Source organism: Phaethon aethereus, assembly GCF_964289735.1.
Source record: "Phaethon aethereus genome assembly, chromosome: Z".
Classification (NCBI taxonomy): Eukaryota; Metazoa; Chordata; class Aves; order Phaethontiformes; family Phaethontidae; genus Phaethon; species Phaethon aethereus.
In genome coordinates this window covers 69133982-69422339 of record NC_138577.1, presented here as the reverse complement: position 1 = coordinate 69422339, position 288358 = coordinate 69133982, and the positions used below count along the sequence as shown (strand labels likewise).

Here is a 288358-nt window from a genome sequence, read left to right as displayed (position 1 = left end):
CCTATAAACAAGCTAAGCAAATGCTGCAACAGAGTCTACAGTAAAATAAACAAGGAGAAAACCCTTTTTATGCTATAGCAATAAAAAAAAAACAGGCATTCTCCTCCTTTTCTTTTTATTATACCTCACAACAAATACAAGATATGCACATATTTTATCAGGCAGTGTTAAATAGACAAGACATCCATCTGTGGATCAAATGCTTATATATGTTCTAATTTATTCTGAGGTTTTATTTATAAAGGTCCACCACTGGAAAAGCAGTGACACTTGCTCTTTTTGAATTTCTGGTTTCCTTGGGTAAGGAAATTTGCCACATGAAAAATAGTAGGCATCTTTAGGGAGCTGTTATTCATCCCTTTCCAGCATTTTTCAACAGAAAGAGAGGAGAGATTTGTATTCAACATAAAATTTTAAAGCCAGAATCTGGGTGTGTTTAACACGTCTGTTATCTGCTCTGAACAGCCTTTAAAACAAGGACCAGGCTATATCCAGCAGAGATTAAGGGGGAGAGAGTTTGGTGTTGATTAAAAGCAAAGAAGCTAAGCTGCTTGGACATCTCCATTGCTGTCTCCTAAAAAAGTGCTTATCAGAGGCCACTTCATGCTTCGGCTGTAACTACACATTTTGAAGCTCTTGGAAGTCACCATCTCCTGGATGTCAGATCCTGGAACATAATGAATTTATTCTGAATGCAAAGAGAGAATGGGGGTCCAGAAAGAGAAAAAATCTATTTGTAGCAGAGAATGATTTTTCACTTCTACCCTTGTCCTCTAGATGGATGGATGAATGGATGGATAGATAGAAAGATAGATAGATATTCCTTTTATATGTATATGTAAATGTATATATACCAGAAGAATTTAAGACATCACATAGGTCTAAGATATAACTTAGCAGCCCCCTGCTAAACTAAAAGGTTTCCTCTGGCACTTTGTGCTCCTCAAGTCCATTTGTGTAGCAGAACGCATGTCAGTCAAACACTGCTTCTTCAGAATAATGGTAACTTCAAAGCAGTGAAAGCGTGCTGTGCAAGGCACCAGGAAGCTGTTTTAGAAATATTTCACATAAAAGCCTTTTCAGGAGCCAAAATTTTCCTAATGATATATTTAGAACTTGATCCAACCTAAGTTTGGAAAGGTTTTACATACAAACTTGTTAGAAGTTCAGACTGTGTGCATTGAATTTATATTTGAAAACCAGTAACTGCAAAATTGTAAATCAGTAGTATGATCACCCAATTAGCAACTACCCTTCGAGTATTAGTTTCTGTATTCCAGATGCTTTTTTTTTGTGCCACTTCAAGTGCAGCATGCCCAGCTTTTAAAGTATACCTGTTTAACATGGTCTCCAACTTCTGGCTTGAAAGTATTAGAGGATCATATTTCAGCAAACTGTTGACAAAATAATAATAAATCTAATACGATATTATTGTTATATTATTGATATGTTATTGTTATTGTTATTGTTAGCGGTATCATTGCTATTATTATTATTGTTGTTATTGTTGTTGTTGTTGTTGTTATTATTATTATTATTGTTGTTGTTGTTGTTATTGTTATTATTATTATTATTATTATTATTATTATTATTATTATTATTATTACCAAGCTGTTAAAAAACGAGGTTTGCAGGGAAGAACGCAGACATTGTTTGCATACAATCATTTGGGCTTTAAGTGGAAAATGAACGGTACCCTGCGTGTAGAACACGAGTGACATAAGAACTACAGTGGCAGAAAGCACGGGAGCAGGGAGGTGCTCGCTGGCTTGTGGCCCCGCTGGGCAGCAGAGGGAGACAGAGCGTGTAACATGTCAGGACGGCTCGGAACGTGGCAAGCAGCGCTCAGGGTAAAGGCAGCACAAGACTATGCGAGTTTCCAAACCAGTGTTAGGTATAATAAGACTTCACTGCTTTGCACTGTTTTCCTTAGGGTGGGCGTGCATATGGACGAGGGAGAGAAGAGTAACTTGCTATCAGGTGAAGACGAAGTATTCCTGCATGAAGGCAGACTCACTAGTAATCATTTTGTTTTATTCTAACTTAAATGCGGTACTTACGCAAGCATGAATTGTTTGACCAAATCAACACAGAAGCACATGCGTATGTGCTTTGTTGGGGTGCAGCTTTGTTGAGAGAGAACTAAAAGGATGTTTGAGACCTCATCTTCCAACAGAGGAAACCTGTTGTTATTAAAAAAGGCATGTCTACACTGATACTTAATTGTTTCAAAATTTTTTAATAACAATGTAAAGTTTGGTGGACAGAACACTGAGGGGGAAAGTGCATTCTCTTTTATAACCACAGTGCTTGTAACATGTCTGAATCACAGAATCATTAAGGTTGGAAAAGACCTTTAAGATCATCAAGCCCAACCATAAGAGGCAGCAGAGATCATCTCTGCCTGGGCGCCAGGGCCTGACACCTGCAGAGCAGTGAGATCAGCCTGTGGATGACGAACTCAAGCCTTCCCTGTTTCATCAGCCAAAATAATGATTTAGAAGTCTACAGTGGCTGTAGCAACGACTGCTGGAAAAAAAATCTGGCAGCCAAAAATCATGGTACTGCTCCAGGCAATAGACCTGCAGATCTTAGAGGCATCATAAGTACCTGGATGAGGTGGTTCCTCACAGCTACCACAGCTAATCAATGTCCTCTGCTCTCAGGAAGTTGGATTTGCTAACTGCCTATCTGGCTAAACACCTTTGTTCTTCTTTTTATCTTGCCTTATTGATAGGAAAGAAAAAATTGGCAACTTAATCATTTGCAAGTACTTGGGCTGTCAGATGCTGTTTTTCGCTGAAAGCCCATTCAGAGTCATTTTCCTGACGTGTCTCAGAGCAGAACCATTCTGTTAGGGTCAAGATAATATGGACTCTCAAGTACTCTGTATTCCAAAACACATGCAGAAAATCTGTCATTCTTTCTGTTTACATCCCATGAATGCAGGAGGAATGGATCGCTTACATAGCACTCATTTTTAATTACCAGGTACACTACAACTTTCACCTATTCGAACACAGTGACATGAAGAACTATTTAAAGTATAAGAGAGATAAAAGAAAGACACAGCAGCTTCCACAGCATGGAAATGCAAAAATATCTGTTAATCAGGTAGCTCATTTTTGTTCTGTTCACAACAGTGCCTCCATGTACGGCTCTGGCCTCGGTTCATTTTGGCTATTGCAACTGTTTTAAATTTAGTTTGGAAAAAGTGTCCCATATGTCAGTTTTATGAACCATTTCTTTTGTAGCACTGAATTAATGCCATTTCTGGATTGGTTAGGCCAACAGGTTTACCTGGTTGTTAACTGCTTGGGTTTGGCTTTATTGAAAGTTTTTCACATTTAAGAATAAGCTTAAACAGATAAGCAGACACATACTGTTCTCTTATTCTATTTCCTCTCAGATTTGCCAAGTTTCTGCTAGTTTTCACAAGAATTCTACATAAAGGGTAAAAAAAAAAGAAGCCATATATTTTTTTACAGGTAGTACATGCATTCAGCTGAATATTACTTGAACTGAAAATTTTTGTGCTAGTGTAGCATGATTTGCTTCAGGAAATGTCTCTGTTAATGCAAACAGAAACTTAAACAGGAGCAAAAGTTTTTCAAGAAGGAAAAAGCCTAACATGATATTTATTTTGAGCATCTATTTTAAGATCACTTTAGAAAATATACACAACTATTGTCTTTATTTCATCATTTCTTTCCTCTTTTATTTAGTCATTTACACTGTATCCATCATGATAAAATTTAGCCATCTGTACTATGTCATATGAGCCAAATATTCCTTCTAATGGAGTTCCTTGGGAATTTTGTCATTAATTTTCAGCTATACTGGGAATTTTCCCAGTGTTTACAATTAAGTAATGTATTTCATCTCCAGAGATCCTCAGAGTTTCTCACATGCTGTGGACCTGCCCCCAGTCATTCTTAGTTCTTCAAAGAATTTGTCTCCAGTAATGGGATTTAGGTTTTAGTTCAGCACATGCAGTGTTGGGTGTGTATATATAATATTTTTATATCAAAAGCAAACATGGTTTTGCATGAACGCTTGAGTCTGCACATGCACAAAGACAGGTTGTGTGTTTTAAAGAGCCATTGTTTCATTTACTGGCAGACAGGCTGCAACGGAGATATTAACTATTTTGGCCTGGGAGTCAGGAAGGCAGCTGAGATCCAAAGAAGCAATTTGATGCTTTCTCATCATTTGCAAAAAAATTTTCTCAGCTGCTTGGTATAGGCTGCTAAGGACCGTAAGTGATCTTATGCCTGTGTCTGTCTCACAGAGCTTCCTACTGCGGTTGCTGGAAAGCCCATTTACTCCCTCTGCAGTTTCAGCAACTTTGCTAAGGAAAGACCATGAAAGTGGAACACATGAGCCCTTCCTGTGAAGGCCAGCTTCCGAAAATTAGTTTTAGTCCTTTTATTTGTTTTTTTTTTTAATTTAAAAAATAAGTTACGATTTGATACTAATAGGAAACTGCTAATAACCCTTCTTCAATTTCCATGGTTCTTGTCAGAATCTAAACCGCATTGGCCACTAATTGCTCTTCAAATTCTTCTTTACCTTTGCCTGTGTTCTTTCTCCTTTCCTCTCCTTCTGGAGAGAAGGAAGGGTTAAGTCCATGTCCTCACAGAGGAGTAATAGTCCTTCCCAAAAGACAAGTCACAAGCAAACTATTCAATTGTAAACGTCTCACTGAAGTATTGGTACACAAATGAGACATGACTTCATCCTTTAACCCACATGTTTCACTGGTCTAGGGAACCCTGGTGGGTTTGGCCCATTTTAGTCATAGTTGTCATGGGAGATCCTTAATGACTTAGTAAGGTAGCTTAAAAAATCTCCATACAGAATCCAGCATATGGTATATTTATTGGCAAATGTTAATCCCCCTAGGAACAAGTTCTGTAGTAACAAATGATGAATTATGTGGCTTCATAAGCACTCGTGTCATCAAATGTACCATTGACCTTTTTACATTTTCAGGGGGATTTTCTGCTGTGTGCAGTTTCCCTGGTTTGGAAGTGAAGCAGTTTAACAACACGTCCTGAAGGAAACAGGTAATCAATAATTTCAGTTTTGGTTACTGTAAAAGGTAAATGAAACCCATATATTTGTTGGGCAAGTAAGCAATCCAGGTTTGGTGAAGCTTAAGCAAGGGCCAACAAAGAACCTGAATACTCATAGTACAGGGACACAAAGTAAAATTCCTTGACAGGAGGAAAGAAGTAAGAGTAGGTCAAATAGGTCTTACACTGCCAGAGGAAAAAAAACGCTCATTTAGAGCATGCTTTTTTTGGGCAAGAAGCAAAACTTGGAAAATACATCACTGCAGTGAATAAGTCTGTTATAAATTTTAACAGAAGATGCTTATAAGGTAGCCTGCAGTTAGAAACCAAGAGGATGGATCCCCATTTACGTTAATCTGAGAGATGATCTGAATCTGTTGCCTGGATCCTATGATTATTATTCTGGTCTTGGGCTTGTTAGGATGGAAACTCTAGGAACAGTATTGAGAACTGGAGAATAGTTGCTTGAGATTACCAGATTGAGAAATGGAGCAGGGAAGATCAGGATACGGTCATGTCTGGCTGTCCTCATAGCTTGAGACTAATATGCTAACAAGAACAGCCTCTGAACCACCAATTCAGCAAAATAAAACTGCTGCTGGAACCAGAGCACGATTTCCAGCAGAAAGGTTTTCCAAAACTAACATTTTAAGATCTGATAGAAAGGATCAGCTATTACTACGTATATATAACACACACATCTATGTGTATACAATATAGGCAGAGCTGGGGCAAAGAGTGCTTTCTTTTTCTCATTGACCATAGTCCATGTTAAATTCAAACCTATACCCTGTGTCAAGCCAGCTGATCAATTTGAGCTCTTCTGTCCTTGCCTTAATCACTACCATTGTCTGCTGTACCCAGAACTATTTCTGAAAGCTGGGTGCTTGAGCTGGTATCAGGTCAGGCAGCCCACATGGGAGAAATTGAACCTATGTTTCACAAGGTGCATCTGCTGCCAAGTGAAATCAAGGAATCCATAGCTATGGTGGTTAATGTAGTTATTTTTGGTCCTGGTCCTTCTCTGTGCTCTGCGCTCTGCGCAACAGCTGAGATGAACTAACATAAGATGGTGTTGCAATGCATGTACATGCTGCCCCAGCTGTGGGCAGACAGATAGTTGTTGGAAACACCTTTTTTTCTTGTGGCTGAATCTGTAGAAGTCATGTAAGTAAACATGTAGGTAAGTTATCTTGACTGTAATTCACTTGTGTGATAGATGTCAGCACAACTCTGAGGAACAGCTAATACTAATTTACCACGCATTGCACTGGCACACTGCATGCCTCTAAAATCAGTGCTAGCAATTGTTCAGTGATTAGTCAGAGAGAGAAAGGGTGTGCTGTTGGCTGGACCATCACCAGTGTTTCTTTGTTTTAATGTATTTCCTAAGGGGCTTTCCTCCACAGCTTGGCTGGGTTGGACCATACTTCATTGTAGAAGCTGAGCGGGGTTGCAGATGAAGTTGAGCTAGCAGTGCCACCTTCATTACTTTTGTGAAGACTGACCATAACCGCAGAGTGGGTGCAGGAAGCTGGGCACTTCTGCAGCTCCTCTCCCCATTATACGCCTCAGGCTGCCCATCCACATCCACAGGGACTGTGTGGTTAACCAGAGACCAGTCAATCACCTCCCTTATCCCTGCTGCTCACCCTCAGGACCCAAGGTAAGTAAATGCCTTGTCAGCATCACAGGAACAATTCTCAAGGTCCCACTCACCCCCAAAATGTAAGTAAACCACACTAGACCAGCACAGGCACACTGGAAAACAGAGTAATTTAAGCAGACTGAATTGCTTGGGGCCTGGGCTGCCAAGAGAATTTTTGGGCCCTGAGAACATTTATACGCCCTGGGCCTGGGCTGCCTTCTCCATCTCATCATGACTAATGGTCCTAATTGATTGGAGCTGCCAAGCCCGGCTGCCAAGCAGAATATTTTTACAATCCTGGTTCTATTTATGCACTGACAAATACAAAACTCAGTGTCAGAAAAGAAAGTGCGAAGTAGAACTGCAGGAAAAGAAACAAACTGGTAGAGAGGACCATGAAATGAACGACAAGGCACTGAGGGGTGGTACCACATGTGAATACCTGTGCCTGGTGCAAGTGAGTGCTGAAAGCACTTCTAGAGGCAAGTCTATACAGGTCTCTGAAACAGCATGTGGCACATATTTTGAGAAGTTGTTTTCTTTTGAAATATCCACTGGCCGCTGCTGGAGATGCACTTGCTTTTCTGCTTTCAGACTTTTTCAGGGGCAAATGCAACCCAAATTTATCACCTTTATCAGAGCACTTAAAACATAGGCCCAAACCTGTTACAAAATTACAACCATGAAGGATCTCAGTAGGCACAGCTTGTTTTTATTGTCTATGACAGAAAACGTATTCTTTGGAAAAGACGGTTCCCCTCTAAAGCAGCACGCAGCTTTTTTAACCAGACAGAGGAAAAGGTGGTGTCCTGATTTGATTTCTTCTGCTGGCCAGAATAATCAGTGCATGTCCACTCGTTACAGAATCCGCTTGGAGGAGGATGGTATTCTTAAGGCTGGTTTTTACACTAGCACATGATCACCCAAGCATTTACTACAGCTGATCCGATCTAAAATATCTTTTCTCTTTCATTGTTACCTAAAAAAGACATGGGAATAGTAACAACTTCTCTCACAACAGCTCCCCAGCCCTGCTACTGCTTATGCACTGACTGCAAGCATTCAGAAGCCTGTTTGGTTTACCTTTATTCAGATGAGACTGTCCCCCCAGTTACTGTAGTTATATGAATGCATCAGGCTCAAATAGAACACTTGGAAAAGGCCAGAAAACATCTCAAGCAGACACTAGGAGGCAGGAAAGTGAGTGTAATCTGTAAGATGATGATTTTTGCTTTATCTGAGTATGGATTATCTCTAATAATTATAAATATTGTCTCTAATTATAGCATGCAAAAGCATGCTATTTGGTATCGTGGACTTAGTTTGCTGTCGGTCTCTAAGCCCAATCCTTCTTACAGCAGGGGCTGTCTGCAGCTGCCTGTCAGCTGGTAAAATCAAAGAGTAAAAGTGAGAAGCAGATGCATTTCCAATACTCAGTAAGAGTTTAGCTGAGTTTTTATATCGTTTTCTTTGGGTTTCTTGGCTCCAGCAACAAGCAACAAGGTGCCCAGGCATAGACTGGAAGCAGACAAGCCTGTCAAAGGGCAACAGCAAAGCAAGGAGGTTCAGTAAGAAGCTGTGTTACTCAGTAAGTAAATATAGCTGTAGTCAGAACAGGGGAGGCATACTGGCCCTGAAGTGCCTTACTGTAGTAAGAGCAGCGCCCTTTCTCATGCATGAAGGAGATGACCTGACCTTTTACATGATCCAACAGGAGTGTTTTATAAGCAGAACTGCCACATAGTCATTTGTCACTGTAGGGCTGGGAGGATGACTGCTGAGTTTTGCCCTTCTGTCTGCCTCCAGATATGAAAGTTGATTGTGCATTGATTGTATGGTATATTGGCTTACTGCTAGCATCACAAAAAAGGGCTGTAAATCTGCCCGCTTTTTCACAGCACTGGCTAGGGTAAGAGACTGCCTGCGTGGGACGAGTGCCCTACCGTGTTTTCCCATTCAGGCACTGGTAGTAGCAGCGAGGGAGAGAAAATCGACCAGTCATCTGATGAGACACAACATGAGATCGTGGCATGGCCAGGTAGCAACGGGCACAGCTGGGGAAGTGACCTGATCGCCTCTTTCCTCCCACACGGACTTGCTGGGAAGAAGGGACATCAAACCTGCCTTTCGGCACCCCTCCAGCAAGGAGAGACGCTCGGCTTTAACATTCACCCCAAAACAACACTGCCGCCTCCAAGAGCGCCGGGTGTTTTCTCCGGAAACTCCTTTCCCCGAGGAAGGCAGCAGAGGGGGCCCTCGCCCCGCGGCGAGGCCGCAGCCGCCGCCTGCCGCTGCCCCTCCGCCGCGGACCGCCCCACGCAGGCGGTTGGCAGGGATGTCTCCGTCCGGCGGGGAGAGCCCCGAGCCCTCGGAGGCGCAGGAGGGGTCAGGGGCCGGAGGAAAGCCAGCCGCCCCCCTACCCAGACCGCAGCGGCGGCGGGGGATGCCCTGCTCCGGTCCCCGGCGCTGCCCCGTGTCCTTCCCACTCTCAGGCCTGTCGCCTGCGGGGGGAGGACACGAAGCAATCAGGTTCGCCACATGCTGCCGCCTGAGCTAAAAGGATGCGCTGAAACGTTCCTGTGGCGTGGGCGAGAGCGCCCGCCGGGCTGCCGTCTGTGCGGCGCTTCGCTGCGCTAAAACTGGAGTTAGCGGCCCCGGAGGAGCGCTCCGGGGGACAGCCGTGCCCTTTCCCCGCTCCCCGCACCAACCCTTCTCCCCTGCAGCAGGCAAACGGGGAGGAAACGCGCGTCCCTATCACGCCCCGGTGGCTAGGGCAGGCACATCGGACGTGTTTGCTCCCTTGGCTAAGGCAGAGTCTGGTCTTGCACGTTTTTGGAATGGGCAGGTGTCAAGAGAGGTGAAGAGAAACCCAGTGAGATTGAATTGCTTCCTCTGTATTCAGGAAAATCGGCCACAAAAGGTGTCACGCTCTCAATCCTGTCTGATTATCTGGGAAAACGATTTAGAACAGCATGTGTTTGCATCTGTCATGAGTCAAAAACATGAAATTAGAACTTTCCAGAATATTTGCTCTTTGCATATCAAGTCTATTGGATGAAACTGATAAAAAGTAGAGAATGAGTTTTCACTAACAAGGCAGCATTCTTTTAATCACATATAGAATTAACAGATAGGTAGTGAAGAATTGATTTAGCACTTGTCAGCAGAATTCATCTTATCTCTGGGCCTGATTCAACAGCACAGCATTAAAGCCAACGGGATACAGGAGTATTCAAGAGGGAACCTCCTTGTAAGACCCTGTCATAAAGCACAATCATGAACACAGCTGTCACTGCAGAAGAGTTTGTTTTAGTAATTATTATTTCCTGAGTTTTCATGTTCTCTACAGATATAAAAGAGTGCAAATTTGTCATATATAATTCACACTTATTCCATTTGTGTTTATTAAATGAGAACTACATACCTTAGCATAAAACGCAAGCAATCCCTGATGCAACAGCTTGAACTGTAGATCAGAGACAAGACAGAAACAGAAAGGAAGACTGAATGGCAACAAAAACTGTTTTTATTTACTTGCGATATTTATCCTTTCCCTGGCATTCTATCTTTTACAGCTGTCTCACTTCTTGGGGTGTTCTGTCTTCAGGTGCAGTGTAATACATTATGTTTGATTCCTCAAATTGGTCAAAGTTTTCATGATGACCTGGAAAAAGATTTGTGTGGAAATTGTAAAGTACTTCCTTATTACTTTTTTTTAAGTGTCTGGACAACAGACAGACTGTGAGGGGAAAGAAGGGATAAAAGCACCAGGCTACATAATCCTATTTTAATATCCATTTAGAGGGTCTGTGCATAAAGGAGATAATAATTTTCTTTTTCACAGTTTTTAAGTAGTCATCTGATTATTGCTGCATTGCTGCCTGATTAGCATGCATTTCTGAACATTTTTTTCTCTACAGGAAAATTCGCAAAAAATGTCAAATTTACTGCACAGTTGATCTTCATGAAGTGTAAATTTTTAAGTATAAAGGAAATATCTGTACATTATTTAAAGAAATATTTTGTGATTAATTTTGTCATCTTCCTCTTTTGGGGATCAGAAAAGTTTTGTTTCTTTGCCAAACACATGGAGAAGAGAGAAAGATGTTGATCATGCAATAATGGTTCAGATGGAGTCCTTGAACTGTCAGCACTGTCCTTCTGTCAGGACAACCTTCTTTGGATAAACAGTGAGAAACCAGCAGGAAGACACTAGCTTTTAATGACTGCTAGGGTGGAAAAGTGAGGGAAAGGTGTGTGAAAGAGAAAACAAATCAACACTTTGACATGGAAGCTACCCATCTTCTCCAGAGTTGTGCAGCAAGTCCATCCCTGGGGAGGCATCACAAGGTAGCATCAAGTTGAACGTGCTTAGGATCAGCTGCAGCATCAGTCTGCTGCACCTCATAGCACAGCATGGCTATACCCTGTGCATAGCCCTCATATGCCCCCACATCAAGGAATATCAACTCCACAGAGATCAAGAGCTGAAACTGTGTTTGTGGCCCCTTGCAGCTCTGGAGCCTTTGCAGGTCCCTGGGTTTTGCATGTTTGGGCAGTTGTGGCAGAATGGGAGCCATGAGGAGGAGGAGCAGCTCATGGGGAGGGAAAGGAGTGCTATTGGGAGGACTGTATAGCAGGCTGAGAACCTGCGGGCAATGAGAAGGGCTGGAGAGAGAGAGGACAGGTGGAAGTAAGGAAAAGCCAGAAATCTATATCATTTGCTTGCACCCATGTGCCTCTGTAACCTTTTGGCCACTTCATGTCACAGAATCACAGAATCATTAAGGCTGGAAAAGACCTTTAAGATCATCAAGTCCAAACATCAACCCAACACCACCATGCCCATTAAACCATGTCACCCTATCTGTCAGCCTAGAGCCTTGGAACTGTTTGGTGTGCCCGCATGTCAGTGGGTAGCCAAAAAGCATAAGGACGTTGGGGTTCAGGCTGGCAATTATCACCCAGCGATGCTGTAACACTGAACACTTTTCGAGTGACCTCAGTGCTCAAACTTTCACTGAAACCAGTCAACACTTCTAATGCTTGTCTGAGTTGGGTAAGGAAGCACTGCTGCTCTGAGGTTCCTGAGGGCAGAGCAGTGGCAGAATAGGTATGTGACTCTCATAGCCTTGAAACATCACATCAGCAATGTCCCTCCTCCCAGCTCGGGGCTCAGCACTGTACCGGGGTGTCCCTTCAGTCACTTTCCCATGGGACTGCACACTTCAGATGCTACAGCTCTGTTACAGTGCATATCTACATGGAAAGACCTAAATCCTCTTTGATGCTTACCATGTCATCAATATATAATTGTGGATTAGAGTTTTTTTCTTTTCAATAGAACCTGTTTTTACAATAGGTCCCATGGAAAAAAAATGTTGGAATCATAAATGAGCGTAAATAATTTGCAGTCACGACCTGTGGTCTGGTCTTTCACAGTGCCCAGGAAAAACATCCTTTCCTGGCTTCCATTATACTGCTCAGATGCTGCCACTAACCTGGTACTACTTCTTGTCCATCTTGACTAAAAAGGTAGCATTTGATTTGGAAACAGTACATTTTTTATTTTAAATGGAATAGAAAAAAATTGATTTTAAGCCCTAATTGCATACATGTCAAATAACATGTCATATTTAAAGGCTGTCGTGGGAGCCAACCAGTGTAATTGTATATGGATAGTGTTATCTAATTTACCCTGGTTTGTATGATTTACTGGTATGTTTTGCTGTGGGTTGCATTATTTAGTTGTTTGATAATCTCTTTTCTTTTTGTTGTGATTTATGGGATGGAATTTCTGCTTGTTTTATACCAGCATGTTATTTTGTAAGCCAAAATTTCTTTATGAAACAGCCATATACAAAAAAGATAGTGGAGAACAACCCATAGAGTGTATCTATCTAATGTTTCCTTTAAACCGATTATTTATGGGGAAATATATTGGAGGAACCAATTTGCAAAGCAATGGTTGGTTATATGTAAGGAACAAATGCTGCAATCAGCACTCTGTGGGTTTGCTTGCATATGTTTTGTGGATCTGTACAGTTGTCTAAATGATTAATGAGGACAAAATGGAATTTCTTTTTTTTTCCTTTTGAGCTTTTGTACTTTTCCCTTCTCTCTCCTGATGGTGGAGTCATATCCTCTGTCTTTGCTGCATCACATTTCCCCTTCACCTTTCTAGCCTTATCTGGGACCAAGCACAGAAACAGTACAGGGCCTGGCGATGGTCTTTCCCTGCTGCGCAGGCTACCGCTGCAGGCTGGGGAGGTTCACAGGCTTTTGTCTGATTTGGCAGCTTTGTGCTCCTGAGTCACAGCTGATGAAAGAAAAGGGGATGGAATACCTCGTAAGCATTCAAGGCTGTGTGTTCAAGGGGCTATGTAGGCACACCAAAGGCAAGGTGTAGAAAAATAGGTTAATTATGGTCCTAATATCTGCTAGTGAGATGAGAATGCAGGTGCTTCATTTGATCTCTTTCTACATGGGTATCAAATTTTGCATTTTGTAACACATAATTTTACAAGCTCTTTCACTGATCATTTACTGATTTTTTATTTATAAAAAAACAAAAAAGCAAGAATTTACAGAAATTAAATAAAATACACTTCAGACCTGTGAAGCATGTGGTTTACTATGAACTCTCCACAAAATATGGCAATGCACTGACAGCGATGCTGATACTATTTTACAAACTAGAGAGAATAATCTTGTAAGAGTGCCCAATGCTTAAAAGAAAACTTCATATCAAACATTTTCCATTTTATTAGAACCAATTCTGCTAAGACAGGCACCCATTCAGATAATCAACTTGAGTCCAAAGCAGTTGAGTGATGATGTATAGTACATGCAGGCAGCCTTCTTAGATCACTAGAGAGGGCATAAACACAGTGTTAAACTGGTCCTGTTCAGTTTTGTACCTGTATGGTTTCATGGTCCTGTTTCTAGCAACAGCAAAAATCAAACTGGCTTCTGTAGGGACTGAAATTCACCCATGATATTAATTTATCAGCTAAAGCATTAAGTATCTGATCATGACCTCAGTTATTTACTATACATATGATTCAGATGTCAGCATGATATAGCCATGACTTTAGATGGTTATAAGGAAAAGAAAGAAAACAAAATAAAACTAGCTCTATTGACAAGGAGAGAATACATGTCTCTGAAATAACTTAGGAAGCTGGAGCTTCCGTGTTGATTTCAAAGAGCTTTGGAGGGAATGTCAGATACTTAGTACAATATGGCATGAGGTGTGCTTATACCTTTAATACATCTGACATATTTGTCAAGGAGGAAAAGTGAATCTATTTTTAGAAACAAACTTTGCCAGAGAAAAGGGAGCATGAGAAAGTGCAGTTCCCACCCAAGCTGCGAATTGGTATTTCCGGGTTAAGCGACCAGAAGGCTTGATGGCCCGACTTGGAATTACAGGTTTACGTGCTTTCTTTCTCTGTCTTTATCTCTGCATTCACTAGCTCAATGGATGGTATTTAACCAAAAGATGGCAATTTACTCCCTTGAAACAAGAAAACTTCACAGGTCCAGGTGACTTTAAAATTCACAATGCAAACAAAAGCAAGACAGGAAAGAAACTAACGTAATTCTTCAGCATCAAAGCTGCTGCTAAGGGAATTTCAAGAGTATCCCTATTTTCACAAAATATCTAGACCATCAAAGAGCATTTTCTAAGGAAATGAGAAGACAAGCAGGGTGCTGGTTTAGATGGGGGTAATAAACAACTATGGTATTTTGTTATCTTTCTGACAAAATGTAAAAATTCAAAAAATCAACTGCGGAGGCGGTGTTCAGAGATCATATAAACCAAAGGCTTTCCTTTAATCCTTTACTAATCCCTTACTTATCTCTCCTACTGTACATGTATTGTTAACAAAGATACAAAGGGAGCAGAGGCACACAGGCACTCTAAAGGAGTTAAAGTCCCATATTTCAAGTACAAAATGCAGAATACCCTCCATTGAAAAGGTCTTTGTACTGACCACAGCATATTTAATTTTTAAGATATATAAAATATTTTCACAGTAGCTAGTAGCTCACATATGCATATTTCTGGATTATTGAAACATTTCTTATTTTTTATATTATGATGAATATAAGAGATTTTTAAAGATACTGTAATGATCACCTTTGAATTACACCAAAGTACTAAATTCTCATTATAATTTAGGAATAAATAACAGGGATGTAATTAAACTTCTGTAATTTTTATGTATATTTTATGAGAGAAATTGAGTTAAAATATTTATCTTCTGCCAGAGAGAAAAATACTTATAGTAGAAGAAGAACAGAAGTTGGTCCCTAAGTGATATTCCAGTCCTTTTCTGAAATTTAGTTCAAGATGAAGGTTGGTGGAAGTAATATGAATTATTGACAGTGAATGCACTGCTTATATCTGAAGAAAAGACCATTCATGGTGATAATGAATTTGGCATTTTAGTGTTCCAGAGACCTGCAAGATTTTGTTAAAGGATACAATGCAACTGGAATTTTCAATCTGCCTTATTACAGACAATTGGAAAGAGACACAGCTACAAAAATGAAGCACAACTTTGTTTAGCTTAATCTTATTTTTGGGTTTTTTTATAAGTTACTGCTATAATTTTGATTTAAAAAAATGCAGTGAAAGGGAAAACCTTTGCAGATATGACTTGTATAATCATGTGTTGTTGATTCCACATCCTTTATTGCATATTTTAATGGCTAGATGTGAAGGATTGTCAAGTCATCAAGTATGGAGGTGTCTGTGACTGTATTACTTAATGCTAGATATTTTTATGAAAAATCTACACCACTGTTAATTGCGTGTAAGTTGGTGCTGCTGGAGGAGGTATGAAACAAAGTTACAAACAAAATAAACTAAAAAAAAACCCCAACTCTTTAGAGACTGGATAAATAGTAAGAAGCATGTTTAATACAGCTAATTTATAGATGAATGTGGTGCCAAGCCAGAATACATTAACAAGGTAAGGCTGCAGGGTCTCTAGGTAAGATAATATATTGCTTTCATTAAAAAGCAATCTGCATGGACCATATCCACTAACACTGGAAACTCTGCAGCTGTCACCTTTATCAGGGGAACAAGAGCAAGCCACTACATTTTAATCACTGGAGTTTGTCAGGAACGAAAAACAGCCAGCTTCCCACAAATCAACAGACATGTATCCTGATAAGGAGAGTGAATTGGAAAAGGACAGCTACACCCCGCACTACACCACCTATTCTGGAGTGATCAAAGCGCTGTAATTGTAGCAGATAAATCTACTGAATTAGGCTCTGGGATGAAACACCCGTCTTTTCACAAAACAAACGCATGCTTACTTGAGTCATCCATGACATACTTCACTTTTTAGTTTGAGTATTCCCAGTAGTTCACAAAGGCAGCAGGAGAGAAAAATAGGAAGCTTGTATCCAAAATCCATTGGCATTTTTTCCAAAATCTCTTTCCTGATCATTACACAGTAATTAATATCTGCACTGCAGTCACTGAGCTATTCTTTTGAGTAGCTCTGCCAGTAAAAGTAAACATAATTATTAGTTAATGCTCCTAGTCTTTGAATTTGTCATATCTGATATACATGAGAACAAGTACTGTTTTTCTACGGTAGATAATTATTCTTCAAAGAGATGGCACTGAAGAATTGAGAGAGGCAATGCTTGGGATGATAAGTAGAACTTGAAGATTCTTGCAGGGTGCATATTATGAGAGTCAAATGTTTACCTCTAGCGCAATCATAGTTATAAAATAGCTATATGATAGGCAATCATAGCAGATATGACCCCTACAATGGATAATGTAAAGGGAATTTCCTGTAATGAAAGAAGTATTAACTATAAAACTGTCATGGAAAATTGTTTTGTCCAAGGGAAATATGGAAATATTTGCTTGCTTGTGGAGGGATGGCTGTAACTTTTATTTTAAGGCAGGGAGGGACTGATAGGCAAGATTTCCTTTTTTTGCATGAACTAGCACAGTAAAAGAAAATTAGGTTTTGGGGAGAGATGTTTTCATTTGCAAGAGCTTTGGGGTATTGATTAAAATCAGTATAATGTAACAGAGAGGTCTTTAGAAAAAAATTCTTATACGTGTATACAAAGCTTGGAGGGAGTGAGATACGCCAGTGTCATAGGACTTACAGTTCTGAAGTCCCCACTGAAGTACTAAACTGGCTGGGATTAGCCCATTTCTGTGAGCTGGTACGATCCTTGCTGGCAATCCAGGTGAGAGCACTTAGCTAAACAGCTTATGAAATTTGCACCAGCAGTTCACGTTCTCCATCAGAAGTGAGAGGGCAATAAAATAACTATTACCTCACAAGGTAATGGTATTAATCTTGAGAAATACAGTGCACCAAGGATCATTACTATGATCTGTTACTTGCTGCTCATTAGAGGTCAAATTTAGATGGCACATGTCTTTGTATTCATAGTATTTCAAAACTTTCTAGCATTCAGAAAATATTCCAAATAAATCTACTAAATACATGCTGTTGGAACCATTCAAGGTAGTTAAGAGATCCATCCTCTCATTGCTTATTTACAGACGGCTCACAATCCTCAAACACCAAGGCCACAGGTGTCAGGCGCTAATTTGAGTTCACAACTAGACAAGTTACTGTTCGGCTGTCCCGAGAGCTAAGCCTCAGCGAAATCGCCCGGTGGTGTAGGCGGAGGCACGCGGGGGCAGGCACCGGCAGTACCGGTCACCGCCGAGGCTCAGGGAAGTGCCTGGGCAGTTGTGCGGGACACAAGCCTCCGTCAGAAGCCTCAGACATGGGGACTCTCATTTCCACCGGCATCTCTTACAAGCATACGAGATCTGTAGCTGAGTGGCTGCTTCTCCCCGTGCCCCTTTACCAGCCTCACGCGGTTACGCCAGTGCAATAAACCAGAGTTGACAGGACTGTCCACTCTATCTTCTTGCTGCTTGTCGGCCTGGCCGGCTATCCATGAGAACAGCGCGAGGCGACTGCGGCACGCAGCTACGCAAACCAGCCCCTGTCACTTTCCCCGCTGTGTTTTAGTTCTTGCTAAAAGCTGCGATGCCCGGGCATCGCCCCCCCGCGCTCGTGCACAGGGAGGGATGCGTGCACGAACACTGTTCCCGCGTCCTCGGCCACACTGTAGAACGAATCCGCAAATACCGGAATTTTCCTGGTTTCACTCAGAGATTTTTCTTATTCGTTCATTTATCTTTAACATCGCAGTGCTTCTATATGTCTTAACTGCTACAGAGGTGGGGATATCAGGGCATTTTTCTGACGGGTGTAGGAAGCTCGCCAGACAGCAAAGAAGAGCTGCCTACCTCTGTTTTCAGGCTCTGTTTGATTCTTCAGTTGATCTCGAAGTATAAGCGAATGATGTTGCTAAACTCTTCTGCAAAAAAGCAGGAAATTGTATTTGCATTTTCTAAATTCTCCAAATATCTGTCTATGAGTGAGTCTCAGGCTCGATTTTGTCATATGCTTGAAACTTGCTGGTTAGCGGAAGACCAGAAAACCAAATACGCAATTAGTTTATTCTTATGTTCAACGCCTCATAATCAATTATTTTTATCTCCTCTGCATTTCAACAGTCCTTTTAAGGGTAAAATAATATCCAGAACGGCATGACAATCAAAGATTTCTTTTTGGCCATCTTTTTCTTCTGAAATAAAAATTCATGTAATTCATCATCTTGAGAGCTACTGAAATAAAATCACCAATACTCTGTCAAGACTATGAAGAAAGTCACATTATCTTTCTGTTTTCTTGTACTTTACAAGAGAAGATGTGAGTATTTCACGTTGATTGCTTGATTAGCTGCACTGGGACTCTTTAAAAATACTAAAAAAATCAACAGTCTGGTACAAATCAAACACAGGCTTCTATCAATCATGAGCCTGGGGTATTATCTGAGGGTTTTACCCAGAAAGATGTCATTAAAAGTTGCAGAAATTAATTGGTGCCATTGGCTGTAATGGCCTTTCCTGACACAGTTTCTCAAATGTAAAGAAAAATTATGGATAAGGGAAATTCCTCATGGGATTTTTATAGATGTCTGCTTTGTTCTGTTATTCTTTATTGCAAATGTTATTACTGTGATCTATTGCCCCATCATGCTTTGTCTATACTGCTTATGCTATTTCACAGCCCGCAACAACTGAGGGCTTCTGTCACCGACCAAAATAGCATTTATTTTTAGATTCTGTGTTTTATATATTCCTTCAGCAATCTCTAGGTGTTAATTTTGTGTGTTTAAAATTTCATACTCGAAAAGATCTTGTTTGGATTGATTAAATGTTGCCAGTGATCTTCCTAGAATAATTGTGAATCTTCTCTCAGTCTGTGCATCTTCTTCTACAGTTAGTTTAATTGCTGTACAAAGCTGCAGGAGCTATTAGTTTATTTCAGTTGTTCTCTTTTGCATATCCATGAAACAGGTCTAGTAGAAGACAGTTTTCACTCCCTTTTTAAATTTATTACTTAGAAGACTATTTTCTTAATTACAAGTTAGATTATACTGAGAGCTAACCTTCCAGAAAGGTAAGTCTTTTAGGAGCAGAAAACTGAGAAATGCAGCTTATGCCTTACAGCAGTGCAAATATAGTAGTAAATGAATTCCCAAAAATTAGATTTGAGATTCTCAAAAGCTTTCATATTTAATACCAGCAGGTCTTCTTAGTACCATCACCGAAGTCAGATTATGCAATTATATTGCATTGCATTTTCCATTCTGGGGCTTGGAAGATCCACTTAAAGGCATTTGGGACCGTAAGTCTTGCTTTAAAAAAACTTCTGTGAATTAAACTTTAAAGCATACTTTTCTTCATTAAACCTCCTCAGAATACACTGTGTATCATTTATTGGACCTTTAGGTTAACCGGTTCAGTGTTTTCTGTAAAATGCAGTAGATTGAGTGTGTTATGTTCTGGCAATATAACCAAAACCCAGCAAACATGGACAAAGAGAAAAACTTATTGCTATATTATAATTTGAGCAATGTAGGTGTGTTTTCTTTCTTTCCCCAAGGCTTTGGGCTCATCATAGGCATGTGAAGTAGCGTAAAAAGATCAGCATCTTTAACCGTTTGCCCAGCGTCCAGTCTGTAAAACAGTGATGGTTAGCCTGCCATTTTTCAGTTTTAATCTGCTTCTGCTGTGCACATTAGTAATCTGTCTTCTGCCCATGCTTTTTAACTCTGTCTGGTGATGCAATGCCACTACTCTATCTAGTTCTGGTAACTTCAGTGTACAACTTTCACACGCTTTATCTCTTTGCGACTGTTGGTTTGGTTTTGTTTGGATAGTTTCAGAGCTGTGCTTCAGCTGATTCTTCATTGATTATCCTCTCCTAAAGTTGTAAATCCTTGCAGAGCCCCAGCAAGAGTTCACTGGAAACAGGAACAACGGGCTGCGTGGGCTCAAGGGATCAGTAACAGAAACACAGATTTTCTTTCTTACGGGTTTTTTGTGGCACACCTTCTCTCGCCACTGATAGTCTTATTCTAGGGTAGGTCTTTGGTGGCCTATTTTACATGGCATTATAGTCACATCCTGGTTGGAATAGTCAAACATTTGTATAGCAAAAGTATGACCATTGTTATTTTGACTTTTGCTGTCACTCTCAGGAAAAAAAGGTCATCTTAGTAACTCTAGAGGTTGAATATAGCCTTTCTCACAGAGACAGTTCCTGCAGGTCAGTGTTGTTAGACTGGACATGTTGACAAGTCCCATCCTGTGGATCTCAGACCAATGGGAAAGGGCTTTCTCCACCCTTTCTTGGTGATTTCCAAGACCACTACTCTGCCATATTTCTTTCTCCACCTTTATTAATTCATCCTCATCTCTCCATTATGGGTCAGACATCCATATCATTTAAGGGCCCTCACTGGGGGTATTAGGGAACTGCTGAGAACAGCTGTATGTTTGGTGTCACACTGGGTCTTCAGGCAACCCCATCAAAGTGGCACAAATCTAAGTGTGAGCTCCCAGGACATTGTTCCTATCTGGAATTGTTTCTTTCAGGACCACAAGCACCACTGTCCATATAACTAGGGACTTGTGGGACAACACAGTTTGCCATTCAAGCAGCCAGGGTACATGTATTTCTCCAGGAACTTAATGCAATGCTTAAGGCTGGGATCTTGCCTCTCCTTGTCTGATCACCTCCCAGCTCCATATGGTTTTCAGGTGCTTATTATGAGTATGGTGCTGAAGCTATTCAGTGAAGGTGTGACACAGCACATCAAGTGATATGGCATTTACAGCAAAAGCTGTAAATAAGCAGACACATTTTTTTAAAATCAGCTAAATCAACTATTCATCATAAAACTTAGATTATTCATTATTTTGTAAAGCTGTGATCTCACAAAGCATCTCACAAAAAGGCTACATTTGCCAGATTGTTTTCAACACCCAGTTCAACCCTCTGTAATTCACACCTAGAAAGCTAAAGTGACATGTCTGAGGTCTCATAACCACTGTGTAGCCTTGTTTGTACTGAAAATGGAGACTGGGCTGCATGTCAGGTGCCTTTCTTATATTTGTTTAATTTCATGGGAAGAAGAACCCTTGGGCAGTATTCTGTTTCTTCTTTCTCATTCAGATAAACTTGTAAAAAGGTACTCAGAAGCAATGCATCAGAAAGTTCTTAGGTGCCCATGTGAACCACCTGTACCTGGCACATTCCCTTGGCTGCCTGCTCCCAAGATGCGAACCTAAGGAGATGCAAGGACCATCTCGAGAGAGGATGTGCAGTTGTCTGGTACAGTCATTTCTACCCTGTGCAGAGACATAAGGAGGCAGGCTGCCCTCCCTCACCTTTCCCCCAGGGGCTGGTCAAAGGATATATCAGATGGATGCAAGACCACCACCTTGCTGGAGCTCAACCACTTGCTCCACTTCCCACCATATTGCAGTAGCAGCAACCAACAGGTCTGAGAGTCATATTTCCTGATATTACTCCATGTATCACTCTTCTGACAGTCACCCTTACAAAGAGCTATAAAACTCAACCTGTCAACATGGTCTGGGAGTGGAGCTAGGTTTTTTTAGAGGATATTGTTCTGATTTATCGAACCTGCTTGACAAAGTTAGCAGAAGGAAACCTTTATTTTTATCAGGTCATCCATGTAGTCAGGCTACGAGCCTCTGTGTAAAGACTCTGTGAGACACATGAAAAAAAGGCCTATTGTGCTTCCGCTAGTGTTGAGGCAGTGTGAAGAGGGCCTGCTTCTGATTTCTCACTGGTGTAGTTCTGCTGTTCCCAGAGGTGCAGGGACAATACCTAACAGCACAGTAGGGTCCTTTTAAAGCCCTGGAACAACGGGATGCAGACCAGACCAACTCTTTTTCAAAAAGGAACGTGGGCTTGATCCTCAGTTTGTGTAAACTGGCACAGCTGAAACTAGCTTTAGCAGGGTACTGTGGCGATTTAAAGCATTTGAGAGGCTGGCTCCCCAGGCAGAGCAATGAGAAATGTAGGCCAGCCAAAAAGAGACATAGACCATTAAAAATATGTTGATAATAGAGATTTTTTTATATATATACTGCAGGCGTGTCTTTAATCTTTAAAGTTTTAATCTTTTGCTGCCTACAAGAAAGAACATGATGTATTTTTGATGTATTTTCAAAGGTCAGGCCCAAAGTCATGCTCCTTTAGAGGTCTTATGGCTGTTTGTGCTTTTTTGATGTTTGTTCCATCATGCAGACCTGATAAGTAGATGAATGACCATGATAAATGTGCATAATGAGAAAGTGATAAGAATTGCAGCATCTGACATGAGTTATGTCTCTGTTGTCCAGAAATGGAGATGCTCTACTTTTATCTTTACTCTCTAATTTCTTAATTAGAAAGAAAGCATATTTTCCACCCAGTGCATATGTATTTGGCAAGCATGCTGTCTAATAACAAGATATCTCAGCCAATGACCTTATTATAGACACTGCTGTAATTTTTTGTTTAAAAATGTCTCTCCTCCCTGTAGAGCATGAGCCACAGGACCATGCTTTATGCAGTGATATGTAACAAAATTTACTAGACATAAAATCTGATGGGATCTTGACAATTTGCAAAAAAAGAAGGATTAGGGCCCAATCCAGCAAGCTTTTGAAAATGCATGCTCATTTTCTCACATATATGGTCTGAATCAAGTCACTGGGATTAGTTATATGAGTAATGACACACACATGTATTTTGAAAACCTAGCTATCAAGATCAGATTCTAATCTGAAATGCCCAGAAAGTCTGGATCCTGAAAGCCTTATAAGGGCAAAATTCTCTTTAATGAGATTTCTCCCATTGATAGGACTCTTGCTTTAGAAAGACAACAGAAGTGTAGCCATTGAAATAGTCCTCTAAAAATGAGCCACTGCATGCTGTTGGAGAATTAGAGCGGTGGATTTTTTTAAACAGTGCAGTCTGCGTTCAGGGACCTTAACTTTCCAGAAATCAAATGAATGGCCTGAATTAATTTATACCAGGGATTCCTTCAATCTAGTGGTTGTTCATTAGGTCTCTACTCTGTAAAGATTCACACACTTGCATGGTTTTGCATGCCGAACACTTCCGCTGAAAAAGAATACACATTTGTGGAAGCAGAGCCTAATGGATTGAACCTACTTCTCTCAAAGTGAGTGGCAAAACTGTTCACTTGAGTGAGAAGAAGATAAGATTAACAGCAATAAAGCTATACCACGTTAAGAAATTCTGCATGCTGTGAGCAGCAAAACTGTATTGGCTTCAAAACCAGAGAAAGATAAATCAAAATAAATCTCTTTTGATTACATACTGCACAGCTGTTGTAATACAGTGTTTTATTCTACCATTTAATTAACTTGCATTACTTTTCTGTAACAATACCAAATTATTTGTGCTTAACGGCTGTCATGAATGGTTGAAAGCAACTACCCCAGGTAACTGCAAAAGCATATTATGCATATGTTTTTGCTGTACTTGCGTTAAAAGGCAAAGTTTATAAAACATCAGCAATATTATGTGTAGCAAAGAGGAAAGAAACATTTTGTGGAGGGTGTTTATTTAGATTTTCTTGGTTTCTTTCAAGCTAAGATTTGTTTACTAGAGGCATTACAATTTAGTGAGACAAATTAGGCTAAACTTTTTATCTCTGGTGGTTTGCACATGCACTGATTGAACTAGTATTTCTTCTAAAGATTGCCTAGGAAGATAAATGAACAAGAGGAGCAATTAGAGTAAGGAAAAACTAAAGATTGGCTGACATGATTTAAGTTTACCTCTAAGGTAGTTTGTCATTTTGTCTCTATAATCTCTATCAGAATTGACTAAAACGGTAAACATAAATCATTATACTAATTTATTTCACCACACTGTGGTCTGGGAGAAAAAGATTTCATTTTTTTCAACAGACTTTGGGGGATTCAAGCATTTGCAGAACTTTTTTAATATAGAAAATAAAAAAACAAGGCAGCCTAAAGAATCATTGATTAGTATTTCAGCTTCTTTAAAATCTGATCTTTTTGGTGTTAAGCCAAGAAATTTTCCTGTTACTGTTGCTAAAATAACTATTAAGAAATCAGAATAATGGATAATTCAGGGCATGGATTTGATTTTTTTAAGTGACTGTATAAAGCTTAATGCATGACAAAATGTAATGCAAGGCCATCAGTTGGTACTTCACTCTAGACCGGTTAATAAGCAGCCTTCTCTCCTGAGATGCATCAGAATAAAGTCTGTAGGACCATGGAATACCTTTGTGGGAGGGAAACCAGTAGATATCTGAGGACATCCTGCAGTATAAATCTCCATGGGCTGTCACAAGGCATGTTATAGACTCTCCAAAAATAGACCTCTGTATATCTTCATTAGGAACTCTACTAACACTGACTGCCTGCAATTTTATTCAGACGCCACGGTAAAGCAAGGATTATATTATGTTGCTCTTGTCAAGTGAAATATTCCTTATCAGTGACTTTAAGGGACGCATTTTCCAATGCCATTTAGACATCTACATCCTGCTGACTTGCCTATTTGTGAATGGTGCCATTTGGTTCCAGTGGAGCTCCTTGAATATGCCAATGGCAGCAGGTTCACTACCTAAATTGTTTCCCCAAAGGAACACCATCAGAGATTTTGTCTCCTTTGTGCCCACAATCCGTCAGAGCCCTTATGGTGCAGGCTGCATGTTGCCTAATTTCACCACCAGCCAACCCTACGAAAACCAAAAGAAATTAAAGTTAGTTCTGAGAGCTAGATCCAACAAAAGGGAGGAGAAGGAATGTGTCTCCAGGTCTGGGAGGGCAGCCTGCAGTTAAATCTGCTTAAGTATATTGTGAATATTATGACTGTATTTCTAAGCCTGAGATAGGGGTGGGATTTTCGTACAAAAACCTTACTTAAAAATACATAATTTGAGGAAGACTGGAACTTCAGGAGTCTGATTTCCTATGGATTTGTGTCTTCCATCTGATTTACTTCATAGTCCAAGAAGGAGAGTGTCTGGCACAACTATTTCTCCTGTCAGGCAATGTATAGGTCTCTGTGCACTGCCTTGGCACCTGTTTTCATGAAATCTTAAGGAGTTTAACTCTCCTTCAGACCACTCTCCCTGCACCTCCTGTAACCATGTAATGAAGGGTTTGAATGCTGTTATAAGGGAATTCAGTCTGGAGAAGTGGAGGCTGAGGGGAGACCTTATCACTCTCTACAACTACCTGAAAGGGAGTTGTGGCGACGTGGGTGTTGGTCTCTTCTCCCAACTAACTAGTGATAGGACGAGAGACAAGGGCCTCAAGTTGCACCAGAGTAGGTTTAGATTGGGTGTTAGGAGAAATTTCTTCACTGAGAGAGTGGTCAAGCATTGGAACAGGCTGCCCAGGGAGGTGGTGGAGTTGCCACCACTGGAAGTGTTCAAAAAACATGTAGACATGGCGCTTCGGGACATGGTTTAGTGGGCATGGTGGTGTTGGGTTGATGGTTGGACTTGATGATCTTAAAGGTCTTTTCCAAACTTAATGATTCTGTGATTCTATGATACACAGATAAACATTACACATACTTACAGAACATGATTGCATAAGCTGTGGGAGAATATGATAAACCATGATCCATCAGTAAGTATTCTTAAGCAGAAAGCTTTAGGGTTTTCAGATGCCTAGCTTACCTTGATAAATATTTCAGTTATCAGTCTTCTGTGTCTGTACTCTAGTTAGTTAATTTGCACTCCATTCAGCACACGGAAACTATGGCAGGAAAAATTTCGTTACTCCACTGCTGCTTAACATAATGCACACACCACAGGCATGCATGTTGCACTAAGAAATGTGTGCAGGACTTGGTGTTCCATTGATTTCACTGGCACATCTACTGTGGTGGCAGTCCATCCTCTGGCCCGTAGTGATCCGTTGTAGTCCCTGCAAACCACAGAAACAGCCTACGGGGTTGGACACAAGCACTGGAATAAACCCTGCTACTTGCATTTTCTTTTCCTTCCATTTTATGCTTTTTTCCCCCCTCTTTCACTGGCAACTCTGAGTAATTGAAATGCCACCCTTTTTTGAATTTGTATTTCTAGAACAGTGCTTTTACCAATTAAGTTGTGTGAGCAGCTTTGAACACAAACAAAAACCTGTGGCTCAGCAGTCAAATTCCCAGAGAATACAACAGAACCACAGGGGCTTTTACTTTTTGCATGCTGCAAAAGGTTAGGTGAGTTTCTTATCCCCCGCTCTCCCCCCTGTGATAGCTGGGACTGGCTATTAAGGCTGGAACACTAACTTCCATAATTAATGACAATGTGTGGGAACAAGAAACCACTGGTACCCAAACATGCCGAAGACTTCCAAACTTCTTTGAAATAGTTCTAAAGTCAAGATAAGTATTAGTGATGTAATGAACCAAGATTAGCTCCACTGCTGGCTTGGCCGAAAAGTAAAAGATGCCATTTCAAGGAGCAAATATTTCAGTGCTCTGTGTAGAGGTAGGCCAGTTAAAGCCAGAAAAATTCCTGCTTCATTCCTGTTCAGTTGCAAACTCACTGAACGGAGGGAGAAGAGGCAAATAGTGCCAAGTCTTCTGCCTGAGCAGGAAATACATTCTATGCTGAGAAAATGCTCATCCCAGCTTTGAACTCCAGAGGGCAATAGCCCACAGCATGACAGATACGTAGGCATTTATTGAAACCATGGCATTTCCAATAGCTTTCTTGATACAACCAGCAGGATGGGAGTCATGCCAATAGACACGTTACAATGGTGGGTGTAGACCGTACAGCGAGGGTTGCCAGAAGCATGGCTGGGCTAATTGGAAAAAAAAGTGCCCTCTTACCTCTGAAAACTGTCAAATGGGAGTTCAGTAGCATGCTGGAAGAAAAGCAGGGCAGGACATACATGAGGAGAAGATATGTTGTAGAAGCAGATCAGAAGCGTCATGTAATTTGGATAAGTACTCATGTGTGCTAACTCATAGCTTTAAGCTGAGTGTGACAGGTGCATAAAAACTTACGATTATTTATTTTGATTTTACTTTAAAAATCACACTTTTCACATGTTAGGAACACAGGAATTCTTGCAAAGCATCACCCTAGCTGCAAGCAGTCTTGCACGGCTTTGTTAATGCAACACACCATTTGACCCTGGTCGATTAGAAACAAAAGTATCTTGATACCACTAAATTCTTTAATATTATAGTTGTTTCTTGAAAAGTGCACTAGATTGGGCCTGTGTTTTTCAAGTAAACCACTCCCACTCTGGCTGTGTCACTGGTAATACCAGTAAGCCCTCTCAAGCTTCTCACAGAAGGTCACTGCTACGGTGGCTTTTGCTACTACCTGGAGTCTATGGGTCGTTTTAAGCCCTCACCAATATGTTTGCTGCCTACCTTGTCACTACTGGCACTGTGTGTCTTCTCTCATCATGCAGAGGAAGTTTCCTTACCCTGCTCCAGCTCCGAGCAGAGGTAGCCTCTTCTGGGCACCATTATATGTTTAATCACAGGCTCAGCAAAGCAAAATGGGTGAACAATGTTTTTCAGATGAAGACTTTGCACTATTTGCTGTTACATGCTGTTAGCATCACTTCTCTCCCTGAGCTCAGGGAAGAGCTACACCTGCTTGCCAAGGCTTTCGTGGGGACAAAAAGTTTGTCATGAAGCAGTAGGAAGTTAGTCAGCCACCCATCTAGGATTCAGAGAGGTGAGGGATGAAAAGGTACTTCAATGTGCATAGATAGTTCTGAATACCTTTTTTATTTTTTAATCCCCAATTGATACTGCAGCCAGATATTCCTGTTCCTGTAGCTATTTGTTTATGTTGCACAAGTAACTGGCTATTTGGCTTTTTTATTTTTAGGTTTTCTGGGGTTTGCCTTCCCACACGAGTTTTCAGAGCAGATACTGTACGGCTGCATTTTGTTGTAGTTTTACAGGGGCAGCGTGGGTATAAGCTCTATTACCCATCTTTAAGGTAAATAGCACCATCTAAACTGCTCACTGAATAATTGGAAGCTGTGTCTGGTTCAGGCTGAATACAAGTAAATTTGAGATAAATCTTTGGGGTTTGGGGTTTTTTTTTCTTTAGTTGGGTTTATTTTTGCATTCTTTTTAAAACACCTAAGTTTTAGGGTTTCTTCTCTTCAACCATTAGCTGGAGCAACAACACGGGTTCTTTAGAGTTCTACAAAGCTGTTTGATGATCACATACTTATAGAGGCAATACCTATGATGCCAGAACATTTCTACCTCTCCTGTTAATCCCAGGAATGGGCACCATAATCACAGATCTTGTTATCCCTGGGTGTGACTCATTTTTAAAACTGGAACCATCGCATGGGGCTTGACATTACCATGCTTGCCTGTAACTAAATCTAGAATCTGTTCTATCACTGCCTTTGTACTGAAAGCACTACATTTGCCTGTTTTATATACCTGAGGGTCGTGTTTCCTTCTGTAGAGATAACCTCTTGCAGCAGTTGCATTCCACTGTACCCAGGAAAGTCCTGAGTAGTGAAACTAAAGAGGATCTTGGTTTTTTTCTCCTTATTCCTTCTTTTTTCGAGAGTAAGTCTTTCAGAGCTCTTTTCCAATGGTGTCTTCTTTCTGAATGTGGAAATGCAGTGTCCTTGGCTTTTGCCAGACTGTTTCTTCTTGCCCTGTTTGTAAGCTTAGAGTCTATAACGCTTCCTATGTGCCATGCTAATATCAATAGTATAGTGAACCTCAACATGAAATTAAGGTTCTAAAGTTACATGAGAGAACGGTTTCATGTTAGGAGTAGGAGTGTTACAGATACCTTTGGATCAAAACAAAGGCAAGCAAGTTAAGAAGGTTACACAGAGAATATATTAAACCCCATCCTACACTGTGACCAGCACACAGTGTAGTGTGTGTGGTTTTTTATTTCATGTGCAAGAAATATCTTTTCCGTAGATTTTAAATCCTGTATTGGGTTGGACACATTAAAAAAAAAAATATTTTGCATTGAAGCAGTAGCTCACATGAGAATTTGTTTGCCTCACTGAGCACTTTGGCATCTATATTAAAAAAAAAAACCATAAAAGTAACACTTCGGTATTGCTCAAATATGCAATGAGAGCTGTCCCACATTACCATAATTTCCATTACTACTGATGTATATAGATCTTGATATACATGAAAACAACAGTTATGTCCCTAGCACAAGCTTTGTCTGTATTGAAATTACATCGTACCTTTTAATGGCAAAAAAGTACTACTTTTCTTTAACATGAGTTTATATCCACTAATTCTGTGTTGTCTTTTCCACCCTTGCTTTTCTACATTGTTCCATTCCATCTACTTGCTTCCCAGGACTCACACAAGTTGGATTAAGTATATTATATGGCAGAACAATTAGTTTTTAATCACAAATATTTTGCATGTTGTTTTTCTTGAAGCACAGTTTTGTTCCCTGTATATTTTAATAGTTATCTCTTAAATTTATATCCTACCTTTCTGACCTTTTGGGTCTGTGCCTGCATGATACTTTTAGAGTGCTGATGGTGAGCTACAGCCCTACCCTGTACCTTGTTCCTTGAAGACTGTATCCTCCGCTAGAGCATCTCCTATGCTGGCCACATTTTTCCTGCATCTCCAATGCTTAAAAAAGCCCCAGTAAGTTAGTTTCTGCTCTCTCCACTCAGGATCAAAGTAAAAGGATTGCAGAAAAAGTAACAAGGGGCTTTGTTTTAAGGTGTAATCAAACCCTCCCATACCAAAACCAGCACTGAGCTGTGTTTAATGCTTTTTATTTTTCTAGGAATGGTTTATTGAGGTACCATAGTACACAGGTCCACACCACTCAAGTATATTTTATTCAAACACATCTTTCAGAAGGGGAGAAAAGGTATGACAGATAAAACATGTGATTGCTAACAAGAGCTCATACAACTTTCAAAATGTGGCGTGGCAGGCATCTCTTCACACTCTGGGCAAATGGCACATGGTACCGGGAGACATTAGGTTTTTAAAAGTGAAGTTAAACTGATAAATTAGACCTCATTTATTGAACAGCAGTTACAGCCAATTGCCCAGGGAGTCATTTGACACCTTTGAAGACCCTGCTAACTTAATTGGTGATAGTTTGGGGGCTGAAGGAAACATTTAAGCTTGTAGCAGCAGGACACCGTGCAGCATGAAAATGGAGAAGACAGACATTCTCACTGACAAGGGGAGTCATATATAGATTTTTGTGTCCATTGTTTTCGCTTATTTGTGTGTGTGCTTTACTCAGTCAATCAAATATAATTGACACCACTGGGTTCTGTTGTTTTGTGGATGACAGGAGCTAATGCAAGGGAAAAAAGCTGGAAGTAAACTTCCCCCTGAAAGGCTGTGTAAAGGTTTTTCCACTGGGCTTGTGACATTTTTTGCTCAATTGTATTAATTGATGTAGTGACAAGGCAGTTGGAAAGATGATGGATACTGATCACTACATTTTTTTTTTTTTTTAAGTATCTGGGCATTAACATAAACTCTGCTTTTGTGTAAGCGGTAGGAATGCAGCCAGTAAAAACGTAAGATGAAGGTTTAAGCACACCTGCAGACCAAGTTTATGAGACTCAACAATCATGGCTGGAGATTACTACAGAATGAGCAAGGGATATTGCCTTGGGACAGACTTTTACTGAGGACACCCATGTCTCCACTTTGACTTTTCTGTTCCATTTCTTCCCCTTGTGTCAAAGTCCTCCAGATGTACTGTCTCCTTGCATCAGCTCAAAGGGCATATTTAATTAAAGCTAATCTGGCTCTTCCCTAGATTTAAAGTATCTCCAAATTGAGGTTGGAAACTTGGTTGCCTGAATGAGGTGATAGAGGAGGTCATTAGATTTTGGTTCCCACAGCTAGGTGACTGGCTTCCAGCTCTGCAGAGTACAAGTGTGGGTGATCCTTGGATTCAAGGTACAATGTAGTAACAACCACGTGCCTTTCTGTGAGAATGCTGACAAAATCACAGACACGTTCATTATTGTGCCTCACAACTTTCCACAGAGGACACTGTAGTCCCAGCAGAAAGGAGGTGCCCCCATGTGCATGTGACCAAGAGCATTACACACAGGAATGTGGTAACACAAGCGTAGCTTTGACTTTGAATACAGATGCTTGGTCTGGGCTAACACAGACATCAATCAGTCAGTTTCCTAAAGGATATAATCTCTGGAGTTGGCTCAGTATGTAAATTACATAATCATAATCTAAGTTTTTCTGAAAAGACACCAATGTCAGGTCCTTGCTTCTGTACTTCATTCAAAGGAGGTGGTTAAAAATGGAATTTGTAAGAGTCCAGACTTCTAAAGGAGAAATTCTGAGGCCTTGATGCAAAAATGTAAGTACACCTGTGAATCAACATTAGGGGGAGCATAGGTATCATCTATGAACACACGGGTTGAGTGAATATTGAACCTGTCATACTCTTCCATTTACTCATTGTCTGCAGTTGATTAATTGATGATAAATGCATTTCACATGTTAATCTCCTAATTAGAAACTTGACTTTAAATATCCCACCATCTTCTTCTGGATCCTATACCTATTACTGGCTTAAGACCTACAGGAAGAGGGGACATTGCCCAGAGAAAGTTGTCCCCAAAGATCTCATCCAGATACAATGTTTCATGAAGAAAACTCAGGCAAATTCAGGAAAACCAAGGCTTTTTTTTTCCATAAATAATTATTCCTATGGGTGGCTCTATCCCATAAATATTTGCTGCAGCAACTTGCAATATAACAATTGTGCCCACAGTTTAAGTGATCTCAATTAAATTCCTCCTCTACCACTGACATTGCGTATGATGGTAGCAATTTAGGGTGAGAGCCACAGAAGGACTTAATATCTTGCTGCTTCTGGAAATCCGCAGTACAAAGTAAAGCACTATCTTCTCCCCACAGTGCCAAAAGCCACATAAGAATAAGTTACCCACAAAAAGCCAAACTGGCTAGGAGGAATCCAAGTTAACAGAAAGGAAATATGTGGAAAGAAGAGACTTAGCTCTGCTCTTCTCTGTGAGACAGGGAAAATGGGGCACCTCTTTTAGCCAGAACTGTAGCCAGGTGCAACCTCCCATCTCTAGATTTCTAACACAGCTCTTCTCACACAACATGCTTTGGTGGTACATTGGCTCACAAGAAATGGTGCCCGGTCATGGATTCACTGCCCTCCTCTCTCTGATATGGAGCAATGTTTTGTACCTGAACTTGGGGAAGCATTGTGACCTCAAGTCTGTAGGACACCGGATGAAGGTTGTCCCATTGGCTCTTGCTGGAGTTGTTTCAGGAGAGGTGTATCCAGCCAGTATAGAGCCTGGATTTTGCTGGTGGTGGCTGTAGGGAGTCATTCTCTTCTCTGATCAATGAAGAATTTGGTGCCAGGACTTGTCTGGTTGTGCAGCAAGAGTGAGAAAGAGTTTTACTGGTGGACATATGAGAGTCTGGAAACTGTCTCTTTTTGTATTTGCAGACTGCAAAGTTATTTTACCTATATTTCCACAAAGCACTGGGAATAGTGCAACAAAAAGAATCCATTGTTCCCCTCTGATTTCGGGCTTTAGAGATTTTCCCCTTTGTATGCCTTGGTGTTCCTGATTGTAGAGCATACTGTGCAATACATGAAACAGTTGTGTCTCCTGCAAGGGCTTATATCTCTAGAAAAAAGGTGGAAGTATTTGCAAACTAAGTGGTAGATAATCAAAAGCAGATACTAAAATAAAGTAAACAATGTCAGAGCAGAATTATCTTAACAGTTCAGTCAAAGAGTAAGAAATTCTTTTGTGTTATTTCTTTGGTACCTATTGATACAGTTTGCCCATTTGAAGAATGCCAAGTAGCTACCAAACGGAGAGCCATAACTTTCACACTTCATTGAAGGATAGAGCTCCCTACCAACCAGTGCAGACTCCTGGTATAAAAATTGGTATATTTGCATACCTATGGAAAGGAAAACCTTTGTTTGTATTAGGATGACTAAGGTCAAGTAAGAAGGTTAAAGACACCACACTTCAGCAAGTAAGGAAGAGGGAAGAGGGAAGGAACAGCAAGTCATCTGAATGAGGGAAGGGGATACTCTTTTGGCGTAATCTTAGTGTAAGCAGATGAATTGCTGTTCTTGTAGATTCTTCAGCTTTGTCTTTTGTACATGTAAGTGTTTGCTTGTTTTTGGATTTTATAGGCAATTGCTGTACTTAGCCTGCTTTGATTAGCAGCTTAAGGAAACTGGAAGACAACACGATGTTCCTCACCCAAGGATGTGGTTAAGGCTATAAAATGGGGCCCAGGAACACCTGAAAAGTTTCAGCTGCTAAGCACATCCTCCACACTCTAGCCAAAGGATACAGACGCCCCTTTGAGTTGCACGGGCCACAGGAGAGTGGTCATCAGAAGTATCAAAGGAGGCAGAAATTTTCCAGTCACTGTTGATGACACTAAAGGCTCTCTGTATGCAATAAAATACTGGGATGTAGCTTGAGCTTGGAGGCTCACAGAAGGAGATGTGTCACATTTGTGAAGGTGAGATTTTATTGCTTATGTAGGAACTTGCAAAATTATGAGGAAGCCAAAGCTCAGTATCTTGAAGGAAGACATAAAAGTTAAAATATTCACCTGATTAAACAGAAACTGCCTGATGAGACTTTCATTTTTGACGGCAAGTTCATGTAAAGCATTTGGATTCCACTAATTTCAGTAAACTTTCATTCATAACCCTGTAATGTTTAAGAATATACAACATATCCTCCATGTTCAGATGCAGTATGACACAAAGAGATGATTTCCCTGGGACAACATACACAGCAAACTGCTGAATCAAATTTGGAACTTGGTTCTTCTGGAACCACCATACCGTTACTTCAAGTGGCTGATCCTACTAGGGAATTAGTATATATTATTGTCCTTGTAATTTGGCAGGTAGCTTCTAAAATGTGTAAACAGAACCAGCCATTTTCTGCTGCCAGGGAAAACACCACATGGCTGGAATTGTGGATTTCTTGCAAGGTGCCATGAAACTGGTAACACATGCTGTGAAGTCCCCTGCATGTCCAGCAATACAGGTCTGCCCAAGACAAGAACCAACACAGAAAGGGTGATTTGGACATGCGTAGGTGAAATGAGGTTTAGGATAATTTTTTTATTATTATTATCTTCCCTTTTAGATCCCTTTCATATACTTCTGAAAGTATTGGTGTCATCCTGGAGTTGACCTTACTAATTAATCCTTCAGAAGTTTGATCATATATGTATTGATTTATGTTTCTGTCATGTGTTGTGTCATTATACAAAGTAGGAGCGTGGCCTGGCATCACTGAAAAAAATCTGTCAGTGGATGTTTTGTTCCATTTCAGCGGGAGATTTTTGTTCTATGCAACCCTTGTATGAACGGAGAGGGAGATATTTTCAGACATTCCTGAAACTGAAATAACTCCACAGTGTTAGTACAAACAGTGTGAAATAAATGTACAGACACTTCCCCCTGCAGATGTTTTTAATTTTCGGGTTAATTCTTCCAGTGTAATTATGGCAGTGTGGGAAACATTGGCAACAAAGAGTGAGTCTGTAGTCAACATCTTTTCTGTGTCTCATTACAAAGTTGGAAATACTCCTCTGTACTAGGAAAATAAAATCCAGTACAGCCTGGGAACTGTGGCTCTAGGATCTACTATCTCTTCATAGTGGAATGAGGCCTACTTTCAAAGTCCAAGAACACAAAAAAGGTGAATAGTGGTATTTCTTGTTCAGGTGGTGAACATCCTAACTTAAACTTCGTTACAACAATTTTGTCAGTTATTCTTTCCTTGTCTGTTTTGTTGTTTAAGATAAACAACAATTGAAAATCCTTATGCTAAAAATTGGAACGAAGACTGGATTCATTCAAAGCAGAATGTTTCCCAAAGTATTCCATAAGCTGTCATTTGTGGGAGCTGTAATGCCTTTAGGAAATCTCATTAATGCATGGTACAGATCATCCTTCAATTCACCATCCATCTATTTAAAAAAATCCATGCATTGTTATTTATTATTCTTCTTGACGTATACAGATTGCTTCACAGAAGACATGGAAAAAAACGACATTTATTCAAGGGGCTTTCAGAATATGCTTCAGCTTATCACAATAATTGTGACAAATACAGAGGCAGCAATGGATGCATCCCAGTATAAAAAATACAAGTGTGATTCTTCACTGTAGTACTGAGGAATACAGTCTCATACTGCTGTCAGACCCTTCATGCTTAGACATATATGCTATAGCTTCTTATCAAACAACGTTTTTTAGTTCCAAACAATCATTTGCATACTCCTTGATAGTATCCTTTGGATGCATATAATATGTATGTCATACCAACATGCAGGTGGATGATGTTACATGTTAGATAACTACAAATCTATCTACAATTGTATTTCACTGTTGCTTTATCTGTGTGTAAATGCAAGCGTGTGTTTGGTGTTTGTGCAAAGCCAGATTTGTCCATTTATCATCTAATCAGATTTGCAGGAATGGAAAAGCTGTAGTTCTCTTTTAGACAAATTTGATGAGGTTGTACTATGTGTGGCATGTGCAGAGACTGGTTCTTCCATGTGCAGAGATGCACCTTCCTAATCTATGTGTACATGCCAAATTAACTCATGATACTTTGTGCTAGACCTTTTAGGTCTTCGATAGGTAAATTTTGTCTTAAGACACACAGGGATCCTGACTAACGCCCACTGGAATTGTGGATGTAAAACAGAGGATTTGTGTCAAGATAGAGAAGGCTGGAGAAGCTGTACCTCAGATCATTAATGCCTTGTGGCATATCTCCAGGCTTCTCCATGAAGACACCACTGCGTCACTTCTTCAGTTTCCCATCCACAGCACAGCTGAATGTGGTCCTAGACTCAAGTCTGTTGCAGTAAATTATATGGGAGATGGCTTTTTTAATATAACCACTATTGAGATGCCTGTGTAATTAGGCTTTTCTAACAGAGTTTATCAGTAAGCAGCGCCCTTTCCTACTTCATAATTAGCATCTAAATTATGCACATTAGCTCAAGATTGTAATAAGACTTCACAGGATCTAGGCCTGGAGGGTACATCAGGGGAGTAATAAATATTTTAAGGAGTAGCATGTATAAAACATTAGGTGGATGTGGAGATTATAATGGAAGTGCATTACTTTTGATAATGTCTTGGGTTAAATATTCCGATAGCAGCATACCTGCAGTATAAAATCCTGTATTTTGTAGAATTTAAAGACTGCAGCCCATCAGAGCACTTCAATTCTGCTTTTTCACTCATAGGCAAGGCAGGTGCTTGGGTGTACATGCAAATATGTTAAAGTTAATAGGCCTTATATGAATGCAAGCAGTTGCCAAAATCGACTAAAATCAGAACCTTCTTTAGTAAATAAATTCAAGAACAGCTTTTGCACAAATTTCTTAACACTTTTTTACTAAATTTATTCTAAAAACCAAAGTCATTTAGGTAGAAAAAAGAAATTTGGTAACATCATAAAAACAGAATGAGATCAGGAGACAACACCCATTCAGTGGGTTGTCTTACCCTTGTGTTTTTGCTGAAGCTATGCCAATGTCATATAGGTCTAAACTTTGTTTAATTGCCATGTTCATGTGTATGCTTGCATTTGCCAAGCAGGATGACGTTTTCAGCTGATTTAAACCAGCATATTGGATCAATGCTGTTAGTGTTTTACATCAGTGGAGAATGCTGCCTGTACTATGCAGCTGGCATGTTAAAAGAAAAAAGCTGGGGTTTTCTTGAACTCACTACCTTGCTTGCCACAGCAGAAAGCAGAAATGTAGGGCACATCTTCCTTACCACATTCCTAGGTGAATGAAAGTGTGCCATGCAAGAAAAACATGATGCAGCTGGATTCATGTAATAGAGTATTTGTAGGGTTCACTCCAGCTTTTGATACCTGCTTTTCACCAATGAAGTGTGATTGTGCTTGCACGTTGGAATGAAGCTGACAGCATTCTTGCAGGCCATCCAGGAGCTTGTGTTTTTACTTTTCACAGTAATACATGAAAAATGAGCAAAGAAAGCTGTTGGTGTGGTTATCCAAAGTTAATTTTCTTTTTCTGTTTATTGTCCTGCAGCTGTTTCTTTAACCCACTCTATTGATCTCAGGAGGGGAGGTTTAGTTCTGTGCCACAGTCACCTGCTCCTTGGGGAAAGCATAAATGGATAAATCCCCCAGAAAAAGAAGGAGAAGAAAGGAAGGAAAAAAAAAAAAACAACCCTGAAGATTGACTGGGGGCCCTAGTGGATTCCTTCTTACACCAGAGCATCATTTAAGTCTATGTTCTTCCATCTACCTTGTTTGCAGTAAATAGCTGCCCATTATGTCAGGTCAGGCAAGCGCTGTGGCATCACAGCTCAGCAGCCGTGATCAGCTTGCCAAGCATGCAGGGGACAGCCTCCAGGGAGCAGACGCATGTGTCAAGTTCTTGAGCTGTCAAGGCTCAAAGCGACAGTTTATCTGGAGGGTTTAAAACATCCTTGCAAAGTTTCCCTTTCTTCCCTTCCCCCCTCCTCTTGTTGACAATCTGCTTGAAAGAAGACAGATGCTGGAGCAGTTTTCTTTAGACTTGTTTAATTCCACAAGGTGCAATTCACCAAAAACAATTTTGCTCGTCCTTTAAGAGGCCAAGTTGAGGAGGCAGACATGTTGTTGGGGGAAGGACAAGGGGTCCTTTATGCTAACACAAATATCCCCAGATGAATTTGATGCTGTTATTGCATCCTCCTTACGTTCTTTGCCCACAATAAACAAACTACATTAAAGTTCCTAGAGCTACCAAAGAATTGTGTCTGGGGTGACATTTTTCAAGCCACTTTTCAACCACATTTAGTTAAATATTTTATAACCCTTTAACACAGCACTGAGTTAGCAATATGACATATATTTCTCCCTTGCATCATTTTAGTCTTAGAACACAATAGGGCTGTCTGTGAATTTGTTTCCACGAAAATAAGATTTATCTCATAAACTGAGCTGAATCACTTATAAAAGCATATCTTACAATGCCAGTTTCATATTACCGCCACCTTTGCAGCCTAATTCTGTTCATGGTACAAATCCAGAGCCATTTGTTCTAGACATTATGTCCAATAGAGTATGCTTTAAAAATATAACCTCTAAAAAATTATTCTGTACTCTTTTTGTAGTTTGTCATCCTCTGATCACAAGGAACCACATTTTCACTCAGGGCAAACCTTTTTCTGCTCCTGAGTGCCTTTTGCCACACATGAAAGATAATGTCTATATTTGTTTCCTAAGTTGCACCTGCATCAGGAAGAAAGGAAGCATACCGTTTCAAGAGATCACTTTTTTTATTGTGCTTCCTTTTTGTCTTCCACATACAAACACAAGCAGCCAGTAATAGAAAACTTTCCTTTGAGATGATCCTACCATTTCCCATCTCCATAGAACAAGAAAAATTATAAAAGTAGTGGAGAAAAGCTGAAACATGCCTCCCTCACCACCACTTTTGCCATGCTTGATCTCCTTGAGTAATTGCTTTTCTCCATCAGAAGTTACAGAGTTTAGAAGAGCTCCCAGCAGGCAGAGGGATAGTTTAAACAGGGGAGTAGACAGAAAGTTGCATCAGGTTTATTCTTATGCTTTCTTCATTCTTCAGACAGGTTAGGGAGTGCCCTTGAGCTATCTGCAGACACAAGTGTTCAAATGCTTTGGACTTCTACATGTATGTCCTCAAACTCAGGGCCAGCAAACTGGCTTGCTTGGCATTCTCACTTCTCTGTATGGTTTGTCGGTGCAGATCGTGACGCCTATGCACATAGCACTGAACAAAAGTGCACCCGCTCATCCTTCCTTTAACAGGTAACCAGTCAGGTTTGGAGTTAGCATCATGACCCTGTGGTAGCTCTGTTTGATTTGCATCTTCCAAAAGTCTGTCTGGAAAATTTCTTCTCACAGAAGCCATCTGACTAACCAGAGGGGTCCATTATAACATCCATCCACGCTTTGGTATCTATTTCATCAGAAAGGGAACGCTCACAATAAGCATATTTGCAAAAGACATCGGCTAATGTCTGAACCTCCTCTTAGAGGCTCCTTCCTAAATGTCTTCAGGTGGCTAGAGTCTTTTCAACTAATTCCTATGATTTTCTTCTGATTTACACCCAAATTCAGATAAAAGAATCTATACTGACCCTGATAGCACTAGCAATGTCATCAAGTCTATTTCTCTGGTCTACACAGTTTCCTATGCCACTCCCAATTTTCTTAAAAGTGTTATGTTAGATATTGCATCCAAACCTGAACTGACAGGTTAGTTACTGCCAGCAGGGCACTGTTAATTTCACTCAGATGGAGCACAAAATGCCTTACAGTAGCACTGAGCTTTACAGGTGTGGCCTGCACCATGCTGAATCTGTAGCACACACCACCAGGAATTGAAGAAAAGGAAGCTCTGTCACTGTGCTATGTGTAATTTTTCTTCTCCCATACTATCAGCAGGCTGTTAAGATAATTTTTGAAGCAAAAAGAAATGCTGCAGATTAGTTGTAAGAGGTTATTTATCACTTCATTGCTCTGCAAATCTTTTTGAGTCATCCCCTCTACTTTTGCTTGTCAGCTTACCAGCCACTGGATGAGCATCTTGGGCTCTCTCAGGCCTGTGAACTGAGCCTGGATGTCATGGCACAGAGATGCCACAATATAAGGTCTCTGAGCAAGATTCCACAACAACAACAACAAAAAAAAGCTGGAAAATAAGCTTTTCCAGCAGTAAAATTTTACTAGCAATGCAACTACATAAAGTAACTTTAGGGGGCCTCCAGCCTCTGCTTAGCACAACCCAGGCTCAGTGGCGTACCGAGACATAAAGTAAAGATTTGGAGTTACATCTGGGTACGTGATCTCTAGCTGGTGCTCTGGGCTGCTTGGGCAATCTCATTCCTCTGTGCAACTGCTTCACAAGGACAGCACAAGTGAGCCTTCCAGAGCTAAACCTACATTATTTTCAGCCCCAGCCACCCTCTCTCTTATCTGTCCTAGTGCATAGCGAAGTGTCGATGACTGGTATTCTTCCTGTTTGTTGTATTCAGCATCCTTAATCTTTTCTTCCACTAAGTGACTGCATGCTATGTGAGAAAGGCTGAAGTAAATGGAGCAAATGTAGCTCTCCATGTTAGAGTTTCTTTACATCCTTTGCATAAGCTGGTAAGTGGCATAAAAATGCTCATGAGGCAATTAAGCTTTTTTAAAGCAATGGAAGGTGTGAAGGATGTATCCTAAGCAAAGGGCTATGCTCTGAATAATGAAGAGAAAATAAAATATTTAACATGCTTTCTTTCTCTCTACTGAAAAATAGAATGAACATATGCACAATACGTGATCATAATGTATATGACTGGATGGACAACCTCATGGTTGGCATAATCAGACCTTTGAGTGTGTGATGCACTATACAAACATGAGGTTACTTCAACAAAGTTTTTTGTCTTCAATACAGAAACTGAGCAGACAGTTTGTAGAGATTATATTTTTTTCTTAAATGGCTTTCATACATGTCGGCATGGAGAGCAAAGCTTGTTCATACTACACTGGAAAGTAAGAGTTAGAGTATAGAAAGTGCCAAGTACTACAGCCACTGATGAACGTATATTTTAAAATTATTTTTTCTTATTACGATGAAATTGATAACCTTGATACACCTCCTCATGACTAACAATATTCCAAAATCACAATTTTTCTGTCTCTTCTACGTCTTCCAGTAAATTCAAAAAGTGATAAGGTTAACTATTTTATATGGCATTTAGATTTGTTTTTGACAGTGGCCTATGAACAGTGAGTGACCTTGCTTACAGCCACCCATGACCATGCCTTTCAAAAGAGCTCTTCTGTGTTGTTTTGTGACAGCTTTGAAAGGTATATCACCATTGTCAGAGAGCCTTCCTGAACTTTGAACAGTGTTTTTAAAAAGATGTACTTGACCTTAAATAGCAGAACTGTATGGATTTGGCTTTCCCCACCAAAATTCAAGATTTCAGAGATGGTAAGAGCATCCAGGTTAGCACTGTTAGGATTCTGTTAGTGTCCTGACGGTTATACAGTGCAGTGGAAACTTACTAAGCCATCCTTTAGGATACCAAGTCTCTATCCATTTCAGGAATGCTCAGAATCATAACAAGGGACCACTTCAATTCATAAAAAACATGCTGCAATCAGGAAAAGACAATTTATCACGAAGTCTTTAAGTGCTTTTTTCCTGTTAAAATGCATCAAACTGAAGAACTGAGCTGTATTATTGCTATTCAAGGAAAATTTGCCTAGTGATTAGAAAATGTCATTAAAAGGAAAATGATTGGCTGTAAAAGTCTTTCCCTGATAAAATGTGTTGACCTAAATGATATTCCTCAAAGGTAAGTCAGAGTGTTATGTGATGTTCTTTTATCGATTGTTGATTCTATGTGTACCTCTGGGAACAGAAAGCACAAAGAAATGTTTTGAAAGGAAAAAAAGTGACCTTTTCTATGGAGGCATTTTAATACTATGTGATGCTGAAATAAATAACTGAAAGTATAACAAAGGAGGAAAAAATCTTTGTGAAAAAGTAGGAATTTTTATATATTCAGGATGAAATCAGAGCTATAGTACAGCAACTGTTATCTACACAGAAAGCTATAACTTCAAACCAGCCCTTTATATTTATGCACTCAATATTGGAGATGTGAGGTAAAGGTTTTGCATAGAAAGCAGTAAAGCCCCATCTGAGATGATAAATAAAGTGTTGCATCATTGTCATAGTTGAGAACCAGAAGTTTCTACAGCAATTTTTTTTAAATCCTCTTATATATATAAAAAAAAAAAATTCTGGTTTTGTTTGTTTGTTTGTTTGTTTGATATTTCAGTCACAGATACTGGTATTGTTTATCAGCCAAGCCAACTCTCATATCCTTAAAAGAAGAGGCTTGGTGGTTGTTATAACAGTAGAAGGAAATTACACTACTTTTATGTAACTGAAATAACTTGAAGATCGTGATTGCTTTTGGTGCAATATCTGAATCATGTTACTGGAAAGCTTATTTCTGGCCATCTGTCAGGCTGACTTATATATGCTAAGTTATATACAAGCCTTACGGGGAGCACCATGTGACTTATTCTTCATCAGTTTCTTTATGGTCTAAAGAGAACTAAACAATCCATCCTAAGCCTAATGTATTCCAAATCCCGAGAGGAGGAAGGAGGGTAAGTGTGGATCTATAGAGGGTTATGACCTTTAAGAGAACTCCAATTACAGGTACTGTGGGTAATTTCTCTTGGATCTTTACACGCTTTGAGACTAAGTAGTTTCTATTCTTGTGTGCAAGACATGGCTATATAAACTAACATATATCATGAAAATATTCCTAAACATTTTAGCTGGAATATATTTTGGATGTGGTATTAATGAATCACAGGAACAGTTTAATACTGAAAATCAAACACAGCAGAATGGAAATAACAAGGCATTTATGTTAGAAGGAGTTTTTGTAACATAGTGCAAATATAAATAGATTTTGTTTAGACAGAATATTCCATCTGTGTTTTGTATCTCGTTATTGCTAAATTATAGTAGTTATAAAACTGAGTGAACTGAGATTAGTAGCCAGTACTAAGAAGAACTAAATATAAAGATGGAATAGAGGTTTAAATCTTCACCTTTCCTTAATTTTTTTTTTTTCCCCTTCAAGAGAAAACTGGTTAAATTGTTTCCAGGTACTTAAGTTTTTCTGCATTTTTAAAATTCTAACTGGGATTTGAAATAATATATAGAAAACATGGACAATATTGCCAATCGATTCCTGGGCAGGAAAGCAGAGCGGGCAAGCACAGGGTTCCTAGTATTTAGCTGGTGCTTTATAGCTTCCTTGCTGTGGTTATTAAAGGCATACAGAAGCACATAGAGTTTCTCCCCTCCAAATGTGGACAACGGAATTTGCTCACTTTTCTATTCTCATTTGTGTGAATTTACCCACTCTTTAGTTTACCTCTGCTACTCGTCAGCATTTGAATCCAGGGGAAATATGTCGTTCTGCCGTGACATGGAACAATGTCTTTTCCTTTAGGGCAAAGGCTTTCCAAACTTAGAAGCTACCGGTGATAATTTATGCTATTCTAGTTAATGACACGAAAGTTGATCTCCCTGTCACTGGGAGATGCTTAAATTTGAATCTGCAGAGGCTGGGACAATAGAAACATTGTACAGCAGTGCATTGTGGTTCAGGTCATGTATTGCAGGCAAGGAGAGGAGGGAAGGAGCAGAAGTGCTCAGGGCAGAAGCTGGGCTGGAGGTCTGCCTGCTCAGCAGATCAGCTTGGCCCACAAGAATAAGCCAGCACCCACCAGAACTCAAAAAGGGACATGCTTCAACAGAGGAGTGTTGTGGTTTAGCCCCAGCTGGCAACTAAGCCCCACGCAGCCACTCACTCACTCCCCCGCCGTGGGACAGGGGAGAAAATCAGAAGAGTAACAGTGAGGAAACTCATGGTTTGAGATAAAGACAGTTTAACAGGTAAAGCAAAAGCCACACACACAAGCAGAGCAAAACCAGGAATCCATTCCCCACTCCCCGTGGGCAGGCAGGGGTTCAGCCACCTCCAGGGAAGCAGGGCTGCATCACGCGTAAGGGTTTCTTGGGAAGACAGACGCCATAACGCCGAATGTCCCTCCACCCCTTCCTTCTTCTTCATCCCAGCTTTATATATCGAGCATGACATCATATGGTATGGAATATCCCTTTGGCCAGCCTGGGTCAGCTGTCCTGGCTGTGTCTCGTCCCAGCTCCCCGTGCACCCCCAGGTTGCTCGCTGACCGGCCAGCACAAGAAGCTGGACTGTCCTTGAGTACTTAGCAACAACCCAAAACATCAGCACATTATCAACGTTTTCTCATCCCAAATCCAAAACATAGTCTCACACTAGCTTCTGTGAAGAAAATTAACTCTAGTCCAGCTGAAACCAGGACAAGGAGGAAGGTGGGAAAGGAGATGTTCTCCTTGCCTGTTGGAGAAGGCAAAGGAGAGCACTGCAGAGCAAAGCTGTGTTGTGATGTTAGTCAGGAATTTTCCCATCATCTCCAGAGCTTTCTTGGGTTGAAGAGGTGGATCAGGCCAGCAATATCACACATAGTCGATTCTTCTTCTTCTGTAATAGCAGCTGTATGCCTGCTCTGTTGCTAGAGTGTCCCCTCCAGATGGCTATCCACCTTAGCCCACTTTCCACTTCGACACTCACCAGCACCCAGCTCCAGCACCCGTCCCCACGGGGCACTTGTCTGCTCCCTGCACAGCAGTAACACCAGCACGTCTCCCACCTCCTGTCACATCCCAGCGTCCAGAGCTGCCTGAGCAAGGGGTCACCTGGGACCCTGCCTGCTGGGGAGGCCGTAGCAGCCGCTCCCCAACCCCACAGCCTGCATGTCACCCTCCAGCCCTAGCATCTTGCCTTCAGCCCTCTCTGCTCTTGCTGGAGGAATTGTTTCCTGCAGAAGCAGTTTTGGTGGCTGTTGCCATGTTCAGCAGTGGTTGCTGCTTCATGTGCTGACACAAGTTTGCATCACTTGCACCTTTTGGTGTATTTCTTAAGTTTTGTATTCCTTTACCGTACTGTGAATGTTACCACACATGTATTCTCAACACTACAGAATATTTGCACTGTGAGAATTGTCACTGCCTACACAGTTTCTTGGTTTTTACTTTTTTTAGTATTTTATGATTTTTTTCTATATTTTAATGCACCTTTGCTATTGTTATTTTCCTTTCATGTTTGTACTTTATTTTCTTACTATCGTTGACTTCATTTACTTTTCCAGTTTGCTCATGCAATCTGCTTGCATTTGATTTCTGTTCTTATCTCTCTTTGCATTTGATATCATTATTTGCACAACTCATACCAATTAAACGATTCTGGTTCAGTGTACTGTTTGCACAAGCAGCCTGCCTTCCAGGTGAGATGCTCAGGCACAAAGGAGTAGGATAGCATGAACCTGTTGTCTACCATACACAGCCAGACACGCTGGAAGGGAGAGGGTGGAGGGGGAAGAAATGACAAAAGAATAAGACAAAAGTAAATAGGACATGGTTCTGGGGGGAACACTTACAGAAAGAAGAAATTATGAACTCAGAAAATATGAGACGCCAAATATTTTATGTTCCGACAAAGCAATGACTTGACTTTTCTTGCTCTTGTAAGTAGCAAAACAAAAGAAATGGATCCCGTCATTCCCCCTTGAGTGGGACAATCCCATCCTCCATTTGCTGTAAAATATAGGAAAGAAAAAATGTTATTTCATTGAGAGTCAGCTTTGAATGCCAGCCAAATAGGCTTCTGCCTTCCCTTTCAGACCACCAAATGCACCTTGCAGTGCCACACAGAAGTCACCAATGTGTCTTGATGCTTGTGGATAGCTTTGTAAAGCAAGGGGTACACAAAGGTGGTATTGCCACACGTACATGGCAACTTGGCAGCTCTGTTTTTGTCCAGGGCTCCCTTGGCTGTTACAAGCAGGTCTGACTGAGCTCAGCCCAGCTAGAGCTGTGGGACACACGGGTGTCATGCAGCCGCCCATGCTACTCACCATTGAAGACAGTCACATATAAGTGGAGGTCTATCGTGGCCTGAAAACATAACAGTACTGTACTGTTTTTGGCTGATGATGACCTATAAGGCCCAGAGGAGACCAAATAGAGATTAGCCTGTCCATACCTCTGGTGCAGCCTTTAAAGCTCATGCATGCGATGTTCCTTGTTTTGGTACACGCATCAAATCAAGACAGTGTGGATTGCGAACAAGCAATGTGTTCTCATAGACTGCTAGGGACACTGATGACCTTGCTGTTCCAAACAGCACAGGAAGAAAGTTGGAGCTGCCAGGAGCAGCTGACAAATTACTAGGACAGCTTTTTTCCTTGAAGGTAAGGGAAGACTGCATTCATTCACTGATGCAACACACAAAAGCCAAGATCAGAAGTGAGCCCTGTGAATAGTCTCCCTGCCTGGGAACATCAACATCCTTTCATGATCCTTCCCATTTTGTAGCCTGAACTACAGTCACCACACAGCCATGGTGTGGCAGGAGAAGATGTGGGGAGACATGTTACCTCCTGATGGGTGTGACTATTGCAATCCACTGGCAGCAACATTGTCAGCAGAACACAATCATATACTTGAGAAGAAAGCATATCTAATCAAATAATTTCCTGGAGAGCAAACAGACTACCAAGCATGCCAGAGTAAAAGGCAAAAAGCAAGAGGCTACGGCAACCAGCAAGACCATCTTCCACAGCTGCCGCCTTGGGGAATGAAGATGTCTTGAGCGGTATGTTCAACAACGGCACAAAAACCTACCCTGTGCACCTGCTAATGTGAAACAGATCACACCCAACCTGATCATATCTTAAACTGATCCACCAAATGATCCAGTGCAACCCTTCATGAAAGCTCAGCCTTCTCAACAGATGTGTGCTGATTGTCGTTCTGACTTGGCAGTTCTAACCAGTTGGGAAACACCATCTCAGATGAAGGCCTTTCTTACTAGTGACTGTACCCCAAGGAAGGAATTAGGCTTTGGAACTGAATTTTCCAAAGTTTACCTGAAGCCTTTCCCAAAGGCTACAAGATTGCCCCAAGGCCATTCAGGGTAGGCCCTTAGTACACTCAGACACCTTTGCTTCAGGTTAGCCAAAGCCAATTATGTTTCAGAAGGAGCCACTGATATTTCATGTTCTTTAAGGTAATATTAATAATGTGTTTAATGTAGATGCCAAAACCTAAAAATTTATAGGTAGGAAATACCTTTCTACAGACTAAGAAATGTGACTTCACATATAGTGAAGACTTGGCAGTTGTGATTGTGAGCACCCTATAGCATATGCATACTTACAAGATATTGTCACTGGAGCAATTGACTGATCCCTTTATGCAAACCAGTACAACAGGTTTGTGATCAGACTTAGCTGGATAACCACACGAACACAGTTGCTGGTGTTCCGAATTTGTACGTAAAGGGATTGGAGATCTGTTGTAATTCTGTTGGAATCCTCGTACATTTTTTCTAAGTTCATCTTTTACTTTGTATATGTTCACTGCATTCAGGAAAGGTCTCAACTATTTAAAGTAAAATAAAAAGCGTTAACATGGGTTAAAAGTTTATTTACCCAGACTTGACCTCCTCTAAGTAACACTGAGAGGAATAACCATTCCAAAGGGAATGGGCTAACATATGATGTTAATCAGATATATTGAGCCAGAGGATAATTTCTAGATGAGCAGACTCTTTTTAAAGAGCTGTTTTACAAAAATAGTGATCATTCCTTTACTTTCACATTGTGTCACCTGGATATTTGTAAAGCTCTTTCTTCACTTATCTATCAGGATTTCATACTTTTTAATACCTTATATTTTCCTATGGAACTGTTGAACATTTCTAATGATAGATGTTCCATTAGCCTCCCCTTCTGAGGAACAGAAACAATTGTTTCCTGTAGAAACAATTCGCAGAGTCACCTTACACCAAAATAAATGGATTCTCTGTAGTGAAGTCAGTGGAGTTACAGGAATGTTTAATATAGAGGAATTTGTATGCAGATGGCTGGAAACATAATCTTATTTCTGAGTTAATATTAATGAGACTGTTTTGGCATAAAAACACCAGAAGGAGGGGGAGAGCCGGCTGGAGGAAACGTCACTGTGTACCGTGTTTTTTCAATCACAGCAGAGAGCACAATCTCATACCAGGTACTATCCTTTAAACCTACAAAGCAGCCTTTAGCAGCCAACAGACTAGAGTCCATGCCTGGAAGAAGATAAACACAGTTTAGTGTTGCCATACAGATCTCCCTCTCTTTTTATTTTTTCCTGAGTTGTAACTAATGTTTCGATACATCTTGATAACATCTCTCCCTTGTAAGTTCCAGATTGCACAAGATCAGGATATTTTTCAGAGTCACATTTTTGCTTTACAGCAAAATGTTGATACAATCAAGACTGGCTAGATTACGGGCAATCACAATTTTTTAAAGTCGTGTTTCATATTAACACAATAAATCTATCACCTGAGCAGATAAAATTATACACCAGATAAGATCTTATAGTTTATTTGTTTACAAAACTGCCAGGATGATTTTTAGGACCTTATTTCACTGTGCCCATGTAGACACAATTGATATAAGCGCTGGATAAGATTACAGTTTTGTTTGGCTTCCAAGAAAATGTGTAGTATTCTTCCTTTGTTGGGGGAAGTTGTGGGAACTGACCATGGCTTAGGTTTTTCCCTGAACATCTCCAGGTGAGTGGCTGGAGACTCCTTTAGGCAACTGGGAGCAGCTATAAAACGATTTTAATGTCGTGCTCATTCTTTTTAAGGTGTAGGTACTCACCCGGCACTGTGGGGTAAAACGAGCCTGTGAGACAGCCAAAACTCCCACGTGAACGACACCCTGTTGTCTCAGGTGGCGGTTGTTTCCACAGCGGCTCACAGCGGGCGGAAGAGCGAGCGCTTCTCCTTGCAGTCCCTCTCGGGGAGAGGAGGCCAGTGCACAGTGCCTGGCACTGGGGATTTACACCGAACTCTTTGGAAATCACGGGCCATCACAGGCCCCACCACACCTGTCCCCTCAGCGGCGTGGCCTGCAGGCGGTCCTGTTAGCCTGGCGGGCAGGGCCTCCATGCTGTTGTCTCACAGGGCCGACTACTGGCCCCGGCCAAGGGAGCTCCGCACCACCCCAGGTGTGTCCCGGCCACGGCCTGTTCTCGTCTCTTGTAAAAGTAACTCATCACACGGAGGTGGGCAGCAGAAATGTCTCACTCGTGGGTTTGGGAGCATCGCAAGGGACAGCTGCACGGGCTGCACCGAAACGTCTGTAAGGTGCCCACAGAAGGAAACCCCACTGTAGCACCTTGTTGACCTGAGAAAAGCGGAGGCTGTAGTGGTGCATGCGCTGGATATGGATATCTGTCCAACAGGTATGTGGCGGAGTCTTGGGTATAGTTTCTTCTTTGGAAAAGAAAAGGCAGGGCAGAGTATTTTAAAAGCTTTAAAGATAAAAAGCCTTGGATTGCTTTACTATATGTTGAGTACTTACTCCGTATTACAACCCAGAACAAACATATCTACCATATAGTAGACACAGGCTTGTATCAGTGATAGCAGCAGTAATTTGCACAAAGAATAGTTATCTTCAGTAATTGATTATTGCAAGTAAATAGGTATTTATTTAGCATTTGCCTTCATTGTAGATCTGTGCGAAATACATCTTTGGGATTTTTAATTGGAAGTGTTACCAGATGATCCATTTTGCATTTGTTCAGTATAATAATGAAAAGAAAAGATTTTGTGATTGGATTTGTACTCTTCTGCCGTTAGTCTGTATGCGTTCCTATCGATTCAGGTAATGCATCCATCAGGGAAATAAAAATGTTGGGCCTTATTTAATTAAACCAAATTACTTTTGTGGCTTTTACATAGTTTTGCTTATTTTTTTCCCTTCTGGGAGTCCCATTAACATATCTTGAGCTTTGCATTTTATTTGTAACCAAAAAAATAAGAGCAGGAGATAACTTCCATGAATTGCAGTCATAGCTAACCTATGTTAGTCATAGCTAACACAAATAAAAGAACATTAAGTGAATATCCTTTAAAGTAAAATTTAACTTTAGAAAAGAATTAGAAAACTTGAGGATCTAAAATTACTTGGCTTGAATCTCTGTTGCCGTACTGCTTTTGATACAAACCTCTTTGTATGTTCAGAACTGCAGCTGACTGCAAAGGAAGTTCCAGATATAAAAAAGTCTTAACTGGAGATGAGGAAAAGGCAAATATCTGCAGGTAAATACCTACACGATATAACTGTCAGTAATAGTGTAATCTCAGTGACCACATCACATGCAATCTGCAGGGCTGGAGGAAGGGTTTCAGAATACGTACTCTGGAAGACCCAGGCTTGCCCCTTGTAAAGTAATTCAAATCCAAAATATTCAGACATTACTTTGTACATCTTTGATCTCTAGGTCTTGCAAAGCCGTTAATGATTGTGTGAAGTGCTTGCTTCAATATTCATGTCTCTGCGCACCTATGTGATTATAAAACAGGGCAACAAAAGCCGCAAACTTCCATATTCCTTGGTTATCCCTGTTCTGACACAGTCTCAGCATTTCTGTGTCTTACACTTGCCTGGAAATGCCACAAGCAGATTTAGAAGGAGATCTAAATGAACAGTAATGTTAAATGTTTTGAATGTTTTTATAACATTAATAATTAGATTCTCAGCTGACATAAACTTTCATGATTCTTATCTAAGCTAGAGTTTTCTTTCCCCTGCAAATCTTCCAAACTATGCAACAAAGACTAGCCTCCTTTTCCTGTGGAGTTTGTTTCACTAATCTATTCTGAAATACACTTTCCTGGGGGGAGGAAGGGCATCTCAAATAGACAAAGAATGCACATCTTCTTATAATAGCTGACAATTCTCTCATTCCTGCTTGATTTTATTTCCATAGCAATTTATGATGGATGCATCAGTTACTCAGGAGGACAGTAATTATATTAAAGCATTAATTTATTTTCACTAAGAATGTACCTATAAATAGCTAGATGAGTACAGAGTTAAAAGTTCACCATCCGTCGTTATGCACCAACTTCTTGAGCATCCTGAGAACATTGTAGGCTCTTTTTGCTTACAGTGGGCTTTCTTTTTCTTACTTGCAAAATTGATGTCACACAGAATTTCTGGACTAAATAAATAGTTTTCCATACTATTTGCTACATGACATTACACTGAAAAACAAGCTGGGTCTCTGGACTTAAGAACACAGATCCATTCACTCTTCTAAGCCTTTTTTTACCATATGCAGCATACATGCAGTTACAAACATATTGTTTACAGATATTCCTGTGTTTTACTAACTAAACTAAGTGAGGAAAGAAAAATAATAGAGGCTTTAAAAACTGAAGTATATTCTGAGAAAACGTTCCCTATTAACTCTACAACAAAAAGTATTTCACCACAGATGCTAAGAAAAAGTAGTAACTCTAGCTCCGTCTGTTTGGAAAGAAACTTATGCGCTTCCTGGAATGATTAATGTTCTCCGTGAGTGAGAGAGCTTTTTCTTTTTGCCCAGATACCTGTTAAGACTATCTTAACCCCTGGCACTTTTAAAGAGTATCAAGGGGCTGCAAGTGAGCAGGATGGGATGGGAAAGCCAGACAAGCCGCAGGAGAGTATGATGGACAGTGGAAAGTGTCTCAGCACACTGCTGTTGGGAGTGTGCCAGCACCACAGCTAACCCAAAGACATTGTAGTCCCGATTAGGCATAGTGCAGTAATGGAAAACCATCAGATTCATTCAGTATTCAAGGTGGGCAGCTGTATAACAATTTGTTTCACAACAAAAAGTTGACAGAACAAATCCAAAACAACTCTGTGTGCATGTTTACATGGGAAGCTATTGGCATCAGCAGTGCATTTGAAGGTGTGCTTCAAGTCCCTTATGCTTTTTGTAACATTTTCAAATTCATTGCTGTCTTCAAGATGACAGGAAATTCAGGTCTGCCTTCCTCCTGGGAGATCTTTATTCACAGACAAGTCAAAAACCCTTGACAAAAGGCAACCAAGGGAACTTGCTGACCTTTTAGCTGCCTGTCTAACATCAGTGCAAGTATTGCTTCCTGATAAAATGAGAAATTCAATTTAAGGGGAAACGTAGCAGGTATTTGAGTAGGCTCTCATTTTATTTTACTTTTGGGCTGTCTCTCAAACAGAAGATGAATACAAATAAACAGAACTACATCCTTCATTCCTGTGAAGTTACCAGAGCTAACAATGCTACACAAGGGTAACATCACTCTTGCATCATTGTCCACTCTCTGTCTGCTCTGTTGTTCACAAATGTTCGCATCTGTGTTGATGTTTATCTCCCCAAAATAAAACTGTATTTAAAAATCCTACCTTTATATTATCCCATTAATTTTTGTCCTTGATTTTAGGAAGAGAGGTCACCTTCACTGAAAACCCATCAGTACTACCTCAGTTCTTTGGAAATTAGCTGATTCCTCAACCATGGTTAACTTCCATGGTTTGGAGGAGAGGTGTAATAGCAGCATCCTCAAAGCTTGCTGAGTTATAAGAGCACTCTAGATTTGTGTCCCAACACATCCAACACCTTTTCTGTATGAAGCCCTTTTCATTTTCCTCACTTGCCCCAAATGAACTGGTTTCAAATATGATGAGTCTGAAAGCCTTGAGGTTTGACATGAAAATTATTGGGTAAATAATGCACCAGGGACTGGAACATCTCTCCTATGAGGAAAGGCTGAGAGAGCTGGGACTGTTCAGCTGGAGAAGAGAAGGCTTAGGGGGATCTCACCAATGTATATAAGTACCTGAAGGGAGGGGCAAAGGGGACGGAGCCAGGCTCTTTCCAGTGGTGCCCAGTGACAGGACCAGAGGCAGTGGGCACAGAGTGAAACACAGGAGGGTCCCTCTGAACATCAGAATACTTTTTCACTGTGAGAGTGACCAAGCACTGGCACAAGTTACCCAGGGAGGTCATGGAGTCTCCATCCTTGGAGATATTCAAAACCCATCTGGACATGGGCTTGGGCAACTGGATCTGGGTGGCGCTGCTTAAGCAGGGGAGTTGGACTGAAGACCTCCAGAGGTTTCTTCCAACCTCAAGTGATTATGCGATGCATGCAGGACGTTTGAAGCCAATAGGCAAAAAAGGTTCTTCAAAGGAGAAAAGATGCCGTTTTATGTATAGAAAGAAAATGAAAAGAAAGTGGATCTCCAATTCTGAGAAACAGAGAGAATTACATTTAAAATGCTTGCATTGATTTATTATAATTTGGAAGTATCTTCCTGTTGTCTTCTGCTAACCAATTTTTTTGTCTTTAGTGTACTAACAGTTAAAAACGTTTTATTCATAAAGTTACCTTTTCTGCTTTGGTGTATACATAAGAACGTATTATTCTGTTTGTATATAGAACACAAACTATAAGAAAGTTTCAAAAATAAGTTCTCTGATGCTTATAGAAAGTAACACACCAGTCTAAGAGTAAGTTGTGGTCTAGTATGAAAATTAACCCCAAAATGTAGAAGCGTTTAAGTACAAAGTTTAATCTTAGAAGTTTACACAGCAGGCTTCATTTGTACATTTTTATTGCATATCTTTGGCATCATTAGTTTACATTTTCTAAGCTGGTCTATACAGCTGGATTTGGAAGCTATTTAAGAGTTTGTTCCCATCCTAAGGCTACAACAGGAAAAATACACATTGTGAAGAGACAAACAGAAAAGGCAGAACAAGTCTGTCACTGGACTTGTAAAATGATTCACAATGTAGTATCTTTTGGGTTTTTTTGTTATTTGCAGTTAACATCCCTGTTGTAGATGGTGCTTTGGGGAACAACAGCACTCTAGCTTAGCTAGGTATTTTAGTATGGATGTATATTGGTGTTTCCTGTGGTTTCCATTTGCTGCAAGTAGCTAACATACGCTTGGTAACTAATTGCCTCCCTCCAAGCAACCTGTAAAACTTGTATTGGAACAAAACAGGATTCCTACTTCCTGCATTAGGTGTCCAGGAATAAACATATGCTGTGAGAGCTATCTGCTTTCTTAACAACCCTGGCTGGTTTTATGAACAAAACTCTATTTGAGCACATGGGAAACATCTTCAAGCGCTGGAGAACGATTAGCTGTTGTAGTAACTTGCTAAAATTCCCTGGCACTGTGCAGGCCTGCCAGCCAGCACCCTGCAAAACACCTGGAGCATTTCTGGGACTGTTCCCAACAGGCAGTTCACCTACAGCCAGCCTGTTTTGGACTTTGAGAGAGTTTATCTATATAGTTGTGGGCTGTTCTATGCAGTTTGGTCTTAGTTTACCCCATTTAATGTATTAGCATAGATTCAGCCTCTTATCTGGGCTCAGGCATGGCTGCTGTTTAACTGTGGAAAGGGCAGTTATAGCAGAACTTGCGCATCGTCACAGCAATTTTTACAGCAGTCTCGTTTTCACTCTGTTCTTCTACTGCTCCTTCTACATATAAGAATCTCACTGCGGTTGAACAAAACCAACAATCAAGCAATATTTTTGTTCAGATAATTAGTGATATTTGGATCTGTTGTAAAGGTGCATGTGGAAGGTGAGGTTACCAGCACTGAGTAGCCAAAGTCTAAGAAAGAGCTGAAGTCTCTAGTCTTCCTTGCTTGTGTTCCCTCTCAGTAAAGCTGCAGTTTCTGTAGATGTTGATGTATGAGTCCCAGAACCGCTCCCCATGACACCACCAGCAAAATCAAAGTTATTAGGAGCTATTTTTCCTTCATTCATATCCATGGTAACAAACATTACCATACATATACTGTATATGCAGGTCTGCAATGCTGATTTCTAGTCCTTCTGACTGAGCTGTGAAGGTACATTTTCATTAATATTGTAGCCATGTATTATTGACCTCCCTGTTTGGGCAGTAGGAAAGAAAAGGGTTTATTTGATTGAAGGGACTTCATGGGAGGCAGGAAAAGGACAAAGAATTTTGAAGAAGACGGAAATGAAAATGAAAATTGAAACTGGAAATGTAGAACTGCCTCATTTCTCCCAAGCTTTCAAAAGATCCAGGTAAATACTGCAGAGACATCACAGAAATAGCCTTTCAGATTGACACGATAGAGCTCTCTAGTATCCCTCCTAATTATTACATATAACTCCATAGGACCGACATTTTTCAGTATGTCATTATCATGAATCTTGGATTGCTGATGACTTTGACAACTAGAATTTGTTGATTGAAATGCTGTCTGCGTGCTCCATCAAAATACAAAAAGGTTTCTCACTGGAAACAGAAAACCCACTTCTCTATGTAATACTGTCTGTTCTGCATTGCTTCAGTGATAATGTATCCCCTTTTTTTTTTGTCTGTGACTGTTTCAGTATACTGAAGATACACTAAGGACGTACAACAATTAGATCTTACCAGCTGTTTCATATTCAGCCCACACATCCTGCTAGGAGTGGAAACTGCCCTTTCAGAATGGCCTTAGCTTCTGTGTGGACAAAGAAAAAGCAAACCAAATTGTCATAACTGATAAAAATGAGCCAGCTGCTTTTCCAGGGCAAGCTGCCTCTTCAGATTTACATTTGTTAAAACAGTCCACTTTGTGCACTGCAGGGCATTCTCCTCCACGTACACGTATGTTATGGTACTGCCCACTAGTATGCTTAAACTTTACTGCAGTTGTGTGTACAGAGAATAGGGACTTTACCGGTGGGATGGTAGTTCAGTTTGTCAGTTTTGAACTATCCCTACTGCCATGGATCACCACTCAGTCCTAGAAACCAGGCTCCTGAATCGTTCAGAAAAATCAGTTTCTTCAAATGTCAAGTTGGAAACAGAAATGCAGAATTAATGAAGTGTTTTGGTACCTCTCGGAGGTTTTTGCACTTCTGCTCTCTGTTCTGCATGAAATTTTGCTGCTGCAGGAAACCCTGATAGTTCAGGTTACATGACGCACAGACAAATACTTGAACTAAATTGTGGAGCTTATGACATCTGTCTACCTATTATTTTTCTAATGTGTATAACCTTCCTTGGAGAGCACCAGTCAAGGTCAGCAGCACAGAATCCCACACTAAGTTTTAGGAAAGTTAGATGATTACTTCCTTGATTCTCACTGGTGTTTTGCTTTGGTGAAAAACAATTATATTCCTTACATTTGAATTCAACTATTATGCGATATCATAGTGCTGCAGCACATTAGGGCTTCATAAGGACCAAAGTAGCGTTAGCTAAAAAAAGAGAAAAAGAAAAAAAAGTTCAGAGAAAATTACTATGGAAGACCACTTAAAAACACATATTTGTTCACTTTTACTTTTCCAAATTTCATTTGTGTATAGCAGGAATGAAAATAGGTTTTTTTATGCAGAGGTGCCTATCATCTTTCAATAAATTCATACATGTAGATTAACATTTTAAGTACTCAGTACCAAGGTTTTAGCGAAGCAGCATAAATTCGTGAATAACGTTGCCTTCAGTTGTCTGTCATCATGCTGTTTATGGTAGCTCCATAGGAAAATCTGAAGGAAACCTTTCCACAAGGGTGAGCTGAAGGACCCTCCTTGAAGCTGTAATGGTTCCTATCACTGCAGTGTTCCTGAGTTCTGAATCACTGGTGTGGGAGGCGTTCAGTGGCCATCAAATAGAGACTATTTTGTACTCTCTAGGGGTGCAACAGGTCATAGTAGTGTCTATGGTTCTGTGAAGAAGAATAATTGTTGCTCTACCCAAAAAAACCACAGACATTTCCGTGTGGAGTAAAGATATGTATAGCAAAGTTTCCTTGATGTTTTTCCATCATACAAGAAAAGAAGGTAGTCAGTCACACTGTAAATCTTATTCTTGCCAGGTCCCATTCTGCAAAAGTTTCAACTTTTAAGGTACGGTAACAGTGTCATTACACAATCTGAATTATTTCAGGCTAAGCTGTCTGCGGCATTCACCAGCTGGAAGTGTTCAGAGGTAGTATGTAAAATGTGGCCTCAGAAAGAAGATGTCACATAGTCTCTTGGTGATGTTAACCACCAAGGATGCAAGGCACGGATGTGTAAACTAGAATAAGGAGAGTATAAGAAGGACTGAGAAAGGAGGGCAGATGTAGTTATCACACAACATACTCCGCATTTACTGGGGTGTCTGAGATGCACTTAATCACAGTCCATGGTGGCAAAGCTGTCTTTCACCTACTTCTTGCAGCTTTGTTGCTGGACCTGGGAGATACTGGTGTGTTCTGCATTTTAAAACAAGGCTCCTTTTGGGCTACTCTGTCTTCTTTCTTGATGACAGTTGCCACAATGCCACTTTGGTCCCAGCTGACTTCCAAGCAACCAACAAATACAACCACTTCAAAGCCATTTTATCTTTTTTTTCCCACAGCTGCTTCACCTGCCCTGGAGGCACTGCAAAGCCACTGAGCAGCTGAGGCATGTAACACCAGGAAGAGATTTATGAAGCAACCTTGCAAGAAGATTTGTTCAGCGGGACCTATCTGCAGTGAATTGACAGGTCCATCAGAGGTGACATCTTTTTCTAGGAGGTCACCTGTCGTGGTTTAGCCCCAGCTGGCAACTAAGCACCACGCAGCCGCTCACTCACTCCCCCTCCCGCAGTGGGACGGGGGAGAGAATTAGGAAAAACCTCGTGGGTTGAGATAAACACGGTTTAATAGGACAGAAAGAAAGAAGGGAACAACAATGATAATACCAACAAAGGAATGTACAAGAACAAGTGATGCCCAATACAGCGATTGCTCACCACCCAGTGATCGACAGCCCGTCCCCGAGCAGCGATTTCTGCCCCCCGGCCAACTCCAGTTTATGTACTGGGCATGACGTCGGATGGTAGGGAATATCTCTTTGGCCAGTCTGGGTCAGCTGTCCCGGCTGTGTCCCCTCCCAGCTCCCCGTGCACCCCCAGCCTGCTCGCTGGCAGGCCAGCACAAGAAGCTGGACTGTCCTTGACGGCTCAGCAACAACCCAAAACATCAGCACATTATCAACAGTTCCTCATCCCAAATCCAAAACACAGTCTCACACTAGCTTCTGTGAAGAAAACCAGCTCTATCCTGGCTGAAACCAGGACATCACCTCTATAAGGTATGAAACATCTAAGCATGGCAGGATATTTATTAAATGAGAAGGAACTTATGGAAATGTACCTGTTTGTTATGACTTAGAAAGGAAATTTCTCCTGTGTCTTGCTACAGTCTGTGTGGTGAGTAATAGGTAAGGAGAGCTGCAGGGCTTGCCCCTTTAAAACGAAGCATAAAAAAAAAAAAATTAAGAAAATGCACATCCCATGCTCCCTGTCCCACACACTTCCCATGCCCTTGTAGCACTTGTGCCAAGGGGCAGGACCTGTCATGGCACTGCCATGGAGAATGTCTAGTTTTGGAGAGAAAAAAGGTAATTTTCAGCAGATCTAAAGCTCGCCGATGCAATGCATCTGACAGCTCTCTTGCTGTAAAGGCCGTGGTGGGTTTGTGGTAGACTGAAAGGAAAGTCAGTTCAGGAGACTTTTGGCTGCCAGCTGATCCCAGAGACCATTCTATTTTCAGTCTGGACCAAAGCTGAGGATGTTGTGGCTTGAGGCAAGGGAAGCAAAGCAGATCCCTCAGGCTTCTGTTCTTCCCCAACCCTCCCTTTCTCTGCTGTGTGCAGAAAGGATGAGAGAACACCCTGGAGACAATTTACAGTCCAGTCATCTATGCAACCTACAGGATTCAGACTGCATTTAGAGATAAACCAAGGGTAATCCAGTGGGTTTTTCACAGTTTATCCTCACAAAACTTGTCATTCCATCAGGATATTTATTGCTTCTGAGCCTGGTTCTGACAAGAGGTATCAATAAAGGAGACAGATTTATTATTTAAGTTTAAATTATATTTGATAGAATTTACTGGTTAATACTTTATTGTGTACTAACAGTTCATCTGGAAATAATGTTTTGTCCAATTTTTCCAGACACTTTGAAAATCTCTGTACCCGGCATGAAGAAAAAACACCGTCTGTGTGCACACATGAAATCCGCTTTCTGGCAGTTCCCCCAAGCTGAAGTGCAGGTTCTCAGGAGACCATGAAGGAAACCCAGACTGCTACACTCTATTGATCACAGATGAACGGGCTGCAGTTACAAATCCTAGAGATAGCTCACCGCTTTTTTTTCTGAAGACCTTTTCAAACCTTTCTCTAATCACTGGGCAGAAAGCAGTAAATTAAAGCAGCAAGTTCAGGCTTTGGAAATGCTTAGCAGGCAGGGTGCAGCAGGAGAAGGTATAAGAGTTTGAATTATGGTATGCTGCAACCTTCCATGTTTACATTTGAGTCATAAGTTATGGAAGTGAGCATAAATAAGAATTAAATATCTGCAAAGTCTTTTTTCTTCTGTCCTTTGATTACATCTCTGTTTTATTTATGACTCCCAACAGAGCGCCAAACTTCTATTATGTGACATTTCTTCTGTAAATTGTTAAAGAATCACAAAAATGAAATACTTCACAGCAGGTTTTTCCTCTATTGCTACCTGCCTGTGGTATTAGCTTGGTCCTTATCCCAACCCCCTCTTTAGTAGGTGATTTTTTTTCTAGTAGGGAAGCATCTTATTATAGTTTGTCTGCCCCTTTCTGTGATTTTCTCTAAAGAAGCTGATTTAGCTGTACAAGGTATTTGATGCTTCTGCCACTTTCTAGGTTGTTGTAATATTTTCACTGTGAGTACCAGAAATATATTAAAATAAAACAAATTTTTAAAAAAGGAAAATAAAATCCTTGCATGAACATACAGCAAGTTGTGTATTGAACAAAGTTAGAGGCTATATAGGTTTTCACGTTGCTGATCAAAGCAGTGTTTTCTTACCCCCATTGCACCTCTGGGCCATTTTTCTGGACCTCCCTGCTCTGACAAAAATGCACCTCTGAATTTCAGCCTCAGTTTATTTATTACCAGGTCATATTTATTTTTCCTTGTGTCAACATTCTCCTTAGATAGCTCTTCTCCCTCACAGGTATTCATACCTAGCTGTATTTATAGAATAGTCTTTTCTACCCTTGGATTTCATTTTGCTAGACTAAACAGTCCTAAAGATATAAGAAATGGTGCCACAGAGGGCATAAATCTAAGAGTATCATTTCTAAAACATTATAAGCTACTGCCTCCTCTGGCCTTTATCATTGTTTATTTCATTCTTCCCCAAGCAGAGCACCCCCTTAAGTATTGCAAACATGATTACTGGTCGAGCCCATTTCTATTATTTCTATAATACTTGGTTTCATCTCTTGCACTGGTAATGGTTGTTCTTGCAGCATGTTGTCTGAGCTTCTTGTACCAGAATAAAATTTTTCAATTATTTCTCTCTGCCCACACTCAAATTCTTCAATGAATTATATCCAGCCCTTTTGTTGATGCTTTTATCTGCAAAACTTCTGCTGTTATCCATATCAGTCTACATTTTTCTTACTATCTTTCTGTCTCTGCTCCCTTTTCGTCTGCTCTTTTGCTCTTCCATACCTGAGTTTTCTGAATTGACACTAGATTTGGAGGATACATAACTGCTTCTTCTTGAATTAAATTTCCTGCCAATCATGGCAGCATCCATTCCCAAAAGATGGGAATGGATGAATGAATGGGATGGGGAATGTCCTCAGGGCCTGTCTGATAAACAGGGCCACTTCTTGAGAAAGCATCTGTGCAGTTGACTTCCTCATTGTGTCGTCATTTCCTCTAGGACAAGATGCCATTTTTGAGCATCTTCCCTTTTCATCCCCGATATTTTCCCAGGGAATCTCGTACTGTCATTTGTCCTGGTAGGAAGCTAGCACTAGATCAGGACTATCTCCTTACCTTACACGTGCTCCTACATCCCATCCTTGTGCTGGCAATGAGTGACTCTTCCCTGGGGCTGCGCAGTTGCCAGCCTGACTCATTTTTCTGTTCAAGGAGTCCTTGAGCTGCAGGTCAGCCACTGCCTGCTGGTCCCAGCAGAGCATTTCTGCCTTCATCCATGCAACACTTGTTGCTGGTCAGAGACCAATGCTCCTTACTGCCACAGCATTAAACCCTGGGCCATTGGCCACCTTTGTTATTCTGCGTTTCCCAGGGATTACAAAGGGTTATTCCCTCTCCTCTGCCCTTTTTCCAAGAAGTAGGAGCTTAAAAGTGCAGGCACCGAGCAGCACCCACAGCAGGCAACGGGATGCTGCCTGTGATTCCCTCAGCATCCCAGTTCCCACACAGTGATGCTGGTTGCCTGTGGTCATGAGCTCGATACTTGTCAGAGGTTTCCTGCAAAGCTAAAATGTACATAGCAAAATTTATACAGGGAGATTATGTGTTTCATCCTTAAAGCAAGCCTCAGATTTGCAGCATAGCAGTTGGGCTGACTTGGTTTGTATTTTTTAAGAACAAAAAGTCTCTACTTAAGACACTATTCACTCTTCTGACAGCAAGGACTCTGTTGAGTGTCTGAGTAGAAGCGTCTGCCTTTTCATAATTCTATCTAGGTAGTCCAGTGAGTCAAGTACAGTGACTCAATGTCACTTTAGTAATTTTCATTTTTGTATAGCTTTTATAGTAATTTTAAGTTCATTAATTTTCATGTTTATTGTTTCACTATTCTTTTGAGAAGAGGCTTACCCAATGAGTAAAGAAAAACCATGCTTAGGCAATGTTCCCAAACCCCAAACAAAAAATAACTGTATTTAATCCTGAAAATAAAATAAAATAAAATAAAATAAAATAAAATAAAATAAAATAAAATAAAATAAAATAAAATAAAATAAAATAAAATAAAATAAAATAAAATAAAATAAAATAAATACAGACTGGACATTTATAAAGCCTCTGCTTTACCATTTACTACTTTCTGCCTGCTTCTGACATAATTTCTTTCTGACCTGTGTTATAACTGAGGTCTGATCCTGCAAACCATTAATACCCAGAATGAGGTTAACTTTTCCACAGGCTTATTTTGATGATCTGGCCAGGTTGCAATGATCAAAAGGCAAATTGCTGCTTGAGCCTTTAGTTTCATCTATTCATTTCTCTCTGTTTTGTGGCAAATCATATATACAGATACTATTATGTAAGAAATCATTAATAATAGATGCATATGTGGACCATACATTTTGTTAAGCACTGCTGTCTTCAGCATACAGCATTGACAGCAGATGACAGAAGATAACTTGCCCTCTGACACCTTATATCCTCATTCTCAGTCCATTATCCTAAATGCTGGAAGAGTCTGAACTGAGACCTCTTTGCCATCTGGCTGTCTTTCAATGTTTTCTCCTATGACACCTATCTCCATTCTATTTACGGACTGAAGGGCATATATGGAGCTGGCTCATCACCCCACAAACCTTTCTTGTATCTGTGGCAGCATGTGGAAATAGCAGCGTCTGACCATAGACTCTGTGTATGCATGACAGCAGCAGTCCTAGCAATACTTTCCATACATATTTGCAAAAAGTCACATCCAGAGAGATCCCTTCAATATACAGTTCCTATTGTTCCCAACTGCAGAAAACAACCTGCAGCAGAGAATAATTCACCCCATCAGAACAAATAATAAAGGCAAAAAAATCCCAGTATAGGCGCACAATTTGAGCTGTGGAACTATTTCTACTTTTTTTCTATTAGTAGTATGTTATCAGTAAACCCACAAATAAAAGTATATCACACTGTCATCAGCCTTTTCTTAATGTACTTTGAAAATATTCATCATCTAAATCTGTTTCTCTCTCAAGCCTAGCTCTGGAAGTGAATCAAAAAGATTAAACAGAATTCTCCCAGCTCGGGCTTTATCGTAGCAGACTGACAGCAACGTTCCCTCTTCCTCCTGTCTCTTGCTCTTAAATGTTTTCATAACTGAATTTATTACTATTACTTCTCATTAGCAAGGCCAATTTGGGGAAGCGCATTGCTCCTATTAAGATGCAGGCTGTTCACATATGTCTTTCTAGAACTGGTGCAACAGGTTTTCACAAGGATTGTGTCAGGGAAAAGAAAAGAAGAGAGTATCAACATTTCTCTTTTCCCATCCGAGAAATTTCCCCAAGATTTCTTCAGTGTGCAAGTTGCAAAAAATGGCTGTAATGCAGTTCTTGCGTCACGTGAACGTTGTCTTCTCACAATGGATATTCTGTGTCTGGGTATTCTGTGCTTCCATCTTAGAGCAGCCTAATCCCACATCATACAAATCTCAGCAGCCTTCCAAGTGTCAAAAGTCTAGAGGTACTCTCTAAACTCTACAGGTAGTCTCTACATTTGCCGCCTTGTTTGCATAAAATTGTTCAGCACCGACCCACATATTGTCTACACAAAATATTTCTTTGCCTGTACAGCGTACAGCATTGTGTTGGGGTCAAATAATTTTCACTTGCAAATTACTAGTATTATGCTGCTTTCATACATTTTCTGTCTTCCCCTCTGGAAAATAATTTTTAACCAATTTTACTCCATAGTGATTTTTACTGTTCTTAACATTCATGTTTTTTGGCATCGTGTCATGTAAACTACTCAATATTACTACATAGTACTGTCCTCTGACAGAATCATCATATTTTCTCTCATTTAAGAAGTAAGTCAATAATGAAAAGCTGCACTCTTCCCATAGCATAATGAGCTTTTTCTGTTTATTTTTTTAAAAAATGAAATGTATGTGATAACACTCAGAAACTAAACTCTGTTTCTTAAGTGGAAAAAAGTTATAGCTTGGAGCACTGATTTGCTATTTCAAGTTTTCTGCCATTATTAGACAAGTGGGTTATTAAATACAACAAGGAGAAAGAAATTCCATAATTTCAAAGAAATATTCTGAACAAGGTTTTAAGAACGTTAACTGAGGGCTATGCATGCTTTTGGGAAAACACAGGGATTTTCAAAGAAGTAAAAGAAGCAAATATTCCTGATTTCTGACGGCATGTCAGATGCTTTGAACATGTATCAGACTCAATTAGGTGACAAGGTAAATTATTATTTTACTCCTTCTTAACTTTTAACACTTAGGTAACGTTTTACATCAGAGGATTTTTGCTGCACTCACAACAGAGACTACATCGTGCTCAGGTGAAAATCCAGTCCTTGTAAACCAGGAAATTCAGACTTGTGATGGGGACCCACAAAACCTTACCTCTGGTCCCTGGTGTTGACACTGGCCAATTTTGGGCACACAGGCCCGCAGCAGCCAGTGAACAGCTGTGTTACAGAGAGGGGAGTGTAAGCTGGACCAGTTTGGCACAGCAGGGGTACACAGCTAGTGTAGCCTGGGCAGGAAGAGGGTACCATGATCCACCCAGGAGTCTGCGGGCAGTAGGGTAAGCGCGTCTGCCCTGTGTTAATGGCAAATAAATGAATTAGAGAGTAAGCCAGCAGCATCCAAAGCTACTGCCTTGCAAAATCCAACAGATATGCTGTTCTTGCTTGTAAAGAAGCAAGGAGCTCTGACACAGCCTGGAACCCCTCAAATTCCCCCTTACTGGGTTGGCATTTCCCAGCAAAGATTAGCACTTCCTTCAGCAAATGGGTAATGGACATGACGAACTAGCAGTGGCAAATATTAAACCACTGAGAACCTCTAGGAAAATCTCATTGCTGTGATTTAGTCCCCTGGGTGTGTCCAACGCCCGTAGCATCTCTTGACTTTGAAGATATTTTCTTTAGGAGCTGTGTTCCAGGAAGCTCTGGCTCAAATGGTTTCAGTTTGCCTTACTGACTACATAAGGAATCTCACCAGGGAGTCTAAGGGAGTATCAGAAGAATGAGCTTTTACACTGAAAACAGAAGTCAATTATAATTTAGCAAAATGGTGTACACTGTTAAGGACCTAATCCCTCATTATTCTGTACATATTTCAATGATTTTTGACCAGAACTCAGAAACAGTAAAATGCTACCTGACACGCTTGCACTGCACTTAGATAAACACTAATACATTGGAAACCAAGGGATTCATATTCTGTGTAAACACATTTGAGACCTGACACTCAACTTCTTCCCTTGCAGTCATACCTGGCAGCTGAAATGTCTTGCTCCCAGCCATGGGGAGTAAAAGCACACTTTTTCCACTGCTGCTCTGTGATGACCTCTGGCTGTTGTTTCGGCTGTCCTTCCCTCTCCTTTTTCCTCTCCTGGAAATCAGACTGGATATGCAGTCACCAAATCTTCTTTCTGCTTTCACGTAACGTAAGAGCTGCCCCTCTATCAATTTAAACCGCACTCATGTAGCCATCAACTTGAGCAGAGGGTTGTGGAGTAGAGTCTGAAAGGCACAGTCTCTTTCCAGGTTTTCCCCCTACTTGAGCAGTATCAATGTTTTTTCACTTTATGTCTCTGATGAGTGGTATGATCTGAATGTCTGAAGAGCAAACCACTCCATCCCTGGTGCTGCAACGAAGCTCTTATAAAGAGATACTGTAATATCAGCCCATGAAGACACTGAGAAGGCTGGCATCCTTAGTGCTTTTAACATCCCTGCTCTGACACGAGATCCCGTACTAGGCTGCAAGCATCTGACTGCTGGGAGAAAATGTGCAGACGTCCTAAGAGATTAGATATGCCCATCTGAGCTTCAAAGAAATGGAAACTAAATGTGATTGAAACATGTCAAAGTCTTCAGCTTCTGTCCCTTCTCAGGGGGCTCATCTCATACCGGGGCACTGGCATTTCAGCCGGCTCGAGCCATGGGGAGAGTGACATGAGGAGCAGCCCCCCACCCGCCTTCCTCTGCTGCCCGGCGCGGCGCTGCCGACCCAGAGCCCGGGCTTCCCCACACAGCGGTACCGTCTGGGGCGCGAGGCAGTGCTGGGCCCATGGGGAGATAAGGGCTGATGGATGGCATGGATGGCCTGGGGCAGGAGATAACAACCTGGGACCTACCCAGCAAGTATGCGGTGGGAGGAGATGCTCCCTGCTACTGCCACGGCGCTATCTCCCACGACTGTTTGGGAAGAAGGTGAGGGCGTAACCCTGTGTTTATTGTTATGAGAGCATTTCCACCTTCTTGAATGGAAAATCTTACCTGAGAAAAAGGTTGGAAAGTGAGCTCATGCCTTCAAAAACCAGGCTTTCCGACCCACATGTACTCTTCTGTCACCCTCCTCTGGTTCCTTGCCTTCCTGCTTGCTCGAGCACGAAGTCCCCGATGACCACAAGTGTGTTTGGTGGGTTATCCCCCTGCCTCGCTGCCACTTCACACGTATCTAATTTAATCTCTCTTGGTACTGTGATGCAGGAAAGTTTTCCATCCCTTGTTTTGACACCTTCATGAGAAGCCATTGGCTCTCAGTGTTCTGTAATACCTAGGTAATTCTTGCAACTGGCAAAATTTGGGATAACCCAGACAGAGAAAAGATGTTCTGTAATTCTTTTGAAAAAACAGTGTGAAAAGATATTTCCATAGTTGTGCTTTCACCTTTTTTAATTACAGAATGCTATCTGCTACATTTAAAAAGAAATCAAAAACCTTCCCAAACTTGGGAGTAATCCTTTGGATCTTACTAACAGGTTGTTAATATTGCTGCTGTCACAAAGATATCTGCAAAGATGAGTTTGGATTTTTTTAAAATGAATTTGAAAAAACAGATGTTTTTTAAAATGTGCGGGTGTGGAATGTGGGAAATAAGAGCAGACCAAATTTATTGTTCTTTGAAGAGACTTTTAACATTATCAACTAAAGCCAGTTGATGGTCTCTTTTCAGGAGTGAAGTCTCTTCAACAAACGAGTGTTTAATAATCCTCATGCTCTCATTTTTTTTAATCATTTCAGTCTGATATTAAATACGACTTGTTCAGATGTCTCTCTGATACAAGGTATGTGTGTCAGAGTTTGGACAGAGAATAATTGGATTCATATCTCTGTTATGCTTTCAAATTGCTAGGTCAGATTTGGGTCTCTGGCTGTAAATTCTTCAATTCTATTCTAAGTCAAAGGAATGTGACAGATTTAATACCTAGAATAAGTTATTAACTGCAATGATGCATAAAACAGTGGCACTTTCAGAAGTAGTCATCTATACTGCTTCTGTTTTCTAAAGAAAAAATTAAAATATAATCTTATTTCTTTGTTTCTTGCAGTTCCTGTGAATATTTTTCTTGATTAATCCATGAAGAACTTGAAACTGATATTCCCATCAATACAATACTCTGTTACTTTTTTATTGCAGCAATAATTTCTGTTTGGATTAGTTTTCCTCTCAAAATTATGAAAGTGAGAGGAATTTATACACATACACATGGCTTTAAACCATCATTAGCTATAAACAGAAAGTGCCTGTTCCTACCATGAAAGACTAATATAGAATGACAGGCTGTGTGGAAAGAAATCAAGAAAGATTGGGCGAGTAGGGAACTTTGCCAGCCTGTGCGTGTGCTCAGCCAAAAAATAGAGTGACCTGTTGACTTTGTAAGAGTGAAAATACTTGGGTTTGCTTCTCCTACAGCCTGGCTAGTTATGGTGTGCTCCATGGTTCCTATGTCAGCCTGTTTTACCCCTGCTATTGCAGGGATCCTGGTATGGACCTTTGAGGTGGAAGTTGTGGTTCCTACACACAATTTTGCCACAAGTCCCTTGGGCTTGTGACTTGAGGGCTATCTTTTTCTAACTCTCCTAACTGGCACTGTTGATGAGGACAGGTTGTTACACTTCCCTCTTTAGGTAATGGATGATCATTGTTGATGATTGCTGAGGGCTTAGGAGAAGGCAACCTACTCTGCTTGCCAAGAAATATATTTAGTTTTTAAGATATTGTCTTAGGGAATTTGTCCCTGTGTAACAGTCTAAAGGATCACTGGGCTACTCTGCATGTCTGTCTTTGGAGGAAGCTCTGTGGGAAAACTTTTTTTTACTACATAAGCTGATATAGATAGGAAATAAAGAATAGAGTAGCATTCCAACACAAAAACCAGATCTGGGAATTTTGATTCATGAAATGTAGCCATATCTCTCCACAGTTGGTATTTGCTTGATGTAAGCTAAAAAACCACAACCATATATCACATTTTGCATCCTGATATCCTCAGAAATTGGCTAGAGGACTATGCATATCAGTATTGACAGATATCTGTGTTCTCTTTGCAGCTATTTGCATGAATAGCTTCAGAAACAAGCCAATTTTAATTTTTTTTAACAAATCATGTATTTTTTCAACCAGGATGGTATTAACTTCCTTTGTTGTCAAAATGCTGGAACTGGTATCCTAAGTTACTGCAAGAGAAATGATGAAGGGTGTGGACTTGAACTTTATGTTCCTATGTCCCAGAAGTACAGCATAATTTCAGAATTATGTCACTCATTTTGACTGTAAAATTTATCCTAGGTCTGAAAAAAATATGTTTTTCTAAACAGTTTTCATTTCAGTATCTGCTTTCAGAAAAAGCTTTTACTGAAATGTTGCCGATTAGTCCTGACTAGAATACAGAATATAGTATAGAGAATAGAGCAACTCTAGCAGAAATTTACTTTAATGAGTGTTATATCCTTTATATTACAACTGTGGTGCTTACTAGGCCAGACCCAAGAGAATTTATAAAGCTGCCGTGAAAGCCTGCAAGAACCAGCCCTGTTTACCTGAGAAGGACACATTTGCTTACTACGTAGCATAATAATCATAAGACATGATGACAGTGTATTGTCCTTTTAGGAGTACTCTCATGACGGTATTCATCGTTCCCATTCAGAAGCCATGTTTAATAAGTATTAAATATTTTCCCTGAGGTAGTCAGTACTGGAAGGTCTAACAGCTCTTAGCTACTAGCCAGCTAAGCACTAGTAATGAGGGCAAATGATTAGGAGATACTACTTTATATTTTTATGATCATGGTAACAACTTTATAACCTTTTGATCTTTTGGGGTTTTTTTTGCAATATTATGCAAAGACATTTAATACATATGACATCGTTGTGGCTAAGTTCTTGGGCTAAAGTGATAAATTAAAGGAAATGTTGAAGCTGAGACTGCTGTGCTATCTTTAATTCACTGTGTTGTGTCTAGTTACAGCTGGGACCCTGAAGCAGTGGGGAACATTCTGCACCTATAAATCATGACCAGTCACGTGCACACTTATGTCCTCACTCTTACTTTTTATGAGAATCACTTTCTATCCTTTTAGATACTCTTGGCAGTTTTGACGGTTTATGAATAGTTCTTTTGATACCAAATGATAAATTCTGCTGTGGCAGTGCAATCGTCAGAGACATTTTGTCTTTCACACATGATGCCAGGTTGTTGCATAGGGCACCATTTCTTAGCGGTGTCAGTAGCGCCCTACCACCAACAGCCAGTACGAAAGTAGGAAGTACACAGGATAGCGGAAGCAACTGCAAAGGAGTTTATTAGAACTGCTTCAATATTTTGCATAACCAAAAACTGTAGCTGCTGTAGGGAGGCAATAAGTGGACTGGAGTCCACAAGGAATGACAGAAATCTGTCAGTGAGTTGATTTTGATGTAAAGGTCTACAAAATGCAGGAATGAGAATGATCTGCATGAAAGAAAAGGGAGTGCACAGTTCAGAAAATTGCTGCTTTGTACTATGTACACAACTACTGTGGTGAACCTGATGATCTGAAAGTTGTTGGGGTTTTTTTAAAGAGTAGGGGGAAATCCAGTAATTTGGGATGTATGACCAACTGAACTGAAGTTACTTCAGTAAGTACTGAAGTTGCAAATTTTGCTTTTTTAGAAAAAAGTAACAAAAACCAAGTCATATCTTGGAAAAAATGTTGAAATAGGCTTTCATTTCATACCTTTTCTTGATGTATTGAAGGTAGTTTTCATGATGTCATCCAGATAGTTTAAATAAACTGTTTGCATATAAGGTTAACAAGCTGCAGTGGTAGCAGCGTCTGTGTGGGATTATATTAGAATTAATTTGATCAATTACTTTTAGTTCTAGAGGTCTCCAGATGAGACAGAAGCCAGCATACGCAGTTTGGCAGATGAAGAATCAGTACAGTCAACACATGCCGTGAAGGTAATGAACATTCTTTCAAACTTCATTTTTCATCCTGAGCAGAGGAGACAACTAAGCCAAGACATTGCTGCTCAGAGCAGCCAAAATGATAACCATAAATAATCATAATAGAAAGCCCGTGGCTTAAGTGCAATTGAGAAGGATAAAATAAGTATTTTGCCATTAAAATGATGTTGTTAAATCTGGACTTTTCATTACAATTTGCCCTGGAGCACGTGGAGGTTCCTCTACCTTGAGAACCAGCTTATGAATTAAAAGGCTGCTGAGATTTTCTTTTGATAAACTGCTTGCAAGAAGAAGCTGGGATAAACAACATTTAGGCAAATCAGGGGAAATCTCCATGATAATGTATTTAATTTCCACAGCTGAACAGAAACTCAGGAGGATTGGTTCTGGTGGCCAGCTCTCATGGGAGGCACACCTGTGAAAGGATGCCGTGGGCTCAGTGCTGTCCAGCTCTCATACTCTCATATACACAAAACTCCCAATGATTCATTAGAAGTTTTTAACTGGGTTAGAACCAGTTGCCTGCAGTCCATATCCCGAATCTGTACCATGCTAATGAGTGAAATTTGTTATGTCTGAGCATAAATGGCTTGAAATTTGTTAGAGTCTGAGCATAACTAAAATGATACCTTGGTGGAACTTAAAAATTGTGACAAAAAAAGCAAAAATGTAATCTGCCATGCATTGCATTATGCATATACATATGCACTCTATTTTCTATCAACTGTATTTTCTTTCTTTTCCTGGGTCTCACTAACAACTTCTCTGCATGAGCAAGCTTGATATACTTTCGAGAAGTCATCCGTAGGCCTATGAATACCAAATTTTTTTTTTAAACAAATATAATAATGTTGATCTTCTAAAAGAGGGCCACTATATACTTAAATATGTAAGCATATTATGTATAAAATATTTATATATATAACTTATTATATATAACTGTATGATATATATGTTTAAATCTAAGTGTAGATTTAGAATGCTGCATTTTATTTATATGAGAACCTGCTATAAATAAATAGTAATTTAACTGTAGGTGCACAGTTTCATGTTAAGCTGAAATTGTCAGGTGGCTTGTATGTGTTAAAAATGCGGAAGTCCAGGATTCGTGTTTCATATTATGTAAGATTAAGAGAGAAGATACTACAGTTTAAAAAATCCATCTTCACTGTAATTCTGATGTATCTGTTGGAAAAGCAAAAGAGTTTGACTGTTTCAATGCAACTTTTAAAAATTACTATATTTAAAAGTAAGGTGAGGTAGAAATGAAGCACCTCAGCTCTGCTCAGAATTTTGTGATTCAGAATTGCTTATACCTTCAACTTCGTCCTTCCAAAAAATCTGTGATAGCGGTGTTTGCACTCTGGTAATTTTTTATTTAAAGGTATTTAGGTATCCTTACCTTTTATTGAAATATCAGAGATAATTAAATTCACTGCAAGCCATCCTGTTACAATTTTTAAATTCTGAGATTTACCATCTCACAATATTTTCGCTTTACCTGCCCAAAAGCAAATTTCAATCAACCAAGTTCTGACGGTCAGACGTCTTCCTTCTCTCACCTCTCAGCACGGTTCGCTCATCCGTCTGCAGCTGTGATTACCAAGGGATTCGCTTCATGTTTATAGCTCGGCATTTCTTCAGTCACGCAGCCACTTGTTACCTTTGAACAGAGATTCTGGGCAGAAGCCCTGCCGTTCACCTGGTACATTGATTCTTGTCACCTAAGTTTTAATCTGCACTGTAAGAGTAAAGATGGTTTTGTTAGAGATTGTGTTATCCTTGTCTTCTTCCTTCGCATCTCCCACTGGTTTTTCTATAGCTCAAATAAATGCTCTTTCAGCCTCTCCCATGTGCAGCTCCTGGGAGACACGGCACGCCGCGCATCGCGCAAGCCCACCCGGCCACGGGCGGCCGTCGGGTGTGCAGCACACCGGGCCGTGACGGTTGGCGGGTTGCAGGGGCCGCAGGGAACTTGGAGTGTGCAATCAACACCCACGGTTCATTAAATGCCTCTTGGTTGTCGTAGGTGGTGTTGCTTGTCAAGTGGTAGCAACCCATTGCAGCCGGTTTTGATAATGTTATTTCCTGTGTCAAAAATTTGGCCATCAATCACAGCTACGATGTTGACAGTAGGTGGTTTTAAATGTTTTCAGTGTTCAGGTACTGCATGATACCACTCATGAGCGACGGTTGCTTTCACCACAGCTTTTATTAGATGAGAAACTCTACCCTCACCCTGCGCCCGCAGCATTATTGGCTGTCAGGACATGCTCCTTTAGGCTGTCTTGTTTGCTGTGTTTTATCTGGAAATGTAAGAATGCACATCTGAAGAAATGTTTATTGACTTCAGTGAGGTTTAGAGTTTATACGTCTGGGAACACTCAAGAAAACTAATTCAAATTAACTAAAGGTGTGAATTTAAAGTTGTGATTACTTTAACTGCATTATGTGCACATTCTCATTGAAAATTAAAGTGGCCCTAATTCAATTTAACTACATTTACTTCCAAACTAAATTAATACATTCTAAATTAGTGTTGGCTACACAGAAAGTTAATGTGGTTTATCCAATCCATTTTAAAAGTTAATTCAGATTGATTTTTCTGCATGCTTTATACAAAACCATCAGCGCTCAAATCAGCTCTGAAATGGAATGTGAAATCCTATTTCATTTAGGTGTATAGTCTAAAATGTTACTTGCTAGTTCCTCTAAGGGTTATTCTGCATATCTGCAGCATATGCATTATACCTAGAGATATTTTTTAAGAAATGAAATATTACTTTTGTCATTTGAAGAGTTTCTGCATGGCAGTTCCTTTGCAATAGGGGATTCCTACAGGAATGCTACTCAACCTCTCTGGACCTCAGTTCAGTAATTATTAAGTGTTTTTAAAATATATGTTTTCATGTCAGGCTTTGAGAGCCGTTCTAAGTCTTCAGAAGGAAGAGAAATTAACAAATTATTGTTATATCATGAACCAGTGCAGAACAGTACTCAGGGTCATAAAGATTACGTAGGTAAAAGAAGGCATATCAGGCTGGCATAGAGAAGTTACTCTAAAGTTAATGCAGCACACATACAGACAGATCCAATCTCTCCATGAATTAAAAAATAATGGCTGTGGACTATAATGTGGGACACCAAAGACCCACATTAACTGTTGGGCCACTGTCAGAATGTCACACGCTTATTTTCTGGCTCTCATAACAGCAGCATGACAAGGAGCAAGAAAGATGATTGCAGATCATCATTGATAACAACCACCCCTATTATTACAGAGATTGTTAATGATATTTTCTTAGAACATGGTATCATCTAGTATGTTTTACCTAGTTATGAAATTCAGAACAGGAAAGAAGCCATTATTTTTTACAAAGCTGAAGCATGCTTTATTCTTCTGGAGAGAACTGTTAGTATACCATTAGTTCACCATTAGCTCAAACCACCCCATTTGTTGATTGATTGATAGATGGACAGAGGAACAATATTTGTTATAATAATATATGTTATTTATATATAATATATAATACAATTATATGTATAACCTGTAAAGATAAGTTAGAAGAAGACTTATGAAGTGCCTCAGTGAGTTAGTATAACAAATCTTCCTGGCAGTCAATAAAGATTTGTGCTCCTAACCATCTTGGTGATTTTGATGAGAAAGTAAAGATATGTCTGCCTAGGAAAGTGCAGTTGTACCACATCCTAGTATACCACATATAATTTAATTAAGGGTCCCTGGAGAGTTTCTTTTCTGATAGCACACACTAAGACTGTCCTGCTGCAATGACTGTTACTGTTATCAGTGCTTGCCCTATAAGGTTGGTGTGGATAAACTATCACATGTTACAGTCATACCTTCATTTTGTTCTGTAGGTGAACCTGAAGAGGACAAAATCCCTTTGAAAAATAGATTACTATCTAAATTAGGTAAAAATACTTGGGGGCTGTGATAGTTAGGGGTAGGAAAAAGTTTAGGTTTTTTGAAGTTTGAGTTATAAAATGTGGGATAGATTGTTCTTCTGGTGTTCAGCTCATGTGAATACTTGATTTCACTTGTAACTGGGATAATTTAAATACCTAGATGCAGTTTACAGGTATGAATTTATTCATGCTTAATACTTTCAAAATTTTAACATCTGGTCTTAAACTCTTATCTTTTTCTTTCAGATTACTTGGTATGTCGAAGACCTAAAGGTACTAAATCTTTCCAAATCAAATATATAAATATATATAAATGCCCAGCAAAGTGCCACATGTTTAGATCTCAAGCAATCTAAATCTTAGACGGCACAGGCCCGTCTAGGAGCCATACAAAACTTTAAACTCTCAGTATGTGCACAAGCTGCATTCAGAAACCAAAGCCAGTTCTTCTGGTTTCACCACTGCGTTTTCACACATATTTGTAGCTATTTATGGAAGGGATGTTCAATATTTAAGGAAATTCCTACCATCCCTTCTGAAGTCTCATGGGAATACGAAAAATTAAATTATCTATGAAAAGGAATGTACAGATGAGAACCTGCTATTCACATCCATGTCATATTTTGTGTCCTATCCCAAAGCACCTCACGGTACATATGCCTTCTGCAGAATTCATTCTTGTGTTGGTAAAATGAGGCTAGTTTGATACACAATAAAACACACTGAACAAATGAAAAAGCTTTAATTAGCTGTGGAGTAAATAGTTTCAATTTTCTATTTGGTAAAAGCTATTTAATATTCTTCCCTGAACATACAAAGATTTCTCTGGGACTGCTGAAGCAAAATAGTGGTAAGTAGGGCACATTCACTGAAATGTCTAAACATTATTACCAACTCCATGACAGAACGTTTATTTAAAGTGCCGTTGGTTACATGATCTGCTACGGGTATGGCTGTATGAGCAGTCAGCATGGTCTGGTACAAATACATTTGTGAGCCTTATATCTAACACATACTGGATGTGTGTAAGCTGTAGTTAAGCTGCAATAACGCTGTACAGAAAGGGGTTAAAGTTAGAGCTCCGTTTGTTAAGCCAAGCCTGCAGTTCTGACACTGAGAATGCAAAGAGCTCAGGGCTGGCAGACCTCCTGCAGTCTGCGGACCCTCGAACAGGCAGCTGGCGGCTCAGCAAAAAGGTGCCAAAAAGGGCTTCCTGAGCCCTTCCTGGACAGTGTCTTACTGTCTTAGTGTTTAGATCCTGCAAAGGTGTTAGTTTAAACCACTGCCAAGTACTGTGATTTATCAGATTAGCGTATATCATGGGACTGAGCTCAGGTTGCTGCTGCACAGCTAGTCCTGAGCCCAAAGGACAGGCATGAACAGTACCTCTACTGTGGTGACGGCACGGAGTAAAACTATCTTATGTGACACACGAAGCCTAACTACAGAGTAAGTAATTAGCAATGACCAAATTAAGAATGAGGAACCCATTCCCATTAGGATCAGTAGAAAAAATGTATAGAAACTGAACTTTGAACTTCTTTTAGATTTTGCTACTGGACCTATTATAACAAAGGAAATGAAGATGTATTAATTCCTCCTATCTCTGACATCTACGAATAAAATTTAGGCCTAATTACCATTCTTCTTAAAAGTGAATTAATCAGTGGGATAAAGCTTGTTCACATCCAGTCGCATTGCAAGCAATCACTTGCTCCATTTGTGGCATCTTAAACACTGAACTCAACAATTTCCTACTTGAGTGACTTTTGCAATTTTTGAATCATAAATGGATTTTGAGGAAACTCCATGAAACAAGCAATTCTTTTAAGTTCACTGCTTCCTTAGTCATCTGGGAGGCATACATATACATTGCACTGCCAAGGAGCACTCTTTAATAGCAGCTGTAGGTGCTCTGTCTTGCAGCTCTCTGGGTTTGGCCCCGTGTAGAGCCTGGCCCTTCCTGGCAGGCTCTTGCCACATTTCTCTGCTGCTGCTGCAGCTGCTCTCAGCTCCTGGCCCACCAACAGAAAAAGATTGGGGATGTTGCCATCTAAACTTCAAAAGCACATTTTATTTTGTAGCTCACAGCAGATGCAGCAAGTAACTTCTGATGTGTCTGCTTGTTCCTCAGCATGCTCTTTCCTGTTGACCCTCCTTTCTCGAAGTCATGAGAGTACATCCCAAGTTCTTTTCCAGTATAGCCAAAATTTTTGAAAAGGTTCAAGAGGGTATTTCTCGATTGCTGTACAACATCCAGCCTCCCTAAGAAACTTTTATTAAGGGGTCCCTCTCCAGTCAGATACCTCACCCTGTGTCAGAGGGTTTCATTCCTGTGCCAAACAACAGAAATGCAAGCATAGCATGGTAAGTTCTGTTCCTCCAGTACAAATCACAGCATCTGTAAAAGTTTTCTTGCTGGGTTTCAAGCTCATTTTTCAAATCCTAAAGTTGGCAGCAGATTAGTTTTGATTATCCTTTTACTTCAGGATTGAAGGAGTCATTACCATAACACAGTACAGCAGTCCCTTTGATAGCAGGTTCCGTAACAACCAGGTATCTTCTATTGGAGTCGCAGCAAATCTTCCACAAAGCTGTCTTACGCTGCTTTGGATGCCCAGTCATATGTAACAAGTCACAGCCCTTCTGGCACTGGATGAGTACATACAGCACAGAAAGATATCCACTGCCCTCAGACATTTATAGTTTAAGACAAGAGACAATAGGTAGTCTAAAGAAATAGAGAAGGCTAATGAAACAGTACAGTAAACCTGGTAGACATGAAACATTGAAACAGAAATAGAAACATTAAAAAATTGTTTTCTGAAGGTCTTTGTGACATCAAAAAACCTCTGGATGGTGTCAAGGGGCTAGTGTTGCAGCATACATAAATCCTGGGTAAAGAAATGGTAAAGGGTCATCTCTGAGAAAGAGCAGACTCTTAAGCCTGAGGCTTTGTTTAAAGTACTGTTGCTGCACTCTCCAGTTTCCCTTCTGTTAGGAAGCCTGATTTGTTCTCTACATCCCTTCAATCATTCACACAGAGACACAAATTCTTACACACTGAGAATCAAAACTTCCCTGTATTGATTTTTAGTATGATTCAAAAGTCATTCAATGTATCTATACAAACAAGCACCATTAGGAAATCAGAAAAAAATAATAGTCCCTAACAGTTCTGTCTCACATATACACAGAAATTTTTTAATATGATCGACCAAAATAGGCTGATCAAAATAGAATTTTATCTGACCATTGAAAGAGATTACTGGAGTTTTAATGATGTTCATATGCCAGATGTACATCTTCTGGCTTCTTAGGCTTTAATTTTAAAGCTGGTAAGAAAGAACACTCAAGTGTTTTCTCTACAGTAGCAGCAGAATTTTATTTTATTCTTCTTGAAAGTGCATACATAGGTTTTGTTCAAATTTCCAAGAAAAACCGACTACTCATAAGAGAACAGCTTATGTCAGCCTAAAAGGTAAGAATTTGGTATTGTTACAGGGGAAAATACCCCTCCAATTAAAGGCTGCTAAGGAGTTTGTTTGTCTTGGAAGAATTCCTGCTCCAAGATGTTTGCAGACAGAGGAATACATGTTTGCATCTGTTATATACAGCAGAGGCTTGGAAGGTAACCTATGTCATTTCAAGGACTAGATAGTCAGGTCTAAACCCTTGACTGGCTGCATAACATACCTACTCCTTCAAAGGAGCTGGTCGTCTCATTAAAGTGGCCTCTGCGTTTTGGACCAGGCACCTCACAGTCCTCTCTCCTGGTATTTTTTGAAGCTGAACTAGCTCTTAGCAGACCTCAGTGATGAAGACAGCAGCCAAAGATTGTGGGCACAAACAGTGGCCATCGTTGCGTGCCATCAGCCAGCCAGAGGCTAACACCAGAGTTTCTCTGCTGGCTCTGTGCTGCCCGATGGGGCTAACGCTGGGGCACTCCACTTCTAACAGACAAACCTGCCTTTCGGAAGCCATCTGCACTGGGAGTGCAGCAATAAAGACATCTACTGTAAAGGAGAAATGGGACTTGTCTCAAAAGCTGCATGCGTTCTGGGCCAGCGTCATGCGGCAAGTCCCGGAAGGTATAGAGACATGTGTGAAGTTGACAGCCTCAAAAAAAGCCCTTCTCTGGCTTAGTCTTGCTCCCTTAGACTGTAAAACCTTTTGGATGGTCTTACAGCGTTTGTACAGGACCTAACCCAGTGAGCTCCCAGTTGATGACATGGGCTTATATATGCTATTGTATTACAAAATACTAGGAAGATACTGGGTTATAATATTATTATTCAGGATGCCAGAAAGTGCAAATGGTGCTTTTGAAAAGCCTCAAAAAAAGTTAATCTCACTCTGTAGTGTTGCAGCGTAATGAATAGTCACTTTCCAGCTGGTCAGAAGTCTAATTACAGCTCACTGCAAGCAGACAAATGAATTTATCTGCGGTCTCAGTTTGCAATGCAGGCACACACATGCACATCGAAGTCCATGATGAATGATGATGAATCCATGATCCTGTTCTATATTCTTTTCTCAAAGCATGGTATTTGATATCTGTTCAAAGCACAAAAGAGAGCATAAACAAGCATCAGTCATTTTTAACAAGAGAAGTTCAGTAAAGGGAAGAAAACAAAATCTGTCTTCAGTTTATGCTACCCATAAAAGAAACAAATTCAAATGTTGAGCTTTTGAGGCCAAGCAATGAGGAAAAAACATCCCTTAATTATAAAAAAAACAACATCAAACCAAACCAACAAAAAAAAAAGATTCATTTTGGAGAGGGAAAAAGGGAAAAATAGATGAAGGAGACAACCACTTTTCTGCATCCTCCACAAAGAGACCAAGACAAAATAGCCTGTTAGCTCCTAAAACCACCTCTCTTTGGTCTGGAGAGGGAAGCCCGGTTGTGGGTATGGGGGAGTGACCTCCCTGCCCAGAGACTTCACCCCGCTGAGGTGCATTCCAGAGGCGGCTGCCGAACGCCAGCCTTACTCCTCACTCGGTAGCCCTCAGTGCACTCCGACTGAAGGATTCTGACAGGTAGGAGGATACCATGGCACAAAGCCATGGTACCGGTGCTGAAGAGAGAGGGGAGAGGCCTTGCCAAAATATACTCCCTCAAAGCGAGCTGCTTACTGTAATCGCACGTAATTTATTGAATATGAAAGACAGTCTGATACAGGCAGGGTGCAATGACCTTGCAATTTATTTCACTTTTCTTTGTCACAGACAAGACACAGCTGGGTCAGACTGAGGTTCTTATCTAGTCTCTGACCAATATATGCTTTTTTCGATGCCTAACATTAGTTTTCTTTACACAGACCAATTAGGAAAAATTCCTCTTCAGAAGTTAGCAGCTCAGATACAGTGCAGGTGTTTACACTGACCCGGCTCAACTGCTCACTGCCAAATCTGTCCAGAGCACTATGCAGTATCTCGGTGGTCTCCAGATACCGTAGGGGCCCTGCCTTGCCGACCTTGCCCCCGTGCTTGCCCAGAGCGGGAGGGGAGACCACCAGGACTCCTCCCACGGCCATTGCAAACAGCACTTGTCCTTGCATGGTGCATCCTGACACTTACCAGCTTGGACTGCCAGAATAACAGTGTTGAGGTTTTTTTCAGATACCATTTTGGGAACATCTTAGGGTATCACTCTGAGTTTCTCGCTACTGGAATGTACAGCCCTTATTAAATACGTCTGTGCAATCCCAGGCATTGGATGATTTTCCTGAGTTTTAGCAGGTTCATTTCTTTTGTAGCAAACAGCATTACCACATATAAGATATTTACACAGGGTAAGATGGAACATGTTATAAAAATACTAATCTTGTTAGGCAACTCCATGTTTTAGATGCTGCCCAGTGTCTGAGCTTTCCTTTTATCTGCAGGTCCTTTTGTTTAAATAGTTAGCGTGTTTTGTTTATATTATTAGGCTTGAAGGCTTGAATGACTTAGGAAGTTTAAAAGTGTACATTCGTCTCCCTTCACTGCACCCAAATTCCCTTTCAGTCTTTTCACAGCATACAAACAGTGTTATGTTTTAGCATATTTACTTCATTTACTTTCATTTAGCATGTTTACTTCATTTAACTGTAGACAACCAGCATAAGTATATTACTGACACATAAACAAGGATGTGGGCAACTTTTAGCGGGTGACCATTTAGTGACATGACAAATGTGCTGCTTTCATGCCAAGTGCCATAAACAACCATGTATGTGCTGCCTTTTTATAATACATAGGGCAAGTTACATCGGTAGGATGATTCATAGATCTATTGCTATGAAATATATATGCTGTAGGTAGTAGACATAGATTTATTTACTTAATGGGCTTACTTGCAGAAAGTCACTAACTCTTAACGTACACAGCAGCTTAGGATCAGAAAGCACTGTACATGTATTAATTCAGCAGGCCCTGCAGTAATCCTGTGGCAAATATCCCTTTGTTCCAGCTATACTGGGGATTTTTTTGTTTTGCTTTAGTTCTGTTAATTAATACTCAGACAGTGCTTTACTATTATTCTCTCAGGAAAGCACTGCATTATTTCATTTTGCCTGAACAGATCTTTCCCATTTCTTAATGTACTCTTTTCTCTTTGTGTTTTACAGGGCATTAATATGGCTTGCATGTGCTTGGCTGATCTCTTGATCTGAGGTCACAAAATTTCATAGTCCAAAAGGCAGTCCAAGTCTTTTTTCCTCATAAATGAAATGAAAGCAAGATATTCGTCTCTGTAGAGCTTTCACAAATCAAAGAGTAATTGAAGGATTTAGGATTCTCTGTGACAAAAAAAGTTTACAGAGAGTAGTAAGAGTCAGGGATAAAGCCACAAAAGGCAAAGGCAAACAAGGTAAGAAAAAAGTTTTATATGGCCCCAGTCTTCACAACCTTTACTCCAAGGTACTTTATTCCCAGGCACTTGGGATGCTGTTAAACAATAACAAGAAGCAGCAGATTATTTCACTTTATGACGGTCTTGCAAGAATGAAAGGAGACTACCTTTAAAATTAGCAGAGTCATCCAGGCACTTCTGAATTCCCCAGTGAGTTGGGATCCAGCCAGTTTAAGAGCGGGCCCTCCCAGGTATCATATGGTGAATATGGCAGAACGCAACCTATAGGTCCCCCCTGAGTCCCTTCTTGTGTCTCGTAATCACTTAAAGCCACACAAAGAGATGTCATGCTCAGAGTTGGAAAAATAAACCCAAACTGATGTGAGAACGTGTCTGGGAAAAATCAGCTCATGAAAGCCAAACCTGACATTAGTTTTGGACTTCACTGAATTTCTTTTTTTGCACAATCATAACCTCAGCTGTTGCTCTGGGAATTATAATGTAATTTTTTTCTCCATAGCCTTTAGGCAATCAATTAATGAATTCCTGGAGATTGTTACTATTGTTACTATTTGTGTAACATAAAATATAAGAAGTTTATCTACTTTCCCATGGTGTCCAATGAGGAGATGATGAAGCCGTTCTCCAAACTGAACTTTAATTCTAACATCCACAAACTAGGTCCTAATTCACAGGCATTGCTGGTGTAAATGTCCTGAATACACTCCATGTCAACTCACAGTGCTTCTTAGAGAAAAGCTCACTAAAAATTATATTTCTAGCTGCTCTCCAATGAACTAGCTCATTACTGTCATCAGTCGAGCCTTAGACTCCTCTACTCGTCTTCATCTCTGTTTTAGCACATACATTAATAGACCTTTTAGGATGGATGTTGTGGAGACAGTATAAGACTGGCGAGAATCCTTTCCTAACCTCAAAGCTGGCTAACAGCTCTGAAACAGATCCACCTCCTACAAACAATGGGAGCCTCTGCATATAAAGAGAATTCCTATGAATTTTTTAAATAAGGGAAATAAATGCAAAACTTTTTTTTTTATTATTTCCATTTGTCTTTTTCAAGGACCTACATGCTTTCTTTCTGGTAACTATTGGAGTCCCCTGTTACTGCAGCTCACTTTTCTTGCCTACAGAAAAGAAAGGTACCTTGCATAAGTGCAAATATTTTGGAGGGATTTCCCAGGATCATCACTGAAATGAGTGGGTGTCATCCAGACAACTGCTCAGAGCAAATCAACATATCCCTTCCATTTGTACGAGCAAATGTTACATTGCAAGTTACTATGTGTGCACTAAGCTCTCCCTTGTTCCCTATTTTCAGGGCAAATAAGTCTTTGCTATCAGACATTCAGAAATACAACATGCTTCTCAATTATTTTACTTTTTTTTCTTGTAAATAGAGCATAAAATTAAACATAAAGGTCCAAGTCTAGTGAGTTATGTTATAAATAACGCAGTGCTTCACATTTATTCTTTGTGCGTATACTTTTTTTTCCTTATAAATCATGATTTATAAACCGGAGTTTCACAATCCAGCTGCTAGCCTTGGGGATCCATTCCAGAACAGCACTGGAAAGGACAGCAGGTCATCTGGAGAAGAGGCTGTCATCGGTTCTTCCAGCTGGTCCCTAACCTGACAGTGGCACTAGTTGCAGAACAATGCAGACATAGTGATAGTTACTGAAAGGCAGTAAGAGAAAAAAAAATAATCACAAAGGAGGTTGAAAATTGATTACAAAAAACTCTGCAGGAATTTACATTATTGAAATACAGCTTCAGCACATCTAAACAGTTTTGATAACACATGGGTAGCCTGTACTGCATCATCATGGAGTTTAGAAAAATGGGATTCTATCCTCCAGGCAGTTTTCATTAATTTTAAAAAACATTCTATTTTACAGAGCTATTTCCTGCCTTCAGGTTTACATTGGGTGTGTGAGCACCTTCCAAGAAACAGGCTGGATTTTTCACGGGGAGTTTTTTTCCAACAGATCAGATTCCCATAAGAAATACCCAGGTGGGAGGTCAGCCATCACTTTTGGCCTGGTTTTCAGTCATGTTGCTGACATCAGGTCCTTGCTGAAAGAGCGGAGAAGGGAATCTGTCGTCCAGGGGAAACAACAAGCAGCTGCCAGAGAACTGAGGGAGGGAAAGCGATGCTTGGATGCAACACAGAGTAATCACTGTGTCCTTATGTGGCATGTCCAGACCACAACATAAATGCAATCAGAGTAGGGAAAAATGGACTGAGAAAGTCTTGAGATGACTATCAACAATTACCAGCATCATTTCTGCGCTTATTGCATTTCCATTTTCTTCAGTGGAAAGATACTGTGCTGCTGATGGCTCTTCTATAGCAAGTTGTTTCATTCGGTTCTCTTTGCACCATCATCTATGAAGATAACAGAGGAAATAAGGGCAAAGGAAAGATACAAGCTAGAAAACAACAATTGTAGAAAAATCAGATGTGAAAAAGCATAAGGAGGAAAAGGAAAACAAAACACATACTTAACAGAGCAAAATGGTGGAAGGCAGGCAGGGACGATCACCATACTGTCTCAGGTTCTGTTTAGGCACGTAGTATTTTCCCCTGTACCTTGAAATTTTCATCTCAATTTGTTCCAAAAATTAGAAAGAAAACCAAAAGTTTGTATGTTCTAAAAATGGATCTGTGCATTTTGTCAGATAGGAGACAGATGAGCATAAGGCAGTGGGATGAACCAGAAATTTCTTGAGGTCCATTCCAACTACATCTCCTACGATTCCATGATAAGGCAGAACGTTATCACAGACAGATACGTAACTGACAAAAATAACAGATCAGGTTGAACAAATATGAGAGACAAGATCATTTTTTTAAAGCATTCTTAAGAAAATACTCTATACAGGATTTATATCGTGACAGAATGATCTAAGTGATTTTGGTTTATGTTTCAGGATTACTATCTTGCTTCACGTGAATTGGAATACTTGTTTGTGTTGGATGCTTCCCTTTTAAAAAATCCCCTGTGGCTTCTTTTTGAGATATAAATAAAGTTGAAAAAAATATGTGAAGTGTGGATGAAGGAGGAAAAACAACAGATTCAGACTCCCTGGTACCATTCAGTGGCAGCAGATGCCAAACATAACAAATAAGCTTTAAAAGAAGCTTTACACACTAGTCACCTTTTTCAAGAAAACTCTGAGGCAAGAAAAAAATGAGAGTTTAATTCTGCACCTTTTGATAAGCGCTTTTCAACAAACCATAAAGCGTGGATATCTCCAATGCAATGAGACAATCCAGTGCTTGTTCTTGTATTTGTGGCTACAGACTAAAACTGAGCAAAAGGAATCAGTTTGTAGAAGCTGTGTAGGTCCAGAGGTAATATATGCCACCCTGCAACCTAGAAGAAAGGAAGTGACTCAATCTGCTCCCTATTCTGACTGAGATCACATACACATAGACCACTCTTGAAAGACATTGTTCAGACTTCTGTGTAGTGTCTCATGAAAAAGTTGACCCACATGTGATCAACTTCGCACATAATAGAGTTTTCTTATTACATGCCCGAACTTTCCCGTATGCAAATGAGCCTTTGCTTCTTGCCACATTATGAGGGAAGTGCAGAACGGCCCACCGTCACTTTTTTTTTTACACCTTCTATCAGATTAGTATTATGTCCCACATTGTTTTCTCAGCTTTTCCTCAAAGAACATGTTATTGAATCTCCTACCTTTCTTGTTGCTGTCCCTCAAAGTCTTTTTAGTTGGTCTACATCTTTCTTACAGTGCTGTTTAGACACAATATTCTTGGCCTGGGGCCTGAGCATTGAGCTGAGTGAAAAAAAAAAACAACAAAACAACAAAAAACAGTCTCTCATGTCTTATATAAAATCCTCCTGTTAATATTCTCACAAAGAAAATTGCCTATTTTGCAGCTGACGCCCTCAGAATCCACTTGTGGTCTGCTCTGCACTCTGAATTTTCTGATGTAGTTTTGTTTCCTCACCAGTTAGCCCTTGTTTTGCATTTGTGCATTTCATATTTGCTTCCTGTGACACTTATTTCTTTTAATTCTAACAGACAACCCTCAAGCTCTTTAATTTCAGAATTTAATCCTCTTTCAGCTCCTCTCACTTATCTAGAAAGCATCTACAAATGTATTAAGTCTGAAATCTGTTTCATGAACTAAATCACAATTGAAGGACTGACCCAGAATAGATACCTATGGTATCAGCTTACAACATCTTTGCATTTTGGCTGTGAAGCATTGACTAACCCTTTTTGATATGGCTTGTTGACTCCCTATTGTGGTAGATGGATGAGACAACAACTTGCTGCCACTTCCCATCAGTTTCAGATAGCTTCTCTGGGAAGCAGATGTGTCTTTGAAAATGCATATTACGGTAATTACTCAAAGCTATCAAGTGAAATCGTTTTTCTAAAGACAACAAACTACTTAGGGTTGCCAATCAGTGATGTGCAATGGCTTTGATTAAGTAGATTAGCACTTTTCAATATTGCAAGCCATTTCTTACTCCTTTGTTTGTTCGTATATCCCACATCTTCTTAGATGGACGATGTGTGAAGCACTTTTTATCCAGCTACCTGGTGCAGAGGTTTTATCATTCTTTTCTGGCGTACATGTCTATGACTTTTGTGACTGAATTTGGTATCCGCTTTGTAAAGAAGTATGAAGACAGGCTCCAGTCACACTACTTTCACAGTAAGTTTTGATGCACACATTTCTTTACCAATGTAGCTACTTAAGCAGCCTAGTTTAATGGTAGTCCCTGGACGGTCAAGGTTTGAAGTTAGCCACCAGAGGGAGTCTACTTAGCTCCAAGTGTCGCACAAAACAGTCCCTGATCTCACAAGAAAAGGACTCTGTCAGACCACAAATTTTAAAAGAAATTCTGAAAATATGGACTATGAGGGACATGAGTGGCAACCTTGAAGTATGTTCTAAGTATAAACTGTGTTTCCAAGTGTAGATTAAACACCTGTGTTAGAAAAGGAGGTCTCTTAATTTACTGAATTCATAAAGTAACATGCTTATGCCAGCTTTGACATAAGTGTCTGGGAAAAATGAAATCCAATGCATTGTTTTCCTTTGAGGAATCAAAAATATAAAATCCTTTGACTGAGACCAATGAATTTTTCCAGAAGTAACACGCTCATCTAAAATAATATGTTCCATGTCAACATACTGACTTAGCAAAGAGAAATATATTCTTGGCAACAGTCTAGAGCTGCTATAAGAGAACAAAAAGCTCACTAGTCCAAAATAGCATTTGCTTAATTTTTTTATACTTCTGGTTAAACAACAGTATGGGACTTTATTAAGGCTGATGGTTTATGTTCATGGTTTTTTAAGAGAAGTGGCTTCTAAATAACATTTTCTCTCTAAACCAGAAAAGCCACAATGCATTCCCATCATACTGAAATCATAATTACAAATCCACTAATGTTTTCCATTTGATTCAATTTGGATATTCTAATGCTTGAATCTAATAAGCAGTACAATGTCAGCATTTAAGCTTTTCATCCATCAGAACCTCCAGAAGACTTTAATTTCCTCTATGTTTTACAAGGCTTAAGCAAAAATGTATAAGCCTCTGAAAAAAAATTAAAGGAATTTATCCCATGCAATATTCAAACGGGTTACACTAATCATGATCTTGACTCAGTATGCATAGATTGCTTGGATCACACTGAAAGATGAAAATATATTAAATACTTTTAATTCTACCCTCAATCCCAAATCCTCTCAGGGCATACAGAAAAACTAGGCAAATGGCCATATCTTTATATAACTGACTGTGTTCTCATTGCCGGCTTTTAAGGTTCCTCCTGAATGCTCCAGCTGTATCCGCAGTACACCACAAAAACAGGGGAAGGGATACACAGTGCCTCAAGATATGCCACCCTCCCCCAATCCCCACCCTCTCCTCCGTACCCAGTGAGAGGATGTAAGGACCACTGCCAGGACGCTTCTTGGAGCCTGGAGGGCAGAGAGTGCTGAGCACGGGTCAGATCCAGTACACTGAGAGATGCTCAGCCTTCCTCATCCTCTCTCCATGCCTGCACCTGGCAACCTGTATCAGACAGCATAGCAAACATCTGTCTTCACAGGTTCTTGCTGCCTAAACACCTGTGCAAAAGCACTGGTGCCAGTGCTGTGCCTGCATTTCTCCCAACCATAGAACCACAGAATCACAGAAACTTTGGGTTGAAAGGCATATTTAGACGTCATCTAGCCCAATCCCCCTGCAACGAGCAGGGACATCTCCAACCAGGTCAGGTTGCTCGGAGCTCCTCCAACCTGACCTTGAATGTTTCCAGGGACGGGGCATCTACCACCTCTCTGGGCAACCTGTGCCAGGGTTTCAGCACCCGCATTGGGAAAAATTTCTTCCTTAGGTCTAGGTGAAATCTACCTTCTTTTAGTTTAAAACCTTTACCCCTTGTCCTATCGCAACAGGCCCTGCTAAAAAGTCTGTCCCCATCTTTCTTAGAAGCTCCCGTTAAGTACTGGACGGCGGAAATAAGGTCTCCCCAGAGCCTTCTCTTCTCCAGGCTCAACAATCCCAACTCTCTCAGCCTGTCCTCATAGGAGAGCTGTTCCATCCCTTGGATCATTTTTGTGGCCCTCCCCTGGACCCACTCCAAGAGGTCCATGTCTTTCCTGTGCTGAGGGCTCCAGAGCTGGATGCCGTACTCCAGGTGGGGTCTCACCAGCGTGGAGCAGAGGGGCAGAATCCCTTCCCTCGACCTGCTGGCCACGTTGCTTTGCATGCAGCCTGGGATATGGTTGCCCTTCTGGGCTGCGAGAGCACATTGCAGGCTCATGTCCAGCTTTTCATCCACCAGTACCCTTCTCCCAGTCTCCACCAGTTCTTCAGATAATGTTGCCTCTGGGATAAGCCTTGCTACATGCCAGCCTGCTCCACAAAAAGGATGTGCCAGCATAACTTTTTCAGCCCTTCCTTGATAAATATGTGCACAGAAGTCAGCCTGGCACACATGACAGTAAATGCACATACCAGGGTCACAAAATGAATGAACAGTAGCTGCCAGAATCACAGAGTCATTAAGGTTGGAAAAGATCTTTAAGATTATCAAGTCCAACCATCAACCCAACATCACCAAGCCCACTAAACCATGTCCCGAAGTGCCACATCTACACGTTTTTTGAACATTTCCAGGGATGGTGACTCCACCACTTCCCTGGGCAGCCTGTTCCAATGCTTGACCACTCTCTCAGGAAAGAAGGTTTTCCTAATATCCAGTCTAAACCGCCCCTGGTGCAACTTGAGGCCATTTCCTCTTGTCCTGTCACTAGTTATTTGGGAGAAGAGACCAACACCCACCTCATTACAACCCCCTTTCAGGTAGTTGTAGAGAGCGATAAGGTCTCCCCTCAGCCTCGTCTTCTCCAGACTGAACAACCCCAGTTCCCTCAGCCGCTCCTCATAAGACTTGTGCTCCAGACCATCACCAGCTTCGTTGCCCTTCTCTGGACATGCTCCAGCACCTCAATGTCCTTCTTGTAGTGAGGGGCCCAAATGGAACATAGTATTCGAGGTGCAGCCTCAAACGTATACTCAAATGTATACAGACATATACACCTGTTAACATGCTGTCAGAGACAGCAGAGATGGTGAGGACCATGCAGACTGCCCCAAAGTCTGTTTCTGGACCACCCACCTGTGGGCACCAGCACCCTCTCCCATGGGGGCAGACCATGTCCTGTCACTGCATAAGCTGTGCTCCATCCTTTCCTGCTCCATGTTACCTGTCATCTGAGGAGAGGATGGGACATCTCCTCTGCTCTGGACAGTATAGATGAGGCAACTGCTTACTCTGGTCATGGCTCCTACTGCATTGAGAGCCCCAAGTGCATGTTTTCCTTGATAGAGGCAGACACCTTCCCAGCAGGTGCCTATTGGTAGTGTGCACTTTTGGGAAGTCTCTGGACTGTAAAAGCCAAAGAATAACCAAAGCTCAATCCACACAACTGTGCGAGTGTCCAACCCTTTTGATCTCATTAGGAAACAGATACCCGAATGATTTTGGGGATGTGAGGTAAATTTTTAGATAACTAAAAGCATGAAGAGAGCTTCTGGTACCACTGCACGTCTGTGCAAGCCAGAGTTGTACACACTGCATTTCTATCTATGCTGCTGACAAAACTTAGCCAAATGTAGGAACAAAGGAATCACCACAACAAAGCAGAACTGCAGTCCTATCCCAACAACTAAAAAAATTCTCTTCCCACATAATAAGATGAATATAGGGTAAATCTTCCAAATGTCAAGAAGCAGATAATTTGTATTTTAAAACATGAAGACTAATTAACCTTATAAATATTTAACTTAGTTTAACTATGGGTGACACTACACCACATGAATGTCTAAGACTTTCTCAAAGTTTCAACCACCATGTCTACATTCAGACTTTTGTACTGAACCAGATTTATTTTATTTTTGTAGATCAAAAAGTATTGCAACTGAATAATAGTTCAATCATTGGGTATGACAAAATAAATATTCCCTAATCATGAAACTTAATTCTTAACTATTGTTCCAAAACCATCATGTTTTCTTCACCACTTCTCACATATGCTATTCATTACTTATTTGCCATGAAAGATCTATTTAATATTTTTAGTCCTGTGTTTCTCTCACCAAGTACATGGGAGTTGTTTCCAGGCCACATGGGACAAAATCAGCCAGGCTTGTTCAGACTGCAAACCCGTCTGGATCCCACCTGGGCTGGCAAAATCACTTCTGACTGCTCGTCTCAGCTGGTCTGTTGGAGGATCAGTGCAGCAATAAACTCCCGCAGGACAGGATGCATAGTTGCATCCTCTGCTAACACAGAGGGAAGTGGGGTGGACTTTTGGGCAGAGCCCAGTGACGCATCTGCACAGAGCAGGTACTGCTCCCAGCCTGCACCTTGAACTGCCCATTGCCACCAAGCGGTTCCCAGCATGTTGGTCTTACTGGTTTGGCCATTCATCTGATGGCTTCCAACAGTGATCGCTCCCACCGGCAGTGCAGGCAGGTCTGCTGCGGCGAGCGGTCAGCAGCTGTGGACAGCCAGGTGAGCAGCTGGGAAAATGTAGCTTCGAAACACCATAAATCTGAACCTCTTTTGAAAATGAATGCTTCAAAATAGAACACATTTTTTAGAAACTGGGCTATGAAGAGGAAGGTGGGTATGTTTGTTGGATGAAATTATTCAGAATAATTAAAAAAGCTCAAATATCTTGAAATAATTAATTCAATGGACTGGTTGTGTTTGTTGTTCTGGATAAATCTGCTTGTCAGCTGTTTATGATCTATATTCCTAGCACCAGGCAGGAAGTGGGAGGCTGCTCTTCCTTCTTCCATTTTAATCTGTAGAATGTCAAACAAGAAGGAGGAACTGAGATACCAGTTCACTGTCCTTATATTAATGTGCCAGTATACTAGCAGCCACAGGAAGAGAGTGCTCTCCAGGACAAACAAACTTTTTTGTTATATGCTAAAAAATTTGCTTTGCAAACTTTTGACTGATATACATATACACTGATATATATATACACACACTGATAGAGAGATATATAGTCTATATAGAGAGTATATACACTCTATATAGAGTATATAGAGATCATAGAATGTATAGTCTCTATATATCACATTATATACACTATGTATCTATATATAAATACTCTATCCATATACACTGATACATATGTATTCCATCTCTCTATCCTTCCACTCTCTATGTATTGTTTTATAGTGGCTTTTTCTGTGTGGACCTACATATTTTGCATTTAAAAATCAAAGCTAAAAAAGCTAAAAGATAGCTTGTGTCAAAGAGGACATCCACCTGAGTTGCCCAAGGTAAGGGCCAAAGGCAAGGTAAGACTTGCTATAGGTTTCCTGTATGGTCAATAGAAAGAGATAAGGGAGATAAGGTGGGGTGATCTAGAGTAAATTGGAATTGCTCTCTGAAGGTGTGTATGCCCTGCCAACAAAATAGAGAACATAGAAAAGAGGATGCTTACATTACAGGCAATTTAATATCATGCTTAAAATTAGATAAGACAAAGCTCTCTACAATCTGTCTTTATCTGAACGGGAAAACGTGCCTAGGATAGGAAGTCCGTCTTTATGGTAGCACTAGGTTTTTTAAGGAGGGCTGGTTAAGTGAAGTTAAGACAATCCCACCATGTGCCACTCCGGAATGCTGAAGCAGAATTTCTTTAGTATCACTTCACGTTTGTACTAAATTCATCCCGAACAGGTTCAGTAATTTCACTAATTACCTTACTGGTAGAATCATACCTCTAACCTATAGTACTGAAATGAGATGTTTGATGCCCTGTTTTTTGACATACAGAACCCTAGGTTAATCAAAGCGAAGAAAGTATATTGTAGGATACAACATAAACTAGATAAATAGAAGATCAGAAAACCTCATGCACTTTTCTGTAGTTAAATTTCTAGTTTATGAAGGTCAAGCACTTAAAAAATCCCTTCTAAGACATCAAGTGAATCTCAACGGTTTCTTTCTGAAGATCCCATCTCTTTGTGAATGGATCCCTCACCATTTTATGACTGCATGCTCCTACAAGGACTTTCCTGAGCTCTTGAAGATGTTTTCTTACAAAGAAATTTGACAATACAATTATTGACTTATATAGGCAATATGTTGATTGCTTTCTCAATGCTCTTGAGAGATTAAACTTTTTTTCGTACTCTGTGTTTAGCAGCTGTTATCACTTGAAGCACAAACTTGAAGTAAATAGATTTTCCAAGCCCAGACTTACGCCTCCACAGGATAAATTTAGCTGGAGCATAGTGAAATAAAATTTGTCAAAGAAGGACAATGTTGTAAAGCCAGATTTTGTCTGAAAATATCTTAAAGAAAATCAAATATATGTATTAGATACTGTAGCAGCTCCAGTGGCAACGGTGCGAGACTCTTCTTTTGCACTGCTCTTCAGTGGATGTTTGCAAGCTTTCCTGTTACTTATTGCGAAAGCCGTAATCAACATTAAATTGATAAACTAATTGTTTTAACAACCAGAGACAGTGCTATTTGGTGGAAATCAATTATGTTAGAAGTTTTTCATTTTTCCTACTTATCTTTTGCCTGGTCTGGTTATAATGTAGACAGATGCCCCAAGTCAGTTTACAGCAAAATTGTAAATGATGCAAATTACAGCTGCATTTGGGCTGTGGAATTTTGAAATAAAGCAAACACTGGTTCATGCATACTCATTGTGCAATTTTCAATGAAAAATTGCTTTCACATGCTCTTATCTTCTATGTTCACACAGTGAGAAAAAAATCTCAGTGGATTGTAGATTATGCTCTGAAAAAAATGACTGGAGACATTTGAAACAACCTTTTCTGGCGCCTAGTCCTCTTAATCCATGCAAATGCAAACATTTTGAGAGATATTTCTAAGTTTGTGTGGTTTTTATTTTCTTTAATTTTAGGACTCTGTTTTTTTAAAGCAGCAGCAGTACATGTGCCAGTGCGTCTGGAGGGGTGGGAAGTAATTTTTATTCAGGCTAATTTTGGATTGAGTACTATTAATAGTATTTTGAGTATTATTAATAGTACTTTAGGTCAGGTTAATTCTACAGCCACTTCATAATTTTTATGATGATAAATACCATAATCAGCCAATGAGACACATTTAAGATTAAGGCCCAATAATTTAGAGAGTTTATAATTTTGGATATATACATATGCTTTGTTGAATGAGGTCTTTGCACCTAACTACAGTTGTCCTAAAGTCAAGTATCTATCTGCGTACAGGCATTCTCTCTAGGCAATGAAAATAGATTCTCATCAGGCAATCCATCCTAGTGTAAGAGTTAAAGACAGTAGGATTATATAGGAATCATCTGTTCCTTTGACCGCCTCCTTCTGTAGCCTACAAACTGAGCTGAATATCTTAGATTAGACTCCTGCTTTTTTAGCCAGCTAAAGTTACCGAAGGGTGAACTGTACCCAAAATGCATACGAAAATGCTAAGGGAGAACTGAAGTGCAGCATTGTGGAGGTATGTGTTAGGTACGCGAATTCTTAAAATTCCAACAGTGGTCTCCAACAGCAGATTCCCGTTCTCTTACTTTCTGCTTTAAAATCAGAGTGAATTACCTCAAATCAACCACAGACAGCAAGCTGAGAGGGCCAAACTATTTTAAAGCACTGAACAACTATATAAGAGTAGATGCAACACCTCCTCGCCTTTGCACATGCGTAATTGCAGCAGAGGAATGGCTGGACCCGAAAACGCTGACCCTCCACAAGATCTTTGGACACCCTCTTGGCAGCTCCCTAGCAATGGCTTCAAAGTCAAGACAACATACAAAACACATTGCCTCCAGTGTCTGGAATATAAATAACAAATATTGTTCCTTATCTATCCCAAAGAACTAGTTGCAATGTCACCCTTGCCTTTTACACACATTTTATAAATGGGTGAATTAGCCAGCACTACAGCTTAATGTTTTAAGAACGCAGATCTTCTTTCATAAAAATCCTGCAATCTGTCAAACCTGCTCTTGTTCCCATGGTGACAACTGAAAACTCTCAGCCACCTTAGGATAGAGCAAGGCTGAGAACCCACAGCACGGGAGCAGGCTGCTGTACGTGGGTCTCACAGCCTCTGCTTTGCGCCAAGCAAGCAGGAACATCAGCTTCCTTCCCACAGGCTGAAGACTTGGCAGAACCACGCAGTGCTCCCAAGGTTTTGTGTTTATGGTGCTGAACTGGAGAGGCGATGACACCAGTTTTTGCTGCATGTCACTTCCATTTTTTTCCATGCGGCCGTCTTCTCCACCTTCAGGCTTTTGCCATGTTTCTCCATGAGGTTCTCACACATGCAACAAAGCTTCCTCTTCATTCACATTCCCCTCTTCTCCCTCCTCGGATCTTCTAAACTAAGATTAGCTCGAGAATTGTAACTCTTCGAAAGACAATATAAACTTTCTTCACCTACCAAGTGACAACACAAAACTATTTTGAGCTCTCATCTTACTAAGTCCTGCACTAGATGGAGATAGTACTGCTGGCTGAAAGATGTATACTGAGATGCAGCTCTGGTTACATGATTTTTTTAACAAAGTGTGTGCTTTCAGCAGGTGGGGTTTTTTCTTTCTAAAAATGGACACTTGGAAACGGTTTGTTGGTTTTTTTTCCCTGAAACTGTTTTCATTATGGTTCTGACTCCAGTGTTCTCACTAGATTAAATTTTCCCTGGAGAAATAAGATAAAAATAAATTATAATGTTAAATTCTTCACTGGTGAAGCAGTGATGGTAAAAGTTAGGAGGCATTTCCGAGCAGTTCCTAATGCAGTACTAGAAACTATCTGCAGAAAAAGAGAATCACCTCTGACCCTTCTTGCAGCTGAGGGAAAAAAACGGTACACAGCTGAAGAAACTTGGAATCCGTTAAAGAAAATTTGTATAATAGTTATATGAAACCTTTTCTCTGATTGGAGGGATGGTAACTCAGATGGTAACTCCTGATGTGCCACACTGGGATGGCACCAACAAAGACTGTGCACTTATTAATCTCTGACACTGTGCCAAAGGTCTAGCCTTCTTCCCCCCACCATTCTGTTTTCCTAGGTACCCTTGTATCATCCAGCTTTGGATGAAAGAATGAAGACAACTCAAAACATCAATATAAACAGATAGCTCTAAAAAAGGAGTCAAAGAATATGCACTGAAATGAATCGCTACCAATATCACTCAGACAGCAGCTGAAATTCCATTTGAATCTTTAGGCAGACCAATTGCTTCCAATGCTCCTACCTCTAAGTGAAAGTCCTAGCAAGTCAGAGAATAGTAAAAATTAATGTTCACTTCATTGATTTGTCATCAAAAATCTTGTAACAATTCATCCCTCATAAAATGAGTTAAAATTTATAATAAAATGCTGCAAATGCTCACACCCTATATGGGACCAGATGCAGACCTTAGATGATTTCCTTATATTCTCTGAGAGCAGGAAAGCAGGTCAAGACAGCTGTATTCTTATAGAAACGTATGAAATTGACTTAGTCATTGACGAGGGGCTTGCAGTTACATGACCCAAAAATTTTGCTGGGCTGTAGTTGAACAAATAATTACTTGGCATTTAGGAACCCTTAGCTCTCTTTAATGTGATGAAGACCATGCTTCTCTCCATGGCCATAAGTGGATGAAGAAGGGTTAACTTCAGGCAAGTGCATATGATATTTCTTCCAAGCATTGTCCCGCCTCCAACCATGCCGGGGCTTTTTAGACACATGGCTTCTACTTTGTCAAGGGATGCCTCATGTCTATCACCTGCTAACAACATCCTTACATTTGTTTTCAGCATGACTCCTGTACTGGGACACAACCCCTTCATGAGCTTTGAGAAACAGCAGTCAGTGAACAGGTGACTGAGACCCAAAGCAAATCAGGGTACCTCAGCGGTTGATGTGTGTCTCTCAAGTTGCAAGGGCCCAGTTTGGATTTAAGGCTAGTAGAGCCAAAATAAAAATAAAGCTTTGCTGGAAAACGTTCTCTCTCTTGTAAAGCATAAGCAGTGGAGGACAATCCCAACAGCAGATAAATGTGCATCACAGTAACCAATGTTTCTTGCTTAGCTCTCACTTGCCATTAGTGCTTACGAAGATGGAAAAAAACTACTATTCTTCCACATCACCTTACTACTGTAAAAGGGTAAAGATACCCAGCTAATGCTAGTAGAGCTTTTTATTTTAGTATACTGCAACATTAGATGAACTGGGGAACAGAAATTCCCATTCCATTAATTGACTGAGGGCAGTACCTCTCACTACTCCAAAGGCAAATGAAGTATCATACTGGTAAAAGAATTGGTCTCTTTCACATGTATAAAAATTATTTTTCTCTAATAAATTAAAACACTGGCCACTCACTGGCAAAGAATAAAACAAAGGTGACAGAACAAATTATTTTTTTATAAAATATGCAATTAAATATTCAGATGGAGAGATGCCGTACGTTTCACAGAAGAACAGTCATCACGATCTGAAGTCTAATGTTCATTTGGGTGCCTGGATGAGTGGGCATATATGTCAAATGCATAGATTTTGTAAATATTTGTGTTTTGCAATTTTTGTTAGGAAGGCTGACTCACTGCAGAGCTTTACTGCTGTGTGTAAGCGGAGGCACTACACAATAGCACGTTACTGCTTTTTCATATTTTATAAATGGGAAAAATCAAATCTCCAAAATTAATCTACTCTAATTCTAAGAACTCTAGTGGTGGTTGTTCCCTCACTGCACTTAGCCATTTTCTTACAATATCTCTTAGTGAGGAAATATTCCTGCAGTATTTCTTGAACATTTATCTTTTATGACATTTCCATAAGGAAGCTAATGAAAGATTTTACGTTAATCTAATATAGAGTAGGCAAAAAACTGGTCAGAAAACAAAGTCAAAGACCATTTTTCAATTATTACCATCTTCATGGAAGGATGTATTGAATGAAAGATGACAGTGGTCTACCATTCGCCTGACATGATTTAGTATTCTCATCAGTGATGGAGCAGGGAAAATACATACTATATTTGCAAGTGATACCAAACAGCTGTAGCATAGCAAGAGAATTCAAAATGGTCAAACCAGATTGGAGTAAATGTCAGCAAAAAGAAAGACAAAATTCAGCAGGGAATGTGAGATTTTACTCCAAAGTCTGACCAAACCACTTCACAAATGCAAAATGAGGCCCGTATCAGTTCCAAATGTGATCACAAACTGAAAGAGCCCCAACAGTGCCATGCTGCTAAAAAGTCGTACTTCATATGAGGATGTATGACTGAGAGGATAGTGATGGAGTTTTAGGTTAGATGTGAGGAATATCTTTTCTGGTCCTAGATAGTGAAGCACCAAGGCAGCTTGTCTGCAGAGGTTTTGGGGTCTTCATCATTGGGCATGGGTAAGAAAGGTTTGACAAACATTTTCCAGCCAATGGACTACATAACCTCCTGTTGCTCCCTGTGGATCCAAACCACAGCGGCTGACCTTGAGCTTGTATAACTCACTATCACTCTCTCTTCCAAGATAGCTTCTTCTTAATCTTGAGTTTCTCTCAGTTTCATTGACATTGCAGTTGTTAAAACAGCACAATATTGCAGTGGCTATTACATTAGTACAATACTAAGATAGAGTCAGTGAAGTCTGGCTCATGTAAGAAGTTACAAAAATTTGACACATTTTATTACAAAACATTGACTCACATTGCTTAGAACTTCATATCTTTATTTTGCATCTAATTTAGTTTGTTTTGGACAGATGGACCGAAGTATGTCCAAGCAAAGTAATAAATGGTATATTGCCCACACCCAAATAACTTCCTGTAACTATTTCAATACTTGAGCACCTCTGTGGCCTGAACTAGGGAAATGACACGGAGCACTGACACTGTTGTATTGTTCCTTTTAAAAGCCATTTAAAATCAACAAGATTATACTCCTCAGTGAAACCTGTTTCTGCATGATAAAAGGATGGTTTTTATTGTATAACAACTCCCAAGAGTGTTTATGCAGAAGACATTTTTGATTTTCATCTCTCCTCTGAAGGGCTGGACTGCAAAGGCTCATAAGACCCCACAGATGCTGTGGGCAGAAGCAGGAAAGGTGTGGTGAAAGGTCTATGCAGCAGATGTATTGGCTTGGAGGAACTGTTGGCTGGTGGGCCAAAACCAGAAATGGCCGTTTTTTGGAGGATTCTCTACTTCTCCCAAGGCTAATCAAGAAAGTATGGGGTGACAAAAGAAAAGGAAGGGACAGAATAGACAAGGAAAGAAATAAAAGTCCACCTCTAAAAATGGGTGCGGGTAAGGCTAGTACTGTGATATTGCGGCTTGCTGCCTAGGTGAAGAAACTGTTGAAATGTTAGGTATTCTAGAAAAAAAAAAATCCTAGCTGCCTCAGGTTGGGCATCCAAATCAGTAAGTGCTTTATGTTTTAATTTTTCAGCATCTGCTCACTTCCTGTGTAATGGCCAACATACTCCCACGGGAATACTCTGAAGATAAAATTCATCAGTGCCTGTCAAATGCTTAGATTTGGTAGTGACGAGCCTCAGAGAAAGGCTCATGAGGAGACAAACCTTTTTGTCTTCAGAGTAGGGTTGGAACTGCCTGTAATAAATGAAGCAAGGAGCTAACTGTTAGGAAACAATCAGGAAAAACAGTGTCTGTAACAGTGTGGTCAGTGCTCCTTGGGAAGAAGGCTCCTATAGAAACTTTAACATGTAAACAGATAATTAAAGCAGGTGCACCACACACACACAAAGGGCTGAAACAAGTTCTATGTGTAAACTTAGCCTTGATGTTTCTACTGTTCAGGTTCTTGACTTTGCAATCTTAATATCCTTCTCACGTAGCATTATGGGGGGGATTTATTGGCGACAGTTTCCATTAGGGTATGTGGGTAGCTTCCTCTCCTCTCCCTTAGGTTCTGACTTAGTAGCATGAGGTAGAGTCGACAGCTATTACCTATTTGCTGAATGACACACATATTAATACCCACACTGGCAGGGATGAGGCTTGGCTTTAAACTGAGGTTTTGGTTTTTGCAGTAACACATGACAATCTCATAGCTGATTAGCTTTTTGCAATCATCCTAAGCTTTCCTACAGCAGTAATGGTTTTCTAACTTATTTCCTTGATTGGCTTTCTCTATTTTGAATTATTTTTCTACCCTCATTTACTAATTCACGGGTTTTAAACTGAAATCTCCATTAGTTAAAAACCCAGGTCCTGTAGTTACCTTTCTATGACTCCTTGACCCCTCTGCCACAAAAATGTGTGTAGTAGATTTCTGCAGCCACAGATCTCAGAAGCATTGGAGAAGTTAAAAAACCCCTCAACCTATAAATACAATGTTACTTCCAGCAAGAGAAACTATAGGCCTTACACACTTTCCTAATGAGTGACAAAAAAAAAAAAAATCACACAGCTGACATCTTGTTTGCTCTTCATTTTATTCTGCTTCTGCAGCATACTCCATTGGTGTGATAGATGAATACTTCAAGGTATTTCAGAGAGCTAATTTATAGTCTAGTCACATGAGCATTAAAGGCATGGGTGTGAATCTTGATGAAGTCAGAAAACTAATCAGTCTAGGGGAAAACTATCAAACACCTAAGTACTATGCTATACTAGCACATTTGCCAGAAATCTAAAAAAATTAATAAGTATCATATGATCTTTCTAATCACAGCAAATAAAATTATGGTGATATATCTTAATGTATAATGTCAAAGGTCACTGAATCATTACTGAGGTGATTGAATCATAATTTCTAGATAAAGCGTGCATGTGCCACTTATTTGAGAAGCTTCCAGGAACAGCATAGCAGAACAGGAATACCACAAGAAACTGGAATGGCAGTAAGGTTGTAATCCACAAAAATGTAGATGACAGAGAGCTGTGCTTCTGAATAGAAAATATTTGCATATTTTGAATAGGTTTTTTTTCAGTTTGTTACTCTGCATTTTTAAATCTCATAAAAAAAGACATCTGAATTTTATTTAGAGATACACTGAACAGGAGTGGGCTGATTTTAGGAATAGAGTAAAAACATGAACGGAGTATACTTCATCTCATAGTTACTGCAAACAATCCAAGCATCACTACTGTTCTTGTTTTGTACAGAAAAGGGAAACATGGATATACTGGAAAATGTCCCATTCCCATGAAACTTAAAAATGGTCTCCTACCTGGTAAATGACAAGCAAGTTATTACAGCTTCTAGCAACAGTGATATTGTAGCTATGTTTGTCTCAAAATGTTGGTGTCAGTGTCCTCGGTAATGCTTACTATATAGACACTGTCGACATCTGAATTACTTTTTTGATGTATTATGACTTAAAATTTTGGAAGAATTTATATAATTTGTGAGCTATCTCACAAACGGAGGGAGGGGAGAAAAGCAATTTGGAAATAGTAACTTAGGGAATGGGCCTGCAAATACTTTATTTGCACGAGACATGTTACTTTAGGGGTTGTGAATACTACTGCACTCGACCAGATGACGACTCTGCATGAGTGGGCCTTAATACTTCCAATCCTCACGCCCTAAGGAAGATCTCATCTTCAACAGTCTAATGACTGTTTCATCACAGGAAAGCAATTAATTAAATGACTGACATCAAATGGAAAGTAAAATTTCTTGATGTTCGCCCCCAAGCAGTGGTCAAGCATTGGAACAGGCTGCCCAGGGAGGTGGTGGAGTCACCATCACTGGAAGTGTTCAAAAAACGTGTAGACGTGGCACTTCGGGACACGGTTTAGGGGGCTTGATGGTGTTAGGCTGATGGCTGGGCTTATGTTAGAGGTCTTTTCCAACCTTAATGATTCCGTGATCCTACCTCTGCGGTGCAAGGCACGCGGTGGAGGGCCGTAACGGTGCAAGCGCCAGCCTCGCCGTACCGACGCCTCGCGCAAGGAGAAATCACGTGAAACGCCGCGCAATGTTCAGAGGAAAAAAAGCCGGTAAACGGCAGGGTGGGAGCGGGGCTGGGAAGGAGCTGCTCCTCCCGCGGGGGCTTTCCCCAGGCTTCATCCCCAGCAGACACTTCACGCCCAAGACGCGGGCTGGCATCTTCCTCAGCTTGCGCCCACGCCACCCCGCTGCAGGCAGACAGACCCCCGCGGGACAGACAGCTTTCCACGCCGGGGCGTGCACGCTGCCTTCGTGGGACGAAGACTTCGCGGGGTTCCGCCGGGAGCGGCCCACTTCACTAGGATTTTACGGCGACGGGGACACGGCGCGGCCCCTCCGCCCGCGCCCGCCCCGTCCGGCCCCGGCCCGGGTCCGGCGGCAGGTGCGCGCGCTCCCGCCGGCTCCCGGCCCCCGCTAGTGACGTGGCGGGAGGAGGCGGGGCGCTCGTCACGTGAGGGCGGGGGGGGCGGGGGCTGGTGGCCGGTGTGGAGGGGAAGATGGCGGCAGAGAGGGAGCCTCCGCCGCTGGGGGAGGTGCGGCCCGCCGACTTTGAGGAGCTGGAGGACGGCGAGGATCTCTTCACCAGCACCGTGTCCACCCTGGAGGTGAGAGCTCGCCCGCTAACGCGGGCCCTGAGCCCCGCGGCCGGGCCGGCGCCCGCCGGGCCCTCCCCTCCCCGCCAGGCCGCCGGTGCCGCGCTCCGGTCCTCCGGTGTCCTGCCTGGCTGCCGGCCCTTACCGGCCCGGCGCTCAGCTGCAGCTCCGCCGCCCGCCTCTGTTCCGGGAGCGGCGGCTCCTCGGTGCTTCCCTGCCGGCGGACGAGTGGCTTCGGCCCGGCGGGCGCTCAGTGGTTCCCCTCAGGTCTTCTCCTGACAAGAGAAACCGAAAACTCTTCCTGCGAGCACCGCTGTGCCGGGTCACCGCTTCCCCTCGGCTTACCCCCTTATTGTACCGCTGGCGTGATAAATACTTCCACCTTGCCAGTTTCGCTGGCCAGAGAGGGGGGGAGGGGGCGCGGTTTTACGTTGTCTTCGCCCTCGTCCCCCCGCCTTTAGACTTTGATTGGATTAATAACAACCCGTTTTCTTGGCTTGGCTTCTTTCCGAGGCTTCGCCTCCTTTCAGTTTGCAAAAGCTCGCGGAAACTTACTTCTCAGTGAGCCTTCTCCCGGCGGAGCCGGCGCAGCGCTGGGCAGCGGGGGGCCCGCCCGCCCAGTGCCGTCTGCCGCCGGCGGCACTCGCTCCCTCGGCGGCGGGGAGGGGCAGTTACCGGCGGCCGAAGGCAGAAGGCATGCATGCAAGGCGTTATGAAACCTGCGGTTGTTCAGAGAAAAGCACGGACTCTGGAAGATGTGGACACTTGTAGTGAATACATCGCAAAACCCTGCTTGCTTCCCATGTCAGGAATCTTATACAGAACAAAATCAAAACCAAACCAAAATAACAGAGCAACTGAATATGTAAATAAGTCCTTGTTCTGAAAAACACTTATGTGTTCATTCATTATAATGGGAGTTTTTCTTGCTGAGTTGCTGTGGTCATGGTTCACCTGTGTGTTTTGCCAGTATCTTCTGGAAGAACTTTGTTCTTCCTGTACACAGTTGCCCATTTAAAAAGAAAGTTGTTCTTCCTCTTTTCCTGAAGACTTTCCTGTCCCTGACCTTTACAGTAATAGGGTCAATGCATGTTTCTTTGTTTTACTCTAGCTGTTGCCTTTCCTTAACAAAAAAAGGCCAGTATACAAAGAGGCTCTTAAATGTATTTTAAAGTCACTTGCCTTCTCTCAAGTCACTTTATTCTTTTTTCTTTTTATAGATGCATAATCTGTGCATTGGTAGAAAAAGATCTGTGGAAAAATGCTTTGAAGGAATAGTGAGTGATGTGAACCTGCAGTTGACAAGAATTGTGTCTGTAGACTACTGTGCACCTCTTCGTGATACAGCGTGTACTATTGGAGTCTTGTTCTGTGCCCTAACGAAAGACTGCAGTATAACATAAATAATATTGAATGATATGGTCTAGAATTAAAGCTACAAGAAATAAGATAGGTTTAGTGTCTAAATCACAGTCACAGTGAGAAGTCCTCATCGTAATGATTAAAAATAATTGCTGTAAACTTCTGTAACTGCAAAAACTGGCAAAGAAATACATGTTGTATTTGGTGGTTTGGCTAACAGTTCTGTTGTGCTGCTTTGTTTTTGAAGACAGTCTATTTGGAAGAAAGTAGCTAAGTAGAAAGGGGAAGCCTCTTTGCTTAAAGAGAAGCTTTGAAAAGCTTTGTCAGTAAAGCTTTTTTTGACATCTAATCAGCTACAGCATTTAGGGAAGAGCCTTAATCTTGTGATTATCCTGTAAATTTGGAAAGAAGGCATCATGAAAATTGAGTTTGAACTTCTCACTAGCTTGAACGTAGATCGTTTAACTCAAGTGTATAGGATACCTTAGTGTGGAGAACGATTATCTCATGGTGTGGGCCTAATTAAACTTCTGTCTTGAGTGTTGTTTTAATCTTGTAAGTATTCACGAAGTTGCTGTTTCTAAATTGCAGTGGACATTCTAGAGTAACAACAGAACAGTGTCGTACTTTTCGTAGTTGATCATGTATTTGTTTGCTGATACCAGAGGAGAGAGCATCGCAAGGGATGGTGAGGTCCAAAGGCCACTTGTATGAAGGCTATAGTACTTTGAAAGGGTTCCCAGCTGGTTTATCTTGGAGCTGTCGATTTGCTTTTTGCGTGATTAATTGCAGACCCATCCAATTTTTTTTTTGCTTTCATTCTCTTTGCAGCTCACAAAAAGCGTTCTGTTCCTTTCTTACCTATGATTTGGTTGTGCAGTGGAGAAGCTATAAGATTTCTGATAGGTCTTCCAAATAGCTTCCATGTTAACGAAGTCTCCATTTAGAAAACACATGCTAACTTATTTCTTCTGACAAAATATAAATTCAATGTATACGATGAGTGGTAAATATGAAATATTTAAATACAGGAAGGCTTACTGACTTCAGTGGCTTATCTGTATGATGAAATGGAGAATATTGTTTATTTCACATTGAATTCTCTGATATGAAGAAAAAGAAGGTGGAGTTTTAACTTTCTCTGTGCATATACTAGAAGTTGATGTCTTGAATTAAAACCTCTTAATTCTAGAATGTAAAATGTTAAAAAATCATGCTAAGCTGTGTCATGGTTTAACCCGAGCCAGACTATGAAGCACTATGCAGCGGCACTCTTGGTCCGCCCTGGTGGAATGAGGGAAAAAATCGGAAGGGTAAAAGTGAGAAGACTCATGGGTTGAGATAAAGACAGTTCAATAGGTGAAGCTAAAGCTGTGCATGCAAATGAAGCAAACCAGGGAATTCATTCACCATTTCCCATGGGCAGGCAGGTCTTCAGCCATACCCAGGAAAGCAGGGCTCCATCATGCATAACAGTTACTTGGGAAAACAAATGCCATCACTCTGAAGGTCATGGCTGCACCCCTCTTCCTCCTTCTTCGCCCCAGCTTTATATGCTGGTATGGAATATGGGATGGAAGGGTATGGAATACCCCTTTGGCCAGCCTGGGTCAGCTGTCCTGGCTGTGTCCCCTCCCAGCTTCCTGTGCATCCCCCCCCACCTTCTCGCTGGCAGGCCAGCATGAGAAGCTGGACTGTCCTTGACTGATTTGCAACAGCTGAAAACATCAGTATGTTGTCAATATTATTTTCATCCCAAATCCAAAACATAGCCTCACACTAGCTTCCATGAAGAAAATTAAACCTATACCAGCTGAAACCAGCCCAAGCTCTAACACATGGCATTTCTGGGGTGCACTAGGAACATGTTCTAGGACTTGAAAACTTGCTGGGTGGCAGAGAATGAGAATGCTTCTCTTTCTGTGAACGTAGGTCACCAATGAACTCTGGGCATCAGGCTGACCAGCAGTTTGTCTGAGCTGGTGGGGTACTCATTTTTCTTGTTGCATATCTACCATGCCTAAGAGTATAGAATGATTATTTGGTTTGCATTGTGCCAACCATATGTAATGTCTGGAGGACTGCCTCCATTAAATTTGTGGTCACTGAGTGGTCTCCCTTTAGCTGCGAGAGTTTCTTTCATCAATGAGAACAGCCAGACTGAATCAGACAAATGGTCTAAGCCAAGATGGCATTTAGAATGGTACTCAATGGTGGATGCTGTCTGAAGAATATTCCTGATGATTATATATATGTGCTGGTAGTCACCTGCAGTGCTCTCCCAGCTACTAGATTTTTGTAGCTCAAGGACTTCCTGAGCCCTAGGTAGCATTACAATATTAATAAACTTCCATGGACTTAGCCAGTTGCTAAATTTTCAGGTGCATGGTTTTTTGTTTTGGTTTGTTTTTTTGGTTTTTTGTTTTTTTTAAAAAAAGGTGCCTATGATATGCATAACAGAAGTTCTGGAAGCTAATGGTGCATGATGAGAAGAATCATCCCATGTTATAAGTCTGTAGTCAACAAATTGCTAATTTGCTGTCTGTGTCTTCTGCCACTATTAGGAGACACCGCAAACAATTGCATGAAAGTTACTTTTTGCAACATTTATGAAAAAAAAATGTTAGATTTTTTGAAAATTGGTATCTTTAGTGTTACTCTCATTTCTTCATTTCCTCCTGCTTCTTCCTCCTTGCTGTAGTCTGTTTCCCTGCCACCTTCCTTCTTAATCTGTTGCACCACTTCTTGCTTCATTTCCCCTAAACTTCTAACTCATTTTGTATTGCTTTCACTGTCTTTTGTAAAGCAGGTGCCATGTGAGTATGTAACTAAGCTGCCACCTACTCATTTCAACCTGTATTTATATTCCTGTTTGATTTGTTTTTTTTGGTAATGGAAGAATACATGGAGGCGCTTGAAAACAATGAGTAAGCAGTAGATGTGGTAATCTATCAAGGACTGTCATTTAGGGCAGGGTGTGTATATAATCTCATTGCCAGTTTTATCAGTTTATGTCAAAGATCTGCAATACGCATTTGGTTTTTTTACAGAAGGCATTTTTTACATTAGATAGGCACAGAAGTCCAGATGTCTTCAATGATATCCATTGAATTTAACAGTCACAATTATAGAGGAAGCAGTAAAGACCCCACTGGAGTATCTGAGAGGAAAATATTAAGTCCTTCAGCACTGTGCTATACTTTTGCAGAAAACTAAGTCTGTATCCAAGATTAATTGATGTAATTCTACTGAAAATGTGTGTCTTGTTCCTCGGTGTTAAATTCAGGTTTGTAATGGAAGCATGTAGGCATTCATTCTAGTGTGATTGCTTGTGTCCTCTTACTTTCTGCTGAAAATGTTACTGTCCTACTGTTCAGTCTATTCTCTCTGCCCTGTAGTAGGGTGTAACTGGAATAGCTTAATATTTTAATACTTGTCTGGGTGCTTGAGTGTTTTTTCTGAGAGGCTGAATAGCACTCTCTGAACCACTGACTGTGTAAAATAATCAGATTATTAGGAATTATTGACTCTAGTTGCCGATACATTCAGGGCTGTGGCTTTCTGGATTTTCTTAGTTCCCTGAGGACTATGTTTGTTTTCAAGATAACTTTTGAAGATAACAGACTAAACTTTGTTGCGAAACCCTTAGAAACGAGCTGGTACTGTGTTTTTTTAACGCAGTTTCTATGCATTGTCTTTTTTGTATAAAATCCCAACTTTTTATGAAGCTATTTAACCCCATCCTTAATCTGTCTTGTGTGAGAATGACAGCTGTTTAAAAATACCAAAGAGCCACTGAAAGATTAATAGGCCAGGAAATACCTTATTCACCTGTCAGCTTGTTGCGGTTTAACTGCAGCGGGCAAACTGCTCACTCGTTCCCCACCAGCAGGACGGGGGAGAAAATTGGAAGGGTAAAAATGATGGAAGGGTAAAAAATAATTTTGCTGCACATGCAAGCAATATGTAATGAATTCATTCCCATTGGCAGATGGGTGTTCAGCTATCTCCAGGAGAGCAGGGCTTTATCATGCGTAACGGTTACTTGGGAAGACTTAACACTGTAAATCCAAACATCCTCGCCATTCTTCTTCTTCCCCACAGCTTTATATGCTGAGCATGGTGTCATGTGGTATGGAATATCCCTTTGGTCAGTTGGGATCAGCTGTCCCAGCTGTGTCCCCCTCCCAGCTTCTTGTGCACGCCCAGCCTACTCACTGGTGGGGTGGTGTGAGAAGCAGAAAAGGCCTTTGCTCTGTGTAAGCACTGCTCAGCAGTAATGAAGACATCCCTGTATTATGAACACTGCTTTAATCACAAATCCAAACCAGGGAACTGTGCAAACTATTATGAACAAAATTATCTCTATCCCAGCCAAAAATGGTACACAGCTGAAAGGCTGTTTTAAAGGAGAGACATTTTACCTGTAAGTCATCCACAAAACTAAACTTTAGTAGCTACTGTTTTTAAAAACAGAACTTGAGATTTGTAACAAATATAAATTTATTATACCTTTATAAAACAAATAACACACAGAACTTCTGTATCACTGGAAATCAGATACTGGAACACTGTATCACTGGAAAAGAGTCACTTCTGGACTTTGTGTCTTGTATACAAATTGTACCAGCTGCATGAATAAGCTTTGCTTCTTGAGCTTCCTGAGGTTCCCCTAAGATCTGAGTCCTCTCTTTTTCCAGTATTTTCTAGTTGCTGTTCATGGAAACCAGGATATATGAAATTTGGAGAAGGCCATTTGTAACTGGTATACTAACTACAGCTGTGAAACCTGGTATCCAGTGCAGAATTCTTGGCTTTCTTTCAATGGACAGGATCTGTCCCAGCTAAGTAACAGAAAGAGATCCATAGTCCTGCCAGGACTTGGTGGCATGTATTTATAGCTATCCCTAGGAAGAATCTCTTTATTCAAAGTGGGAATAGCTTTGTGTTGGCCTCTAGTTAACTTATTGCTTTAGGCATGTAAATACTTGGTTTTTCATATTATGCCATACGTTGATCAGATTTAAGTGTTTAAGGTGAATTTTGTGTCTTGGTGGGGTTTCTTTTTGTGACTAGAGAGCCAGATATAGGCAAAAGTAACCATCAGTAACTAAAACAGTTACCTCAGATAAAAGTGAGAACGTAGGCTGAGGGAATAGCTTGAAGACACGAATATTCTCCAAGGGCTCTTTTCCACCATTTGTTAATCAAGAGCACAATTAAGGGATAAAGCAGAAAGCCCTCTGCTATGTGCAACAAGTGTTCAGGAAGGGTTTTGTTCCCTCTGCCTGGCAGTATTACAGCTGTTTTTCATCGAGGTGAATTGACAAGCATGAACTGCGTGCCATTCTGCAGCTGTGGTAGTGTGGGATCCTCATGATGTCCTAAGCCCCAGATCTATCAAAATGTAAGTGGGTTGCTGTCCAAAGTAGAGTAGCAGCAAAACTGTTTTGGAATGAGTATCTATAATGTTTTTGTAAAGAATTGGTTTTGCTGATAAAATTTTAAACTGCTTGAACCTCACCGGGGAAATCAAGCATTTCTGTGCTCTGCTGTGCTAGCTGAAGTACAAGATCTTGAACTTCCAACTCTACGTGGCACTGCCTGGAGAGACAGACCATTTCTGCCGGAATATGCTACTTCTGAGTTCACAACTGTTACATGTGACACATACTATCTATACTATCATTCATTTGTAGAATAATTAAGCATGTCAAGTGGTGCAGTTTTCTTAAATTTCCTAGTTAATTTGATCTAAATTAGTTGCAAATCTTGTGATACAACTTAAGGATAGTGCTTCACAGAGTGAACAAATACATCTTCATTACCCCAGAGCACTCTTTTTGCTGCGGGATCATTTTGGCATTGGTTTAATATGAGATGAGAAACATACATATGACTAGTGGATTGGTTCCTTGTAAGGTTATAAACTACTCCCTACACACAGTTCCCGAGTGTTTATGCTTTGACTTTCTTTGCAAGCTCTAGGACAAAATCCAATAAGCAGTTTGAGAGGCAGCTCCTTTTGTTGCTCATTGCTGTGGTTTGTTTATTGGTTTCCCCATGTTACATGTGGGCTTTTCAGAGAGTGGCAGCCTTTGGCAAAGGGAGGGGGATATAACCTCTTCTTTCATTTGAACAGAGCAGTTCCTTGTTGCAGCCATAATCTGGTTTAGAGGAACGTACATTTTCTTGTATTCTTGTATTTGCTTTCATCTTCCTTTTGACTTCAGCAGGGAAAACCTTGAGCTAACACCTTTCCACGTCAAGAGTCTTGATTCATATGTCCTGTGAAAAACTACTTTGTATGGTGTCTGAATTTGGCAGCATTTTTACTGTTTCTTGCTTACTTCCTCTGTATTAGAATGTCAGGTGACTGAGGTCTGGATAGATGAGGGAGCCGGGGTCTTGCTTAGCACTGCCAAACTCCATGTTAGGGTGTACACTGTTCTTGGAGAGCCAGCTATAAGGAAGACCTGTCCCTTAGAACTGTTGCATTTGCTACGTTTATGAATGTGAAAATACAATCTGGACAGACTTTTTCTGTGGCTTTTCAGTATTTTTCAGGGTTTTTTTTAATCCTTTGTAGCCTTTGGCATTTGCTGATGTGTAGCCTGAAACATTTACTATCTGTTTTGAATTCTGGTTCTGAATTGAAATCATGACAATTCTATGCAAAAACTAGGAAGCAAGCAGCAACACAATTTATAGATACCACTTTTAAAGTGTGTGCATTCGTGAATAAATACACTGTTGTTGAAAACCCTTTAGCTAGCTATCTTAGACAAAGTTGTGAGAAGTGAGTCTTGCAAATTTTCTGGTACTATGTCAGTAAACATAGTTGATACTTACTCAACAAGGATTTTCTAACTGAAGCACTGATTTTCAGTAAGGTATGTATTTATTTTGTGAGTAAGCTGTACATTTGGTGGCCCAGCTTCAGTATTGCCTTAATTTTCCCAACTGTCTTCAAGTATTTCTCTTTTTCACAGGGCAAGTGCTAGTCTTCAGGGAATTAAAGGAACTGTATCTATGGCAAGCCTAGCTTCCATGTACGGTACAGTGTGATCCTTTGTGGCAGTAATCCCCAAATTCAACCTGTTGCAAAGCTATCAAATTTTTTTATGGCCACAGGCAGCCTTGAGTTGTTTGGATGGCACTAATGCATTCTTTTAATCTCTGAAAAACTGGTATAGAGCACTTGGAGATTTTTTTATTAATTTTTTTCTACATACAAATCCAAATTTAAATCCAAGCCTTTCCAAAAGGAATTTAATAATCAAATTACATTCAGCAATACTAAAAAAATTATCCTAGATATTTCTGTAGCAGCTTTTGTTTCATGTTCATTAAACCTGAGGAAATGGGTGACTCTTTTTGACAAAGAAATGAAAAGAGCTGTTGCCTAACTCATATCCTTTGTTCATTGTTACTGTGCTAGGAGTAGGAAATGGAAATAGCTGACAAGGTTTCTTTTCTGAACGTCTTGCCTTCCTTCTTTGCAATGAAAGAATGTTTGTTGCAATAACTCTTATATACTGACACATGGCAACTGGTTCTCTGCTAATTATTTCACTGTTTTTTTTTAAACAGTCAAGCCCTTCATCTCCAGATCCAGCAAGTGTTCCTGCAGAAGACCTCAGCACAAACTCCAATGGTCCAAAGCCAGCAGAAATCATGCTAGATGATGACAGAGAAGACCTCTTTGCTGGTAATTGTTCTTTTCTTCTGATGTGTCTGCATAAACTCTTTTGCTCTTGGACTTAAAGAAACATGCTTTCCTGGGAAGGAGTGTTAAAACCTTTTAAGTAGTTTGATGATGATGTACAGGTTTCTTGTGGTGCTTTGTAACGTTAGTTAAGTTTGTTTGCTAAATACAGGTTTCTCAGTGGTGTGTACTGTCAGTGCATAGTGTGACAGTGTTAGCTGGTTAGTAATGTGTTCTGCCGACAGTGATAATAGTATTTACCAGTATATAATTAACAATATTATACACTGTTTATGTTTAAAAACATGACTTAAGTTGCGCCCTGTTTTCTACTTAATGACCGTACATAAGATTTCCCAGTCTTTTTTCCAGTGACAAAAGTAGATAATTCAGACTGTACTGCAAGCTGGAGGGTATTTTCTTTTTTTTAAGACTCTTTTGTTATAATGAAAATGTAACAAACTAGCATATGGGACCAGTCCTAACATTTCAATAGTGCATGATTCTGTCTCTGATACTTGACAGTACTGCATGTTTTGGAGAAAGATGTGTGAAAGTTCTGATAAATAATCAGTCAATACATTTCAACAACATATTTCTAATGCTTCATTAATCAGTCAGTACTTTGGTGTTGGTTTTCAACTATCCTAACATGGGTTATGGTTGCTGTCAGTTACAGGTGTAGGAGCATTAACTATTCAAGAAAGGAGGTATAATATTTGGAGTATATTATGCACGGCAAAAGATGGTTTTGAATGCTGCTGCTTCTCAATACTAACATTTTTCCTATTAGAACATATTGAGTGAATCAGTTGGCAGTCCGCTTTGAATATAATCCTCATCTCATTTTCATTGATTCCCTGATGTAATCATTCAAACAGAAACTTTATAGCCTTTAGTTCTGGGCTGTTTTGTATGGGTATTTATATACACATGCCCATACCTTTGTTCCAAACTTACTGAATTTGTATTTGCATATATTTGAACTTACATTTGCTCATGACACTGTTAGAATGTATTGACTAGTTTACTAAGTCTCTGAAAGTGTTTCCAGAGAAAAAGAGAATAAAGATTAGAGGGATAATCTTACTTCTTTTGTATATATATTACCTGATTTTACAACTTATAAAAGACCAGCAGTGCTTTAGCATTGAAGCTTTCTAGTATTAGTTATTTAGCTTCAGGATGTAAAGCCAGCTTTTTATAACCATAGAGCCATCTGGAATGGATATTTTAGGAATGCCAGTTCTCCTTTGGACAATATTAAGAAAAAAGGTGGCTAGAGTAAATATTGAGGGGAACAAGACAGAAGGAACAAATGTTAGCAGCCAGATTGTTTCAACTGAAATGAATGCTGTGAGGAAAACACACAGAACTGATTTAATGAGTTTGAGTTTTGCTATGGAAGACGTTCTCTTAAATGCATGCAGCACTGAACTGAAAGCATCTAACATACTGCATATAGCTAAGACTGGTCTTTAAAGGGTTGATTTATATACAGACTGAGGTTAGTACAAATTCTCAAATAGGGAGGAAAAAACAAGACTGATTTACGGAGCCTAAGATAGAATATGACATGGAATCATAAAATTGTTTAGGTTGGAAAAGACTTGTAAGATCAAGTCCAGCCTTTAACCTAGCACTGCCAAGTCCACCACTAAACTGTGTCCCTAAGCACCACATCTACCCGTCTTTTAAATATCTCCAGGCATGGTGACTCAACCACTTCCCTGGGCAGCCTGTTCCAATGCTTGACAACCCTTTTGGTGAAGAAATTTTTCCTAATATCCAATCTAAAACCTCCGCTGCCACAACTTGAGGCTGATTCCCCTTGTTCTGTCGCTTGTTACTTGGGACAAGAGATTGACATCCACCTTGCCACAATGTCCTTTCGGGTAGTTATAAAGAGCAATAAGGCCTCCCCTCAGCCTCCTTTTCTACAGGCTGAACAACGCCAGTTCCCTCAGCCGCTCCTTGTAAGACTTGTGCTGTAGACCAGAAGGAAGACCAGGGAAGCTTCACCAGCTTCCTTGCTGTTCTTTGGACTTACTCCAGCACCTCAGTGTCTGTCTTGTAGTGAGGGGCCCAAAACTGAAGACGGTGTTTGAGGTGTGGCCTCACCAGGGCTGAGTACAGGGGCGCAATCACTTCCGTGCTGCTGGCCACACTGTTTCCGATACAGGACAGGATGCTGTTGGTTGTTGTGGCCACCTGGGCACACTGCTGGCTCATGTTCAGTCGGCTCTCAACCAGCACCCTCAGGTCTTTTTCTGCTGGGCAGCTTTCCAGCCACTCCTCCCCAAGCCTGTAACATTGCATGGGGTTGTTGTGACTGAAGTGCAGGACCTGGCGTTTGGCCTTGTTGAACCTCATGCAGTTGGCCTTGGCCCATGGATCCAGCCTGTCCAGATCCCTGTGTAGAGCCCTCCTACCCTCCAAGAGATCAACACTCCCACCCAACTTGGTGTCATCTGCAAACTTACTGAGGGTGCACTCGATCCCCTCGTCCAGATCATTGACAAAGATATTAAACAGAACTGTCCCCAGAACTGAGCCCTGGGGAACACCACTTGTGACCGGCCACCACCCAGATTTAACTCCATTTACTACAAGTCTTTGGGCCCAGCCTTCCAGCCAGTTTTTTAGCCAGTGAAGAGTATGCCCGTCCAAGCCATGAGCAGCTGGTTTCTCCAGAATGCTGTGGGAAACAGTGTCAAAGGCTTTACTAATGTCTAGGTAAAGGTACAACATCCACATCCTCATCCACTAAGTGGATCACCTTTAACACCTTTCACAGTATCCTGTTCTAAACAGGACATTTATGTAATGCAGTTGTACTCTAGTGATGAACTTCTGTCTTTGTATCACTGTCAGCATAGGTGTTCTCAAAAACAGTATCTAATTTGTGTTCCAGTGCTGTGCACTCACAAGTATAACTATTTTTCTCTTTCTTAGGACTGTTTTGCTAGGCAATGATGTTAATCCATCTGATTAACTTTCTGACACTGACTTGCAATGAATATAAACAATGTGAGAAGGCAACATGAGATACCTATTTCCTTGCTTCCAGCATAATTGCATAAGCCTGGCTTTCTATGAAAGTGGGACTTAATTTACTGTGACTGGGGATTTTTCTTCAACATGGTGAAATGCCAAATAAGCCAATTAGCACAGCTTATAGGAGTGTTTAACAGGTGAGGAAGAAAATGAAGTTCCACAGCTTTACAACTTATATTGTTTCTTCTTACTGAAGAGTTAGACACTATAAAATCCAGGTAAAGGAAATCCTATGGGTGGCTTCTGAAAGGAAGGGACTCTGACACTTCGGAGGCATAAACAATTCTAGTTTTGCAAACTTATTTGTAAAAAATGTGATGGTATGCCTCTTTAGCTATTGTAGGCTTGATAAATCTTTCTCATTATTCCATCTAATAATGTGACTTCATAGGAATGGAGGCAGGGGAGAACAAATTATATGATTTCCTGTACAGTTTTAGTGCAGTTCAGAACCTGGGATTTTTTAGGCTTTTTTGACTAAAAAACCTCTTTGTTATTGTGTTTCTGCAGGAGCTACAGGACAGTATGTGCAATAAAATGTTTTAGATGTTCATTACTTTGTCTCTGGTGACTCATAAATGCTTTGGTTGAACTATTAAAACTGGGTTTCAAAGGTGGAAGAAAATGAGTTTTCCAGCTGTCATTGGAGGCCAGTAAATTTTGCTGCTACATTCATTATTATTGTGGTTCTTCATTCTGTAAAAAAGCAAGCTGTCTTGCTAAACCCGCTTAAGCACTTTTACACTTAGAATGAAAGTCATTGTGTTGATTATTTGGCTAAAAAAGAATTACTTTATCTTACCTTGTAGACCTCTTGCATGTAGAGACCATAATGGTCAGTGCTTCAAATCAGGTAATATTAAGAGTATCTTGAGGGACTTTGGGTGTGTCTTTAACACCTGTCTCTCTGTAAGCTTCTACGGTAGAGTGAAGAACTAGATATTGAAATAGTCTTCCAAAATGTTGGCCTAAAGTTCTGTGTATAGCTGCAGAAACGTGCTGTGGACTGCCTGTGCCAGACATAGCTGTCTGTGCCTTCTGCCTCTAGTGCTCATAGATACTGAGCAAGTCTGTGGAGTTGTATCAGTGCTCTGTCACCATTTTTGGAAAAATGGAAAATTATAATTTTTCCTCTCCCCTCATCTGGTAAAAGATTACTTTTTATGTTATTTTGTTTTTTTCAGCTCTGAAAGCTGTTTGGGAATGGATCATCTTATGCTGTGTCCTTGGGGAAGGTCAATGCTGGGGCAGAGGGGGTAATGCTCCTGGTGTAACAGTAAGGGTTTTGGTCTATGACTTAGGTGTAGTAAGTTCTCACAGTCTCTTAGGATATCTGTCTCTGAAATACTGCTACCTCTGTAGAAGCCTTTTTTTTTAATAACTGGACAGCAGTTTCTACTTCAGCTTACTTCCACTTTTATGTGATCACCTGAGTAAACTTTCAAAGATAAGCCAATCTGAACATTCAAACCATGTCAGAATGTTAGAGGTCTGACATTTAGAAGTGTGACCAGTAAAAACAACTTACTCATCTGAAGTGAGCTGCTAGTGAGGAATTGCAAACTTGCACTTTCTAAGATGATATTTGACAAATACTGGTGGTGAAAAATAAAGAAAGGAGCTCTCTAATGCTGAGATTGAGCCCCATGCTTGAATGCTGAGAGAAACTTGGTGTAGTTGACCTTAGAATGCTAATTAAGCCTAAGTAGTTGTCTTCTGCAGCAGGATGTTTTCATGTTCTTTTGGAGCTAAGCATCTTGACAGTGATCCATAACAAAGACTGCTTACGGGTTGCGAAGTACGTATTTGTGTGTAGAAGTCTTACAGTGTTGGATTGGTGGGAGTGCTTCATATGTGCTGATAACTGCCATAGCTGATGTGAGTGTTGGATCTCAATGTTTTCCTCCTAAATGCTGGGCAGAATAGTTGCCTCTCTTTATGCAAGAAGAGCTTATACTTATGAGAACTTCCCAGGAAAGCAAGATACCTAGATTTAATTTTTCATGCAGATACTAATACAGAATATTAAAAAAACCCCAAAAAATAAAGAAAAACCCCAAACAAACAAGGAAGCCCAAACCAAAACCACGAAACCACAACCTAATACGTGAGTTTTCAGAGGAAAATCTAAAATTAATAAAAAAAAATCTAAAATCTAAAATAATAAATCAGCAAATATTTCTGAAAGTGCCATAGTTTCTAGTCTGAAACCTACTAAATTCATCTTTCCATTAAAAAAAACCCCACATATAAAACAAACACAGAATTGTCAATGAAGCTTTTTAATCTAGACCATGTCATCTGATTTCTCAAAGTGGAAGAATGTATGTAAGAAGCATAAATGCCAGAGTTCATCAGAACGAATCTATTTCTTGGGAAATGGATCTTCAGCTTATGTACTACTCAAAAACTGCTTTTCTGAGGGGTGGAAAAGACAACTAAAAAGTGTAAGAGGCTGCTGTTGTTTATATAAAGCTAAAACTTCTTTTTCCCTTCAGAATATTGTAATACTTTTTTAAAAAAGTAAGAAGTGCAACGATCTTGTCTTTGTCCCGCTCTGTCATGTCACCCCTTTCCACTATTTCTTCCATTTCACTCCTCTAGATTTACGTAATGTCTGGGATGCATGCAGACTTGGGGTGAGAGGTAGTGGGAGGGAGTATGGCAGAAATTCTCCTTTCTTCTTCCTAAAAGAATGACCTGCTGCTATCAAACAAACAGATACAGCTATTCTCTCTGGGTAAGTTCCTCCAGGAAAATAGAAAAGGAGTGCTAGCAGGCAGCACCTTTAAAAATTTGGTCATGCCCAAGCAACCTGTGGTCACACAGCTTTAGGAATACTGGCATGGACAAAGTCTAAAGTTGCTAGTCTTGCTGAAACAAAATCTCCTTGCCTTTCCAACTGTTTGTTTCTGCTGCTTTCTTTTTTACAGAAACAATGCACCAGCTTAGCAGTAGCTTCATCTGTCTGCTCAACAGTAGCAGGGGGCTAATCCTGGTTGGAGTTCATGTGACATACAACCTAGATCAGTTCATGATAGTAATGGGTATGTGGATACAAGTCTGAAAAAGAGGAGTGCTAGGAAGGAGTGTGCTTCTGTTTCATCTGATAGCAGTGCTGGTTTGTTACACTGAAGTAACACTTTTTTCATGAAGTTATACTTTTACAGTAACAGGAATGTTTTCTCAGCTGATGCAAGTGAGAAATCTGTGTGAATTTTTTCATGACTTGTTTTATAAGCCTGACTAAAATGTGAAGGTACAGAGAAGTGCTTAGTGGTGATTAATGGTTTCGTTTCCCAAACACGTGTGCTGGAATATAGCTGGTGACAAAAACAGGAAGAATTGAAGTGGAATGGATTTATTTTATAATTGTATGTGTTAGATTATATTATATCATATGTATAACATATTATGTTGCATGTGTGTATATAATTTTTTCTGAGAAATGCTTCTGTGAAGGTCATTTTTATTGCGTATAACATATATGTTGAATGCTGTTAGCCACCAAAAGAGAGAACTACCTCTTCATGCTTATAAATGTTGTTCTTCTACCAACCTAAAAGCTTTTTTTGCAACTGCGTCAGCATGACTTCCCACCTGATCTGCAGTTTTGAATTAACGTTCTTTATTGGTTTAAGATGCATTGTGTGGCATTTGAGGGCACAAGCATCAGCAGGATTCTTCAGGAAGATTTAGCAGTAGGAATAAAGCAGTGGTGGGAAAATAAATCTTTTCAAAGAAAGCTTTTAGATAATTTTTGTTCATATTAAAAATGGAGAAAAAAGTGCTTGGTTTTAGTTTTAAAATACTATGGAAATCTGTAATTTGAATTTAGGGAGAGCATTGCCAGCAGGTTGAGGGAAGTGATCATTCCCCTCTGCTCAGCCCTGATGAGGCCACACCTGGAGTGATGAGTCCAGGTCTGAGCTACCCAATACAAGACATAAACCTGAGTGAGTCCTATGCAGGGCCATGAAGACGATTAAGGACATGAAGTGTATGACATATCAGTAAAGACTGAGGGAGCTGGGACTGTTCAGCTTGGAGAAGAGCAGACTCAGGAGGAATCCTACAATATGTATAAGTACCTGATGGAGAATGGAGAAGAGGGAGCCAGACCTCTTGGTGGTGGCCACTGGTAAGACAAGAGGCAATGGGCACAAATTGAAATACAGATAATAGATAAGAAAAATGATGTTTGTCTGTTTTTTAAATGGTGAGGGTGGTCAAGCACTGGCACAGGTTGTCCAACGAGGAGGTGGATTCTTCATCCTTGGAGATGCTCGAAACACATCTGGACGTGGTCCAGAGCAGCCTGCTCTTGCTCGCTCCGCTTGAGCAGAGCGGTTAGACTAGATGATCTGCAGAGGTCCTTTCCAAGCTCAGCAATTCTCTGATCTACTTCAAAACAAAGTGATGACAGCAAACTTTGTCAGCCTTAAGCCAGAATGAGCATCTGCTTCAAACCAGGTTAAGGCACAGTGACCTTGAAGTTTGTTTTTTTCAATTTATATTGAGGTTCAGTATCAAACAAAATTTAGGCATACAGTCATTTTCATCCCTGAAATAGGGAAGTGTCATTTTCTTCATTTATGAAGAACATCAAGGATTGGCAAAAGTGTTAGAGAAGAATGGGAAACAGAATTGACTAAAAGAGTATCTCTAAGTGGCAATGGGGATAAAGCTGAGTGGTTTTGATATATTGATTATGAAAGATTGTAACACTACTTTTTGCAGTAATAAATTATATGGTTCATTGGATGCTATTTGCAGTTCTATTTTTACATTGCTAGTAGATTACAAACTGTTCTGGAGAAGCAAACATTCCTGTGAGTGACAAAAATATTTTTTACACGCAATGTAACTATTTCACAAGTTTTAAAGTAGATATGATCTTTAAAACTCCTCTTTTCTTAACCGTTGAGTAAGGACTAGTTTATCCATTCTATACATCAGACTTTAAAAAGTTTTGAAGAAAGATGGTGTATTCTCTTTTAAAAATTCAGTGGTTCATACAGACCAAAGTTGGAAGGACAGGTATTTTCCAAATTGCATAGTAAACCTTTCTGGTAACTTTCTATAACTCGGATTGGATCTGTTTTATTGCCTTCTTACCTCTTGGTAAAGTACTTGGCACAGGAAGTCTAGCTTGTAAAAAGACTTCAGATCACTTGTTGAAGTCAATTTTGGTATCGAATGACTGTTCTGTGGTCAATGTTATCTTTTAGGGAACTAGAATTCTTGAAAATGTACATTTAGCAAGAACCACATTATTAGTTATTTAAACTAGAAGAGGAACTTCTCAATACCCAGGAAGTGTGTAGTTTGCCAGTGGTTAAAATCAGTTAGTGGAGGAAAGTATGTGGGATTTGTAAAGGAGAGATTTACATGGTCTTTAAAAATAGATGAAGTGTCTACAATCTGAAGAAAGTATTCAGTTTCTAGTGAACTGTTTCAAGCCCTGAAGAGACTGAAGATAGATAGAGACTAAAGATAGTTACTCTTACTAGTCAGAATGTCTCACCCACTAATATTTCTATTTTACAGTCTGTGGGCTTTTGGCAGGGGTGAGGGTGCATTATGGTTGTGTAACTTTGTTTAACAGATGGTTTGGTCTGCTCAGTTATCAGTCTATATGACTAAATCAACTGTTGTTCAGAGTGCCAAAACTAAAATTGGTACAGGTGCAGCAAAAGGGCTGCTTGTGTCGTAAAAAAAAATTCATTTTCACAATATCTCATGCAGTAATAAATGACTTGTCACGTGTCACTTGACTCTTTACCTAAGAGTGTATTAAAAAAAAAAAGCATCAGCAATATTAATCTTACTTTCAGCCATTATGCACCACAAGCTCAAATGTCACATCTAGTTCTAGCTATGTATTGAAAGAAATTATCCAGCATAAATGGGTCCTATTTACATATCTCATTAAACTTGTATATCGTCATTTTTTAGTATGCATCTTTGTTATCTTTGTGATACATATCCACCTCTATTGCACAAAAACCTTCTTTTCTAACTCAAAATGTTTATCTAGAAGCAACAGAAGAAGTTTCATTGGACAGTCCAGAGAGGGACCCAATACTTTCACCAGAACCTACTCCTGCAATCACTCCTGTAACACCTACTACATTAGTAGCTCCCAGAATGGAATCGAAAAGCATAACATCCCCTGTGATTTTTGATAGATCCAGAGAAGAGGTACGCGGTAAACTTCTAAATTACAGAGTTGTCTTGTTTGGTTTTAAAAGTTTTGTATTCTTTTAAAATGACAGTTCCTAAATGTTGACTCACAGAATCATCCTTTGCTAAGGGGAAGTATGTAAAAGAAAACCTATCCTGTTTGTTTTGTACATAAAGTTTAGTGTGAATTTGACTCATGAAAATACCATAGCAATTCTTTACTTAGGTGATTATATTGGAAATCTGCAGTGTGAGGAATAAGAAGCTCCATTCCTTCAGAATACATAGGGTAAAAGTATATGTAGGGGCAAGCTGTGAGCTTGATACAGGAGGAAAGTTAATGATGTGTAGTAACTCTTACTAGCATGTTACAGATTTCAACTTGGATTTCTGAAGCTGTTGTTAATAGGGGAATGGAGGAAGCAGGTTTTAGTGTTACCCTGCCTTGCTAACAAACAGCTGAGGCTAATGGTAATTTTAACATTGCTATTTACATTTGGCATTCCATTCAGAGCCTGGGCACTGCCAAATGCTATTCATTCTGGAGTGTTCTCTTACTAGACAATCCCTCTGATAAATGAGTTTGCAAACAAGATTTGCCTGTGACTTGCCTGGCTGCTTCCCCTGTACCACAAAATGACATTTTATTCAGATTTCCCGCGCCCCCCTGCTTCAGCCCTGGTACACTGTCCCTTCTGATGTTTAAGGTCTCTGTTTTTATCAAATTTATGTACATTACATGAAAGGTTATGAAATTCTGCATGATTAGAGCTCAGGCAAGTATCAAAATTCTCTATCTGTTACTTTTCCCTTCCTAAGCTCTTCTGATACAGATACCATTAATAAAAAGGAATATCTTTCCTTTGATTAGAGGCATATAGAAACATCACAAATGAGAGTGTTTTTTGAACCACAGTATCTGCTGGTATTGTAGGAGGTACAATGAACACACCTCTAAGGTAAATATTTACTAAAAATTTCAAGGCTGACAAGTCCTGAGAAAAGGCTGCAATACTAAAAGCTTTTGCAGGAGGGCTTAAAACTAAAATCATCCAACCACAGATCCAACCACAGAATCATTTCAGTTGGTAAAGACTGTTAAGATCATCGAGTCCAACCAGAAACCTAACACTGCCAAGCGTACCCCATTAACTTTGTTGCAGTGACAATCAATGTTAGAAATTATATTAATTTAACATTGGATGGTGGGTCTGGAATGTTTTTTAATTATACAAACACACTGACTTTTCATCCCCCTTCCTCTGTAGACTTATCCTTGTAACCATACATAATATAAATGCACATTACCTTGTTAAATATGGCATATCTTTTTCCTAGATTGAAGAGGAAGCAAATGGAAATTTGTTTGATATAGAAATCAATGTATCAGACCCAGAGAAAGTTGGTAAGTGCCTTGAGCCTAGTAAGTCAGCTGGTAGACTGTCTTATCCCATGAAGACTATTCTGAGACCTTAGCATGATTTCTTATTCAGTTATCTTTTGGCAGTTTTTAGCATCTAAATGAAAAGCTATTTAATATATATTTTGGAACAAAAAGTGTGTGGAGGGATTAAAATAAGTCACCCTAGGATAAGTATCTTAATTTTTCTTACAGGAGATGGCATGAATGCTTATATGGCATACAGAGTAACAACAAAGGTAACTAGTGCAACAAATACTTGCAGATAACTTTGTATCATAGCTGAGTAGATGGATCAGTAATTCATAACAATTTTTATTTTTTGAAGACGTCACTTTCCATGTTCCACAAAAATGAATTCTCTGTTAAAAGAAGATTCAGTGATTTTCTTGGCTTGCACAGCAAATTAGCAACAAAGTACATGCATATTGGTTACATTGTGCCTCCAGCTCCAGAAAAAAGTATTGTAGGTAAGTGTAGTTCCTGTAAGGTTGAATTTGCATGTCATAATAAGGTTGAATAAGCATGTCGTTTAAGTACTGTAATACAAATTAAGTATTTTAATACGTGTTGGGTTTGTAACATAAATACTTTTCTGCACAAACATTACTTACTGCTTATCAGGTCGTCCAAACTGTTAAATACTCTTCCTGTTCTGTATTTTTAAACAGTTTAGGTTAAGTTGGAAAGATATGTACTGGCCTCTTCCTAACTCAGACCATTGTTGATAAGAAAGACATTTCTCTTAAAACATGGCCTTCTGTTTCTTATCTATCATTCTTTCTTCACTGTTGCCCTTCAAGAGGTGATTAGTCTATCAAAACAAAGATGTTAAATAAAAGTTATTTTTAGCTTGTGCTGTTATCGGTTGCCTCCAATATACATACTTTGCCTCTCTAATACCAGTCTGTTTCTTTTGGTCATGGTGAATACTAAAACCTCTAGTTAATTTTTAGAAGTCCTAATTCAGAAAACACTTCTGGATGATGCTAGTCTTCATGAATGCCTTGACAGATCAGATCCTTTCTCCCTGAACTAAGAAGCATGCCTGATGCATTGAAACAACTTCATTTTTATGAGCTCTAAGTAGTAGAGGTTTTTTCAGAATTAACTAAACATTTAAAAGAGTAAAACCTTTTGGCTTAGCCATATAAATAAGTGATTGGACTCCAGAATGCTGTTTGATATGTCAGACATGCTGTTTCATGATTAGGACTTTTTTCAGTAGTTTAGTCTATAAAGCTAATCAGAGCAGCAGCTTTTCATGCAAGTAGCAAGAGGCAGACTGAGTAGATGTAGGCAGCAGAAAGCTTGGGAAAATCATGTTTTTAATTCTGTGGAAAAGTGCTGCATTTTTCAGTGTGTAAGACTGAAAATTTGATCTGAATTTTTGGGTAGTTCTTAAAAGTAATGTACGAGTCTATGTAAAAAAAAAAAAGTTTAATTACAAATGCTAACACGTCTTATAAAGATGGAACGAGGCTTCTAGTCAAGTCCTTTGGATGATACGCCATTTAAAGCATTTATGATAGTGTGCAGTTACATGTAAATGTAGTACTTGCATCACAGTCAGGGTCATCTGTAAGACAAAGCTTGGACTGGATTTGAGGTACCACTTGAACAAAACCAGTGTAGATATTGATACACCTGGAAATGTGTAAAGTGGTGGGCCTTACTGCAGTGTAAGCAAGCATTGGCTGTCATTTCAGATCCTTGTACAGAGACGTTGTTAAGCTACAGGTAAGTTGGGAAAACTCACAGATTCTGTAGGATATTTTTTAAAGAGCATGAAACTCCCTCTTTAAACTTGAACTTCGGTGCACAGGTGGTATTTACTTCTGTCCAAAAATACGTAGTCCATACATTTCTAATTCTGGAGGAAAGAAGGGATCTTAGGCTGATTTCAAGTGAGGCATCTTAAAGCAGAGAGCTGGCAAAACAGCTGAAAGTGAGATGGTATATTGTGTTTACATTACATGTGTTTATTTTTAAAAGTCTTAATATATGAAATATCTTACATTCAGTGTTATGTAGTGTGTGTTGTACAAAAGTCCATAGTCTGTTCATTCTGTTACACTGTTGATAAATCCTGGAGTTTTAAGCTCCACCTTTATTTTGGTGATGGGTGGGAGGGGTTTGCATTTCAGACCTTAGCCACAAATTCAAGCAGTCAATTACTGACTCTGAACAACAGGATAAAATTGAGTCAGTGGTGAGGTAGATTTGGACATTCGTTCAAACTGCCTTACTACTTAACATATGTGTGTTGGAAAATCATGTTCTCTGTTTTTAAGAAAATAACCTATAAAGTCATGGATCCTTTCCTGTGAAGGATTAGAGTGCTTGGGCTACAGAGACTGCCTTTGCAACTGCATTTAAACAGGCTTATGTTAGCAGAGAAAGAAACCTGACATATCTAGAAATAATTGTCAATATCAGAAATTAGGAATTCCTCATATTGGTCATTTGATTTCATATTCAGTTTTTTCCCTATGAACTTCTGTTGCTATTAAATGTGAAGGATCTTTTGTATTAAACCGTAGCATTTAATGCTTTCTGCCGTGAAAAATTAATGAATAGTAATACTGTAATGCAGAAAGATGAGACATGTGAATTACCTCACGTTTGTTTGAATACTTTAATCTTTGTACTTAAAGACATATTTGATTTTACAGATAAATTTGTGGATTTACGGTTACATTACACTGTGTAGTATACTTTTGAAAAAATGCCGATCAGATTTATTTTCATCATGTTACAGAGAAGGGAAAACCTAAGGCTTCACTGAGAGGTTAAGGGTCCCTCCTTCTTCCTGTAAGGATGCTGTTTATCCCCTCCATGGGTTACTGTGTGAAACTTCTAAAGCCAGAAGGGAGATCGGGTGAGGAACAACCTTGGGAACTGTTGACCTTGCAGGTCACAGGGTACTTATTAAGAGTCTCAGAACTTTAGCTGGAGAAGCACAGAACTAACAAAATAGGAATACACTACAGGTAGAAATAAGATGTTTGGACAGTACCATAACACACTTCTCCCGTGTATTAGGAAATAAGAATAATGATGAATGTTCAGTGTTTCATGGTGTTTTTGATAGGACTCAGGTTCCCAAACTCTCTGAGTTTGGGTCTTCAGCACGAAAAATACTGACATCAGTCTGATAGTTTTAGACCTCTTCTGGTGCTGAGGTTGAATGTATTTCCCATGCCACAAAACATCAATAACTCTGACTCACCTATCATATTTTTTGGCCACTCTTGGCTTGGGCAGAGGAAGTGATGTAAAGCTGCATACATTTTATTCTGCTAATTTTATTCTCCATTCAGTTTGTAGTTGTTCATATGCTTCATAATTTTCAGAGCTGGTTAGTTTGCCTTAGTAGACGAAAAAACTCTTAGTTTTAGAACTTAAAAAAATAATAGAATGAAAATGTTGGTAATAAGCTTATCAATTAATAGGCTTATAACCTACAATTTATTTTCCTATTCTGCTTTTTTGGGTAACTGTTTTCTTCTGAATATGAGTGACCAGTAAGACACTGATCTTCACTTAAATTGTCTTAATAAATGCAAATTAAACTAGTTTTGTATAACTTTTCGTCACAATTAATATATTACAGGAAATTGCATATTTCATAGACCTGCTTCCACAAAACCATGCAGCATGCAGTGCTGATGGTTTTTCTGTTCCTGTATAGTGTTTTTGATGTAATTTGACTTAAATACATAAACTTAGGTGAGCTTTATCTTCTAATCACATCATTTACATTAATGATTTATTTATGATAAAGTAAAATCAATATGATGCCATTTTCTTCAAAGGCATGACCAAGGTTAAAGTAGGCAAGGAAGATTCTTCATCTACTGAATTTGTAGAGAAAAGAAGAGCAGCTCTAGAAAGGTAATGTATGTATCTAACTAAAACTTGTTTAGCCTCAGAATGACTTGTAATATACTACATGGGCTCTGTAGTTGGGGTCTGGGCCATCTGTACTTAGATGGATTCTGGAGGTTGTATACAGCTGCTGTATTTTTGTGTAGAAACGGAATAATCCTCATGAATAATGGGAAATGTAGCCTTATTCATAGAGAGGATTATAGCTACCTTTTCAAACTGGTTGATGCTTAAAATTAAGATTGCAGCTATTTAGTAAATGAAACTTTCTTTATCAGCTTACTTAGGCATTTTGGGTTTAAGGAATTAAGGCACTTCAGCTGTAAATGTGTTCTATAGAAAATCAACTGTTGGGCAGGGAGATGGCTGAGACAGACCTTCAGTCACTTGAAAGTTAAAATGGCCTTCTGATGACTTACGGTACATTGATCTGACTAGCTGAATTTTGGTGTAAGAGATTGGATCTCTGTCACCCAGCACTGGCATACAACTAATATTGTTCACGTATCTTTTCCGTGGAAGGGTACTGTCACTGATACATTGCATCATTTCCCCCTGTTGAAATGGCTAGTAAAACCTTTAGAAAGTAACTAGTAGAATTTACACAAGTATGCAGTCTTAATTTTGGTATGATTTTATAATACGACTATTGCTGTGATGCAGTTGCATCATGTGAGACTAATACACCATATAACAGTTTCAGCTAAACTAGAAAATTAACAAAAGTCAAAGGTTTTAGATTGTATTTTGAAAGACCTGTCAAACAGATAAAGTATGAAGCTCTTGGACTTCCAGAGTTCCAGAGCAAATCTGAAACAAAACATATCTCTCCAGCATCCTGTTGCTAATATCTTTCCATTTCCAAAGTAACAGAAGAACATCTGAAATGATGCTGAACCTCAAAAATACTGATAGGTTGCTCTTAGTTATCTGCTACTGAAAATTGTCATATAGCTTAACATTGTCGACTTGAAATTGCACCCAGAAGTTACTGAAGTTGTTCTGTCACTTGGAGCAGTGCTGTGAAACATGTTTTGGTTGTACAAGTCTATTGCTGAAGGAGTGGTGCTGTGAGATATGAAGACTTGGAATAACAGCTGGGATTAGAGTAATTGGGCTTAGGTAGCTGAACAGATACTTGCACACAACTTCAGGTGTCTACAATAGAGATTACTAGTTTTCCTCTTTGTTGCTTACTGGAGCAACAGAAGTAAGATTAGAAAAAGTTTAATTCACAAGCTTGTGTGCTTTAGTTTCTGCTTTTTCTTTTATTTGTTAAAGGAGTTACACTAGTGTACCACTTCTAGTGGATGTTGAGCACTCCCCTCACACAGAGGAATGGGCTTCTCAGGACTTCTGACAGTGTTAGGAAGGCTTCACAGTATATTACATTTGGGTTTTTTGTTGTGGGTTTTTTTTTCAGAAAGACTACCAATATCTTATCTGGCAAGGACCAACTTTTTCGTCATGCCAACTTTAGCTGTCTTTTTCCTTTCAGAATCAGAAAATTACCTACCCACCACGGTGTTCAAATTATATTTAGAAGCAGTGGTTCTGTTGGTCTTGCCTAACCCTGGGGAAAACCATGTATTGTTCTCCAAAAAGCCAGACCCAAGATATCTGCTTCAATTTGCTCTTTTTTGAACCAAGGACTATGGGGAAAGTGGGCAGGAAAGCAATGTACCTTGTTAGTTGAATTCACTAAAATTTATGCCCTAGAACACTGAGCTGATATACTACATCTTCCTGCCAGATGTCCTCACGCATACTGCCAGTTGTCTCCAGTGAAAATGTTAGAAGTCTTCCTTGGACTAACGGCTATTCTCTAGCAGCATATTTCTACAGAAAAAAATCTCTTTGGCTGCTTGCCACATTAACTTTAACTTTTACCTGCTACTGAGTGTAGAACAAGCAAGGAAAAGTTGAGCAATCTAATGTATAAAATAGTTGCACTGCAACCTGTGTCTTCTTTAGGAAGACAACTAAGGATCTGGTAGCCATACCTAATGAAGGATGGAAAAAATAAATTTCATTTACAATATCAATATACTCAGACTTCCAGTTAAAAGTCCCAGCCCACCTCACTTTCTAGGACAGTTTCTAAGCGATTTGTTAATGTAACAGAGCTGTTCTGGTAGTTTGCAGCTGAGGCCTGAGCAGAGCTAAAGCTTGCAAAAAGTATAGTGTGCTGATGATAGTATTCTGTCACTGCATTTTAATTGGCAATAACACATACTTTCTTATACTCCTGTGATCTTTTGGGGTACTAGATTCCTATAAAGCATCCATGTAAACATCACACTTTCTGTTAATACATAATGTTAAAATCCATTATGGCAAGCTTGCAGCAGTCTTTGGTGGAAGACAAACTTTCAGCAGTTTTTAAGGGAAGAATATTGTTGAAATTTCTCTCTTCAACCCATATTTGTTCAATCAAGTTTCTAGTTCTAAGCAGAATTGCAAGAAATTGCAAAGGGAAGGAGTCGCATTGATATATTTTTTTCGGGTGGATGAGTCCTTTAGAATATGGGTTGAAGGCTTTAGTCTAGCCAGCAAATAAATAGTTCATACTTAGAACATAATTAGCTCACTTTTCCAAGATTTCCTTTAATTCTAAAATAAGTGCACCAGAATTATCTATAACAAAAAGCCTTTCCACTGCACTGTACAGGAGTGTTGTCTGGTGTAAATTTGCTTTTCTTAGAGGAGAACTTCACTCAGCTCTTGAAAGTATGAAGTATTAAAAATTACCACTATGCAACATAGAGTTATGGCAGGTCCCATCTTAAGGAGTTTCTGGTGTAAACAAACTGTTGCAAACCAATGCCCACGGCTTTGGTGCATTATGTTGTGGTATGGAGTGCATGGGGCTATATTACTTTCAGTCAGAAGTTGCAGGTTTTGTGGCGGCCTTGCTGGAGCAAGGCTTCAGTGAATGTTTCAACAGCTCAGTGGTCCTAGCTTGTAACTCCGTGTGGGACTTAGCCTGGAGGATAGTGACAGAATGCCTAAATACGGTTTGAAGAGTCAGTAGAGAGGCAAAGGATTGAAGGGGGATGGAGACTGAACTATCATCTGACCCTTTAGAGGTGACCTTTTAACAAACCCCATTAGATAATGAGGGAGGTTGTGTGCTGCATTGTACCTGTTCTTTAGATGAAGGATGCTTTTCAATGCTGTCAGGCACATTAAATCTGTTTTGTTATCTAATATTCTAATTTTTAAAATCATAGGTATCTACAACGAACAGTAAAACACCCAACCTTGTTACAGGATCCAGACTTAAGACAGTTCTTGGAAAGTTCCGAGGTATTTTAAGTTCTTCTACGTTCCCCTACTTGTTTGTAGATATGATAACCCACAAAGCAATATATTCTCTTTTTATTGAGACCTAATCCCCTAAATTCATGTGTAATCAAATTGGATTGTACCCATCATGGAACAGAATGGTAGAAGCTACTTAGGTAGTGGTGTGCCTCTGATAAAACTTAGCTTTTGGTCACTACCACTCTCTTTGCTGTTCAGTGACTTCTCAAGCAAGTTGGTCTGCCCAGTTGTCAGTGAAGCTTGTCATACATGGTGAAAATCCATAAGTCGTGTTACTGATTCTCAAGTAAGATCAAGCATTAAACTGGCTTGAAAGCAGCTCTCTTGCCTCTAGGAGTCCAGCCTGAGGTGTATTGGTAGGATAATGTGAAAACGCTAGCAATGCTGCTGGCTGGGCTAGATGTTTTGTGAATAGAGGACTTCAGTCACCCATGCTATCAATCTGGCACCTTTCACAATATTAAATATATTGTTAAAGATACATAATATCTCTTTATAAATGTGCATAGTGGATTCACTGAAATACTGAACTGTCTTTTGGCCAGTGTCAGTATTTTAGTTATATTAATAAGTCAGACACCTCAGTACTGACAAAAGCATCATTGATAGATAACTTACAGTGGATTTGTCAATGCTGCTCACAGACAAAACATCACATGAAGGGTAAATGGCCTGACATAGGGGCTACTTTGGCATGTTCAGACTATCCTGAATAATAGTATCAGTTACATTTAAAGTTTGTTAACTCACCGCTAAGTACTGAAGCAAATACACAGTTCTCTTGATAAGCATGAGATAGGTTTTGAAAGGCAAAATTGGCCTATATTGAAAAGCAAAAAGACATCAACCTTTTATAATCAGCACATGATGCAAACCATGCATTGTAATTAAATGTTTTACAGAATTTCTTTTGTCTAATTTGTTGTAAATCTAAGCTTTTCTGTTCCTGTAGTGTCAGTTTGTTCTCTGTAGTGTATAGGTGGCTAGTTAGGACCTTTGGCTAGTTCATAATAACTTTGGACAAGTGGCTTGTTTGCTCCATTTAAATGTAAAGATGTAGAAGAAAAGTAAATAGTCTGTATTTTTAAGTTTTCCTCTTGAGAATGTGAAAGTAGTAAATCTGAGAAATTAGATTCCACTATATTGAAACACATAGGAATAAAGAAAACACTATATCCTTTTCTTTCCCCCTTGTGCCCAGTTAAACCTCCATCCTTTTAACCAGTCTGTTTGCCCTTATTTGTCATTCAATTCCAGCTGCCGAGAGCGGTTAACACCCAGGCTCTGAGTGGAGCAGGGATATTGAGGATGGTGAACAAGGCTGCCGACGCTGTCAACAAAATGACAATCAAGATGAATGAATCGGATGCAGTAAGAGCTGATTTTTCGGCTTGAATAATGAGACGAATTAATGAGCCCAAACAATTGCATTTTAAAGCTGTAGAAGTAGAAAATGGGTTATTAATTTGCTTACTGGCTTGAATTCTTAGCTGTATCAGTTGGCCACACTGGCAGTATGTGGATAATTTGCTTCTTTAAAACCAGAAATGTTGTTGGTAATCTAATTTGTAATGCTTGACTCTTTCATCTTTTGTCAGTGGTTTGAAGAAAAACAGCAGCAGTTTGAGAATCTGGATCAGCAACTTAGGAAACTTCATGCCAGTGTCGAAGCATTAGTCTGCCACAGAAAAGGTAACTTCACTTTTATGTGGCTGCATGAACTGAAGTACGTAGAACTTTAGGAAGTATGTCAGAGCTATTAAGTAATTAATAGAGTTATACAGTATACTTTAATGCAAAAATCTTCTAATTGTAGCTTTTAGTTTAAACTGCTCTAGCCTTTTTGTATACCTGGTTTTAATCTTAATTTTAACCAGAATATTTTATTGTTCCTGAAGTTACTATATTGATTTAGCATAATTTTTTTTCTTGCGGTGGTTCAATACCATGCCTAGCAAGTGATTCTACTACAGTGGACATTCATAAATGTATCTCTGGGTCTCATGGCAAAAGTCACTTCCTTCTGAACAAAAAGTGGCTGCTTAAATCCATTTAAACATCCTTTAGTTTAGTTTAGTATTGCTCTGCAGGAATTTACTATTCTTAATTTGGTCCACATAATGATACATCATCAAGCTACTGTTAAGGTAAACTTTTCTGGAAAGATAAGTAGTCTTAGAATATAAGCTTTTGGTTTACTTGTTTTAGAGAGAAGCCGCTAAGTTTATATTTTAGTCACCTGTGCTGCTGCTTTGTCAAAGATTGTTTTCCCTCAGATGATTTAAAAAAAAACAAAACCCCAAAACTTTGATTTGTAGTTCAGGGAAGACCATAGATGTGCTTGCTGACACCACTGTATTATGTTAAAATATGGGGTCACCTTTCAGCTCTACACTTCCAAAAGCATGTGAAAATATGATATAAGATGCTTTTTCATAACTATGAGGAATTACTCTCTGTAGTAAAAAATCTTTGGCCAGATTTTTTATTCAAGACTAAATAGTATTTTAAGGAGTATTGGAAAATGGAAGTGTTTGTGTACTGTTGATTTGACACCTGCCCATAGATTTGAAGAAGTGTTTGTTGGTGTTTTTTTTTTTTTAAGAGTTGTGTTTACATAGTAAGGGTTTTAAATATCTGAAGACATTTTGCTTCTACAAAGATTTCTGGTGTTCTGATGATTCTGCAGAAGCGGCACAGTCGCAAACAAACCTGCACTTTTAATTCTGAAGTAATTTGGATTAAACATTTGTTCAAAGGTCCTTCACAGGACTTAACTTTGTACAGGATGACTTACATGGGATTTGATGAGACAGTTGCCCTAGCATTTGTTAATAAATAAGCTCAAAACTTTACCTTCATAGATGCCAGCCGTGCTGGTATGAGGCTTTTATTTTCTTTCAAGCCATGCCAGAATGTGGCAATACATTACAGTATGCACAGTTAAAGGTACTTGAGTCAATAAAATAGTCCAACAGAAATAAGTTCCAGTCATGGTGGTGGTGGTTTTGTGAAATAGTTGGCGTTTTTTCCCCACTATGAACTGCATGGAACAACGGTGCTATAGACCTGTTAAAATTGTTTTGAATTTGCTCTATAGGTGACTTGGCTTTTGTTTTGTGGGCTTGCATTTTCTCTGAACTAGGCAGTTGGATAATACTGAAGTGACATTTTTTTCCATACTTTCTGCTTGACAGAGTAGGCATGACATTGGTAGGCTCAGCAAAACACTTACTGATGGAGAGGTTTTTTTGTGCAGGAGCTTTTCTTATAAATATGATTTCATTGTGATCTCCTTGCGTATTTTATCACGAGCTTTAGGAAGTACAACTTATATTTTTCAGTTTGTAAAGTTAGGGTTGAAATTGGGCTGCGCCACTGATCTATGCTGCAGAGTAACATAACAAATTAACAGCATTGTACTGAACATTACTCCTGTATTTCAGAGCTTTCAGCCAACACAGCTGCCTTTGCTAAAAGCGCTGCCATGTTAGGTAACTCTGAGGACCACACTGCTCTATCGAGAGCTTTGTCTCAGCTTGCAGAGGTTGAGGAGAAAATAGATCAATTGCATCAAGAGCAAGCTTTTGCTGATTTCTATGTGTTCTCAGAACTGCTTGGTGATTACATTCGTCTCATTGCTGCAGTAAAAGTGAGTACTACTAGGAGAAATACTAGTATTTGTAGTTGAAGTCATATTCCTCAACTTGCAGATTTAGGGTATATGAATGTGTGCATTTGCACATGTCGTAACACAGTTAAGACCTAAAGTTCTAGCCGAGTAAAATGAATGCATCCATGATAACTGTTCCAATGATAAAAATGGTTGTGATCAAAAATGGGAATGGATTAATAAGATCCAGACAAAACGTAAACGGTGAGCATGTTCTGCTTTGAGCAGTACTCATTGTGCAGAGTATTTGGGGACACCAATACACTACTGTGTCTAAACATACTGTGTGTTTCTTTCAGGTTACTTATTTTTACGGTATGCTCATAAATTTTTGAGAACATAATTTGGCCATTTTTGGTAGGTAGACAATAGTTTCTGTAAATAAAACACAGATGAATTTGTAGATCTACATCTCATTGAAGAAAATATTCCATTTTGGTGTAAGTCGTGCTGCACAGCATAATTAGTTTTTGACATGGGAAGGGGTGTCTACAAATTTTATCCAGAAATATCTTTGAACTTGGAAGGTTGTTGGAAGTATATATTTTTCTCTTTATTTTCTTTCTTTCCTTTTTTTTTAATATATATACTTTAACTCTGCTACCTTAGTCCATTGCGAACAAAAATGTATTGCTGAATATGCAGGTAGTACATATGCATGAGAAGTTAGCTAGAATCTGCATTTTAGAGAAGTATTTGCATAATAGAGCTGTTTGTGGTGGTTGTTTTGGTAGTGTTTTGATGAAATGAGGAATATAAAATGATTAGGGGCACTAAGGTGTCTGCTTGGAAAAGAATTCTTGAATACCCTGTCATTTGTGGAAGGTATTGAGCTGTGCAAGCACGCTGTCAAATGAAATGCAAGAAGACGTGGTAGACACAGTGAGGTTTCTTTGAATATACTTGTTCCAGTTTTATGCAGAATTACCTTTTCTCACTAGGAATTTAAATAGCTCTAATGAGTCCAGTTTAATAAATTTGTCTATCCTTACAGGGTGTGTTTGATCATCGAATGAAGTGCTGGCAGAAGTGGCAAGATGCTCAGGTCACTTTACAAAAAAAACGTGAAGCTGAAGCAAAGCTCCAACTTGCCAACAAACCTGATAAATTGCAGCAAGCTAAAGATGAGATAAAAGAGGTAATGTTAAGAAACATTATTTGAAGGTCAGACTTTCTGCATTAACTCATTCATTCTGCATTAGTGCTCTACTTTATACCATTTTTATTTACAAATCACTCATTTGCTGTTTTCCATATTTACTGAAATTGAAAGAAATTTATTTAAATTATTAAATGTGTGCAATTGTTACTCATTGTAAGATCTGTAAGGCAGTTAATACTGTCTCTACAGAGTCTGGGAGATGGGAGGAGGGGAACGTGGACAACTTAATTCTTTTAACTGTTAACAGATTGCTTGGGTAGGCAGAGGAGCATTTCTTGGCTTCTAGAGATGAAATTGAGCTAACATCACTCATGGAGAACTGTTCCCATGTTTTGCTTAATTATGCAGCATATACCCATATATATGTGTATGTATATATGGTGTAATTTCAGTAAAAATAAAATCTAACATGTTGAAGTGTCATAATTTATACACTTTTTCTATCATGCTTCACTAAGGAAATTGAAGAGGTAGGACAACTTAATTATTTAACATTAATGCATTCTAATTATGCATCAGTATTCTTCCATTAAATAATGGGAGAACATCATTGCAGATTTCAAGCTCTCTTATGAAGTTACTTTGGCTTCCTCATTGGTCACTAACCACATGCTGCTTTGTTCTTTCTGCCCTTCAATATATTTTGCATACAGTGTTGAAGTTACTCATTAACTCAGCTTTCTTTTTCTCAAGAAAAGCCTTTGTTTGCTGGGAAAACTTTAGTGTCACTCTTGTGTGACCACATTCCTGCTGGTTGCCCCTCTTGATGTCACTCATCCATCCACAATACAAGTTAGCTGGAACTCCTTGTTGAAAATACTTCCTGAGTATTGGAAGCAGTAGGAAATACTCAGTGATCCTTTCTCAGTCCCAGTATTAAAAGAATTAGTGATGCTCCTGAAGGATTTATTTTTCCTACTTTATTGGATGAGTAGAGAAGGTTGTTAGTAAACCCACAGTTTGAATGTGCTGATCGAAAGTTATTGCCGCCATTGAAATATGTTCAGAGTTGCTGAATTCTGTAGTAGTAGTCCTGGCAGAGAAATGGCAAAGTAGAAGACTACACAACTTGAGCTTCATCCATGACTCAGTTGCTTTTTGCAGATAAAAGGCCAAAAAAGTGCCCTAGAAATACCATACTGAATAAGGAGAAATTTATTCTTCTACAAAATTATAACATGGCAGCTATTTTCCAGGCATGATGAAACTGGGGTGTTGGATCCTTTAGGCCTATAGAGGCTTTCAGTGAAGTCTCAGGCACCTCTAGTTGCTGTGGTTGTAAGGCACAGGAAGTCTTAATCTACTTTTTCCTTGGCTGAGTTTTGTATTGTTTCTGTTATTAGATAACTCTTCAGGCTGTTCTTCCGTGAAGGACATCCTGTTATGACATATTGCATAGCTTCATAATGCATGTCTGAAAAGGCAATAAGGGGACTCTGAGTAGATATAAACTAAAAGTTTAAATACGTAGATATTTATTGGAACATAGACGATGTTCATCTTGTATTACAATAGTAACTTGACACTGCACCACAAAATGCTTTTGTGAATAAATAGCACCACTGGATTGCTAACAGGATTGCTATGTTGAAGTACGTTGCTTCCCTGCTGCCTTTTTCTGAGTAAGATAAGTGTTGCTGGATATATTGGCTCCCAGGACTCAGTTAATATGTGGAGATGAACAGATACAGTTGCTTTTTAAATACCTGTTAGCCTGCATGCATCTGAAGTGTGAGGCTGATAGCTTTTTTTCAGAGCATGTCTACACAGCTAGCTTAAATGTAACAATATAATAGGTGTGTAAAAGCAATTATAAGATAATGTATATGACAACGATCTCTCACTGTGTATCTGGATGTCTTTCCCCATAAACTGAGAATAAACATAACCTAGTGTCATGTATTGTTACATGAATGCCACACTCCCAATATAGCAAAACCCCACAAGCAATGTCACTTCCTCTGAATTCTCCTTTTGTGCTCTTCTTACTTGCAATAACTTTCCTACTCCTGCTTTCTCTGAAAACAGTTCCCAGTGAGTAAGAAAGCATGTGCTTTGGTTTGCCTAAGCAACATGTGTTCTGACTGGAAAGCCAAAAACCACACCCTCAATAGCTTGTGATTTGCAATAGCAATATGATAGCGATAATCATATACTGGACCCTAGCCAGAGATGAAGATTTAATCATCTCTTCTGTGATTAAGAAAGTACAGGGAACTAATTTTTGAGACTCTCCTACACTTGATTAGACAGGTAGTTGCAGAAAGCTTCCAGGTTTAGCTTCCTTTTATAGCAGTGTTTGTAAAGAGAATAGCAGGTGAAGCGTTAGAGATCCTTTTTCTTCTCTGAAGAATCTTTAAAAAATATTAGTAAGTGTTCCTTTATAGCAATACTAAGATATTTTTACATTTCAACTATAGATAGCATTGCCTTAAGGATACCATTGTTTTAACTGATCTGATAATATTCTATTATACAAATCGTTACTCTGAAGTTGTTACTGTGAAACTTTCCCTTGAGTATGAAAAAAAACCAAATAGGTGCTTTTCAGCTCTTGAGTGACTATCACTAATACACTAAAAAAAGTTCAGATACTAACAGACTGAATGGACAATACAAAGTCTTATCTCTGCATGTCTTTCCTTTGCCAGTGGGAGACAAAAGTTCAGCAAGGGGAAAAAGATTTTGAACAGATCTCCAAAACCATTCGCAAGGAAGTGGGAAGATTTGAGGCACGTATGATTTTGTCCAAGTAAATGACAGTTTTACTTTAGATAATATTGACATTCCAAGTAAAATTGGTTAAGAGGTTAATATGCCATAATTTATTTATTAACAGAAGGAACGAGTGAAAGACTTTAAAACTGTTATTATCAAGTACTTAGAGTCGTTAGTGCAAACACAACAGCAGGTAAGATAAAATTTAAGTTTTGTACAAGTTAATATTTAATACGTTCCAGACTAGGTTTGTTAAAAAGACAGGCTTTAAGTATAGCAGTCTCTAAAACATAAACAACTATTTCTAGTCTGTACTGTGTTGGGGAATAAGATAGTGATTGCAGTTTCACAGCTATTGCTATGCTCCCTTGCACAGCTCTAATTCAGGGAAGCAAGGAAGGAGCTCCCTTAGGGATATGGGTGATTGGAGGTTCTTGTCTTCTTTTTCTGAAACTGAAGTAATACTTTCACTTACAGACTGGAGTAAATTGTAATGAATATGTACTTAGACTTACTGAAGAGACTTGAATGCTTAACTGTTCATTGCTTTTTTTAAAAAGTGTAAAATATTACTGAATATTGTAAAGCAGTAAAACAGTTTCCAGTGACTCAGAAGTAGGCCTTGTTCCCAAAAGGGTGTCTGGAGTCTTTCCTTTATTCATTCTGGGAATATAACCCTCCAACTTAGTTTAATTAAAAAAGAAAAGTTGTACCCTTAGAGATAAGATTAGCAAACTGAACTTGCAAACAAATTCTGTATAACTATTCTATAACATTGTGTTCAACGTGGCAGCAACTCTTATGCTAGGAGCAGGCTTGTGTATTTATTATTTGTATATTTTTCTGCATTATATAATAATGTGAATGGTTGTATGATGCACCTATGTTCTTATTTTGTCCAATGGCGACAAGCTCACTGCAAGAGGAGAAAGGTATATGTGTTTTCTTTTCTAACATTTAGTCCTTAATAGTGAGTGTCTTTTCCCTTCTCTTCAAGCTAATAAAATACTGGGAGGCATTCCTGCCTGAAGCCAAAGCCATCGCCTAAAAGAAGACTATTCCATATGACAAGACACTCTGGATGTTTGTCCTGGATAAAACTAAATTCCACAGTGAAATCACTTTAAATCATCCAAATAAACCACTATATATTTTATGAATTAACATGTGGCTTTTTTATATACTACAGCATTTTATTAACAAGCTGCATGTCCTGACCCTCTTTGAAGTGGACTGTGGCATGATGTTCTGCAATACATTGCTGAATTGAACACTATTGTGTCTTAATACTTGCACTAAAATGTGCATTGCAAGGCCAGAAAGCTGATATTTTTGTTCTTTACAATACAATGTTCTGTAGTACGTTTACCTGATCTTTATGAAACAAATTTAATTGCATCGATTAGTGTTCACTTAAACATTCCTGTACAAAAATCATGTTTTTGTGATTACAATAATAAAGGGATGTACCTTGTGAAACATTCAACACTCTGGTTTTGTGTCTGTAGATATTTACTGGTGTTCTTAGAAGTAGCATTTAGAACAAATTGAGATTATATCTATGTCAAAGGCAGAAACAACATTTAGTAAAGAATGCTGGAGATGGTATTAAAGGTCCACAAACAACTAGTTGTGGTAAACTGTTCTGTTTTTTAATTCTGAATCTCTTCGTTACATGTATTCTTTTCACCTGAAGTTGTCACTGCCTTGGTAAACTGTAATGTGTTGATACTCACAGGGTCAAAAGGCTGACACTTGAGCAACAGACAGGCATAAACAGAAATCTCTTCCAAGTGTTTCACAAAGCTTTTGAAGGGTTAAGATCACCTGCATGGTCAAATACTGATGTGCTACTGGACTGATAAATTTCATCGATTGTCTTCAGTGGCCTCAGGATACAAAAAGACAAAAATCTTGCAATAATTCCAGTAGGAAGTAGGTAATTGATCTGAGTGCAAGCTAGTTGTAAGGGCTAGCATTCTACTTGGTTTTTCTTGAGTAGAAAATGCATTTGCAGGGACTGATTATTTCTTTTGTAAGAAATCAGAGCAGCTAAACATTTTTCTGAAATACACAGTATTAACATAGTACATGCTGCTTTGTCATTTTAATGACATACTGAGCTTGTCAATGGCATGTATTGATATTAATGGAAAGTATTAATATTACCAAATTTTAGACAAATGTTTATCATAGAAAATACAAGAGAAGCTCTTGCTTTCAGCTCATGGTAAGTCTGCAGGATAAGCCCATGAATTTGTAGTGTTTGTGGTCATGCATAAAAAACACCTAACACAATTTCTGAATGAGACATAAACATAAATTCAACTGTAAGATCATACACTCTGATTTGTGCAACAAAATTAGTGTAAACCTTCCAGATCAGTGTCTCTATGCTTTTATTTTTCTGTACAGAGTTCTGTTGACTCAGTATATCTAGGAATTTTCAAGGAAACTAGTACAGAAACAGTCATTTTCAAAAAAACATTTATCAAGCCTTTATCAGGCATATTGTTAAATGGTGAAATCCTAAAACCTTAATCTTGTAATGCCTTGTGCATCAGTGTTTAAGTCATTTAGCTTCTAACTTCTTTTTGAAAAGCTCAAGTATGCAACAGGTTTATGATGAAGAAATTGATCTAGGCATAACGCTACTGTAAAGTGTTACCATATACTTGACTTTGGCTTGCTTGGTGCTAATGAAAATTACCCAACAGCTCACCATTTGACTTCAAATTTGTTCCAGAGAGAGTGAAACTGGGTACTTCAGAATTAAAGACTCACTTTGGACGTGCAGATCTCAAAATGGGTAAACATATACTTTCACAATCTTTTTTCTTTAAGTGTTTTAGCCAGCTTTCTTAGCTCTTGGTCTCACTTTTTGCTTCTATGAGAACTAGAATTCAGTTGAATTATGGATCAGATTTCTTCTCTTTGTGATGAGAGAATGAGAAATATCTTCTACATTAGTCTTCTAGCAGGGATTACTGTGACTTTCATTGTTGTCCTGGTTTCAGCTGGTGTGGAGATAATTTTCTTCACAGAAGTTAGTGTGAGACTGTGTTTTGGATTTGGGATGAGAAAACATTGATAATGTGCCGATGTTTTGGGTTGTTGCTAAACAGTCAAGGACTGTATGGCTTCTCAAGCTGGCCTGCCAGTGAAAAGACTGGGGGTGCACAGGAAGCTGGGAGGGGACACAGCCAGGACAGCTGACCCAAAGGGGTATTCCATACCATATGACATTATACTCAGCATATAAACCAGGCGGCAAGAAGAAGGAAGGGGTGCAGGCATGTTCAGAGTGATGGCATCTGTCTTCCCAAGTAACCATTACGCGTGATGCGGCCCTGCTTCCCTGGAGATGGCTGAACACCCGCCTGCAGATCGGGAGTAGTGAATGAACTCCTTGGTTGTGCTTTGCTTGTGTGCGTGGCTTTTGCTTTACCTATTAAACTGTCTTCATCTCAACCTGTGGGTTTTCTCACTTTTATCCTTCCAATTCTCTCCCCTGTCTCACCGTGGGGGAGGGAGTGAGCAGCTGTGTGGGGCTTAGTTGCTGGCTGGGACTAAACCATGACATTTGTCTATACTAGACAACTGAAAATGAGAATGAGTTGTGTAGGGTTTTTTTCATTAAAACGAGAAGCCTGTTGGAGAAAAAAGGATAATGGCAATTTTGGAGTTCAGTGTCACAGAAAGTGGCTAATACAAAAAATTTGTAGTTTTCTTTTGCATTAAAAGGTTAATTTGAGTGGAAGACCCAGATCATCTGTCACATTTGGCTAACATAAAACTCTTGTTTCAAGAATCTGTTTATTTTGCATATATTCCCTTACATTATGAAGGTTAAAGGTTTGCTTATCTTTCCTAGTGTGATTAACATCTGTATTAGCAGATGTTTCTCAAACCAAGTGAACAGAGGTGTTAGAATCATAGAATGATTTGGGTTAGAAGGGACCTTTTAATGTCACCTGCTCCAAACCCTCCGCAACAAGCGGGGACATCTAGACCAGGTTGCTCAGAGCCCTGTTCAACCTGACCTTGAATGTTTCCCGGGATGGGGTGGAAAGGAGAGGACGGGGGGAAAAGGGCAAGGGAAAGGAAAAGGAAGGAGAGGGGAAGGGAAAGGGGACGGAAAAGGAAGGAGAGGGGAAGGGAAAGGGGACGGAAAAGGAAGGAGAGGGGAAGGGAAAGGGGACGGAAAAGGAAGGAGAGGGGAAGGGAAAGGGGACGGAAAAGGAAGGAGAGGGGAAGGGAAAGGGGACGGAAAAGGAAGGAGAGGGGAAGGGAAAGGGGACGGAAAAGGAAGGAGAGGGGAAGGGAAAGGGGACGGAAAAGGAAGGAGAGGGGAAGGGAAAGGGGACGGAAAAGGAAGGAGAGGGGAAGGGAAAGGGGACGGAAAAGGAAGGAGAGGGGAAGGGAAAGGGGATGGGAAAGGAAGGAAAGGAGAGGGAAGGCGAGGGGAAGAGGAAGGGAGAGGGAAGTGGAAGGCAAGGGGAGAGGGAAGGGAAGGGGAAGGGAGAGGAAGCTTATGGGTTTTTTCTGTCCTTCCACTTCATAGCAGAAAAGGCTGTGTAATAATTTGAATCTCTGGCAAAATATGAGTCCATTGCAACCATGTGAGGGAAAAAAGTTCAATACTAAAACATGTAAGGAGCAAGTTTCAGGTGGTTCAAAATGTTATCTGCTAGGGTGAGTCTTCCTTTTTTTAAAAATTCTTGTCTTCCATAGTTGAATGGGAGTGAGTTTTCTGATAAGTAAGTAACTTTAGACTTCACTGCTAAAACACTACTCTTTTTCTCCTCTCCCCTGCCCCCTCCATCCCATTCAGCGAGGAAATGACTAACATAGGGAAGGGATATAAAACAATCCAAATCTATTTTCTGTCATTAAGAAAGAGAGTCTCAGAAGAGTATGCAAGGCAGCTTAGGCAGAATCCTTCGAGCAGGATATTTGTATGAAAACTAAAGTAAAAGAAATATGCAATGAAAACAAAGGGCAAGAAAAGACTTGAGATAAACCACGTATCTGTAGTTTATAGAGATCAAGATAAGAAGAGCACAAGGAAGGAAGATAGCACAAATCATGAGAAAGGAAATGCTTTATCGTAGCCTCACATCTGAACTGGAACTTCCAGGGGAGGTCTCAGCAGGGTAGAGGAGCACTGCACTGTATGAAAACCTGCCGTTATCTTATGTCGTACTAATGTATTGATTTTCCCCCCTTGACCCAGCCACGTGCACGCATACATGTGGATGCACGCTCCCGGTGTTCAGAAGATCACCTGCTTACCAGCTCCAAATGTTGTGGCTGGTAGGAGAAGTACTGAGGTTTTTATTTGAATCTGTGAACTCAGGTAGAAAACTGATGGACTTTTGAGTGACGATTCTGCCTTTCTTCTTTCCAGGTGGCTCTGTTTGTACTCGTTGGCTGATGAAAGTGCTTTGTGATGTTTTAGAAACCCCTTTTTAAAAAATGCAGCTAAATCTTTAGAAGGGTGAGGGAGATGTGAACCCTTTAAAAAGCAGATGTTGTTTTATTCAAGAGTTTTATCAAGTATGTTGAATTTTGTTACTATTTACTTAGGAGACCAGTATCTGTAGGAGTACAGTGAGGTAAAAGTTTACTTAAAACGAGTCCTTCTGGTAGCAACTGAAAAATCAGCAAACAGGTTCTGATAATATGAGGACTATCTCTTTTTTTTTAATCTGGCCTCTTGTTTTGTTGTGTGCTTTACTTTATCAGTTTGATTAGAATTTTTATATGCATTTCCTTTGCCTACTTCTATTCTGGAAACTGGCCATCCAGAAAGTCCTTGAATCATGAGGATTATTTAGAGGAAGCTGATCTTTCAGAGTTGCCTATGCTCGTTCCCTTTTCTCTCCCGTGAATCACTCTAGCATGATGAATGCGGCATGCCCCCCAGTTGGAGGAATCACACAGTACCAGTTTCAGAAAAAAAACAAAACCAGAAGTGGTCGGTAAAGCAGGGTTTTTGTTTTGTTTTCAAAAATGTATTTAATTTTTAAATAATCTGAAAGCTTCATTGTGAAAACGCCACATTCTTATTTATTTGTTTTTAAGTGTGACATGCTTCATTGTCTGGACCTGATTCTAAATAGTGATGATTCATAGTTTCTGTGATCACAGAAGGTTAAGCTGGAGTCTAATGACAGGGAACAGTTAAAACTGGACTATATTTATTAATTTATTTTACATTCTGGATCAAGCTGACTTAAGAATAAAACCTAAGATAATGATACCTGTTAAAAAAGAAAAAAAAAAAATAACAACCATCCAGCATTGAAGACCACCTACAGTTCCTAGGGGACCTTTTGGGGCCTGCTCAACAGATGAATTTGAAGGCAGCCTATGTAATTGTTATGAGTAGAGCTCAACCCTTTTACAGTTTTGCTTTTAAGATTACTAACATGATTTTAATACATTACACCAGTTAAAGTGACATTTAAAATACATTTTCCTTGCTTTGTTGTTTGTGGGAATTGTATCATTTGTGAAATTAAATTTCAAAAATCAAGAATTCTGGATGCTTTTCAGTGCATGTTGAAAGCATTTTATGAAAGCATTTTCCTCCTCAATATATGAGACAAAGACAATCCTTGGTCAGTCAGCCATATGGAGAAATCCTGTTTTTTCTTTAGATGTAACTTTAAAGATTAGCAAACTAATGATGATATATTGTGCAAATTAAGTATTCAACATTCCAAAACATATTGATGTATTTGAATTCAGCTCACCATGTAATCTTCCTTGTTCCTCTTGGCTGATGCACAGTCAAAAGTTCCATTACGTACTATTGAATTTGAAACCAGATTAATGTCTCAAACTTTTCTTTGTTAATCAAAGTTACATGATATTAGGGAGAAAAGTAGCTTTTTGAAATTATTGGTTATTAGACTGCAAACAACAACAAGTAATGCCCTTGTGAAACTCTTCTACTGGCTTCTCATCAGTATAAATGCATTACGGCATAAATGGTGTCATTAGCATTGTCCATCCATTTTGTATTAGGGGAGGAACAGAAACTAAGCTTGAAGACTGGAGTCTTCACCAGAAACTAACAATAACAGTAGCATGATAATTATTCTCTAGCATGTCCACATTTACCAGACTGATTATACTACTACTACTACTACTATTGTTATTATTGTTGTTACTATTATTATATAGTCTGTCTTTCCTTGGGATGTTTATAATGTATTTATCAGAGCATGCTTTGGGGGAAAATGGGATTTCATATTCACTCCCTTTAGTCATCACTCTGTTCCCGGGACCCGGTGCCTACTGCGAGAGCACATGGGGACTGGAAACCTCTCTGCTCTTGTCACCACTGCCACTGGGTGGTGTGGCTGGGACTGGTTGACCCCCCCACAGCGCTGGGACCGCCCTGCTGGTCATCAGCAGTTGAGGACGCTGGCGCCAAGGAGCAGCATTGTGCGGAAACGAATGCCCAAGGACTACCTTGCTTTGATTTCACGTCATTTTTTATAATGCCTTAGGTCAGCAAAGTGAACTAGTGTTAGTTTGCTTTACTCCTCTTGGTTTTAGTCAAAAGCCTTCTATTTTGGATTGAATTCTTCAGGTCACAGGTCTTTGCTTAGAGGAAAATATAATTAAATTTAGCTGGCAGTAAAATGAAGAGAAATGGAGGGAAGACGAGCCTGTAACTATTTTTTCCCCTGATGTTACTAGTCTAGAAGGAAGCAAACTAGTTCTCGGAAGACATTTCAAAAAGCTGATTTTAGAAACACTTGAGATGGCATAACCACAGAGGTCAGAAAAGAATAATCATTTGTTTTCTGTCCATTTTGAGGTTATGTTTTAATACTTGACTTTGGTTATGCAAAATCAAACCCTGTGTACACCTGAATTTATAAATTGTAGCTACTCTTTAAAGGGTCCGTGAGAGATGGTGAAGTTGCACATCTGAACCCTTTAGCCTCCGACTCTCTCCAGCTTTCATAAAACCTCATGAGGTGAGTTTTAAGGAACGGCCATCTAATACAGCTGTGCTTTGTTGTCATTCTGCGGTGCTTCCAAGTGGTCCGAAGGTTGGGGTTAGCAAATTTGTGTGAGGTGGGGGTGCTACCCCGTGCAGCCGCATCTGCTCTTCCACCTTCTGCTTCTGCCTTCGTTACTTCTGAAGTGATCAACACGGCCGCTTATTTTGTCTGCTTAGTAAGGAGGTTTTGGTTTTTTTCATTTCCCCAATGACCAGGAATCATCTGCGCTTCCCTGAAATGGTTTGATTTGCTCTTGCCAAATACCTCTTGCTTCTCGGGAAGTAGCCGTGCTACAGGCAACCCTGCTCAGCGTGGAACTTCTTCATTTCCTGTATCAGATCCCAACAGGCCTTATGAAAGGTACCTACACTTGTACCGCGGCCGGGCGCTCGCTGTCCAAGCACGCGCAGGAAGCGGTTTGAGCCCCGCTGTGAATTTAGGCCTGGATAAATTCGTCCCTTCGGAAGTCAGTGTCTTCTCCTCCCCCTTTTCCTGTGCTTCGGAGCAAGGCTGCTGCCCTGGCCCATCCAAGCCGGGGGTCTCTAGCGTCGTTTTTTTAGAACACGGCGTTTCCAGAGGAACCGGCGCTGGCGCCGCCTCGCGCCCTCCCCCCTCGGGCACCCGTGCGCTTCCCGGGGAAAGGCGGTGGGGCCGGGAGAGGCGGTGGCCGCCCCGCCCCTCAGCCTCGCCCCGCCCCGCCTCCGCCCACTGCCCCGCTCAGCGCCACAGCGGGCTCCGCCCCTCCCGCGCGCCCTCGGCTGTCCTGGCGGGGTGGGGCCGCAGCGGCCGGAGCCCAACGGCCGGGGCGCACGCCCCGCCCGCCCGGCGTCACGTGCTTGGCGTCACGTGCCTCGTGCAGATGGCTGCGGCGGCGCCGCTCGCCGCTCGCCTGCGGCCCTGAGGGGGCAGCCGGCGGCCCCGGCCCCGCCCGGCATGGAGGTGTACATCCCCTCCTTCCGCTACGAGGAGAGCGAGCTGGAGCGGGGCTACACGGTGAGGGGTGGCGGGGCGGGCGACACCTCTCCGCGCCTCGGGGCGGGAGGGGGGGCGGGGGGCGATGTGGCGGCGGTGAGCGAGGGCGGCAGCCGGGCCGCCATGCAGGTGCTGGTCTGAGGGGCTCCCAGGGCGTGGTGGGGCTGCCTTGCCCTGCCCTGCTCTCCCCTCCCCGTCGGCCCATGGGGTATCTCCTGCCCCACGCGAGCTTCGTGCTGTGGAGCGGTGGCGGTAGCGACGGCGGCTGAGGCAGCGTGGCCAGCCGGCGGGGGAGGCGGCGCTTCCCTGCCTCTCGGCCCTGCTGAGGGAGGCACGTCTGAGTGCCGGGTCTAGGTCTGGGCTCCCCCGCGCAGAGATGGGAGCGAGTCCAGCGCAGGGCCAAACACGATGACGAGACTGGGGCATCTCTTGCGTGAGGAGGAGCTGAGGGAGCTGTGACTATTAGCCTGCAGAAGGCAGGACTCAGGGAGATCTCATCCCTATGCAAATAATCTGAATGGCGGGAATGAAGAAGAGGGAGCCAGACCTTTCTCGGTGGTGCCCAGTGGCAGAGCAAGTGGCAATAGGCACACCTCAAAATACAGGGAATACCGTTTAAAAATAAGACAAAACCGTTCTGTTACCATGAGAGTGGTCAAACTCTGGCAGAGGTTGCCCAGAGGACTGTGAAGTCTCCATCCTTGGAGGTTCTTAAAACCTGATGGGACATGGTCCTGGGCAGCCTGCTCTAGATTACCCTGCTTAAGCAGTTGAGTTGGTCTACACAATTTTCAGAGGTCCTTTTTGACCTTAGTGGTTTTCTCATCCCAGGGAAGTGTTGGGCTCCAGGATTTTTCCACGTCATTGCTGGGTGGACACAGACGATTGCTCTGGACCAACGCCCAAGGCTTTTGCAGGTGGATAGTCAAAGCTAGCTTCTTGTATTAAATGTGTTCATTCAGTAGTTCTGAGCTGTTAAGAAATACCAGGAGGAAAAAAAATCTAATCCTGTAGAATTGCCAGAAGATTGATTCATGTAGGCATAGTTGCATGAAGAAAGTGCATTCCTCCCTTGCACCTGCCTGATGCTAATGCTGTAATGTTTTTTGGTCCTCAGTACTGGCAAGCACCTACAAGCCTTGTAAACCATTTGAGAGGCATTAATGTGAAGCATAACTGCATTGGTATTTCTGCCTCTTCGTTGAACTTAAATGCAAATGGTGCCCCACAACATGTCTGTGTGATTTTGGGGAATGAAACTGGCTTCAAAACATTCCTGATTGAGTGTGGTTGACAATAGCACAGACTGATCCTAGCATGGCCCAATTGGGCAGGTTAGTTGAAGTGACAGAGTGATTTGTAAGATGTGCACATCACACAAGTAGGATTTTTTAATAGCAATATATATTTTTATTATTTGTTTTTAGTGTGTTTTTAATTTATTTAATAGTAATTCTGTGAGTGAATCCTGCTGCCTGGAGGATTTGGTTTTTTAAATTTCATAAATGCTAGGCAGTGCAAGCTTCAAAGAAATTAGAAATGAAACTATCTTTCTAGAAGTCTTTCAGGAGTATGATCTTGAAAGTGAAAATCTTTATTATAATGGCACTGCTGATTATGACAGCACTGTTTCTCTCGGGTCACTGGTGATGAGTCAAACTCATGCATCTGAAACTTGCTCTAGCTCAATAGAGTTTGGTCGTTGTTCCTGTGTGATTGCTTTGCCTATGCAGTCAGATGAGGGGAGTTCTATAACACAGCCCATACAAAAAATTTATCATGCTTTACGGTATCACATGCATCAGTTCAAGGACTTCCCTGACCATGAAGCTGCACTAGAAGTCATAGCTAAAGTTCTGGGTCAGACATGCTTGTGGGAGAGAATATAGAAGTCTGTTCTGATAATAACATGGTATATTTCCTTTATGTTTTAAAGAGCTTATGGACTATGTATGAGCAAGGCTTATTCTAATGTAATTGTCAATTTGTTACATTGCTAAATAATGCGCATAAGTATTGTTCCAAGCATAGAAATTCATGGCTGATGCAAATGAGTACACTGTAAGCCTTCCCTCGAGCAAAACTGAGGTTAATGAGAGCTTACCATTCTCCACACTAGCTAGAAAGATACTGTGTAGGCAGAGATATTTACCTAAAAAAAAAAACCAGTAACATAAGAATTATTTTGCATTGAGCAAAAAGGTGATTTCACTTGGACGGTTGGAGCTTGTGAATGTTTCCATGTCCAGACGACATCAGCTCTCATTCTTTTGGATCTCATTATGTGGGGGTTAACAGAAGCTCTGGGGTTCGTAGATATCGCTATAAAATATGAGGATTGCTGGGTATTGAAGACTTTGTGATTAAGTAGATGTTTCAGCAGTTCTGTGCTACTTGAATCTGATGAATTAGAAAAGTTGAGATAAGCGGAGAAAGTGACACTGTGAAGTATTGAATGTCTTTGAAATGTAACCTTCAAATTAAAGGGGATGCGTGCAATCCTGCACTAGTGCAGTGTATCTGAGTGAAGTATGGTTGGGTTTTTTCTATGAAATTACATAGGTAATTCAGTTTCAGTTATTTTGCATCATCAGGCTTATGTATAGTATTAACCTTTACAGCAGGATAGCGATGATCACAGGAGTACTACTTTACACAGTTGATCTTTTACTGTTCTCTTTCCTGGAAATGCTAACTTGCTCAGAATTAAAATGTTTTCTTGGAGTAGCTGAAACAAGGGACTGTCAGAGATGATGTGATAAATAGCAGAAAAGGGTGATGGAGCTTGGGGCAGATAGAAGATTGCTCACATGCTGGCTCCGCACCAGCCCAGTAGTGTGTTGGGAGGTTACAGGTGTCTGCTGTACTGTGACTGTCAGGGGCCATCGCAGAGGAACAAGGCTGGAGAATGGGTTTTTGAGAAGTGTGGTGATGGTCATCCTAGTTTCTTTGCTAGAAACAATGATGATGGTGACCTCCTGCATGAAATGAGAGACTGGAAGGAGACTCCTTCCTCTCTGCAGTGGCTCTGCATGGGTACCAAAAATTGCTTTTGTTGTGTCTCTGGGCTTCTGGTTCCTTACCTTTAGCAGAAAAGAATCCAGTTCCTTTTGGATTCAGCCTGCCACTGTGTACTCTCACGGCCTGGAAAGAAAACACACAGAAAGAGTGTTTGTCCTTTTTTTTAAGGAAACTCATTACTGACTTACTGGTTTGTTTTCAGCTTGGTTTCCCTGAAACGTGTTGTTTCAGATGATTTTTTTTTCTCTCCTCCTTGGAATGGCGAGGCAGCACTGTAAAAGTGGAATGGGCAGAGACCCATCAACCACTGGCTAGCTATAGAAGGAGAATGCAGTTGTGGGGAGAAGGTGGAAGGGTCTTGCACAGAAACTGGAAACTTCTCCCTAGCTTCAAAGGGAAAACTGCAGAGAAATGAAGAAATAGAAAGGGTGGGGTCTTGACCAGTGAAAGATCGGCTTTAGGAAAAGAAAAGATTATAAAAATGAGGGAAAAGTCTATAATGCAACACTTGAGATAGGGCACTTGTCAACAAAGTAAATGGGAAACTTGCTTGTTTTCAGGAACTTGGCTTTATTAAAGCATTCCTCCTCTGAAATAAAGCCTTGAAAGCCTTTCTTCCACCACCATCACCCAAAAAAAAAAAAAAAAAGAGAGTAAAGGTGCACTTTCTCCAGTTTTGTTTGGGGTATATGTAAAACAGTGAAACATAGAATAAGGAAAATGTCAGTTTTCCTTGTGGACAATTAGATTTCATTGTCAGTTTAAATTGATGACACTAGCTTCCAAACTATTGAGCCTGTGCTAATAAATGCAACAGTTGTTCATAATTTGGCAGTGAATGACCTTTAAATGTAGACGTTTACTAAAGATGTCCCTGGGGAACAATTCAACTTCAAAATGACACCCATGTGTTCTTGTTATCATTTAAATATGCTCCTTTTGTCAATAACAGAATAATAAATACTAGTTAGATTTCTAATGTTGATAGCGTACATTTGATTTATGTTGAGCAAAAAAATTTTACAGCGGTATATTGCAGGTCAAGGTGACATACATTTACATGGGTTGTAGAGCAGAGGGCATACTTGACTGACACATGTGCTTACTATGTTTTTAATTAATAATTCCAGTACTACTCCTCAAATTGCTTCTGGAGTTGCAAATGTTGTGAAAGACAGATATGACATTTAAGATCCTAAAGTACTGTGAGTTTTTTGAAAGTCCATAAATTTTACCTCTGTAGAAAAGTGGTTAATTACTAGGTTATATTCTTGTTTATGGATGTATAAAATTATGTGGACTTAAAGTTTGGTATAGCTTATGTATTTCAACATTCTTTACTGTTAAAGTTAATGTGCATAGAGTCAAAAAGGGAAGTTGTTAGATGTTCTTCCATATGAAGCCTATGAGTAAGCCACAGCAGCATGTGATAAATGTGAAAGATAAAGGAGGAATATTTGTAAGAATTGTAGTTAAAAAGCATGGAAGGAGTAATTATGTGAATGAGTTTGTGTAAAAACAGTTTGAAGTATTACTATTCTAACCTTTTCACTGAATCTTTAGACTACGTGAACTTGGTAGTTTTAAAAAATTTGAACAGGCTCTGTGTGCCTTGAGTATGAAATTTGCCAGTATGAAGACCTCTTGCTTACCAGTCTGCCTTGTACAAGCTTACCACATGTTACCTTGTGTCACAAGTCCTATTGAAATCAGTGACAGACCAGTTACTCGAAGTTCAAGGAGGTAAAACAGAAATATTAGATCTGTTTGATCAGTTAGACTTTTTTATTGTCTTAGTGTCCTCATAGAGAATTTTTAGATGTCCTGGTATCACCTGGGAGCCAGAGTAGGTCTCTACAGATACTTCTCTCTCCTACACAGAAAGATGAAGAGGATAAAGATAATTTGACAGATGCCAGTGATTCTGTAATGTCAGGAAAATGCTATATGAGTCCATTGGGTTTTTTTCCAATTCAAATGAAGGAGCATGTATTAGTGGAAGAAATAGATAATATTTCTTCGGATAAATCTGATAATTTTGGCCAAAAATTGCTGTTATTGAAAATACTTTTCTTTGTCATTAGTAACTTGTGCCTTTGTCAGCAGCGATGATTAAATTTCTTTCTTCCAGTTAGTTTTCCTGTTGACAGACTTTAAGTCAGTGTTATGAAACTGACTACTTGGTATGCAACAAGAACTTGAAGAGTATAAAGTAAGACACAGAGGATTTGCAGTGCATGTGAAGGCAGCCGAGGCAGCAACTGGAAAAAGGTAAAACCAAAGTGAAAAACTGACTGAATGTATACCTAACAATCAGTTAGGGCTGTTTCCTTTTGTAGGCAGATTAGACAGAGACATATAGCTCCAGTGATCTCTAATTGTTGTGCAATTGCTCAGACCCCCCCTGATTCACAGACATGAAGAAGGCCAGCAGCATCCTGGCCTGTATCAGAAATAGTGTGGCCAGCAGGAGTAGGGAAGTGTTTGTACCTCTGTGCTCAGCCCCGGTGAGGCCACACCTCGAATTTTTGGGCCGGTTTTTCAGTTTTGGGCCCCTCACTACAAGAAGGACATTGAGGTGTTCAAGCCTGTCCAAAGAAGGGCAACAAAGTTGGTGAGGGGTCTGGAGCACCAGTTTTATGAGCAGTGGCTGAGGGAATGGGGGTTGTTCAGTCTGAAGGAGAGGGGGCTGAGGGGAGACCTTATCGCTCTCTACAACTACGTGAAAGGGGGTTGTGGAGAGGTGGGTGTTGGTCTCTTCTCCCAAGTAACTAGCGGTAGGACGAGAGGAAATGGCCTCAAGTTGTGCCAGGGGAGGTTTAGATTAGATATTAGGAAAAATTTCTTTGCTGAGAGAGTGGTCAAGCATTGGAACAGGCTGCCCAGGGAGGTGGTGGAGTCACCATCTCTGGAAGTATTCAAAAAACGTGTGGACGTGGCACTTCAGGACATGGTTTAGTGGGCATGGGGGTGTTGGGTTGATGGTTGGACTTGATGATCTTGCAGATCTTTTCCAACCTTAGTGATTTTGTGAAAGGGCCATGTAAGATTTCTCTGAGCAAGAAATCACTTTTGATGTATTCCTGAGGGGGATTCAACAGTAGAGTAAAGAAGCAGCAGCATGATTAGCTCTATCAGTTTCCCATCTGAGAGACCAAAAGTTGACACATTCTGTCAGTAAACTGTAACTGCAAAACATCCGTTACCCAGTTCTCTCTCAAGATCTACTGATTTGTGGTTTTGATGAGGAAGTTACATTTTCAGAAAGATGGGGGTAGCAGAGTGTTCAAACATGCATCACAATAAAGGTGAATTCCATTGAATCTTTGAGAGGTAGTAGTGGCAAAACTTTGTAAATTAATATAAAGCTACCAATGGAATTATTTCATCAGAGGAATTCATGCTTAACCACTCCTGCTGGTGTTTTCTGTCCATAGAGCATCAAGTCATGATACTTGTAAAATCTTGTCAGCAAAGGTAGTGTTAAGTATATGTATATTCTTTACTTCCCAGGAGTGAGAACAAACCAGGCTTTAACACGCAACGTGAGGAAGGATGTAACAGATCCCTCCCTTTTTTTTATTACTGTAATCCACATTTTAATTGATCTTTGAACTTTTTAATGCCTGATGTAATTCATTCAAGGATTAATTAATAATTAGTCATCATTGTCATGGTATTTATGAAGTTGTCTTGGAATTACAGTATATGAGACCATTTTTGTATGAGGTGACTGGTGAGTCCTGAAGAAGCTAAAGATGTGTTCTGCATCTACAGCAGTGGCTAGGTTATGAAATTAAGCTAGTATTGCAGGAGGAGTTTTAGAAAGCTGTCATTTTAGTAATAGGTATTTATTTTTAGAGTAACTGAAAACCTTAAATGACAATTCTTCAAACCATTACGATTCAAAATTATGAGTTGGAAAATACCGCCAAATATCCACCCACTTAGAGATTTTAATTTTTGCAGTCTTTGTGAAGAATGTTGTCTGTGCTTCTAATTTATATGAATACAGTCTTCTCAGCCTTAGCTGTCTCTCTTCATAAGTTCTTTTGTGAATTTTTTATATGGAGGAATTTAAAGGATTGGTTGTGTGGAGGCTTAATGTATGTAAATCTTAGTGGTTCTTGCAATGATTATCTTTGAATTCACAAGAAATAGGAGAGAAAGGATGGGACTTTATACTGCAGCTTAGTGCCTAATTGTGTTTCTTACTCAATAGGCCACGGAGGACAAAGTTTAGTCAGTCTCGACCCAGGTCTGCCAAGCTGGAAAAAGGTCTTCCAGACAACCTGGCAGTGAGGAGAACATAGAGGAGACAGGCTTGTGTGACAGAGCACTTGGTGGTAGAATTTCAGTGCTACATTTGGGTACAGTGGAAGAACTTACGTTAGATATGCACCATGGAAGTGTGCTAGTGGAGGCTTTCCAGCTACTGTATTTTGAATACTCTTACTATAAACAACCATTATTTCTTCTGTTTACAAGAATTGTGTGAGGGCTTGTATCAACTTTAGTTTTTAATTTTTCTGTAAGCCTGAACTTTCTGTGGCTTGAGGAAGGCTAAAATAGCATTTTGTAGATCATTCTTGGAGGGGATTTTGATAACAACGCAAAAATTTGTCATTCCCTTTGAAAGTGGCATTGTATTTTTAATGGGAAATGAAAGGATAAGTGTAGGTAGTCTGATAACAAACTATTTATTCTTAGACATTCTGGTGATAAAGATCTTGTAGCTAGAACATGGATACTCTCTTTCCTGGAACACGTTTTTTTCATTATTATTTCAACTTACATATCATGTTATAAGCATTTCACATTTCATAAACCAATAAACATTGTGTGGTGGGTGTTTTTTTTTAAATAAAGTATTTGGGGCACAACAGTAATGCTTGGATACTTTTAGACATTGAAATGAGATGGGACAGAAAGAACATACCATGAGAAAGTAGCACCATCTCCATTCCAGGTTCTAAACAAAATACGTTTCTTCTCATTCCTCCTCTGCTGGTGCAGTGAGAGCTCCACCTCCTGTTCAAAATGACCTTCAGCTCCAAAAGCATATAAATAGGAAATCTGAGAAAATGCTCTTGGATGTTGAAGCTGCTACCAGTGTAGCTAGAGTAAGTGATTTATAAGGAATGACAGCCAAACATACATTGCATCTTCCATTTAGTTTATTATTTATTTGTATATCACAGTGTTTGTGGATCCCAGTTAAGACCAGGACCTCTACGTGACAGTTGTTCAGTTGTGTACATGGTACACAGAATTTAAAACATCACTATTGAAAGGGCCTGTCCACACTTGGTAATATTTGTTTGCCTGATAAGATGCTGTGAAAAGTAATGTCTACCCAAAATAGTATCATTACTGTTAGACTACTTAATTCTTTAATATAGTGAAAATGGTATAAAACTTATGTGAAAATCTTTTCTCAAACTAGTCTACCTTGAAAACTGTGAGAGAAGTATTACCCATCTTCATTATTTTATTTTTTATATTACTTGTCTCCTCCTGTAATTGATTCACTTCTTAAAAATAGATTCCCTTTTTATACCAGGGCAGAAGGTATTCATGTGCTGCAGTATCTCCAAATTGGAAAATAATGAAATCTAAAGCTTTCCTATCATCTTTTACATAAGGGCAAACAAAGAATCTTGATTATGTGGTGAAACAATCAATTGTTCAGCAGCAAGTTTGTATTGTTTACAGGGAACTGCTTTTTTGAAAAGTGACCATAGGTACTTCAGCTAACTGCCTTTACTTCTGGTGTTGCACAGGACTCCGCTTCTTTGCGTATAGATTCCTTTCCGTACTCTCTTTACTTAGTAGTCTTTCCAGGAATAGGGCTCCCTGGTCATGCATTTTCCTTGCAGTCAAGCTGTGATGGTGATTACAGTCTAACTTTGTTGTTCCTTGGAGATGTGGAAACCTAAGGAACCTAGTGTCAGGGAATGTTACAAAAATACTTACTTTGCTTGAAAGATGTGAAGAAATGGATATTCAGAAAAAACATGCAAAACGAATTTGGAGTTGAGTGCTATCCCATTGTAGAATCAGAAAATACACTAGCCTATAGCTCTTCTGTTTTCTTCCAGATCTAAGAAAAATTATGTCTCATGATGACATACACTACATGAAACTCCAAAACTCTCCGTTATTAAAAGCAAGTTAGAGAATGTTTAAAAGCTAGATCTTAATTAAAGATCCTTTGTCCCTCTAAAAACCGAAGTCCTAGCTTCCATTTTTACTTTGTAGTGAGGGTGCATAGAAAGTCAGTAAACACCAAAACCATCTATTTTTGGTATTGAATAGAAAGTGTCAGAGGCCTTTCCTTTTGCTGAGCAGTCAGGATGTGGATGTGGATGTGTGATTGGTAGTAGTACTATGTTTGCACTATTTCCTTCGCATGTTTTAAAAATTCCTATTTGACACAGAGATTACAAAGCTCAAGTAGATTCTGAAGTATGGCTGAGTATGCTTTTTTTTTTCCCTTTCCCCCTTTCCCTATTTCTTTTCTATATCAAAATCTGTCCCTTTTGTAGTTTCAGTTTTACCTTCCCTTGGCAGAAATGTTATGATGTCAGATTTCCAGGTTTTGCCATAAATTCTTAGCGCCAGTTGGGAAGAGAGAAAGAATATTTTTAGATGTGTTCTAAACCACTGGGTAAGAACTTGTTAGGAGTGTTATTGAGGATAGTAATTGCCTCCTCTCAAATAAGACAATCCTTATGTTGGCCTGAGTTAGAGACGAAGTAGGAGAATATACTCTAAGTTCAGCACTTTCATCTAAGAAGTCTTTTAACATGTTCTCTCTACCATTTGGTGCCTACTTGCTACTATATATTTATCTGGAAAATAAACATAAGGAGAATACATTGATAGGAATCAGAAGCAGTTTTAAGGTACTTGGTAGAATAATTTTTTTCTCTACATGCATTTAGTCTTCATATTTGATTTTTTCCTTTACTACTAGATGATTTGTATCTAATTGCAGCTTTAAAACTATGTTTAGAGGTTTTCTAATGCTGAAAAAAACTGGTACCATCTGGTTTGTAATACAGATGTAGAACTCTAAATTAAAAGCCTGATTTTTGCCTGGACCATGGGAGAAGGAAGGGAGTTTCTTCTGAAAGGTGAATGTTTTGTAAACTAAGAAAAGATGACTAGAAGTTAGTTCCTTAAACCATGAAAGCCACTCCTTTTTCCTTCCTTCTTTTTTTTTTTTTTTTTTTTTTGTGAATGATACGAATGTCATTACTCTTTTTAAATTCAGTGGCCAGGATAATACCACTACTGCAAAACTTTCCTAACTGTCTAGGTGTTTAAATAATACATTTTGTGAACTGATACAGAAAATCCTGTTGCTTTGGTTTTTGAAGTGTATTTGGTGTTTGGGAAAGAACTGGCAACATGCTGCACATTCAGAACTCTTTTTTTGCTACTTGCCAACTAAATTGTCAAAAATTGCAGATTTGAAAGGAGGTAAAAAGCTGCTTAAAGTAATCAGAGATATAACTGTTATCTGTTAAGGGCTAAGAACTTAATGCCCCATTTCTCAAATGAGTTTTTACAGTAATGAGATAGCCGTATCTCACTCCTAAGTGAAAAGCTTATGAACTTGCCTGCATGGTTATTTCCAAGCTCACAAAGTTGTTGTTGCTTATAGAGTGGAAAAGGAACCTGAGGAAAATGTTTAGTCCGCAGGGCTGCGTTTTATTTATCATATCACAAAAGAACAATGTTTTGTTGCATCATGGTCAAAATAGAAGTGACCTTGCTTGTTCATGAGTGCTCAAAGCCTAGAGATAAGAGGCAAAATAATAGAGTACAATAGAAAGAGTGTAGTGTAATTATTTGTGGCTTGTCAAGTGAAGCCCTCTCAGGCCCCAAGTGATTCAAATCTGGGAACTCTGCACAATTCTGTACACTAACCATAGCCAGCATCAGAGAAATCTCACCCAGCTTCTCAGACAGTACTGAAATTGCATCAGTTTGTCATGCACTGAGCATGCCAGCTTCACACAATATCATTTGCTTGCAAATGGGCCTGGCCCCAACGCCCTGAGACACATTCTTTGGTATCTGACTCTTGGCCTGTGATTTGTCATGTCTCTAGTGCTATCGGCGTAAAGTAATTTTAATAGATTCTGATGGTTTGCTTGTGGAAGGTAAAGAATGCACTACAGATTGTGTCAGGTAGCTTTCTATGGCATGTAGCATGGTAGAGGCCCTCATGATGGTGATAGCCAAACAAAGAGTATGGAGAAATGAGAACCCTATTTTGAGTGGTATTTAACGCTCCGCTTCTCAACACCCTGCTATGGACATCCTTGCTAACTCAGCAGGTTTAAAACAGCAGCTCAACAAAGCAGTGTTATTTGTGCTTAAGAGTTGTTTACAGATGGAACATACAGATAAAAATCAGTGTCTTTGTTTCTCCCTATTCAAAAAGAAAAGTGTGTAAGACATGTAAAAGCATTAATTAATTTCCAGGGACTAAACTGTATATATTTTTTTCTTGGTGTTTAACTCTATATTAATTGTTTTGATTTTTAATATTCTATAAATAAAATCACTAGATTTCTTAGCAAGTATGTTCTTTAATACTGTAAAAAAAAAAAGCTTGTACAATGTGTACAGAAATGTATCTTCTATAAAATTACATAAATATGGTCTAGAATATAGATTCCTGAAGAACTTCTTCATAGATTTTAATTGCAGTAGTTATTTGACAATTATTGGATTACTAAATCTTTGTTTGGAATAGTTTTATTGCATTATGAAGTAAGTCTGTGGCATTTTTTTACTCTTCCTTTGACATCACTGGGATGAGAATATTTTGCCATTGACAACTCTGATCTTTGTATCATTTTTTTTCGGCTGACTTCCTTAATTGATTAGTACCTTTGTGTTGGAGCTTGCAGCATAGCTCTCCAGAATTCTGCTGACACCAATCGATTAATGTGAAGGTGTTAATGTTAGTGATTTCATCTAAGAAACATTCAAAACCATGTCAGTAATCTGTTCTTAAAAACTGCCAGCTCATTGTATCTTGTTATTTTGAACATGTTAGTTTGGGTTAACAAGGACTTCTCTGGAGAGACAAAAAAAATAATTGAGTGAATGCCATGGGAAGAAGGGATTTTTATTCAGTTCTTGTACATTAGTATAGCATACATGCACATGCCTTAATATTTAACAGACTTAACAGACTGTTTTAAAGTATGTTCTTATTAATATTTATGGTATCTCTGAGGAATTTACAAAAATGCTTGCGCACAAACTACTTCTTTTTAGTTTCACCTGGGGAATTTCTGACAGTAGTGTAACTCTGAGCACCCCGCTAGCAAGTCTGTGCAAGTCTGCTACTTTCTTACCCGCTGCAGCTTCCATATTAGCTTAGCAGTTTTGCATAGCTAAGCAAAATTTTAAAATGAGCCTGCATTTTTTCCTTTTCTGTTCTAAATATATTCAGAAAAATATTGTTGTGTTATACAGTTCCTCAGAGAAATTCTGGATTAGGATCAGAACTCACTGTTCAATATTGCACGTAAAAAGAAAGAAGGAAAGTTTATTTTTAAGAACATAGACGAACTTTTGAAAGTATGTTTTGCTCCTATTTCTTGGTGGTGTCTTTTGTAGGATGACGTCTTAAAACAATGTAGATTTTTGCGATGTGCTAGCTTATGTGTATGTTATTTGTGCATCAGTAAAACAGCTCTGCCTTATTTCCTAGTTAAAAAGTGTGGTTGGTTGTGGAAAGTATTAGTTGAATCCAGTGAGCATGCTGTTAACACAAGTTTTGTTTGTACTGAAGGCAATCTAAGTCAGTTGCCACTAAGCAAACATCAAAACCAACAAAATACCATGGTCAGTGTCATCTCCTTACATTCAGGTAGGGACAGAAGGTAGATGGGCATGGACACACACACGTTTGTACATATGTGGGCCAAGGTATGCAGAAGCACATGCATATGTCAATAATGCAAGGATTTATTGGGTTGTAATGCAGAGGAGTCTGTTTGATGTCCTGTTCATCCTGGATGACAGAATAAGAGTGTCCTTATTTAAATTTGCTCTCAACACCAAGGTGGAAGTGACTGTGAACATGCTGCAGAAGAAGAGTAGAATTAAAAATAATTTTGGTGAATTGGAAGAGTTATTTAAAAAAAGAAAATGGGGTGCTAATTCAATAGGAGCTGATACCAAGTGATATCAAAAATAATGAGTAGCATGGGGTAAGATCCAACAGATTAGGTAATAGATATTCCTGAAAGTATCTGAGGCTTATTGTGCATCACAAGATGGCCATGGCACTGATGCCATGCTGTTGCAGAAAAAGCAAATGCATGTTGGTGTTTTGAAAGATGAATGTAAAAAAGAGGTCAATGATGAGGAGTGTACACTAAGCCTGGAGTACCATGTCTAATTTTAGGAGCTGCATTCTGAGGAACATATGAGTGTGTGGGAAAGAGTGTCCACAGGAGAAGGCAGCATAGGAGGAAATCGGATGTGTTAGACTGCTTTCTGTATCTCTCATCAGCAGTACACCAGGGGCTGTTTAGATTGAAAAGAAAACACTGAACTTCCTAACAATCCTAAGTAACATTAAACGTTTTTGATAGAAGAATGGAAGCAGTGAGTCTGTGGATTTAAGATGTTGTGGTCCTGTGCTGTCCAATTTGCTGTCCTATCCACCAGAATAAGAAAGACTAACTAAAAATGGTGCTGAATAATAAAGATACTGCAGCACCAGAACACCCTTTAGGAGTTTCCTCATGGAAACTCCATCTGTATAAGGCTTAGCTGTTTCTATCAAGAGTAAGAAGTGTAGTTGGTCCTGCCTGGAGGCAGTAGGACGAGCCAGATAAATCCCAGAAATACAGAGCCAGAATAGACCTGAGCTCTTCAGTACTGGGAGGTAATATGCAGAACACCCATGTAAGCAAATTGTCTGGATGTTCTGAAGCCCAGCTGGCCATCTCCCAGCAAAGTCTTCCTGAAGCTTCTTTTTATGATCCTCTCTTGATACTTGGCAGTCATCCTGTGCATTATTTCAAAAATTTTATCTATATCCATCCTCTGACCTCTTATCACTTTTAAATTATGTAGCTTTCCAACACCCTTGAGAGTACACCCAAAGTAGCTCTGTTCTGTTCTCCTGGGAACTGTAGGAGGAACATCTCCTAGTGGAACAGTTGCTGAAACAATCATGAGCTTCTCCATCTCTGTCTCTGCATGCAGGAGAAGAAACATCCTTTGTTAGTTTGCTCAAGACAGTCTTTTGCAATGTCTTTCTGGGAGGTAATAATCCTTTTCTGCTCCCAGCTTTGAATGTTGCGGAGACAGCAGTGCTTGAAGCAGACTGGTCATATCAGATTTTATTTTTTTCCCTTTTTAAACACTGCTAATATTATTCAGTAAAGCATTTGTGTTCAGTATGTACCTTGTTTAGTACTTCAGAACTGGACCAGCTGTATCTGTTTCCGTATCTGTAAATGTAAATAGCAGTGAAGGGAGTTGCAGAACATCAGGGATAACATCTCCCTCTATAAGCTAGTCAAGAAACTGCAAAAATTCAGTGCCACTCTTACCTCAGTACACCTCTTCCTGTCTATAATATCTGTCATAAAATGAAAGCTTTCTAAATGTTTAAATTGCTAGGTGGGTAGCTTATTAAGAGGTAGTTAGATTAGTGGCTTAGCTGTGAAGCAGGAAGCAACACAGGGACAAAAGTGACAGGAGTCCTGATCAGTGTTCTGGGCCTCCAACCCCAGTCCAGCCCTGTGTCCTCATCTGCCTGTTAAAAAAGAAGACAGGCACATTTTTATAGTGGGGGAAAGCCATGCCGGAGCCGTTCACAGAGTTAGCACCTGAGGAGCACAGATGTGTTCCACAATCCTGTCTGATCTGAAGAGGCATGAAGATAGACTGTACAAGTTTGGAAAGTTAGAAGGCTCTTCAGATTTACTAATGACAGAGATAACAGAACAAAGACCAAGTGGTTTGTGCCACTTACTCCCAAATATTTTCAGGGGCTGAGCAAAGAATTGTATTTTTTTTCAAGAGCGGGTTGTAGTGCAACCATTGTTCCCAAGTTACCTGCCTTTATTTGTAAAACTGACTGTAGGTATCACCTAATCTTGCATTTGGTTAATGAATTGGTCAAGCACGTATTTTTACCTTGGTGGGATGAGCTACTGCTTGTCAGTGTGTGCTTCGGTGCTCAAAGATCAGTGTCATCTCCTTTTCCTGATGTTTGTTGCATGTTCACTAGCAATGCAGACCTTGTCTCTGCCCTGATGCAGGAGACGTGGTGGTGTTAGGTTGACAGTTGGACTTGATCTTAGAAGTCATTTCCAACGTTTATGATTTTGTGACTGTCACTAAAGTTCTTGTGTGCTTGTTCCCGTGTGCTTTTTGTTGGTCACTGATCAGCTCCATTGTGTTGCAGACTGTGTACTTTGCCAGAAGTTGCTGACAGAGAGCAAGGCAATACAATAGTGCTCTGCCACCTGTCACTCTAGTCCTCTCTTGCTCATCTTAGCCAGAGGCATCCACAGGTACTTAGGCTTCACTTAATTCTTGACTTATGTAATTCATTTATTGGTGATGTTTAGAAGTAACTTTTTGCCCTTAACAACAAGGAAATAATCAAAGAATCTTCTGCAGTTTCTGCAAGAGTAATACCTTAAAATAAAAGGCTTGGTAGAAAATACTGGGTGTACAGCAGTATGGTGATGTGCCTCTGTCCTGAACACTAAATATAAACCTGTTGTGTTTCACCGCTGTCCTTGGCAGTAGTAGGATGTTTGATGCTAACGGATTTAAAAATTCCTAGTATGCAAGGATCATGGTCACTAACAAGGAATATGATTACAGTGAAAAACTTTTGTTCCTCATGGCATAGACAATTTCTATGGTTCTTAAGGTAGCAGGGTGAGGTTATGGTGGGCGGCATGATAAGTAGTCAACTCGAGTCAACATTTATTCGGTCACCAGTTACAAACCCATTTTTACCTCCTGCATTACAACAGTTCTTAATTTATAGTTTGTAGACAGTAAAACATGATTCCCTTTACAAATCCTGAGCAGCCATGCAGAAGAGCATTGGGGACTAATTTATCATTCCCTGGGGAAGGCAAGTTAGTAGCCAGGTAACCTGTCTGATGACATGTGTTGATTGCCAGCCTTTTGGAGGCCTCAGTGCTGTGTCACCCAAGAACTGGAGACAGAAGATTTAACTTTGACTGCTGACTAACCTCCTCATGGGTGGTTTTAACCTGGGAGCTAAGTGTGTGCACGGACTGCCCAGCCACTGGCAGGGTCAGAAAAGACAAGGTGCCATAAGAGCATATTCTGAGAAAGAGCTGAGTGTGGAAATACTCAAGTCAGCCAAATATGCTTTTACAGCCATGCAGTCACAGCGTGGCTTTCAACTGCTGTACAGAGATCAGGGCTTTGAAACTAATACAGATAAAAAGCTGTAGTTTGATCAGCACAGCCTACTGATGTAGTATTATGTCTGGTACTGAAGCTGGCTTGGCAGTATCTTTGGCATTGTGTTACTTTTTCCTACCACAAAGAGGGACTTAGGGCCTTCACTTGGTGTAGACAGCTTGGAAATAGAAAAAGTCCCCTTTCATAGAAACATAGAATGGTTTGGCTTGGAAGGGACCTTTAAACATGATCTAGCCCAACCCCTCTGCCATGGGCAGGGACATCTTTCAGTAGATAGCGTTGCTGGTTATATCCAACGTGATCTTTAGTACTTCCAGTGATGGGATATCCGTAACTCCTCTGGGCAACCTATTACAGTGTTTCACCACTCTAATTAGGAAAAATTTCCTCCTTAGATCTAGTTGAAATCTACCCTCTTTTAGTTTCAAAACATTACCCCTTGTCCTGTTGCTACAGGCCCTGCTAAAAAGTCTGTCCCCATCTTTCTTAGAAGCCCCCTTTAAATACTGGAAGGCTGCAATAAGGTCTCCCCAGAGCCTTTTCTTCTCCAGGCTAAACAACCCCAACTCTCTCATCCTGTCCTCATAGGAGAGCTGTTCCACCCCTCGGATCATTTTTGTGGCCCTTCCCTGGACCCACTCCAACAGGTCCATGTCTTTCGTGTGCTGAGGGCTCCAGAGCTGGATGCTGTACTCCAGGTGGGGTCTCACCAGAGCAGAGCAGAGGGGCAGAATCCCCTCCTTCAACCTCCTGGCCAGGCTGCTTTGGGTGCAGCCCAGGATATGGTTGGTCTTCTGGTCTTTGAGCGCACATTGCAGGCTCATGTCCAGCTTTTCATCCACCAGTACCCCCAAGTCCTTCTCAGCAGGGCTGCTCTCAATCCCTTCAGCCCCCAGTCTGTACTGATACTGGGGGTTGCCCCAATCCAGGTGCAGGACCCTGCACTTGGCTTTGTTGAATCTCACGAGGTTTGCTTGGGCCCACTCCTCAAGCCTGTCAAGGTCCCTCTGGATGGCATCCTGTCCCTCAAGCAAATCAACTGCACCATTCAGCTTGGGTTTTGCTTCAGTTCGGTGTTTAGATGGCACTTACAAGGCCTGGAATCAAAGATCAAGAAGACCGACCCCAACAATGCTAGACACTTGCTCGCTGACTAGTACCAAGGTCTTGAGAAATAAGTTTTTTATTATCTCTTGAGGCATTCAGCCTGAAGGGATTGATTAAGTTGGACATGGACAGCATTATTTCTTGAATAAGAATGACTTTTGACTTTTTGACTTTTAACCTCAGTGTTTTTGTGTTGTATTTTTTTTTATGTAATAAACGTCTCAATTTATACTTTCACAGTGGATGTTGTAGTACTCAGTATTTCAGTGAAAACGATAGCAAAGTTCACTGTATAGTTTTGAGGGGAAAAAAAAGCTGAGTTACAGGCTTCTTAAGCATTTTATAGTTTGTCACTGTTTTGTGTTGGTTTTTTTCTTTTATTCTCCTTTGTGTAACATTGTAAATATTTAAATATGGCTCCCAAAAATAAAATCTCTGTAAAATGTTGAGCTCCTGTTGAAGGCTCTAAGGATTTGGTGTGCTGAGTTAGAACTGGTTGAATGCATTTTAAAAAAATAACTTTTGTCTGTACTTGTTCTCTTGAACAACTTTCAGTAGTGGTCAGAAGTAAGAGGCAGGGCACAGGTCAGCCTGCTGGTGACCACTGAGAAGCTCTGAGGTCCAGGTTCTGCCGCTGGGTTCCAGCTACTCCCGAGCAGCTAGGATGAGGGGTGTCTTTTGTAAGTTCCCAGTATGAGCACATATTGAGCACCACTGGACTGACTTGGTTTAGATGCAGTGGAAACTTGCAGTCACTGCAGAATATTCCTTTTAATTTGCAGGAATTTTGAAGCAGAGAGAGAAGAGTGGATTTCTATTTGTATTGCTTAAGTTTTCAAAGGAAAGGTTTCCTTTAGGAGTGGGAATTAGCATTGCTTTCTCCTACTAGATTCTTGGAATTAATCTTGGCTGAAATGAAGTCAGAGGCAAATGTTCTTTTTGTTTGGTCAACCAGGTCAACCTCCTGCACACTTCATGATGTAATCATATGTGTTATTAAAAAGCCCAATGGTTAAAGAAATACACTTAGAATTCACACTTAGCATAAGCTTTGCTGTTTTCTAGTTGTTGCTCCTAGTTGGGTACTGATTTCACACATAAGTGTGTGTGTTATGTGTTTCTAACATATACTTATAAAAAATAAGGTAATATTCATCACTTCAAATGAACAGCCATATTCTTGTTAATCTGTGAGTCTACTTATATTACTGTTAAATCTTGAACTGATTCTCCTACAACTTTAATTGTATAAATTAATAAAATAGTGTATTTAGGTGATAAAGTGTGTGTGTTACAGAGCACATTATTGGTAACTTGGCTTATTAGTTGTGTATTAAAGCAGACAGTATTTAGAAAAATAATTGGTTACTTTTGTGACTTTGCTTTTTATGTATAAAAGAGTAGCAAGCACAGTCTGATTCATGTGGGCTTATTATAATTGCTGTTCATGTTTAATTGGGAAAGTATGGGAAGTATACATTTTTCTCATTTAAAACCTCTGGTAGACTGAAGTTTGTTTCTCCTGGATGTTTCTTAAGAAAAATTTTGGAAAAAAATGAAGCTCTTCACAATAATGTGGCTCTTGTGGTATATGTTAAGCATTCTTTACAAGTAATTCACTTGATTTTTTTGGTATTTATAATAACAAGAAGAATGAATGTTCAAAAGTCCATAGAAAGCACTGGAATATTTTTGCCCCTATTGAGTTATTAGTATTAGTCATTCTATAGCTTGAACTCCTTATCTAAGGATTGTCCACATAAGTTAGCTCACGTTCCCTCCTTGGAGTGATGTTTTTTGTCGATTTGTATCTTTGCTGGGGTGCCTAGCAGACCAGTAGGGGTCACTCTATGCATTGAATTTAGGAAATATGTCATTTTAATTACTTTTTTTAATTGCATATGCTAGCACACTTGAAAATAATAAAACCTAGAGAAGAATTGTGCTCATTATTTATTACATTATTCTATTGTCTTTGAGTTGGGAGTGTCTGCACAAAATGTATATAATAGTTAACTTTTATAAGCTAACTGCAAAGTGTGGATATGTCAGAGACCGGATGTCTGTCGATACAGTTTCAGGAGGGTCTGACTTTGAGAGAGTCTTCACAGTTTGCTGAAAAATGGAGTGTGCTGAAAAGAAGGTGGCTGTGGTTGGAGCTGCTGTATTTCCATGCCCTAGCACAATAAAAGAGGCTGGCAAGTCTGGTGGGACAGGTCAATGGGCCACGTAAATGCTTCAGTAATGTTTTCTTCCATTTCACTCAAAAAACAAACTTTAAGGACATTTTAACAAGTCTTGTGGGAAGATACCAAGCATTTTTTTTGTTTTAATTCTAAAATGTGCATCTAGTAAATTGAATAGATGGGTGATATTATCTTGCCTAAGTCAGTTAATCATGCAACTAGTTGATAGTCAGTGTGGTCACTTCAAACAAATATGTAAGATCCATCTATTTCCATTTTTTCTGTAGTAGCAATGTTGTGAAATATCTCCTTCCCTCCTGCTCTACCCTAAAATCTGTATCTTAGGATTTGAAATGTTTTCTATATAAGATTGAAGAAAGATGAAAGGACATAGGTATCTTAATCCTTTCTTAAATGGGACATGTATCCAGTTTTAAAATAAATATGAAGACTGAGATTTGTTGCTTGTAGTACATTCATTACTGAGATTTCTTAATGAGGGATGCAGTGCACATAATTAGATGGAACTAGCTAGGCTGTTTATTTTTATATCCTTCCCATAATCTCCTCTTCCACATTTATTGCAGTAGTTTCTGTAATGTGTTATTCTGCGCCAGTTGTGCCTTCAGGACCTCACATATGGATTTTGAACCTTATTTCAAAATACGTTGAAGCCATTGAGAATCTTCAGTGTAAGTGTTCTGTAGAGGAAAGCCTTGTTTTCCAGGAAAAAACACCCCAGTCTGGTGCCCTAGCTGAGATCCAGGACCTGAAACCAGGTTTCTGATTCAGGCAAGTCACAGTGGTCTGGTAGTTTGCTTCAGAAAAGCATGGAGAACCATGTGGTTCTATCTCAGTCTGAGATAGGGAGTAAGAGCATATTTGTAATACTCATAGTCTTTGCTTCAGAGGCTCCCTGTAAGGATGAACTGATGAATATCTGTAACGCTGGTAGAACAGCAGGATGGGAGCAGAAAGAGGTAACAGCAAGATAGTAGGCAGCAGTATTGCTTGTTTTTCTGTGCCTGCTGGGATTTGCTTAATTTGATTGATGAGCAGTATTTGAAAACTTGTGTAGATCACTCTTGTACACATTCCACTCTGACAAGAGAACCAAAGATCTGCACAAGTGTGTGTCTTTCTCCCTTGTTTCAATGAATTGGTTGAAATTCTAGTTATATTGGTAATTTGTGGATTATTTGTCTTTGTTTCTTCTTTTCCTTAACTGTTGTCACTTTGCTAGGAATTGTATAGCATGGGAGAGAGGGAATGATGGAGAAGCAAATGGTGGAAAAGAGTATCAATTTTTTCCTTGTATTCTTATTTCTTAAAATTGGTATTTTGCTTGATTAAGTATTCTAAAAAATTATATCTTCCAAGCACAGAAATGTCTTCAAATGATTATGATATATTTTTTTATTGGAATTGAATAACAAATTTACTATTCCTGTGACAAAAAGCTATAAGCATCTTTTCAGCAAATATTAGTTGAACTAACAAAATTACTTACAGTGTAAGTATTATTTAGTGTAGCATGAGACTAATTGTTTTTCCTTCTTCTAATGTTTGTTTTCTACATCTCCAGTGAAGTCATTGTAGCTTAAGTGAATCACAGCTTTTCTTTATTTTCTCTGCCCCCAGGTATACTGGTGGTTCTGATCATTTAAGCCTAACATATTTAGCACCTTTATATGTAGCCTTTATTTCTTCAGAACTGATGTTTGAAACAAAAGCTTCCTCTCCCTTTTATTTCAAATACATTATTATCTTTTATTATGCTTACCAAAACTTAAAAAAGATTGAACACATGAATACTTCCACCTCTTCGGTTGATGAGTATGTAGCAAAATTCTGCAGTTGCTAAAGTTAATGGTATGTTGCTAACATGGTAGTAACTGAGATTGTTAGTTTCAGTTAGGTAGTACTATTAGTTACCAGAGCATGTACTACTTAACATGATCTATGTATGATTTATTCTGATGGTTAATGTTAAATGAGTAGTGATAATTGGGACATTATAGGGTTTTTTAAAAGGGATTATTTGGTTAGGGCAAATGATTGTTGTATTACTCAGTGATTAATTGCATTACTTTTGCAATTTTTTCTTCAAAAAGCTATCCATTCTGAGGTAGATTGAAATAGTGCTTTCTAGGAGAATTCAGGGGGTTGATATGAATTAGGAATATGACAAAATGTCAGCATACTGAACTACACTTTCAAACAGCAACTTGGTGAACGACGTACCAGAAACAAAAACCTGAAATACGTTTGCTTCTTCATCTGTGGGGGGAAGAATACACTCGTTTCTCTTCCAAATATATTCAAAGAATGATTTTTGAAGTATGTTGACAAGAACACCCAATGTTCTTGTCTGTTGTATGTTCAGACCAGATAAAGGGAACAGGTTGCAGGATCTGAGATGATAGAAGTATTTTTTTACTTTATTGATTGAAACAATGTTGCTGTGGTTTTAAATGAATGTGTGATTCTTTTTTTCTGTATGTACTGCTTTTCTGTACATACGTTATAAATTTTTGTTCTATTTGGTCTTTTTTCCTTAAGTCACACATGTAGTGATTTACCTTTTTTTTAAGCTCAGTTTCTTTTTTAGGTACACTTGCACTTAACATAAAAAACTTCACTTTAAAAAAGCAAAAATTAATGGGGGGAAAAAAAAAGAAGAAAAACAGTTCACAGGCCCACACAGCTAATGCTATAACTGAGAGTTGGTAACAGTCAAGCTGTCTAGGCAGGGTGAAAAGGAAAAGACTTGTTACATCATACAGTAGTAAATGTCCTGGATTTGGAAGTTACTGCTTGTATACTGAACTTTGTACAGAACACAAATAGGTCTTTTGCCAAGGAGCAGCATAAGAAGACTGAAGCTGTAGGAGGGAGCAGAAAGTGACATGGAAGTGCACTGCAGGTGTTGTTCCACACTGAGGATCAATGACCCTTTGAATGATGTGCCTTCAGTGCAAAGATGAGCCCCTGCTCAAAGGAGCCCTCTGAAGTGATGTGTTTTCCAATGGAAAGCTCTGGGTATGTGATGCAGATTATAGTCTCATGCTTTGGGATTCCAGATAGCGGAGCAAGAACTGTAAATTACTGCAAATTAGCAAACATTGTAAGTGTTTGTGACTACATGCATTTGGTTTTCTTAGACTTTCAGCATTCCTTCTAAAAATGTTTGGTTCTTGGTTTATTGTAAACCTTTTATAAGACAACAGCCTATGGCACTAAAATCTATACTTCTTCACTAACAGAGAAAGATGCCTCTGATGCATAATGAATCCAAATGTTATTTTTTCTTTTGACTTTGACTTTAACTCCATTGAGTTTAACTCGGAAAACAGAAAAGTCATTGCTTCAGCTTAGTGAGTCTGTCTACAAAGTGATGATACTGCTACAGGCATGCTTTGAGCAATCGTTTGGGCTTTTACCCAGTTCATATATCCCTGTCATAAAGAGTCAGTTTATGTTCTTTTGAAGTCAGATGCAGTGATGTAGGCTTTCACTGAATTATTCACAGGGAAGAAAAAGTCTTCTGTTTCTTCTAAAACAGAAGGAAATGCCTGTGATGTATGTTTTCCTGTAATGAAGTGAAGGAATATTAAAATAATGCCCTAAATATGAGCAAGTAATTTAGATTATTGCATGCTGCAGTTAGAATCTGCTTTAGGAAAAGAAAAGCTGAATCTAGAAGGAATTAAGTAGTCACATTATCAGATGTGAGTGTCATTTTATGTTATCTAAAGATTGAAAAAGCAAAGTGTGTTTATTATAATTCACTTTCAAATTCTGCACTTCTTCTATGTATCCATATGTCAGCAGCTTGTCATACAGTCTCTATTTCCAGACCTCTTAGCTCCTATTCTATTACAGTGGATCTGCATGGCTTCTTGCTTTTCCTAAGAGAACTCACTCTAAGGTATGTCCAGCAAAATTTGGGAATGATTAATACCGAGTAGTATATCCTTGGTTTTCAGGGTTACGCAAAACAGATTAACTTAATTGAATGAAGAGGGATGTTTTTTGTGCTTTGGAAAGATACTTTGCACTCCAAATAAAGCAAACAGTTCTAGATGCAGGGTTAATTTCAAAGTAGCTTCACTTGGGGTTTTGGGGTTTTTCATAATTTGTTGTGAATTGCTGCCATCGTCAGTATCAGTGTCAAGGCTTTGAGCCCAGATATTTATGCATATCAGACACTGAGATGAAGAGAATTTCCTGTTTTCTGTAAAAGCACGAAGTACAAGAACGAGACTTGGAAAGGACAATTTGTCTGCAACTTCATGTCTAAAGATACTTTTCTTGATAATTTTGAGTTCTTATGAATACAGGCTTATGCAGTAAAGGATTTTATGGCAGAAATGCAAAAAATTTCTTTGTCTTTGTTTTCCTTGTTTTGCAAAAAAGAAGTCTGTACTAAAATAAGTTTCTTAAATATACATAAAATAGCATCCTATCTATACTGTCCATTGTCTGGAGTACTTCCTCTTCCCTTCTTACTGACTTCAAGAAGATTACAGAGAGTTTGCTTTTCAGACATTTGGCATCACGTACTTTGAAAGTGTGACTGTATTTTTTTCCCTCCGTTTTCCCCTTAGATCTGTACGTATTAAATATGGATACTTTTGTGTATGTGCAAACAGATGCTGACAGCTAACCATAGTATTTGAGATGACACAGTTTCTGTTACATGTATACCAAGCTAGCTGTGGAAAAATGGTGAAGATTATATTTGAAAGCCATTTGGTAAGATTAAGTCCTTGGTTTCATTTTTCTGAATCATTGTAAATATTAGCTTCTGGGCTGAAATTTTCTTTCACAAGTAATTAGTACACATTGAAATTCTTCTTAAGTTTCAGTGAGATCAATTCATCTGCTTAGAAAAAAATAAAAGGAAGGGTTTTGCCAGGGTTAATAAAGTAAAGCCAGTCTTGTGCTGCTTCTTTTTTTTCCTTTGGTGTAGAATTTGGGAAGTTTTATTAGAGTGGGATTTTATTAGTGGGAAAAGTAATTGCTGTGTACCTGAAACTTGATACAAACTTAGCCAGATGACCTCTGAAAATCTCGGTTTACCCCAAGATTTTTTTCAGTCTGAAAGCAAAATTATTCTAGATTTTTTGCAGTAAGTGCCTTACAAGAACACCAAGAAAAGAACAGGATACTTCTAACAGTTATTCTTTTTGTCTGAAAGAAGTTTCAGTGATATAACTGAACTGAAAATAGCAAGACTGCTGTCATCTTTTTTCTTCGTTAATAAATCGTATATAGGCCATGTTGTTTCTACTGAGAAATAGCAGACGATATACTCTGCTTCTTTAAACGTTATTCACTTGCATTTCTCTGTTATTTTTAAAGCTTGGATTTCTCTAGTTACATAGGACTTGGATTTAGTCAACGTCTGGTCTAATGCTGCTTGTCTAAGTCAAGGGATAGGACATGCCTTCTCTGAGAACTGAGTCTTCTTCTTCTTCACCCTTGAAGAATTTTCTGAGTGTTTGAGGTGGCCAGTAGTTCCGTTTTGAATCTGAAAATAGTTTTGCATTATAAATAGTTAACCTGAATGCAAGGCTTAACTTAGAAAGGCTGAGCAACGTTTACCCATTGTGAAGAGCTGCTTTTGGACCATCATCATCTTTTCCCCCTCTGGATTTTTTTCTTTGAAACAAAGACCTATTTGCTCCTTTCCGCTGTGACATATGAAATGGAAATCAAGTTGTTCTGAGGTCTGTGCTGTGATGAGTGTACCTCTAGAAGTTTCATGATTTGAAGTTATTCAGGTGCTTGAATACATGTTGTAACGTGCTGGCTTTTTTGAATCACTGCAGTTTACTTTGTCCTAAGACTGCTTTGAGTTTTCCAGTTAGACTGCTAATGCAAACATAGATTCTGTAAGGAACGGTGGTATACTGTAATTATATCCTTGCAAGTTACCGTCTGGAAAATGAGCTTACACTGATGTGGTTTTCTACTCAAGATAACAGAAAGAAGAAAGTAATAAAAATAAGAAAATTAATATTTTAGCTGCAGGACAGTTTGTATTGGAGAGCCTCTGCCCAAGAGCTCTTCAGCATTTAAATCATTACAGTTTGAAAGACTCTCATGCAAGTTGATATAATAACCTCTGAAATCCTAATCATCAGTTATCACTTCCATTGGGAAACTAACAGTCCCAAGCATAAAAACGGTCATTTAAAATGTCTTTACTAAGCAGCACAGAATTCTACAGAACTAAATCTCAAGTAGATCTGGCTCCCTAAATGGTAATTCCATCTTTTTTTTAAAAGGTCAGCTCAATTAGATTTTGGCAAGATTGAGTCTTCAGTGTCTCTTAGTATATTCATTGGGACACATTGGCTGGTAGTTTGCAAGTGTTCATGAACAACACAGGTTAGTAATACATTGGTACCAGTACAAATAAATTGTTCTCATCACCACATGGTCAAAACACTCATGAGAACTGTGCAATTCTTTAAGCACTAGTGGCATGATATAATGAAGTTGTATTCCATTAAGCACTTGTATACAAGGGAGCAAAATGTCATCACCTGAGTGTGGCTGCATTTCTGTGATACAACCTCATCTGTTCCGTCAACTAGTTTTGCTCTGATCAATAAGCAGTTTTCTGTGGCCTTTCACTACTGTCAGATGTCATTGAATGATGTAAATACACGTCAGAAACTAGAAACTTGACAGCTCACCTAGACTGAAGAAGTGTGGGAGGGGGTGTACTGCTGGGATAGACAGAAATGGCAGCTGATGTCTACTGTGTATAAATGATTTGATATTGCTACAGACAAGATTTTTCATTTTCCATAAGCATGCAACAAAATGACCATGGTTTGTGCGAGTCAAATCATTCAAAAAGACTGAAGAGAAGGAAAAGGCTTTTTATATTACAGTATAGCACTGAACACAATGTTTTAAATGGCCCACTTACAGGTTACCTCTTATTTCATTCTTGCCTTTTGATACTAAACCTTGGGTCCAACTTGCTGTTAAAATGAAAGGAGATTAAATAAATATTGAAAATGTTCTGCTGGGCAGTATGCAATGCGTAAAATGTCTACTCATGCTAGCATACGCTTTCAAAGTATCAGAAATTTCACTAGTTCAATATTTTACCACAGAATCAAAAAATGGAGGGCTTTTGGTTGGTTGGGGTTTTTTCAGTTGAAGCTTAAAAAAAATTTCAAAATTGACAATCATAGAATCTTTGGGTTGGAAGGGATCTTTTAAGGTCCTCTAGTCTCCCTGCAATGAGCAGGGACGTCTTCAACTAGATCAGGTTGCTCACAATATGGGAGTAAAGAAGAAAATTGTTACATTCCATAGTAGGGAATTACAGCTGAAATGTGCCATATTTTTCTCATTTGAATTTTTTTTGTTATATTTCATGATTCCAATGATGATCAACTCTCATAGGAGTTACTACAAAGAGGAGAGAGCTTGGTACAATTCAGTATTTCATTTATACTTGCTGTACTATGGGCCTTACACCATGGAACAGGGTCCTGCTCCAATTTTACCATAAAGATTTTACAACACAGGTTCCAGATCACAATTTTCTGGAAGAAGAGGAAATTTCTGTAATAAATGGTTGGGACTAGATAAACATTTAAGCTGTTTAACAGGAGCGTGGTATTTGGCTTTTCTTCTTGAAGGTTAGTTTAATCCTTCCTATGCAGCATAGACATCTTATCTTTACCATATTTGCTACCACATAAGAAGGAAAACATGGAAGTCATGATTTTGAGGAGAAAGTAAATACATTAGTAAAATGAAATCTGTTTCTGAAAAATCCGTGGGCTTAGTAATCAAAAGTAACACCTGCTGATGCATTAACAGAGAGTTCTGTACTCTAGCCTACTTGTAATAGCAACTCACTGATAACAGCTTTCCCTCCACCCTGCTCTCCTGGCCACTTGCAAAACTGGTGAGAAGATAGGGGTGTCACCTTTGTGTGATGCTGCATGCATATGTATACAGGTGTGTAATATGCTACCTATCTATAATATCTGGTTGAATCTTTGCTACCTTAATAATATTATCATGCTGTAATGTTCTTATCTGTTAACACTGAAGCATGATTTGTATGAAGAAAAGCTCAAGAGCCTTCAGATTTGGTACTGTGCTTCTGCTTTAGGCATGTGCCGTGTGGCCAGTACTTACATACTGGAGATCTGGTCTTCGCCAGTCACTCGGCACACTGCCTTTGTTTACCAGTATGTCTCAGAGCAGGGTCATGATTCCTGTTGATGTCTGGAGACTTCAGTCTGGGCTCTCAGGTTGCCATCACCTCTGCATCTCCAAGGGGTTTTCTAGAGGGCTTTCAAACAATAGTTATCCTTGGCTGGAAAACTTAGGCCAGGTTTCTTGAGGGGCATGAATCTTGGTTAAGAATAGTCAAGCAAAAACACTTTAAATTAACTGTATTCCCTATTTTCTCAGACATCAGCTCTCACCTTTTGCTTTCCTTTATATTGTTAATTACTTGGTGCGACTTACCTTTGTGTTGTCTAGGTGCTCATCAGCTGTTACACATTTGTAATGCGTACGATGGAAACTAAAGTAGGTGATACTAAATCATTAATTGCTACTCTGCTAGCATACTTTAATTAATTTACTGCATATGATGAACTATTGTGATGAAAGGGATGCTGCTGGAAAAGCTCTGTGTAGGCTGATGTTTATTTTAAATCAGAAAATTGTTTTGAACTGATTTCTGATTTGGCTTATGAACTCACTCAGAGCTAGTATTGTTGCCTGCCAAAACATTGGTACTCATTCTGATACATAAAATGACAAATATAATTTTACAACCATGTTAGTGTGTGTAGAATTGTCACGAAACCAGAGTGGTGTCAAGGTGTAACTGTTAAATGGGACTTTTATGACTGGCTTCATTGTGGCCAGGATATTACCCACTTTTTTGTGGGTTGATTTGATTGATTTGTAGGGTGGAGGAAATCATTACACAGAAGGAAAATATTCTAGCTGCAGTCTTGTATGTCTGGACTCAAATATCTTGAGAATGGTTATTGAAATTCTCTAGAAGCTAGCAAGAGGGCTCTGCTGCAATTTAGTGCTTTCCTGTGCTTTAGGATACTTTTAGGTTTAAAACAATCTACTGCATATTTTCTACCTATTAATTTTTTTTTTTTTTTTTTTTTTTTACAAAATCACCTTTATTTTACTTTGAATACTTTGTTGCTTGTACTGGCAAGGAAGATTAGATATATCATGGTCCAGTATAACCCCTCAAATATTGTAGTCCAGAATACATTGAAAATCCCCAAATGAGGTTAAAATGCCCCTTTCCCATTGTTCACAATCCCACTCCTGATACGATATTTTAAAAATTATTTCTAGAGCTGTTTCTGCAACAGTTCTGAAATACACTTGCAATCCTAAATACACTGCACAATGATACAAAGATTAAAACTTATTTGTGATAACAGGGAGTTGTGTGGTCACCCCAAACATACTGATCATAGCAATTTTTCATACCATTCTGGTGTTTCTTTCTGTGTATTGTATAAAGTAAACACATAGCCAGTTGTTTGGTTTTTTTATTTACAGATTTTGCAGTGTTTCTGTCACTTCAACTTCTTATTCCTTATTAAGACTTCAGAGATACAAACCAGTAGCTCAGTAATTGCTTTCTTGAATCTGCCTTTAATAATTACATTTAGTAAAGCTGTATCGAAAATTAGAAAGGCAGAGACTAATGGAAAACTAGATTTTTCACTGAATTAGAAAGCAAGACAATCCATATATTGACAACATTTCAAGTTGAAACAGATCAGGAAAACTGTTTTGGACTGTCTGTGCAAAGAGGCAAACACAGGCCTGATGTGCAGTGGCATCTGCATTTTATACAGGCAGAGAAACTGTAAGAGATTTCATGTAAATAGGTGTCTTGAGAGGGGACAGTACAAATCTGATTTGGAAGCAAGTCACTTGAGGTTTTTTTTAGTCAGAGAACCTCTTTTTTCACATTAACAAAAGCCTAGAAAGTACAACTTTTCACTGATTAAAATACCTTGAAATGGGAGGTGGGGGAAAGAACAAACATGGTTTAAGTTCTTATTTTAGACTGGACCATAATCTGCGGAAGAATGTTTGTTGAGGTTGGTATGGGAGCACTGTGAGCTGGCTTGTATGAAGAGGGAAGAAGAGGGAAGGTATTGAGGTCATTGTTTAGTCATTATTGGGACTTTTCACAAAAAAATTAAGGCATTTAAATTTCCATTTTAAGAACAAGCAAAACCATGAAAACTGTTTTCAGACTTATATTCCTGATACGTTGAATATTTTAAATGCCTCTTACTACAAGCAGGCAATGTATTTATTTATTTGATTGTTTGTTTATGTATTTATTTATGTAGTGTGTTCATTAATAAACGGATGCTTTTTGGTACTCTAAAATTAAAAAAAACAAGTGCCAAATGACTTTAAAATGTCTACGTATCTCGCAATGTGAATAGATCATCTCACAGTTGTGTATTGTTAGTTGAATATAAAAGCTTGTGCTTACAAAATTTGTATTATAAACCAGGTTTATTTACTGTTCTGTCTCTATATGCTTTCCCTTTTCATGCAGTAACTGAACTGTTCTGTTGATAAAGATCCTTTGGGTATCTTTGCATCTTCTCTAGAGTTTTGAGATTGGGCCTTGCTTCAGCTATCCTCTAAACAGGCACTGTGCCTAACAAAGGTTATTTTAATATCTTAAGCATTTTTGGAGACCCTTATTTTTACCCACCAGTACAGTCTCACTTAGATGCTACACAATTAATAGTAGTTTGCTTTCACAGCATAATGTTTTCTTCTGCTGTTTTTTAGGACATATTCACAGAATTGGGCACATGTCTTCTCTGAGTCTTTGTGAGATTTGATCGGTATGCATCAATAGAACACAGATACTGTGATTTTATGACACCGTGGACCAGTTTCAGTAAACATGCCAAAAGAGAGTTTTGCTTATGTAAATTTATACAGTTTATTTATTGGATATTAAATTAATTTTACTTTAAATTGCTGCTGAATTTTCAACTTTCAGTATGTTTCATTGAATATAGGTTGATGGTTTGAAGGCCTCTGAACATAGGAAAGCGTTGATCTTCTCTTACTAGAAACTTCACCTTAAATCCTAATAACATAAGATAGAATTTCAATGGTAACTTCTATTGTGCTATATACATCTATTAATCAGTATGTAATCTTAAGTGCCTGGTTAATACATGTTGGTAATCTGATAAGCTTCATTAATACAGCAGCTTTTATGATATAGGGAGAGGGCCAGTTGTTGTTTGTTAGCTTTTGAAACTTTGCTGAGGCAGTATGCTATACTGGTCAGCGATAACAACAAAGATGACACTATTAGATCACCAGCAGTCTGAGAAATTTTACTGTTTTTTGTAGAACCCGTAAAAGCTAATATTACCCTTGTTTGAAATGGAAATAATGACTGTATATAAAGCACTTGCCGGAGTCACAGAGGAAAAGGAGAGAACCACAAATGTGAGGCATGCTTGGGATTCTTTCTTGGCTGTCTGGAATTACTGTTTGAGCAAACCAGCATTGTTTGTAATTTAGGAAGGATGTTATCAATTGTGAATAAATTACTGTTGCAACAGTGACTTTTGGACCTGGCTTTTTTTTTCCTGTACCTGGTGGAAAAGGTGAAAGGCTCTTAAGAGTAATAGCGTAAAGCTAATGGGAATATCTGTTGTCTCCCATCCGACTTACCTTCTTCAAAATATTGCAGCAAGGTCTTCACAGAAACAACAGCTTCAGGATATAATTTGATAAATCAGAATAAATTTAACTTTTCAAGGTAGTTACTGCAAGGCTGAAAGGCAAATTGCTGTTTGATAACACAAAACTGTACACATTTGTGACAGAGGAAAAGTCGTGAATGCATAACTGGATATTCTAACTGTCTTCCAAAAAGCGAACACAGAAAAGGAAGTAACTTTTTTGTCTTTTTACTTTTCCTTCTGACTTGGAAGAAGCTTTCATAGGACCATAGAATCATTTAGGTTGTCAGGGGCCCATGGAGGTCAAGGCACCCCCCTCACCGTACCCCTGCTCAAAGCAGGGCCAGCATAGACCAGATTGCACAGGGTCTTGCCCTGTGATGTTTCAACTTTCTCCACTTCTTCTCTGGGCCTCGGCTCCAGTGTTTATCTAATGTAGACTTTCTGATGAAACTATTAAATAGGCCAGATTTGGCAATAGATCTGGTATAGTCTCATTTTTCTAGAAAAACTGAGTGAGTTTTGCATGCAGTAATTTTGAATTTGTTCTTTTAAAAAATGGATAGGAGATATGATAGGAAATGTTGTTTTCAGTGCAAAGATCTGTGAATATGATTATACCTTTTACAACATTTATTTCTATTTCTGATGGATAGAATTTTACAATCTATTTATTCTGCAGATTGATGTGGTGACACATCTTGGGGGATGACTTTTTTGAAAAAGTTTGAAGCAACAACCATCCAAAAGCATTCAAGTCCTAGGTTTTTTCTGAAATTATTTTATAACTGTTATCCTACGGTAGTACTTCATATCTTCCTTAAGATCCTTACAAACCCTACTAGTCTTCACTCTCAGAAGTGTTCAGTTTTAGTAAGGCATTACAATTTCATGTAGAATTAACGGTCAAGATCTTACAAAGCTAACATGTAATATAGCAATAAAAAATGTCATCCTTTTAACACTGGCGGGTTTTACCTACACACTTTAATTGATTTGATGTTTTCTGTGGTCTTAAAGAATAATTAGAGGAGTTTGTTCTAATTAAAAATCCTCCACTGGTTTCATTCAGTATTTGTTAGTAATTGCAATGATTAAGAAGTTTTGAGGAAAAATAAATTTTTTCCTGTTACGTATTTCAAGAATACCTGAAGTATGAATACTATTTGATGATTTTTCAGTTATGTTGTGTCAATGTATGCCAAAAACACTGGCCAGAGCAAAATTCTGCAGTGGTTCATGGTTTTGCGAGTTAATGTCTTTTTTGAGACTTTTCGTCTCTCACAAGGCAGAAGTGCAGAGAGGTATTTTTCACGAAGAGTCTCCTTCCTCAGGTAGAAAAATCAATACTGTATTTTGTGGAATAACTCTTCTATTTCCTCTACGTCTTTAATATACCCTAGAAGGAGGACTTGAGGGTTGTTGAATCTACATGTAGACCAACAGTGGTCCCTGCAGCAATACAACTTGTGTTAAGCCAGTTAGATGCCAGCACCAGCAGTGTGTGGAGGAGCTGACTTTAGGAGATACTGGGTTTGTGTGTGTACTTTTCATGTTTGGTGGTGGGATTTTTTTGCTTTTTGTTGTTTTTTCCCCCCACATTTTACATTCAATCCTTATTAAAAGGCCTTCCTGACCAAATCAGGAAGAAGTAGGTGGTTGCCAGGGTTAGTTTCTTATTTCATGGAATAGGGACCTGTACAACATTATATGAGATGGCATGTGTTTGCTGTCCATGTGGGTGTAAGCACGTTGTGCATCTCTGCTCTGCATCCGCTGCGTCTCTGAGGGCTTCAGCTTTTAACCTTGGGCCTCTGAATTGTGCCCGAGTGGGATGCTTTAAGTAGATTTTCCTAGGAAAAAGCATGAAACAAGTTGTTCAGCATTGCAGAAGTACTTGGATTTTAGATCTACAGTTTCCAAATTGACCATGATGTTACCATTTGCCTTAATCTTGAGGCCATACTTTCCATAAATACGGTTTTCCTGCCTTTTTAGATCCTTTTTAGTTCTTACATGGAAAGAGCCCCTAAGGACATCATCCTTTGCTCGTTTGTTCCCACAATGCCCTCAGTCCCACATGCTGAGCTAAGCAGATGCTCAATGGGGAAAAGTAGTGTGTGACTGACCACTGCAAGTCAGTAGGTGCAGGGATGCTGGCTTGCATTGTGTGAAAATCTTAAGTGACACTACGAGTACTTAAATTCACAAGCATTGTTTCTTAATGGTTTCCTCTTTTTCTACTTTTTACCCCTGGGCAGGCAACTGGGAGTAAAGGGTAGGGAATATATCATTTGGAAAGGTACTGCCCCAGACATATGACCAGTGGATGTGGAGCTTCTAGGTCCCTAGTACAGACCTCTAGACTAAGAGACACTTGAGTTTTTATCGTCCAGCTGCCCCATCAGCAGTGGAGGGAGAAAAATATCATGTGTTACTAATGGGTTTTTGCAGCAAGCAGATGCAGGAACATAAGTTTCTGATTCATACATGACAAAATGGTGCATTCCCTTCAAGGTTACAGGAGCTTGAGTACTTCAGACTAAAAGTCCTTTCTCCTGCTCTTCCTTGGCCTGCTTATTTTAACAGTAACACAGTATGGTCTTTTCAGGTGCTGTTGCCTTGTGCCATAGCATAGATACCTGTCCAGCATCTCTTTCTTACAAAAACTTAAAAACATTCTCCAATCTTTTTTCTGCTCCCTAACATCACAGCAGCTCCTGGACTACGGAAAAGTATTCTGTAGGCCTGAAATTTGCTGTAACTTTGTGGAGACGCCATAGAATTTCAGTCAGTATGGACACACTGTAAAAATAACAGGCCACCAGCAGTGCTGATGCCGTTGGAAAATGTGCATTATGCACATACTCTGTGCAGAGTTTTGTTAGGAGTTAGGCTTTTTTCCAGAAGTTTATGGGTTGGCCAAACTTGCCTCCCAGCTGTCTTTCTGGTCTTCTTGTGCACATCTTGGGAGAATTTATGTGAAATAGTTTGGGTTTTGTTTTGAGTTGCTTTTGGGATTTTTGATTGGTTTCTTTGGCATGGGTAAAATGAAATATATTTTTCTTTAAGTGTGTGTTTGGACTGTCTCAGCTGTAACTTTCTAAAAATATTTTCTGTCTGAATCACATAGCTGATATGGAAAATCTAAGCCCAAAAATTAAAGTTGGCAAAACTGTAAGTAACTGAGAACAATCATGTAATGGAAAATATTAGATTATTCTAATTACTCCTAGCACTGCCATTAACTTCTATAATATATTGTATTAAATTAACTCTATTTCAGGTCCTTTTCATATGTTATTGATATGTTAATTAAAAATAGCAGTAGTGTGTGTGAGCTGCAGCATGAAACAGGAAGGTGAGGGATCAGCTGATGCAAAGTGAATGTTCCTTCATTACCCCTTCAACTTTCTTACCTGTGAAAAACATACATAGGTGAATGAAAAGGTAAGTAGGGACGGAGGCTGTACAGAAAGAGGAGCAGTTGCTTGCTGAGGCAGTTGGAGGTAAGATGGCTCCTCATACACGTACAGGATAAGATAAGTTGCATTTTCTCTGCCTTGCAAATAGAGAAGTGGCATTTTCCGTCGCTGCAGCTATGAACTAAAAAGTAAACTAAGCAAAGTTTATATTCCTTCTGCAAGGAGGCACTAGAGACACAATAACAGAGCCTTTGTAACAAAAAAATGTTTGAAGTAGTTATTTATGGCAGTGTTTTGTGTGAATAGAAATGTTTTTTCTATTCAAGTACAAAAGGGAAGAACCAGGAAAATGCCATGATGAGGTCTGCATAGGGGAGTGAAGTTTTCACTAAGGTCTTAATAAGGCAAAAAGAAAATTTGGAGCCTCCGAATGAGGGAAGGAGTGATATCTGTGACAGTATCACATTGTATCTGTAACGACTTCTTACTGTTATCTTTTTTTTCCTTTATTATAGTTTTGAATTTGTGCGATGTCATTTAGGGTTTTAAGTCTGTATGTATTTAAATAAGGGACTTGTTTGATACCTGCAGGTGATGAACATCCAGAGTTTTCTAGTACAGTAAATGAAGATTTCTTTTACACCCAGGAACCAGGACATGAAATATGACTCTCCAATTTCAGCTAAAAATAAGTATATGGATATTGTTTCCTCATAGTGCTGTGTTTAGGAATCTCCTAAGTGTTCAAGCCAAGTTAGTTCTTCAGTAGTCTGTGCTTGGCTGTGTCTTCAATTTTTTTCATCTTTGAGGAAAAGACAGTCACAGATTTTTAGACCTGTGAATGATACTTTTTGACTCTGATCCTTCTAGTTAACATTTGAAGAGACAGGCGCATTGTGTTATCTTCAGTTCAAGCGACAGCAATTAAATATTTAGCACAGTTTTCAGTCATCTGTTGCCTGTCACTTTGTTTGTAGTGTGCATACTTTTATTTCCATGTTTCCAGCATCAGACTCTATAACATATTTACACACACAGAATCACACACAGAATCACTAGGTTGGAAAGGACCTTCAAGATCATCAAGTCCAACCATTAATCCAGCGCCACCATGTCCCCTAAACCATGTCCTGAAGTGCCACATCCACACGTTTTTTGAACACTTCCAGAGATGGCGACTCCACCACCTCCCTGGACAGCCTGTTCCAATGCCTGACCACTCTCTCAGTGAAGAAATTTTTCCTAATATCCAATCTAAACCTCCCCTGGCGCAACTTGAGGCCATTTCCTCTTGTCCTATCACTAGTTACTTGGGAGAAGAGACCAACACCCTCGTCGCCACAACCCCCTTTCAAGTAGTTGTAGAGAGCGATAAGGTCTCCCCTCAACCTCCTCTTCTCCAGACTGAACAACCCCAGTTCCCTCAGCCGCTCCTCATAAGACTTGTGCTCCAGACCCCTCACCATCTTCGTTGCCCTTCTCTGGACACGCTCCAGCACCTCAACATCCTTCTTGTAGTGAGGGGCCCAAAACTGAACACAGGGTTCAAGGTGCGGCCTCACCAGTGCCGAGTACAGGGGCACAATCACTTCCCTACTCCTGCTGGCCACACTATTCCTGATACAGGCCAGGAGGCTGTTGGCCTTCTTGGCCACCTGGGCACACTGCTGGCTCATGTTCAGCCGGCTGTCAACCAGCACCCCCAGGTCCCTTTCCACCGGGCTGCTCTCTAGGCACTCCTCCCCAAGCCTGTAGCATTGCATGGGGTTGTGGCCAAAGTGCAGGACCCGGCACTTGGCCTTATTAAACCTCATACAGTTGGCCTCTGCCCATCGATCCAGCCTGTCCAGATCCCTCTGCAGAGCCTTCCTGCCCTTCAGCAGATCAACACTCCCACCCAACTTGGTGTCATCTGCAAACTTACTGAGGGAGCACTCGATTCCCTCATCCAGATCATCAATAAAGATACTGAACAAGACCGGCCCCAGAACGGAGCCCGGGGGAACACTGCTTTGTGACTGGCCACCAGTCGGATTTAACGCTGTTCACCACAACTCTCTGGGCTCGGCCATCCAGCCAGTTCCTCACCCAGCGAAGAGTAAACCCGTCTAAGCCACGAGCCGCCAGTTTCTCCAGGAGAATGCTGTGGGAGACGCTGTCAAAGGCTTTCCTAAAGTCCAGGTAGACAACGTCCACAGTCTTTCCCTCATCCACTAGGCGGGTCACCTGGTCATAGAAGGAGATCAGGTTGGTCAAGCAAGACCTGCCTTTCATGAACCCATGCTGGCTGGGCCTGATCCCTTGGTTGTCCTGCAGGTGCCCTGTGAGCACGCTCGAGACCAACCGCTCCATAATCTTCCCCGGTACAGAGGTCAGGGGGAGGGCCTGTAGTTCCCAGGATCCTCCTTCCGGCCTTTCTTGTAGATGGGCATCACACTGGCAAGCCTCCAGTCTTCTGGGACCTCCCCTGTTAACCAGGACTGCTGATAAATGATGGAGAGTGGCTTGGCAAGCTCCTCTGCCAGCTCCCTCAGTATTCTCGGGTGGATCCCATCAGGCCCCATAGACTTGTGGGTGTCCAGGTGGTTTAGCATGTCCTTGACTGCTTCCTCCTGGATTATGAGGAGTACATTGTGCTCTCCATCCCCGTCTTCCATCTCAGGGGGCTGAATACCCTGTGGATACCTGGACTGGCTATTAAAGACTGAGGCAAAAAGTCTTTCTGAGATGTGTTGGATACATAATACTTTATCTGGCTGAATACATGTGCAGGCACGTAATTACTCGATGTTTGCCTAACTATCTTCCAAGTGATTGAGAGGCCAGTTGCAAATTAACATAATTCTTGCTGAATCAATTTTCATTGTCTTTGAAATGATAAATATTTAATTGTACAACCACAGTTCTCTGATAGGTTATTCAATCTTGTATCACAAAATTGCTAATAGGGTACTCTAATTATATATATTATCCTGGATGTTGTTAGTATTTCTACTGCCTTTGAACCTGTACAATATGTTGACAATATGTTGACATAATTGCACTGGATGTGGTCTCCATAAATGGTTTAGATGTGGTCTTTTCTCAGACATGAGTGTTTGAGTCAAATGCTGTGCTGCCTTAGCTCTTCCACTGATGCCAATACAGTTCTGCCTGAAGCATCTGTGATTCAGCTACTTGCTGTGTTTTATACTGTAACACTAAGGAAAGCAAATTAGGAAATATTTTTCTCTCTTCCTGCATTCTTCCTTTGTGTTCAAGTCAAATTCGAACCCTGAGTCCCTCTGAACTTCACACTCACGCTGCTCCCTTTTGTGGGATGCCTGCACCTCGCTGACTGCAGCTGCCACAGACATACCCAGGGTAGAGCCATGCTGGCCTCCTTGGCACTGAGCTTTGTCCAGACTTTGCCACCAGTTTTGCAGCTTGTGCTGCCCATGCTACTGCAACTGTTATGCTGCCAGCAGGACCTGAACTAGTTTAAATCTGGCTCAGGAATATCTGCATTCACTGTGGCCACCAGGCCAACTACAACATAAATGCCCTGTTAGTCACAGCATGTAAATTCAGAAGCTTAAAAACTTCAAGCTTGATTTGGGCAGTATATTTTACTATTTTGGGGCACTGTTTGTAATAGCTGCTCTTGCATTTTCTTCAGCAGTTGTGCTGAGTTTGCTACTTCCATTCTCTCCACCTTCCTTGGACATGAAGAACCATCTGGTTTTCTGAAGTTGGATGTATAGATAACCACATCTTCGTAATCTCTTTCAGGTCTTGTCTCAGTCATAGCAGTCTTAGCCCAGTAAGAAATGAAACTGCCTTACAGATACTTGAGTTTATTTTTTTGTCCCACTTTGAATTTCATCCAAAAGAGATTGACCCGGCAAGGGAAGTCTTTGGTGACTGGGATGGCATTCTTGCATAAATTGATGTGATTACTCTTTTCAGAAACAAGTGACAATGTTTGAAACAGTGTTCTTAGTTGCATATGAGAGTAATGCAGATGGCGGGCAAAGCAGAGGTAATAAGGTTTCCATTTTGCGGTTTACACGGCACCAGGTCTCCTCGCAAATGATGGAGTGCAACTGACGCCGAGGGGAAAAAGGATTCTTGCTCATGAGCTGGCAGGCCTCATTGAGAGGGCTTTAAACTAGAATTGGAGGGGGGAGGGGCTAAAACCGGGCTCACTAGAGTTGAACCTAGGGGTAGGTTCAACGTGCCAGAGTTGAAATCTATAGCCCGGCTCAGGTGCATCTACACCAATGCACGCAGCATGGGCACCAAACAGGAGGAGCTGGAAGCCATTGTGCAGCGCGACAGCTATGACGTAGTTGCCATCACAGAAACATGGTGGGATGCGTCTCATGACTGGAGTGCTGCAATGGATGGCTATAAGCTCTTCCGAAGGGATAGAATGGGAAGGAGAGGCGGTGGGGTGGCTCTGTATGTTAGGGAGTGTTTTGATTGCATAGAAATCGAAGATTGTGAAGACCAAGTAGAGTGCTTGTGGGTAAGGATGAGGGGGAAGGCCAATGAGGCAGACATCCTGCTGCAGTCTGTTACAGGCCACCCAACCAGGATGAAGAGACGGATGAGACATTCTATAAGCGACTGGCGGAGGTCTCGCATTCGCTGGCCCTTGTTCTTGTGGGGGACTTCAACCTACCGGACATCTGCTGGAAGTATAACACGGCAGAGAGGAAACAGTCTAGGAGGTTCCTGGAGTGTGTGGAGGATAACTTCCTGACACAGCTGGTGAGTGAGCCCACCAGGGGAGGTGCCTTGCTGGACCTGCTGTTTACAAACAGAGAAGGACTGGTGAGAGATGTGGTGGTCGGAGGCCATCTTGGGCTTAGCGACCATGACATGATAGAATTCTCAGTTGTGAGTGAAGTAAGGAGACGACTCAGCAAAACTGCTATCATGGACTTCCGGAGGGCAGACTTTGGCCTGTTCAGGTCACTGGTTGAGAGAGTCCCTTGGGAGACAGTCCTGAAGGACAAAGGGGTCCAGGAAGGCTGGACAGTCTTCAAGAAGGAAATCTTAAAGGCGCAGGAGCAGGCGGTCCCCATGTGCTGTAAGAAGAGCTGGCGGGGAAGGCGACCGGCCTGGCTGAACAGGGAGATTTTGCTGGGACTCAGGGAAAAGAGGAGAGTTTATCACCTCTGGAAGAAGGGGAAGGCAACTCATGAAGAGTACAAAGATCTCGTTTGGTCAAGCAGGGACAAAATTAGAAAGGCAAAAGCCCAGCTAGAGCTCAGTCTGGCCACAGTCGTAAAGGATAATAAAAAATGTTTTTACAAATATATTAACAACAAAAAGAGAGGCAAGGAGAATCTCCATCCCCTACTGGATATGGCGGGGAACATTGTCTCCAAGGACGAGGACAAGGCTGAGGTACTTAATGCCTTCTTCGCCTCAGTCTTTAATAGCCACTCCAGGTATCCACAGGATATTCAGCCCCCTGAGCTGGAAGACGGGGATGGAGAGCACAATGTACTCCTCATAATCCAGGAGGAAGCAGTCAAGGACATGCTAAGCCACCTGGACACCCACAAGTCTATGGGGCCTGATGGGATCCACCCGAGAGTACTGAGAGAGCTGGCAGAGGAGCTTGCCAAGCCACTCTCCATCGTTTATCAGCAGTCCTGGTTAACAGGGGAGGTCCCAGAAGACTGGAGGCTTGCCAATGTGACACCCGTCTACAAGAAAGGCCGGAAGGAGGATCCTGGGAACTACAGGCCTGTCAGCCTGACCTCTGTTCCAGGGAAGATTATGGAGCGGTTGGTTTTGAGAGTGCTCACAGGGCATCTGCAGAACAGCCAAAGGATCAGGCCCAGCCAGCATGGGTTCATGAAAGGCAGGTCCTGCTTGACCAACCTGATCTCCTTCTATGACCAGGTGACCCGCCTAGTGGATGAGGGAAAGGCTGTGGACGTTGTCTACCTGGACTTTAGTAAAGCCTTTGACAGCGTCTCCCACAGCATTCTCCTGGAGAAACTGGCGGCTTGAGGCTTAGACGGGTTTACTCTTCGCTGGGTGAGGAACTGGCTGGATGGCCGAGCCCAGAGAGTTGTGGTGAATGGCGTTAAATCCGGCTGGCGGCCGGTCACGAGTGGTGTTCCCCAGGGCTCGGTTCTGGGACCAGTCTTGTTCAATATCTTTATAGATGATCTGGATGAGGGAATCGAGTGCTCCCTCAGTAAGTTTGCAGATGACACCAAGCTGAGTGGGAGTGTTGATCTGCTGGAGGGTAGGAGGGCTCTGCAGAGGGATCTGGACAGGCTGGATCGATGGGCAGAGGCCAACTGTATGAGGTTTAATAAGGCCAAGTGCAGGGTCCTGCACTTTGGCCACAACAACCCCATGCAATGCTACAGGCTTGGGGAGGAGTGGCTGGAGAGCAGCCCGGCGGAAAGGGACCTGGGTGTGCTGGTTGACAGCCGACTGAATATGAGCCGGCAGTGTGCCCAGGTGGCCAAGAAGGCCAACAGCGTCCTGGCCTGTATCAGGAATAGTGTGGCCAGCAGGAGTAGGGAAGTGATTGTGCCCCTGTACTCGGCACTGGTGAGGCCGCACCTTGAATACTGTGTTCAGTTTTGGGCCCCTCACTACAAGAAGGATGTTGAGGTGCTGGAGCGTGTCCAGAGAAGGGCAACGAAGCTGGTGAGGGGTCTGGAGCACATGTCTTATGAGGAGCGGCTGAGGGAACTGGGGTGGTTTAGTCTGGAGAAGAGGAGGCTGAGGGGAGACCTTATCGCTCTCTACAACTACCTGAAAGGGGGTTGTGGCGATGAGGGTGTTGGTCTCTTCTCCCAAGTAACTAGTGATAGGACAAGAGGAAATGGCCTCAAGTTGCGCCAGGGGAGGTTTAGATTGGATATTAGGAAAAATTTCTTCACTGAGAGGGTGGTCAGGCATTGGAACAGGCTGCCCAGGGAGGTGGTGGAGTCGCCATCCCTGGAAGTGTTCAAAAAACGTGTGGATGTGGCACTTCAGGACATGGTTTAGGGGACATGGTGGTTCTGGATTAATGGTTGGACTTGATGATCTTAAAGGTCCTTTCCAACCTAGTGATTCTGTGATTCTGTGATTCTGTGATTCATTTTGGAAGGCAGACCAGTATTAATTTAGTGAAAGTTTGGATGAGTTAACTCCTTGAAAGGAGTTGCCTAAAATGTTGCATGCATCCTGACTGCTCGTCTTCTTTTATTAACAAAATAGCATTTGAATCCTCCATTTTGGCGGTGAAGACATGCTAATCTCAATGTTTAAATGTAATATACAAAGGAGCTTTGCTAAGCTGCACAGACATTTAGAAAGGCAACCTCCTTTGACTATTTTGGCTACTGCTCCTGCAGATTGATTTGGATGAACTACTTATGTTGACAGGTAAAGAGGAGCAGAGACTTTTCTGATGAATTACTGGAGAGACCCTGATAATAGAAGATGCAAGGTGGATATACGGTATTTCTTTGCCCTGGTATTTACTCACTGTGAAGAATGTGGAGCTGATTTTTAATAGCTTGTGTATAACTGTAACTTGACTAAATGCTGTTGTGTTTCATTTTCATATGTGTTTAGTTAGTCACTAGCAGAGGAAAAGGCTAAATTCACATACCATGGCAGACATACCGTGGAATATGAGGCAGTACAAAGCCAGCTCCTTTGAATTGTAATGCTCATCATCACCTTGCTGCGTGTATACTTTTTTTAGTGTGTTCTTTGTCACCATTTGACATTTCTGTTTGTAAACAGAACATCTGTGCTTTGGAGGTCTTAGGTGGCCCAAGTGTTCTCCAGACAGCAAATACAAGTGCCAACAAAGTAACACAGACTTTTAAGTTTCTAGAAAAAAGCTTAGTCTTGTGTCTAGCTTCTCGCAAAAATGAGTTTCTAGTACAGGTGGTTGACTGCAGTATGGGGGCACTTTAATTGTGGTTAGGAGTTGCATCCTGCCTTGGGAAGTGAGCTGACTCTTTACAGAATCTCCAGATAAAATAGAAAAGTATTTTGTGACAAAATAAAAGAGTCTTCATATTTCATCAGACTTAGAATTAATCTGTTTCATGTAAATATACTTTTGCCACCAGTTATTTTTTGCAATATTCAAGTATTTTATCCCAATGTACTATTTCTATTGGGAAGTTCATCTTTTCCATAAAAAGGCTCATGGTTGTTCTATTGGTAGAACACTTCCGATTAGAGACATTGAGATGATCCAGATGGACAAATAGAGCAGAGCAGGCTAATATTTTTGTCTGTGTAACTATAGGCATTAGCATGTGTTAGGAACTTTTCCCTTTTTCAGTAAAAGATCAACGCATTTTTCCTTAAGTTTGACTCTAAGGATGTTAGCCAAATAGGTGACCACAGTGACAATGAGATTTTAAGAGGGTGTCATCTGTGTAACAGTTGTGCTCTGCAGGGCCAAAGCAAGTCAGATCTTGTAGCTTCTTGGTTTGGTTACAAATTAGATTTCCATAGTCAGTGTTGTGCTGGCAAGGGAGAGGCTTTTTAGCTTGGAAAGCCAAGTAAGTTATTTTTCAGGAAATGACAGAGAAGTTCCTATGGGATTTTATGAACCATGTGTTTGGAAAAGATTGGTTTAAAGGGAGTTGAAAAAATCAGAAAACTACTTACTCTTTTATGTCAGCTACTCTTTCATTCAACAGTGACAGACCCATAGAAGCCTTCCTCGAGCTTCCCATGTTGTAGGAATTTCAAAACTCTGACTGGGTTGCAGTTTGGTTTACTACCTCTTCCTCTAAACCCAAAGAAATACAACATATGCTTCTCAAAGGCCATCTTCAGAAGGAATACTCCCAAGTCCTATGCATGCCTTTTGTCCATAATTCCTACCAACACTGTGCCATTTTATGAGTGGAGGAGGCCTGTACTGCAAAAGAGCGTAGGACAGGGAATACCCTTAATTATTTTGTAGTATTGGTGGGGAAAAATGCTGAAAGGTTCTCAAAGAGCCTGTAGTCTGGCTTAGGTAGGTTCCGGTACCAGTAACACTGGTAAGTGTTTGTGAAGAGACGGATTTTTCAGTAAATAAATGGCTGAAGGTTACATAAGATTAGTAAGGAGACATTTGAAGTAGGAGCCACATTTATAAGAATGTGTGCTTGTGATTGTTTTTAGGTACACATCTTTTATTTTTTCAGTAATGAAGGTCCAAGTTAGATTACAGTAACATGAGTTTTAAGAGGAGTCAGTGAAACAACATACTTGTCTTCTCAATGGGTTTATGTCACAGTAGAAAATCTATTGTAAGGCTGCTTCTCCAGGCCAGGAAGGGTCAGTTAATTGCTTCACACAGGCTGGAGCTGTTGGGAATACTCTCTGGAAACCCTGCAGTGAATGTTTCACTTCTCTGACATGGTCTTTCTCCTTCACAGATTCTGGACAAAGCAACGTCATAATTGCATAATGTCAAGCCTTGATTTCCAGCATTAATAAAATTGCATATTTTTTTTCTTGTGCTGTAACTTAATATTGTACATTGTAATTGGGACTAAGTGAAACAGTCTGATTTCATATAATTGACATGACAGTGCTTGGGGTGGGAGAAAGGGACTGTTTGTGGGTCCAACCCAACTTTTGAGCTGACTTTAGGCAAGATAAGTGCCTCTTGTAATGGCTAATGTAGTGGATCGGAACCTCTTTGGGGCCCTTCAGTAAAAGTGAAACACTTACATTGAGTGGAGCTATACCACTGGAGGTCAAAGCACACGCACAACAAGCAGTTGCCTGAGTCAGCAGGTAGGCAGAGGTAGCTGTGGGCCCATTGGCTGCCTGTGAGGGTAAGTGCTCCAAACATCTGCGCTAGCTGAGCTGCCTGTCTGCTTTCCACCTGCTCTTGTGGCCATCAGGAAGAAGGGTTCAGCACATATGAGGACTGCTACTGGGAAGAACAGACGACTCAGCACTGTCCCTGTCCATCCTCCCCTTCAACACTCTGATTACTCTCAACTTCTAATACCTTATCTTTCACTTCTTTTCCTTTACTGCCTCTTACAGCCACTTTCATCCCTTCTTACGGCCCCAGCAAAACCAAATGGAGCAAACTGAGCTCTTTGGGGCTATTCTACATCTTTCTTTACTGTGCCCCAACTTGTTTCCCAGTTATGCAACAGGAAGGAGGCCCTTTCCTTACAGGAAGACCATGCAGGAGCTTGTGCAGGGGCTGCTTGTCTAGAGTGGGGAGAGCAATTGCTACAGAGAGGAGGCAAAAGCGTGACTATGAGCAACCTGCCTAAGGCTCAGAAGGTCTTAAGTCTCAGCAAATGGGCATGGTGGGGATAACCCAAAGTGAACAGGGGGTGCAAGGCACAGAAGAACTAGAACTGGGGGGAATGTGGTTGGGAGAGGAGTGAGCCCTTGACCTGCCCTGTGCCCACTGCCAAACTGCGTTTTACCACCCCACCCCCCCTTCCAAAGGATGAAGTCAGAATAAGTTAATTTGTTTTCATTTGGGGGATAACAAGATTCAGTTTTATCAAGACTGCTCTGAAGTTTGAGTTGGCTCTGAATACTGTCCTCATCTCCGCCTCTGCTGTGGAGGGCATTCAGAAGTATGGAGCGTTGCCATGAGGCACTTACTCCCCTGAGATACCACATTGCTGCTGTAGCTACATGCAGCTCTGGTTACTGCCCCCCCTCAGGTGGTCTTACTGATTCTGTGGAATATTGTTTACCCCCAGATCAGTTGGATGGGGATAGTTTTAAAGTCATCTTTTGATCTCTACTGTATGCCGTGGTCTTGTTCTACGCACTCGCACAACTGAGACAGAAAATGTGCCATTGTCTGAACAATAATGAAACACTAAACATGTGGAAATCCTATTAATGTTTCATGGACCGTAGCTGTCACTTCATTTGCTCTGGAATTCCTTCCATACAGCCATGACAAAGGTTTAAGGTTGAGTTTCTTGACATTTTGAACGCATTAGCTGCTCCTCAGACAAAACTCTGTCAAGTATATTGAAGCATCTAAAAGGATGTATTATTTCTGTAAGTAATAGATTAAATAGAATTAGTGTTGGTAAGCTTGGTCTTGAGAGAGAAAAGCACAGCACTAGACTTTTGTGGGGTTTTCTTTCCTAGCTGAATGTTAGACAAATGTATCTGTTTTTTGTAAATTTCTCTTTTTCTGCTTCTTATTTTTGTATTTCATCCTAAACAAGGCTGCCCCAAATCTATTTCTCAACTGTAGTTTTTCAGAAGTTTATATACTTTGCAATTCATTTTTCCATGTATAAATATACACATTATTTATTATTAATTTACCATAATTATAAACTGTATAGTTAATGTAATTTCCATGAGTGAATATAAAAGTGCCATCTGTGTATTTCTCATTTAATAAAAAACGAAGCTGAGAAGTTCCTCTTCTTGTTAGTTTTCCTCCCATGTTTTTCCTCTCAAGTTTTACTCCTTCTCATGTTTGTCATTCTTGTCTGTGTTTTTTGTTAAACATCATTCTGGGTTTTTTCAAGACAAAGTTACTGGAGCTGCATCAAGTTATCAGATAAAAGATACTCTTTCGTATCCAGGGTAAGCATTTGACATAGGTAAAAACTGAAGGAGGGCAGTATCAATGTTATTTACCACACAGCTGTTGATGTGCATTTACAGCACTGGTCGACTTACAGGATGGCATGGGTGGCTCTTGTGTGTCTTGTTGGTTCCTGTTTTCTTCTGTTTGTGCTTCCTGTCTTGGAAATTCAGTGATACAATACCAATTGTTTGCCTGTATATAATCCAATTCAGTTACTGCTTAGTACTGTCCAGTTTCTGCAGCAAGAAAACAAATGTAAGTGTTGTTCTTGAAAATAGTGAAAAAGGATCATTCAGTTAGAGGTTTGCTAATGATCAAAACTGGATAAATTCAGGAACATGGCAAAATTAGGCATACTTGCTAGCAATAGCAAATGAATAAAATGGTTTCCAAGATCTGAATATAATTCGTATCATTAGAATTAAGTGGAGGCAAAGAAGAGAGACAAAAAATGTTTTGTTTTTGTTTTTTTAATCTTGTGTATATCTATTTTGTAGTTGGACCTGAAAGTTTTTACTATCTTACTAACTAAAAACTTAGGAATTCTTCTTAAGGAGTTTCCTTCACAGGTTTGATGATTATGAATTGCAGTGGCAGATCTGCAGTTCTGCTAGGCAAAAGATAACATTATTCATACTGATGTCAAATTCAAAGGTGTCTGTCCCATACATCATTTACATGGGTTAAATTCTGTTGAAAGAATGCTTTTAATGGATAATGATCTTCTGCCTTTATGCAACATCATTGATAACTGTTGTGGTAGTAACCAGGAAAGGTGAGACATTTCTAGTTTCAGAGTACTTGTAAAGAGTTCTCTAATTGGTGTCATAGCTATGGTACCTTGTGTTCTAGTCAGGATGAACTGCAAATCTTTCAGTGCAGTGTAATTTCTGGTATTTCAATGACTATGGGAAAAGCATTTTACTTGTCGTATTCAGTGATTAATTGTTGCATTTTTCATTTAAATAACTGTCACTTCTAAAAAGTCATACGTCTTTTCAGAGTTATCTGTTCATAGAACATGAACATTTTTACAAGAAAAGTAATTTCCTTGCAGTGTTGCATTTTTTCCCCCATAGTTCTTCCGTCTTTATTTTGGCACTTTCATCTATGTTCACCAGTTTCCTTACATTGTTTTTCTGTCAGGGCCTGCAATTGCTCAGTTAAATTTGTGTGAGATTTGTCTATAGCTATTTTGAATCCATGAGGAGATCCTATCTCTCTCATAAGCTAATGTATCTTTCTGTCTTCCACACAAAGCCATGTTACTATGTGAAATAGTGGCACAGAAACTCACTCTGTGCTTTTAGTTTGTTCTTGTGATTGTGAGCTGGTAGTCAGTGAAGAGGCAAACATGGAATTTATGCTGTCTAAATAAAGACATTTAATAATATGAAGTTCATAAGCACAATATGTGTTATTTCACTTACTTGCATTTCTGCTTTATAAGTTACTTTGTAAGCCAATTTAATATTTAGATTTGTATTAAAGGAAAGCATTTACAGATCGCCCACTTATTTATCACAAATTGCTTTATATCTCTGAAATATAGGAGCCACAGTGAGTAAATTAGAAATGCCATTTGCAGAATTTTGTTTTCAAACAGTAATTTTCAACTTCATACATAGCAGATCTGTTGTCCAGCTTTGTAAATTTTAGAAGGCTGCTAAAGCTGGATCCAAGGGCTCTGGACAGTAGGAGGCAAAGTTAAAGCCTCTATACTGGTACAGCCAGTTGAGGGTGTAAAGGTTGCAGATTAGTGGTTTTGGAAGCAAGATCACTGTGCATAGGAAACTGTGGTTCTCCTCACATCTTCTGCAAAAGTGGCTGGCAAATATATTCTTTAGTTTCATGTTGTTAGCAAAAATCATGAAATAGTAATTAAAACTTAGCTAAGATTAAAAAGGAGGATGAATAAATGCTGCATACTTTTTGTGTTCTGAAGACATTTCCGTAATTCCTAAACCAGTGATGAAACACAGAACAAAATACATAAATGCTTCAGAAAGAAGGTCTACAGAGGGATGTATATGTCCTTTCTTCCCCATATTCCAACTATTCTTCTTTACAAAATGCTGGGTTTATAGACTTCAGAGGGAAAGACATTTCTCTGAAGTTGCACATACATGACTAAAACCAAAATAGGACTGCACAAGCCAAGCCATGATTCACAAGAAAGTAACCTGTCAAGGGAGTGCTTATAGATGAGGCAGGAGCCCCTTAGACTTCTCCAAAATGCATGGCAAACCCTGTAGCTAACAGAAGTGCTAAACAGTGGTGTGGTGGCTCTTAGCTAACTGACATGTAAGTGAGTGTTATGAGTTGCTCATAATTCCTGGCGATTTAATACCAAGTTAATTCAAAACTCTTGCAACACCTTAACTAGTCGCTCATGGTCACCTGTAAATTCACTAGTTTCATATTCTGTTATCCATTCTTCTCACCAAGTTGTCCCCGAAATTCCTTCAGTGCAGTGGCTTTCCTGTGCAATTCAAAGCACTTTGTTCCTTGCAGAACTATTTCTTTTATACAGTGTGTAGAAAATAAGATGAAAATAATGTTTTCCTCTCATATAATTAGGATGGTAAGTCTCAACTAAAGAAAAAAGCCTACATTGATTTTTCTTTGCATGTGATTCTCTTTACAACTCTGAACTTAGAACATATTCCTAAGGGTGCCTTGGAGTTTTTTCCACGTGTAGAGGAAAATTGTTTAATAGCCAATAGCTGTTCTCCTGAAATAGTCTAAATAGACAGGGGAGAAAAAAAAAATCAATGCACCCAAATAAGGATGTCTGCTAGCGGTGATTAGGACATAGAAATAGTCCTTTTCGAAGAGGTAAAATGTAGCACAAGTTATTACAATGATCTGAACCAATTTTGGTAATGTAAACATTTGTGTGAAATGACTGTAGTCCCATCCATACTGCATTCAAACAAACGTAGATGCATTTCAGTCTGGGTTAAATAAAATGCTCTCTGTTTCTAATGTGATTTGGCTAAGCAGTGAAAGCCATAGCATTTTGACCACTTTGAAAGGCAGGTTCTAGTGGATGATAAAAAGTGTTTATCCAGCATGGTTTCTGTATGTTTGCTCTGATCAATGCTAGCTGGGCATGTTGTGACAGAAACCCCTTTTTTCTGCATTCAGGCATAAACACTGTTTGTAAATTTATTTCAAAGAATTTTTTATTTGGCATAAGTCTTGGGTCTTGCTGTAATAATCTGTCCTGAACATCATGTCTCATTGTCCTGGAAATAATTATTTCCAGCATTTTCTGAGCAAAACAGAAAACAAAGAACTCCTAGATAGAGCAGGCACCTTTTCTGTATTCCTTTTCTGTGGATTTTGTCTTCACTTAATAGACCATGTTTTCTCGAGTACCTCAAAATATTTCTCATCACTTGCCTTCAGAACTGACCTGGTGACCTGACAATCAAGAAAATGTCATGTTAGTGACTGCTAATTAGTGGATCCAGAGAGCTGCTTCTGCTGGCCTTTCAACCTTCCAGAGGCAGCAACAAAAGCTGTCACATGTATCATACAAAGAAAACAAGCATTTGCCATGTTTGGTTTGGTTGGGTTTTTTTTTACTGGGGTGTAGATAGTAGCACAAGCTCAACTGAAACTACAGATGAATTTGTAGGTTAGGATGAAATTAACCTATGGTACAGTGTTTGCATTTATTTCTCCTTTTCCATGCATAACATACTGCCTCTGTTATCCAGTTCTTACTGAACAGATATAGAGTGTATTAGTATGCCGTGTTGTAAGAGGGAAAATGAATGAATCTTTATTTCTTTTATCTCTTTTTTGGTGTTGTTCTTACCCTCCTTTTAAAATTTTTTTAAACTACTTCAACATGTGTTAAATATTTCTGAAAGGGAATATTTTAATGCTTTGTTTTCAATGTACAGTATACAGTCCAAGCTTAACTTGTCTTTTTGTATGTTTGTTGAACAAACTTCTTAACAGAAGATTCAGCCATATTTCCCATTAATCATTGTTGTACTTCTGTACCTCATGAGCTATCCCTGTTTTTTTGTAAGGATTTACTGGAATGACTGTGGTAAAATGTGTAGTCACAGCCATGCCACAGAACTGTTTGTGCAAGTAACATTAATCTCTTTTTTATTATCTGTAATTTTCAGGTCTTTAAAATAGAGGTGCTCATGAGTGGAAGGAAACATTTTGTGGAGAAGAGGTATAGTGAATTCCATGCACTTCATAAAAAGGTAGTGATCTCTTTCTTTATAAGATGTAAGTTTGTTTTGTCTTAGTTGTGATGTTTTCCTCATTCTTGAAATTGTTACTGTACATGGTTAATCTTAAATAAAATCTTGTAATTTTTAAATCAAAAATCTTAAAACAAATCTTGTGATTCATGTCTTTGTTCCCAGCTAACTCAGTTTCTTCTCTATTTTGTGGAAGGGGATGATGACTTCTTAAAACTTTCCTTTTCTTTTGATTATTGTTTGCATGCTGTATTGCTAAAATGCTGTCTGTAGTATGTTTTTTTCCTTGTAAAATCGCAAAATAAGACACATTTCTTTAGCAAATAAATACATTTGTGGTTTTTGTCCAATTAGGCAAATAATGTGTTAGTTGCTAACCTGCTATATGTAACACTGAGGAAATAACTTATATACACCAGGAAACTAGACATGAAAAAGACTGAGCAGACCATCTCACTCTGCTGCTTTTCATGGAATGAATGTGATCTAAAATATCTGCTAAGCTTGTCTACTGAATCATCTTATTAATATATAGAAGGGAACTCAGTATTTTCAAGATTCGTTATCCACTAATGGTTCTTTAAATTGTTTTGATGACTGTTAAAGAAAAAGTATGATTTCTCCTCTCCAAACTGACCTGGATGCTGCTATACAGTTGTGCAGCTAAAAGGCAAGTTTTACAATTTTTCTGCCTTATGGAGGCCAAGTATTGTGAAGGAGAATTCTGGAAAATTGTTGCAGCCCATTACCAGTGTGGGGCTGCAATGAAGAGCTTCAGTCCATTGTTCCTAGGACCTGAGTCATCTGAACGTTCGTTGGTTTGTAGCTCTCAGTGGCAGTGGAATGTGTGCACATTCAACTGCTTTGACTGGTGGTGTGTGCCTTCAGTATGGAAAAGCTTCCTCTGTGAATGTCAGAGAGGAGCACAGGCGTTTACAGCTCCTGCCACTGCAGTGTCAGGGCATCTTACCTACACCAACATGTTTGCTGGTGGCCCTGAATCAGCTCAGAAAACATCTCATTCGGGGAAGAAGCATTATCCTGGTGACAGAGAGGATGGATTTTGCCAGACATGTGTGGTCTATGGATATAAGCAAACTTCGGTCAACAAAAGGCAACTATTGACCCATCTGTGTATTGGCCCCAAAACAGCAGAAGAACAAGAATGTATTTTGCTTTACTGCACGGTAATTAAGATGTGCTAGTATTTTTTGCACTTCTGCTTCTTGGCCCAGTTGTGGTATCAGCTGCCACTTCTTAATACTGATTCCCTTGTTTATTGTTTTAAGTCAGACGTGTCAGATATTTTCCCCCCATGTGTTCACACCGAATACAGTGCCACATAAGCAACAGTGTCAGAATCAGTAGCACAACTCACTTACCCACCATCAAGCCTTGCAGTATATGTGTGCTTTATTTTACTAGGAGAATAATCTTGCAACTGAAAGTAAAGCAGGTGAGTAGAGATTATACAACTAAATAAATTAGGAAACATTAAGAGGGGGAAATCAGGATGTATATGCTTAAAACACACCCTACTCAAGTAGACTGTCTCCTGTGGTTACATTAGGTTAGGTTAGGTTAGGTTAGAACTGAACTGAACTGAACAGAACAGAACAGAGTATTTTTAGTTGCAAGGGACCTACAACAATCATCTAGTCCAACTGCCTGACCACTTTAGAGGTGACCAAAATTTAAAGCATGTTATTAAGGATGTTGTTCAAATCCCTCTTAAACGCTGACCAGCATGGGGCATCAACCACCTCTCTAGGAAGCCTGTTGCAGTGTTTGACAACACTCTCAGTAAAGAAATGCTTCCTAATGTCCAGTCTGAACCTTCCCTGGAGCCGCTTTGAACCATTCCTGTCACTGGATACCAGGGACAACAGCTCAGCACCTCCCTCTCTACTCCTCCTCAGGAAGCTGTAGAGAGTGATGAGGTCGCCCCTCAGCCTCCTTTGCTCCAAACTAGACAAACCCAAAGTCAGGGCAACCCTCCACTACTCCTCAGAGCACATTCCTTCTAGCTCTTTTACCAGTTTTGTTGGCCTCCTCTGGATGCATTCAAGGACCTTCACATTCTTCATAAATTGTGGGTCCCAGAACTGCACACAGTATTCAAGGTGAGGCCGTGCCAGCACCAAATACAGCAGGACAATCACCATTTTTGGCTGGCTGGTTATAGTGTGTTTGATGCATCCCAGGATGTGGGTTGTCCTCTTGGCTGCCAGGGCACATGGCCCACTCCCATTGAGCCTGCTGTCAGCCAGCACCCACAGATCCCTTTCTGCAGGGTGGCTTTCCAGCCACTGCTCTTCCGACTTCTACTTGTGCCCAATGTTACTCCATCCTAGGTGCAGAATCTCGCATTTGGACTTATTAAATTTCATCCCATTAATTATAGCTCAATGCTCCAGTCTATCTAGATCCCTCTGCAAGGCCTTTTGCCCCTCAAGACAGTCAACAGTATCTCCCAGTTTGGTATCATCAGCAAACTTGCTAAAGGTGCATTCAAATCCTGCATCCTAGTTATTGATGAATATATTGAACAGAACTGGCTGTAGAACGGAACCCTGAGGAGCATTGCTGCTGGTGGGTGGCTGCCAGCCAGATGTAGCCCCATTCACTACAACCCTTTGAGCTCTGCCTTCAGCCACTTCTTCACCCAGCACACCATGAACCTGCTCATCCCACAGTTGTCACAGTTGTGCTTATCCCCACAACTTGTCCAGAAGGATGCTGTGTATCAAAAGCCTCACTAAAATCCAGAAAAACTGCATCCACCACCTGCCCTTCATCCACTATGCAGGTGACCTTATCATAGAAGGATATCAAATGAATTAAACAGGACTTTCCCTTTGTGAACCCATGTTGACTGTGCCTGATGACTGCATTATTCTTTAAATGCCTTTTAGTAGTACCCAGTATAATCTTCTCCATAATTTTTCCAGGAACTGAGATAAGAGTAACAGGTCTGTAGTTCCCTGGGTCTTCCCTCACACCCATCTTGTAAATTGGAATAGCATTGACTACGTCCCCCTCAGCAGGGTCCTCTCCAGACTCCCAAGACCTTTGGTAGATGATCGAGAGGGGTCCTGCCAAAATATTTGCTAGTTTCTTCAGTACCCTGGGATGAATTCCATGAGGCCCAATGGACTTGTGAACATTCAGCTGATACAGCTGTTCCCTCACAGTTTCAGTATTCAGAAATGGAAAGTCACTGTTACCACACTCATGGTCCTCCGACTCAGAGGACCGGGCAGCCCATGGTCTATCAGTATTATTGAAGACTGAGGCAAAAAAAAGCGTTGAATGCCTCCACTTTTTCTTGATCCCCTTGTTGTTGTCCAATTTCACTGTAATTTCTGGAGTTGCACAATTACTCCATATGAAAGTCACAAATGTCTGCAGTCTCGCTCTCAGATTTGTCTCCTTGGACACTGTTTCCTCTGCAGTAACTCCTTTTGCAGAGATTTCTCCTTAGAACACCAGAAAAAAAAAATTATTATCTCTTTCTCTCTCTCCAGAAATAGCACCACAATAAACAAACTTGAAAAAACAGGTATTCTAACAGGACACTTTGCACCACTCTTCAACTTGTTTCCTCTTACTGCTCATTGGCTTCCTGTCTGCTTATATCACTCTGCAAACTGGACAGTAACTTCTTCTTCGTTGTTCCCTGTATAGATGCAAAGCACCCAGCGTATTTTGGCAACAATATACCTCTATCCTTTAAGTCTTACATTTTGAAGTTGTAGTAAAATTTCAGTAAGCATGGTTGGACGCTCATGCTCTGAACCTTTCTTAGTGCTTTCAATGTTACAGAAATCCTGGAGAAAGCATTCTCTGGTGATACAGTATGTGGTTTCACCCTTTCTTCTCTCTGTTTTGTGTTAGAGCAGAAAAGCTCAACACTTTTTAAAAAGTAGGGGGTGTATTTGAACAGTTTTTACTGGAGAAGAGTATTTTGAACTTGTGTCTCGATTGTTCTTTGTGAACAATTTGTTCACATCCCATGACACTATTTATACTTAGGTCCGGATACCAGTTTGCTTTCAGCATGCCAATGGGGTATTTATTTTTTTGTTCCTCTCTTCCCCTTTAATTTAAAATCTGAGTTTCACTCTAAATTGCTGTGAGTACATGGCAATTGGAAAGGTATCTTTAGACTTAACCACATATTCAAGGTGCCCTTAGTGCTGGAGATGTCTGTAGTGAGCAGGAGAAACAAAGCTTCTCTAAGAGAAAAAACTGTGGTAGAAAATGGGAATAGAGGCTGAAGGGGAGAGATTGTGCCTTTTGCCAGAGAAGGATATGCTCCCCTGGCATCGAATGGAGGAAGGAGGACTCCATTGCTCATATAGAACATTATTCATTCATCAGAATGCCAATTAATTTCGGTAATTGGTTTTTTTTAAACAAAGCCATTTCCAAGCAAGTGGCTGGATTTGTCTCCTTCCTTCGTTCAACCTTTCTTACATTCCAGTTGTGTAAAAAAGTAAAGCCCCACTTCCTGTGCAATCTGGCTGGAGTGCAAAAGGTTTAAAATATTTTCAAGACTGTCATGCTACACCAAGAGTACAAATTATTCCCTTGACAGAAACCATCCACTGCTGTTGGCATTTTAAAAATAGTTTGCCTAGGCCATTATACTTTGCCCTGGTTATGAACGACAAACCAGGCCTTTCAGGCTATGTAGCATTCCCATTATATAAACAGGTCTGAACAGAAGTTTTACTATTCTCATATTGAGAATTTTTTTAGAAATAATTAAATTATTTTTATGTGTATAACATAGTTAAAAATAAAACCATTTATTTGTATTTATTCCCTAATTCCTTTCAATACTTTTTTTCCTTTACATTTTTGAATATTGGTAGTTCTTTTTAAGCACCAGAATGCCGAAGGTGACAGTGTTACAACTACTGCAGTGAAAGCTGCAAAAACCTTAAGTTCTATACATCTTGTTTTGCAAGTTGTTTATACTTCTAGAATAATTGGCGTACACTCTAAATCATATTGACTTTTCACACTTGGACAAATACTTTTCTACTTGATAATTTGAGTCATCTTTTAGTCTTACAGGGAATAGAGACCACTATGTAAAATAGGCATTAGGTCAGTCTTACGGACAGTAAGGTATTATAGACAATAATTGCCCTCAAATAAATATTTCTTGTGTAGGGGCAGGTCTGAAGCAGTATAGCTAACACATACATAGATTTGCTTAATATTCTTTGACATTGTAGTAATTATTTGTTGCAATATATTATTGGATTATTCTAAGCATAAGAAAGCAGGCTTATCATTTATTCTCTGTACATCTGTACAGCATATACTTTATACCTACACACAGTACATTTGCTTGCACATTTAAGCAATTGTTTTTTGGATGCTTTATGTAACAGGGCCACAGAGCACAAAAGGATTGTTAATCATTGGCTGAGGTACCAGCCACAAAGTACTTATCTTGTAAGCAGCTAGGCATTGTGGACACTTGTATTGTTTCAGGTTTTTCTCCCCTCATCTGGAGCATTCTCCTCATTTGTTGCTCATGTGCAGGTGCTGTCATAGTTCACAACAGCTGTGACCATGCCTGCTTCAACATTCTCAACCAATTTAGAGGAAAAAACGAGGGCTTATATTCTGGCTTTAAGATCAGTCAGTAAGAGTACGTGGGGTTTGGGTTTTGTTTTGGTGGGTTGTTTTTCTCACTTCACATTTAATTGTAATTTAGCAGTGTTAAGATATAAGGAAGTTGCAGAATGTTTCCCGAGCAATTGAGGTTTCCTTGCTGCAGCTTTGTTACTTGTGATTGTAGAGATGTTGATATGTTGGCATTGCTTTTTCCTATAGTGACATCTCAGCAAGCTCAAAGATGAAATGTAAATTCTCAGTCTCCCATGGGTATGCGTGTCAAAGTCAATTTTGAGTTTCTTTCCTTGCATTCCTTGCCTCAGATTTACTCAGAGGCAATACCCAACAGGAAGAATGTCTAATGTCACCTTCTATTAAAATGCAATGAAGTCTATTCCAGTTATGGCTTTTGCTCTGTAGTTTTGAGAAAAACATTAATAGTTTTTGGATTTGAAAAAATATGTTTCTGCAGCAAAAGAATTCTTAATATTGTCAGAATGTATGTTTGTGTCCGTCTGTATGCACTCATGTATGTATATACATATTTCAGCATATATCTGTAACAGCTTTCCTGTGGGAATCTTTGGAAGAATAGTTACGGAGCTCTCCTGGAAATATATTCGGTAGCAATCTTGCTGTTGTTCTGTATAATTTATTAAACACAACTGTCAGTCTGTTGGTGCAATTTGAGAGCACAAGTATTTTGCTCTCTTGATTGCCAGCTGCCCAGAGAAATGGCTACCTCTCCTCCCTGTACTTCTCCCACCTGTTCATAGTTGCCTAAAACTAGAGTTAAGAAACCACATGAGTTAGAAATCGCCGCACTTAGCAAGGTAATATCTGGGTATGTTGTGATGACGTTGTGAGGTGTCATCTCAGGTTGACTAACGGGAAACTCATTTCAAGTATTCTCATGTAGTTGTTGCCATTTTGTTTTAAGGCTGTTAGTCACAACAAATTATTAGTAGGGTTCCTCTTCACTGTCCAGGGCAGCTAGACATGGATATTTTTAACTGCAACCTGTAGGTATGAAGTCTGCTGTTATTTTAGGTGAGCTGATGGTGAGTAACTTCATTGCAATGCTGTTGTCCTTTATGCGTGGTTATTTTACCTGTACTGCCTCATCTCTTAACATAAACGTGTTTACTTTAAAGAGACGCTATTATACTTTGTTTCTTTTTGTTTGCAGCTCAAGAAGTTCATAAGAACTCCAGAGATCCCTTCAAAGCATGTGAGAAACTGGGTCCCCAAGGTCCTGGAGCAGCGACGGCAAGGCTTAGAGTTGTACCTGCAGGTGAGTCTCTTCTCAGCACTGTGAAAGTAAAAGCAGCATGCCTTTTCAGAGTGGTAGTATCCAAAGCATTTGAAGATATGAATTGGGTTTTTTTACCGATAGGCAATTTTACAGGTCGGAAATGAGCTGGATGATTACCAGCAGTGGTGATTTCTGTTCACTTAGCAAGACTAGCAGCTAGAAATCCAGACTGTTTTGCATTTTTTTCCTGATTCTGGCACAAGCTGCTGACTAACTTTGGTGACCCTATTACTACGTCATTTTCCTGTGCCTAAAATGGGGAAAATAATGTTATTCTTTCCAAAGTTGTTCTGACCGTACCAATCAAAAGTCTTGCAGAAGACACACAGGGAGGCTTTATTTAACTCACCTCTTGTTAGATAGACGAAGGGACAGACAGGGAAGAATCGGGTCATCAAATTTATATCCCTATACTGTACATGGCTGTATCTGAATTTTTCATCTAGTTGAAATAGGCACCTGTCATCCCATATTTATCTCAGTCGGTTTGGAAACTTCCATTTAGGAAGTCCCAGATTCTACCTGTGTGTGTTCTGATTTTGCTACAGACTGTAAAAGGAGCCTTCAGGAATGACTCAGACATACTGACATCTAAATATATCCGTGATAAATTCCAGCCTTTTTTAATAAATGGAATTTCTACTCTCACTATGATTGCTTTAAAAATGCCTGGTGTAGTTTCACACTGTTTCTCTGGTGACAAATCCGGATTAAGGTGTTCTTCTAGACATGTTCCCAGTTTACTGCACCTTCAGCTGTACTGATGCAAGTGCTGTTTTATTGAAGGGGATCATAGGAATTATCTGAGTCAAAAGGTAATTGTTCTGGGAGGAAGGCAAGAGAGTATTCTATTTTAACTCAATTCAAAGTAGTAAAAATTTCAGAGATCTGATTTATGTCATCATCTGCAGTTGCAGTGGCACAACTGGAAGAATTCATAGAAAATAGATGGTAACCTGCACCACTCAGGGACTTCCCTGATTCTCAGGAAGGTTTTGAAAAGAAAAATGCTTAATGAAAAGCAGAGAATTATAGTGTGACACAAGACAGTATTACTTCTGACATTAAACTTTTTAAAAGGTATTTGGAAATAAGGAGGAAAACACAGCTCAGATTTTGTTCCAAGACATAGGGAATGTTTTAGGCAACATAATTTTTTAGTTATTATCTTTAAATATTTCATTAATATTGTTAAATTGAAAAATTTAATCCTTTTTTCCTTCTTGCTTTATGATATTTATAGCATCTTTGGCATCTAACAACTACATTTATTGTATGGGTGAAAAAACATTCTTGTTGGAGAGACTTGAAAAAGGAAAAGGACCTTTTTGGATTTGATGGCTGTGAGCACAGCTTGCTCTATCATCCGTATATTTTTCTCTTACAGCCATTTGCTGTGAATATTTTTTTCTTATTTTTATACAGCTGTCTTTTGGAGAATATTGCTACTAAGGCACATGCACCAATTTCTCTTATGAGGTTGATTTTGTCAAAAAGATACAGGGGTAAATTGGTTAGCACTTTTTCATGGCTGATAAACTTTAAAAGAACATCTCCCCCTACTGGAAGAGTTAGTCAGTTTTTGTTCTTGTACAGTTGTACATTTAATTAACTTTTCTCCTCTTCTGTCACTTTTGGCTATCATAGGACCATGCAGTGGTTCAGGTTTGAAGGACATCATGTGATTAAAACATGACTAGCCTCTAAGTTTTATCCATACTAATGTGCATACTAAATTAAAACAAAGAACAAAAGTCATTAATATTGTTGTCAAAATCATTACTTTCTGTTTCTCCTACCAGAAAGCAGAACTAATCATCATTGAAGTTTTAACTTGAAAAATAATGAAAGCCTGATTTTAGACAATTGAAAGTTCATATTAAGGCACTGAAGTTATGAGAAGGTTGTGCCAAGAATTTTCCAAGACACAGTGTAGGAACATGCTACAATTTCAGAAGACATGATCAGTTGTAAATTTAACACCAGGTATATAAAATATTGCAAACATATTTTCAGGTAATACTAATGAGAGTTAATCTGTAGGAGCAGTTTGGCTACTACCATCACTAGTCAGTGGTGGTACTAGTAGCCCGCCATTTGTACAGCTGGTAAACTACTATGGAGTCATGGTGGTTGTTAACTGTTTTTTCAAAACCAGTCAGAATCTCATGCAGAGATTGTGCATTTACACAGATGTTATATTCAAATAATGTGTTTTATGCAATATGTACTCATTTCTCATTATTGCACTTTGCACCCTGAAAACCTGTAAAGGCAAGAAGTAACGTGCCATGCAGACAGCAGTCAAATACAGACCTGTATCTGACATGGTCTAATCATATTAGGTTCTTAATATATTTTTAATTAAGTAGCCTTCTATAGTTAAATGCAGATAAAAATAATGACATGAAATTGGAATAGCAAAATCAGTCTGTATCAAGTAGTAAAGAAAGCAAGAAACTCCCCTGTCTGAGCTGGAAGGTGCTGCAGTTGCCAGTACTTTGTTACTTCTTTGTGACCTTCTCAGGATGAAACCAACCTCTTAAATCCTTTCAGCACAGGTTGGTTGTTTCTTGGAGTGGATGGACAGGAGCTCATTATATGTTTCTGAAGAATAGCAAAATTATGAATAAACCAAATATTATTAAGTTGTGAGATGCAGATAGTAGTTTTCTTAAATGTATTAGTATCCACTGTCAGCTAATACTCATCAGATGGCTTATTTTTCTCTTGTTCTGAAAGGTTGAGTGGGGATTTTTTCCTGTTATGATAGACCAATTTTCATGGAATTATGAAAGAATGATCTATCTATATTATTTTTAAGTGACTTTCATATTTTACAAGTTTTACCGGAATTTACAACTTTCATTTTTAATACTGTGGAACAATTGACTAGTAAGCACTAGTTTGTGTAGTAATTCAAGTGCATGTATAATAATACAGAGCCTTTGTGAATACTGAGAACAATCAACTGACTGACAAGACGAAAGAAGGATTATGTTTCATTTATTAATAAGGAAACAGATGCAAAGATAAGTGAATGGCAGAGTATGGCCCCAAACATTCAAGCAAATTAGTATGAAGCAATAAGCTATTGCTTCTCTGCTGATACGTGGTAACTGTCTCTGTGCATGATCTTAACCTACATCACACAGGATGTAAGTTGAACTGGTTTAGTCTTCACTAAATATGAAAATGCCTGTTACTGACAGTGGAAGAGGACTAAACCAGCTCTAACTACCTATCAATTAAGAGTTACCATAAATCAATTAGTGTGTGGTATGAATTCTGACTTAATAGTTACTTATTTGTATATCTGAGCTTGTAGCTTGTAATACAGCAGAGATGAGAGTCCAGGTTTTGGATTTAAAATTTGTAAGATAAATCATTAGATTACACTATTGCTGACAAAAATCTCTCTCATAGTAGTATTAGGTTGTAGCAAGATTTGAACTTAGCTATGATTTGTCTCTTGATACGTTTCCTGAAGAGTTTGTTGTTGAGAAGAGGTAGGAGACAGAGGTTTGAGGTAGCTGGTTGTGTAGGAAACCTCTAATTTGAGAAGGGCTGCCAAATGGACCTGTATTGAAAGTCTGTGAATCCTGATAGCATGTTTGTGAGCCTGGAGAAATATGTTTGCTTGAAAGCACCAGAAGGTAAGTGTAAGTGTGGAAGATGATAGGGCAGACTGTCAGTCAGCATTGTAGCTTCTGGGTGGTGTTTGTTTTTTTAATCCACTGTATAATCTTGGACTGGCCATTTATCACAAAGCAATGCAGAAATATAGTCTGCTTTGGACGTGTATTTCAAGGAGATACAGATCACTTGAAATGCTCCCTCTTGCACAATTATTGTTGTGTATGAGTTCAGTAAGTCATCAGTAAATTGTGGGTGGACCGACGGAACAGGTAGTTGGGCTTTTATTTTGGACGTTGAAGACGTCGGGATTCCTAAGGGCAGCACTGAGGGACCTTATCTGATTGGTTATTGAAGCAGCTGCAGCTGCGTTGTCAATCTGATCAGTATTTGTTACAAATAGATTTCATATGATGTACTCTTGGAGGAGCAGTTTTTATGGAGCTTATTTCCAGTGAATTGATAATGGGAAGAATTTGATCTAGCCACCTGCTCTCTACTGATTTGGCATTAGGTCATATCCTTGTCCCAGTAAGCTGACACTGGATGTTATTTCCATCCAGTCTCTCTGCCCTAGGGACTTGCCCTTTGACAGGACTGCCTTTTAAAGTTCAATGGAATAGTTATTTTCTAACCCCCTTGGGCAGAAGAAATCTCATCATTTGCTGATATCATCAGTCCAACATGATAACAGGCATCGTTAACAGAATTCAGTGTGAAGTGGCACCCACACCTCAACATAAGACTATGTAGCTGCTGCTAGTCTTCACTTAAATGATTTAGTTATGGAGAGAGATTTTGGAGGACACCCATGTTTTTGTGGAGCTTCAGGGTACTAACTTGTTTCATGTGGTCTGGGTGACCTGAAGAAATTCTTCTTGTGACTGGCAATACTCTAATATAAAACAGAGGGCTGTAAACCTTCCAAACTGCTCTGTATGTGTGTAGTGTTTGTATGTACATATGTCTCTAACCAGAGTTAATATGTAGAGCTGATATTTCTCTCTCAGCTGAGGTCAAGAAAACATACTTGCCATTTATTTACTCTTGAACTTTTTACAAAGAGAACAGTCCTGATTCCTGGAGATAAGATTGGTTAAAGAGCTGCTTGGCTGTGAGACTTGAAGACTTGATGAACTTCAGCATTCCAGCAGTTTCAGGAATCCGAATCTTCAAAATGAATTATGGAGTTTATGAAAGTGGACTTGAGATTTTATTTCCATTTAAGGAAATAATATGGAGATTTGAGAAGCACTTTGACCTATATTTCAGTATTCTTCAAAATGCAATTCTCTCTTAAAATATTTTAACTACCAATCCTTCCTGAAAAAGATAAATAAAACCATATCTGTTATGATTTTGCTCTTAAGAAAGTAGAATCCAATCCTATACTCTTTAGCTGTCTTAGTTTCCAGCAGGGTGGAGTTAGGAAAACAGTGGATGGAGTGATGAATAATGTGTAGTTGCTTTCTAAGTAAGTTCATCAAAAATACAAAGGAGAAAATCACCCATTATTATATTGCATTTCTTTACTCTTTTTTGGGGAACAATTCAACAGCAACTGCAAAAAAATGAAGAAAAATGAGCTATTTCTGCAGTTAGTGACTGCAGAAGGAAAAATATCTTACAGAAAATTTGGCCCAAGTTGTCATTTCTTCATGGGCCATGATGATTTTCTTTAATTACTTCAATAGATACTGATACTAAATTCCTAGCGGTAAAGTTTAAATAAATAAATAGCCTTTTCTGAATGGACGATAGGTATAAACAAATTAATAAATCTGGATGGATTAAACAGCCTGCCCTAGCCCTAGGAAAAAACCTCTGATTTTAATTATCAATCCAAATTATATTCTAAAGCTTTTGAACTATATTCTTTTAAGTTGATCTAGTTGTGTGCTGTTTCTTCATAAGAGTTTTAGATCCAATTTTAAAAAAATAAAATACTGAAAGGGTCTTTGTGTTGATTTGAAAATTCTGTTGCAGAGCATTTCAGAGCTAACACAGCGTTTCATATTGCAACGGAGGATAAAAATCTTCTGCTTTCTTTGAGTGCCAGTCATTGCCCCTTTTCACTATCATTCTGGGGAGTGAGATAATTTGATTTCTCAGGGTTTTTATCTAATTGTGAAGAAAAAGAGTTTTCCATCACCTAGTAGGAAGTTTCATTAGTTCTTTACTGCTTAACTGATTCAATTTCTGTTGGCCTCTTGCTATTCTAACAAGAAGGAATGCGAACTCAGTCATTTATAACCTTGTCTCTCCTCAAGAAGGCTGGAGAGGTCTTTGCTCTAAGAAAAGCAATCTAGACTCCTGATGCCAGTCTGCAAGTACTCCACATTGTGTATTGTCTAGAGCTTTGCCTTTCGGTAGATGAATACTCCTCCTCTGTAACTGTAGCTGAAATACTGCTTCAGAGCTGTCTTGGCTGGGGTAGGATCAAAATGCAGGGAAAACAAATCCTTGGTGATGCACAGGGTTTTTTACTGTTTTCCACTCTTCTCTTTGTGAAGTGGAAGAAAAAATGTCCCATGGTAGTACATAAAAGTCAGCCTGAACTCTGCTATGCAGAATGAAAGCTAGGATTTCGTATAAAGACAGGGAGATCTTGGTTTGTGGGTTGCTTGAGGCTGGCATAGTTCGCTAGGATCAGAAGCAATGTGTACGTGCTTTCTAAATGGAACAGTTCTTGACATGCCATTATCAATATTAAAGAAAAGAAATGTAAAGTCTGTAGCGGTAAACATTTTTGAACCAGCACCATTGGAGCTGTTTAGAAATACTGAGAACTTTTTGTGTGATGTATGCACTTTTATGAGACATTAATTTACTTTTGCCCATTAAAAATAAATCAAGTTGGTTACTATTTAATTCTGGAAATTTAATGGCCAAATGATCTCAGAACTATTCAGTGATCGTTCAGCTATTGAAATTTTATTTCTCTGCAGTTCACATTCATCACATTTATTCACTCTGTCAGTGTTAATATTCATTACAATTGTTCTTCCTTTATATTCTCAGAAATGCATTCTGTATTAAGCATTTAGTTATTCCTGTATACCTGTGTGTCTTTGCCAAAGGGTGTTGTGAATGCAAAATTTTAAATTGGTTCAAGGGAAGACTGCAAAGGTTCATGGGACAGTTTATATCAAGCATGGAAGGTTCCTCAAGTTGGAAATAACTTTGGAGGCTGCTGAAGTATTGAAGGAAACCGTCTCATATGTTTGTCTTGCTTATTTATACTCTTCCTTGGTATCCATTTATAGCCATTTTTGGAGGTAGGATACAGTGCTAAATGGACCTTTGGTATGAACCATTATGACCTTTCTTACATAGTCCTTAAAGTAATGAAACACATCCTTGTGTTTCAGCTTGTTGTTAGATTTCATTAAACATTAATGTGTTTTCATGAACTGAGCCCTGTATGTATCACAAACACTATTCTTAAAAGAAAAAAGATTGCATCATATGGCTGAGAAGACATAGTTGAATCATATTGATATAATGAAGAGGTATGCAGATCAGATGCCACTGTGCAAAGCTGCTTGTAAAGGCTAATGCCTTTTAAGACCAAGTGCTCTACGCAAGGGAGGTTAATTGGCTGTATATTTAAAAATTGAACTCAGAGGAAGAAGCTGTAAAAATTTTGTGCAAAATGTGGCACTATTTTTGTTCTTGTCCACCTTACTCTGTGCATGCCTGACCTGTGGGTTTCTTCCCACTAGGCTTCTGTTTAACCATTCCCCATATCTGAGAGCAGGAGCTGGACAGAAATCATTTTGACTTCCTTGTGTCATTCATTAAGCACCACAAAGATTTCTGCAGAGGGAATCCTTCCCTTTGTCCTATGCACACATTCACTGTTGGGATCCATTTCTAACTAATTTAAGACCAAATTGGCTTATTTGCAGAAAAAAAAATTCCCATCAAGTCTAGAAGAGATGCTTATCTTCCTGATTGCTCTTTCTGGAAACCAGTTTTGTTTTAAATGCAGGTGAATACATTGGGAAAAATGAGTCTAGCGTCAGAAAGTTCCAAGTAAGAGTTGGATTCAGTGAAATGAGATTTAACTGATGTTTTGCTGGAAAGTCTCTTGAATCACCCACATCTATTAATTACATTGAAAATTCTCTCCATTATCCAAAATTATTCAATGTCTTCCTTCTCTAACTCCATTTAGTCTGCAGTAATCAAGGTTGAACTGTACCTGTAAAGAGCTCTAAAAGCAATGGTATGATAAGTATAAAAAGACAAAATGTTCTTTGTCCTCATTAAAGATTGTGAACAGAGTGTTAAATAATATTAATGGCTAGGATTGTCAGTACTTAACAGTACTTTCCTAGTACAAGTGATTTTATTGATCGATACAGTCTCAATGTAACAGGGCAGATTATTCTACTGATTTTATCGAAACCTTAACTAAGTTTGTTAGTGTACCACATATCTTTAAATAGATCTAGATGATGATGTAGATTAAGAAAAGCAGACCACCATCCATCTTTTTTTGATCGGTTAATAACTTAAATCCATCATTGCTGCGACCAGCTTTTTTAAGATTCTGTTGTGCATACATGTTTCTTTGGTGGTACAGATATATAGCTGGTTTTAGATGGCTGTGGATTTTAAAGAAGTGTGCATGACACATGCAGGATTGCATATTTGTTGAGAGGAGGCGGAAAGCAAGAGAAAATGGGAAAGCAAAATAATTCTGTAGATAATTTAAAGGAGAGCCATTTGTTAACCGTGTCTGTTCGCAGAGGTGTTTCCTGAAGAAATATTCCAGGCATTTTTCAAGCATGCTTAGGAAAATTTCCTGGTTTATGTTTTAAGAGTTCTATTTTTTGTTTTTCAAGTCATGCTACATACTGGTTCATGATTCATGCTTTTTCCTTCATCTTTAATAATTTGTTCGGTTTTGCTGTATAGAATTGTGCCGCATGAACTTCTCTCTCATTTCACTCTTACATATTTGAGCTGATCAAAACAAATTTTACTCAGTTAAAAGCAGAATTTACATTAGAAGTCATGACAGGTTTAGAAACTATGTCTAAGTGCTTGTTCTCTGTTCATTATCCTGTATAGCATAACGCTATTGTATCACATACTTTTCCTCAAGTTAAGATGAACATCAACCTATACTAATTGTGCATTTCTGTACAGTGAGAAGTGGTCTCCGTCATGACCTGCATATGCTGAGAATAACTATAAGATATTTTAAGAGGAGGGAGAAAGAAAGTAAGTTCTTTGTCTTGGATGTCACAGCCTGTTAAAGAACAGAATAAGAACGAGGGGTATTAAAACTCAAGTGCTGGTGCACTGCTATATAGACTGCTGATGGCCAGTTGTTCTAAGAGCCATGATTTCTTATAGAGGAATATGAAATGTGAGATACTTATTTCGTTTAGCCATGATGAAATAAAAAATAGTCAACTTCCTTATCCTGAAGGCAACTCCTCATTTGACATGTAGGCATTAAGTTTTCTTTTTCCTTAATAAATATTTAATAGATTTGCTTGAGCTTCTTTGCAGGGGGAAGTAAAAAAAATTTTGTCCATTATAGTAAAGGAAGGAAGGAGGGAAAGAAATGTTAAATGAATCCCTACACATAAGGAAGCTGGATTAAAGTTTAATTTATAAACTTAACGTGAGAGTTCTTCACTTGGAAGTGTGCCATAATAACTTTAATGTTTTTATCTAACGTTATTTGTACCATTTAAGGTAGACCATTCTGAAGAGGAAGAAAAAAAAACCAAACAAAAACCCCAAACCCAACAAAAAACTGCGGAACTAATCACAGGGTTTTACCGGAAAGATACTGAATTAAATAAGCAGTAACTCTTGAGCTTCTACTTTAGAGGTGTTGCAAGGAAAGAACGCAGAAAAATTCTTTGCAAGAAGGGCTGCTTAAGCAAGAAGTAAGAGCTAGTCCATCAGTAGCTAAAAGAGGTGAGCAGAGATGACTAGCCTTCCTCAGATATGTTGTGGGAAGGTGGTCAGTGAGCCTTCTGCTTTGGTCCTGCAGTAAATTGGACTCTTCTGCATTAGCTAGAATTCCCTTGTGTGTGTTCCATTTTCTTGGCTTTTATGCAATCTTGCATGTCTCCTTTCTGAAGGATATGTTGAAAGATTTCAGAGTGAAGTAAGTGGAGAAGGTCCTGTACTCATGGGTAGCCTAGGAGAATAACAAATGCTTGTTTTCTTCTGCTAATGTTGTCTGTCTCCACACACATCAACATTGCTTGCTTTTATTTTTATTTTCACCTGCTTATTGTGTCTGTAATCCGAATATAATACAGATTTAGTTAAGTGTAAAAAGCTCATTTTACTGAAACTGTTGATTGTAGAATATCTTGACTGAGACAGACCTGAATTTAAGTGCAGGTAGATTTACAAACAAATATGCATTACCAAATGATGCCTAAATTTATAATTCTGATACAGATTTTTCCTGTTGACTTTAAAAGCATGGACATTAAAATAAGAAACTTTCATAGAGTTTCTTGTGATAAATACTATGAATTATATATGAGAAAGTATTTCTTCAAGAAGTATTGATATAAAAACTGAGGTTTGTGGGTTTGTGATGCAGTTTCTTTTTTTTTAATTTCTGATAACTATCATTGTCTTTAATACACTTCTTCTTCTGTAGATGAAAAAAGTTTGCAGAAACAAAGCATGAAGTAGAAGTAGAATCTTTAATTTCATTAGGCATGTTGTAACTGGTGAAGATTAATGCATATATCTCTTGCTAATTCTTTTCAATTACTCAGTTCATATAAATTCCCAAACCTTGTTAATTATGCTGAAGTCAAGTGGTAATTTTTAACAGTATTTCCACAGCAAGGGAATTTTCCTTGTCTAACCTTGCCCTCCTGTAGAAACTCTCAGCAGATTAGGCATTCTGACTCTAGCCCATTCATTTTCAGCACAAGCCTAATTGCTGCCGACTGCCTGCCACAGGTACCCTGGTTATCGTACATTTAAGGGATGCAGGTTCTTCTGAGAACAAATAAGGAAAGATTAATTGTTTGTTTTGTTTCATCCCAAGAGAAATGTGGGAGCTTAATCAAGAAAAATAATTTCTTCTGTTGATTTGGCTTATTTGTGGAAAGGGATAATTGTGTACAGGCAGGCATAGAGCTATGCATTTTGAAAGAAATTTTGCCATTTACCTACTTGGGAGACAAAGATACAGCGAAACAAATGTAACAGAGCATTGGAATTGATGGGGATAGTTCACATTTCTCATAGTAAGTAATTTGGCTGCTGGGCTTTTATTTGGACCAATATTGCTAGGTGGTATTGTCATTTGTTTTGTCTGCTTCTTTGGATATCTAATCAAGGAGACAATAGTAAGGGGAAAAACGCCCTTCCAAATTGTCCTTAATTGCTAGAGCACAAAGTGAGCTAAACACTCTGGTATTTCCAATTAAAGAACTTGTTTCCAGCAAGCACCATTAAATCTATCTTTCCCAATCTGATAAATAAGCTATCAAAGAGTGGAACAGATTAATTGAGAGCAATTAGTTCAAAGCTCAGTATAACAGTCAGAGTAAACCAACATTATCAATGAATGCAAATTTTACATGAAGCAATAACAAGCACTGAAGCAACACAATAGAGTTGAGAGTAACCACTAAGCACAAAGGAATATTTTATCTGTGATACAGAAATTAGTCTAGTTTGTTTCTCCTTGCAACAAAAACACTAAAAGCCGTTTCTTTTCAAGACCTTTGTTACAAGAATATCAGGTTGTATTTGACACCTTTGCTACATACATTTCTCCTTCAAAATGCTGGAGGAAATAACAGACATGAGAAAATCACAGATCCTACAATTCAGAGCTGATCACAAGATTTACTCCAATTGTATCTAAAGCTCAAGAAAGCCCTGCTTATACTACATTTGTGTTTGTTAGTGTCTAGTAGACATGGTAATCTCTAAGTGTGGTTTGATTATGTTAATAACCAGTAACCCCTGTATTTGGTAGAGGCTTAAACCTAGCACATTGGATTTTGACTCCTATTTAATACAGGTGAGTGTCCCTAATGATATGTATCTACACATTTTTGATGCGTGTTCCTTTCTTCCAGCTGTCTGTGCATGCCAAATGGTATTGACCCACACGGTGTAAGGATCATTCTGCACGTGGGTCCTCTGAATATTTCCCTTAATGACAAACCATAGGAAAAGCACCTGGATGCTCCCCCTAAGTGCCAGCCTTTTGCGTTTTGAGAATGAGCACATGAGCATGAAGAGAAAGCCTCTCTGTCACCTTAGATATTGCAATAAATTTATAGGCTTTGAGTATCAGTATGTTAAAAGAAAGTATTGCACTTTGGTTCAGTTGTTGGCATTTGTTGTCTATATAAGGCTTTGGAGTAATGTGATCCTTCAAGAAGAAGGCAGGAGAAGATACACATAGTCTGTTACACACTAAACAGACCAATTTCTAAGTCAGTTCTTACAGAACTACCTTGGATAGGTAAGTTGTATCACTGCTGTGCGTGTTGGCATTCCTCACGTAAACTGACAGCACAAATAATAGCAGCTGCCACAGCTTTTAAAACTGTTGTCGTAGAACAGCAGTTTGTGTGGTGCATCCCTGGCCTTTACAGCAGCAATGTGGCTGAAGTCTGCTTTTGTAGAATTACAGTTTTAAAATGGTTGGATAAAAATTTTATTTCTTATGCTGTTGCAACCTACTGGGTATGTCTATTCTAGGAAAATGAAAAGGTCAGTGATAACTTCCCAATAAAACATTCTGAGAAAATGTCATTCCAGTTATAAGTATCTGACTGGGGGAGTTCATCCTCCATTTTTCAAGCATCTTATTTTTTATTTCCAGAATAGCATCATCATCAGTAGGGAAATTCAGCATTCATAACTGTGATAGTATGGTGTCATATCAGCTCAGGAGCTGATGATAACAGACACGCTGCAACAGACTTTGAACACAGGTCATTTACAGTATTTGTTTTATATCCCTTCTGGTAAGTCACTAGGAGACCACAGCTGTATTCTGAGTAACTGTGGTTTTCTGAGCAGCTTCCCTGTAATGTTGGCTTCTGGAAAATGTTCAGAATATCCCCAAGAAATCATGAGGAAGTTAGACAAGTGAAACCTCTCCCAGTCTCTCCAGATGTCAGGACATCCAGATCTCCAAGTGTGCTTTTCAGCATGGGATCCAGCTCTCACACCTGGTTCAGTGGGGAAAATTCCCAACATAACATTTCAAAAGCACTCTAAAGCCACAGGAGGAGCAAAGACCATGCACAGGATTCACAATCAACAGTCTTGCAGCCACCAGCATTTAAGCAGCTGTCTCCACATTATCCCATCAGATGTTTCTCTGTGTATCTAGACTCCGTCAAGGTCATGGAGTGATACATGATAATAGTTTGAACAGCAGCAGTTGCGTAACTTCAGGATTAGGAAGCGGTTTGCTTTTTTTGTAATGACATCATGTTTATATGCCATGCAGTAGTGCTTACCATCTTTATAGGTGGATTTTTGAAAAATTAATGAAATTCAGGCAAGTTTAATGATGTGACTTTAATTGGTTATCCAGCTTTAAATGGAGGATGAGGACATGTACTGCAAGAGGAAGTTACCATACAATATTGAGGTCTTCTTGTAGTGTTGGAAAAAAAGGTTAGTGGGTTTTGTGATGAATTAGTTCTCTAATGATGCAGGAGGCTGTTGATAGCTGTGGTCCAATGCAGATACTCAGGAACAGTATTATTGATATAAAAGTACAGACAACATTTCAGTGAAGAGGTCTAGCAGCCAGGCTTGACATCTCAAAAAAAATTGGATGTGGCCAAAAAAAAAAAAATCCCAATTCTTCTAGTGTGGTCAATTATTTTTGCCCAATTTTACAAAGTGATGTTTGCCAAGGAAGTCAGAGGGGAGTCCACCATCAGATCATTGATTGACGCTGAGATACGGGGCAGGTGGAGAAGCGGGGCTTGTTAACATGTGGATGGAGACATTAAATTGTTTCCGCTGTAGTATACTTACCAGTTATAACCACCATGTTTTCATTTTTATATCTATATGTCATCTCAACCACCATATTACCATTTTTGTATCTCTAGAAGTTTCCTTCAACTTCATACATTACTACACATCTTCCCACCTTTTCTCACTTTTTTTTTTCCCCCTTGAAATTTGATTTTGTCCCTTTGGTTTATTCAATCTACGTATCAGTCATAGTGTTGTCTTGTGATGGTCATGTGTTTAAGGTCACCTCTGTGTCCAATCAACACAGAACGCAGGGTTTTTTGTAGACTTCAGTTCTGCTGTAAATCCTTTCTGAACCCTTATATCCACATATCTACTATATCCTCATCAGCTTTGATTTTGGGGCCCCGCTTGTCCAGACGTACTTGCGCTGATGGCATGCTCTCTTTTATTTGCTTATCATGGAGTCTAGTGTCTGATTAAGCTCTCTGTACCACAGTATTGTAATACTGTTCTGTCCTTTCATTGAGCCACCAAGAAATGTGACTTAAAATAGCGTTTTAACCTTAGCTTCAGATGCCAGGGCTTACTTGTAGGGTAAACCAGAGCCTTCGGGGACAGAATAACCACTGGGAAGGAAGGGTGGAACACAGCCTTTTTGCAGATTCTTCTTGCATGGAAAACTCAGAGACAAGTATTTGTGCCAAAAATTAATAATAGAAGTAAAGATGATTGCTGTGTAAAAATGCCAGAATATATGATTCATAAATTCATGATTCCTAGTTTCAACATCATTTGTGGCCTTTACTGGCCAAAATTAAGTAGTTCTCTAGTTGCTGAGTAAGGAACATCAAGCAATTGCTAAGTGTGAAGATAACATGAGATTTGTAGAGAGCAGCTTGGCATTCTTGCAGTATTTTAATGTTATGATAATTTTTAACAGAAATCCAGAAAGCTATGTTACTCCTGTTAAGGGGCTAACTTGCAATCTTGTTTCTCCTTTCTAGAGAAGTCATCCCTCTTTCAATAACAAGAATGTGGAGAGTTTTAGCCAAAACAGAATATGATCTGCAGAATTGTTAGGCCGTGATAAACGCAGCCCTCCAGCCGATGCTGCTTGTCTGCTATCAGCACAGAGGAAATAAATAAGCATTCACTTGCCAAGTTAGGATGCTCTCTTTTCACAAGTAATTGCATTGTTCCTCACCTTTATCAAAGACTCCCTTGCTAGTGAGTTTTGGGAGGGACAAGTGTCAAGGAACAGAACCATAATGAAGTACCTGCAATTGAGCAAGGATTACAGTGCTCTGTTAATTCTGTAAAAACTTGTCAGTTTGCCACCCAAATAAATGCCTAGAGTGCGTAAAACATGGAGCAGAGTGACCTCTAGAAGAAAAATCAATGGCAATTCATATTTCATATGTCTATAATTGCTTGTGAGAGCATGGCAGCAGTTTGTTGATAGAGCAGCTTGTTCTACCAGGGATTGTTTCCCGACTTTTTCTTCTTTTCAGTGGTGATACTTCTCACGGACTGTGAATCACAGCCAGATGCAGCAATAGACAAATTTTATTGGTGGTGATTTTTTATTACTGTTTTCACATTACTGTCTTCAGAATTGCTGCACTGTGCTCTGTTTGAACCAGTGCACGAATCTGTAGTCACAAGTAAATCGCATTCACGACTGTTTCCTTGGAAGACTCCTGAAGCTGTTTTTACCTTCGTTTTAGTAGGCAAGGCTGTATCCTCTGTGAAGGTAGCCATTTGCTCGTATTCTAACCATCAAACTGAATCCATTGTGTGGCCTTCATTTTTAAGCAATTTGTCAGAGAGGCAAGAGATTCTCACAGTCTCCTAATTTAAAGACAGAATTTTGAAAATCTCTTTTTCTGCCCCCTGCTTTGCTTTGCTTTGTTTTTTCATTTTTTTAAGAAGCTGTTTTAAGATTTGTATCCCCACTGAGGACCGAGATGTCATAGGGATAGAGAAAATGCCGCTCACTTTATGGATTACTGTTAGGTCAACAAAACTTTGGCAGCATTGATTAACTTGACAGTGAGTACAGCAGTACATTTATCACTTATGGCTGTGCTGTAGAAAATCTAATAAGAGGCAAACAATTCCCTTTAGAGCAGTAACAGGTTCACTGTGGCTAACAGTGCATGCACTGGAAATTTCTGACTTTAAATTATACCCTTGCTGCTAGTTGGGTCATTGACTCAAAGCTACTGCACTTTCACTACTATGTTCTGTATTATTAATTTGATCAAAATTGTTTTGGTTTCTATAAATGTGATCAAACCATATATTGGAGTTCATATAAACTCATAAGCATTTCTGAAGAAGGCATGCAGAAGGAGCCTGATCCAAGCTTCGTTATGTAGAAGGTGCAGCTGCCTGTTATAAATACAGATGTTTGGGGTCTTAGAAGGTTATAAAAGAAGAATTTTGAACTGTTGCTTACAAACCTCCCTCTAATTCACAGATTTAAATAAATCCGAAACCCAAACCTATCTTACATTTAATAAGTTTCATTGGTTGGTCAGAAGGACTTTTTCATATGTGCAAATGTGTGCTTTGTTAATTACTAGTAATTACCTTAAAAAGTCTATACAAGTTGATTTATAGATATGTTCTTCCAGTTGTCTTGTTTTTGTAAGAATTATGAGACTTGAACAACAAATGAGATTTTCTGTCTCTCGTGTGTATAACAGCTGCTGCTTGACTACAAGGTAGTGTTTGTTTCTAAACTGATTATGAAATTATTTTTTATTCAGTATTGCTTGGTTTCACTTTAATAAATTTTCTCTGGAAGTTTGTGACCAGTACATTGGGAAGTGTCTTTGCACTGAAAATATAGAGAAAAGCAGTTGTGGGGTTTGGTGGGGTTTTTTTGAAGAGAGAACTTGGTTGTTCCCTTAAATGGAAGCTCTGCATAAGAATTCTTTTACAAAACTGTACCAAGCTTTTTTCAGTTCAAAGAACCAAAAGTGAGTAAAGGCCACATACCTGAATAATTGTGTTTCTAGGTACAAGCAGGAAAGAACAAAGAAGAAAATGCAGTATTAAGTACAGATCAGAACATACAGTGTGCAGCTAAATCTGTGGCTTTATGTTTGTGATATGATCTGCAAAATTACTGTTCAAATGAGAGAATAGTTAATTTTTTTAATATTAGGATATATGACACACTATTGTAGAGAGCATTTGTGAGTAGCAACTGTTATTTCAAGTATTTTGTGCTATTTTAGGCAACTGCTTAAATTGAAGGTTTTGTTCTGCAATATCTGTAAAGATGATGTAGTTTTCTTTGTTGGGAGAGAAGTATTCTACTTGAATCAATTGTCAGGAGGCTTAATGTAATGAGGCAGTTTGTGGTCTGACTAAAAGAAACACTGTGCAGAAGAAATTCCCATAGCAGTTTGTTTTTAACAGAAAAACTGAGTTCACCTGAAACATAAATACATTGAAAACCAAGACTAAGGTACAGCAGCTTTAGAAGGAAACAGAGCAGGTTGCTGTCCAAAGTATGTTTTGTAATGGCTACCCTTTAACCAAATATATGTGTTAACAATAGTATAGCTCTGTCAACAGCATAACAGCAGATTCTTTGCAACAAATGATCAGGCAAGCTGACATAAGTACCCTTTGCATAGCGAGGGGAGAAAAATACAATTAAAGTAGTGCTTCCTGTTTCATTCTCCTTTTTTTAATTTTCAGGATAAAAGTTGTGTTTCTCACTCTCTTACTGCATTTTAGAGGCAACAAGATACATTTCCACACTTTTTCCTGGGTTCATACAATAAAGGAGTTACCCTACTGCCTGCCTTACTGAACAGAGACCTGATATTGATTAACTATCACACTGGCATCAGAACTACTCTTAGGATTCAATTTTTTTGTTGTTTTGCATATTTTATTGATCAAAAGTGGTAAATGAGCATCAAGCGTGCAAGAAGACGATGAATTGTTTACTTGCATAAAATAACCTTTCAATAAGGGAAGATGCATTGCTCACACTTTTGGTGCTGTTCTGCTGCCCGAAGCAGATGGCATTCAGCTGCTATTGATTTGCTCCTATAGTTACAGAGCAGCATGTAACAAGGCATGCTCATTTCTCTGAAAGAGAAGTGAGGTTTTTTTGCCAGGGTGGTGGGGTGAAAAAGGAAGGGGGGGTGGGTGCAAGAAAAAAACAGGTAAAACCTTGTTACTTCTGTTAGTAGCTCAATGCAAACAAAAAGCAGGGTTTGTATGCTTGCAGAGAAAGGGTATCTAGTTCTAGGACTTCTGGCAACATTAATTCACACTGCAGATTGAATCCATGAGCAAGCAAGTACTTAAGATTGTAAAGAGCATCTAGAATTTAGTATCACAGACTCTACACCACACCTCTGAGCTTCTGTAAACACTGTCGACTCCTTAGCAAGAAAAAATCATACTGCAATATGCTGGGCTTGATTCTGCAAACAGTCCATTTCACTGATGAGTGAAGAATTTAATAATTTGCTTTTGGATCTCTTCTGTAATGGGGGGAGGGATGTAGGGGGGGAGGAAGAGGGACAGAGAGCGCTTTCTCTGAAATTTTATTTTAAAGGTTATTTAATGCAGAATTTCAGCATGAACAAGTTCTTTAATTGTTTGACAGATTTTAATGAAATGTAGATACATGATAGGAGAGGGTTTCAGTAAATAGAGCATAGGAACAGTTGTTCTGAGACAAAACATTTTAGATAATTTTAAGTCTTATTTCTGGAAGAGTAGTGTGGTGGGTGGTACTGAGAAGCAGGGTGCAGTCCTCAGTCAGTCTATTTTAACACGGAAGTAACCTATCTGTCAAGATCCACAGGTGTGGTAGTATGAGAATTAACAAACTCAGCCTCTTGATGGCAAAACTCGACCAATTAAATATTTTGACAACACTTATTGAAGTCTTCCTTGCCCACCTGACTGTTCTGCAGTGACTCACTGCTGGAAGTGCTTACTGTTGATTTTTGAACAGTCTTGAGCATCTTCCCGGTCTGATGTTGTTTGGGAAAATAAAGTCATTTACTCCATTATGATTGCCCTGCTATCCTCCATGTCATTTATATTGTCTTCCTTTTTAATGAAAATAATCCATGAATTATGACCCCTGACAAAATATTCTCACAGCATAGTTAGTAGCTAGTTATTTATCAAGAATTTAATCTAAACATGCATATTAGTGTCTGTTAAAAAATGTCCTGCTTCATCTGTTCAAAATTCTGTTCTCTCACATTGATTCCAACTTGCTTGTGTAATTTATGAAATGCTGTCTAAGCTTTTTTAATATCGAAACTGTTAGATGTCCCTACATCTTGACTATTTGCTATGCTGCTTCTGTAGCATAAGCATGCAAGAAGAGATTGTCTGAATCTTTGACTTTAACCTGTTGGTTTCAATCCAGAGTAGAAATTTCTTAGGAATGTTTTTCAAAGAGAACAGACCTTGGTGAGTTTTTCAGAACACAGATGCATTTGAATCAATGGCTAATGCTGTCAGCACAGCATTTACTGCATTGTTCTAAGTTGATTGGGTCTTGCTCTCCTGTGGGGCTAGGGAAATGTTTTAAACATAAGAATTATTACAAACAGAAGTTAATTTAATGGAACCTGGAAAAGTGCATATTTTTAAACAGGATTTTCTCTCTTATAGTGGTTCTACAAGAAAGCCAGTTATTTTCACAAATTAAAACAAATACATTTATATTATTGTGCTATTCCTGTGGTATCTATTTATACTGTAAGGACTGACTCCTGTTTTCCTCAGTCCCCTGTCTCTCTCATTTCTGAGTTTGTTAGTGGTCAAAACTTGCTCTGTGCTTCTTTGCCCTTGTGTAAGCAACCACCTCATTAACTACAGAATTAGGATGTCAGAGTAAATTGTTAGTATATTAATAATTCAGAAAAAAAACCAGTTTTTTACCTTGCATTTGCTGCTAAAGGTAAGTAAATGTCTTGCAAATGCAACATGTATTTTCTTGTTAAGCTGATTAAAATTTAATGTAACCTTCAGAGTTTTTAAAATTAAGCTTACCAGTTGCCTTGCAGTTGCTCTTCCAACATTGCAAAATAGCCTAGAGTCCTTATTAAACACCACCTTTTGCGCTGAAAGAACTACCAACATGCAAAACTAAAAAACAAAACCCCCAAAAACCCCCACCATATAAATCTAAATATATTTGGTCAGCTGTGTTACCCCTTCTTTACCTCTGCAAAAATGACACAATGAGTTCATTAACCCCAGGTGCAGTGAATTCCCTGTGCTTTCCACATTCTCTTGTTTGGACTTTGGAGTGGGTACCTGCTGCTTAGTCTAATTAGTTTCAGAGGGAGTGTCGAGTCATTTCTCAGGAGTTTACTCTGACCCAAAACCTCTGACAAGAAAATATCAGGGAGACAGAATACGAAGTTATTGTGGAGTTGAATAGCACCTTTTTTGCAGTACCTTGTGGAAACAATGCAGATGAGGAAATCTTCCTCAGATGATTTCTAGGTTTTTGATACGACATTTGCATGGAAATGTAATTCTTGTGGAGAGCGAGACTTGTTTTCATAGCTAACTTTCTCAGTCTTCATCAACCACCTGACTCTTCCCTTGCTCCCAGCAAAATGAGTTAGAGCTATGGGACGTTTCTTATGAAGGAAAAAAGAAGTGAAAATGCTCTTTGAAGCCTATTCTAAAATGTTTCAGTATTTTTCTGGGCTTTTTCAGTTCTCTTGAAGCTGTGTATTTGACCAAAACCACATTATCTGACCAAAAAATCCAACATCTGCATCTTAACAGAATAGTCTATGACATCCAGAGAGTGGGGTTTTTGGGGGATCAAGAGGAAGTTAGTCATGCAGCAGACCTGCTCCTCTGTTTCTGTGACTGCTGAGGTAATACTCTGTTGCATTTGGCTCTGAAGAATGGAGTGCAGCTTAGTTCTTTAATTGCTGCCTTTTCTTCAGGCTTGCTCATAGCTTTCCTCCTTATAAAGGACTATTTACAAGCATAGTAAATATAGTAGATAGAAAATATGGCAGTGCAGGAAAATATAGTAAACATATTCTGTACAGAAATAAGTGACAATTTTTTTCAAGCTCCTCTTTGAAATGATACATAATAACAGGAGATAAAATATTTTGTATATTTTAATATGTTTAGAAAGTAAACATGCAAATACAAACACTGCAGCAGTTTTGCAATCAAAACTGTATTCTCTGTCAAGCAGCATTTTTAATGAAGCATGAATTACTTTAATGTATCTTACAGCCTGTCTACATGAATCTTCTAGTAATTGAAATAACAGTCATTTCACTTTTATTTTACATTCAGAAATGTGTTTCCTCTCAGATAATTTGTATTCAACACAGGTGAAACAAGGCAAACAATATTTGGTTCCAAGTGATGTTTCAACTCTTCTTAAAATATTTGTTGTGTTCCATTAACTCTTTTCTGTTTTATCTTTGTTGTTCGTAATATTATTTGTCTTCGCAAATCTTTTAAGTAATGTGCATATTTCTAAAATAAAACTCCTCAGAATAAACAGCAAGAAGGAAGTGTTGTATTATCATCCCTGCATCACGCCTTCATCTTCACTGCCTGCAAATGGAGATGCTGGCTGCCCACCGGGTCAGCCTCCAGCTCGGTCCTCTGTCCCTGACAGTCCTTCCTGTAGGATCCACAAAGCAGGACAGAGCTCCCATGTCCCCTCAGCAAATCTCCACCCTCGCTAATGCTAGGAGAGGAAGGAGGTAGAGGGGCTGTGGGTGCACAAACTACCTTTCACTGTGGGTTTTTGCTGGTGAGGACTGGCAGGTGGGAACAGCCTCTTCCAACCAGCTGAATGGCACAAAGGATGAGTGAAATGGAGGGAGGAGAGAATGAGTTGGCCGTCTCCCAGCCATGCCCCATCTTCTTCTCTGGGAGAGCCATCTGCTACTGTGGACTAGTACAATTAACCCCATAACTCAGCCGACATAGCATAAAAAAATAGTTGGAGCAGATTAGACCAGAGGTTCCTCTGGGAGAATAGCCTGCTTCTGATAGTGCTTAAAAGCAGGTACATGAGAGAGAACAGAAAGAACATGCTTTGATAATTTTTCCTTAATACAGTCTCCATTTCTATGCATTTTCTGTTCAGACAATTCCTCTTCCATTAATCTATTCAGTCTTTCCTTAAACACATACAAATTTTCAGTATCTGCAATGTCCTGTAGCCTATAGTTCAACTACCTGTTCCATGAAGAGGTTCCTCCTTCTGTATAAAGCCCCTCCTTTTATAATAATATATAATAATAATTTCTAAGGATTTCTTGATTCCTTTTCTGATAGTTTCTAATGAACTTTTGATTTGCCTTTTTTAATTGCTGTTGGATAACAAGCTTATCTTTTTAGGGATATATTGTAGTTCCCAGCATCTCAATCCTCTGATCACTAATGGTCAGTCAAAGACCCATCATTTTTTCTTTTTTTTTTTCTGATATGCATCACTCTGGGCTTTGTTCTGCTAACCTCTCCTTCAGGACTTGTAACTACTTATTTCTCTGTGCAAGGATCATGGCTGCTGGGTTTGCCTTAAAGCCTTTGGTGGGGGTCTTTGTCAAACACCTTTTGGAAATGAAAGTAGGCACTCTCAGCAGGGCCACATTTATCAGTGCTTGTAGATCCTTTCGGGGGTTGCAGTAAGTTTTAAAACAGGGTTTCCCTTAACAGCAGCCCTGTGATTCTTTCCCATCCAGATGTGTTTACCCATGTGCTCACTAATTCTACTCCTTGCTGTAGTTGTTACTAACTTCCCTGGTATAGACATACTAGTTTATAAATCCCCAGTTCTCTCATGGTACTCTTGTTTTTTGGTTTTTTTTTTTTAATTATGTTAGTCATTTTTTAGTCCTCCAGTTCTAAAGCAGCAATAAACAATATGGTATACACAGATGTTAATTCAGAAAATTCATCAGTGAGTTCCCTTAGGCCCTTTGGAGGAATACTGTTTTATCCTGTTGGTTTGTCACTGTAACAAGCAACTACTTTTCTGTGTATTTTATGACCTCAGTTAGAGACATCCTTTGATGAGGATCAAAAATAAAAAAAAAAGGAAAACCAAAAGTGTTTGCTGAGGGTTCAGTGTTTCAGTCTGGCAGTGATGAATGATGATGGCGTGATGATGGCGTGATGATGGCTGCTCATGGCTTGGACAGGCATACTTTTCACTGGGTAAAAACCAGTCTGGATGATCATGCCTAAAGAGTTGTGGTGAATGGAGTTAAATCTAGGTGGCAGTTAGTCACAAGTGGTGTTCCCCAGGGCTCACTATTGGGGCCAGTTCTGTTCAATATCTTTATTGATGATCTGGATGAGGGGATTGAGTGCTCCCTCAGTAAGTTTGCAGACAACACCAAGTTGGGTGGGAGTGTTGATCTGCTTGAGGGCTCTGTAGGGGGGTCTGGACAGGCTGGATCGATGGGCGGAGGTCAACTGCATGAGGTTCAACAAGGCCAAGTGTCAGGTCCTGCATTTGGGTCACAACAACCCATGCAACGCTACAGGCTTGGGGAGGAGTGGCTGGAGAGCTGCCTAGCGGAAAAGGACCCGGCAGTGTTGGTCAACATCTGTCTTAATATGAGCCAGCAGTGCTCAGGTGGCAAAGAGGTCCAACAGCGTCCTGGCCTGTATCAGAAATAGTGTGGCCAGCAGGAGCAGGGAAGTGATCGTGCCCCCGTACTCGGCACTGGTGAGGCCGCACCTCAAACACTGTTCAGTTTTGGGCCTCTCACTACAAGAAAGACACTGAGGTGCTGAGGCATGTCCAAAGAAGAGCAACAAACCTGGTGAAGGGTCTAGAGCACAAGTCTTATGAGGAGCAGCTGAAGGAACTGGGGTTGTTTAGCCTGGAGAAAAGGAGGCTGAGGGTAGGAGACCTTACACACTCTACAACTACCTGAAAGGAGGTTGTAGCGACGTGGATGTTGGTCACTGCTCCCAAGTAGCAAGTGATAGGACAAGAGGAAACAGCCTCACGTTGCGCCAGGGGAGGTTTAGATTGGATTTTAGGAAAAATTTCTTCACCGGAAGGGTTCTAAAGCACTGGAACTGGCTGCCCAGGGAAGTGGTTGAGTGACCATCCTTGGAGGTATTTAAAAGATGTGTAGATGCAGTGCTTAGGGATATGGTTTAGTGGTGGACTAGGCAGTGCTAGGCTAACATCTGGACTTGATCTTACAGGGCTTTTTCAACCTAAATGATTCTGTGATTCTAAGAAAGGGTTATCACATACTAAGAAGACAGGAACATGCACTAAAGCCTGATATTTAGAGGAACTCTTAGGACTGAAGAAACACTTGCAAATCTGGAAAATCTGCAACTGACTTTTTCAGTACCAGCTTTATTTGCCTTAAAGTACAGTGTGTATTTATGATAATCTTTAATTACCTGATCAGATACTGTTGTAGGTTTTTGCATCTTTTTCCCATCTGACCTCCTCCTCAGTGCACAAGGATCAGCATAGAAGGAGGCAACATCTAACTCTGTGAGAAACAAAAAAAAAAAAAGACCAGTTTCCAAACTTCCTGGGTGTCGTAGTTTGCAACCTGAATGTTGGGGGTTTTTTTGCATTACAGCATATTTGTATTTAGTTTCTTTAAGCTTTCAGAAAATTGTATTGCAAGTTTAAACCTCTTCTGCTTTACCTGTTGTTGTATTGTGGATTGCAAATATGGTTGCTTTTTCCCAAACCTTCTTCCCCTGTACTCTTGAGAAGACTTTTCCAAGCATAACTACCTAATTTCTTTACCATCCTAGAATGTGTATTTTCTGGATCTACTGACTGATACATATATTATTGTCTAAGGTATTCCTGCACCTGTTTATTAGCAGCAGCATTATTGACATGGTCTTAATTACTTGTTAATTGTCCCTTGTCTTAGTGTCCATTGACTTTTAAAAAATGCTTCAATTCAGCCATTTTAAAATCAACGTTTATTTTGGTGTCTGTCATTAATGGATCTGCTTGCTCTTTGTACTACTTTTTCCTGTTAGTTATTTTTAAAAGCCTTCCTTGTTCCTACTAACTTTTTTTTAATATCATTAACTCATCCTGCCCTTCTGCTTCTTTTCCTCTTGCTCTGTTGATTTCTTCATTTCTGATACAGCTTTGTCTTAACCGCCAATCCTTTGAGCAGTGTCTCAGGAAATTATATTGACTGCTTCCTTTCATTTTTATTTTTCAAAGGAACTGTAGTCTGTTGCACTTTGTTTCTAATCTTTCAAGTGCTAGTCTTCTATTGCTGCAGAGAGATTCACTGTTTGCACCCACTAAATTATGTTCCCAGTTTTCTGAAAATAATTCAATATTGTATTTTTCACATCAAATGAGTTATATTTGTACACTTAGCCTCAAGTCAATCTGCTCTGCAATTAGTAGTTGAATATTAGTTGGAACTGTAAATGTATAATTAACTAGCTTTCTAACTAAAGTCACTACCATAAAACTTACCTGGTAGTATTTTTAATCAAAATGAGTAAAAGTGCTTTAAAGTTAGGTTAGGTAAAAACATTAATACGTTATAGACGCTGTCTGTATGTGAATTTCTGCATATGTGTTTTCACTGATGAACCAGCAGTCATTTAACCTGTTGGGCTTCCCTTCCATCTGGTTCATTTATCCTCTGTGTAGCTTGATAATGCTGTGATAGATGGATTTTTCACTCAGGAGGTATCTGGTGAGTTTTAAGCCCACTGGAAGTGTAAAAAATCGATCTAAAAGTTGGTGCAAGAATTTTTCTACTGTTCTCCAGTCTTGAGGTTCAGAGGTGCAGTTCCCCTCTGTGCCTTTTTTTCCACTTTTGTGACTTTGCATTAACTTTCAGATAGTAACTTGAGTATCTTTGTTGAAAGTATTTTGGCATATAATATCTACAGTCAATATCTTGTTCCCTTTCAAGCTCCATTGTGTACCATTGACTTCCCTTTGATACGCAGCCTGGGAGTGTTAGCTAGCTGGTGCTTCATATGGAGCATCACTTCTACATCGTTGTATGTGTGTTTGCATGCTTCTTGTATTTTTATACAGAGTTTTAAGAATGTTTGATAACTTCCTCTTGTTTTTACAAAACTGCCCATCACTGAATGTTTCTGGTAGAAATGAAAAGTGGAGAGTCCTTACTACGACAATGTAAGTAAGTGACAACTTATTTAGAAATAATTCTTGTTGATAACCTATAACAACACCCTCGCTGAAGAAAGGACTGAGTTTCTTTGTAGTTCTTCACAATGAGTAATATAAAACTTTGTATCTGCTATTATTTTAAGAACAGGAAAGCTTGCTCTTAGAAGTCTGGTTTCTTCATCTGCTTCGTTTTTAGTTAATGTGTTCTTTTGGTAACCTTTTTATCATTTCATGGGACTGTGTAAAGCTGTTCAGGAAAAGCAGGTTAATAGAAGTATATAGACTCTAAAGTGTTCTAAAAGATGTGGGTTTTGGTCCCAGTGGAGACTGACACTCCAGCCTACTTACTGTAGCTGGAATGTATTGATTTTCTTCTCCCCCATTTTAGCTGCACCACTGAATTAGGTATTGTGAAGCATCTTTCCCTCTGAAGAGAGGAAAAACTGTCATGAACTTTTTCACCCTAACAGTACAGCATTTCAAACTAAACCCGATTGAATGGAAAAGTCTGTAAGGACTTTTGAAAACCTTGTAACTCAGCTCCCCACTCTCATTTCTCCTCCCCGTGCCCCTCAACAGCTTTTTCCAGCAACCTTGAGAAAGCATGATAGATGAGTGTAAGAAATTAATTTTTAAATCTTTTTTTTCATTAAAAACAACAACGATAATAATAATAAAACTCTGTGAAAACGATGCATTCCTATGGCATGATCTCCTAAGGTTAGCAAAATGGTCTTGTTCAGGTTTTCAGCAAGATGTTCAGTTACTGTTATAATTGGCTGATGAGTAGGTTTGGACCTAACTAGAATGCCAGTGTTCGATTTCGCAGTGTCCTCTGTGAAGATATGTCACCATTTACCCTGGCTTTAGTGACAATTTTCTAAAAAGGAAACTCGTGGGAAATCATTATGCTGTTTATATGTCTCCCCTGTTAGCGAGCATTATCCTGTGATATTTTAGCACTGTTTTCCACTGCATGATGGCATCTAGCTAAGGTTAAGGCAGAACAAGTCCCTTTGCAATTTTGTGACTATATTTTACTTGCTGAAGGAGAAAAGATAACCGACAATTAAGTATTTCAGATGTCACTGAAAGAACATGTGCAACTAATCAATGACATCCTTAGGGAACATGATTTTATGAAACTGATAAGGTAGAAAAATTGGGATTTTTGTGATTTGTGTTACATAATAATAATTGCACCCTTTCGATGAAAAAAGATACTTCTGCTGATGTAAACATCAGGCTTTCCCCAGTGTTTTTTTTTTCCCTGAAGCATGGAGTAGTTCATTAAAGTGTGACAGTAACAGATAAACACCCTTCACGATTTTCTAAGAAAATATGGTGCTTATATTCTTAGTTCAGCTGAAATCAGTGAGTTTTAAAAATTTATTTCTGGAGTCACTTCCCAAATAGCTTGCCAGAGGTTGTGTTAGCTGTTGTTTTGGGGGTTTTTATTTATTTTAGGAAGGAAATACACATGCTGGTTTTTCCCTAAAATTAGTCTACTTAGCACTCTGGGGCCCATATTTTAAACTGACTGCTATGATCTTGGTAGAATTCAGATGTATTAGAAATTCATATTACTAACAAATTGTGAGTTTTTCTTCCTTTGAAAATATGTGTCTTTAAGCTTCTCATTGCGGAGAAGTAGTAGTCTTGTTTACAAGCCAATGTCATATATTCACTTGAACAAAGGCTACGATTGAGCATGTTACATCGCAAATTATAGATAGTGGTTTAGAGACTTTACCTGATGGTTCCTTTTCTGCTCTATTATTTAAAGATCATCAAGTTTGCAAAATATATATTTCTTACAAGTTTTCAGTCAGAATGAAAAAATCTGTTGTGTTATGGGTTGTTCCAGGTAAATTAGGCTAATTATGATAACATTTGTTTCTGACTTTAGAGTATTTTTTTTTAGCAACTTAGTTGCTAAAGTTGAAAATGCTCACATTTTGCTCTGGACCTTCACTTCCGGCCACCACCAGAGGCAGGAAATTCAGCTAGACAGACACACCTAATCCAGTGTGGCTGGGGTTTTTTTGTTGTTGTTCCTAGGTTTTCTTCTCTTTTGCTTTAGTTTCTACCATGTATATTAAAAGCTGGATTACGTGCTGGCCCTTCTTTGTATCAAAGCAAATGAAGTCAAGCCAGAAGATCATTTCCCCCTGATTAGTGTAATTACCCTGTATCTTCATTTATTTTTTAATTCCCTAAAATGCATGTCACATTACATTACATCAGTTGAAAAATCTTCCTTTGTTCATTGCAGTCATTCTTCCCTTCAAAAAATTCTGGAAATGACAAAATTCCCGATCAACAGAGGCAGTATGCAAAATTGCCTTTGCTTCTCTGCAAATTCTACATTTTCAAGTTTATTGATCACAAAAGCAGAGTTATTGACAGTTAACAAACTATATGGATTAATACACTAAACCAGATGCTATTTGCTTACATCTTTTTGCAAAATACATTTGGTCGGGGCAGGGTTAGCAGGGCTTGGGTTGACTTGATGTATGTCGTAAAAGAAAACTAAAAGAAATAGAATGACATATTAATCTGGAGTGACTGGAAGTAGAAACAAACAGGTTTGTAAGAGCTGTCGGGAGTTTTCCTTTTATACAGTGATGTAACCTTCTCTTCTTCCCTGACAGTCACTGTTCTGTTCAGCAGCCTCAGCAGGCAGCTCAACTTTTAGAAAAAGCTGTCAGGAGGTGTAAGTGTGAGGTTGCATATAAGCAGTGGATGCCCTTAAATATCTTTATACAACTTCTTGCAGTTCTTCATTGCATATAATTAGTAAGATGTTTTTATTTGGGCAAATCATACACATTGTTATGCAATTCACACATCTTCTGAATATGCATCCACCTTCACCCCTCCTTCTGTGCATAACCTGAATGCAGAACAGGATAAATTTTGCAGCAGCAGAGTGCTGATTTTGCAGAATGCAAATGAAGTGGCATTTTTTAATGCAGCATCTTCATACAAAGGTGAACTGAAAGGCTTAACACTTGCCAACATTTGAGACCTCCCTGTTTGTTACATCCATTAAAATCTAGAACAGAAAAGTTGAAAAGCTGCTTTTTTCTTCCCTGTTCTTTTTTTCAAACTTGTTAGTAATGGCATCAGCTGTTGAAGAAATGTAAACTCTGAATTCAGATTTGCAAATTTGATACAAAAAAAAGAACCAGTTCTCAAATATCTTTATTTTCAAATGTGTTTCTCTCTCTAAGTCTATGCACATCTTGCATAATTTTTACACTACCTGGTTGTCATTATACAAATAACCAAACCATTTGCTATAAAAGCTGTTACAAGATCTGGATGTCTCTTCCGACCTGATTTTTTTCTTGTGATCCTATTATCCCTTACATACCGTTTCATTTCCCCAGTGATATTGTAATATAAAAGAATACACATGCAGGAATAAGTTACCTCCTGACTGTAAGCAGAATAATGTTTCTTCCCATCACCGGTCTTGTTTCTTCTCTAGGTTTATTTCTTCTAACATAGGATGTGAAAATGAACAGGGTGAACGTAGGTAGCTTTACTTGTACAAGTCATTTTCTTTATAAATCTACTGTAGTTTCTTCCATGCATACATTCACTCTAGGTCAGGCCTTTATGAAGGAAAGCTCTTTAGGGAAGAGCTTGTGGCTTTCATTTGCATGTGAAGTGCGTGTGTTATCAGAATGTATGGCAGTATGAACAGGAAATAAATAGGGGCTTAATCTTTCAGGTGAGACATTGGTTGAATTTATGAACTGTTTTGTTTGCCTCATGAAAACTAAAGATCAACAATTATTTTTTGTCTGCTTCTCTGAAACTGTCAGAGATCTATTGTTTCCTTTAAAAGTCATTCCTTCATGATGAACATGCACCTAAGCATGTCATTTATTTGCTACATATTTTTAAGTGTACTTGTAATTTATTTACTGAAAATTGTAAATCATCTCATCAATGGAAAAACAAAGGAGGATGGAAACTGTCCATTATGTTATTGCTGTAAGAAGAATGTGGCAGGTCTAGCCAGCAGCTCTTTGGTCAGAGCTTTGTCATTAGGAGTCACAGCACACATATAAGGAGTATGTTGTAAGCTGATCTGTCAAGCCAAGCAAAGAGTTTTCTTTGTTAGCATTTACCAAGGCATGCATTAATAAAATTGCGCGAAGTGGAGACATCCTTTTTCCACTATGTGCCAGACAAGAGTCTTCTGTGATGTGAACGTGAAAGCACTGAGCTGTAGCTGCATTATTTTACCTTTTAAATAAACAGAATTTTATTCACAAATGAGCGTGCCAATAACTTAGTTCCAGAATCAAGACTTCTCTGCTTGAGAGGCATCTAGCTTGGCAGCAGTGATAGCACATGAAAAAGAATGTAATAGTATAAGCTGAATGTATTTATATGTGATTCATGAAGAATTGTGGTTTTCCTATTGAAATGAAGAATTTAAAAGTGTTGCAAGTGGGAAATGTTTTGTTAGCTTGAATAAAAGTATGCAATATCTAAAATACTAAAAAATCTTAGGTTTCTATTGTGCCCTTTTTTTTTTCCACAGACAGTCATTTTAGAAAATGAAGAGCTTCCTAAAATATTTCTTGATTTCCTGAACGTTCGCCATGTACCTACCTTGCCAAAAGCAGAAAGCTGTGGGTAAGCTCTCATTTACTGAAAAATAAATGGAGGCCAAAAGGCCCATATCCACTCAGGGCTGATGCAATTCCATTGACTTAAAATGGTCTTGCTGCCAACTCTAACACTGTAAAATAAATGGGCATTAGGTTCATGTTAAGTATGTTTATATATCCCCAAAAGGTGGTAAAATAAATTCAGCCTGTTCAAAGACAGAAGTGAGGTTTAATGTAATATTCTTGGAAAGCAAAGGACAGTTTAGATTAGAAAAATATGATTTTGTCATAGATCTTGAAGTATCTACCGAAATGTAAGATATTCATAAACACTCACTAAAGTTGCATAGAAAGCTTTGCATGTGTTTTATGGTCACAGTATCTGCACAAAGTAGACGTTCATTCTGTGATCATTTTATGATCTCCCTCTGTGTGTTTGAAAATGGGGTCTTTCACCATTATGGTGACATCTATCCCAATGGCCCCACTGCCCTTCCCCTGGGAAGGGTTCTTGATCAGGGTGGGAGAAGGGAATCTTAGTATGACGGGTACAATGACTACAGAAATACCCAAGCCAGTGTAACTGCTAGCTCCAATACCATCTGCAGCTGTAAGCTTTGTAGGGAGAATAATTTCTTTTGCTATGCAAGCTGACATAGTTGATAGTCCACCAGAACTTGCTGCCCAGAAACTTACGTGACCCTTTTCCACTTAGGCAGAGGCTGTGTGGATCTGCAGTGGAGAGATGGCGAATTGAAAAAAGTGGAGATCATTGTGAGGCCCTCTTACACTCGGAGGTGTCTGTGACCCAGGTCTCCAGAGTGATTCAGAAGCTAACAGACTTGCAGTTTTCACTTGTAGTTAATGACATCAGCGCTCAGTGGGACTGTACCGCATCACTTCATAGATAGATAAATAGATATGCTTGGGAATCTGTTACAGTAAAATGGATGCTGTCATTTCCAAGTGTTGTAAAATTATATGATCTCCCATATTAATTTCATCACACTGCATTATGCAGCTGCTGACTAGAAAAAGGTTGCTCCGTTTGATGGTTCTTAAAGGGTTTGGGTTTTGGGGGTTTTTTTACAGTTAATTTTGTTGTAACCAAAGTTTCCTCTGACTTTACTTGCAGCTCTTTTGATGAAACAGAATCTGAAGAATCAAGGTGAGCTTGATTCCTACTCTTTCTAGGGCACCAGATTAAGAAACTACTTGAAATTATTGGTGTTTGCTGTATTGGTTCCTTGCAGTAAACAAAATAGCAGTAATTTAGCATTAAAATTAGATGTGTTTGTTAAATATTTATGGCTAGTTTTATCAGCTGTGCTAGATCCATCTCTTTGTAGTGTGAACTGGGCATCCTATGCTTGTATTGAGAAATTCCTTAAAAAACCCTAACAGGATACTGCTAGCTCTGAAATATTTCTGGCAACGTTTTTTACACATTGAAGTGTATTTTTTGTAGCAAGAAGATTTAGCAGAAAGAATTAGAGGTTTGGGTTCTCCCCTATGTGTTTGATAAGAGCTTTATATGTATCTAGTTGCGCTGCTTGGCATGTGTACGTACAGAGCCAAGCGGAGAGGGCTGGCTCTGGCATGGGGAGGATGTCTGTACCGTGACCAGGCTGGGAGACAGCCCTGTGAAGGGCTTCCAAGGACTTTCTCTCCATGGGTGAGGTGTACAGCAACCACTTCGAGGGCTAGAAGGTGGCAGTGAAATTTTGAGTCTGTTTGGTGGCCTGAAAAGTCTGTAGACCAGGGAGCCTGGTTGTAGGTGATCTTGTAGCCTTGCATTACACCAAGCACCAGGGAGCTGAGCAGGTTTAGGTCTCAAAGCCAGCTGCAAGCTGCCCTTCCTGGATGCAGCCCCTTCACGTTGATGGTTTCACTGTGTGGCTGAGGAGCAGCAAGCTTTGCTCCCAGGAGATGGAACCTGCCCTTCTTGGGCAGCACTGGTGTGCAGAAACGCAGTGGCATGGCTCCTGCACGGCTCGACCACCTCACTTTATCAAAGCTAGTTTGTAGAATATTCTGTTTGCTGTCCCTTGATACTGACATCCGTGTTCTTGACCTTTCCAGCAAACTGTCCCACCAGCCTGTGCTGCTGTTCCTAAGGGATCCATATGTCTCGCCTAAAGCCAACGGTAATCAAACCTGTCACCTGTTAACAGCGCTTTACTGATCTGACCCTGCACCGCATAAACCACATTATTATTAATACCGGCCTAGTCAAATGACACTGGTCCAAAATCTAATAACCTGCCAATAAAACGATAGTTCTTATGTAAGAAACTATTAAAACACTAAGTGGAGTGGGTGATTTATAAAAGGGTGGAATTTTTTCCCCCGAGTTGTTCTCTCAGACAAACGTACTGAGAATTCAAAAGGTGAGGAATGTTGCTTTTCTTTTCTTGTCAACCCTTTGGGCTGTTTTGCCTGAAGGATTTGAACATGGAGGCCCAGTCCTTTGTAAGTGCTTTTTCCCTAAACACCAGTCGATCCACTGCAAACATGTTTGTATTTCCATTTGGATTATTACTATTTCTTATCGCTTATAACCTCTAGAGCTCTTGGGGGCGAGGGGAGGGAAAGAATGTATACTTTAATTGATGTGTTTCACAGGACATTTACGTTAGCCTTCATCTCTTAATATATGGTTCAAAAGAGTGTTTGAAATAGCTCGTTATAAACCCTTTTTTTTTTATAAAAACTTCTTTGCATTATTAATTCAGAGAACTTACCCTCTGCCTTAAATTAACTGTGTGCAGGAAAAAAAATACCATTTTTAGTAGCATGCTCCTCTTGGTTTTGTCATTTTACTTATTTGAACTCTTAATTCTACTAAATTTTGTATTAAAATTCTACACTTTCAAGGTAGAATTTTTCCCCAGAGCTGCAAGTATTTTCTTTTTAACGTGGCATTTTGTTTGATTTTATAAAATACTGAGTTGAAACCAAGAGTCAGGCTCTTGAGCTGCCTTGAAAATCATGAAATTTTTAAAAGTAAATTTAGGAAAGAACATTTGTTTGCTTGTAGTTTCTTAGCCAATGAAGTGTATGTCCTTGAGATTTTCTCAGGTTGTATATACATACCTGAAGGGAGGGTATAAAGAAAACAAAGACGGGCTCTGTTTAGTGCTGCGCAGTGGCAGGACAAGAACATCAGGAAACACTTTGTTGCTGTGCTGGTGACTGAGCCCTGACACAGGTTGCCCAGAATGGTGGTGATCCTTGGAGATACCCAGAAGCTGTCTGGGTGTGGTCCTGGGCAACTGGCTGTAGGTGTCCATGCCTGAGCAGGGAGTTGGACCAGATGACCACCAGTCATCTCTTCCAGCTGCAACTGTTCTGTGACTCTGTTGTTTTTCAAGCCATTTTTCAAAACCATAGGGGCCAGGCTCATGTATTTCGAGAGGGTTAAATAGTCTCTCTTGTGGGCAATGTCCACTCTGGCTAGTAGTGTAGGACAACACTATAGACCCTGTTGAGTCTTACTGAACTTTTTAGTTTTAGTTCACAGTGCAGAGGTCCTGCGTGAGCAAGGTCCACATTAGAAGGCACATTACAAGGGCGTTTAGTTTTTACTTTGCCTTAGCACCAAGTCTGGTCATGTGGACTGAATACCCATTTGAGGCTGGAGTGCAAATCACAAAATAGATGAACCGCACAGTAAGGGGAGGTGGTCATTTCACAAGGTCACTCCTGACCCAAGTGACAACAGTATTGCAGAAGCACCCAGAGAGTTACCTCTGTCTAAAAGCTGGTCCAGATGCTGCCTATACTAATATTTAGAGTGAGCCACACTGCATGTCTAATCTTGCTGTTTAACGCTTCTCTTAATGGCAAACTTGGATTCCTCAAGAGCAGGGTTTAAGTTGTGAACATCATTTAATTCCATACCATTCCTGAGAGAGAAAATGGATTTCATATACAGTTACCCTGAAAAATGAAGACAGCGCTTAATGTTTCCAGTCCACATCTGAGGTTTTGCTGTAAAACTTCTATTCACGGTTTTGCAGTTCTGTGATGGTATTTATCTTCCCCAATGTGTACTCCGAGTAAGGCTAAGCTTCCTTTTTTTGAAATCATTAGGAACTTGATAATGATTTTTTAACCCCTCTTTTAAGTAGTGCTTTACTTGGATTAAGATCAAAGCCTCTTCTATGCATGATGTTTAAATATTAAGTAGGCCTTATTAATGACATCTGAAATAAAGGACTTTTCAGGCTTTTGCCAAGGCATTTTTTGGCCCTGACACACAATATTTAGAATTTCATGTGGCAGGTGAATATTCTTTGTATCTGAAAACCCTAAAACATCAAATTCATTTGTAAGTTATTCTTTAATTTAATGAATTAAAACACAAATTAGAATGAGTTGTAGTTTAAAAGAAGAAAACGAAATTGTAAGTCTAGAGGCTCCACTAGTTGACTCAAGTCCAGTTAGAAAGAAACAAAGTTTTTACACAACTACTATTGCCTTTAATTCTTCTTTGGTTTTAGTTTGCAGCACAGAGCAAATATAGATGAGCTTTCTATTGTTTTTGCTCTCAGATCAGTTTTTACTTTGATAGATTCTGATTCCTTTGTAAGAAGCAGACGAGGTTGTTCAACTATGACCAAAAGTGTCCATTAGCAACAACTATTCACTGTATGTACTCTTCGAAGGTGAACTGTGACAGTTGTTTGGCTCAGAAGTGGAGTTAGTCTTTCCTGGATACAGGAATGCCTGTGTTAACATCTTCCCATAAGATAGGAAATTGTGTATTTGTGGGTTTTTAATGAAATAAATAGTTGTTTCTGGAACTTAATACTCAAACAGTTTTTCCTCATTGCACTGTTACTTGTCTTCATAAAATATAGTCTTGACATTATTCTAATGACTGGACTTTAAGCATTGTTGAGTTGCAAGACAACTTTCCAAAAATAAGATTCACATTACAAACCTCATTGGTTTTCAGACTCACTTTTTCATGTTGTGATGGCTTTCATTTTTTGTGTAAGGTGACCACTTCTTTTTGAGGGGGTGGGAAAAAAAAAATGTACTATTTTGAAGAAAAATTAAGGAAAAATCTAAAATGATACCTCAGAAGCTAAAAAATGGAATCTCAGGTTTACCATCACTTGTTTGAAAATAGTTCTGATGATTCTTTAAGCTATCAAAGTATCACATATCTGCTAGACTGTGCTTCGGTGTATTTATACATTTAACCTAAATTAATAGGCTTGATTTTTTTAAGCAACAAAGCCTCACACTAAATCTAATGCTGTAAAGTTGTATCATTTTTTTAATCAATATTCATTTTCCTATATATATTCTATGTTATAGAAGAACCAGTAAAAACTGGTTTCTGGAACTGCAGCATTTAATTTAGAAGGAAAGCATCAGATTGCCTTTACAAGTGTATTTTTAATAACATTAATAACAACAGCATAGGGTTATTCTGCCAGGATGATTTGGGATAGCTGAGCTTGCAGGACTTGAGGAATCATTATTGGATTCAAAATATTAACAAGTGATTCATAATGATGACTTACTATGAGAAGTTGGGGAGAATTATGCATGTATTGTTTATGGTGGAGGTTGCAGTTCCTTAAAACATCCTAAAATACCTCTGTTCGTACCATGTTTAATACACTGGAATCACCTTATTAATACCTCTGATAGCACCTTTAAGCTAATAAGGAGTATTTTTTTTCTTACCAAGTCCAAATATACTTTTTGCTCAATGTTTTTACCTCCAAAATGATTGTAACAAAAGAATTAGGAGCAAAACCTAATTCCCACCCACATTAGGTGATCTAATTTATCCACTATCTAATGATTATTATAAAAGTTGCATCCCCCCTCTTTGAATATCCTGCAGGCTGACAGATGAAGGAAAGATTTGATTAGCGTGGAAAGTTCTGTGTCAGAAATAGTCTTCTTCTAAGCAAACCCATTTCCTAGTGGACTAGCAATTTTAAGTTGTAAGATGCAATCAGAAATTCTTACTCTTAATGCCCAGTGATTTAAGTAAAGCCGTCATTAAAAACCCAGGTGCATTTGAAAAGTGTTTTCACTTCAGTAACATACATCCTGCCATTCCTCTGTGTGGATCCATTACTGTGTTTTATGAGGTAATTCTCTGATGCTAAATTTAAGATGAAAATTAAGTGCCAGTTTCCTCAATATCTGCGGTAAGAATACAGTGGGGTTTTTTCCTTCAGATATTATAGGATGACTGTTTGGAACACATGACAATTTATGTTGATGAGACAGCCTGAAATTTTCCTGCCTCAAATAATCATCTCTGATTGTATAGGCATCCTCAAGTGTTCTCAGTCTAAACACTGCTGTAAACCACAATGGAAAAACAGCTTTGAAGTATTCCCAGTAGCAATCTTGGAATTCCTTCAAGTATATTGAGATTTTGTTAGAAATTGAATTGCCAGTGTAATCTATCTTCCTTGTGAGAAAAGATTCAGATAAAGAGCTGGAGCCTAGCAGCATTAAGTATTAGAACATCCCTTTAAATCAATAAGCTACAAATCTGGCAGTGCATTCATGCAATGCCCAGTGCTGCGCTAAAGTGGCTTTAGTGCTGAAACAGCATTACTAATAGCACATCCCCAACATGGATAAACAGTTGAGTGATGCAGTAACCAAATATTATTACGAGGCTTTACCTAGTTAAGTTTCACAAAAACATTTGTATTGTACTGACATAAATAAGAAAGCAAGGTTTTGTGTGGGGTTTTTTTTTTCCCTTTTTTTTTTCCAGATGACTTTCCAAATGTAGTTATAGAAGGCATTCTACATGGAATATTTTATCCTCATTTACTGCCCAGGTAGAAGTGATGCGTGGCTAGAAGAAGCTGAATCAAGCCTCCGACTCATGTTTAATGGAATTAACAGGAATGAAACTCTGTGATATGAAAATTACGTTCAGAAGCAAGAGGCATGACCTCAGTTTAAGTTCAGGCATTGTATCTTTTTAAATAAAATCAATGTCACTACAAGTGCTGCTTTAAAAAAAAAAGATATGGAAACAACAGTATTGAAGTTATTTATACCTTCCATATATTGACATGCTCTAACTATTTAACACTAAAAGCTGAAAGTCATACACTGAATTACACTAACTTTTCAAAATAATTGAAAGCTTTACTAATTATTTCTATAATTCCTATCACACTAAACTTTCTTATACCAGGAATTTCCCAGCACATTACCCATTGCTGGCAGTGGATGGATTAAAGGTGCTGGCACTGAAGAGACTGTGTGAGAAATTGCCAAAAAATCAAAAAACTTAAAGCAAGATGAAACTGAAAGCAACTTAAAAGTATTTTGTTAATTTTTCTAAAATTATTTTGAATCTGCTCCTTAATAACAGGTTGTAAAAGATCCAATTATAGAATAGTTTGGGTTGGAAGGGACCTTTAAAGGTCATCTAGTCCAGCCCCCCCTGCAGTAAGCAGGGACACATTCAACTAGACCACATTGCTCAGAGCCCTGTCCAACCTGACCTGGAATGTTTCCAGGGATGGGGCATCTGCCACCACTCTGGGCAACCTGTGCCAGTGTTTCAACACCCTCACTGGGAAAAATTTCTTCCTTGTATCTAGTCTAAATCTGCCCTCCTTTAGTTTCAAACCATTACCCCTGTGCAATGCAGGTGTATGGAGGGTTTCTACCAGAAAACATGCTTCCACATTCTCAAATACATAGCACTCTCTCAGGAAATTTTCTAGATTAATCAGTTGAAATTATTTTATCTACCAGCAGATTTTACATGGCATTTCTACATCTCCATTCAGTTGTGACATCTAATCTGTGTGTATGTTTACTCTTCGTATCAACTTGCAGGCTGTATTCCATATCTTTTAACATTTTTGTAAGTCACAGAGCATGCAACTCTGTGGTAAGCTAAAGCAAGAATATGATTAAGTAGTAAAATGATAAAGCTAAAACTGATACATACATATATATACTTATATATGTATTTGTTCAGATTTAACTGGAAATTTGTATGTGTGCTACTGGACATTACAAAATAAATTACTAGAACATGAATGTACTGCTTCAGTGTACTTTTTGTGCATTTCTATTAAAACAAGACATTTCTCTAAGCTTTTGTTATCAAAGATGGGTCTTGCAAGTATCTCCACATAAAGCATGAGAAGATACCTGGGTGGTGTCTGCTCATCTGCAACTCTCAGCACCGTGCTATCTGAACATGCTTGGCTTATAAAAGTGTATGCCTTGGGGTAAAAAAATGCGGTGTAATGGAAGAGCCTGTAAGGCACTGGGCTCATCAGAGGAAGGGTGTGTTATGCAAAAGCGGTAATGGCAAAGCTAGCCACGAACAGAAGTCGGATGCTGGAGACGCACGGGTTGCCTCCTGCTGACTACTAAATCTGTTTTAAAGCTGCTTGGAGGTGGTGAAAAGACGGGACTTCTGTAAAAGGTAGGCCTGTGGCTGCAGCACTTGTTCAGGCAGCAGAACTCTCTACAGTGGACTGCAGAAAAGCCCAGAGCTACTAGCAGAAAGTTATTTGGGCAAAGGAGTCTGAGGCATTCTCGTTCTTGCCTCCTAACACTGATTCTTAGTGCTGCTTTTCAGACAATTTTACTTTTAAAGAGTTAGTAGAAAGAAAAATGGATGGGGTAAAATGGAAGTCTGATGGCCTAGTACTAGGCAAACTTACGAGGCCCTGGGCAAGTTCTCCTCTAGCTTTGTTTAAAGTGGGCAGTAACCCTTTCACAGGTCTCTGAAATAAAGTGCCAGTATTTACCCTCAAGACGCCCCAGGGCTGTGCATGGTGAGCCAGCAGAAGCACCCCCATAACAAGCGACATGTTAAGAGGACCTGAGGTAAACCCCTGCCCACAGCACTTCCAGTTTCCTGGTGAGGGGGGTGCCAGTAGGTACCCAAGAGCTCTGCGCTGCAGCACTCGCTCCTCCCCTGCGCCACTCAGCGTCTGGGTACCTCACCTGGGCTCCCAGGCAGCCTTCAGGAAATGAGTCACTATGAAGGTAAGTGGTGGGTGTGCAGGTGGGCGAATCCTTCATCAGATCTTGGCATCAGCTCTTCAATCTTCAGTTCTAAAACACTAATGCAAGAGAAAAAAATCCACATCTCTTTCCTGTGGAGTACTATGTAACTTATTACAGGACCTAACAAATACAGCTGTCTCCCACCAGTCCCGTATGCTGACCTCATTTAAAAGCTTCCAGTTGCCAGCTTAAGAGTTATTTAAGCAGCATTAAAAACAATAATGAACCTCAAGTTGCATCTCTGACCTACAGCAAACCTGCCAGAAAAAAGCATTTGAGTTTTATCATAAATAACATTAGCTAGGTGTTCTAAAATTCACTCTGCTGTAAAACAAAGACTCTTCTGTTTTTATCAGTTTCTAACTGATGATCTTATTTAATAATAGACAGAGCTGCTCCTTCTTGATTGCAGGATTGTATCTGAATACTGTGGGGTTTTTGAAAGACAGCAGGGACTTTATCCAACATGTTAAGATTAGAGAAATGCACCATCCCTGCTCTAACCTTACAACCTGGAAAGCAGCACCCCCTGCATATTTTGCAGAATCGACTGAGGTGAGAAAAAAGGCTGGGGGTGGGGAGAAAAAAAAGCTCTTCATTAAGTATTTCTTTGAAATCAAAGTTTATTTATTCAAAACACTTCTGTATTTAACTTTTTTTTTTTTTTTTAAAAATGCTGGTACTGTTACAGAAAATAATATCTTCAGTTGAAAAGGTAGAAACAAATATTGCAAAAATTTCCAAAAAGAACAAAATTATAGTATTTCAAACCTTGACAGAATAGAAGTACTTCTGAAAGTTTTAATGAAAGATTTTTTTCTGCAAGATCTAGGATTTAGTGGGCTATGTCTTCAATTTCAAGGAGCGACAGCTCCATCAAGTTTTATGGAAATGGTCATATCTTTTATGTATTTGGCAAGTGATGGTCTAAATATAGCCTCATATGTTTTGAGAGGAAAACTCAATGGACAGTTAAGATCAGTCAAAAACAGGCCTTAAAGAAAAGTGATCAAGTTTTACTTTGCATTCTGACCGTCGGTCTCACCAGTCACCTACTTCAACTACAAATGGTTCTTTTACAGCTATTTTGCCACTGTTCACAATCACGCAGTCTTGAAGGGGCCGGTCATGTTCATCTGTCTGCTGGAGTTCTATCGAGTGCACCACAGACTGTTAAAATGAAAGAGAGAGGGGGAAAAAAAAAAAAAAAAGAGTTCAGTTTAGCCAGGGAAACGCCAGTGGCTCAAGTCTTGTACCAGGTAAACAACTAAGTTCTTCTAGTATTGCCCTTTATTAAGCAACTTCTGAGCAAAGACCTTTACCCTGTTGAGTTCTCGCAGGCTTTTTTTTTCCCCACATTAACAGTGTGCCACTTTGCAACCCACACACAAGTTGACAGAAGCACAGGAAGGCTGTTTGCCCTTCTACAAAAACTTTCAGACAACAAAAATACTATGAAAGGGCAACCGAAAATATTCTTTCAGATGATCAACCTAGCACATACAAGGTCCACCTGTAGTCTGTGAGCGGACAGTGAATCCAGAGATCATAACGGGTGAGCAGTAATTATTTTTCTAATCATACAGCGGAACCGTGCTTTAAGAAATCTGATGAATGCTTTTACTTTCAGTGTAACACACACAGATTTTAAGTGGGGTACCATGCCCTCCAGTCAGACAGATACAGGTAAACGACCGGCCTCATGCTAGGCACCTAATTAAAGTCGTATTTTTAAAGGACAAAATTCAGTTAGGAATATTGACTACCCAGCTTTCAATGTCTGTCCACCATCTAACTAAACTAAAGCTTAGTCCAAGTCTCTCCTCAAAAATTTTCAGCTACTACTGTAGCTCATGAGAATTGAATTCAATATGAAAGTGGGAGTGGAGGGGCAACTGTTCTGATGAAGTTTTCAAACTCCTCAAACAACTGGTGAGCGCAGCAGTTCATGCTTCCCCTATTCATTTCAAAACCTAGATTAAATTGAATAATTTTAAAAGTATTACAGTTGGAACTACCATTTTTAAACATAAATTCTATTTGGTCTTTTCAATGAGATGTATTTTATCAGTTTTGCAGCCGTGCACAGTTTGAGGGAATTAACTAGCATTTTTTTTTCTTTTTAAACAGAACTGAATATATGTTTGTATACTTTACAGTCACAGGCTTCTAAAAACCCTAACAGTGCAAGTGTTACCCATAACTAGCACAGGCTACAGAATTAGATTTTAGCTTGTAGAAATACAATTATTTCGTGGCTAACAGCATTAGTGAAACGGGAACCTGAGCTTACTCCATTTGTAATCTGCAAAAGTGTCAGTGTTGATTCCAGTGATTACGGGTCTGAAACAAGTGCTGTGAAAGCCAAAGGCATGATTTAAGTTTCCATTATTGCAGTCACCATTTGCTATTTCAGTTCTAAATCGTCCAGGCTCTTCACTATTGTTTTCTACCATGTACATACTAGATACACACTCAACTGTTCCGAGTCACAGTGGCATAAGTTACGCTAACACAGACACAGTGTGGCAGAATTTGTCCAGATTTTCTTGAATTAATCTTGACAGTACTTAGCTTACCATTCCATCAAGGACTTTGCCAAATACTACATGTTTTCCATCTAACCAAGAAGGCTTTGTCACACTGATGAAGAACTGGGATCCGTTGGTGTCTGGGCCAGAATTAGCCATGCTAACCCACCCAATTCCATAGTGTTTGAGCTTGAAGTTCTCATCTGGAAACCTTTGTCCATAGATGCTTCTTCCTATGACACAAAGTAAGAAAGCAAACTTAAAAAAAAAAAAAAAAAATCCCTTTTCGTTGAAAAATGGGAAAAACAAATTATAAATTCAGGACTTGAAGATTCATCGTTTGAGTGGGCACAGCAACATCACTGTTCCATTGTCAGTGATTCCGTAACAAAAACCATTTTGTGTGTAAAGAAAAAGATAAAACACCACATGTAAGGACATGATATTTAAAGCTGATGATGCTTTATCCTTTGAATTTAACCAGCAAGCTGAATACCTTTCAAAGGTCCTGCTTACACACACCACTGAATGACAGTATACTTCACCCTGTTCAACAAACTTAAAGTTACGTAGTTATGGCCACTAAAAATAAGGTTGCTATGTCTTGTGACAATTTTAGTCTTTACTTTTACAGCTTTTTCCACCTAATAAGAAATTGCTTTAGATGTGTTTAGAAATATAAGAAGACCAAATGAAATTAGCCTAAAAGACTCAGTGTGGATTTGTACAAATGTTAAAAAAGGATTTTGACGCTTCTAAAATAGTTCAGAAGAGAAAACATTTGAGTCACGTTTAAACCACCATCACTTTGAAAAGGGAAGGCTGTTTGTCTCCTTCTTTATTTGTGCAGTGCCTAGCACAATGGGGACACTGCTCCCAACACACCGCCCAAGAAACAATATTAAACTATCCCAATAAACAGTATTGGCTGGCAAACAAACACTGCCTACCTTTAATGCTAAAACTGTGGTTTTGGTATTTTAGCCTTCCCCATTGTTTGCTGCAAGGAAAAGGGATGTGTGTTTTCCATTCTGTCCCAGCAGGGAAGTCACTAACACTTTATGCCAACAATTCAAATCGTAGCGCAAGAAGAATGTGGATGTAAAGGAAGAGAAGAAATCAGAAGCCAGAATGCATGCAATGCAAGAGATGCTGCACTGGGACGGCCCTCCTTAGTGGATTGAACTGGTCTTCTGGAGGCTCAGGGGAGAGAAGTGATACACATAGCCAAGAGCTCACACCACCAGTAGGTTTATGGTTTTACATTTAGTAATAGAAAAAAGGGGAGAAGGCCTGACCCTAATTTTCTAATTTCTCTACCCCTGTTTTGAAATTCCCTCCCATAGCACATTTCAGAAGGTTCCACAGAACTGGATGAGCTGAGGGCAGAGAGGACGTACTCCTTCCCTACCTGCCTTCTCTCTACATGCTTCACTGTTTTGTCACGGATTAGTTTTCTGCGGGATGACTTGAACTGGTTCACGTATATATGCAACCAGTGAGTGCCTCAGGGAAGGAGCGCTGTCACAAAGCCAGAGCAGAGGAAGGGCGAAGACGTCCGTCTTTTGAAGACAGCATGTTGTAAGAGCAGCTCAGGTGATCACGTGGCTCCAGCTCACGACACAAAGCCATGCTTCTTGAACAGGGACAAGTCACAGACAGGAAAGAGCTATCTGCAAAAACTGAGGACAAAGGAAGCTCTACACATGCTTATAATTGGGTAATCCAAATAATTGCAGTTTATGTTCCAAGATGCTTGGAAAATTACTAGATACTCCAAACAAATATGTTGGTTTTCCATTTATGTGAGCTGAAAGTATGAGGGAATATGCTGGTTTGCCCAGCTTTTCAGCAGGCATTCGAAGAAATGAAAGGAACCTGGAAGATACTAAGCATGTTACCTCCTGATCCATCTCCAGCTGTAAAGTCTCCTCCTTGGATCATGAAGTCTTTGATCACACGATGAAATTTACTTCCTTTGTATCCATATCCTCTCTAAGAAAATGAAATAATCCTTTAAACGAATGTAACATCCAGTTCTATTCAATCACACACAAATATGCCTGTGGTGAATGGCCAGATTGCACAGACTATACCACCACCAGAGAAAAATACGGCAAGAAAGAAATTATACCGAGATGCAGGTGAATGTAGCTGGCCTGCACTGCCACAAAGCAGGTATTACACAGATGATCAAAGCCATTATCTTTATTTGACTGGTATCTGACCATGGTACCTCTAAATGCTAGATCTGCCTGGCAGGGACAGACTGAAGTGGTGATATACAACATCTCATAATTACATCTTGTGAATCAAGCCCCAAGGACTTGAGAAGACAGACACCAGTGCACAGCCCTGGGGATGGCACTCTTGCACAGGTGTCACTGAATTAAGATTGGCAGTTCACAATTGAAACAGCATTAAACAAATGTTTACTTCCCAATCCAAACTTAAGTACACAGTGGAAGAAAACTGCAAACATACTTCTCCAGTTGCCAACGCAATGAAGTTCTCCACAGTCTTCGGGACCACTTTTCCAAACAATCCAATTACAATTCTGCCAACATCTTTGTCTCCAATCTTCACGTCAAAGAACACCTGAACGTTTGTGTGAAGAGAACAAAAGCTATACAAACATAAGCACAACAAAAAGGCCAAGCTTTTGAAAGCATAAGGTAGTAAGAAACTGCTTCTGGCTGATCTATATTAATAGTATCCTTCAACTCCAGAGGACGCTGTTTAAGAAAAATCCTTTCAGAGCTACCAAAATCAGATTATGCAGAAAACTGTTTGAGAACTGGTGCCTATACATTTTGATTCTTACTGCTTTAAGAGGTTCAGTGAGACTGCCATATCACAAGTTTGAAGGTAAGCGTTCAAGAAGATTTTTCCCAGACATGTGTCTTTAGAGCTGTACAGAAAAGACGAAATATTAAAGGCAGAGCAACGGTGCTATTCCAGTGTGGTGAGCAGTAACATGGAACTATAGTACTGACAGTCCCCACAAATGGTAGTCTGCTAACCACTCATAATCTTCACTGTTATAGGCATTAGTGTGTCTGTGATTAAGTACAGGCGAAAGCAGATTTCATTAAACTGACAAACAGCAGGAAGAAAATCCTACAGCTCAAGCAAGGAGTTGCCTTCCTAAACATGAATTCAAACCTGATAAAGAAATAACCAGGCTACATTATTCAGCTGATTGCCTAAAAGCTTCAGTGTTGATGTTGCTAAAAAGCAACTTCAAAAAGGCAAATGAGTTATAAAGCACTTCAATATAGTTCAGAATATGTGAATGCATATTTGAACATGCAAAAATGTTCCAACAATTACTGAAAATAGGAACAGCTGTCAGGAAATGAGGCATTTTGAAGTTCTGAAAAAGTTACATAAAGACTATTACAACTTCTAGGAAACAGCAATGTGTATTCCTATGATGTGGTATTTGCTGTTCCTTGTGGCACTCAACCAAATATTACTTGTCTGCAACACGGAGAAATTAGTCCAGTAATGATAATAAATGACCACAGTCTCTACAATGTGAATGCCTCTTTCACACTCTCCTACTAAACATTTCTACCGTTTCTTGATCTTCCATGTGGTTTTGACTGTTGAACTTTTGGCTAACACTATAAAAGCTCTGTAAAGAAAATAAAATTCCTTTTGATACACCTCATTCATTTCCTTGGCACTAAATAACATACTACTTAGATGTGTGGCTCCCAAAATATTAACAGCACACTTTCACTAACTTCTTAACATTTTTATAAACACACTTCTCTAAATTTTGCCGCCAGGTTTAGCTAGGTAATGGGTATCACCTGCCTATGTTTTCTAAACGCACCTTATTTTGCCTGGAAATGTTGTCCTAGTAGACGGACTGCCTGAAATACATAAGGATATGTAAGTAACACAACCAAGGCTACGAAACAGTGACGCCAGATAGTCGTAACATCAAGCACTGCCATGGAGCACGTGGAGCCAAGCCCATCATATATTGTAAACCTATCCCAAGCAGAAGACTTCATGCGTGGCAGGGCTGCTCACCTAACCAGCAAACTCTGTACTTCCAAAAAGCATTGCTGCGGCTTATTCCACATTTGTGAACAAACAGTAAGTTCCTGGCTTCCTGTTAGCACTCCACATACCTGTGCTACACACTTGATGATTTTTGGAGAGCTCTGCACTTCCTAATTATGCACTACATAACGTGTCTGTGCATATTTCTGGCTGGAAAATCAAATATGGAAATATTTGGTAGACCTAGATGCCATTTTTGCATAGAGAAGCCGTGTTCTCTTTAAGCATATTTCCTCAAGTTCTCTGGAAGATCAATAAGCATGTAGACACTAGTGAGCTGGTCAACACAGCAGTCCCAAAACTCAAAACACATCTGGCCAGATTCTTCACCAAAAATGCTTAACAAATACTACGAATTTTCAGTCTATTTTTATAAATATTTAGTCTTATTTATAATTTGCAGTAAGTATTTTAAGATCGACATGAAAAGAGTCCACTAGTAAAAGTGGTTGGTTCTCATGAACATATTCATATATAATTTACACAAGATGGTTTGTATTAAAATGCAAAAATGGCCAAGAATATTCAATTATTGGGGTGGGGGAAGTTGACTGTGAAAGAAAGATCTTCCTAGAGACCAGGCAATATAATGACAAATAAACAAACTGCTGATAAATGCAAAACACTGCATGTGGAAGAGCACTATACAGCCACAACAACTGGTACTAAATCGGCTACCGCTCAGAAAAGGAAAATAAACGTTAGAAATAATTAAAAATGCATAAGGACAAGAAATGGGCATAATTATGCCATGATATAGTTCTGTACTATGCTCACACCCCGAGTGCTGCACATAATTCTGCCTTCCTTATAGCAGAATGATAAAACCAACCTAAAAACAGTAGAGGAAAAGGCAGCACAGATGCTCAAAGATCTGGAATAACTTTTATATTAAGAAAGGTTAAATAAAACTAGGCAAGCTGCAATAGAGAAAACTGGTGTGATTTGATGAGTTCCGTAAAGTTATGAGCAGCCTGGACAAAGAAAATTGGCAGCTTCAACTCCCTATGATGTCCCACAGCATAAGAATCAGAAAAGGGCATAAAATGAAAATTCAGGCAGAAGGTATGAACAAGCAAAGTACTTTATGCATAATTAAACTGGAATACATTGCCAGAAGATGATTTAGATGCCAAAGGGTATGAGATTTACCCCCATAAGAAAAACAAAATAATCCAATTTGGCAACTGCAAGACCATGGCAACGAAACTGTACACAGCTGTAGACAATGGTGGCAATGAAGTTCAGTGACAAAGACACAGCCTATGGTTAGGATGCTGAGGCTGTGCCAGAGGGAGCAGCTCTGCCCTGTCACGCTTTCAGGAGTGCGGGCATCTTTCACCAGGAACACAGCACTCACTCTCCACTGTAGGTGGGAAGGTACTTGGGGGTAGAAACATCTAAACCGTACTTTATCCAAAGCCAGACTAGACATCCCACCTCCTGCACCAGCCCAAACTTTCTGGAGAGAGAGAGATGCCGGCGTGTTGCGATAACCAGGCGCAACGCCACCCCACTACCATGCGGCATGGTGTTGAAAAAACGTGTAGACACGGCACTTCAGGACATGGTTTACTGGGCACGGTGGTGTCAGGTTGAGGGTTGGACTTGATATCTTAAAGGTCTTTTCCAACCTTAATGATTCTATGGCCTGCAAGACTGTCCGTTGGGCAGTACCAGCTGGACCTACCGCACACGACTCTGGCGTTCTGCCTTATGAAGGAGATCTGCCAACACCGAGCCACGCTCACCGCCAGCCGCAGCTCCAAGGCACGATGCGGTTAGGGTTCGGTTTTAACCCATGCCAGGTGCCCGAGCCCATCACGGGCAGAGAGAACGAAAGAGCAGGAAACACGAGGACAATAAAATGACAGCTGACAACACCAAGAGTTTCAGCAAGGGGGGTGTGTGTGTGTGTGTGTGTGTAATAAAAGTACAACCCCAGAGTGGTTCAGACCCCGCGGCCCAGACACCACCAGGAAGCCCCAGACTGCCCATGGCGACGGCAGAGGCCGCAGCTGGAGGGATGTAATTACGAATTTTAAAGTTACCATTCCTGTGAGCCTGAGGCAGGCTCAGCTGACTGGAATTTTGAGGTGTGCCAGCGCCTACAGAAAGGGGGCATGCTCACAGGGGCTAAAAAAAAACCAAAACAAAACACCAACGGAACAGAACAAAACAAAAAGACTTATAAAACGGTAAAGTTAACGCATTTGTCCAAGCCCTCCGCAAACCCGACCTCCGCAGGGGCCTCCTTTCCGCCCGGAATCCAGCCGCGAAAGAGCAAGCAGGCGAGGGTCCAGCTTTACGCCGTGCAACCCGGGTAAAAGGCGGCCAGGCGCCCCCCACCCCTCAGTAACGGCCGACAGCGGGCGCGGAGCTGGCAGGAAAGCCACCCCCCTGGGGGCCCGCTGAGGAGGGGCCGCGGGTCCCCCACGACCGACCGGTCCTGACTCGCCTCAGGCCGGCGGAGCCGCGCCGGCCGCGGGCGACAGTCACCTTGGCTGTCACGCTGGGTCCCCTCTTCTTGAAGCCCTCGGCCGCCGGAGCCAGGAAGCAAAGGCAAGCTACCGCGCCGAGGAACGCCGCCGGCCCCCCGCGGGCCATGGCGCTGAGGCGAAGCGGTGCGGCGCCTGCGCTCGCCGGCTCCTCCCGCGCCATGTGGCGGGGGGGCGGCCGGGGGAGCGGCGGAGCCGTCACCCGTGCGAGCTGCTGCTGACTCTGGTCCTGCTTAACTGTGAGGGGCGGCTGGGAGGGGCGAGGCCCGCAGAGCTTGTGAGGAACGCGGCCGCTGTGGGGACCCTGCCGGGGCTGAGGTGGGCGGCGGGAGAGGAGAGGTGACAGCCGTCAGCCTTCGGGCCCAGCGGCTTCCTTCCGAGCGGGATTTCCTACTTCGTGGGTACGGGGGGTTGCCAGAGTGAGCCTCGCGCCCCTGGCTGAGTTTGGGGTGGTTACACATGCCGGCGGGGGTGTCATGGTGCCCGTTGCTTGTGGGGGGCGCCGGGTGGAGGCAGGGAGCCGTGTGGCCTCCTCGGGGGCTCACCCTCGCCAAATGAGCTGGAGTTACCTGTGAGGGGCTAAGTAGCCCTGCTTTCACTTCAGCCAGCCCATGTGGATGGGAGGGTTCCTTGAAGATCCCACAAGTGGGTGAAGGAGCCAAAACAGTAGATGTGCAGGGGATTTTGAAAGTGGATGGTTCATCTTTCATCTTCGTGGTGTTCAATGTGCTGAGGAGGAAACACGAGCCTGTAAGGCACTTGTAATACTTCCAGTTTCCTTTGCGTTAGCAGTAGCAGTTGTGCCACTGCTTGGTACCCATGTCAGCACCCCTGGTTTTGAACCATACGGAGCCGCACCAAACGACTTCGTCAAATGCAAGTGTCTTTCCCAAGCCATTGCCTATCGAGACAGGGAAGAGAGTTCCCGGTTGAGCAAATTACCTTTGACACTGACCTGTAGCCTTCTCTGCTCAAAAATCATCTGCATTCAGGAGCTGCCCCAAATGGTGTTGCTGCTACTGTCCCTAGAAAATCTACAAAATTTAACACACAGTGAAATTTGTGGCCTCCCAAGTGCCAGCATATGAAAGAAAAACAATTATTTGATGCTGATATACTGCAAGCCGAAGGCTGACGCTGGCTTTTGTAAGCACATTCAGAATTAAACTGAGCAGCAGTGTGTTTCTGGGTATACAGCATAGCACCTAGGCAGAGAGTTTGGTGCTGGCTGCAAAGCCAGCCCAGAGCTCAGGTGGAGTGCCTGAAGGAGAATAAGCTCTGCACTGCCACATCTACACTGTCATTGCTGCTGTGCCTCAATTAGTGAGCAGCAGACACAGTAGTTGGTGCTGAAAAGTAGATGTCTGCGCTGTGTGCTTTTCAGGTGAACTGTCCAGTTGACGGAATGCCCACTAGCAGTTGAAGAGTGCTGGGCATGCTTCTGGAACACATCTTCTGGTTTAGTTTATCTGACAGGAATCCAGTTTGTGCATGGCAAGACCTCTCTGCGTTGAGAACCGAAGCACAGTAAGTGGGGGTGTTGGAAAGATCCACCTCAAAAGAACACTCCTGATCCAAACTAAAACATACCACAGGAATATGCTAATGCACATGTTTGACTATAGATTGGTCACAGACTGTTTTCCATAGGGGATGTCACTTTTCTGCTGTTTTGCATTCCGCCCCACATACTGCCTACACTAGTGCATCTGAGTGCAATGAGATTTCTGATCAGGTGGCTGTAGTAAAAACTCATTTCCCAGGCACAACAGAGTGGTGGTTACTGATTCCACATTACATAGCACATGAGCAGAAACACACGAATGATCATCTTGCTTAATTGATGACTGACACAAATAGATCCCCTTTCCTCAAGAGGTGTGAAATATCTGCAGTTGTATCTCCTGGGTCAAAGAACCACCTGGACTAATCTAGGGTTTAACTTCAGCACCTGACCTATGTGCTGGCATTTTGTAAAACTGAGGGCTTTACCAAAGCCCTGTCCCCGGGGACTTCACTGTCAGTACTGGGGGGCTATGGGGCTTCAGGGCATGGTTCAACACATTTACCCAGTTTCCCTGTAGCTAATCAGATCTGTTCGTCTTAGTGCTGAAATAAAACTAGTTCATGTGTGTATAGGTGGTTGAAGTATTTCTTTGATGCTGTTGTTAATGGTTGCTGTATTTCACACTCACATTCCTCTTTAAATACCAAAGCAGGCCCAAATTTTTACTGTCTCTTATGCTAGATTCTTCATGCACTTTCAGAGAGTATGCGAGTATGAAAGTTTACTCAGAGTAAACTAAGTATGTGTTTATTTTCTCTGCTGGTTTGATAAGGTACTGAGAATTTAAAATTATGATTCATCTGCCTTCCTTGCATTGCATCATCACATAGTAATGGTGTTTGACTAGCTCTGGAGTTAAGATTTACTGCAGAAATGTAACAAAATCCAAGGATATACTGACTTGTTGCAGTAGTTGGGTATAAACTTTAAAAGGACTGTACTATTGTACAAATATGTTAGAAAATAGTTATGGATTTTAACTAAATACTCACAGAAACTTTTTGCAGCCCGTGTATGTACCTAATCACATAAATCTCAATAGTTAAAATCCAGAAGTTGAAAACTTACCATTTCCATCTCTCTTTATCACTACAGTCTACCTTTATTACAACTACCTATTCAGTATTTGTGTGCTCTGAAGTTGTAGTCATTATGCTTACAGTAAACAAGAAATGACTGTGGGATGTTCAGAGGAATATGATGAAAATGAAAAAAGGATCCTCTTGGAGCATACATGAGAGCATGTTAAAGTTCTTCAGCACTCTGAAGGTAGTATTTTTAGATTTGGGGTATGTGGGAAGAGACCCATCTGGGACGGAGCATTTTTGATACTCCAGATACATGCAAGTCACAAGGTGGACATTGACAGAAATGTTGGAAAAGGAGACATAACTAATTCTAAGTTTTGAATCTGAAAGAAGGCTCTTTCAGAAATGGGCTGATGAGACCATATTTTTTCACAGCAGTTCAGTCAGAGTAGTACACTGGTTCAGATCGTGAGGTGCGGAGGAACAAGCCGTGAGGTGGAAAGACAAGAAAAAATGGTCTGGCTGGGCAGATCCTTAATTTAAGACTCCTTAATTAATACAGAAGGACCTATTCAGTGTAGTATGCTGAACAATACTATCCACAGTACTCCCCAGAGTTTCCTTTCACTCTCAATAAAATGCTCGTGTTTGCAAGGATGACTTCCCTGTTTATTGAAGTGTAAATATGTTTCATCCATGTACAAGACATTAGGATGAGGCAGGAGGAATGAAATGAGTGGTTAATAGCACTGAAGAGATTTACAAACAGCGAGATGAGACAGGATCTGGTTTGCATTGTCGTGGTAAGTTTATGCACATTGGTGATGCTGCTAAATAATTTTTGGAAGAAGATAAAACAATGTTTAAAGAGGAAATCTCAAAAAGAGGCAGAAACTTAATATGTTCAATGAAAACTCAATCTTGCACAGAAAATCTCTTCCTGATGCTGAAAGTACATGTTCTTTTTGTAGGAATTTGATGTCATGACTATCAAACTGAAAGTACACAAAAGCCAAACAGTAGGCTTTGTACTAACTGTGAAAAGAAAGAAATCCTTACAATAAAACTAGGGAATAATATGTAAAAATCTGTTATGACCTCTATATTTTTCTGCTTTAACTATTCATAACTATCTTGAAGAGTTTGGAGGTCTCTTGAAGCTCTTTGCACAGACCTGAGTACAGTGTACTGAAAATTACAGTGAATTTACTGTGGCTTTGCACAGGGAGAGTTTCTCTAGATTAAAAAAAAAAGTGCAAAATGAGAGGGTCTACAACAAAAGACCATTCTTTCCTGTTTTATCCTCTCTAGCCATGAACAATTTGTTCACCTCTTCGTTATAGCGGATTTGAAGACTGTTATCATTTCTCCCCTCAGTTTTCTTTTCTGTAGACTAAACAACCCCAATTCTTTCAATCTTTCCACATGGGTCAAATATTAGAGCAGGCGTCATCTGGCTGTGTAGTTTTTAGTTGAAAAATTACCTTTAGCCTTAAATGTGAGTAGAAGTTACAGATAAGCACATTTTGTCATTTCTTGCTTTTCTTTCTTTTTTGAATTGATCAAGTGACGTGAGGCTGTTGTGACAGAAATTACATAGCCCATGAAGAGAATGTGTTCTAACTATCTTACGTTTGTAACATGGTGCACAGGACATTTTGCATTTTAGAGCTAGCAGACATGCATTATTTTGGTACTTGTTGTTTTCTGAGGTAATCAAGCCTTTAAAAGAATAATTTGCTACTGTTTGACAGTCTTCAATTTAAGTTATAGTATCTGTAATGAGGTTTCATTGCTTCTGATGGGCTTTTTACAATTTAAAATGGGTACAGAAGAGAGATATATTAAGCGTATAGCATATGACAGATTTTGATTTCTAGTAGTACTAGCATTGGCAGTAACTCTAGCACTTCCTTTCAGCACTATGGCATTTTAGTGAGCTATGATTTATTGTAGTGATACAGAAATATTTCATATCCAAACTGCTCTAGTATATCATGTTATACAGGTAAAAAGAATTCTGGGCATTACATACGTAATAATAATGCTTTATGGTTCTGTAGATACTTTCATCAATGTTAACTGCTTGACAGCTGCCAGGATAAAACTTGAACTAAGCACTGTCTTCTGTAAGGCTGCTATAACCAAGCTTTTATTTTTATTTCCTCCCTTTGAAATGGGTTTTTTGATTCTGAATCACTGAAGTTGTGTCATCTTTCCCAGGCTTGATCTTTGTCCATATTGTTTCACAATGCTGTGGTATTACTTGTTTCAGGTTTTTAATGTATCACTGGCAGAGTGAAGTCATATGTTTAATGCCAAACTTTAATCCCATAAAGGCGACGAAATGACACCACTTCATCTTATACATTGTCTGAATTATAAAATGGTTAAAAGCTATAAAATATCAGAGCCATTGTGATTGCATATAATTCTAACAGACCATAGTTTAAAAAAACCCAACAACTTAAAGTCCACAAATTGTAAGTCACTATATATAGCCTTTATGAATAATGAAGGAAGAGGTTTATGGGGAGTTTTGTTTGTGTTTTTGTGTCTTTTCCTTTATGTGACTTCAGAAGGATGGAGTGTATCATATGTGCTGTCTCTTCTATTAAATCACTTGTAAAATGGCTTAGACTTCTCCTGTCATCTGGTGCACTTATGCAAAATAAATGTGCCCTGTGCTCCGGATAAGTGTCTTCCTTTTGGTGAATAGTTTTTAAGCTTTTTAGATTTTGTATCCAAACACAATTTGAAGTGTCACCCTTTCCACTCCAATGGTCAAAGCATTTATTTAGGTGATACCAGCAATGTGTTTTCAAAATAGTGCAGCTGGAGCCAGAACCATTTTTGCTTTGAGCACATTTGTTTACAGGATATCAGAGCTATCTGTAATTGCACATCTCACTGCAGTGAGCATTTAGCACATAGTCATTCATTTGAATTCTGTTTTTCATACTGTCGGCAGTTGCATAAGATTCCTTAGGGGAAAAGAAAAAACTCTCAGTAAAGCCTAGCTGTAAGGAAGTGTACAGTCAGATTTCTTTGTTTTCAAGGCAAAAAAGCTAAAACTTCTTTACAGCATCTTAAAATTACATGGTTTTTTTCCTGGTCTGATTATTACTTACAATAAAGATTCTAGTTCTGCAAACACTTTTGCACATCCCTTAACTATGACTGTGGTCTCTCTTCCATGGAACTGCTCACACCTAAAGGTAAGTACATAGGTGTTTGAAAATTATGCCTTTGTCAATAACTTTAAGTTCCAATGATCAATACTGCTAGACTGATAATGCCCGAAGGTGCAAATCGGACATGCAGCTGTGGCTCTGGGCTCTTACGAGAGGAGAGGATTCCTTCCTTCCAGCGTTAATGGGAAGTTGAAAAAGTTGTGAAGCAACATCTGGTCACGTGGTTATGGTGAAGAATTGATCCCATTGGTCTTTTCGTGTGAGATTTTTAATATAGTTGTTGGGGGGGTGTTGAGCAAGGAGGAGATAGGGGAAGAAGGAAATAGGAAGAGTGAAACAGAGAAAGCTCATTATTGTTTAGGAGGTAAATAGCAACTCAGAAAATGACAAACATAATACTTGTCATTGAGAAGGTATGCGAATGGGATTGGTCCCCACCTTCCAAATACTGGAGAAGATTGTAGCAGTCAAGAGGAAAAGCAGGGCTTGCAGCTGTTCAAGAAGAACGTGACAACAGCAAGCACAAGAGTTTTTCCTGTAGGAGTCATAAAGCAAGCAGTCAGATGTTTAGGGAGCTTTCATATGAAAAGTGATAGTTTTAGAAAAGACCTGAGTATCTGCAGCCAGGGAGAAGGCTTCTTCAAGAATGGTTTTAAATGGACAAAAATATGTTGGTGGTTTGTTTCAAGATGACTGAAAGGTGAGGGTAAATTGTATTTCTCCCTTCAACTCACTCTGGAGCCTGCTGTGCTGACGGAAGTATAAATACTTGCTTCATTAGTACAGGAAATATGGCTTGCTTAGAAGGTACAGAGAAAACAGGTACGTGTAATTTCAGTGTACCTGAAGTTCATCATTGTTATTACCATGGTAGAAGTAGTGTCTGATCGAGCACCCCGTCTGTCTAGTAGGTTTGTCACCAGTAAGATGCAGTGTTACTGAAAAGAAGAATTAATTTACTAACTTACACAGTACACTATGTAAGAAAGGTGTCTTAAGCTATCTACAAAGATTTGGGGTCAGTTACTCACCTGCCTATTTCCTTTCAACTTTGAAAGAGATTTCATATTTATGCATACATACACAGTTCCCTGCATACACTTGACTTAGATACCGCCCTATTTGTTGCATGTTTCAGATCATTATGAAAATATACACTGAAGTAAAGAAAATATTTTATTAGAGCTGTAATATTCTTCCTGGAGGTGTTGCCAATCAAAGACCAAATTTCTGAGAAATACATACCATGATCCTTTGTCTGTATGAAATAATTTTGTATACATTTTTGTACATTAAATGTGTGCAGTGGCTAAAGGAACTCTGCCAGAATTACGTAAGGATCTAGGAAAGGCCTCTCGTGCTGCTTTCAAGATGAGCAGTAAGTGCTCAGCTGTAGGCAAGTATATACGGTTGGTGTTTTTCCTTAGTATCTTTTGTTTGAACAGTGTTACGGTCAGTCATCTGTAAATTCCTGTACAGTGAACCTTGTTAAGAATTTCAATGTCACACTATCTAGGAAAATATGATGGTTTCTTTCACTTAAAAAAAAGCAGTATCCTGACTAGCATTATACAGTAACTCTGCATGTATTGACATTTCAGTGGTGGTCGCCTGGGTGTTGCAACATTCAAAGGAATGCCATTGAAGGTATTATTCTTTCCCTCTCTGTTATCTATTCTAAGTTGATTCTGCCTAGTCCAAGTGATTTATTTTATAAAAATCCTACTCCAGAGTGCTTGTAAATTCTACATTTTGTACCTAGTAACTCGTTACAGCAGTCACCCTTGTATTTCATCATAGGAATTTTATGTAGTGCTGATAATGAATACTAATGTGAGTGTGTTATTTTTGAGAAAGCAATTGTAGATAATTTGGAAGTAATTCTGATTCTCAGTTTTGGAGAGCTGCACTCATGGCAGTGGGACCCTTTACATTTACAAGTCAGGTGCTCAGAAGTGCCTGAAGGATCTCAGCATTGAATTCCCATTATCAAAAGAGGAACCAAGAGGCCTGACATGAAAAGGTGGGGGTTTTAAACATCTTGTTCATCTTTGGGAAAGGGGCTTTCGGCCACTGGGGAACTTTTCAGTATTGTTTTTTGACTTTACAGGGTTAAGCTAGTGTTTTAAAGTTTTTTTTAAAGTGTCAGCAACACCCTAAGCCCTGAAGACTACACAAAGCATTTTAAAACAAGAACTTCTTACAAAATACATAGAATATACATAATGCATGGAAATGCAATTGTCTGGAATGACAATTTGCTCATACTGCTGTCACTTCTCAATATTTAATTCATCAGAAACTGATGCTTATGACATGTTTTCCGCTTGCCATTTGTATTGTCTGTATTTCATGTGAAGAAAGACTGCTAAGCCTCAACTGTAAACATTTGTTCTTAGTACACTGCCATTAAATGTTTTACGGGTTTTTGGTTTTATCACTTCATTGATCTGAAGCACTGTAACATGTCAGAAAAAGTGGAAACAGTCTGGGAAATTTATTAAATTGGTCTGAATAAACAGAGCAGGTCTCTGAGCAATCTGATCTAGTTGAAGGTGTCCCTGCTTACTGCAGAGGGGTTGGATTAGATGACCTTTAAAGGTCCCTTACAACCCAAACCATTCTATGATTCTATGAAAAGGAATCAAATTTGTGACTGTGAGCAAAGGAGCCCAGGATAAAGAGCTCAAGGATCAGATGTGTTAATATCATTTTACTGGGAAATGCTTTCAGAAATATGACTTCCCATTGTGTTTTATATGCTGAAATGCCTAGTGTAGTTGTAACACCATTGAAACTTTTGTTATTTCTTCAGTCTTTAGATTGCTTGTACTTTGCTGGATGCTGTATTTTCTGTACATCTGGAATCATACTTTAATTACATAATGTTTTGAGTGGCACATCTTAAAGAGTTTTGGTTGACAAAGAAATTATTTGGATGGTGAAACAGGATGGTGAAACAGATTAAGAAGTCCATTTATATTATTTAATCTATTAAATTCTAGATAATCCTCATTAGAGGCCCAAGAGCCATACATTGATTATTGTTTTTCAGTTCAAAATAGACTTTGGTGGGTTTAAATCAAATCCCACAAATGCTGCCTGGAAGCTGATTTATTTTTATGTCATTTTTTACATATTTTAAAATATGGCCCTGGTTTCTAGCAGGAGCAGTGGCAGAGCAGAAATAGAGCAGATGTTTCTCTGATTGTAACTAGGGATATGTCAATGGTATACTTAGAAATAGAGAAATTTTGGCTTGGCGAACTACTGGTGGCATTTTTCGCCTCATTAAAACATCAGATTGATAAAGTCCATGTACTGCTTTCTTCCAAAATGTTCAGGCTTCTTTAAACATTAGCATTCTTATGATTTCCTTGGCACTGCAGGCTTCTAGGGAACTCACTTTTTACAGATCTCTTCCTTCACATCTTTCCTTCCATCAACCTGACAAGTGAGAAAAAAGTCACCTCTAAGATTGCCAGTTGTGGCTGCTGCTGAAGGCAAGGGATTACAATGAATACTTAAAATTCAGTTCCAGGAAAGCTTTTTTCTTTTTGGGGCTATGCCCTGTTTCTCTCCCACTTGACAGAAAAGCCAGCACTTTCTTAGATTTAGCAATGTTCTGTGTCAAAATTCTCTAACTTCATACAGCGTAGCCAGGGAAGTGACAGCTTTATATGTATCCTTTTGTAGATGATCTCAGTAGTGTTGTAAATCCGGAGTTTATTCACAACTGTTGTACTCATACACTGCTATAAAAGCAGACTGATGTATCATGTGACATGCAAACTACTGTTTTCACACTTAGGACACCAGTCTGTAAATTTGAACCAGTAAATCTTCTTGAACATGAAGACAAAATTGGTACTCATTTCATAAACACATTGGCTATGTATATTATGTCTAATGCAGCAAATGTTCCCCTAGAGGATAAACAATGTCATCCACAGCTAAAGTGTTGTCTTTTAATGACATGGTTCATAAATTATAATGTCATTAGGAAATTAGATTCAAGCCATTTAGAAAAGCAAAATGACAATTTGAAATGTAAATTAGAACTTGGATCTTTTTTTCCTGCCTCTTTAGCATCAGTGTAAACTCACTTCTTAGAAAGTGGTGTTTGCCTCTATCAAAGCAGGATACTCAAGAGCACACGAAGGATGCATTGGTGAAGCCTTCCAGCAGGGGTGTGTGTCCTTACTGGCTGACCTTCTCTCTGTCTTCTGTTTGTGATGCTTCCCCATTAATTGCATTTTCTCCCTGAGCAGGATTTTTACATTTGGTATTGTAGGATTTGCACATGTGGCAGCCTGTAAGGATCAGCTTCACTAAGGATGTTTTTCTAGTGAGGCTAAGGATGTTTTTCTAGTGCAACTAAGAGTCTCTACATGTGGTCTTTTCTGCAAGAAGGTATGAGTAGTAGAAGAGACATTTCACAGCTATGATCTGATTAAATGAACCTTTTACAGCTATGATCTGATTAAGTGAACCTTAGTTCACAACACGTAGTTGTGTCTGCATCTCTTACCAGTTCAAAGGTAGAGGCGTGATTCATGCTTCTTCCGGCAGACCCAGAATAGGTCTGTATCACTACAGATATTACCACAAGTCATATTTCAGCCATGACCTGAATGAGCAAACTTGTGAGGTGTCCCAGTCCTGATTTCTAGAGAAAAATTAGATGATCGTGGCTTTCAGATCAATTCATTAGAAAGAACTCCTCTGTGAAAGCTGGTACAGGAGCAGGTCATCTGTGAGGGACAGCTAAAAAGACAGGCACAAGTTCATACTGTAGCAAGCTTGGATAAAGAAGTTAAGGCGTCAGGTTTCCTTCCCTTCTCTTCCCTTCTCACTGACTTTTTCAGAGATTTACAAAAAGTTTTGGCTCATCTACCTGCACAGTGACTTATGTCACTGCTTCATTGCTGTACAGAGATCACTGGCTCAGTTGCAGGCCCCATCTGTATTTTTTCAGAAGTTACCATTGGGTAGGTAAGTGACAAGTTCTCACTGGGGCAGCTTCCAGCTGTACAATGACAACTGTGTCTCTGTCTTCCTGTGGATGCTATTGACTCCACTATTAAGAGATCAGGATGCTGACAAGAAATCAAGTGCAACTAGCTCATCCTGAATCACAGCAAGGTCAAAATTGTGCTGTGAGATGGTGCTTTGACTGCCTGAGATACTATTTCCAAGCAGGATACAGACCTCCATGTCACTCTGAAGCCCTGGCATCCTACCAGAAATTGGATAACCAGGTAGTCTCAGTATCTACAAATGCCTGAATTAACATTTATCTTTCTGGAAACTTTGTGTCTCCCAGCTGGGCAGGGACCTGATAAAGCAAACAGTGAATTTTGTTGAGATCTTGAACAAATCTCAGCTGCTTCACTTGAAGCTGGCTGGCTGAGGCTGTTAGGAACCCATCAGTCACTGAGCTCATGTTCAGCTTTGCATCTGCTTTTCCAACAGGATCATCTTCAAAGTCATGTATTGTCCGAGTGAGTTGAATGAGGTCGAAAGCAGCTGTCCTTCCCTAAAGCTGTGCTTTTGTCACCTACTAATGTTGCCTTTCTCTATGTACGTAGAAGTAATGTCAGCAAAACAAGCAAATTTAATAGAAAGTATATTTTCAAAGGATCCTCCCAGGCATTCAAAGCTACAGAAGCTAAAGCGATGCCTTGGCGGGGGCGGGGGCGGCGAAGAAGCAAGTTTCTGGCATGAGTAATCTCAGCTGCTGTCAGTTATATCATGCAGGTAATGGCTGTATGACTGAGAGCATGCTCAGAATTCTGGATAAGTAGTTGAAATTAGTTAAATTACTTGCTTGATTCTAAAATTGTAATCCACAAACCAGTTGCAAATTATCTGTATTTTGTTTTCTGAATAACAGATGTGTTTGGAAAGCATCGTATTTCAAAATAATAGGATTGTTTTTTAACAGAACTCTGGGCTTCCCAAGGCAGTGTTTTTCAGAATTGGCTTGGGGAGGGAAAAAGAGGTCTTTTAGATACTGCCAGTGTCTTTCCAAAGAGTGCGGTTACAGCTCCCTTCTTAGGGAACTGAGAAATGATCATATATGATTATAGATAGCTACGGATCATGAGCTGTTCGCTGTTTTCTAAGGAACATTTTCCCTATAAACTTTAATGGGCAGCAGACCCTAGCTGTTGGCAACTGCCAGTCCTGGAGCGGGAGAAATGATCCATGTAAGAGGACTCTATGACTGAGGAGCAGGGAAAAGGCTTCTCACACTGTCACAGCCATCTCTGACCCAGACCCAGCTACTTCTAAAAGCTCAGAAACTGCAGTGGCAGTTCCATTTCTCTCACAAAAATACTGGCAGTTGAAAAAGGAGTTTGATATATTGAGGATTTGGCTTTCAAAACAGCCTTGGAATTTTACATACCAGCCTGGAAAGTGCTGCAAGAAACTCTGAAAGAAATTGTCTAAAAGTAGTAGCCAGAAAATGCACATGGGAGTAGAGTGAGTGCACAAACAAGAAGTGGTGAGTGCCAGACCTGATTTCAGGTGTCATCAAAGCTGCCACTTAACGTCAGGAGGACCTAAATCAGGAGTAAAAATCTGATGTCAAGAACTGTGTGGTGATCACCAAGAAAGATTATATTCAACTGCATCAAATCTTGTGTACTTAGAGACTACACATCACTTTTAGCCCCATCTCATGATCAGTGTGATAAATTCAATAGGACTTGGAGAACAGACTTACTATAGTTTATCTTGGAAATAAGCGTATAATTATGAAGAGAAGAATCAGTGAAAAGACAAGCAGTTCCTGTTTATTTTGTATGCCTTTTCCCCCCCCAAGAAATCTCAACAATGCAAAAAGAAAGACTGACGAAAGTAATAAGAACAAAGCCGAACTACACTCAGAAATACATAATTTTAGTCCTGCCTTCTGGTTCCTTTTTCACTTGAAGGCAAAAAAAAAGTGTTATTAAACTTTCCCAGTGACAACACATAGCCCTTAGTGGCTACTACCATTGACTCTGAAAGGTGTAAGGATCAGAAGGGATGACATGAAATGTAGTCTTTACCCAAATTCTATTTGATAGGATATAGCTGTGGTACTTTGTTTTAGGAAGAAACAGATTCAAACAGTTTCAAGGATGAAAATGCTTTTTATTTTCAAGAATTATTGGTATGAATCATGTAGGCATAACCTTTTTTGTGAATGTAGTTATAGATTGCCTATTTCCATTGTTTTAATTTTTATGAAATTCCATTTTCCTGCCTTGGTTCAACCACATAAGAAATAGGAGTAGCAATACTGGACTTTGAGAAAAATGTAGAGAAATAGGGAAGAATCACTTTGATTAGACTGGAATACTCTTTGGAGACCAAAGGACTTTTTTCTGCAGAAGGACTGAAGTGTTTCTGAAGTTGCCAGTCAAAAGACACCTGAAAAATAATAACAGAGCTATCTTGCTCTTCTCTCAGCATGGCAGAACAGTAGCCTGAGAGGTGAGTGCTCTAGGTAGGGAGCTGATTTGGGAGTTCAGCTGCTTTTACTGACCCCTTTTTCCCTTCCTGGATGTAATGTCTAGGACCCCAGAACCATCATTATTCAGCAAGAGAGTTCCCGAAAGTTTTCATGTTTTTATCAGCCCAGCATGTAACTTCAACATATGTGCAGTTATACGGCTGTCATCATAGCATTACATCCAAAGGTCATCAAGGGAGCATCTCCTAGTGAATTTCAGGGGAAGGGCCATTGTATCAAGACCTTTTGTGTTTACTCATAATTACTCAGAAAACTTTTCAACAGAAGATCTCTGCAATAGTTGGAGAGGAGAAGGTAACAAGTCTGAGTACTCACTCACTAATGATAATACTAGCTCCCCATTTTACGTTAGGCCCCTGCATGTTACTGTATTGAGGGTTAGGCAATGAATAACACTGATGAGAAGATTACCCTCTTTGTCTGTAACTGGAGCTACATGTTATTTTTTATTGTTTCATAGTTGACACTTCTTAATCTGCTTTTCTGCAAGGCCTTTTCCACAAGGCCTTTTCCACAGTCATTGAAAAGGGGAACTGATACATGTGTAAGAACCGGAGATGGTACAGGGCCGAGCACGTAGCCCAATGCTACTATCGGCAAGAAGTCTGACTGTGGGAGGGCAAGGTCTGCGATGTGGTATAAAAAAAACAAACCAATGGGAGTCCTTATAGATGCAACAGGACGAGTCAGATTCAGAAACTTTATTATGCACCGTGAGGATGCCCCTTTGTGTTGCACCTAATCTGACTTAATTGTGGGCTGTTGCCAAAAAGAGGTGATCCCATTCTTTCTTCTCTCTCCCTGTGCATCGCAAGTGGCAAGCTCTGTCTGGTCTTTTATGTTAGGTACATAATCATACAGCTATGCAGTGAGTCTGGTAAACCTGCTGATCTGATAGAGAACGTACCCTTCTTTTTTTGTAGATTAGTTGTCTGGTGGATCAGCAAACCAAAACAGCTCACTCTAAAGCCTCATAATTAATAGATCTAGTTCAATATTGGTGAAGGAAAGACAGAGAGTAGAAAAGTGGGACAGTGAGGGATGGCTGCTGTTATGTAAGATTAAACATAACATGTAGATGCACCCTAAGAAGTAGCAGGTAGCTATCTAGGAAAGACTCAGTTCTAGGATCTCATAGTCTCTTGGACCTTTCTATATCTATTTCCTTTCCACTCAACAGATACGTAAATGCATTTGTATTTTTTTTCCAAAGCACTGCAAAGATAATTGTCTAATCCAACAACACAGCTCTTCTCAAGATTTGTTTTAGATTCTGGGGATGACTTGCCCAGGTTGCGCTCCCATGCTGTTGCCAGCTTCCTTTTGTCTGTTTTTGTACCAATTCTGGTGTCTTGCTGGGCCTACAGAATGCGGCTGACTGCACTGGGCTTTTTTAATGGAATAGGAGTGAATTCCTCTTCCTCGCACAACTGAGGATTGGGACAAAAGGGTTCACAGTTATCTAGGTGGTAAGTAATGCTGTTGGCTTTGTTTTGATCAAAACATTCAGGTCATTGAGCTAAAGCATGCAGCTGTGCTCACACGTCCACAATTCTTGCTAACAGCTTTCGTGCTGCTCTGCTTTTTTCCTCAGAACTCTTGTAGCATCACTGAAAGTTACATTATTAATTTCTATTATTAACCAACATTCCAAATCAGGAAAACCAGCTACTATTTTAATTGTCAAAGTTTTTATTTAGTGCAGTTTTAATGCTGAATTGGACCCCACTCAGGACTACCCAGCACAAGAAAGACATGGAGATACTAGAGAGAGTTCAGTGAAGGGCCATGAAGCTGATGAAGAAACTGGAGCATCTCTCCTATGAAGAAAGGCTGAGAGAGCTGGGACTCATCAGCCTGGACAAGAGAAGGCTCAGGGGAATCTCACCAATGTATGTAAATACCTGCAGGGAGGATGCAAAGAGGACAGAACCAGGCTTTTTCCAGTGGTGCCCAGTGACAGGACCAGAGGCAGTAGGCACAGACTGAATCACTTTGTCACTGTGAGGGTAACAAAGCACTGGCACAGGTTGCCCAGGGAGGTGGTAGAGTTTCCATCCTGTGAGATGTTCAAAAGCCACCTGGCCACAGTCCTGGGCAGCTGGCTGTCGGTGTCCTGCTTGAGCAGGGAATTGGGCCAGATGACCTCCATCTGTCTCTTCCAACCTCAAATGTTCCGTGATTCTCTTAACCTCCTGTTTTTACTGAGAGTTTGAACTTCTATCACTTACTGCTTATACCCCTTTCTGATGATAAAATACACAGTAATATGATTTCCCAGTGTGTCCAACTGTTCTGTATGATTCATCCACAAGAAGAAATACCAGAATTACTGCCATATGCACTCTGTCTTTAATCTTACAAAAATAAACACTGAATCCATTGAGGATGAAGGAAATTTCTCAGTTTCCTAAAATAGAACAAACAGCAATATGTTATCCTCTTCTTCATCATGCAGAAGTAACTGAAGAATTCTCTGCCTGTAATTAATATGGAAAAAGTGTAGGAGAAACAAGGCAAAACCTATATGAATGTGGAGGCAATTGAGGAAAGACCTTGCAACATATAGTTAAATCCCTAAATCTTCTATGTCCCATTCTCAGAGTTAGCTCCAAGAACAACACTGTACTCCGTGATCTAGCTGCCACGAATAGGACTTTCAGTAGCTTTACCAAAGGCTCTATTCATCAAATTTAAGGGCACGGGCAAAGGAAATCGATTCACTTCTGGACCACTTTCCACTGTGAAATTCATAAAATAAACAGTCTGAATGCTGCAGTACTGTGGCTACTACCAGTTGCAATTGGGTAAGACCACCACACAGATTTTCTCAGGCTTTTAGATGAAGCTGTGGTCTTTGTGCTCCATCCTCTCTCGATGAATGTAACTAGTTCATTGTGAATTATTATGTACAGACCACATACTTCATAAGACAAGCAGGGGTAGCTGAAGAATATTTAGGACTCTTGGATCTTGCCTCCCAGACTCATGCCCGTTGCGATAGACAGGTAGTGTTAGTGTTGGAACAATTTTTTGTATGTATGTCTTATGATGGTGTATGGATTTCTGCTTGAATTTGTATTCTATGTTTAAGGATTCTGGTTGTTTCAGTACCAATAGAAACGGGGTTATAGCTGATGCACAGAATCAAAATCACTGCGAAAGTTAAAAGTTACAGGTTGTATATTATCCTCTGACAGCACAGAATTCCTCCGCAGAACATGCCTCCAAGGCTTTCTGTAGTACAAATCCAAATGTCTGTCTTCATGGGACTTCCTGAAAAGTAAGCTGATATCGTGAGCTGTTTGGGACAGACATGTCATAGATGAGGCAGCCACGGAATAAAGTAAATCCATTTTCCTGTGTTGTCAGTCTGCCTCAGTCCAACACTATCAGCAATGATATCATTTAAAGGCATTGCACTATCTTTTTTTCCTGCTTATGTTTCTTGTCTAGGCACTAGCCTGCTTCCCATATGGTGCAGGAACCTTCTCTCCATGTCTTCTGTAGGGCATGTTACCTTTTTTGTTATTCCCCTCGCCACCACCTTATTATTGAGCTCGTTTCAGATACTTTTAGAGCATGTCGGATTTTTCCCTGGTAGTTCATAATTCTCATCCCTTTTATCTGGAAAATTTAACACTGCTAACATCAGTTAAGCAATTTTTGAGACAGCTCACTTGAAGGAAAACAATGTAAAATAAAGCTGTTCCGATGTAGGTTGTCACCTCAGAAGTGCCAGAGGGGTGGACAGTGCTTTTTATAAAGTCATCTGTTCTTCAGCTGCTGGGAATGAAATGTGGCAGTGTCATCTCTATTTGCAGTTGGCTGTAAAAGGCAGAGGCAGTGGGATGGAGATTCCAGTGTCGTAATTCTGTTTCTTAATGATTATGTTTACGTCCTGGGACACATAACAAAAGCCCCCTCCAAATACTGCACATATGTTTAGCTGTTCATGTGACGTTTGTTGCACTGATTTCAAATAATATATTTTTATGTACAAAGTCTAAACCCATACTTTCTCCATCTAGGATCAGGACGTATTTTTTTCACTGACTTGGTTTCTTCGTCTGGAGGATAGCCATCTGTTATGTTAGTGATATTGATAGGAGGCTTTGCAGATAAAAATGGTGAAGGAGGTGCTAATTGCCACTATTTCTTTTTACTTGTTCCTACCATTTGTTCTTGGCCAAATTCCAAAAAATCTTAATGGAATACAATCTAAGTAGAACTTAAATAAGGGTTGTGATACCTTACCTTTCTATTCTTTTTTAACTGTACATAATTGTCTGCCAGACAAAAGCAGCTCCCTGTTACACTAGTGATTGCTTCATGAAGTTCCAAATTTTCTCATAAATATATAATAGCTGAGCCACCCCTCATAATGTCCTGAAGGGCATACCACTTCTGTAGGCTCCTATTTGGCAGATGTACTCAAAAGTGAATGTTCTGGGCTGCAAGTTAAATGCTGTTTGAGGACTTCTTGACTGCATGTACACTTACAAGTTTGGACCATATAAATGTGTTCAGAGATGTTTTGAAACAAGCCAGATCTGCTTATTATTCCAACTTAATTGCTGAACGGGCAGACTGCCCTACTCTCTTGTAACTTTTTATTGCAGGGAAGCTGTCTAATCTGGCTCTTCCTCCATCAACAAAACTTTGTGAACTGTTCACATCCCGCTTTGAGAACAAAATTAAGATCATTGTGAGTCAGCTGCCCTCTAACGAAGCTGCCAACACTAACAATTCTGTAATTCCAAATCTTGAGCCTGTCACAATTCTCAAGTTACAAATACTTTTGGCATTTTATGCTCCAACACCTCAGGGCACTATTATGTTTTGCCAAATCTTTGGTCTAAACAGTTACAGTTTTTCTTGATTCTCTAATCCCTCTGGGTTCTCACATTGTTAATCTTTCTTTGATGGTGGAGGACTTCTTAATAATGCCACAAAGTAAAACAATTATCAGTCCAGTTTTTAAGAAAAAAATCTGTTACCAATAGAAGATCCAGCATGTTGCCATCTAAACTTCAATCATCATTCTTTTTTTTTTTTTTTTAGTGATTGTAACACATTGCAAATGTGGCAATATCTTTCAAAGAAGGTCTTTTGGCTTTCTGTCAGGCTGGACCCTGTCCTCTGCATTGTGAAACAATATTCCCAAGAGTTTATTTTTGATCTTCATACCCTGACGATGAATTTTTTGCTGCTGCTTGACCTCTTTATTTCCTTTGGCATTATTTTGACCATAATAGAATATTAGGTCTCTTGGCAACCCAGATTGATTTAGCTCTTGTTTTCATTGAGATCTATTATGTGCATAGTCATTCTGCCTTTCTCTTTCTGTCCCTCTCTCTCACGCATGTATTCACAGGCACACACTCAAGAGTTATCTTGTACATACCATAGCACAAAGCATGCAAGCAGAAGTGGTCTGACAATTAATAACCAGCTCTCCTGACCAATATGTGGGTTTATTCACTGTAATTCAAGTAATAGATGTAATACCTAGCACTTACACCATTTTTTGTCAGAAGGTATGAAAGCTTTTTGCGAAGATGCATAAGAACTAGTAGCTCTGTAGAGACACTGTTGCAGGCAGGGAAGTTTGCCTATTATATTATCGGAGAGGGTAGCTAGTCTGGGAAAAGAAACCAAGCTAATAGCATGTAGTATCATGAAGAAAGGGGTATTGTTACTGAAGTCTCATGGCTTTTCAGCCATCCTGTCTCAACCTATTTATATGACGTAGTTTTGTGTACACTATTCAGGATATAAACAGGGTTAGGTCCTTTTTCTTATAGTCTCTGTCTGTCTCAGTGCAAATCCTATAGGTTGTTTGCAAAATGTTCATTTCCATTTATGGCCATTTTACGTATACAGCACTGTCAACTGGGCATTCATTTGCCCAGGTGCAACTTAATGCTATACAGTCTGGCAGGTGCGTTTAGGTATTCAGGCATTAGATCACTCCATTTCGCAGCACAGTGTCTGTTAGCTCTGGTCTTTTGCCTAGCTTTTCTTGAAATGTAAAGCTGAGACATGTAAAGCTAAATCACTAGTCATTGGTTCCAGAAAGGCATTGCAACCTAATTTCTTGTTTGCATTCTTTGTTGATGCTCAAGGTATTCCTGCCTCATAAATCAAATGGCCTTTTTTACCAACTCTTATCTTATACACAACTAATAGGTGCCGGTCTCAGCCTTTTTTTGGTTACATTTGGTACTTGCTGTGTTTCTTGAAAAGGCTGACAAATTACCAGTTCATTCCTCTTTTTAGATTGTATTATTTTGAATGTTTTATATTATCAAGTCCTCCTAGTGTCAAAATCTATTCTCCAGAATGTTTTGAAATTATCTGGGATATCTCAGTAGGTGATTTGACTTTCCTCAAGTAGAAAGTGAAATCTTAAGAGGTTAGAAGAATGAAATCTTAATTCCATTCCTCTTGGGTCATTGTTTCCGTGATTTGTAAGAATAAATTAAATGTTAGGGGAGTACTTCATCAAAAATATATTTTGGATGAGTCCAGTAATCAAGCACTCAAGGTATCAAATACTAGTGTTTTTTTCAACAGACTTTACATGGGAAAACACTTTAAATACGTCTTTTAAGTGGCTGTAACTATAACGTAATGAAGGTTGTGTTTTTCATTGTCTCTTAGGTTGTCTGTATTGCGTTTATTCTTCTGAGGGGCTTCAGTGCTGCTAGTCCTGAAAACCTAACCTGGGTTCTAAAAGTGAAGCTGCTTTTTTTCTGATCACACCATATCACAGATAATAAAGATTAAAGAATCAGAGGTTAGCTAATAAATCTGCTTATCTTATATAAATGGAAAAGTATCTAGCTCATTCTCACACAGCTGTGCTGATTCTACACAACTACCAGGAATTAAAAGTGGTAAAAAATATATTTTAATCACAGAAAAATAGAAGAAGGAAAAGCAGCTGTGACTCAATGCAGACCAGGATTGAGGCTGTTGGAAGGTGCCATTTTTATATAGTCACTTTGCTGACCACAGAGACAATTTGGTTTTAAACAGATACAGTTGCACCAATCATGGTGTAAAAGGCTTAGGAACTGTTTTCAGTACAGTGTAAACTTCCCATTGGATAAGCTGAAATTAAGTACGCTTAACAGTAATGAACGTTTTTGAAACAGTAACTTCCATATACTTACTCAAGCTAGTGGGTGACTGCATTTAACTACTAGTCTTTTTCTCAGGTGTATACCTTGGTCATTTGTCAAACGTAAATATGTTGCAAAATTGTAGTGAATACTAAACCAGATCTAACAAATCCAGCGTCATACTCTGTTTTATGCAAAGTCTGTTCCTTCTGACTGGACCCCTATTGATTTGCAGTCTGCTGCTTAGGATACAAAGGTAACATATTACATAGCCCTCAGATTAATTTCTGAATTACAGAATTCTGTGTCTGCCCATATGTGCAGATTTTAACAGAAATGAATGGAGACAAGTGTTTTGTGACTCAAGTTCATATTATAGTCAGGGAACGCTATATTGCCTACACACACATCAGCATACCATTTCCCTTTCTGGAAAACTCTCTTTTATAAAAAATATTACATAAAATAGCCATTGAGTGCACTCCATGGAAAACACAATCTGAAAACCGTGTCTGTGAATGTTGCCTTGTTCAAAGCCTAAAGGCTTTGTGGAAAAACTGAATTCTCCTGCTGAACCTGAAAGAGGTTCTCACGTTATTCTGAATTCAGTCTGTGAATGTTGTTGCCCTTTGTACATGATTAGGCAAAGTTAAAAGGAAGTAATAACAATTCTGTCATTTCTTCAGGTCATTCCTCAGGTTTTAGCTGAGGAATCATTTTCCCTCCAAATCACTGTTCAAGAGAATTACTGTAGTCTTTAGCCATGGCATAAATCTATATTAAAATGATTTTTACTGCTTTTGTCTGAAGTATGTGATCAAAGCATGTATATCTTCAGTATTTTCCAACAGTGGTAAGATGGATGATAAATGCTTGGTTTAAAAATGAAAGCTTTGTACTGAGTGCCTGACAGTGTTTATTATATCTCTTGTCCTCCTGAAATCAGTGGGACTTTGGATGTGCTAATGGCATCAAAATTTGCCCATTCTTATTATTCTTTACTCTTGCTTACCAAAAACTTAAATAAAAAAAGAAGGAATTATATAGTAAGGGAGCTTTTCAAAGTGCACATTTTGTCTTTGCTTAACATAATTTCTTTCCTCCAGCCCTATAATTTTTGCTTCAGAACTATTTATATAACCATAAAATAAATGCTTTTGTATAGCATTTCTTTATGGTCTCTACTGCTTACATTGTTCTGCATGCACTGAAGGGAGTCTAATGTTGCAGTTGTCTGTTAAATCTGCAAAGACTTTCTTTTGAGGCTCTACAGCCTGAAAGAACTAAGAGAGGTGCTCAGAACACATCAGCTGTACTTTTTTTCTTTTTTTTTTAATCTGTACACTACTTCTGTATCTTTACATTTCCTGATGCTTATTTCTGAAAGAAGGGTCTCTAGGCTCTCTTGATAGCTACTTAGCTCTTCTGCCTCTGCTCTTCTGTGATTTTTTTCGCCAATCTGAAGAACTCTCAGGAAGTTCCATGAAGATCAAGACTGCATGGTGGACAACCAAATTAACAGTCAAAATGGCAGGAAGAATATATTTTTTAAAGGTACATGCCAAGGTTACTCAGTGAAAGGGAAGTTTAACAGATGAGTACGATCAGGAGTGTATCCGCCTCGCCTCCTTGAGATGTAACTAGAATCTGCTGTTCAGGAACAGAAAGGACAGCAACCTGGCAACAGAGAATGTCAACTTAATTTCTTGCTAGAATCAGTCTGAACTTTAAAAATATTGCAGGTTTAGTTTAGAAGCTAGGACAGGTCATGGTTTAGATTAGGTTGGATTTGTGCGATGAGTCAGTTTGTTTCATCTCTGTAATGAAGCTCACTTGTACCTTAAGTAATTAAACAGTATGAGCTAAGTCACTGTTAATGTTTTTATGCTATTAGTGGATATTAGGGCATTGTATCTTAAGTAGTGCCATTGTAGTGGAGTGTGTGGCATGTTGTAATAATCCATGTAGGTGCAGAATAGACAGGAAAATATTCTGAAATGTAGAAGATTTTGAATGTCAGAGGACACTAGGTTAATTGACTTGCCTGTCATGCATTAAAAAGTCTGTTCTAACAGAGAAATGGGTGGTTTCATATCAAAAGTAGTGATAACATTCCAGAATATTATGAATCCATTTCAGATAAATAGCATATGCATCCATCCATATTTAAGAGGTGTAATTTGGGTTTGTATGCCTGAAAAGAAGCAACACAAGTAATGATTAATTTGACTTTTGAAAAAACTCTATTGAACTGCATACACTGCTTTTCATTTAAGTTCCTAATTATACATTATATTGGCAGCATGACTTTGACTTTTTTGATATTCCTTGGAAATATAAATGTAATAGACTGAAAATATTAACTGTTGGAAAATTCAAAATCATAAAGGCTCTAGTGGAAAAAATAGTCCTTAGCAGGATCTTTACAATAGAAGAATAAATGCATTTATATGACGAATTAGCCTAAAATAGGGTAGCAATAAACAAATTTGCAAGTTTAGCACTAACACGTTCTGTTTAGCAGACCTTTTGTTAGAGAAAGAAATCTTAAAGTTAACCCAAATGCCTTTCAGGTAGAGTGGTAGAGGTCATTTTGCAAGTTCCTCCTGGACTCGTCTTCTGTAAGTAAGTGACACAGGCTGTGAGTATTACAGCCTTCAGTGGCACACGAAGAGCGTACACAGAGAATTTCTTTTCAATGTAGCTCATGTGTGAGCTCAGTGTGTGAAGAAATTACCAACTACGGTTTCTTTTTATCACCTGACAGCTAAAAATTACAGCATGTTCAGCCAGAACAATAAATAGTGTGGGAGGTCCCTTCCATTCAGCACAAGACTTAAATTAACCTGCCTCTGAGGGTATTTTGCATTATCCTGGCTGATAGAGTATGGATAAGGATGTGATTCCTTTTCCTACTTCTGTCTGAAGATTGTAAGATTCAGAAGAGATGTGGTAAGTTATTTTAGGACAATAGCATCTTATTCCTAAGAACAAATTCCAAAATGAAAGTATAATACTGTAATTAGGTTATCAAAATATGAAACACCTGTGCCTTACTACTTACATGTTGTCCTATAAATGTCTTATGTAAACTGTTGAACCTGTTTTAAAGTGCACTTTCTCATACTGTAAATTAAATAACCAATATAAAAGAGCATCAGAAAATCAAATCTCATCATTTGCAATCTTCAAGACCTTCAGTTTACTCTATTGTGAAGGCCTGAACAATGTGTCTTTAAGATCTCTGTAGTGGGCTTCTCTCACTGGAACAAAAGCAGCAATGGTAATCCTTTGGGGATTAAGTGGAAGGAGATATCCCATGCATGTTGCTAGAGGAACTGTTTGCGTACCAGAAGTGGAGTGTGGGAGGAACAGCATGCCAAGGTTTGCCCTCAGCTTTGGGGAGAACCAAAGTCTTGTGATCATAGCAGTGGCTGCAAAGGATGAATCCTGTGTATAGATTTGACACTCTTGCAAGTGAACGTGGTTTAGCCAGTGATTCTGATACATGTTAAGGGTGTGACATTTGTCTACAGTAGTTGTCAGGCAGAAGGTTAAACTTCTGTCCATGCCGTTTCACCCAGTCATCCGTATGGAGCAGCGGTGAATGCCATCTGTGTCCTCACATTCTGGTCAAGTTCCTTCTACCCCTCATAGCTACTAGCTGTTCTGTGGACAGTTTGCCCAACAAGGGCACAAGTAGCCAGTGCTTAAGTCTCTGCTGCTTTCCTGCATATTTTGTTGTCAAAAAGTTAGATGGAGTTTTATAGTTTGTTGTTTGATTCTTAACTCTTTGTTTTCCTCAGTGGCTATTTTAAATTGCCAGCACAGACGTTACCTGATCCCAGCTGCTCTAGGCTGGCTCCCGCTTCCTTTGTCTTTGCATTGTGTCTATATACACCATAATGGAGTGGTTGGCCTCATTCTTTCTACTATTTCTTGGTACAAAATCATGTTCTGATAAATGGTATGTGTTTTTCTTTCAAGCATCAGGACTTGCTATGGGCGCGCTGATGTGCTTAATATCTTGGAGGGTTCTCAATTCTATCTGGTCAAGATTTTCTTATGTTTCTGAGATGAAACTGACCATTGTGTTTTGGTATAGTGGAACCTTTCCGTGTGGTTATCAGCAACTGCTGAAGACATTTGGTTTCCTCTCTTTGGTGTGGGGTATTCACTTTCTAAGGTCCCCTGGGCATTTTCACTGGACCAATTCCTTTCCCAGGGCAGAGGCCCATAGCACCCCTTGTCTTTCAATTTTTTGACCTATGGTACATTGTATTCTGGAGATTTTTCTCTGGTCTTTTCTTCTAAAAGTCTCAAATTAGTTATAGGGTATTTCGGGGCACAGCAGGGGAGGGGAGGGCTCTTACAGCATACCGTAGAAGGCAGGGATTTATTTTTAAACTTTTTTAGATTTAACAGCTATTCCACAGTTACCTGCGATAGTATTGTACTGAGCTCAGTGAGGAAAGTGTTTCTTTCCAGTCTACACTTCCTATCTCTTCTTTCTAAACCAGAGAATCAGTACTTGCATTGCCAGTGTAGCAGAACACCTAACCTGCTCCACCCAAAATGTGCAATAGCTCACAAAATCATGTGTCTCCAAGAGCTTTGGGTTTTAGGGTTGTCTTTTTTTAATGTCTGTTCAGCTGGATGGAGGCTAAGTACCTCTGGCAGGATACAGAGAGCCTACTTGTTTTCTCCAAACAAGGGAGTTAAGCTCCTAGTATAGATTTAGCATGGATGCACAAGGTGAAATAATAAGGCCAGTCTGGTTGTCAGAAGGCAAAAAGGAAACTAGAAAAACTGCTTCTTGTTAGTCAGAAGGGAAAAGTTCATGATTTCACAATTAGGTGCTTAGGCAGATATCTAGCCTAAGGTGTGTGGTCATTCCATATATTTCCATACATCAGCTGGTTTGGTTTTGGCTCCCTTGCCATGAATAAGTCACACTAGAAGACGTCAGAAAGCAAGCTTTGCTGCAGAAAATTGCCAGCTGCAGTATAATTGCTCTCTATTGACAAGACAGTTGTTTTATCTGTGCCATTTCTTCTTTGAGCAGCTGTATTTCTGGATTCAGTTCTGGACTTCAGCTGCCATGAACCCCTAGTTCCAGATAACATTATGGGAAGTACTTAACCGTGTAAAGAACTCAAATAAACATTTGTCTCATAAAGCATCAGAAATTGAACTAAACTGTGGAGTGTCAAGAACTCTACTGTAGTTACTTAGTTATTTAAATTGCCAATTTAGATGTTCCTCCACGAGGGTTCATCTTCATACGCTGTTTAGTTTTATTCAGTTACCTAGTAAAGACCATTGGTCATGAGGTGCTATTTATTAATGCGGTTGTAGCACCCCCAAGTTTTCTACTTGGCGATAAAGCTGTAACCAGACGTTTTTCGTAGTACGCATGGTACACACTACATCTCTCTTCCAACAGAGCTATTCCCCAAGTCCTTCTTTACACACAAAAGTTTACCGAAATGTCCTCTCCTGAATAATGGTATCAGAATGAACACTTGTATTCTGGAATTTGGCATGCTGAAGTAAGTCCCACATCTGGGCTTATTTTAAGCCAAAAATCATCTACCAGATGTAGCCCAGCAAAAACCAAAGAACTTTAGCGGGGCAGGTATTTCAGACATGTTCTTGTGCAGCCTTTTACCACATGGTACACAAGGCAAAGGAAGACACAGTCCCTGCTTTGAACTTTTGTTCCCTGGGGCTGTCAGTCTTTTCCTTTCCCCATCAATAGATTCACTGGTGATTTATGAAGGAAAAAAAAAAAAAGGAAAAACTACCAGAGTGAGGCCTAGGAAAATCTGTTAGAAAAGTATGTGTAGTGAAAGAGCGGTTAAGTGGGAAACACAAAGTGTGAGGTTTTTCTGTTTGTTAAAAAACATTGAGTCATGATTATGATGCTAAGCCAAAATTGGAAAAGAACCCCATAATTTCCATTTATTTCTGCAAACATTATGGTAAAACCATGGCGTTCTCATGACAATACCAACCATTGAAACGCTACTGTTCTTGAGTTTTACCCAGACCTTATCATTCTCCTGTCACATGCAAACAATCATATTTAATAGATTCCGTATTTATGAGAGCTATTTTTAGGTAAAGTACAGGAAAACTCTCTACACTATGTTTTGCTGTTTGAAGTAGCCACCAGTGTTGCTTAAGTATTCAACATGTTGGGTCACTAAGTTTTGGACAGCTTGACATCAGGGATTGTAAAGGAGGTCTGCCCTTCCGAGTGCTCCCTTAACACCATTTCTGGAACCACGGTGTATGAAATATGTGTAAGAGCGTGTGCTCAGCCATGCGAGAATCAAAAAATCACAAAAGCTGTGCGTAAAGATGTCAGATGTGCTTAAAGTATTCCGCCTGTTAGTCTTGTTATCACCCAGAGAATGGACTTCAAATTGTATAATCCTATCTGGAAAACCATCTTAATATACTGTATTATAGATTAAGCCATGCCTTTGGTTTAGGAAAAAGAAAAAAAGCCCGAAGACAAAACCTATATTTGAATTAAAAATTAATTTAATTCTCGAATAGCTGAGAGTACTTTCAGATGGGCTGTGCCTGAAAGTAGGAATGAAAGTTGGCATATTTAAGTTCAACTTTATTTGTACCCTGACTTGATTTATTTTTACTTGGTCTTTACAACTGAGTAATTCCTTTTCTCATCCCATCTGCAGTTGTGCCTTGCTCAGAGCAGGGTTTGTTTTGTTGATGGACATAAATATTTGAATCTGTCTGTTCGGGGGATTTGGTGGCTCGGGGAATTGGTAATAGACTACAGAGCATTTCACCTCAAAGGTCACTAGTTCACATCCGTATCAGGTCAATAGTGGCGGAAAGTCGTTATGCATCTGGCTGGCATCTGCCTGGTGGCCATTGCCAAGTCACTTAATCATCTCAGTCCCACTCCACGTGGACAGGGTGTTCTCCCCAAAGCAGTGGCCTGCAGCGGGCTTGGCTGAACAGTCTCCCGCTACCCGCTCCCAAAGGAGGGTGCCAATCCCCCTTTTTCGAGGGACACCTTCATCCCGCAGACACCCCTGAGCGGCCTCAGCCAGGGACTACCACTTCCCAGGGTCTGCCTCTCGCCTCCCCGCAACCTCCCGCCCCGAGACAGGGCAGCAGGGAACACGCGGGGGACATGGCGGGCGCTGTCCCGACCCACGGCGGGTGCTGTCTCGACCCACGCGGCTCGCCACCGCGGGCCCGACGCAGCCGCTCCTGCTGCACAGCCCTCGCCTGACCCTGCGGGCGCGCTGTCCGTGAGGGGCGGGCGTGGGGGAAAGGGGCTTTTTTGGCTCAGCTTCCTTGCCAGGCTTTGCCTCTGCTTCCTCATTTCGGGGAAGGAGAAGGGGGAAGGGAGCGCCTGGGCCTCAGCTCCCGCCGTGCCTCCAGGCCGCCCCTTGGCCCGCCGCGGCCCGGGCAGGCCCGGGGCACCGCCCCGCTCACAGCGGCTGCGGGGGGCGGGCCGGGGCCGGGGCCAGGGCGGGGCCCGGCCGGGGGATTACTAACCTGCCCGGGCGGGGTGCGGGCGGCGTCCGGCTGCGGGCACCGCGCTTGAACCACGTGCGTAGAAAGAAGTAGGTCGCTGCATTGTGCGGAGCCTTCCGCCTCCATCCCTCTCCTCCCCCTCCCCTTCGCTTCGAGGGAAGCTGCATCCGAACGATGCGGCGCAGGAGAGCGCGGATCCCCGTGAATCCCATCTGAATAAATGTCTATATTAATGAATTATTAACTCTGCCGCTCATGACCTTAAAACTGGAATGAGGAGACGCCTAGGGCAAGAAGGAAAGCTGCTGAATCCTTTATCGGACTCCTGTCAGAGGTAACCGACCATTTGTCTTCCCCAGATCGGGAGAATTAATTAATATGAAAGGCAAACTTTTTAATTGTGTGTCAAACGAAATCAGATAGGGTGTCCCCCATTCAATCCCTTCCTAAAAGGGGTTCAGCTCCCTTTTCTACGCCCGGCTTAAAATAAAACCTTCGAGTTTCCAAGGAGACGGGCATCCTTCCTCGGGCTTATTTACAAAACAAAAAAATACCCCAATCAACAACAACAAAAAAGAAACCAAAAGGAAAAAAAATCGCAGGGAAAATGATGAATTTGGGTAGTTAATTTATCGATCCTGGCTCCTCTTCCCGCTTGTTTTATTTTAGAGGTCATTAATCAATGAAGAAAAACACCACCGTGTTCCCCCTTTGCATTTAATACACTTACCCTCCTTATTTATTTCTTTTCAACAAATTCCCAGCAAATATTCACCAATCGATTCGTAGGCGATGGATTTTTATAACGGTTTGATCGCTTTCTAAACGGTCAATGTGATTTGTTTCAGCCCTCGTCCTTTAAATAATGAAAAAAAGCCTGAAAGATAAAGGGAAGGAGGAGGCAGTAGTTAAAAACTCCTTTCGTGTTCTCTGCATCTGTACACACAGAAGTCACATCCAGGAGGAAAAAATAATGGAAAAAAAAACCAAAACACCCAAACCAAACGCCAAACCAGACAAAAAATAGTAACAAACAGACCGTGGACAAACTCGGGGACAGAAAAGGGGCGCGCACAGACGGCGCTGCCGGGGGAAGCCAAACCAGAGGTCAGGGCTGGCCAAAGCCGCCCCGGGGAGGGGCAGATTCGGGGCCGGCGGCCCTGCCTGCGGGTCTGCCAGTCCGGCCCTTTCCGAGGGGGCGAGGGGCCCGGGCGCGGTGGCATTTCGCAGAGCCTGGGGCCGGAGCCGTCCCTCTTCTCCGTTACCAGCCTGGGTCGAGTGAATCCGGCGCAGCGGGGGTGTTCGGCGTTAAGGAAAAAAACAGCCAAACGGGAAGGCTCGCCGGGCCCGCCGGCCCCGCCTGCGTGGCAGGCAGCGCCGCCCGCTGCCCGCTGCCCCCGCTGCCCGCTGCCCCCGCTGCCCACTGTCCCCGCTGCCCGCCCGGCCCTGAGGACGGGCGAACCCGTCGAGCCTTGTACTTGTACTTCTTCATTCCTCTTTCCTCCGGTTAGGCAGGGTCCCAAAGTGTCAAGGGGTCTATAAATCCGTGCTGCCACCTTGATGGCTCGAAATGCTACTTTTCCAGCTGTAAAAAAAAAAACCAACACAGCAACAGATTAAAGTCCTCCTAATATGAACCCGCGTGGAATATTTCTGTTAACAACTCAAGGCAAGTGCAGATATTGACAATGTACTTAAGCCCATTAGCTAGGAGCTTTTCCCCACTTCATCACGTTTTTCTAGCGCGAAACGAATTTTTAGAGATTGCTTGCCACTAAAAGCAATTCAATATTTTTAAAAGATGTCCTGTAAGGAAAACAGCAATAACGCAGAGGTGCACATTTTAAAAAGAAAAAAAAAAAAAGAAAAGAAAAGAAAACAAAGGTCGGAATAAAATTGTGACCAGGAAGGAGCTGGCTAAGGACAAGCGGCTGCATGAATGTGGTGAAAACAGGGAAAATTAAGAGCGCTCATTCGCAGACGACCAGACCAAATTCGGCGGAACGAGCGAGGGTGCGAACAGGCTCCCAGCCCGCACCTCTGCCCGCAGCTTTCCTCATACTTCAGAACTTCGGCAAGTGGAGTAACAGAGCGAGAGGGATGAAAATTCATTCTGTGCTTCACAATGGGATTGATCAAAGACGTCAAAAAGGTTTTTATAGCCAACTTTATAACCTATAAAAATCGGGGGTTTTTTTTCCTACTCGTGTTTGCCTTTCACTTAGGTGTTATCAATCTATACAGCAGATGACGGATGACCTTGTCAAAATGACGCCAGTCAAAACATTTTTTTGCCCCAGCCCTGTTCAAATTTGTGTTAAAACGTCCTGCCTGAGACACAGACAAAGTCTAAACAGCAGCGGCTTTCCCAGGCTCTGCGAGAATGAAGGGTGGGAAAGAAATAAGCTAGGAACGGGGACGGGGGGCTGGCAAACAGGAGTTTACACGCGCAGACGTTACGTTTGTAAGCAAGTGTGCGTAACGCGGCAGCGTGGCGCCTGACAACGGGGGCTTTTCTGACACCAGAGGGATGCTTTGGTGACATAAACACTCTGTGCAAGTACTTCCTCTGAAACGCATAGGATACTATCTACATGCGGTGTACGTGGGAGAGTGTAGTTCTTGACTAGTTTTTCATGCGGTGTAGGAAAGAAACTGAGAAAAAAAACAAAACACACCCAGACTGTTAGACATTCATTGATATAAAAGTTCAACAACTGTGTACCGGGGGGGAGGGGGGCGGGATAAGCTCTCTTTTTAAGCATAGCGGAGAGAAGAAGTTGCTAGAGATGCGAGGTTTCTGGCCACAGGTTGCCGCCCCTGCCTGCACTCTTCTCGCTCGGAGCTGGGAGCGAGCACAGGGGAGCGGGGAGGGGACGGGGTCTGGGGAGGGAGAAGTTCTGGGGCGGTGAGTTCCCTCCTTTGTGCTGGGACCTCCCGGGGCGCGTCTCAGGTAGCCGAGGGGGAAGGGAGGCAGGTCATCCCAGGAGTCGCGTTAAGTGGGTGGGACAGTGTCAGGACAGCGAAACGGGACGGGGAGGTCTCTAAAACCCACCTTAGCGCCCGAAGGGCAACAGGCGGGCGAGGCCAGGCCGTGGTTCCCGGGAGGCCTGGCCCCGGAGCCGCAGCCGGACCCGCCGCTGGGGACCGCACAGCGGCGCGGATCCTGCTCGGGACTGCGCCGGGGCTTTGTTCCCCTTCCGCCAGGAGAAGAGCCCGGCTCTTCCCGGGACGCTATGCTCCCGGAGCTGGGGAGGGACAGAGAGGGGGGGGGAGGGAAAGAGAGAGGGAGGGAGGGAGGAAGGGAGGGAGGGAGGGAGAGAGGGAGGGAGGGAGGGTGAAAGGAGGAGGGAGCGGGGGGAAGGAGGGAGCGGAGGCAGGGAGGGAGGCAGGGAGGGAGGGCAGGGAAGAAAGGGACACCTTTAAAAGTTGAGCGAGGAACAAAGTGGGGGAAGTTGCCAAAAAAGGGGCTCCGCGTTCAGTCTCGCTGGTAACTTCCCGCTCCCTCCCCTCCCTCTCGCACACAGAGAGAGAGAGAGAGAGAGAGAACACACACACACACACACTCGTGTTTTGCGCTGTCGTAAAGCCCACGTGTCCAGCCCGGGGGCTGCCAGAGCCCCGCGAAGCGCCCGGCCGCCACCGCGATGCGCAGCCACAGCAGAGGGAGCCCGGCGGCTCGGAGCTAGCCGGCCCCCGGCACCTGGGAGGGGATCACCCGCTCTCCCCTGGACAGCGACCAGAAAAGCCTCCCCTCCCAGCCTTCCTTGCCAGTCGGAGGCTCCCGGGGCTGTCGGCACCCCCGCACGCCCGCTCAGGTAAGGCAGCTCCGGGACGGGGCCGCCGGCAAGGGGCGGCCCGGCCCCTCCGCCCCGCCCGGCGCAGGCAGCCCGGAGGGGCCGCAGCGGGTGCCCCCGAGGTGGGCTGCTGCCGGGCCGCGTTCTCCTCCCGCAGGCGCTGGCGCGGGGAGCAGGAGCGGCGGGAGAGGGAAGGCTGGCGCGAATGTGCGTGGGGCTGAAGTTTCCTCCTCCTCCTCTTCCTCCTCCTCCTCGTTGTCAACTTTGCGAGCCGTTTGCTCCCGCGGAGAGAGGGAAGGGGATGCAGGGGAGAGACGCTGCCTGCGCCGGGGACGCGGTGAGCTGCGTGCCTCTCGAGGCGGCCGGCGTGAGGGTCTGCCCGCTGCCCGCCACCGCCCCCGTCCCGCCCGCTCTGGGGCTGTTCGGGGCCGGGTCTTCTCCTGCTCTCCCACCCCCGACAGCCGCCGCCAGGAGCCCACGCGTGGGCCGGCGTGTCCGAGTGTGGAGCGTGCCGCGGGACCGGAGCGGCCCAGCCGGGGCGGGGCGGGGGTCTCACGTCCGCTCTCCCCTTCCTCTCCACTCCGCAGGCAGCGCGATGCTGAAGCCCAGCGACCCCGGCGGATCCGCGTTCCTGAAGGTGGATCCCGCCTACCTGCAGCACTGGCAGCAGCTCTTCCCGCAGAGCGGCCAGCTCAAGAGCGGCGGGGCCCTCGCCCCGCTCCCGCCGCCCGAGAGAGCCGAGCCCCCGGCTGACAGCCTCCGCCAGCGCCCGGCCTCCCTCTCCTCCGCCTCCGCCTCCTCTTCCTCGTCCACTCCGTCTTCCTCCTCCTCCTCCTCCTCCTGCGCCGCCGCGGCGGCCGCTTCCCTGGCCGGCCTGGCCTCGCTGCCTGCGGGCCAGCTCCCGGGCTTCGGGCCGCCGCCGGGCGCGGCGCCACCGGCGGGGGCAGCGGCCGCCCCGCTGCAGGGCCCGGAGTCCTGCGGGGCCGGCGGCGGCCCGGGCGGCGAGCGCGCTCCCGCTCGGCCGCGCTGCACGGCCGAGGAGCTGGACTACTACCTGTACGGACAGCAGCGCATGGAGATCATCCCCCTGAACCAGCACACCGGCGACCCCAACAACCGTACGTATCGCGCCCCTTCCCGCCGACCCGGCTCCCCGTCCGCCGCCTCCCGCCGCGGCGGGCCGGCCGAGGGACGCGTCAAGTCGGGGACTGTGGCCGGTGCCCGCACCCCTCGCTCGCTCTCCCCCAGCAGCATCCTCCGCCCTCGCCCTGCCCTGTGCCCGGCCCGGAGCTGCTTCTGCCTTGTTCCCGGGGCTCTCGGGGGGCGGGCGGCAACGCCTCGGTAGCGGCGCCTTTCGTCCGAGACCCGGATCCTTCCCGGGAAGGCACACCGCGGCTGCAGCGGGGCAGGTTTCTGTCGCAAAGGGCGTTCAGAAACGGTCCGGAGCAACTCGCTGGGTGAAGCCGCCTTGCTCCTGTCACTCCGCTCCTGCCTGGAGAGCCCGGGCAGCGCGGCACTCTCAGAAACCGATTACTCCCCCGAGCTGGGTAGGGGGAAAAGTTGCAATTTTCGTCAGGCGGAGTAGGGCAAAGTTTTCCTCCGTCTTATCTCGGAGTATCGTTTTACCTTTCAGTCCTCGTTAACACCTCGCCGGTTTTAGTTTTCACCCCTACGGAAAAGCATGACGTGGCCATATCATAAGAAAAGCTGGTTTTCTAGGCGAAAAAGGCCGTCTGCGGGAGTGTCAGAATTCATTTAGCACTTGGTGGTTAGAAAACGTTTAATACTGCTGTTGCCAATTATAGAGGTTTTGGGTTGGTTGGGGTTTTTTTTGAGGGGGGGGCCTGCCCCTAGTACTAACCGTGGATATCGACTAGAGGTTTGTGATTTTAGAAATCGGTCCTGCCTGTCTTTTGTTCCTGCATCTGTCGATACCACGCAACGGAGGAAAATCACAGGGTGAAAATAACTAGATGAACTATATCAATTAATCAATCATGTTTATTACTAACATTCAGAGCACACGGATCTGTCCCTGTTAAAACACAGGAACGCGGCTTCAGCGGCTGCGCTCCTTTTCCATTGCTTCAAACACCCCCTTTTAGCCTAAGGTTTCTTAAAATTATTTATTTTTTTTACGCCCCCTCCCCCGATGCCCCGAAATGTCTCTTTAAGGAAGACTGTTGAACAGGCAAACGATACCCCAAACCAACGATCCGTTAGCATGTGCCCGAGCAGGGGGGAAAAAAAAAAAAAAAAAAAAGCGGGTTCGTTTAACTTAATTTCAGATGCGGAGTTTGTTTTGGAAGTTTCCCCGAAACTCTGTTGTGTGTTAATTAAACTGCGTGGATGATAACATAGTCTTAATCATTGTGCGTACGTCTTAAAGAGCAAGAGGAAAGCTGACTCTGCGTTTGGCGGGGGGGTTTCCCCCCTACTTAACATTGCGAATCTTTCTATATTGGGTGCCGACTTTGTTTTGAGCGATTTCCTCGTGCTTAGTTTTACCCTCTAGTGAAACGTGTTAGCGTATTTTTCTATTCGCGTGTGCAGAAAACGTGATCTCGTAAATTAGACACACTTAATGGAACCTGAAGCGCACTTTTAATCGCCACCTGGACCGTTGAGACAATACATGTTTTACTTCTCGGAGGGGCTCTGTAAATCTGCAAGATAAAGGTTTTAAAAAGGGAAAGGAAGATAAAAAAGAGATTGGGGCGGAGGGGCGGGGGAGCATTTTTAAGGAGCGAGAGGAATAAAAGCGCGCCGCAGAGTCGCAGGCGAAGCTTGCGTGAATTTCTTCCCCATGGCGATATTGAAAGGTGGATTCGGGACAGAGATCGCGGAGAGGACGCCTGTGCCTCCGCCCCGGCTGGGACGGGGCAGGGTGCTGCCCGCAGCGCCTCGCCCTTTTCTGGTTTTGGTGGGGTTTTTTCCCCTTTTCTTCTGCAGCGAGATCTAAAAAGTCTAATCACTGAACTCGTTTACAAGGCGACTTTCGCTCCGGCCATTTTTAGTTGTCTCTGAGCAAAACTTTTAATCCGAGTTTTCAACCTTCTAGGACCAGGTGCGTGTGCTTCGGGCAACTCCTTCTTAAAAAGAAGTGCAAAAGCAAACTGAGCGGGGAAGGAGCGGGGGGATTGCAGTCGGTGCCGTGCCATGCACTCCTCTTCCTCGCCCGCGCAGCAAAGCGAGCTGCAGGGCTCCGGCCTGGCCAGCCCTGCACTCTCCACGAGTGTCGCGGGGGTCACGCCACGGGGCCCATGGTCAGACGGGATTTTCTGCCGCTTTGGCTCACTCCCTGACGCCCCGTGCTGCACCCGAGGAGCGCCTTGGAGGGCAGGGGGGTCGGGTCTGCGGGAGGGTTGAGGAGCCGTCGGATGCAGTTTGGCTTGCTCTGTGAACTTCGAGCTCCGGGCAGCCCCACCGACACGCCGAGGGGGGACAACCGGGCGGCGGCTCTCCCCGACCTGCCGCGGAGACCCACCCGCGGGGCCATGTCCCCTCGTAGGCCGCGGGGCCGCCGCCACGGCCTTGCCCGACGGCAGCGTGGGACGGGCGGCAGACCCCGGGCTGCTGGCTGTTTCTCGGATTTTAATTTCAGGCGTACCTCCTTCGCGAACCAAACGAGTGGCCCCGTTCCCCCTTCTTTTCCCAAATACTCCCCTCCCGCTCCCCCGGCAGGATCCACCCGCCGGGCTCACCCACCTGGGACAGGCGCCTGCAAACCTGCCGGTGCCTCGGGCCACTCCCCGGGGCAGCGGGCGGCTCCCGCCGGGAGAAGCCCCGAGGGGCAGCGGCTGTCCCGGCCGCCCGCGACCCCGCCGGGCCCACCTCTCGGCTCCCCCCGGCACTTCGGTCCCAGGCTCCACGGTCCCCGATTCCTCCGGGCTCCCCGGCTTCCGGCTCCCCCCGGCTCCCCCCGGCTCCCGGCTGCCGTGGGAGTGTGGACGGGCGGCTGTCCGCCCAGAGGGACGCGCCTTGGTCGTCAAATATCAGCGAAGATGGCACGATCTGGGGCGAGGGCCGTCAAGGAGCTGTGGGTTAAGTCTCTGTGCGTACTTGTTTTAAATTGAAAGGGGTTTAGTGGGGTGGGGACAAAAAAACCCAACCAGACAGCCAAGAAGCAACCCCCTAATCAGGGCCCTGCAGTCTTTACTCCCAGGGAAGTAAAGGGGATTATACCAAAAACCTGATAATGCGGCAGGCGGCTGGGCACGGTTGTTTCTCCCCAGCTCTGAATCGTGAAGGATAGGGGGTATTTCTGGGCGCGGGGGGAGAGGCGCTGGCGCGGCGAGGAGGGGATCTCCTAGGCTGAGTTTAGGGGCTGCGGGGCCGGCTTGCTCCCCCCCTCCCACCCCCCCGTAGGCTTGCCCCTCGCTGTTTGGGGAGAGGCTTTCGCAACGAGAAGTCCGCGACTCCTCTGCCTCCGCCAGAAAGCGGCAACCTGCCACTGTAATAAATACGCTGTGTAAAACTAAAGTGTCACGCAAGCCAAGCAGTTTGCACGCCTCTTCCCGTTCAATTTACGGGGAGACAGTGTATATATAACATGTTGCGAGGTGGATCGGTGTGGGGAATATTTGGATTTGTTGTGTTGTTTTTTTTTTTCTAGATTGCTGGTAACCTGTATGATTTAGCTATTTTACATCATTAGTTACCCAGCACCCTTAAACATAGCAGATAGCCATATATTAGATTGAGGTTAGAGAAGGTGGTGACTGTTTATTTAGGGTGATAAAATGGTCCATCAGCAGTAATCTCCATCGATATGTGCCACCAGGAGATGAAGGATGAGGGGACAAGCCACAATTAATTGCCCTATAGTTTTGTAGGAGAGAGTGGAGCCGGTGCGGACTGAACTTCGATCTCCTCTCCCAGAGCCTATTCATCATCTCTGCATTGTATATGGGGGTCTCTCAGGGGCAGGGGGTGGCAAGGTTTATCTACACACAATATTCTCCTACCCTTCTCATACCTGACGCGGAGATTTAATTCATTCATACCTTCAATCGAAGGCAGGGAAAACCAAGCCCACCGCCCCCACCCTGCCCACCCCCCCTAAAAAATACCCCAAACAAACCAAAAGCCAACGCGAAATCCGCTCCTCAAGCAGGACGGTGCCCCCGACCCCCTGTCCCACCCCGGGGAGTCCAGCCGGGGCCCTCGCACACCGCCTTCCCCGGGGACCTGGGAGGGTGCCGGTGAGGGGCTCGGACCCGGCGCCAGCTCCTGCGCCGCTGCGAGAGCAGCGCGCGGGCGGCCGCCGCGGCTCCGCGGGGGCTCCGCGCCCCTCGGCGGCGGGCGGGGGCCGGTGGCGGGGCCGGTGCCGTCCGTGGCTCGCCGCCCGGCAGCCCCGCAACCGTACCTCGGCCCCGCTCTCCCTAGAGAGCATTAAGAATAGGTGAACAAATAGATAAAAGGAACCCGAGGGGAAAAGTGCACCCGTGTCGTCCGCCCCGCCCCGCCTCCGAAAGCCTGCTTCGAGTCAGGCAGGTCTGCGAGAAACCGCAATTATTTTTGCAAAAAAGAGATTAACGTCAGCTCGTAGATGGGGAAACTGAAGCACCAGGAACCCGTGGTTCCTGGGAAAGCGCCGGCCCTCAGGAAACGAGAGGGTACTGTCTCGTCCAGCCCACCCTCCTTCCTAGCTGGGTACCCCGGCCCAGCCAGGGACGCAGGGCCAGCCGCAGTGATTTATACTTGCAAGTGAGTAATACCGTGTGAAATGATGGCCACTTACACCGGATACCTGCATGCTTGCGGTGAATTATGAAGCAGAGGGTCAGAGGCCACCCTTCTTTAATACCAGCAAGCTGCAGGTATCCAGGATAACTGCACCTTTGAAGCATATTATTGCTGAGACAAAAATGCATTTCTTTCGTTTATTGTTACAGCTGGTTTGCTGGTCAAAACGTTATGTTGGACCCTACCTTTTGCTGACAAAAGCTTTCTTCTCTCAGATTTCCTTTAAAAGATGCAGCAGTGGTGTTATTTAGGCTGGAGAGTGTTTAGAATGGTATTTGGGGCGCAATGATGTGTCCTTTCCCTTTTGCTTATGTTTAGTACTTTTAAGTGTACTCACATGGAGTTACAGTGCTGGCATTACACTGTGCTCATTTTTATGGAGGCAAATAAACGATAACATATTACACTCCTCCCAAAAGAGCCATATCAAACAGCTCCACTACAAAATCGTTTAATCTTTTTTCTTGCTTCTTCCTTGCC

General features: G+C 40.3%; 4 protein-coding genes across 5 annotated transcripts in view; 3 read left to right on the top strand and 1 right to left on the bottom strand.

The window, feature by feature from the left end:
* Nucleotides 1–100471: 100471 nt before the first annotated feature.
* SNX2 (sorting nexin 2) lies at nucleotides 100472–136119 on the top strand (the record flags this gene model as incomplete). 2 transcript variants are annotated; one of them, XM_082013414.1, is made up of 16 exons in its annotated part: nucleotides 100472–100579; nucleotides 109523–109640; nucleotides 115387–115434; nucleotides 118735–118898; nucleotides 120219–120285; nucleotides 120496–120539; nucleotides 120629–120770; nucleotides 124119–124197; nucleotides 127425–127500; nucleotides 128776–128889; nucleotides 129117–129210; nucleotides 130965–131170; nucleotides 132186–132329; nucleotides 135005–135085; nucleotides 135193–135264; nucleotides 136069–136119. In XM_082013414.1, the coding sequence occupies 16 exons, from the start codon at nucleotides 100472–100474 to the stop codon at nucleotides 136117–136119; spliced, it is 1608 nt and encodes a 535-aa protein (XP_081869540.1). The 2 variants fall into 2 exon arrangements, with proteins under 2 accessions (XP_081869540.1, XP_081869541.1); XM_082013415.1 differs by lacking the exon at nucleotides 115387–115434.
* A 7912-nt stretch (nucleotides 136120–144031) lies between these two features.
* On the top strand, nucleotides 144032–239195 carry SNX24 (sorting nexin 24; the record flags this gene model as incomplete). The annotated part of the gene is made up of 7 exons (XM_082013143.1): nucleotides 144032–144091; nucleotides 194768–194851; nucleotides 201678–201782; nucleotides 232142–232236; nucleotides 233347–233379; nucleotides 234294–234358; nucleotides 238978–239195. The coding sequence occupies 7 exons, from the start codon at nucleotides 144032–144034 to the stop codon at nucleotides 239046–239048; spliced, it is 513 nt and encodes a 170-aa protein (XP_081869269.1). The 3' UTR covers nucleotides 239049–239195.
* A 2576-nt stretch (nucleotides 239196–241771) lies between these two features.
* On the bottom strand, nucleotides 241772–250774 carry PPIC (peptidylprolyl isomerase C). Its single transcript, XM_082012953.1, has 5 exons — nucleotides 250364–250774; nucleotides 246269–246382; nucleotides 245686–245779; nucleotides 243833–244017; nucleotides 241772–242423 (listed from the first exon to the last, which is right to left on the bottom strand). Exons 1-5 carry the CDS (start codon nucleotides 250523–250525, stop codon nucleotides 242295–242297), a joined length of 684 nt encoding a protein of 227 aa, XP_081869079.1. The 5' UTR covers nucleotides 250526–250774; the 3' UTR covers nucleotides 241772–242294.
* A 31951-nt stretch (nucleotides 250775–282725) lies between these two features.
* PRDM6 (PR/SET domain 6) overlaps nucleotides 282726–288358 on the top strand; it is a gene marked incomplete at both ends in the record, with an annotated part of 72919 nt that continues 67286 nt past the window's right edge. Inside the window, one exon of the mRNA XM_082012831.1 lies at nucleotides 282726–283248. Coding sequence (XP_081868957.1) covers nucleotides 282726–283248 — 523 coding nt within the window. The remainder of the gene's footprint in view (nucleotides 283249–288358) is intronic.

What these genes read in the sequence shown, in the direction of transcription:
- PPIC (XM_082012953.1), bottom strand. Translation starts at nt 250,525, where the DNA reads ATGGCGCGGGAGGAGCCGGCGAGCGCAGGCGCCGCACCGCTTCGCCTC. An exon ending in GACCCAGCGTGACAGCCAAG is followed by an intron (nt 246,383 to 250,363) that starts GTGACTGTCGCC and finishes ACAAACGTTCAG; the next exon opens with GTGTTCTTTGACGTGAAGAT. An exon ending in TTGCGTTGGCAACTGGAGAA is followed by an intron (nt 245,780 to 246,268) that starts GTATGTTTGCAG and finishes TCATTTTCTTAG; the next exon opens with AGAGGATATGGATACAAAGG.